Source organism: Bactrocera oleae, chromosome 2 (assembly GCF_042242935.1).
Source record: "Bactrocera oleae isolate idBacOlea1 chromosome 2, idBacOlea1, whole genome shotgun sequence".
In the NCBI taxonomy this organism is placed as follows: Eukaryota; Metazoa; Arthropoda; class Insecta; order Diptera; family Tephritidae; genus Bactrocera; species Bactrocera oleae.
The window spans coordinates 69,413,969-69,628,416 of NC_091536.1; the positions used below are offsets into that span (position 1 = coordinate 69,413,969).

Consider the following 214,448-nt stretch of genomic DNA (forward strand, 5'->3'; position numbering starts at 1 on the left):
CAACTATTTTGAATCCTACCGCCTAATTAGAAAAAATTAATAAATAGCCAGACTCAATCTTAGTTTGCAATAATATTTGGTTACGAAAATAAAACTGCTACATTAAAACACTAGTAAAAAAATAAGTTTAATATTTATTATCATTCATACATTTTTAATATAATATAAGTATACCCTGAAATATTTCTATCTACATAAATATACGCAAGTTTTTTTTTTCAAAACGAGTATTAATTATTAAGTTATTACATCTCCATCGTTATTTTGCCGCTTTCGATTTTATTTTGACATTTTCACATCGATTTCCATCAATCAAAAATTAAAAAACGGTAACGCATAAAAGAAATAACTCAAATGAAAATCGCTCCAGTCCGCTCGAATGCTTAGCTACAGAAGTGGTTCTGCAGTGTTGCAGGCTGCGCGACTGACTTCGGTAGAGCTGACTGCTGACTGTTTTGGGTAGATTGAGATTTATGTTAATATTTTGACACCGCAGGCAAGTGATACTAATGGATATCAACGATATTGCCGAATATGCATGTCAATATTTAATATGCTCCAATTGAGTGGTAAGAAATTTGTTTATTTATTTCTAACCAAATATTTTGAATGCTTTAATAGATTAATTAAAGTGCACACACTGTGCATGAGTGGCACGCACCGTTCTTCAGCATTCCACAGCTGTTTATTTGTTTGGTTTCCTTTTAATTCCAGCAGTCCATATAAATTTTTAGATACAGTAGATTGAACGTTCTTTTTTATTTTTGTGTGGATCACTTTTTATGAACGAAAACACCACGTTGCTTGAGTGTATTATTAATTCGTTCTATATCGGTAATGTCATATAATAATATTGAAAACTACATTATAACGAGTTAGTGATTGCTCGATAGTTAATTTTTAGGGTTACCCTTGGCCATTAAGAAGATTTTTATATCAGAGTCTACTTTCTTTATGAGAGATTTTAATAATCAGAATCTATTTTCTTTATGAGAGATAATAAACGCCATAACTTCTATTTTATGAAAACCTTTCCTATCTGAAATATATACCCTCCGTGGTTTGCCATTTCAGAGTGACATTATCTATAACAATATAAATTTAATTTCCTTTTTGGACAGATCTCGAGCTCTTGATCTACTACCTAATTGTGGATTGCATCACGATTTGGATATTTCTATTTAAAATTAAATAGTTAAAAGAAAAGATCAAGTTCTAACGTAAACTGCTTCAAAAAATTTTAATATGCAAATAGGGGTACCAAAATATTCTGTCACGTCCGATGTTAACCCATCCTTATCTGATTTCTTATTAATACGCTTTGTTTGCTTTCATGCACCGCATAATTATAACGAGCATGCCAGTAGCATTCTTGAAGCTAAAACAATAATGCGGATCGTGATGATTTGTGATCGGATTCCAAGTGAACTTTGAAATGACGTTATACAAATTTGTGAAGGGTAAAGATGCACTTGCGCAAACGTGATAGTATTATAAATAAATCAAAAATAACTAATTGATGACACTAGTGGCTAAGTTTTTAATTAGAATTAATGAAGCAATCAGAAGAACGAAAAAATTGTTTGTTGCTATATAAAGAGCTAATCGGTAATAGGGTTCTAAGAGTGCATACATACATTCACTTTATAGGTAAAGTCATACATACATAATTCGTTATTATAAATCCTGATTCACAGTATAAAAAAAAGTAAGATTTTGCACAGCAAAAATTATGTTGACTTAGCACTAAATATAGCACTCAAATAAGTATTTTCTTTTCGGTGATAAATATATGTCTAAGGTTTGGTGGGTTCAAAGCGTTTGGTTAGGTTATGTTAAGGGGTCGATCCTAACAGGGATCTCACTGGGGCAGCTTAGAAATAGATCATAGGACCCTAAAAAAGCGGAGTAACCTGGATGTTTTCACCTGCGTCTGACTTACAGGAGTTCTATTTCTGGCTCCACAAAGGGCTATTTGAATTACGTGATCGGGGAAAATATTATAGCACATCAAATACAAATCGTTTCTCCCGATTAATTGAGATCTGTTATACCAAAGTGTTGGAGTTTTCAAAACACAATTGAGTCGGAAGCTTTTTTCTCGCATAACTAACGACTTCTCAAAAGATTATAATCAATTAATTTTGTTTCCTTCCTAGTCTCATTTCACGCAGATTTACAAATGATTATTGTGTTTGCGATAGGTACAATATTTGTTTTACTTTGGAAGGCACCTGAAACTCTTCAATCCAACCGCTCGGTTATTGATATTCTTTTGAAGGTTCTCATAAAATCTATATTGCAAAGAGTAAACGTGAGCAGGGTGAGCAGTAATATCATCTCATCAACTAGAAAACGCTCAAATACTACGCACACAATAAAAGTTATTTTTTCAAAATCACTTTTTAGTTTCGAAAAATTTTGTAATTTGAAAAGTACTCTAGAAGCTTTCAATTTTTCTCATTACGCACTGAAAAAAGAATATTGCCCACGCTTGGTGGCACACACTCATGCGCAGCAAATCAATCTTGCTCCCCGCGACACACTCTATTTTCAACGCCCACTACCTAAGATCATTCACGCCTCTTATGCTAATTGCGTGTTCTTTTGCTCTGCCTGATCGGCTGTTGAATACTTGAATGCCTCTGCACTTTTGTGATTCGTCGCACTTATGTTGATTCGATTCACATTAGAAATATAACTAAAGGCTTTTGATTGCCGCCAAACAGCCACTTAATGCTTACCGCTTTGTAGTATTTGAATGATTGCTCACACAGCTCTGTACATACTTGATCGGTAATTCTCGTAATGCAGCCGCAAATTGCAGTTCGGTTATCGCTTTGTTTGGTTTGGTTGCAACCGCGAATTCAATAAATACTCGTAGAAATGTAAGTAGTCGCGCCGTAACGCTTAGCCGCACATCAACAGAAGATTACAAATGACAATTATAGGTCATTCATTGATTGACACTTATGCCTGGCGGCGTTGAGAAGTGGAGCAAGGGTGATATATAATTGACTTGTGTGTTCATTTTGCGGAAGTGTTTTGAAGAACCCAATTTTCGAGTACTTTTTCCCTTAAATCAAGTCGTATGACATGAATAGCACGTTCAATATTGACTTCTAAAGCTTGAAAAGAGTCTGGTTTATTGCTAAAAACATAAAACCCACAAGAAATAGTTTAATTGCGTTACATTACAACTTCCTGGCGACAATTCAGTGTCACAATGTTTTGAAATTATCGTATCTACAAAATATTTTTCGCAATTATTCGTTACTGCACGTGCTGCGTGGCACGTAACTTCATCTTGTTGGAACCAGATGTTGTCAAGATCAACTTCTTCCAATTGTGGCCATAAAAAGTTGTTTTTCATTGATCTATACCGCTCTCCATTGACAGTAACTATGTCAGCAGCTTCATTTCGAAAGAAGTACGGACCGATGATTCTATCAGACCAAAAACCCCACCAAACTGTCAATTTTGGTGAATGTAATGGTTGTTTATGAATAATTTGTGGCTTTTCTTCCCACCAGAATCGACAGTGCTGCTTATTTACCGCACCATTCAGATGAAAGTGAGCCTCATCGGAGAAGATGATTTTCTTAAAAAAATTGCAATTGGAGAACGATTATTTTGATAAATTTTGAAAAATTTAAATTTGTAAACGTTGTTCTTGCGTATATCTTTCCACGATGAAATTGTAAACATCACATTAGGGTGGTATTGAGTAAAAATCCAACACATGATCTTTCAATGATACTATGTAATTCGATTCGATACATCTGATATAATTATAGTCATCCTGCTTTTACGAATGATTCTTTTAAAGTTCTGTCCTTAAAATGGGATAAGTGCTCGTAAGTCCTCTGTGAGCCTCCACACTAGTTATTTCATTCACTTTTTAATACCTGTCACTGACGTCATATTAGAAAATGGCAAAGTATCTAATTATGACATGTAGCAGCAAAAGCTCAGGTGAATTTTTCTAACAATGAATCTTTGAGAATTTCGTAACTTGTAACCCAAACACCCTCATTTTTATAGGATGTACAAACAGGGACTGCCATCTCGTAGTCAAAAAGCAACTAAAACAACAAAAAAATGTGTCCTAAAGACCAAGAAACTGTCAAAACATACTTATCGGTATAAATATTCTAAAGATGGAGGATATGGATCCGTTCGCAAGACTTCAATCGTAAACAACTACCATGCAATTTGATCTGATCTAATAGACAACTATCATATAGGTATACGGTAAGTAAGTGTACTCACACAATTGGCGTAGTCACTCTTTTAACTATATATTCCTCAAGTTGTAATCCTCTGGACCTATTACAATCTGAAATACCTTTTGCAAATTGGAAACATCTCATCTAGAACATTACTGGTAATAACATCGTATATCTCAGTTAGAGATGTTAATCGCGATTATCGATTCTAATAATAGTATGCAGCGACAAAAAAAATTGTTAGTAGCAAACAATAGTGAAAAATACCATTATTAAAAATATTGATAGTAAAAATTGCGATAATAAAATATCGATAAATTAAAAAAGAGATATCAAATATATCGATTATATAAGTAGTTAATTAAAATTTCAAAATTCTTATTTTAATTAATTTGAAGCTCTTTTGAATGTAAAACCTAGAATTGCTTTATCCATTTCGAATATAAAAGTCAGAGGTGTTGGTGAATATCAGAAAGATTTGCGTAGTTGTCAGTTCTCAATAATTGTGACATTTTGTGTTTTATTCTCTGTTTTCCACTATAGAAATAAAGATAAATTAAATCGTAATAGTAAAAATTAATTTCTTAGCTTACATTTCTAATCGGTCAAGGACTGTCCTCTTGGCTTTATTTCTTTATTTCTGATAAAAAAAAAGCGATGATTGGTTTCCGTGAGACCCGAAATCGATACAGTTTCTGTTTCGAACGTCAAAGCAATAATATCTGAATTCATGACACCTACTACATTTTTTTTATCGATTTCAATTCTGATTCCGACAACTATCACATTCTACCAGACCATATTTCATCCAACACTACAGTTACATTAAACTAAAGTAAGTGGGCGAGAATAAGCTACAAGATTTAAAGCTTTCAGAAAAAAATCAATGAAAGTAAATCCGAAAAAGTAATTGAATTAAAAACACTTGTCATTTTATTACTTTTCTTAATACTTTTTATTTAATATAATATTTATATTTATTTGGATTGTTGTTGTTGTTTTTATACACTTTACTTTGCGTTTTGTTATTTTTCATTATGTTAAATTCTTCTGCAAATATCTTCAAATTATACATATAAACGTATATATATATTATATTTTTTATTGTTGTTGTTTAGGATAGTATGTACTAATATGATAAAGGATACAGTATACAATAGAGATGATACAAATACAGTTAGAATTTTATATAATTTTCTCTGTATGATCAATATATTTGTTTGATTTTGTTGTTGTTGTTTTTTTTTCAGTTCTATATTAAATAAGTAAACAAGTTTTTTTAAAAATTATATTAAAACAGCAGCAAAAACTTAAATACCAACTAAGATGCACACATGTACAAATGTGGTTAGAGAAAAATATCTATGTACATATATGTATGCAAGAGTTAAAAAAAAAACGTTTACATTAAATTATAATAATAAATAGAACAACTTTTCAAGCTGAAGCTGCAGACGCAGCTGTTAATTGGGCGGTCCAAGGACCAAACGGAAGCCATCAAATGCATACATTCGTTAAATTCGGTGCACAAGTCACACTGCAGAAGTATTCTTTCCGATAAAGCTTATTTGCTTTGGGTTTTCTGTCGTTCAACGAGTCGCTTGTAACGCAAAAAAAAATCACAAAAATTTGGCGAAATCAAAATCGAAATTAGGGGCTGTGCACACTTTACCACTTTTCTCGCTTATATAACATAATAATTCTTCCTCAGTTCCGATAGTTTTTTGTTTTAGTTTTTTTTTACATTTTTTTTCTCTATGTTTGATACCGCTTACGTGTTTAAAGTAAATTTTAAAGTAAAAAAGCGCAAAATACGATATTCAAGGCATTTCATTAGCAGCAATCGAAAGTTAATTATATGAAAAAATTACATACACACGTATTGCATTACGAATCTTTACATTCCTTTACAACATACCGTAAAAAACGATAATAGTTTTTAATTACGAGCATAGCTATATGCATATATGTGTGTGTATGTGGCTTGTGCATGTACACATGTCTCATTTGTTTATTTGTTGTTTTTTCGCATTTTCTTTTGAATTATACATGCCTCAATTATATTGAATGTAATTATTTAATGATTACAACGCCGTTTACTTGTTAATGAGATAGCTGATTTATCATACAATAGGAGTATGTGTTTGCTGCATGATTATTATTATTTTTTTTTGCAATTTGCTTTATGCTTTTTGTTATTCATACTTTTGCTGCACACATAGCGGCGCCTATAGCAATACTTTTCTGAATTTGAGCTAATTTTTTGTAATACGTTAATTATACTTCCTTTGGCTGCGCAATCGAGCGGTGAGCGTGGCACGTCTTTGAAGTTTCCAAGCGTTCAGAGCATACGGATGCATTTCGGAAATATGCGTTTTCAAACAGTAATGAGACGACTTGTACGTATGTATGCATGTATGTATGTGTGTCAGTATAAATAGTTGTTGCACATACTACGCATATGTCATTTTCATACACATTTTATTTTTCTTTTTCGATTTCATATCATCATATTTATTTATATTTATTTATATATATATGTACGTTTGTATGTTGAGTACGTTTATTGCATTACATTTTACATAGTTAAATTAGAGCTTTCTCTCATTGAGTTTAAATTAGAAACGAAAAATTAAATATTGATTTATTTAGCTTATTTAAATGTATGTATGTATGTATTTATGTATAGTTGATTAGCAACTAAGGATATACTAGAGGCATTTCATCGCGACGCCTGCCATACAAATACACTTTTTCTCCTTCACGTAATATCACTTTAGGCGCATACATATGCACACGCACGCATTATACGCCGTTACTTATACATATGCGTTACTCTCACGGTTGCATTTCGGTTTTGCATTGCATTGCGCTTAACTATTTGCTTTTCGCTTCCAAAGCTTGCTGTTGTCTCTACCAGCAACAATTTTTTCATTTACATTTGCTCGCACTTCTTGATTGTACCGTTAACGTTGAATTCAAATTCCAACGAATGATTCTCACTTATTCTCGTTTTGCCAAAAATTTGCAGGCGTTTCTATACTTTTCAACCTAAACTAGTAGAAATCAGTTCGAAAACTATGCATTCAAAAATAGCATACATTTTTTTTTTTTGTAATTTTCTTTGCAGGGCATGTCTTTCAATGTGTGTGTGTGTGTGTTGGGTTTATAGGTAGCTGGATTCAATCTTTATCGCACCCGTGGTATTGTTCTGAAAAGATTTGAAAGATATAAACTATTTTTAAAAAAATAAAATATATAAAATGCACTCACCTTGGCGATTGCACTCGTCGCTTGGGTGTATTCGGCGCTGTCACAACCGCCCGGCTGGTGGGCGTACGCGCACGCGCAGCACTAGCACCAACGCCAGCATTTGTCGCTGCTGCTACCGTTGCGGTTGCTCCGCCAATTCCGGCTGTCATGCTGTATCGCTTCGGTGGCACAATGCGACTGGGCGAACGTGTTTTCTTGCCATCCGCTTCTTGTGTGCTTATTCTAGTAATTTGTGGAGATATACTTAGTTTAGTGGTTTTCACCTTTTCTAACGGTTTCAAAACAGTTTTCGTGTTGCAATTAGCATTTCTAGCTCTATAGGCCACACATGCAAAGAATTTTTTTTTTTTTTTTTTTAAATATGTGTGTTTGTATATATGTACATATGTATATATATGTGTTGGGACAAAAATACAGGTGCGGTACATATAATATAGATGTAAACAATATAAATTTGTACATTTTGCCGAAAGTAAGGTGGATAATATTTTAACGGGTTTCATGAAAATAAATAATTAGAAGAAAAACGAGAAACAAATTAGAATAAAAATTTCATACAAAATTGCATTACGAACTTCTTTGATTGTGTGTATTTTTTTTTTTTTAAGAAGATGAAGATGATTATATAATTTGAGGTTCAAATATAGTAATTAATAAAATCCTCTAGTTTTGCTAAAATTTTTACCACTACTAAAACAATTGATTCTACTCACACAAGTACTACTATTCCTAAATACCTACAATATCTTCCTGGAACTACTTTTCCTTCTATTTTTACTGCTACTAATACGTATACTAACACTACTACACTATTATTAATCCTGCTATTTCTACACCCAATCCTCCTACTTTTATTACATCTACTCCTAATATTGCTATTGTTTCAACTACTACTTTACTAAAAATTCTACTACTATTACATAATTCTGCATTCTAAGAATACTATTACTATTAATATAACTTTCGGTACTAATTCTAATACTCTTTTTATCCTACTATTACTTCTATTAGTACGACTTAAATCGTATTATAACTTTTTATTTTGAGCAAGACCATCTAATTTCCACATACAATCTGTGGTCTAAATCGAACACATTTCACATTTTTGTTTCAATCCATTCCATTTGCGATATCGTCAAATAAATGTTTTCGATCATAAAAAATAAAAGATCACAAAAGATACTTCTATCACTAAAACTCATCAGAAGGTTAAAAAAAAAATAGGAAAATAAATTAATAGTAATTAAACTTTGCCCATTTTGACGAATACAAATTTTTACTGCAGTTTTTGAAAAAAAAAATTAAAATTAAAAAATATTTTATTTTTTTTATGAAAAAATAAATGAAATTATTGATTTTATTTTAAAAACTAATCAATTTCGCGCGTTTTGCATAAAAAATCGATTTTTGAAGTTATTTCTGAATAAGTCGAAAATCATATTTTTTTTAAGCAAACAGGAAAGAATCGATATATTTTGGTAAGGAGGTTAAAATCTACCGCTTTTTTCATGGAAATCCGAATGTTTTGTAAAAAAAATTCGGTTTGTGGAGTTATTTCAAATTATTTGCAAAATCGCTTTTTTTTTAAACAAAAGTTATAAATATGTATATACAAAATAGGGCTAATTTCTTAAAAAACGAGTTAACTTCGCGGGAAATGTTCAAAAACCGTTAAAACTTATAGAAAGTTTTTAATCGATCATAATTTTCGAAATAACGTGGAAATCGGATCGGCTGATTTCGGAATAATTTTTGATCTAAGCATATGCCTATGCCTATGTGCTATTATATAATACGGCTTATACTTTTATAGAGAGAAGTAAAAAATAATAGTTTGAATTAAATAATTTCGACTTCGAAAAACAAAAACAATTATTTCTGCTCCACAAATACTTAAATATTCTTGACGAAACAACTTTGAAAACGAGTTAAAAAGAAACCACGAAAACTCATTGATAAACGAAAGAGAGCAATAAAAAAAGACTTAGATAGAACGTCCAAAGGACACCACCAACACATTTCAAATTAACAAACAAACTACACGTATTGGAAAGTAGTAAAAAGTTAGAAAAATACTTTTTTGGATGCACTACAGTTTCGAAAACAAAAGTCGAAACAAATCTACACACTACTTCGAAATTCAACTAGCTACTTGTACTCACTTTCCCGCGGGATAGCTGACTGGCCGCGGTATACGCGACTTGTGCGCTGCATTCGCTGCTGCTGCCGCCGCCGCGGCCGTCGCAGATGCTGCCGTGGCGGTCGGTGTCGAGCCACCGCTCTTCGTCTCTTGTGCGCTAGCCAAATCCTTCAACATTGTCGAGTCTTTGCTCATCAGTTCCCATTGTATTTGCAAACGCTTGAAGCGATTGCTCTCAATCTTACGTTTCTCTTGCTCGTCGAGTGCGGCCAAACGCTTGGCCGTTTGATGCTGCTCCATTTGGGAGAAGCGACGCGATGCTGGCTCTCCGCCGCGCATTCCGGCTACCGAAATGTTCGGTGAGTTTGGTGGTGTTGTAAAGCGTTGACGTGCTTCTGGTGCAAGCGACGGTTGTTGTTGTTGCACATTCAAATCAACGTCTTGCTCGTTCTCTGTGAGTGTGTGTATGTCATTGAAGGATACCTTCTTTTGCTGACTGAGCGCACGACTCACTTCTTTCTTCAATGCCGCTGGATCGTAGGCGACCTGGTATTCGGTTGATGACTCCAATATGGCCGCTATTTCAGCATAACACTTTAGCTCGGAACGCGGTAGCGATGAGAGGAAACGCATGCGCGCATCCAAATCTTTGCGTGATAAACGCTCTTGACGCGGCTGTGGCACTGCATATAGTTCAGCCTCCTCTTCGAATACTTCACCCAGCTCTTCGGACGAACCGACTGCATGATGATACGGTGGCTCTTGTAGACTGCGACGTTTCTCTTGCTTCGACAGTTTCGATTGCTGACCTTCAATCATAGAATTGCGCTTCATGCGATTCGCCGAATGTGAAGATGATTTGCGTAAGATGCCGCGTGGCATGGGTTGTGGCGGTGTTTTGCCAATCGCCGGACTCATTTCAACACCTGAGTCCATGCGTTGTTGTTCATACTGATATATGTACATTTGTTTTAATGGGTCCGCGTTCTCGAGATCAGCAGAGTCGGCCAGCAGAGTGGACGAACCGCGATAACCTGAACTGGGTTGTTGACTAGAGGCAGAGCTCGAGGAACCTTCCTCGCCAGTTTGTAGCTGTGTCGTATGTTGCTGTTGGAAGTACTGCGCACAATCACATATATGTGGTCGATTACGGCGTATGGGTGGAGTCATGCAGAAGAGCGGGCGCTGCGATAGTTCGGCGTCCAATTCTGGCAGCAAACTATTCACCTCAGGAATGTGTTTTAAGCGACGACGATAGTCCGCCGGCAAAAGAGTAGTTAGCGACTGCCAATCCACTACATGCTTGTAGTCCATGGCCTTGAGTATCTCATCGTCATTGCTATTTAAGTTGACGCGTTTCTTTAGCGACGCCATCGAAGCCGAATCGTCATTGCTGCCAACAGCCATTTTGTAATTGAACGGCGAGAAGATCACATCTGCCGTTGAATTGGTCTTTACGAAACCCAAATCGGGCAGCGCGTAATTGGGATAGATGACATAAATTGGCGCCTGTCGCTCTTCACCCAAATTATTGAGCTTCGCCAAGAAGGAAGGTGGTACGAATCGAAAACGATCACTCATACTGCTACGCGTACTCAAAGAGCCACACGAAGTTTGCATAGAGCGTGAAATCAACTCCGAACTTGAAGCCGCCGACACTGTGGGTTGTGCGCCTTCACAACGCGATCTTTGACGCTCCAATGTCGTTGATGAAGTACCAGTCGAGACATAGACCTGTGTAAGTTGTTCGGAATTGCTGCGACTATTCTCTGACGACTGCAGGCTGCATGCCGTACCGACGTCCTTATGTTCAGTCACCAGTTGGCACAATTGAGGATGGCGCGGCGGCATACTTCTACGTCGATGCGCAGGCGAATTGGTGGCTGTCAAAGAGCCACTTGAGCTTGAGCTAGGGTCTTCATCGTAGAAAACGGCATCGTTACGTATACGCAAGTGGCGTCGCGTGGGCGTGGGATGACCGGCATGGCCATGATGTGGCTCGGCCTGAAATGCAGACTCGCATGTGTCACGCACTTGCGCACACAGTTGCTCCTCATCCTCGTCGTGTCGGCTGAGCGCCGAACCCTTACCCGAATCATTCATGCTCTTCTTGCGTAGACGCTGTTCTAACGATGAGCTGCTACTCGAGCCGGCCGCATCACTTGACGGCCAACAACCCGACGACACATCCATGCAAGTGTGTGTGCTCATCTGTTGTTCGTCCGTGGCGGAATTATTGCTCTTTTGTTTGATGAATAGTTTGACTAGATTGAAGGCGGGTGGATTCGAGCTACCTGACGAAGCGGAGCCCGAAATGGGCGCAAGTTTTAGCGCGGCGGGGCAAGTGTGACTATTTGGAGCGGCAGCGGTTGCGGCAGCCGTAACGGTATTCGATGACTGGCAGGAGCAGCGATGTTTGTGACGTTGCTGAGAGGCATTTTGCTGTTGCTGATGTTGTTGTTGCAATTGTTGCAGTGTCTCCTGCTGCTGCTGCTGCTGGTGATGATGATGATGCGTTTGCAATTGCTCGGCCTCATTTAGACGCTCCGACGTAATGGAGGCGATTATGGAATTAGAAGAGATTGGCATCTGGCACATGGGAAGCAAATTACGCGACGTCTTGCAACACTCCATATTGGAGGTGCTAACCGCCTGTGACACATTCAGCTGTTGTTGTTGTGAATGATGTGTTTGTTGTTGTATATCCGCAATACCGCTGCAAACCATTGCAGTTGGATCTTTGTGCTCGCGCAGATTTGGTACGCTGCGACTTTTGCGCACCGTGCAATTGGATGTGTGTTGTATTTGTTGCACAAAGATGTTATTGGTGGCGGTATTGTTGTTGCCTGACGGATATCTGCAAATGAATAGTTGAAATTAGTCAACATACAATGTTATTGTAGAAAAACTCAAAATCTGTCAAAACTCTTCGTATAACGTTAGTTTCTCGGTCCGTGCTGAACGAAAGAATAGCACTTTGTTGCAAACAACCCTACAACTGCAGTAGTTGAAATTTTTTTCCGCAAATCGCATATGGTTTGCATAAATATTATGATCGTTCGCTTCCTCTCTGACACCACCTCCTAATCAATATAATATTTTTCGCTCTGCATATGTTCCACAAGCCTATTTCCTCTGTCATACACTTGTTTACACACACATACATGTATGCACAAATGCACAGTCAATCCGCATGAGTAATGAATTTAAATTGAACTCAATTGAATTGACCCCACCAACCGTTCGCTCGTTCAACTCAACAAGCTGTCGGCTGTTTCAACGCTTACTTTCCATACTTTTCCCTACTTTATTTTGTATATTCGTCGTCCGGCTATGAGCGCTTACATATATGTATATACACTTACAAACATATGTATGTATTGCAAAAATATGAGGTCTGACGTCTATATTCTTATTTGTTATCGCATGTGGAACGAGAATTTTGAACAGCACACTCATTATTCATCATATTTGTGCATTTGTTTATATACATATATGTATTTACATATAGTAGTTGAACTATATACTACTTGTCTGTGTATACGTCGGTATGCAACCTGTTGACAAAGTTAAACCACAAATGTGTAAAAAAAAATTGTATATGTTCCACTAGACCCGGTTAAGTTCACTCTTACTGCCTGAAATTAGAATCTTAAAGATTAAGACTGATCTGAGGATAGGTTATACAATGATCTCACAACTAGGCTTCATGGGCTTCGAATGTCTAAAACGTCTCAAAATTTGTGAATGACAATAAAATTAACAGACCCGAAATTTTTTTGTGTAAATATTCGATAATGGGATCAGGGTTGCGAATTTTTTTAATACAAAATTAAATATTTAATCCAAAATGTTCGGACTGAATGAAAATTTGTTTTAAAAATTTTGATTTTAAAATTTAATATTAATCCCTAAATTGGAATTTAAAATTGAAAATCTAATTTTTAATTCAAATTGTTGGGATTTCACTTGCAAAATCGGAATTAAAAATTTAAATTTTTATTGCTATCAAAATCAAAAATTAATAAAATATAAATCGTTTAAATGTGCAGATTTTCCGACCACTGCTCTAGAGTATTGAATCTGATAGCTCTGTGTTCAAAATGGTAGAACCACGTAGTACTCAAGCGCGAACATATATAAATTCAAAAACAATTTTTTTAATTCAGATCTTTTTCAATGCAATATTTGCACCCCTAAAGCAGAAACACTCTGTGAATATATTGTACATTATGCTGTATACATGGAACGAACCTTAACGATTTTGCTGCCCTACTTCACGAATATTAATAATATTGTTTTATATATATTTGTATATGGTATATTATATTTACTTGACAAAATGTTTCTGTGGATTGTAAATGTGTAATACAAGTACTTATACAGTTCTCTTGCTATTCGAAACCTATACTATATGTATTTCTATATACTTAAGAAACTGTAATACCGTTACCGAAACATATATGAGAGAGGTTAGGGAAGGTAACGCGACTTTTCCATTTTAACACAAGCATTTTTTTCATCAATATTATTCTTGTTAAATGTAATGCTCTTCATTCTCAAATCATCAAGCACTACCTACATTCACTTTTTTGTAAAGCCTTGAGTTCTTCCAACCTAACTGTTGGAATGGTAGCATATCTCGGTTACTCAAAAATTATGTATAGAGACTTAAAAGCAGCGAATACTGTGTCTAAATAATAGCTGAGATGGCTCACGCCAACAGGAAATTGCATAACAGTGTTTATCTTCTGTTAAAAGAACTTGTAAATGCTGTTGTTTTTTCTTTACTTGGAAGGTATTAACAAAAATATAATTTTTTCTTGTGCATACTTTTTCAACCAACCCAAATACGTTACGCACCTTTGTAATTGTGTTGTGTTGCTCTTTTGTAGCTTGCTGCGCACACTGGCGGCCTGCTCCGAGCGTGACATGGAAACGTCCAAAGCTTTGCGCTTGACAATATCCTCAAGATTGCTATGCAAATTAATGAAATTATGTGTATTTCTTGCGGTGACATCTGATGGCTCAGCTATAAACACAAGAGATTGCATTAGAAAAACGAAACTAAGGACAATTTCAAGCGACCAGCATCAACTCACCATAGAAACTCTCATCCGAGTACAGTACGCTGCCCTCAAAAGCGATTGTGTAATTGTCCTTATTCGCTTTACACGTCAAGATTATGTCCTCATTTTCCGGATATGCGTCCATATCCAGCGAATCGGCGGACAAGTGCGACTCTTTGACCGGCGAGAAGAGCAATTCCGATTTACAAATGGAATTATCGATAAGCTCATTATTAGAGGTGAGCGAAGTTTGTGATAAATGGTTAATACCACCACCAACAACGCCACCAACGCCATGTTCTTGCGCATTTACGGCCAATACATTCTGTTGCAACAAAAACGATTGTTGTAACCGATTGCTGTTACTCATATTCTTGCAATACGACGGCATATGCAGTAAGATGTCTTCGGCACGAAAGCTTTCCATATCAACTTCGGCAAGATTAGCGTCGAGTTTTTTAGAGAAGTCATTGTAGAAGATTATGTCGCCACTGTAGGAGCCCGATAGCGATGAGAATATGCTGCGCTGCAGTCCAGTGCCGCAGCCATCCCGATAGTCGCAATCTAGTAGCCACTGATAATCGGAATTGTCATGAGTGAAATCGTGTGAAGAAGCAATCGAATAATTTAAATTGTTGGCGGCAACATTGTTGCCAAAGTAGACACCACCACCATTAATATTATTACTAACACTACTACCACCACCACAAGCTGTTGCCGCAGCCGCAGCCGCCGCGTTGACGAAACCTACCAAATGCTGATGCTGCTGCAGCATATTGCTATCGAGCGGCATGTTGTGACGCGAACCAGGCGTTGTTGCATTACTATTGTAATCCGATTCCGGCGTTGCTGGCGCAGCCATTGTATTGCCACAATTCAACAGAAAATTATTGTTCGCACCCAAACTCTCCACCAACAAGCTGTCGTCGATCAGCACACTGCTCTGCCCGCTCACTTGCTCATTCAATATGATGCTGCGCAGCGCGTTGTTGTAACGATCCAAATTGTTCAATACTATTGCAACATTCTGTTTGAGACTCTCCTCGCTCAGTTCGTCGTCGGCGTCCTTGGCGCTGAGCAGTTGTTGCTGATGCTTTTGCAAGTGTTGTTGTTGCAGCAGCAAATCATTCAAATGCTGCTGATATTGCGTCTGCGTCAGAAGCGGCAACGTTTTGCTGCTACGCAAATGTTGTTGCAATTGATGTTGCTGTGCCGTGGCAGCTGTGACGCTGCTCTTTTGCTGCTGCTGGTGCTGCTGCTGTTGTCGCTGTTGTGGTTCGCGTTCGCGTTCACGCTCGTTTTCGCCGTAGTTGTTGTAGGCGAAAGCAAATGGCGAATTATTCGGACTATTCAATGGATTCTTATAATGCAATGGCGATTGTGCCGTCGATGTGGGTGATGATGGATTATTTGTTTTTGTGATGTTACTATTAATATGTGATGTTTTTGTAAATGTATTTGCAGAAGAATTTAAAGGAAGCGTTTGCAGATTATTTTTATTATTATGCGTCTGCTTGAGAGCGTAGGTAAAATGTGAATTTATGTTATTGGCGTAATGTTGTGGGGAATTAGGATGTGGTTGTTGTTTTTGTTGTGATTGTTGTGAAAGATTTGGTTGATGTTGATGATACTGTTTCGTTTGAGAGTAAGCGTAATGACGTGGTGAATTTTGAAGCGGTTGTGATAGATGTGATTTGTTGTTGATATCGTTGTTTGTTGAGAATTCTGTCATGCCACGACGGAATTTTTGTCCTGCAACAAAGAGAGGTAGATAATTTACTTATTTATGAGCATGAAATTAATAAATATTACTATTTATTTATTTATAATTTCGATGAATATAATGAAGCCAGAGGCATAATATAACGGTAGTTTACCAGTTAATATAAATATTATAAAAATATAGCAAAGTATAAATTGTTTGAAAGTCTACGTAGAGAATAAAAACGAAATTCTTTTCCAGCTGGTATTTTACGGGGTAAATGTGTGTGTGTGTTTTTAAATTTATATCCAAATAGTTTTTGAGTTACAGCTTTTTAAAGTGTAGCCGTTCAGTTGAATCAACTCATCAGTTTATCTTTAAACGCATTTTTCTCAAAACTACAACTTTCCAATTTGCTTCAGGAATTGCTCGGAGACAAATGACCTAATGAACATTATTAATTTTTTTCTCATGTTCTTTCTATAGGTCTCCATACAATGTCCTACTAGTTTTTTGGTCTACTGCAAAAACGAATTTTGGCAGAGAGAAGGCCGGAAACACCGCAGCAGTGGAGAACGTTTTTAGCGCACAATTTGTGGAACAATGCATTTTATTTAGAAATTTACAAAAAAAAAAATAAATTTGAGAAGAATATAATAAATATTGAATTCAGAATTTATTAGGCCGCCATAGTGGAAAAAAAATGTTCGATGAAAACCAGGTTGAGTGCTACAATTAATGACTGTTTATTCCAGCAAGAAGCGGGAATGCGAAAGCGCTTAGAAGGTATTAAAAATTTTAAAATATATTGATATTATTACTATTTTAAAAGGACTGCAGATGCCTTTTCTACAAGACGGCAATATATTAACTCAAATTATTCTCCAATATTATAGAAATTTAGTGCTCTCGAGTTTATATTTTGGATAACAGTCTTCAATTTTGCTTCAACCTTTCCAGAATTACATGAAATTAATTAAATTGAAGACTACAGTTGTCGCCATTGAGAAAGCTGTAAAGAAACATGAAATAATATTTCTTTATGGTTTAATATTTATGAACAACTCGAGTTTATTATTTTATATTTCAGAAAAACTCGAGTTTAAGGCTCTTTATTCTAGAATCTAATGTTGTATTTATCATTAAAAACTGTCCATTGTTCTCATTGAGTACTTGAATTTATTTATAATTTTTTATGTAATCGACGTTGAATAGTTGAATATTCAATAGTATGTTAAAATCTTTTATAAAACAGGATTATGTTTCCTTTTTATTGATTTATATGATTTGTTTCCAAGTTCAGGAGTTGTATTAAATAATAAACACCAAAGTGTAAGGTAAACTCGAGTTTATTGTGCAAACTGAACTTATTTAAGTATTTTTCAAGTTAGTCTAACCAAAAAAGGCTAACCACAAATAGTATATAAGAAATATATTTAAATAACGGTATGGTAAAAGTAAAAAAAAAACCGGTTTATTTAAAGATAAAGGAGAATACATATGTACAAGGTAGAACAATGTGGTACGATACCTGTTCAAAAATAATATTACGTCTCGCTGCAGTTAAAGACTCCATCAAATTTTTCTTTAAAATCAAACAAACAAATTTAAACAGATTTTAATCTTTGCCACTCAAGTTCGAGAGTTTTTTTAATTTGCCCATTTAGCGGGGTTATTTTTATATAATTTTTAATGGATACCGGCTAGATGGCGCGTAAATTTACTCTAATTACTTCATCTAACATAAAAACGCCACAAAGCCACATAACAATTGTCTTTATAGTGCTTCGTGCCGAAATAAAAGTGAACTAAAACTAGGGAATGACTAGTAAAAATTGTTACATTGACATTGAGTGACGTTGGGGCGGCCAATGCACTGCACTGCACCACCGCGCCGCTATCACCTTCTGGGGTGTCGCTGAGCGGGCATGCAAGCAAGTAGTGCACTTTTATGACTTCACAGCAAATTTCAAAATGTCGCACCAACTAATAAGTGTATGCGCGTGTGTGCGGGTATAACATATGCATACATATATATTTATGTGTATTTGCTGATTGTGAGCATATGTATATACAAACATATATGTATGTATGAAGTATATCAAGAAGTATAAATTATATGTCCCAAGCAACCATTGGCTTGGTTTCAATCCGTGAAATTTTATGAGAGCAACTAAGTATTTATTTAGGAGCACTGAAATTGATCATAAAAATAAGTTGAAGAATAGTCACGCTAGCATCTACATATGTGTGTTGAGTTGGTTAAAAAATGTATGTAATTTAAAATTGAATTGAAATTAAAAAAATTTATTTTTTTATGGCTACCAGGCAGCATCGAAACACACATACTCGCACATGATAAATAGTTGCACTCACGAGCTTTTGGCTGGCAAGTGCACTTGTTTTGAAGGCAACACGTCTTTATGCCCACATGATGCTTCAGCGTGTCAGCATTTTCAGCATTTTAGTTGAATATAATATATGCAAGATCATAAATGCAGTCTCCCCGGTTCTTATATTTTATTCATTAACTCGAAATTACTGGTTGAGCACCCCAAAATTTTATAACAATCAACTCGACGAGGCCAATCAAGAGCCGCACATTTATTTAAAACAAATCACTCGTTTCATTATTACAAACAGAATGTATGTATGTGCATATGTACTATATATAAGTATATGTATGTGCATATGTACTATATATAAGCATATGTATGTGCATGTATATGTGCGACATTGTTTATTAAAAGATGCAAGAGAGTAGGCAAGTGCTTTGTGTGGGTGTACTGAAATAAATGAACAACATGAAACCCTTGAGCTCATACTCGTACATATAAGCATGTGAGTATTTGAATTTACCCAGCATTTAAAATTGGTCGGTCTGTATATGCATACATATATATATACATATACATATATATATACATATATATATACATATACATATATATATACATATATATATACTTATATACTTGTATATATAAAGCACTTGACATTCGTTCTTCAAGAATATGAGGTGTCCTCGTTTCATCAACCGTTAGATAGTAGTGAATCGAACAAACTATAACAGCTGCCATTCACAATAGAATATCGAAATAGAATAGAAAAAAGAAATTGGTAGCATTGAAAGGAGTTATTATAGCACATTAATGAGGTATCCTTATATTCTCTTATATGGAATTCAACTCGCTAAACTTTTTGTTGATTTCACTTGTATGTTATTTTTTCGAGAGAGCAGCGTTTAAAGCTAGTGAGCAGAGAAATGGCGAATCGATGACGAACACATTAAATTTATTTATAATACAGCAGCGTCTCCCACTTTTAACCGCTATCGACATTAAAACCTGACTTGTACCACTAAAAGAGCTGTAAAGAAGGATAATTCCCACAGCACTGACATTATCAAGAGGCATTTTTTTAAACAAAAAACAATATTTAAAAAAAAAAATAAAAATTTTAGTAACCCACTCAAAGATTCCAATATTCTTTAGAAGAGACGTAAACGTTATAATTCGAAACTCACCACACCATTCAAGGCAACAGGGTTCCATTTTTGGGTGATTGAAGGTGCAGAGAGTAATTAGCCGCTAACTAATCATTAGATAATTTTAAATCACTGTTTTTACTGTGGGGTATTTCTGACCTCATTGTTCAATTATATATACATTTATATATCATATTAATCACTTGTTGTAAACAGTCCGCATTGTATTTACAAAAGAAAATCACAAATTTCGAACAAAACATGCAACAGGCTTGTAGTGTAAATAATATACAAGTAGAAAAATTAAGAAAATTTAAACAAAGAGCATATAAAATATAGAAATATTTATAAAGTACTATATGGTATCAAAAAAAGGCTTAACTACTGAAAAAAGTATTTGTTTTCAAGCATGCATGTTGGAAATTTGAGAAGAACTTTAGATCTCAACTAGAGATTTAATTTTACTCAGGTGTAGTTGTTTCTTGTATATATATGTATAGTATACCATTGAAAAATCAAATTCAATCTGTCGAACATACAGACGGACATGGGTAAATCGACTCAGCTCGTCACGCTGCTCATTTATATATGTATATACTTTATATGGTTCCTGAGGTTTCCATTTGGGTGTTACAAACATCGTGGTAAACTTAATATACCCTGTTCAGTGTATAAAAAAATAGCTAAAAAAATTTTATTCGGCAGAGACATAAGTATACATAGGTACAAAGAATGTAGTAAATGCTCATATATAAACTACTAAGTATATTAAAAATAGGGTGACTTTGTATTAAAAACGCGAAGTATATAACAGTTACATCTCGACGCACTGCGTTCAAGGGTGACATGACAAGCTTCATTTACACAACAGATGAAATCTTTTTATTATCTCGTACAAATGTACAGCATTGTCAAACGAAAATAATTACTTCAGGCTAAATGTAAGCAAAGCTTTATGTCTGCTAAACTGAACATCTGCAGCACACATTGCTTCGCAAATAAAAATGTAAAAAAGTTTATAAATGGAAATATTATAAAACACATACAATACATACATATTAGGGCTCTTAAATTAATTCGAATAACCAGAAAACCAATTATTCGAATATCTGTTCATCATTCAACTGCGAGTATTTGAATAAATGAAAATTCTTTAAAATCCAAGTAGCTTTTGATTATTATTATTATTTTTTTTTTTTTGAATGAACGCCTACTATCCGAATAGTCGACAAAGAACGGTTAATCGAATAGTCGACAACTTACGACTATCCGGATAGTGCACACCGAATATTATCCGCTTAGTCGAATATCAAGAGCTCTATGTATTTATATACATATGCATATATTTAATTAATAATTCTCAGTTTGAACATTTTTAGCAAAGCAACAAGATTTTGTTTATATTTCTTCATACTAGAGTAGTGAACACTTGTACTTGGCTTCCGAATAAATAATGGAAATATTTAGAGTGAAAAGTAATGTTCTTAAAACCATATGTGCAACTATGGTATATATAACTCGAAAGATTATTCAAAAAGTTTAGGTGTACAATCGATTCCATGGTAAAAAGTCTGGGAAACTAATGTTGCTCAATCTGCTGTTATCGATTGTTGCGATTACATGATATTGCTTAAGTAAAACTTATCAACGAGTCTCGAATAAATTTGCAAGGGAAAAATTCCAATTGTAGACCTTAACTCAAGTCGACTTAAGCCACTTTAGCATATAACTTCAATTATAAGAATATATAGTATAAGAAAGTATAATAGTAATATACTATAACTCAACATGTGGTTTTTCATGTTGCATATATGTATATATGTACTTAAAGTAATTTAATTTTCGGTTCATCTGTGAAAAATTTGTTGATAAGAAAAAAATTCCAGTAACCAAAATTTTATAATTTTTTAAGCATAGAGGACAAAGTCAAAACTTCACAAGGTCTATGTAATTAGTAACCAAATTCGAAGTGACGAAAGGAGTTAAAAACTGAACCCATTTAAAACAATATATGCAGGGATGTGTTCTTTTGGTAAGAAATGAGTTTGGTAATGAGTTGGCAATGCCAATTGTAGACAAAATAAATTAGTTGCACTCAACGTCGACGAAATGAAAAAGAGGTGGGAGTTGAAAACTAAGTGCTACGTGCACTAAGTAATCAAAGGAATCAAGTACAGCTATAAATAAACGCAATTTATGAAAGAATGAATAGCGACCAGACATCTTAAGACGTTCACAAAACCATATGCACTTGCCATATGAAAAAATTGAAATATGGTAACAATATTCATTCAATTAATTGCAATTTATCTGTGGACAGATAATACGAGCGCATTGCTCATTTGAATACGAGGCTTGATGCAATTAAAGCACACAAAAGATTAATACGAGTACAGAAAAGAGAAAGCGAACGAAACATATGTGACAAAAAAGTAATAAGAGCTAAAATATATTTTTATGTGTAAAATTTTTTTTGCAAAATAAAGGCGGCTATTAAATAAATAATTAAAATTGATCTCAAAGAAAAAAAAATTTACAAAAATAAAAAATGGTTGGAAATATGGCCAAAAGGCAAAAACAAACATTTTTATAGCTTCTTTATATGTGCATTTGTTTGTATGTATTTCCCTCAGTTTGAAAAATTTTAATTGTTTATGTTTTTGTCGCCTTTTTGCAGCAAAAAGTGTTTTGGCAACGTAACGCAAACACTCGCTCGCCAAATGTTCAAATGACCAAGTTTCCGAGTTGTTGCTGGCTGCCTGCCCACCATACACATATAACAAAATTAAGTATATACACATTTGTTACGCGTTGCTCTGACCAAATAAAAAATAAATATTTGAAATATCATCTAAGAAAGTGCAAAATAAACAAATACAACTTAGGGTATATGGATTCACTCAATTTCTTTTAAAGGTCGTAGGCACCAAGCTTGTATAACATAATGTCAGTTTGACAGCTGTCAATGATTGCGTAATATGATAGGACACATGACACATATTAGTTAACAGTACAGAAAAATGTTGTAGAGCGTGATTGGAAATTTTAATGCTGTAGAATTGGAAAACCTCAGTGACAAATTATTAAATTAAGGAAATATATATTTTTATTCAGCATAAATGAAACTCAAAATATAGGTGTAAGGAAAACGCTGAAATTAAAATATTATGATCTTGATTTTCATAGGAAACTGAAGAGAAAAAAGAAATTAGAGAAAATATTTTAATTAGAAAAATATCTACAAAATCTAGCGGTAAAAATTCCTATTTCATTTTTTTATAAAAAAAAAATTGTTTATCTACAAAATTATTTTAAAAAAATTCAAATATGAAATTTTTCATAAATAAAATAGCAAAAATTATTTATAAAAACATTTTTCGAAAATCAAATATTCCAATCCTGTATATTATATGAGACTACAAAAGTGTCAGAAATTAGTAAATATTGAAGTTCTGAAATCAAAAATGAAATGAAATGTTGCCAAAATATTTAGCTACGGGAACATATGTACTATGTATTTTTATTACTTAAATACAGAAAATATTTGAAACTGAAAAATTGAAAATTTCGATAACTGCGATTGCTTCAATTGCTTCAATTTTCATATCAAAAAAAATATAAATATATAATCAAATTCATATATTTTAATAACATTTAAAATTAAATTTTAAAAATTAAATTAAATTTTTTAAGTTAATTTTTTTTTAATTTGTTATTAAATTTAGTTTTTAAAATTTAACAATTAAAAATTTGTTTACATAATAAGCGAACTTCAATATAAAAAATTAAATAGTTGATAAAATTTTTATTAATTATTATTAAACCTTTAAAATGTATCTAATTCTATTAAAAAAATAATTATTTTACAAGCCTTCTGAATTAAATTTACTTAATTAATTTAATTGAAACAAATGTTAATATTGCAATAAAAATTTTATTTTTTAAATGTGTTAATTGAATTTAATTTTCAAAAAATTTGAATGAGTGTTGATTATATATTATATAATTTTTACTTTAAACCAAAATCATATCTAAAATTTGGCAATAAAAATGTTAATTATTATTTATGATAATTGAATTTTAATTTAAAAAATTACATAAAATTTATAATTTTTAAATAAATTACTCATTATTTAATTCTAAAATTTAATTTTATTAATTATTTAAAAAAATTCTAAACAATTTCTTAATTAAAAAATGTGTAATGATTTTTCTAGTATAAAATTCAATTTAATGACTTAATTGAATAATTGAATTTTATAAAAAAAAAACTAAACCAAATTAATTTCATTTTTAAAAACTATATTTTTAATTTAGATATTCATTATTAAATCTTCAAAATTAAATTTTATTATTTATTATAAAAATTAAATAATTTCAAAATAAAATTCCAATTCTCAATTTTTTTGAGTATGCTTCATACTCATGAACCACCCTGTATCAGACAGCAAGCAAAGAGCTCACACTTTGCGAACCCAAATTTTTTGGCACCGACTTTTAAATAATGCAAATTGAAAAAAAAATGATTCACACATACACAATATAACGGCATGTTATAGGGTGATAAGATCTGTATCACTCGTACAAGCATATACAAATACACAAATACTATGGCAAACCTTTTTGTTGTCCCACGCCAATGTCATTGAGGAGCACAGCGTAATCAGCATTATTGTTAATTATGTCGTTGTTGTTGTTTAGCATATTGTTGTTGTGCTGATTATTGAAATTATAATTGTGATTGTTGCGCAACCATTGTGGTGGCGGCGGTTGTTGTTGTTGTTGCTGTAAACGCTGCTGTATCAAATACTGTTGATTGCAGGTGAGCGCAGCGGTTGCATTTGTGCTGCTCAAACGCGGAGGGGAAGCTGCGACGCCGCTGCCTTTGTCAACACTAATGTTAGGTGTGCGCAAACCCACATCCACGCCCTGTTCGCGCAAATGCTGCTGCAGTAGACGACGCTGCAGCAATTGTTGTTGCAATATTTGCAATTGTTGTTGTTGCATTTGTTGGTAATAACGTATTTGGTCGAGCTGCTCCGGTGTTATGGTTTGATGTTGCGCCGCCTGGCGATGCAGCTGCTGTTGCTGCTGGCGCTGTTGTTGACGCCGCTGCTTTGGCGGCATATTCAATGCGTAGTAATTCTCTTTGGTGGAGCTGCCACCCGATGCCGAGGAGGCATTGCTGTCGCAGCCACTGCTCGTGCTGCTGCTATTCGAATTGGCCACGTTGGCTTTGTGGGCGGCAGCGGCGGCCGCTGCGGCGGCGGCTTGTTGCCAGCATTTCACCTTGTTCTGACAATCGTCGGTGCCGTTGGTGCAATTGCAGCGGTCGCTGTGCAATTTGGAAATGTCTACGAATCGCATGAGGAAGCTGAAGAACGTTAACAACATCGATCGAGTAAGGCGCGTGTGTGTGCTTCACATTAGCAACAACATTGGCGTTGTCGTGTTGTTGTGAAATGTTGAGAAATGTTTCTTTCAAATTCTAGTGTTTATAGCGAAATGTTGCGGTGCAACAAACAATGTTGCATGCCAAAAAAGGCGCTCACGTTTAGTGATGGAAATGTTTTTCAACACTTAATATTTTTGCTGTTGTATTGATTTCTTATTACTACCGCTTCTGCTTTGGTTTGAACACAAAATTATTATTTTTTAGTCTTTATTTTTAATTTTTATATGCTCGCTCTCGGCACTGCTCGCTCACTTGCCGACCAACGCGTTGTTGCGCGTCAAAATCACTTGCTGGCGTTGGCTTGCCACAGCCCTCGCCTTCGTGTTGCCTCTACTTATGTCTATATTTTTAGCTGACACGCTGTTGGCGTTGCTGCCCTGACGTTAGTCTGCAGTGTTTATGCGTCAATAATTAACTTAACCGCAACGTCGATTTATTTCAAAATTTTCTTTTGATTAACTTTGGAATTTTTAATAAAATTTTTACGCTGCTTTAAGATCACACTTTACGCTGTTACCACGTCACTCATTGGATTTTACAGTTTATTTTGGTTGTTTGATTATTTTTGTAGACAATATATACAGATGAGTGTGTATATATATAAATATGCATGTAGCTGGCTTCAAAACTTGAGCTGCCACGCTGTAAAACCGAAAATTTGTAGAACAAACCAAAATTGTTGATTTTTCGAAGCTATTTGTATTTGGTTTATTTTTTCGTGCTAACAACAAAATTTATGAGTTCTCTTCAACATTAAAAAAAAAATATATAAATAAAAAAAAAATATATTTCTTGTTTTCTGTTTTTGTTGTTGCAATATATGACTCCGGCTAGAACAATTTCGACTTGTTTGCTGTGCGCATCGATAAAAATCTAAAATTAAATGTGTTGCAGTTGCATGCCATATAGCGCGCGCGGACCTCATGCCACCGTTTGTTGCACCACTACTGCATTATACACGCTCGTACGGTTTAGAGTTGGCCGCTAAAGGAATATTTGGTGAAAATTTGTAAATTTGTATTAGCCAAGCAGCGTGTGCCGCAGCCATTTTTTGTTCTCCAATTCGATTGTTTTTTTTTTTGTTTTAGTTTTTGGAAATTTATGGCCTTCTTGCAACAAGGCAGCCAGCTAGCGGCTGCATGCCACAATTGCCTGTCGTTGCATGCATGCAAATGAGAACGCGCCAGCAATTTGGTTCACTCGAATTGACTTTAATATTTACTAATGCAAACAAAAGGCGCTAGCAAAAAGTACAGTTGCAAAACTGGGCTAGAGTGCAACAGCGCCTCGGTGGCCCTTAAACGAAAGTAAATTGAGGCTAAACAATTCAAGGGAGCAAAGCAAGGCATGCAAATAAGCCTTTGGATTTGCAACCACAAAACAGAAAAAAAACACACACACATACAGTTACATTTATGGCACACACACACACACACCATGACATGTCTGACAAGGTGTTGTGCCACAACAATAATTCACTTTAGAAGTTGCCGCAACGCTATAAATCGTGCGCGGAAGTCCTTCCCAGCCCCATTGCTTACTTTGACTACACCGCTTGGAGACAGTCTCTTGCCAGCTATGCGAAATTTATGCACAATTTTGTTGTAAACACTTTGAATAGCTATAAATTTAGTCGAGCACTCGATAGTGACAATCCTAGTTATAGTAGCAAAATGCCAGGCGAGCTTTAATTAGCATATTTGCAGGCGAGTCAAGAACAGTGCAGGTGTTGCAAGCACAAGCAGTACAGTACAGTTACCATACAATTTTATGGAAAATATACATATTATTTATGTAAATTACTGTTCCACAAGCTTGTCCTCGCAACAACGAGGCAACGCAATGAAGCAATTTTATTTGTTAATGAAATTAGAACGAGCTATAAAAAGGCGAAGCAGGTAGACCTGGTAAATGTCAACGAGGGCAATGCTGTGATATGGTGATAACGCTCTTCAACATAGAAAAATGAGAATGTTATAACGAATTTACGGGGTAAAGCAGATGTTTTATAACTATGAAAGCAAAATCAAGCAATAAAAAGAAAAAACGTCAACTTCGGTTGGAACGAAGCCTGATACCCCCCTTCACAAATAAAATAAGTGTTTCCAAACAAGAACTTCATTTTGATCGGATTGCTTGTATGGCAGCTATACGTATAGTAGTGGGATCCGAACAATTTCTTCTAAGATTGTAGTGTTGTCTTGGGCAATAATGTATGCCACATTTCATGAAGATATCTAGTCAAATAAAAAAGTTGTCCATACTTGGTTCGCATCGTTCAGTTTGTAAATATACATACCCTGTACAGGGTAAAAAAGTCTAACAGCAATAAAAATTATGGTCGAAGATCTGACTTCAAAATCGCCGACTTTAAGAAGTGGATATGAATGATATGACTGCTTTGTATAATATTTGCTTATAAAGAAGAAATAGAGAAAGAGGGATAAAGGAAGAGAGAGAGAGAGAGAGAGAGAAAGTTGAAGATACAGCAACAGATACAGGGAAAAAGCGAACTTACAAATTAGATTTTACGACTTTGTCAAAGTAATTAAGGTTATACTAAAAAACCCTATTCATAATAAAAATATTTGAGAAATAAAGGGATATAGAGATAGAAAGAAAGGTAGAGATGTATAGAGATAGCGAGATAAGGATAAAGATAGAGACAGCGATAGATAGCAAAAAAGAGATAATGAACTCAACTTTACGACTAATGTAGCTTAAACTACATGGATTTTTAGATCTCATAGAGAAGTCTCGTTCAAAGTCGAAGAAAATATGAACAAGTATGCAGCTCGACTTTATAAGGTCATGGTGAATAAATTTTAAGTACATTTGCAAAAACTTATAACATTAAACAACAACAATTCATGATTATTAATTTAATTTTTTGTCGAAAAGCTGAAATTATTTGCACAAAATCTACATACATACAGACAAACATAACAAAATCGCGCTATAAAAGAAAAACACAAATCGTCTACTTATTCACACGCACCTGCAGTGCACAAAAACAAAAACAACCAAATATATATTTTTAAATTGGCGTAAATTTTTGATAAGTGAGATCATGAGTATGAGGTGTGCGAGCACGAGTCACATGCGGTAGAGAAGATATAACGGCACAAAGAACCTTCATATAGAGAATAACGAAAGTAGACGAGCAAAGAGAAAAAATTGTGATATTTATTAAATTAAATGCATATAAACTTTATTTTCGTAAACTAATTTCGGCGGCGGCACATTTTCAGATACAAAACTGTTTTTTTTTAATAAAATTTACAGTAATGAAGAAAAGGAATTGCGAATTAAAATTTGTGAAAATTATTTTCTATTAGAATTTGAAGGTCTTTTGATGAAGATGAAATTATTTATTTTGCAAATTTCATTTAATTATTCAGAAAATAATGCACAGACTTCTTATACAAAAAGACATATGTATATATTATATATTTTATATGTATATATCAAATACACCGAAGAGAAAATTTTGGTAAATATAAACAGTTCCGAATGATTCATATTGAACGAAAATAATTTTGCAACAAATATGTCAAACCATAAATACACGCCTTTTCGCTTTAGTTTTGAGCAAAATTTTAGCCACGCCAAGAAAGTGCAGAACCTTTAACTTGTGAAACCCTACCGCTGACCTAACGCCACAACAAAAGTGTGAATCATGTGCCAACTAAAACACATATATGCATATATATACATATATAGACATGTACATATAGACATGCACATACACACACATTACAGTCGCTACACTCAGCGACAAACAAAGCCAGCAAACTTGAGAATGACGTGTAAAAAATTCCTTATTTTGTCATTTCCTAGTACGCCTGACTTCAAGCCCCCGCTCATCCTCCGGCATAGCAGTTAGCACGCAAGGGACAATGCGTCTCAAATTCAACACAATGCAAAAAAAAAACTACGACTGAGCAAAAGCTCACACTCGCAGCCGCGTGAGCTGGCGCCATTGACTATGCAACATTAGCTGTATGTGTGTGCGTTTGTGCAAAAGCGAAAGTTCCAACTGCACACAAATCAAATTCACTGTCTACCACATGCCACCCAAGCATCACACTTGCAACTGCGACCTCCTCTCCTGCCACATGTACGCAGTAACGGCTCTTAACTAGCTTCCTTTTGTCTTGCTAGAAATTTACAACGCACTCTACAACAACTACTTCATCCGCTACAGCAATTCAATATTAAAGCGCGCCTAGTACCACCACACCCCAGCAAGAGCACGCGCAGCGCCAACGTGTCTACAATGCAGGCAGCAGAACACCCGTGCGAAGATTTTTCTACCCTTTACTCAACTCATATCCCGCCTTCCTCCAGTGTATCCAATGTGTATAGTGACTGGCTCCTTGCTTGTGTAACTTTTGACGCATTGTTCGAGTGAATGATGCAATGCGAATGGGTCGTCCTGGCAAAGGACCTGCTGTCACTCAACTTACATTTAACTGTGCACATATCTATACACATATATATATTGTAGATATATTGCAGATATATATATACATATATATATACATATAAATTGCCTGTCTAGATTTCAAGCGTCGTTCCAAGTGCAGCGACAGCGCCTTCATGGCGCAGCGTCCGCGTGTCAGAGAGTTTCGCAATTTATTTGCAAAACATTGCACAAGTTTTGCTTCACTTCACAATTTCTACATTATTTCAATATGCCTTGCCTTTTCTAGATTTTTTACTCTATTTTATTTATTCTATAATTTGCCTTAAAATTGTTTGCATCTACAAAAATCAAAATGGCCGACACACTGCCGCCATCCAAGCATGTAGTTGCGTTCTTTGGCTCTGTGTGTGTGCGTTTGTTCATTCGTGTATAAATGGAAAAGTTTGGTCGAACGTGCAACTGGAAAGGTAAGCGAAGCGAGGCTGCTGATTATTTGCGCAACTTTTTGCAATCTCTCGCCACCTTCGTCACGCCGCCAGAGAAATCGATGGCAACCGGCCAAGATTTTGTTGTGTGTAGCGGTGGGTGTTTAAGTTAAAGGTAGGTAGCGGTGGCGAGCTTTGCAAAAATTAAGGTGATTATGAAATATTTTTGCTGCTAATTTTGAGTTAAGTGACAATAAAAACAATTTGCTTATGGCTTTTCATGCGAAAGGTATGCAGGTGGGGCTGATTGTTTTCGTAAATAGCGCAACTAAAAAGGTGAGAGGAAGTGAAAGTGAAGCGAAAAGTCGAAATTTACTAATTATTTATATATTTAGAACACTTGCAACTAATATTAGCACTGTGAGTTGTGCTGTGCACTTTCACTTTGTTCAAGTGAAACTGAGCTTTAATTGCCAAAAGCATGTTGGCGCAATAATAGAAGCATTGATTTTTGGAAATTCTTCTACAAATAAATAAATTTCTAGAACATATACATATGTGTACTTCTCCTTGTTCGCTTTTTTATTTCTTCTTCAAATAATTAGTAACGCATTTAAAACTTTTCTTTCAACTCAAACAACAGCAATGTGACTTATATGTTTCGAAAACTAATCGATGACCATTATTTATTGTTGTATTTTCTGTTTTATAAATGAAATAAATTTTTACTCAAGTATAGGTAATTCTCATTCTATTGCCTTAAATAAGGCTTCATCTTGTTTCTTTTTATCTTAAAATCTTAATTTTTTTAAAATCTTAATTAATTAATTTTTTTAATTTCATTTTTTTAATATTTTTTTAGTTTTTATATGTATTTTTTATTTTGTTTTTTATTTAATTAATTAATTTTTGGTTTTTAGTTTATTATTATTATACACTCGCAACATGTTGCTAAAGAGTTTAATAGTGTTCTTTTTATTATATTTTTAATTATTTATTTTTTATTTTTTTTGTTTTTTGTTTTTATTTATATACAATATAAACATATGTAATATATGTTTGAAAACTAAATTATGAATAAAAAGCTTTTTTATCAATTACTGCAGCATTTATTTAGAAACTGTATGTTTTACTGTTATCTGTTTTCTAAAATAGTATTCGTTATATCTTGTCACCTGCTATCAAGATCTTCCATTTTTCTTCATAATGTGCACCAATTTTTACTATTAAAAAAAACTACTTTAATATTGTTGGAAATGCCAAGATTCTTATTTGAGAAGGCAGATCAGTTTTTATTTTGTTTCGCTGGTTACACATTAGTGACAGAGCTGCGTCAGTTTGAAATGTCAGAATCAAATTTTTATACTAGCTCGGGAGTTCTTCTGGTGAAAACAAGCAAACGAATAAAATTTTCACCATTTTTTTCTTGTTTCTAACAGAAATTTCATGAGTTTTAAAACTAAAAAAATTATTTAAATAATGAAAAGCTTCTTCCTATTTCCCAAAACTATAATTTATGTAGACAACAATTTCTATTGAATAGAAGATATTATTTGAATGCATCATTAAACTGGTATGACCGCTATTTATACCATTTTTTATTATTTTTAACAATATATTGCATTTATACCAGTTGTTAGTTCGATTCGCCGCTGTACAAAGATCTAAAGAAACGAAGCCAACTATTACTACTGGCACTCAACTTTTATCAAAGTAAACTGAAATACCGCACTACTTACATACATGGAGTACTTGAAAATTATTCAACCAATTAAAACAATAACAACTACATAAGCAATCGTATGTTCCCTTTGTATACAGCCAGCAGATTAACTGTAAGAAAGATATTGATATTGGCATTCATGTTCGACAAAGCGTAAAGAATCTGTGCAACAATGTGTGGAACGGGTTTTATACACGACGAAAACGAACATTACGGAAATAAATTTGTGCAGCATTATACTGAAAGGAACAAAATAAAGCAACACAAAACTGTCAACGCTGTCAAGAGGAACAAAAAAAATCAAATAAAAATATTATTGTAATAAATATAAAAATTATAAAAATCACAATTATAAAATAAGTGAAAAAAAGTTATAAAAATCACAATTATTAAATAAATGAAAAAAATTTAAAAAAAATATAATTTAAAAACAAGTTAAAAATAATCAAAATAAAAAAATTAATAAAATAAAATAATAAATAAAATTAAAAAATAAAATTAAAAAATTAATTTAAAACAAGTAAGGAAGGGCTAAGTTCGGATGTAACCGAACATTTTATACTCTCGCAAGGTCAAATGGTATACTCGTTTGAGATTTCTTTGTGGATTGACTGATATTTTCGGTAGAAGGTCAACTATAGGCACTGGGGTCCACATATTTAGTACTTAGGGGCTTAAACAGTTTTGGTTCGATTTAGACAATTTTTGGCCACAAGGTGGCATACTTTAATCGCATTATTCACGCAAAGTTTTAACCCGACACAGTCATTGTTGCCTGATTTGCATAGTGGAAAGTGAAAGAATCAAGTGGTATTTAAAATGGTGTCATATGGAAAATAGGCGTGGTTGTAATCCGATTTCGCCCATTTTCGCACTATGACATAGAAACACGAAAAGAACGTTACGCACCGAATTTGGTTGAAATCGGTTAAGCAGATCTCAAGATATGGGTTTTCACCTAAAAGTGGGCTGTGCCACGCCCACTGTCTAATTTTGAACGCGGTTCCTATAAAGTCATCTTATACCATCTCAGAGATAAAATTTAATGTCTCTGGCGTGTTTAGTGCTTGATTTATCGCGCTATTAGTAGTTTTTAACAGTACCGTTATATGGGGAGTGGGCGGAGTTGCCACCCGATTTCAACTATTTTCACACCGTCAATAGAAGTGCTAAAAACATTTGCTTCCAGTGAATTTTGTTAATATAGCATTAGCGGTTTAGGAGATATGCACATTAAACCTATTAGAGGCGGGACCACGCCCACTTTAAAAAAAAAAATTTTAACTGCAGATGCCCCTCCCTAATGTGATCCTGTGTACCAAATAACAGTCTTGTATCTTATTGCAGAGCTTAGTTATGGCAAGTTATTTGTTTTTGATTAATGGCGTTTTGTGGGCGTGGCAGTGGTCCGATTACGCCCATCTGCAATACCAACCGTCTCACGGTACCATGAAACATGTCTACTAAGTTTCATAAAGATATCTCAATTTTTACTCAAGTTAGAGCTTGCACGGACGGACGGACAGACGGACAGACGGACGGACAGACGGACGGACGGACAGACAGTCACCCGGATTTCAACTCGTCTCTTCATCCTGATCATTTATATAAATATAACCCTATATCTAACTCGATTAATTTTAGGTGATACAAACAACCGTTAGGTGAACAAAACTATTATACTCTGTAGCAACAGGTTGCGAGAGTATAAAAAAATATTGAATAAAAGTATACAAATTAAAACAGAAATTATAATAAACAGATATTAATATATTAAAAAAAAAAGTTTAATTAAAAATAATTTTAAAAAACGTTTGTAATCAAAAAATATCAAAAAATTGCAGAAAAAACATAGCCAACTCAATAGCAGCGATCAATATGCGAAGTGCTCCCGCATATAAATGCAAGCTCATTCGTACTAGTATCTAGAGATATCTGTGCAACATCACACTTGATAAATGCAAGTATGTATGCTAAAGCGCTGCCGCAATGACAGCTAAAGTGCCTATATGCAACAAACATATATACACATAAGGGAATATTCGAATATACGATACTCGTATATAAAAAAAAAGTAGTGTAGTTGTAATTGGACTTGTTTGCGTGCACTCACTTAGAACGGCAAACTACACATGTATGCGTGATCAAAGCGCAAACGAAGCAGTATATTTGTATGTGTACAAAATTGGTTGTGTGGCAAAATGCAATAAAACTATTAACAAGAAATACAAAATAAGAAAAATACACACATTATAAGAACACAAGCATAAACATACGGACATATAAATAATCTATATGTATGTATGTAAGCATTAATTTATTCGTAGACTACTTGAGCTGCAGGCAATAAGAATGAAAACCATACACAAGATGGCTACAGAACTGCCATTAGTGCGAGCACAACGAGCAACACGCACGCAACGCATGCAAAACGGGAATGAAATGAAGGAAAACAAGCATAGCGAAATCAAGGAAATATTGATGCTGTGCTGAAATGCCCAAAACATACAAAGCAAGCCGTGACAAATTGCAGTTACCGCAATGCTGCCATTAACTTGCGACAAACGCAGCAACAGAACGACAGGTTACGTATACGCAGTGTGGTGCCGGCGAAGTTAGTGAAGAGTGCTTAGTGGAGGCAGAAGAGCATGTGTACGCATGTATAAATAAATATAGGCATTTGCAGTGCTATTGCGTGTTGTTGCAAGCGAATTCACGCCACATTCAAAGCGTTTGGTAAAATCACCAGCAAATTACAACAATCAGCACTTAGCGTGTATGAATTGCTTCACGCAAGTGGTCTGTGTACGCACCGCTGATGGCATTTGGCATTTTGCACCTTTCCTACTGTGGGCAACAATAACAAAAACAACAACTAAACAAGAAATAAGCAAGCGAGTGAAACCAACTGCATTGCAAATTGCTCAGCATAAACTTAAGCAGCGGCAGCAGCAACAACAGCGCGACTGCGATGAGATCAGCGCTAAAGCGATGATGTTGCTGCTGTTCATGTTGTTATTGTAATTACAATTACATTTGCATGCTAGTTGCATGCCACAACATGTAGGGCCAACCAGCTAGGTAGTGAAACCGATGGCAACGCGGTGGGATGCTGCGCGGCACAGGCTTGTCTGCTGCAATCGTATGCAAATGACGATAATTAAGCGCAAATAACAACAAATACAAGAGAAGTACACGCAATGCAAAAACACACACGCAGAAATTTACTTGAAAATAGCGAAGTTCAATCACATTTGAACTTTTGAATGCAGTCGATTTTTATGAGAAGCTACAGCAACAGAAAGCGAAGATACCGCTGAGCGACCACCATTTACACACACACATACAAACCTTCATACATACATACATACATATGAACATACACATATGTATGTACAAATATGCTTGAGTACATTAGTGGGCATGTCATTATAGTTTGTACTCGCCTGCGGTCGCTCAAGTGGACCTTATCGCAGCAGAATTGCAGTTAAGCGCGCACACTGGCCCAAACTCACGAAGCATGCGATTACGAAATGATTTCCAACAGCACGAAGCCCATTTCATAGACAGTCTTGGGTGGAATTGACAGTAGTAATGATGAGTCAAGAATTAAGCAGACGCGTTCAATGTGAATTATGTATGTAATGATGATGACTACTTGAATTACCAGTATGCAAGGCTTTACAATTTCCAAAGAACCGTGTTGAAGATTAGGTACATATTTATTCAGTGAAATCGTATCTGATATAATGTGTAAATTTCAAGCGCTGTAAGCAACACACAAAACTTAGATAGTATTATTTTCTGATTGATGACACGTATTTAAAGTTCAAAAGGGGAGTGACATATATAAGTACATATATTCCGGATTAGAAGAAGCAAAGCAAATGATAAAGGGAAATGGATAAAAAAAAAACACGTTAACTTCGGTTGCACCGATGCTATAACACCTTGCTCAAATAAAAATAAAACAAGTAAGGAAGGGCTAAGTTCGGATGTAACCGAACATTTTATACTCCCGCAAAGTCAAATGGTATACTCGTTTTAGATTTCTTTGTGGATCTTGCCGCCTTGTTCTATGTTGACCGATATTTTCGGTAAAAAGTCAGCTATAGGCACTGGGGCCAACATATTAATTACCTAGGGGCTTGAACAGTTTTGACTCGATTTAGACAATTTTTGCTCACAAGGTGGCATACTTCAAACGCATTATTCACGCAAAGTTTTACCCCGATATAATCATTGTTACCTGATTTGCATAGTGGAAAGTGAAAGAATCAGATGGAATTGAAAAAGGTGTTATATGGGAAATAGGCGTGGTTGTAGTCCGATTTCGCCCATTTTCGCACTATGACATAGAAACATGAAAAGAACGTTACGCACCGAATTTGGTTGAAATCGGTTAAGCAGATCTCAAGATATGGGTTTTCACCTAAAAGTGGGCTGTGCCTCGCCCACTGTCTAATTTTGAACGCGGTTCCTATAAAGTCATCTTATACCATCTCAGAGATAAAATTTAATGTCTCTGGCGTGTTTAGTGCTTGATTTATCACGCTTTTAGTAGTTTTTAACAGTACCGTTATATGGGGAGTGGGCGGAGTTGTTACCCGATTTCAACTATTTTCACACCGTCAATAGAAGTGCTAAAAACATTTGCTTCCAGTGAATTTTGTTATTATAGCATTAGCGGTTTAGGAGATATGCACATTAAACCTATTAGAGGCGGGACCACGCCCACTTTTTAAAAAAAATTTTTAACTGCAGATGCCCCTCCCTAATGTGATCCTGTGTACCAAATAACAGTCTTGTATCTTATTGCGGAGCTTAGTTATGGCAAGTTATTTGTTTTTGATTAATGGCGTTTTGTGAACGTGGCAGGGGTCCGATTACGCCCATCTGCAATACCAACCGTCTCACGGTACCATGAAACATGTCTACCAAGTTTCATAAAGATATCTCAATTTTTACTCAAGTTAGAGCTTGCACGGACGGACGGACAGACGGACGGACGGACAGACAGTCACCCGGATTTCAACTCGTCTCTTCATCCTGAACATTTATATATATATAACCCTATATCTAACTCGATTAATTTTAGGTGATACAAACAACCGTTAGGTGAACAAAACTATTATACTCTGTAGCAACAGGTTGCGAGAGTATAAAAAAGTTCATACAAAAAGTAATTAGATAACTTAATATTGTACAAAAAATACACGAGCTTGATAATGATCAGTCATTTTATATGGCCGCTATGTGATAAAGTGAACCGATCTTAACAATTTGTGCGAAGATTGCACCGTTACCTTGGTGTATGGCAACTCACAACTTTACCGTAAAGTTTGACATTTTTGATGTTATACATACCCAAAACGTTTTGACATACGAGCGCTATTTGTGTTGTTTACAGTTAACAGTAACTTAAAATATTCATCTCGGACAAAAAATTGAATTCAATCGCGAACATTTTCGCGCGATTATTTTTTAAAACTTTCGACTTGAATTAAGTCAACAACAGTGCATCAATGAACTTAATTCAATTTTTAGTGAAGCTATATCAACGAGTGTTTATCGATGGTATGGTGAATTCAATCGAGGTCTTGGATCACTCCAAGACTAATTTTGTGACGGTCGTCCAAAATCAGTTGTTGTTTCGGAAACTTTTGATGCTGAATCATCCACCGCATAGTCCTGACTTCTTTTTTCCCGTACGTAAAAAATAAACTAAGATATCAACGTTTTTCGACAGCAAAGAGTCAGAACGCATGTTTTGGAGATACCTCAGTCAGAGTGGCAAAATAATATAAAAGTCAACCCAGTTCAGGATATAATTATGAGCGCCAATACCGAAAATATTGATTTTTAACAAAAGTTCGATAGAAATATTACTTTAGTGGTGATATATCATAATTTTTGATTAAATGTTAGGAACAAAATGCTTTTCTTGAACTGTGAATGTGCGCCTGTGAATTTTTAAATTTCCTGAGGAATTACATTGATGATAGTACAATAGGCATAGAAAGCAAAGGGCAATTTAATTTTGATACTTGAAAAGTAGTTTAAAGACTGCATTTTGCTCGTTTGAATATTATCATGGAATAAAGGTAGTCAAACTCAAGGAATACTAGTAGAAAGAGGGTACGAAAATTTTACATGATGATTTTAGCATTAAAATGTAACTCTTACGATAAAAGCTTATTTACAATGGAATCTAATATGCAAGTGACTACCTCAAAATAGTTGTTTAGCCGCAATTTATGAGACTTTTAACAGTTGGGCCATATTGGAAAAATTATAGCTGATAGCAGATCTAATAAATTCACTTTGAAGAAGATAAAAAGCTGGCCCACCAAATGAGTACCCTTTAGAGGGATCAGCAAGTAGGTCTCTGACGGGCAAGATCAATCATATCGAATCCAAAGGCATCCAAACATCTTAAAAAGTAGTTATTTTCTCGAATAAATTTAAGGTAAGACTAACTACACTTGGCGATAAAGAGACTTACAAAGTAAGGGCGTAGTCGCAGTGGTAATACCATACACAGGCTTTGATTTACAAACTAATTCAGTATATTCCAAGGAAGATGTTGCTGTAAAGTTAAAGAATCGACTGAAGCATTTTATTACAAAGATAACTACACAGTTTCAGTGAAAGCTTGAAATCCTGATTAAAAAAGGACATATGATCCTGCCAGCGACTATTCTCTTTAAAATAACTAAAAATATATAACATATGACGAAAGAAGTATTAGAAACATTTATTAAAACTGTGTAAAGTGTGAAAGAGTTTAAGTTTTTATGTGTGAAAGCTCTAAAGCTTATGGAAGCTGCAGATGATAATATTTTCTCAAAACTTAAAATATTACCGCTATTACAGTTAAATGAAGCTTTCATAATTTAACTCCCCAAACCTGTGTCCTTTTCTCTACATAAGTATTAAATTAATACATATAGGTCTCCATAAAAATATATATGGTATTAGTATATATACTGCTAATGCCACCTAGCAGCGCAGTACAGTGCTGTGCAGTTCAATGCACTTCAGTCGAATTGGCCTATATTATGCACATGTGTTTTTGTGTAGTACGATTTTTATTGTTTTTGTTGTCGTAGTGGTTGTAAATAGTACAAATACAATAGCTTTGTTGTTGCTTTTTTCACTTATAGTAGGTTGTTTTATATTTGAGTTTTTAGTTATTGCAATTTCTACGCGCCTTTGTTTAGTTTTGACTCTTTCACAAATTTTAACGGTAAAATGCAGCCAACATGTGTCCACAGCCATAAGAAAATGCAATAAATACGCGCGCAAAAAGCCAACGTACAAACATACAAATCTAAATAAAGTGAAATGGAAAATAGTGAATTGAAAAAAAAAAATATAAGTTTCTGTGGAAAAAGTTTCAAAAACAGCAAACTGGCAATGCAAATGTTTATGTAGGCGCATAAAAATGCGTTTGGAGCTGCTTATATGTGCTTATGTTGCGAGTATGCACGCATGTACGTATCGTGCACAAAGTGTATGCAAAGTTGGAGTTGCGCGCCAAAAGTTGCATGTTGCCGCATTTTATAAAAATAGCATTGTTTTGAAATGTTTAGAAAATTGCGAAGGCTACGTAAAGATGCGAGTAAATATACACGTAAATAAGTATGTAAATGCTCAACCGCAACCAGAAAACAACAGCAACAACTGCCAACACATTTGTACACACATATGTACATACATACATAAAATGTAATACATACATGCGCTACGCTCGTTGCTTCGCCTAATTTCCCACCTCTAATTGCCGCTGGCAATTTGTTGCTGCAAAAATGCTGTACATTGCCCGCCATTAGCGGTTTGCGGCTGTAGCTACCACTGGCTGATTTTCTAAATAACAAATGTACAAAAATTGGCATGGCCATTATGGCCAACATTTTCACGAATGTAATATATTTATTTCCCAAAAAGTTGCTTGGAAGCGCATAATTTTAATGTTTTGAAACGGATTTCAGCGCTATTGAGAACTTTTGTGATTTTCCTACAGCTAACTAAATTAATTAGGTAAATAATCAACAAAAAATTACGACTTTTGGAAAGGGGAGACTTTAGTGGAGAGTTTTCTAAAATATATAATAGACCAATCAAATCTTGAACCAACTTGGACTGTACTTAGAGACCTTTTCATGCCAGAAATACCTCAGTGGTATTTAGGTCAGCTTTTTCCAGCTAGAGATTTTCAGTTAGAATTAGATTTAAAATTGTAATTGGCACTAATATAGTTCCAATATCCTAATCACACTGATCTCATAGAATTGGGTTTCTAATATCTAATATAATAATCTAAGAGATATATCATATCATATTGGAGTAATCGATATTCAATAGTTGCACGAAAAAAAAGTCGATGAGTTAGAATCATTTATGATTTTAGTAGATATCAGAGATCATATCAGTATTTCTTTCTCCCTCTTTCTTCGTTCGTATCAAATGAAAACTCTAATAAGAAGTAAGCTATTTTAAACCCGGAATCCTATCACTTAAGACTCCAAATTAGCTTACTATGGGATAAAGGAAGCTTCAATACCAACATGTAACTAAGACTCCTCAGATTTCTTCAAATTTCCAAAAAGAATTATGATGAAATATTCGTTTTGGGAGAACATGCTTCTATCTACTACAATATATAATTGTCGTTGCTAACTTAATATCTCTATAAAGCACTACAAATTTCAAAGTAATATACATTTTCAATATATTTTCGGAGATACCGTTACATAATATTTTAATAGAATTTACTTTCAAAAAGCCGATTTATTAAATTTAAAATACAAGTATGCTGTGTAGTATTGGCACTTCGTACTATACCCTCGTTTAATTCGATTCAACATACATATATTTTTCTTACTTCTTTATTTCTATTTCTCTTGCGTAAAAATTTTTTATTCTCAATATTCCATTCATTCGCTGACCAATTGAATTGGCAGCGAATTAAATAAAAGCAAAATAAAAAACAAAATTTAAATTAAAATAACTTAAACTTAAGGAAAACATAGACGAATGTGATGAAAAGCAAATGGAGTGCAATGGAAATGTTTGCGTTTGTTGTTCGTATGCGACTACGTTTCACTTGGATGCGCTGTTGTAGTTCTTATGTGTCTTATTTTTGTCTTTATGTTCTATTTGTTTTTCAAATATTTGCTAAGGAAAAGATCGCTGATAGCTCGATAGTTCGAGCGTTGAATGCGGAAGCAATAATTTTCGCGCTTTTCTTCGTATTTTGTCACAAAGTGTTGTATTTAGTTTGGGAGTGACAAAAATAAAACACTAAGAGGCCAATACGATACAGGGTGATGCATAAAATGGGATTACGAAATATAATACGAATAAAAATAAGAGGGTAAAAACAAAAATTTACAAACATGAAAATAGAAATAAAATTAAAATATTTAATTTTGAAAGTTCATATATTTATATATGTATATATATATATATAAAAACATTCATAAGATATAAAATTAGTTATTAGCAACATTTTCTTTATATATTTTTTAATATAAAATTCATTGTAAATACAAAAAAAACGAAAACGGTTAGAATTTAGAAGTAAATGCAGAAAAAATCAAAGATTTATATTAAAAAAAAAAATTAATAAATAAAAATATTAAATTGAAAAATAAACATAGATAATAAAAAATAATTAAGGATTAAAGAGAATCAAATATTTCTGCTTTTATACTAATTGTGTAAACATTGAACTGCAAATAGTTTTTTTTAGGACACGATCAGAGCCTTTCTTGGAAATGAAGAAAATTTTATTATATATAAAAATGCGGCATACTTTTAAGCGCCAAAAAACACTTCACTCCAGCGATGATATATTCTGAATGGAAATTTTAGATTTTGAAACAAAACCTATTTTAAAAAATAAAAAAACTACAAGCAGTAAATGGGAATATGAAAAAACTGAGAATAATTGCTTGCTGGCACTGAAAAGCAATTTCGAGACTTTGAACCTAGCTATTATTAGGTTTGAACCTTTGACAAAGCCTGAATGTACACTCTCAATTTGAAACCGATAAAAAAATTAGATTTATATTAGAACTAAAGTTGTTTGAGAAGCTATATGCGCTAAGGAAACTTAGATATTGTTGAAAGTGATATATACGACTAATATTATTGAGATATTGTGGAATTGAAATTTAGAGTACAATATGAAGACCTATATGTAAATAACGTAAGATACAATTTTAAAAACAATTTTGGCAACATTTAATGAAGAAAATGTTTATAATATAATTGGGATTATATAAGTTTTTTAAACACATTCATAAATAATTTATTACCCAAATCCTCAGACATTCAATAAAACATGTTAGTTATATATGACTGAATAATCAAGCAAATGCACTGATTTTCATTCCGTAAACAACCAACTAAAATAAATCTTATTTCGCAGCATAACAAATTCCAAGCACAACAGATAACTAAAACTAATCATAAAACGAATTTAACCTATTTGAAAAAAGGTATTTTCGAGACTTAAGTAACAAACACTTATGCAATTTATGCTTGCATAAGTCTGAGAACCTTTGAGCACCAACGGCAAAGCAACTGATTAATAGACGCTAATGAAGCAATCATTTACGAATAGTAGCGAACAAGTGGAGAAAAAAATTCAAATGAATAGATAGCAAAAGCGGAAAGCATTTTTGATTCTTGGGTGTAACAAAGGGGGGACTTATTGTAAGGCACATAAAAAATATATAATTAAATGGGAGATAGATACATAAAAACCGACATACAAAAGCGTATGTGGAAATGTAAACAAAAATGCGCCTAAAATTATTTTTTTAACAGTAAATATCATTAAAAAAATTTTATATTGGATGGAGCTTTTCCAATGAAAAGCTAGACAGCTGCAGGAATGAGTGGCAATATATGGATATATACCATATTTTTACATTTGTATTAGGCATGTAGATTTGCTTTTTGGTTTTGTGAACTTATAACATTTCGTTCAACTCAGTATAGCAACTTTAATTTTCATATTGTTCTTTAGTTACGTCGTAAAGTTGAAGAGAACTCATAAGTATTTTTGAAGTGCCGAAATTTAAGAAACTTACGTTTTTTAAAATTTTTAAAATAATAATAATATAATTTTCCAGCTTTAATAACCGATTGCAAATACCTGCGGTTAACCACTAACCAATATTTGTGTATAATTAAATTATTCAGGTGCTTAGTATTTCCTTCGTAGTTCGAGTCGTTAACAATGTATATAAATATATTTATATTTTTCTGAACAGTTATGCACGAAATTACACATTTAGAACGACGTTTCACTGTATTTACTATAAAAATACATTGGCACAAAGTCAAAGGTTTCTTTCTACATACGGACGTTGCCTTGCTCTCTTTATTCTTATTTTTATTTATGTGCATTTAATAGCACATATTTTTTTTAAACACTTCTACACTTGTTTCATAAAAATTTCAAAGATTTTTTTTACGTTTGTAGGTACTTTGCTCTTTGCAGCACTAAAATTCACAAGGTCTGCTGCTGAAGTTTCAATTTCCTTCGATTTACGCTTCAACTGCGAAGGATTCCAGACTAATGATTATTGTCTAACAATTTTTCGTCATTTCTTCGATCTCACAGTTGTACTATGGAAGCACAGAGTTGCACGCACATAAAGTTTATGTAAGTATAAATAGCAAAATATTGGCGAAATAATTTAAACACAAACGAATTGTTAAAAAATAAAAGAAATTTTTAATAATATTAGTCAACGGCACGGTAAGTCGCGTTTGAGGAAAATCACGCGTCACACATTTTCACAGTTCCACAAGCTCAAGGAGACTGAAGCCGAGCCAGCGACCGAGTACACAGTAGACTCGTGGAAATTGTAGCAGCACACACATGCCTACATACACACAAACACGCACGCAGACAAAGTAAAGTACATAAAATAAGTCACACGATCTGATGGGCATATTATTGCTGTTGTTGTCTGTGGATTCGATTGCCTACCATGGCCTCCCCGACTGCCGGTCTTTTGTACAACAAGAGCTAGTGCTTTCAGCTGTGGACTGATGCTGGCAATGCCGCCACTGCACTGCAATGTTGTTGCTTACACTCAACTTGTTGTTGTACAATATACGGTCTTATTGCATTTTGTCAAACTTTCAGTAATTGCTGTTGTTGTTGTGGCTGATATTGCAGAACATTGATAAGTGGTATACCAGGCAACAACAAATTAACGGAAATCTAGAGGAACAACATGCGTTATATTTCATTGTTGTTGTTGTATGACATTAATAGGGCGGAGCGGGCGATGCAATGTGAAGCATAGCGCCGAATGTGGAACTGAAATGTGGGATGACCAAGAATTTTTTGTGCTTTCGAGCGACGCAGAGCATAGCAAAAAGCTAGCGCATAGAGAGCGCATAACTAGAGTAATAGAAAAACAGCTTGAGAAACATAATGACAGTCGCATGAGAAATTTTCAAAAAGCTCTTGATTCATTCGTTTATTAGAGCATTCGGCAGATAGCAAAATATTTGTAGTGTACATTTTTTATTAAATCACTTATTCGTACATATGTATATGAGTAGATTTTGATTAGCGCTTTGGGGAAAGGCTTTGATTACACACACATTCACACACACACACATACAGGAGCTGCCAATGAAAGTCACTTAAGTAAACAACACTTCGACGATAAGCCGAAACTATCAAGTGGATGGTAACTGTTATCTGTGGAACTAAAGAAATATTAGATGAGCAATGCTCACAATGACACGTACATACATACATATGTATATAGATAACTGTACAAACATAACTACCTGGCAAGACAGCTGACTGATAAAGGCGTTATTATTCGGCACGCCGCAGAAATGTAACTGATAATTAAAAACAGATAATTCAGATAATTACGACTTGTTGTTGCGGATGGTTCAAAAAAAAAAATAACAAAAACAGCACAGATAGAGAAAATATAGACAACAATAACAAAACAGCAACTTTTGCTACAAAATAGAAGAAAACACGAAAATAAAGAGAGAAGAAAGTGGCACAAATGGAAAATATAAAAAATTATAAACAAAAAAAGTAGGGAACGGCAGCACCAAAGCTATAATACCTTTCACAGGTGCATTTCTAATAGCTTAAAAGGGTATGAAAAGATCTTTATCTGAACAATATTTCGAAAAGTGTATCGTTGCCTTGGACAATAATCCATGCATAATTAGGTGAAGATATCTCGTCAAATAAAAAAATTTTTCAGATAAAACTTGATTTTGATTGGTCAGTTTATATATTAGTTACATGCTATAGTGGTACGATTATTATATATATACAGAGATTATAGCGTTGCCTTGAGCAATAGTTCATACCAAATTTTGTGAAAATATCACGTCAAATAAAAAAGTTTTTCATATAACAACTTTTCATCGTTCAGTGTGTATGACAGTTATATGCTATAGTGGTTCGATAACGGCGGTTTGAAAAAATGAGCAACTTCTTGTGTAGAAAACGATGTATGCAAAATTTCAGAAAATTTCAGCATATATACAGACAGACAGACGGACATGGCCAAATCAACTCAGCTCATCACGCTGACCATTTATATATGTATACACTTTAAAGGGTCGCCGACGTTTCTTTCTGGATATTACAAACTTCAAGGCAAACTTAATACACTCTGTTGTGGGAAGTAAAATAAAAAAATAATGAAAAACAAAAGCAGATTAACAAACAAAACGCAGATGGTTTTGAATCAAATATTTTTCTCGTTTGACTCAAAAACTTATCGCTCCAGCGAAGATGCAATGACGAGATGACTGAGATCATACTATAGCAGATCTATGTATGTATATGAAGCAAATATTTCAAACGATAACAAATACATAAGCAATTTTATTAATTTACACACAGAATGCACTTCCCTCTTCGACTTTTTATTGATTTATAAACAACCCTAATGACTCAAAGAGCACTTGTGGCATTCTTCTAAGTATTTAAGTATGTATATGCCACCATAAATGCCAGCATATAAGTATTTCCTTTACTTTATTACATTATATGTGTATATAAAAAAAAGCAAGTGCATTATGGTAACACTTAAGCACATCTGTTATAATAATTATGCATGCAGAGACAAGATTTCCAAAGAGAATAGAGCAGCTAAAATATAATTTAAGTAGTTGTGGTAAATGTAGCGCAGAACAATGCGCACATCAGTAGCATTTGCCTTTGTCATTAGTGTTGCCGCCTGCCTACCGGTCTGCCTCAGCGCATGCGCACGCACTCATAAGGACATGTGCTGTGCGCTGAGCAAACGCAGCCGGAAAAACGCAAACAACAAATTTTACACGTAACAGACTTTACACATTTGGATTTTTCACACACAAACAAGGCGGGTACAGCCGCATTAATACAGACACGCTCAAGTGGTACGGATATTACGCTACTGATTGAGGTCCTTAGAAGTCAAACGTATAAGTAAGACCAGTTGATTTGGCACGTGCCTACAGTAGTGTGCATAAAAAAGGGATAAGATGTAAGTCAATGAAAGATCAAGTAATAAATTTAAAATGGATTTCAAATAATTTTTTGAGGATGATGATTTTAATATGAATTTCAGAACGTTTGGAAAGTACACAAAATTATCGAAATAATATTTGTTCAATTCAGTAAGCGCTAGCGAATGACTATTCGAACATATGTTTTCTTCTTTCCGAGCAAAACGAAATTTTTTAACTCTTTTGATTCGAGAAGTTTTCATGCCATGTATTCTACAAAAAAAAATCGCTTAACCCACATCTGAAATTCAGTAAGTTTTTATTTAATAAACAATTTGTATTGTCAAATTTGACAATTTTTCACATTTCAACCATTCACAATAGAAAACTTATCAAAAAAAGGTGTTCGAATACTCTCTTCTATATATTACCAGTGGTTGTTACTACCATACATGCGCCAAAAATTATTAGAGCAGAGAAAAAAAAGCGAAAGGATGGGAATGAGTGAATAGTTAAAATGTGTGCTTCTTTTTTTGGGTAAAGTTTTCATTTTGCATAAAAGGGTATATTACTTGCAAAAAAAAACATCAAGATCTTGAAATTTCCAAAAATCTCGATTAAGTAATAATAGCAGCTAAATTACACTACACCGAAAAGACACTTTTGACAGCTACAGTGAAAAATTTTAGGGGTCTCTTCTACCTGAATGTCATGGAGCAAATGGACGTGTTTATTCAGGTTTCGACGGTTTATGAGATAAACCTACTGTAATTGCATAATAAAAGGTTTCAAATTTTAATATTTCCATGAAACACATAAGTCATAATTGAAAACATATAATGAAGCATGAAATTGTAAACATTTTAATATCGAAAATCTTGAAAAAAATCCTCACAACTGCATACAGAAAACTTCAAAATTTTTTCCATGAATATATAAAATATAATAACGAACTAATATTTACAGCCACCACTGTACATTTATGTTACTCCAGTAGCCATGTCAAACATTGGTTGTCAAAAACCTTTGTCTTTTATCAATTCTGTGTAATTTAAGAAGACCCAGAAGATTTTCGAAACATACAAGTACATAAACACTTGTATAATTACATACAGAAGGATGCACGTCGTACAACGAAGGCATGTAACACTTGTTGGGGGTCCTAAAAGGCAGCTGTGGCGTAACGCCCCAACAATTCGACACAACATGCTCCGCTTAGGCTCAGATCTGCTGACATCAGTATTTTGTTGACTATAAATTTATTTTCTAATGAAATACTTAATAAAAACATTGTCCCATAAATGCTGTCACGCTTGAATTATAAAGCAAATAATGCATTTGAAATAGACATTTGTAACATAAATTGTTTCACTGCACATAATTTTTTCATTACTGGCAGTTGATAAGTGGAATTTATTGCGTAAGAGTTGTTATGGCGCATGCATTATGGAACTCATGTGAAATTATGTTTCGTGTTGGTCAGAAGTAAAATCCATTTATGGTTCTAAAGTTTGAAAGCAAAGGAATATTTATAGTATATAAATAAATTTTAAGTAGCGTTTTTATAAATATGATAATAGATGGTAATATTTTATGAGTAATTTAGTATGTCTATACATATATTATATTTCGCTTTATTAGTGGTAATCTAACATAAATTTCAGATTAAATTCACTTATTTGTATGAAGCGTGTCAATGCTAGACACGTACCAAAACATCTAAATATTTTGTAAAAAAAAAACAACGTAGAGTAGAGTAAAGAAAGAGATCAGCATAACTGAGGACCCTTCATGCATCAAACGCAATATTACTGGTGACGAGACGAGGGTTTATGAAGATGATGTCGAAACTAAACAAAAATCTAGCGAACGAGGCTCCTAAAATTATACGGTAAAAAAACAATTTGCTAAAGGCACGAGTATTTCAATTTTTAGTGGTAACCTAACCTATATTTTAGATAAAATAAATCAAATTAGCATTTTATTCGCAGGAAATCACAGTGATTAGTATCATATGACCGGTTTTGAAGATAATCTTTTAAAATGCCGTAGTAAAAGTGATCTATCGCAACGAAATTGCGTAGCATAACATAATTCCATCACGCTCGCTGTACGTTGAACACCAGCAAATAAAGCATTAGCCGACACGATTTTTTTTTTGTTTTGTTTTTTGGTGTAATGATAGGATGATTGAAAATAAAAAGTTTAAAGGTTGCCACCTACTTGAAAATGTAGTATCAAAAAAATGTATAAAACACGACAATATGGATATCAAAGTGAAGACTTATGAAATCTAGTTAGGGATATTTTTTGGAGAGGGTTGCTAATTGTTTAACAATTTTAATACAATAGAATAAATTCAATTAATTATTATAATATGACTAGCAAAATAAAGAGTAAAAGCTGATAAGATTTTTGTTATTTTACACATGTTAATATAACAGCTGAAATATTACAATAAAAGTTTCAACACAAGTCCAACAAGGATAAATAATAAACTAAGAGTATTGATATCAAAGAAGACATGCCAACATTGGTATAAACTCTTCAAGGCGGTCAGCTATTCAAAATTTTAGAGAAATTATAACTGTTAGTGTTTATTGTGGTATTTCCGAAGAAAAACTAGCCAACAAGAAAGTTATATAAATTGTATAATTAAAAGCAAAACGTGTCAAAACGAGAGGCAAAATGTTCTTAGAAAGTTACGTATCTTCGTAAATAACTATACACATACATAGATACATATAATTTTATAGTTATATATATGTATGTATCAAGATATGTAAGAATTTATATTCTCATATCTGCAAATCGTAATATAGCAAAAAAAAAGTGAAGGTCATGTGCTACAGATAAGTACGAGCCTTATTGAGTACCCACACATATGTACATATGTACTATGTACGTATATGCAAAAATACATATAAATGCATAAACACTTTTATTTACAAGCATTGGCGAATTAATTTCAATTAACATCAATTGAAGCAGAAAACCGTTGAATAAAAGAACAAATGTATGCACACTCATATTCACTTAAACGGTCGTACTACTCACCAAGAGCTGTCAGATTACGCGATTATCTGTTATATACTATACAAAAATCATTTGATAGCTTTGCTTGAATGGGCAATGCCCGCGAAATAAACAATACCGACAGATGGCAGTTTGAGGTCGTGGGCTGAACAATTCGTTAACGGAAAGTACAAAACAAAAAATAAATAGGAGAAGACCATGCAACAGGGTACAATATGGTAAAACTTAAAAAGACAAAGTAGTAGTAGTGTAGCTGCTCTCTGTTTGGTTTTGTAAGAGAGTTTTATGAGCAGGCGGATTAAGTTCATTAAAGGGTTCGGCCAAACCAGGATTTTTTGACTTAATGTATACTCAGGATTTTAAAACAAGCTAAGGAGCGGGAAGGAGCTCCGTTCTCTTAGTGGGTTCTATTACTAGATAGTAGAAATTTGCACAAGCATGGCCAGAAGTGGGCTCCCATTAGTTCTTGTACTATAGCAAGATCTTTTTAGTTCAAAGTGGATCGTAAGTGGTCCAGTGAGCCTTTCGCTCTTAGTAAGGCTAGACTTTCCCTACCTTTAGGAGTTCTAACTGATATGTGACCTATCGGTGTCCACGCAGTAAAGTTGAGAAGCTTACCGGATGCCAGTTAGAGAAGCTGTTTGGAAGAAGACAAGGTAAAAATATCTCAACACTTCCGTCTTGACTGTCTCGCCTTTATGAGACCAAAGCTTTACACCTGCGAGCTCACATACAGTTTTCAGATATTCCGGTGAGCTGGTAGGAATAGAAATAAAACGGATTTGTATTGGCTCCAAGGCGCTTTGTCGACTGACTTCTATTTTCTGGTTTCACAAAGTACTATATATAGTACTAAAAGTGCGGTTTCGTCACAAGATCTTCATTTTCAATGGTTAGTAAGACCAAAAACAAAAAAAACTCATGTGCCAAGAATTGCAGTGGCATTTTGAAAATTTTCGTAGTCTCAATAAGGCAACTCGTGACAAAAGTAATTAACACTTTCAGAACAAAAGCAATATACTCAAACATCAATGATTCTCGAAGAAACTTTAGTCAAGTTCAGCATTACTATGGACCTCTTTTCCCAGGATTGAGAGAGCCAAGAAAGAGTTGATAAGTTAAAGACACTTTCGTAAGATAATGAAGGTAATGAAAGTAAACGAAAGTATAAGCTGCGGTCAAGAGCAAAATTGGTATGAGATTTGTTAAAAGATACGAAAAAGATACTAACTGATTTTTTGGTAAGCTTTAAGGATGGATTCTTTAATATCCTTTAAGTTCTCATATAAGCAATACGTTGAAGCTCCACTAAATTTTTACAAACATAAAACCAATTTATACACATACCCACTACATACGTATATCCAAGAAAATAACGCAGGAAAAATACTCTGCAACTCCACAATTGGTATCAGCATTGAGGAAGCTACTCCAAAGAGGTCATTAGTTATTGCTCGTTAAGTTCTATGACTCACGTCATACCGTTTTATTGCATTTTATTTACTACATTAGCTTGCAACACGACCTCCCGCTTGCAGCAGATAATTTCAATTTATTATTTTTATTATTTCAAAATTTCGCCATAGCCGAGTGCATACAAATTTTAGTACGTGGCAAGTGGCGCCATCCCATGTGGCAAGAGCAAAGGCAGCGAATTTCTAGAAACTCAATTAACGATAAGCGCCTGGGGCACACGATGCTCGCAAGTACACACATACTACATACATACATATGTAAATATATATATATATATATAACAACATACAAAAATAAATCGAATATTGTAAACAAAAAGGAAGCACATTTTTTATGGAAGGCATTGCGGGAGGGAGCTTCATCTTACAAAGAAAATTGTATGCGAAAGCAATGAGATGGTCCGTTACATACTTTAGCCAAAGATGATTGTGGCGAAATGCATTAACTGCTTCGGAAATGTGTAAAGGAGTTGCCTGCAGCAGGAGGCCTTTGAAGATGCTGACACTTTGGATGCTGTGCGGGCGCCACGGATCACTCGGTGGACTCATAGCCACTGCGCTAAGGTGTGGCGCGTCAAGGTGGTGGTCTTTGACGTCTTACTAAGTACGCACTAGATGCAAGTAAATACAAATGTACACACATATGTATATACAAATATATATGCATCGTAAAAATTTTGCGAATCTTGCACTTTGTACTCGTTGCTGCCGCCAGTGGGAGGTAACCGAGCGCAACAGCGCAGTAGCAAATATTTAAGAATAGAAGAATACTACACTCTCATCATCTATAGAATATGTATGTATCTGCGGCAGCAACAAATTATTGCGCTGCATGTGGAACCTAAGCGCCAAAGCAAACATAACCTCAAGCGTTCACTTGTGGGGCATCATTAGTCGGGTTACGATATGCAGCCGACCGTGTGCGAGCGCAGATGAGTATAATGTTGTAGCAAACTCTTGTGGGAGAGTTATTTTTGATTTCCTATGTGAGTTTGTGTGATTTCTTGCAATTACATTCTATTCGTTTATACTTCGTGTGGCAAGATTTTGAAATTCATCGTAAATTCAGAATACTGCAACACATTTCAATTAATTCGCCTAAAAATATGCTATAAGAAAAATTTAAGCAGTTGCAAATGAAATAATATATTTATCGATGGCGTGAATTAAGGATGCATTACTTTTTGAAATACTTACAATTTGAAAAACAAAACTGCAAATTTGCTTTTTATTAAAAATCAAACCTTGGAAAATAGAATTTGTAATTATTTCAAAACTTTGAGCTTAGAAGTTTGACTGTTGAAGTTTTATTGTAATGTTTTTGGCAATAAATTGTTTGGAAATTTGTTAATGAAAAAATGTTTTTATTTTTTTTTTTTCAATATAGTTATAAAATATTAGTATTTCGAATTCTTTTCATGTAAATATTTGTTTTTTGTTTTTTTTGTTTTTGTAAACTAAAATCTATAAATTATAACTTTCGAGAAAAAATGTTCTCTGTCAAATAAAATCATACAATTTTTCAAAAGTACATATTAAAAAATTTATTTCAAAAAATTTAAATTTTGGGTTTGGAATTTTGATGATTTGTTTTTGAAATTTTTTTAATATAATTTTGAAAATTATTAAATAAGCCAAATTTTGCTTTTACCGAAACTACAAATTAAACATTTATATATTTTATATTTTTTTATATTTGATTTCTCTAAAGCTGTTCATTAGAAAATGTATTGTAAAATTTATTCTTTCGGTAACATTAAATTCGGAATTACGATTCTTTTAACTGCCACCTTTGGTAAATTTTAAAAATTGAAATTAGGATAATTATTCTAATCAGGATTCTGAAGTACCTGGCAATATGTTTTCTTACTTCCTCTGTATATTTAAATACTATTTTTTCTTTACGAGAAAAGTAAACTATAGAACTATAGAAAACTATTTTTCAAGTGATTTTTTTTCTTTTTTTGAAATTATTTGTTTGATTTCGAATGTTTGAATCTTGGCAAACTAGTATTTCAATGTAATGATTAAATACATTATTTTAAAGTGTGTGGGAAAAATAATTTCTAAAAATTTTTTCCGTAAATTTGCTTTTTGAAAATCTTACGAAAAAGCGAAAACTTAGTAAATTTAAAATTGATTAAAAATTCAATATTGATTTTTGGTTTTTAATAGATTTCCAGGGATTATAGTGAAAATTTGATTTTTGAAATTCTAATTAATTAAAAAAAAATATTTTAAATAAATTCCTATAACCAAATATTTAGTAAAGGCAATGAAAGCTTGAACTCGAAAATATCAATTTTATGCTTTTATTTTGTCTATTTGCTTCCCTTTTATTAACTGGGAGAAATATCCAGAATATTTTACTAATCAATCAAATCAAAAGATTTTTACATTTACAGATGAACGCAATAATAAATACTTAAGCAAATTCAAATACCGTAATGCCTGTGTGAATGAAATGTGAAAGGGGGAAATATTTATTTCTATTTGGTTTTCTATTTAGTTGGGAATTATCATTACAAAACCCCAAACAGCTGTCAAAAACACTTTACTTTGAGAAAATGATACATTGGCGGTTGAAACACTAACGGTATACCATATTTAACATCAAATTATATATATTGAACTAAGTTCATTTGTGAGATACTAGAGAGGTTCATTTTTCAAAGTGTAAACAGTGCATATAAAACATGCGCTGAGCGGAACTCCCTTTTATTATGTGTACTTATATAGAAATGTAAAAATGACTTGTGAAATTTCTTCGAAGCAATGCTCACTTCACACATATGTAAGTATGTTTGTATGTAATACACTTGCAACAAACGCTTAGAGTTTAGTGGAGCTCATGAAACAAGTGTAATTTGAAGAGTTAATTATTCAATAAAGTCTTTGGCACCTAATACCGAAACTTATATGTATGTTTGTAAGGGTTATTATGTACTTATGTTCTCTATGAGCTGAAAGATCACCATTTCCTTCGTCTGGAATGCTGGGAGAACTCCACTAAAATCTGAAGATCATTTCTCTGTTCGATATATTAAAATCTTTCCTTTATATATTTTTTTTATTTTTCTTTTTAAGTAATATTAAGTCCAACGGTTTTATAAATAAATTAATAAAAGTTCCGCATATGAATTTTCATGTTAAATAAACTGGCAACGAAGCGTTTTAAAAAGTAAATTGAAAAGTTGTCCAGCAACATATCGCAATGGATAATGTGCATTGGCCCGAAAAGATTTCCTTCTATGGGCGATTGATAAGTGCGCGATGGCGATAAAATCATTACAAATTTCAGGCTTACGCATATTTTAACAACAAAATACCATCAGCGGCAGCAACAACAATTGATTAGCATCAAACACAACAACAACTTTTCAAGTAACCCACAACCTCTGTTACGCAAACAGTTAACGGAGTAATCATGGAATTAAAAATATACTTCTTCCTGAGATGTGCGTGCCGTAGACATATTTAATTAATAGATATGTAGGAGTATATACCATGTATGTATGTGGCTTTGTATCAAATGTGTACATATTATATATGTATTGCAGGCTTTTTTCAAATAGTTTCAAAATTGAAATTAAAACAAACCAACATGTTTTTGCTATTGGATAAGCCAGATTCTGTTCGATCCATATCTTACCGATCGACTCTTGCTGGTTAATATCTGAGTTTCACTTTGAATTGTTCGTGTAAATTTTATTCTTAAACCAATGGGACCTGCAACTCAAAAATTTCTATCATTTTTACCAGGATCCTTGAAATATTGGTCTTAAACTGAAATATTCTAAGAATTCTATAAATTCAGGTCAAAATATCTACAATTATTGTTTACATCAATAATATTAAACGGTGAATTTTTGGTCAAAAAAAAAACTAAATATGTTTTGTATTTTTTCAACATAGATGGGGATCGGTGCATATCGATATCAAGGTCATCTAGAGATTTTTAGCAAAAACCTTAAGGGAATTTGGACAGGCTGCTTAAAATAAACAGATATGGCTCATAGTAAAATTCGGACTTTGTTGGAAAAATACTTTTTTACCCTGGAAAATGTATATCAGCTGCCTTCTGAATGGATCTAGGGTGCGAAGGGCTTGTAAATCCACTGCTGTTGAATATATGCACATATGTTCACAATACAACATATGAGAAAAAGTTCAAATAATTTTTACCTGCGATAGTCACATAAGTATTTAAATAATATGTCCGCTTAGATCGAAAAAATAACTGAAAAATCCAATCCAAAATTAGTTCAAAATGTCATGTTGTTACAATGGATACATATAATGAACAGGCAATCTAAATTGAAGATGACACCCAAAAATAAGATATTTAGATGTTGGAAACTTCGCTTTTTACCTAAACATAACAGAAAACACTCAGGAACGTTACGAGATATTAAAGTAGGAAGAAATTTGAGTTACAAAATAAAAGCAGGATGATCACTATATCATGAATAGACCCCAATCAGATTTCAAAGTACAAAATAAACACTTCTTTACCTACATATGTACTATGTTTGAGCCCTGTCCTCTTGTCAAAAACTAAACGGTCGAAACAACAAAAAAAAAAGTTGTAAATGGAATTCAATACAAGAGAGTATGTGGCTTCTGCATTAAAGTGTTATAATCGCTTGTTATTTTATATATATTTAATTATAACAGTTAATACCAGTTTTATTCGATTCGCCAATTTTCCTTACTAATCTCTAATCGCTCAAGACAACCAACATAATTCAACTGAAATATTGAATTTCTCTCTTTATGCCTTGCAAAAGCGCTAGCCGCTGTCATAAACCCAAATATTTCCCACAACTCAATTAAACGAGGGTAACAAGTTCCATCAAACGATGTGACACTACAAAGCTGCCGTGTTGAATATCAAATAACAAATGAAATTGTTGCAAACGTAGCTTCTATTAATTGCATTTCACATCTGAAAGCAAACAACTTTAAAATCTTAAGCGCCAAAACCAGATCAATTTAGGAGAGATACAGGAAAATGTTTAGTGATATGCAAAATGGCAACTGCCACACGCTGCACGCAAGTTTTTAAGCGCATTACCGTTATTTTGTATTTTTCTTTCTTTCTTGCTTGTGGCAAGCGATGCAATGAGGTAGCAAATTGTGCGTCCGATAGCAATGCAAATAGGCAATGAAATCTAATAAATATATGTATGGTAAATAAAATGGCAACAGCAACCGTAACAGCAGAGACAGACAATTACACTAGTCAAACATGTTTTGCAGCAATTTCGGCAAATTGCTGTTATTTATTGGCATTGGCAGCGCTAAATGCGTACACGCATGCGCACAACGGCAGGGAGTCTGCCCACAGGCGTGCCATTTTAGCATGCCCGCCTTTAGCTGGAAGCTTGCCGCTAAAGCGAATATGTGTAAGATACCGGTATAAATAGCGGTCAGACACGCCAACCGCACACCACCGTTACATAGCAAGTCGACCGAGGGCGAGCCGCTATAGGCGCTGCAACAAGACAGATTACTTGGGTGTTAAGTTTTGGAAAGTATTCCGCATTTGAACGCATTTATCATTGGCCTACCATTATTTACAACTATTTAATAAATAACAGCAACAATAGCAAAAACATTATCAAGCAAGGAGGAAAATGTAGAGGAAAGGTAGCAGGAATTTGTAGTGACACTTTCACTTCGGCGATCGATCGGGATTGTGTGATGAGTAAGCGTTTCCGACGAGTTCGCATTAACTGCACTTGAATTCAATAAGGAAGTGTGTGCTAAAGTGTGTAATAAATTTTACCAAAGCAACGCAGCCTCGAACTCTTAACACGTAAATTGAGAATACCCGCTTAGAAACCATTGTTTTCTCTTTCTTTTTATTTTTAGTTAACAAAGGATTGTTGAATTCTGAAGTGGCTTTGAGCTCTTATGAGCAACCGTCGAGTTTTTGCTTGGAGACGTTTATAGAATGTGTGCTGTCTACCATACGTACACACACATGGTTTATAAATACATTATATAAAAGAAGCTGAATACTTTATTTTTGTTTTACATAAGCAAATATTTATCTACGAGTAAATGTACATATATACTGATATGTATATCGCTTCTATATAGCTTATGTGACAGCTTTTTCATTGTCAAGTCACATTTGTTGCAAATACGAATCTCTTCAAAGGACAGATACAGACTACATTGCAAACTATTCACATCGAAGCCCAAAACTATGAATGCAAAATTGTTCATGAGTTGTTTGAAGGTCACTTTTGTATTGATTTGTCATATTAAAGTTGAGTCCTTAAAAAGAAATCAGAGTATTTAAAAAAAGGCTTTATTCTTTAGACACAGTCAGTACAACATTTTCCATTTCATTTTACATTTTTTACAACTTTTCACAAATTTCGTTAATTTATCATTTAAAGAAAGAATCTCTTAATCTTAGAAAACAATTATTTAAGCTTTGTTTTCCACACAGACTGCTCAAAATACTAACTTCTATAACCATAAGTTTGGTAGACCACGAAAAAATCGTAAAATAATGAAAATAGTCAAATCGAAATCGAAAAAATAAAAACGCGCAAAAGCAATGAAGGCTCAAAAGGAGCCTGTTTTGAAGGCTATAATAAAGTTTTATATTAAGATACGTGAAAATGTAGTTTTGTTTTTCAGTCAGGGTAAAAATTTGTTTAAATGTTATTATTAATTTCTTGAAACTATTTACGTATCAAAAATTATAAAATATAATGCAAATAAAATTTTTTATCACGGGATGTATGGTGAGTATGTATGTATGTATATTTCGTTGAAGAGTTATAAGTATATACGAACTTCGCAGTAGCTTGCCGATATCCAATGGTACCTACTGCTGAGACAATCATTTTTTTTTTTAAACAGTATGTATGACTTATTGCATCAACTATAAAAAAAGCACTTAATAGAAAAATATTGTGTCATCCAATGAAGCCCAATAAACGAGACAATTGAATGCTGATCGTTGGCAGAATAGCCCGCTGAGTTACCCATGGCGCATGAAAAATAAACACTTATGTATATTTGCTTGTAAGTACATATGTATGTATAAATGTATATAGGTATATCAATAAAGTAAATTCGTATAACTGTATCAATTTACCAAATTGCAATTGTAACAAATTAAAATCAAAAATAGCTGCAGTCAAATGCAAAAGTGAGTGGCAACACAACAATAACAATAAACAGATAATAAAGGTAAAAGGTAAACAAAATTATTGAACAGCAATTATTGCGGCTAAAATTAATACTCATATACGAATGTGCGTATGTATATACATACTTGTATGTAGGTGTATATTTTATATGTGCCAATACTTAATTGAAAATGATTAGGCACATATCGAAGCGGTTAGGCAAACATTTGTTGTCATTGCCGCCAATATTTTATACAACAAAATATTTATAAATTACTGTGCAACAAGTAAATAACAACAATTTATCGCTCTATTAAGTGGGCTGTCGATTGAAAAAACGTTTACTTTGATTGCAACGAAACTAATATACGCTTCACAAATTAAAACCTTTTTCTTGCAAGAACTTAATTTTGATTGTTCAGTTTGAATGGCAGCTATATATTATAGTGATCCGATCTGAACAATTTGTGCAGAGGATGAAGCGTTAGCCTGGACAATAATATAATACGTGAGAAATTTCATGAAGATATCTTCTCAAATAAAAAAGTTTTTCTTGCAAGATTTTTATTTTGATTGTTCAGCTCGCCAATTTGCTCGCAGATTGCCGTTTGCTTTGGACAATAATTCGGATATGACTTACTTCATACATACATCTATTACACCCTTGAAGTAACATTTGATTGGTTATTATTACTATTAATTGGAGAAGAAAAACATTATTTGACCGTTTTCAACATTTTTATTTAATATGTATGTGTGTATGTATAATTTTTAGCAATAGAGACATACTATGTAACTACTAGTATAGCTTTGAAACTAATCTAAAATATTTTTCAAATCGTTTTATACTTAAAGCAAACATGTTTGACAATAATATTTGTATGTAGCCTATGTGTATAGCATTCTGTAACATATGTATGTACATATATTTTAATTGAAAAAAAAATATTGTTTTAGATATACGAATACTATTGAACATAATGTAATTATAAGAGAACTAACTAAACATGATTAATCGAAAACGATTACAATTCTTGTTTCACAATTATACAATAATCGATAACAGCAAATCACTAATTGGAATAAAAACTATTATAGTACATTATTTGTTATAAATATATATAGCATTTTATTGAAGACCGTGCTCTCTCGGCTTTTCATAATTTAAGTGCGCCTCCCACTATTGATACTTGATGATAGAAATAAATTTACCTAAATATTTGAAAAAAATGCTAAACAAAGTTAATTGACTCACAAAATGTAACAACGCTGCATACCGCAAAGCTCAAAACGAAGAACCTCAACGCGAAGGCAATGTATTAAGGAGCAATATTACATTGCATATTTTTAGGATGTGCTACACAAATTATTTGTTTTAAAAAGTGGCGTTAATGGACCGTGACACCCATCCTATTATTTTAAATTTATTTTTTAAAAAGAAAATTACAAGCGACTGATAACAAAAAATATGGCTTTAACGTCCAACACATCCTTAAGGTATGCTACTATAAAAGCTGTGAAGCAACTTGTTATATTTTGTAAAAGACCTCAAAGCAAGTAATCAACTTAACATCTAAACATTACATAAAATTACAATACGTACAGTTTTTGTTTTCAAGAATTTCTGAAAGCTACATTTCGTAATGCCTTTCGCTAAACAATAATTGTTGTAATCTATAAATTCATGGGTAGCTATTTTCAAAAACATTTCCACAAATAGCATCTTGCATAATTTAACCATAAGCTCTGGCGCTCTACGATGACGCACAGTCGCGCGATTGATAGAACAATATATAACCCGTCTCCGAGGACTTTTGTATATCCGACGTCAGTCCGTAGAAATCTTCGATGGTTGAAGCTTCAATTTTATCGACCATATCATCGTCGAACAATAGCCAGAGCCCGTGGCTTTTGACAATACTAATGTAATGACCACGATTAGGTCCCGATCCACAGTGTATAACGACGGCCATTAGATCGTACAAACGATCCGGATTTACGGCATCGTCAGAGGTATTGAATAGACGCAGCTCAAGTGGGAATACAACACGATGTGAGACCTTAATGTGGCGATTAAATTGTTCCATATATTTGAAGCGTTTCAAATGCAGCGCCAATATCATTGGTAGCTTCTTGACGCGCATACGCTTTTGCGCCTCCTGATAGCTGCAGCAGTTGTCGCATTTGAATTTGTTGTCCGAACAAAGTGTCTCGGTGTTGCTAAAGCAACGTAAGCAATGTGTAATCGAGGTATTCTGATCCACGTCGACTTGTAGATCAAAGAAATTCTCATCTTTGCTACTAACGGTCTCGCAATTGAGGCAACGGGTCTCCGACGTCAGTATACCTTGAAAGATCTCATGTACCCACGTGGGTTCGGTGTTGGCCGCATTCGATTGCGTTGGCGTCGAAGCATTATCGCCGATGCCAATACCGACGCCGACACCGTTTAGCGAGCCGGATGAATTGGTGCAGGTGCCGTTGGACGTTGAATTCGAGGCAGTTGTCGATGTGCTGGTGGACGAAGAGGATTTGCTGGCAGTGGAGGTGCCGCCGACGCCGCCGCCACCATTACCGTTGCCATTAAAATTGGCGCCATTCTTGCTGGCATGACGTTCGGCCAAAATGATTTCGTTAATATGATTGATTAGGAAATTGAGAAACTCATGCGCATCCTGTTGCATGTAATTGTCGAATTCCTCCTTCTCTTTGCGCAGGCGTGCAATGAACTTCTTCGGTGCTATCGAACCAACTTTTTTCTTCTGCGTAGCAATGTTATAGAACAGATCGGCTAAGCAAGAGAGTAAAGTCTCTTTGGGGCGCTTGTTTTTTGCCTTGTATTCGAGTACCTTCTCCCGGAAGGGCTTGCAAAAGTAGAGCGCCTGCAGCACAGAGTTGCTATAGCATGTATTGCCGAAATTTACCAAGCCAAAATAATGCTCATTGGGCGGAAAGAGATCGGAGCCGATTTCACGCTCCAGCTGCGATACATTTGCACCCATTGCCAAGAGTGTGTTTTCGATTCGAGACTTGGCTGAATGTTGGATGCTTCCACTTTAGTTTACTGTTTTTTCTTTTTGTTTTTGGGGTTAAAATGCACTAACACGTACAAAAAGCACCATCACCACCACCATCAACAACAACAAGAATTACCACATATACGAGCGACCGTTTTCTGTGTGTGTGCGTGTGACTTTAGACTATTTGTTATATATTGTTTGCATAGATTTAGGCGCGCAGACTTACAATACGATTTGCTCGTCTGAAAATATACAGAATTTTGAAGAGGGGATACACGTCAGTATACAATCATTTTTCGTTTTCTTTGTTTTTGTATTTTTTTTTTAACTGTTAATATAATAAATCTAACACAAAAATATGGCGACAGTAATAAATATTTTAAACTATAAACGAAAGAAAAACAACAACAATAATAAAACTGATAAAACAACAAACGAACAAGTAAATGCAAGATAATAACAAAAACAAAAATGCAGTGGGAATGCTATGAAAATAAGTAACATATAACATAAATGATTAAAACCCTTTACAGTTTAAGCAAATCGCTTCTGGCGTGGAAACAAAGAAGCAGGCAGTTTTTTCGCACATCTTACATATTTTATTCTCTTACGCTCGCTTTTATTGAGCGTAGCGCGTAATACTGCAGCAAAAGTATTTTTATAAAGCAAACTAAATTTTTTTTAATCAAAAACGTTATTATCCCCTCTCCAAAACTTTTACGCGTTACTCTTCGCTTTATCAACGCATATAGATTTATTTGAGGTTATCTATTTGTAATAAATTGTAATAAATATACGAATACATACGTTTTTATAAGAGTATCAAATATATATTTTACAACTTAAACAATATTTTTGTTTTCCAAAACTTAGGAGAAGGAAGAATAAGTTTCAATCGAGTTAATAAATTGTGCTAAGTATATATATCTAAATGTGTATATATATAAACAAACATAACGGAAAATTTTAACGCAATACGCATTCACACAATTTCGAAAACCATTATTTATATAAATTTTATTAAAATCAGCTTTATGATAAAATTTCAAAATCAAGTAAGAAATCATAGCTTCATATTGAGAAAAATTGCTGTGATTGCCAAAAAAATTGTATATATGGTAGTGCATCTGTGTAGACATATATGGTAGAGAGCTTTATTTGGAGTAGAATTTTTTGTTTTTAATTTACAGATTTTTTTTATTTATCTGCATCATTTAAAAATAACATTACTTTTTGATAATAAATCTCTGAATTATATGACTTTTGAATCTTTTTACTAATAACTCTCCAAGTTTTAGCGAATCGAAATAGCAACTCTTACGTACAAAACTTGAAAAGCTCTGGATAGCTGGTGTCAAAAATTATACGTGTCAAAAGCACTATTCTTGTTGATCTCAGTGTCGTTTACATATTTATGAAAAAAATATAATTTAAAACAGCTCAAAGCTTTTAACACGAACAATTCTTTATTAATTTGACAAATGAAACTAAACTCGACTTAGCATTTTTTGCTCTGAAGTTTATGCGGCCTCATTAGTACAAGTATACATTTTTTTACCAATCAGCTATGAAATCCGTCGATTAAAGTCTCATCTTTGAAAAAATCTTAAATTTATATATTTTCGATAGAACATTAATTCGCTAAGTCAATTTAGTTCCTTTGTCAAAAGTAGACAGAATTAAACAAGCGTAATGTCTTGCGACTACAATAAATAATTAACACTTAGCACTATGATTATGATGTAATCACGTTTAAGGGGTTCAAAGATTTAACGCCACGGAAAGTTCATGGTTTGCCCCTCGCAATTGTTTAGTTATAGTACTAAATACTTATTAGTATATGTGTATGTAAATATTTATGCAAGCAGTGGTTAATATTAACAAAGCTTCTTTATTACAAAATGAGGAAGACTGGCTCACATTGACGACGTGAGAATTCTATATGGACTTTGAAAATCTTGATCGATTGATTAGGTAGTGAAAATCGTTATCTCATAGACATACTTGTATGTAAATGTATAAGCAAAAAAGAATGTGGAGATCTTAATTCGCTAGCATATTGTCCCTATATATAGGATATGCTTTCCTAACCAGACTTATGGATTCAGTCTTAAAAGTATACAAGTACTTAAAATACATATTAGTTTATATATTTATGCATGTGAACCTCATAAAAGGAATCTTGTAGTGAAGGGCAGCAGTAAATTTCCTACAAAACAATAAGATTTGCAATTTGAAATGATGTATTTTCATTGAGGTTGAAAATTCAGAAAAAAACAACAAATTTGCCTTAAAATAGTCAAACTTCAACCGTTAATATATTAATTTTATTCACCAGATCCGCAGCCACTTTTCCTTTTCTAAAACAAAGTGAAGCGAAAATCGCCGAAACTAGAAGCAAAATAGTCTTTTGCTGCAAAAATGGTATTGAAACGTTGGAAGAACACTAGATCGGGTAATTCTGTTCGACTAATCGCCATTTAAAAATAAAATAATAAAAGAGTTGTACTTTTTTCATGCCAAAAAATTGTGCCGGAGAAATGCTGACAGATTTTTTCAAACAATCAGATTTAGTTAGTAAACTTGGATTAAAATATCTTTTAAAAAAATATTATCATTTTAATATATTGACACATTAGTTCGCAAGTGTTTCTAATCACTTGTCAAGTGGTGTATGCATCAAAGCAGAACATATACTTTAAATCTACCTCTATTAGTTCTACTCATTTTAGAAACCAACAAAAAGCATGCAATTTTGTTAGATTTTTGCATACAGAGAGCAACTTTGAAGTGAATACTTTGACTAATGTAAAAAAAAACTTGTTTTTGTTATATTTTTTAATGCGTTGCGAACGCTCTCGAATATTTTTACATCAGGTGAGGGTGATATCCATTATCATTTATACATATGTAAATATAGGTATATATATGTACAAATCAAATGTGCTAACTGCACTACTCTTGAGCCATTCTCGCAAGTTTCGCGTGTCATGCGGATGCACAACTCAAAACATAACACAAGATGATTGCATAATTAATTATACTTGCTGTGTATGTGTGTAGTAGTATGCAACCAGTTATTAATGCTTATTGATTTTATTAATTATTCTTTTTGGTTTTTTGCATGGATCAAGCTTTGCTGAGTATAGAATATACCTTAAATAAGTTGACTATTATTTGCTAAAACTCATTTGTACGATCTTTTGTGTGTCCAGAGGAAATATTTATTCTAATGTGTAATGCTCTCGACGGCTAGTGTAGAAATAGCAGTTGCAGGCGCTGCAGTCAATAATTGATGGCAAAACGCGAAACAGGAAAACATGTTCTTCTTGCGCTATTACTAAGAATACAAAGTGAAGATGCTCTAGTGTTGGAAACAAAAAAGTGAAATTAGTAGAGGAATTAAAATAGAAAGTGCAATTAGAATTTAACAGACCGAAAACCGTACATTTTTGAATAAGATAAAAAAAAATATGCCGTTAGCCTACGTAAGTGCACACCGTTATAGTTAAATAATACAACAACTTGAGCACAAGAATTATTTTTTTTTTGTTTTCAACTCTCTCAAATAAAGCGCTTGCTGTTCTTACTGTCCGCCTTCTTCATACTAAATGTGGTCTTACAACACCTAACGGTCAACGCTGATACAAAAGTGCTGCACACACTCAGGTGATATCAATTTTTTATTTAAAAACAATACTTGTTGTTTTGTAAGTGTTGGAAAAGTGTGCACTTAAATAAAAATCGTTTTTTTTTCAACTGCGCAGCTTCAATCAGCCAGGTTACAGTACCCGTCATGAGGTCATCACACTCGAGAACGCCGGCACCGCTGATGAGGAGTTGGTGGTTAGAGGCAATTGGACCGTTGAACTCGGTCCACCGAACAAGGAGGGTCTCATATTTTTGGCGATAACGGAGTATACTGCCGATAAAAATGGATATCATGTGCATTATCGTATCGGGACGGTACCGTTATTGGAAACCCGGTTGAGTGGAAGTCTGTTAATGTCTGCAGCGGGCTAGAAAAGCGAGTGTTATCGAATATTTTTGTGTGTTTGAAAGGGTTTCGAACTTTTTAAATGCTGTGAAATCGTAAACTCAAATCAAATTAGTTTTTTGAGTATTATTTTTTGTTATTTTTTATATATATATAAGTGTTTCTAATGACTTGTCAACTGGTGTATGCATCAAAGCGGAACATATTTTTTAAATAAAACATAAATACTCATTTAAGAAACCAACCGGAAGCATGAAATTTCATAAGAAGTTTGCATACAGAGAGCGGGGGAGTCGGAGGTGATTCCCATTGGCCCGAAGTTCTCGAAGGCCCATAGCAAACTATATTTATTTTGCTGATGCTGAGAAAAAAAGTCTACTACGTAGAGCAGCGTTTTCTCCCTTTTGTAGATTGTCAGGAAAAACCATTAAAGCGATGATTGCTGTTTTAAATTGCAAAACTTTGGAAAATAAAAACATTATTTTGAAAGTTTGCAGTGAAGAGGGCTACGATAACGGTTGTAGTATGACGGTAAATATGAAGGAGCGCAAAATCACATCCAACGTAAAAATAAGTGTGCAGTTCTTTCACCCTGTGTTGCTCACACGCTGAATTTGGCTTGAGTCGACTCGGCTGAGTGCTGTCCTCGAGCAATAACTTTTTTTGGTATCATTCAAAAATGTTTCAATATTATCGATAGCAACTCACAACCTTGGGAAATTCTAAAATTCAAAATACCCAATTCACTTCACTGTCTTTCTAATACAAGGTGGTCTGCCAGAATTGATGCCGTCAAGTCATTTGCGACAAAATCTCTTGGTTTGATATACGCTTTGAAATAAAAAAAAAAAACTTAACCTTACGGCAGAAACTCGTCGGGACGTTGATGGATAGGAAAACTTTTCACAAATATTTGCTTCGCTTTGAGAATATTTTGAACTTTACCCGTTTCTGTTTCAAGTGGTGAACGTTCGTTTAGTGATTTAGCAAGGATCAAAAATGTTCATCAATCATGCTCGTAACAGGGCAGAATTTCAAAACTAGCTAGAATATGCCCAGAGGCAGAATCAGCCAAGAATTTGGATTTCCAGATTATTATCGACGCTTTTGCTGCCACCAAAGCTCGAAAAACTCACTTCTGAGTTCCATATAATTGAAGATTGGAGGATTTTAAACTGCCTGTTCGAAAACTTAATCATGATAGTCAACAGATTTCAAAAGAACTGTTTTTTCATTACTTAGTTCGATGAATAAATGTTTGAATAAGAGTTTTTTGTCATCTTATTAACTGTCATGTCACGCTATCCCTATATTCATATTTTCCAGTTTAATCTGAAATAATATTTTTGACTCATAGTATATGTATGAAAACAGGTAATGATGTGTGAAATTATAAACTTAAATCAAATTAGCTTTTGAGTATTATTTTGGATTATATATTTTTTTAATGCTTGATATGCAATGGATACATAATGAAACCCAGAATATTTTATTATATACTATACTCGTATTTTTTAGTTGTGAAGTCGTTTAAAAAATATTGAAAGCAAAAAATTTAGTCTTCGGTTGTTTTACAACGTTCAGCAAAGCTTAACCCGTCGACAACGAGACAGCGTCAGATTGACCGGAAAATTATGTTTCATGTTTGTATACATTATTTTACATGTTATCGACGACCCACTTCTGTGCGACTGCGAAATCCTTTTGGCCTAGGGTAGAATGTAGAAGATCTACTGAACTATTATCCTTAACAAAGTTCATCTCGCCACAATCGTAGGAGTTCTTATTGGCCACTGTTCTATAGGCATTCATGTCGTAAGGCTAAAAATCTTATTGAACGCAAGTTTTCATAGTTGTATAGAAGAAGATGAGGCGAAAACATTCATGGACTTTTTTTCATTGCTCAGCCTTGGCAATACTGATGTTGAAACATCTTGGCAGTCTTACTTAGACCTAGCCGAAACTTAGACATTAGCCGCCTTAACAAATTTGTAATGGGCTCAAAGCGCTGAATCAATTTTTGAGGGTTCTATGATCAATTATATATGAGTTTTAGGTACCACAACGGACAGGGGTTCTAAGCTGTTCAAGTGAGATCACTGTTAAGATCCACCTTTTAACCAGACCTAACATATTATGGAGAAAACCGCTAAGTTTTAGATGTTTCTGGAATTTCAGCAAGATTTTCATACTGATTAAAAACTAAAAGGCACCATTTAAATACGTGAAAGTCTTGTTATATTATAATAAACATCAATAAATGTATATTTTTTGAGGTTAACTGAGAGTCTAGATTTGAACATGAGAATCCAAGATGCCAAGAGTTTGTTCTCAAACTCTCCGTATATATTGAGTCTTCATTTAATCACAAACAATCATCAAAGTCTACATGGTTCTAACTCCACCGCTTCCTCATGGTAATACTTTTTTATTATGCGCTCATTAAAAACTTAAACTAGTTAGTATTGGGTTAATCGCAAATTCAATCAATCATAATACGAAAGGAAGCACAATAATTTAGTTAACTTCTCATTTGTCCTTGAATATCGTAATTTTCACGTAAGTACAAGTACATAAACACATAAACTCACATATAATACAATTATGGCTGCTCGTTGCTCATAAAACAAAGGTATATGAAAATACCAAAATAATTGCATGTTCGACAACATGAAAATTCACAAACCAAATTACTAAGTTTGCGCCACAACATTAACGCTCAATATACATGCATACAACAGTAGTTTCCGGTTAATAGTACCTCAAAATGATAAAATAAATAAATATACAATATTCAGTTCATTTGTTGAGCAGCTTCATCAGTTACAGGAACTCCGCTTAATTGCATAATATATATTGATATTTGAATCAGAATCTTATCTTGAAAAGGACAGAAGAAGACAAAATTTATTTAGTGTTCTATTCGCCCACTTAAGCTCGCTACTTCTCGGTCTACGTAAACGGAACGGACCCGGTTTTATAGCGGCCAAGCGGAAAGTCAGTAGCACTCTTAAAATTATAGAGAACACTGTACTGTATGTTATATGGCATATATAGGAAGCCTTAAAAATATTTATATGCAAGACGTCTACGAACTAGTATGAATGAATGAATGTTTGGAAAACACACACACATACATATTTTTATTTACAAACCCAAATGCAGCCACATAAATACGAAATTTGTAAATGCAATTAGCACATACATATGTATACATATAAAATGCTAGTAAATTTTGCTCGTATATTTTTAATGACAGTCGAGCACGTGAGCATCCAAAACAACACAAAATAAATATTTAAAAAATCACAAGTGATTTGATTAAAGTTTAGCGTGTTTTGCACCGAGTGTCGCTGCTATTAAAACACTGGCTGAAGCCAAAAAGGCTATTTTAAATTTTAAAAAATGAAAAACTTAAATTAAATTGCTTTGTATAACGCACCCGAAATTTTAGTATAAATAAATTATATAAGTGATGTTATGTTGATTTAAAATTAATAGCCGCATATATTTCAATGTAAATGTGAATTTATTCGGAAAAATTGGAAGTTAAAAGTTAGTACTTTTGGTTTATATTTTAATGGTTATTAAAAATTTTTCAAAATGCAAATTAATCAAAATTTGAAAACATTTAAATTCCATATAGACTACGAAATTCATACTCGAAAGTAACCAAATAGTCCCAAATTTATTTATATATGCATTAATAACTTATATGTAGTCATAACTAGAAAGGTATCGTGACCCCAACGTAGCTGTTTACAGCCTTACCATTTGAATTTTTTAACTATTTCCCAACGAAATGTTCCGATTTTAGCAAGTTTTTGAAAAGTTTATGTTAATTTAACATGCAATCAAGCAAAATGCAATGAAAGCAAACTATAAAGGCATGTATTTTTTAACTCTTTGAGGAAAACCATTGCGTTTCACAATACAGTTAGAGCGCAAAAGATTGAATTATTAGCATAAAAAGCGCAAGTACAACTCCGGTGGCATTACTTCACAAACGAACACCCATTTGAAGATTGCTTAATTTTATGACACATTTTATTTTCTTCATTTCTTGAGTTCCGCTTAGATATACACGTGCACACACACATTTGCAGCTGTATTTGTTGCAAAGCACTTAAATAGTGTTAACTCTCGGGTATTTGGGATAGGCTTGTGAGGTGAAAGTGATTAAACCGTTAAATAATGATAAGTTTTGTTTATTTTGTTGTATTTATTTATTAAGTTTTTATTGTTGTACCTACCGTGTTCAAGAGTTCCTTTCTTTCCTTCACCAACACCTTAATTTATGAATGTATGCGGTTGAGTTGTTTTTACGAAAGGTGTTCGCGGGCCTTCATCAATACTATGAATCTCTATAATTATTTCACATTAATATAGATGTTGTTGTTATTGTTGTCGCTTAGTTTCTGTTGTAAGACATTTAATGCGCACTGATGCATTAAATCGATATGAAAAACTTGGCGTTTTCGTTAATGAGTTTTGATTTTATAGAAATTTAGTTCGAAGATTGGCCTGCAATGGAAAAAAGAAAAAAATATTTAGACGAAATATAGATAAATTGGATTTTAATTGGATATTTTAGATAAAAGTATAATCACACACACTACGTTGCTAGACTAAAATTAAACATCAAACTAGTCTCAGAGAAATTAGTACACATCTGAAAACGAACTAATCCCAAAAAGACCAGGCTAGTACCAAATAAAGAATGATTTATAAGCCAATTTTGTACATTATTTCATTTCTTATTTTTTTGAAAACTAAACTAGTGAGTTTGTTCCATAATTGCACTAGATTTCTAGTCTATTCTGATTTAGTACGATACTGGAACATTTCAAACCGAATTCTTGTACAGAAAAGGGATAATTCGCTGCCTAGTTGGGCTTGTTTGTTGTTTATACTAGTTCCAAATTAGTTTATATTTAAATAATTTCACTGCCGTCATCTGTTCATCTATATTAAAACCAGTAAAACACAAAATAAAAGTTCAGCATAAAATCTAACCTCGAATTCCTTCTTTTTTTTTTAAATACCACTAGGGACTGGGCGAGTAATTGAAAAGTAAAGACCTTTCTTTATTAAACCAACATTTTAATCAAAAACATTGCAAATCATCTCATAAAAATAAGAAAAAAATTTAATTTATAGAATTAATTTAAAATAGTTTTCATATATTTCAAGAATGTACTATATTTAATGACTAACAAGCTTCTGGGACAAACATAATGATACAAATTCGCTAGATGAGATAACCTCTGGCCCCCAAGAGCATTAGAACCGCATAGCATGCAACACAAATTCAGTGTGTACTCCCGTACTTATCAACATTTCATAGGCTAAGCAAATCACAGCAACAGTTTCGCACTTCGGGCGTCAGCGATGGCAATCAGTACGCTTTGGAACTTAGTACACAAACTTACATCGTAAAGCAAAGTGAACGACTGGACTATGCTTGTGGCCACACTATGGACCAGTGTTCTTCTAGTGCTTTGGATTGCCATTGTCGCAGGCGCAGAACGAAATCATCCGACAATATTACGCAAACGCAACGAAATGACCCGGTACATGAATTTGCACGCCAATCCTTGTAAGGATTTTTACGAATTCGCCTGCGGCAGTTGGGAGCAACCCTACGTACAAACGCGATACGAGCAGCCGATATTGAAAAATATGGAAATTTATTTGCGTACGAAAGTGAATCACGATTTACGCAATATGCTGCAGGAGCAAACTAAATTGGAGGATGGCTTAAATGGACGTAAATTAAAAGATTTTTATATATCATGTACATCGGCCGAAAGGAATGGTGTTGCACAGCAAGAGTACTTCAGTCAGATGATCGAAAAGCATGGTGGCTTTCCTGCGATACCGGGTTCCAACTGGTACCTGCAGAGCAACAACTATAATTGGCCAGATGTGGTGGGCACATTGCGCTTTCAATATGGCATGAATATATTGGTAGGTGTGAAGATTGACGTTAATTATTTGTACCCTTTCGAAGATAGCGTCTACTTGAGCGAACCGGACACCTTTATACCGTCGGAACTGTGTAGTGCGGAGAGTACTAATAAGACAGACTTACGCTCCGAAGAGTATGCGATAATTGAAAATGAAGTGGCCGAAAATCTCAGCATGTGGCTAACGCTTGATATGGAGAAGGCGCAAGTGATTGCCTCCGATTTGGTGGCATTTGAGTTTAAACTGTGCACCGGTATAAAGAGATGGCATATCAGCCAACTGGCCGTGAATAGTAGTTATAATAGTGATATACGCAAGACGCTTTATGATTTTACATATCAATACGATAATAAAATCGACTTCGTCGCGGCCACTTTTGGCACACAAATACAAAAACCCGTATTCATGGGTACCGAGGCGTACTACAAGCAGCTTGTCAAAACCTTAGACTCGACGAATAAGACGACAATCGCAAACTACATTATGTATCAGACGTTGGCGGCCTTAAGTTTCCCACACAAAGATCAGCCTAGTAGCCGTGCTTTGTTCTGTTTGGAAAAGGCCAAGCGCTACTTTCCGAAGTTTCTCGGGGAGATGTACCACAGAAATTATGTGAATGTTGAAGCTAGGGATGATGTGGTCAATATGTTCGACAAACTGAAAGAATCTTTTCGCCAAAGTTTACAAAACCCTTGGATCAAGGAGCATACACGCCGCATTGCTGAGAGTAAACTAGCAGAGATGCATCTAGCCTTTCCGTACTATGGTAAAATGGAAACAAGTAGTATAAACATAAATCGCGGGAATTATTGGCACAACTTGGATATACTAATGAAAAATCGACAAGAGGCACAATTCCAACGGATTTTTCCGCCACCACATCCAAATATGTTTGATCAAGTAGAATCGTATGAAACGAACATTTTCTATAGGTCGCAACATACACGCTTCGAAATGGGTTGGGGGATGTTGCAAGAACCGCTCTATCTAACCCAGTACCCGAACTCGATGCGTTACGCTACAATCGGTCATAAGCTATCTTCTCTGTTAGCCAGCGCCTTCGATGACATCTCATGGAGCACATCGCCTAATGGTGTACTAAATTGGGATCAGACTACTGCTACAGAGTATCGCAATCGTAGCGAATGTTTCCGTCAACAGATCAGCAATTATCTCTACAATGATCCCGCGTTATTTACAAATATAACACTATTGAGTCAAATAATAGCACAAAGTGCTGCTTTAAATGTAGCATTCGACGCTTACTTAAATTGGTTGGCATTTCAACAACCCACTGACGATCACGAGGTGCTATCGAGAGAAACTCTACCCGAGTTCAACTTCACCAATACACAACTGTTCTTTATTGCGTTCGCGCAAATGCATTGTAGCGCTGGCGATGTGTTCTCACGGAAGTCCAGTACAAAGGGATCTACCCGCACTTTCAGTCCACTTGAACGACACACGATCGAACGATACCTAGTCAACGGACCGCTGAGAAATTATAATGAATTCGCGCGAGACTTTGGATGCCCGATGGGTGTGGAAATGAATCCGCCGGATAAATGTGTTATTTATTAGTTTCTAACATAAATGTAGATATAGATTTATATACTGTAAATTAAAAGCTTTAAGAATATTTTTGAGAAAATAAATCATAATTCAGAGAGCATTTTTGAGTTTGTGTAATGTTAAGCACAAAAAATAGATTTTAAATTTATATTTCTTTCGCAATTAACATCCTAACCTAATTAATTTTATAAATAGATCGTCAGTTAGAGCATAGCTACAGAAAAACTCTTTACCCCTTGTCCGAAAAATATGCCGAAACTGATTCAACAGTCAGCGACGAGAAACTAATATCTAAAATGCCTCATGTGCTCACTATTAGTATAGTAACCTTTAGAAATACTTCAGTCTACTTCGAACTGGTACGATTTAATCGAAATTGCTCCAGTTCCGAACTCGAAATCTAACCAGTTTTTTCCCAGTAGTGTTCTTTAATAGCGCTTGACTATCAATTTAAATTGAACGGTAGACAATTATGTCTCGATCGCGTTTAATTTTGATAATTTCTAACAAGTCATTCAGATATACCAATTTAATATTCTTTTACCACCGCGAACTCGAAATCTTACCCGGTTTATAACACTTTTTAAACTTTTTATCGTTGAGGCGATAATCCTCTCTGAGAATGTTTATATAAGCATATATTTTTAGAATTGTTTATGAAATCAAATTCAAATTCGTTTTAACGCTTATGACATTGTAAACAAAAACATTGCTTTTATATAGTGATGACCTTTGCACGCTCAAGCGCCGTAGCGATTATTTTATAATTAAGCTTTGCTTATCACCAAAATGTGCTGATGTTGGCGCACGATAGGAAGAAACGTTCGTGTAGGCAGCAAATTATTGTTTTGGAAAGTATTTAAAAATTTTCAACACTTCAGTACTGTTTTCAGTCTGATTACGACAAAATGCATAAAACTGGATTCTCGTTGATGCGATCTTTACTACTAGCTGTAAGCTGTATATTGGCTTTATGCAGTCTTGTGCCTCAAATTGTGGCTGAACGTGGCACAAATGGACGCGAAAGGGAGGAACAAATCATGCGCAATGCTAAGGCAGCCGAGGTACTCAGATATATAAACCGAGAAGCCGATCCATGCAATAACTTTTATGACTTTGCATGCGGCAATTGGCCATTACATCAACCGAAGCTGTTAGAGGGTGACGCGCCATTATCGGTACAAAGTCAGTTGGTTCAACGCGTACGAAAGGACGTACAAATGCTGCTTGATGCCGGTGCACGCATCAAGAGTAGAACGAATTTGGATGAACGTAAAGTTAAGGAGTTCTACAAGTCGTGTTTAGTGGTCGAACGCTCTTCGTCGTTGCAGCAAGCCTTTCTCATGAATTTCATAAAGGAATATAATGGCTTGCCGTTGCTAGCGGGCACCAACTGGAATATGAACTATGATTGGGTGCAGGTAATTGCGCGTTTACGTCTGAACTATGGCTTCGACTATCTGATTGGTATGGAAGTGGTGACTAATGAGCAGTCGCTACCAGGCAAAACGGTGATACAGTTGACAGAACCGGCAACGTCATTACTACCGCGGCATTTGTGCAGCGCAGGTGCTACTTTGGATGCGAAGGTTGGCGAAAAACTTACTGCGCAGTTGCAAACTGAAATCGCTAATGACTTGCAGTCTTGGTTTGGGCTGAAAGAAGACGAAACGGAACGCGTCGCTGGCGATATCATACGTTTTGAGTTCGAATTATGCCAATATATGAGAGAGAATGAATCATTGCCGCCATCCGAGAATGATGAGCCCGAACCGAATGTTTATGAGGGTCGAGATTTGGCGCGTCTTTCAAAGGAATTTGGTAACATAATCAATTTCAGAAGGTATTTGGAAACCAGTCTCAATTCAACCGTTGCAAACTCGGAGATCGTAATGAAATCTCCGCGCTATTTTAAACATTTGGCACACATAGCACGCTTAAACCCCAGACCAACACTAACCAATTACATAATGTATCGTGCACTGACGGAAATCAACTTTCCACGCAATGAAACTAGTCAACCAAGAGCGGGGTACTGCGCGCAATTGGTCATGCGATTCTTCCCTAAAGTTGTCGGTGAGATATATAAGAATAGATATCAACGCAGCGAGATTAGAGGCGATGCTGAGCAACTTTTCGCCGATATCAAAGGGACATTGAGTGAATCTTTAAACGTGAATGATTTATCGGATAATGCACAGAGAGCGTTGCGTAACAAACTTCTAGCATTTGAAACGTTACTCTTTCCCATCTACAAGGGTGTCAACTTACGTGATCTGCCAATAGAACATACCAATTTCTGGCATAAGCAAGATATCGCCATGAAATTTAAGGGATACAAGGAGCGTCAGCGTTTCTATGGTGGCGATCCCGAGTTGGATGAAAGCCTCGTCGAAGCGTTTGATGTGCGTATGAAGTTGCTGGATAACGGCATCATGACCGGTTGGGGACTGCTGCAACCGCCCTTCTATGATTACAAGTATGCCAACTCTTTAAAATATGCGTTACTGGGTCCACTTATGGCGCGTGAGCTGGCGGCCGCCTTGATACCCGATGAACAACAGGCAGAGCTTACACGTGATGAATCAATTATGGAAATTTTCAACAATATTACCGAATGTTATCGCACGCAGTACAGCAACTACTTGTATAATATACCGAATGTATTCTACAATGCAAGCAAATCGCGTGAGCTCATGACAGATAGTGCCGGATTGAATATAGCTTTTAAGGCCTATCTCGGCTGGCTGTCTGCGGTGGATTCGAGTAATCGGCCAACATTATTGCGTGAAACTTTGCCGGGTGTGGACTTTACAAATACACAATTATTTTTCATCATTTTCGCGCAATCCCGTTGCCATGCCAAATATGTAAAGGAGACGCCGCCAACATTTCTACCACTCGATATGCACACCGAAGAACTCTTCAATGTTAATGGCGTCTTGGGAAATAATGTGGAGTTTGCGCGTGAATTTGGCTGTGCGCTGGGCACAGATATGAATCCAGATGATAAATGCACACTGTTTTAAATCTGAGAAATCAAAGTAAAATTTAAAAAATTTTAAATTTTTGTTGTTCGTTTGGTCATTTTAACCAACCTTGTTGTCATGGTAATTCGTGTTCGCATTGTTCAAGGTGATGTTGTAAATTTACGGAAAAAACAGACGAATCTTACAAAGTTTAAGGTATTTAGTTAACGAATGATGTACGATCTTGTGAACACATTTTATGATACAAAGTTAATCCATTTTCGGTTTTATTATTTATAGAATGATTTTTTTTTAGTTTTTAAACTTATATGAGTTTTTTAACTAGAAACAGTGCAAAATCTTTGAAGAATTACACAGTAATATTTAAAAAAAAATGCAGAATAAAAAATTAAAAAAAAAAAACAAGAATACAATTTTTTTTACTCATCCTTAAAAAGAGAAATAAGGAGTTTCCGATAAAAAAAAAACGCCACATAACGTACGTTCTGAATACCAATGAACAACAAACTGAATTCTCTTAATGAATACAATAAATTATTTCTGTACCTAACCTTGTAGGTCATCAACTTTGAATACCTAAAAATTTTTTTTTGTAATATTTTATGGTAGTATCACAGTACTTCATTTAATGGGTTATTATCTACATGTGAATTTCAATAAAGTAACTTTTTCAATTATTATATATAGAATGTACATATACATATGTATAATATTTCAAAATATTTTCTCAAAATTTGAAGTTCATTCAAATAGTTTAACGAGATATGAACGTATTTGTAAGAATTTTTTTAAAACACTGTAAACGACTACCAACATCTCGAAACGATGTTTTCAGAGTCAGATGGAAAATTTTTCCGAAACAGTTGGACCGATCGATATGATATTTTCACACGACCTTCTCAGACATATTTGTCGAGTAATGATTGAGGGATTAAAATTTTGATAATACTTTCAAGTTTTCAAACCACTCTGAAGTGTGCATTTTTCACAGAAAATTACTTTTCTTTCTTCGATCATTATCAATGTATTCAACTATTGAAATAATAAATTTTTTCGGGTTTTGGTTTTGTGACAAGTTTAAGTATAAAAATCTTCCTCACCGCGCGGACGCTTTTCTTCCAAAAATTTTTTAGATGTACAATATTTTTATTTATTTATTAAATAAAATGCCTATTTATAAAAACAAAATCGAGACAAACGCGTTTAATTGACTTATATAGCTATACCTACTAACTCCTTAATACGTAACATTTTCGAAAACTTGAACGATAATAGTTTTAAAAACCAAGCGTACAAATTTTTTTTAAAGCCTTAAAAGATGAAAAAAGGCGTTTTCGAGAAAAATTCATACATTGACCAACATTGTACCACAGCGTCAGCTACCGCAAGTTCTAGATACAAATGAACATCAAACTTTAATTCCTCCACTCAAAAAAAAACAAAAACAAAATGCAATAAATTGTTTTTGTATGCAGGGTCATCTACTTCAAATACCTACAAAAATAACCTTCTTTAAGGTAAATTTTCATTTGAATTTGTATAGGGAAGTATCACAGTACTTAATTAGAAGTAAAAATTATAAAAATAAATACTTGTTAAGAAAAGACGTTCTCAATTAGTAACAGGTTAAACACTCACGCATAACCGATCAGCTTTACAGTTTCACAAAGCATACCTGCAAAACAAGCGAAGAAAAATTTTGTTAAGTATTAGTAATAGAAGGTGTAATATGAAATATAAACACGTTTGAGGAAATATGTGTAAGAACGTGTACAATATACGAGTATTATAATAAAAATATGATATGTGCATGTATATTTTTTATAAATATTTATCTCAACGGTGCTGGCGCCAAAGAGCAGAAGAAAAATATATTTTTTGCTTGTTTCAATGAGCTACAGAATTCAATAAATATTTTATGGAAGACTACGAAATTAAGCTGCTCAGAAATTGGGCACAAAGTGTAGGCAACAAATAAAATATGTGGAATATAAGTACAACTTCCATCAAATTAAGCTAACTGTCAATCAAATAAGCGGTTTTATTACAAGCGCGCCTTAAGTAGCTAAGATATAATATGTTGATACAAGGCATATATTGACTTAATTCTTTTTTTTAACTTTTATAAATTTTTTTTTTTTTTATTTGTTTTTAAATTTGTTTTTTAATATTTTGTTAATTTTTTGTTAATTTTCTTTTTACTTCATTTTTTTTAATTTCTTTAAATTTTTTTTTTTTGGTAATATTTTTTTATTTTTTATTTTTTATTTTTTTTTTGAATTTTTATTTTATTATTATTGCTTTTAATTTACTTTTTCTAATTAATATAATTTCTTGGTTTGCTTAAATTTTTTTTACTTTTTCTTATTATTTTATCATTTTTTTTGTCTCACGTGTTGTGTTTATTGTTTTCATTCGCACCTCCATACTTCCGTTAGTAGTCGCTAAGTAATTGTCTAAATCTGTTTTGTAAACCGTTTAATGCGAAAAAGAGTAGAACATAAATTAGAGCCGCTCAACAGATTCAATTACAAACTTGAAGCGCACACTCGCAGTGAAAGTGTAAAATTTTTATAAAAAGTGAACGTTTGTCTACTTTGGGAGATTTAGCGTGAGTCTAGCGTTTATGTTATCAGCAGTTAATTAGTATTTCATTTGTTGTTTTTTTACGATTTTCGTAGCGCCAAGATAAGTGAAATTTTACAACGCTCAGTAACGCTTCTCTCGCGCACGAATGAAGTTCAAAATTTTATTGTCAGCCCGATGTTTTCCTTGTAGATACTTGTATACATATTATATTCTGCTAACGAAATAAAAGTGGAACTGAAACTAATCTGGTTGTGAAAAACAGAATAAAAGCTTTTCAATGTTTTTGTTAGGTTGGAAATATTGCGAATTTCAAGTTGATCCGATAATTACTTTTTGAATTATTCGACAAATAACAAAGCCGTCATTTTGTTAATTTTTGAAAAAACAAAAAAAAGCTTCCATCAGACCCAGGATTATCTATTCATATTAATTTTTTTTTTTTGAAATTTTCGTGACTTCAAGTTAAAACATTGTATAATAATGCCATATTACTACTTTTGTAAAATAACATGATTTAATAGCAAAAGAAATTGCTCAAAATTCTCATTTTTTTTGTGCCTCTGACTACCCCTAACCCCTTTATATTTACTTTTAACTATTATGTGTTAAATAAATTTTTATATAAAGAAAATTATAAGAAATATCTGCATTATATACACACACCCTAACCAAACACACTCCATAAGGCTTGACATTTATGTTGATGAATATTTGTGGATATAAGAATGTCAACGGCTTACAAAAGACGAAAGCAGCAGCAGCAACGGCACCCACACTAGCACCTACACAAATAATTTCCTTGCAAAGTTTTATGACACGCCGTTAGCAGTAATTCAGCTGCCACACAGCCGCACGATTTCTTTCATTCCCAAAGAAATTTGTACTTATTTATTTGTATTTTTGTGCCAACGTGCAAGTGTCAATGTAGGGTGCGGCCCACCAGCAAGAAGAAGCAGCGAACGTCGCTTTTGCCATTAATTTAGCTGCTGATCCTTTGCTTTGCCTTTGTACGCGTATACGCATAGTAAAAAGGCATTCGTGACAAAGAATGACACAAATAAAAATGTGCACATGTGTAAATATATGATTGCTTCATATAAAAAATGTGTATATGGCAAATGTCTCTTTATTGCCGCAACGCCACTGTAACTCCATTATAGACAGCGAATGTAAATAAATATACATATGTACATATATGTAAATATGTTGGTATGTGCTGAAAAACAAATATGTAATATACGAAATGCATTCAACAGCGTCTGGAAATGTGTATAGTCACATGCATTTGACGAAGGGGACTATACCTTTTACCATGTGCATACACACTTAATAATATACATACACACATGCATGTGTGAATATGTGCACTTATTGTACACTTGTCTATATACACCAAAGCACTCAACGGCCTATAGTCATAACAGATATCATAATATAGTATTCGATAGCAGTTAAGGAGATAATGTTGACATATATTTTTTCATTTTATTTTTCCAACAACAGACGAAAAATATAAATGTAAGTATTCAAACACAAAAAAAAAAACAATAAAAGGAATGAAATGAAGGAAAAAAATATTTAATCATACAAACACACATTCACGCTATTATTTTTATATGTAATATTTACATAAGAAAAGTTTGTTACTTTGACACATTTTCAAGTTTCAGTTTTTTCCATTAAAAATGTAATGAATAATAATGGATATTGTGTACACACTAAATAGTTAGATGCAGTTGACATGTTGGGTTCATTTGAAGGCAAAAACAAATTTAAACATTTTATTTGAATGAGGAGTGGAGGGCATCTATTAGGTACCATAAAAAAAATAAATACATATATATATATATATTATAGTAACGGCATATCAAAGCCATCAGTGATGATGTGAACAGACTAGATTGTGAAAAACTTTGCATTTAAGTAAATCTTTGTACCGGTTATTTATGTTTTTGAAATACTCATAACAAAATAAAACTAATTTATGTAATTTTTTGTTTATTGTGATGATCCACAAATTTGTACGATTGTTGCAAACATAATATTTTTGTTTATATACATACATTAATATAAATTATGCGAATAAATACATAGCTTTCAGTATTACATAGTGTAGAGCACTTGGGGAGCAAATTTTATTTATGCTGAACTACATATTAATGCATTTTCAGCCATTATCTATCGATATCAGACCTCGAGTTCCATTATATCACTCAAAAACCAAAAAATTGAAAACCATAGCTGAAAATGAGGAGGTATGAGTATTAACATGAGTGCACGAACCTCTCCCTGCTATTGCTGCAAAGCAAGAGTTCGAATTTCTATCAGAACCCACTCTACACAAAATCTTTCAGAAAATGTGACAGCCAGCTGAATATGTGAGAGTGAATAACTGACACCTAAAATGTCTAAAACACCTTATTTTAGCTTTAAGGGGATCATCTACTTTCACGCTTCTATTTCCTCTTTTTGACGATGGATTGCAAAGCAAAAGGTACACATGATATTTGCACATTTTTTTTACAAACCTTTTTTTTTCAAAACCCGGCCGTTGATGTGTCCTAAATGCACCACTGCCAGTGCGACGTAGTCGACTTTTTGGCAATAAATTTCACCTTCAGGCCTTTGAAACCAAAAAAATGCTTTACTTAAGATTTATAACACCAGTTATGACTAGACATAAGGCGTTTTGAATATTTAAAATTGGACAAAATAGCAGAAAAATTAAAAACAGAAAAAATTTACAGATTTCGATAGTCTTTCATAGCTTTGTCAGAATCGGGCCAAAAAAAAACACTTCTGCTTTGCGAAAACGCGTTTAAAGTAAACTAGACAGCGCGGGGCTGGGTTTGGGTATTGATATCTCGTAAACAAGAACAAATCCTTTATGCGAGCGTGTTTCTAGTTATGTCTACATTAGAAAATTCGATTTTTTCAAAGCCCCTTTACGGACAACAGAGTTGCCAGAAATTATTGAATAACTGGGCGATGGATCATCATTGGTTTATTTAGTAAGGTTTGTCATACCACACATCTCATGAGACCATCGATCTTTTATACACCAGGCTTTGTAATCGCATTACCCGCTATTCAAGACCTCGCGGAACTGGAGGCTATACTTTTTTGTAAATCGACATGAAGAACCGATACTATATACTATATATATAACACAAAAGTAATTCAGGCGCTTAAGGCGAATATCGAGCAAAATTGAGATTTTTTTATTCCAAAAATTAAATCATCCTGTAGTCTTCTACCTTCATTGACGAAAGAATTCGACTGAACGCCATCAAGGTTAAACATGCCGCACATACATTTAGCTTTTATTAAGTATTTACAAACAAAAGGCGCTCAAATGAAATATGTGTGAAGGCATTACAAACACGATACACATCCGTATATAAGTAAGTAAAAAAAAATTAATTATTTCACTTTTAGTGCTTTTTTATCGATCGTCCGAAAATTGGGTCAGCGTTTGAGTATTAAGAAAAACATTAACTCTGCTTCATTTCGCAATATTTGCCAGTCAATTTGGAAAGTTTGAAAGTAAAATGAGAAACATATAAGCGCTACAACTAAATTTATATAATTCCTGATAAATCAAAAATGTACTGATAGGGTAAATTAACTGCATATAATACCATTAATTAAGAGATAATTTACACCAAGGTACAACAAAATTAAATAAAATTTCTTCAATTGTATGCTATTTAACTTTTAATTAATTTATTTAATTGCGCTTAAAAACGTAATTAATTTTTATATAATACTCAGAAGACACAAAAACTTCATCTTTGTACGCATATCTGTATATGTGCATGTATATATCTATGTATGTGCATATACATATAGTTATGTATGTATTACAATATACTGTAAAAAAAATTGTATTCGCATGAAAATGTGACAGCGATTTCAGCGAACTATGAAACGAACTAAAATTATATGTATTACTCATATCCACTCGCTTTGAGATATCCGATACTTCACAATTGCTTTATTTTATGGCTTGAATATAAAACGTATGACGTTAGTAAGTACATACATACATATGTATATACACTCTTGATATAGCTTATTATAATTTCGAGAACCCTTAAACTACACTAAACAAGTATAAAATTTAACAAGTGTTTGCTTGAAACTTTATGTTTCCAATGGAATGAGAGCTACGAAATCGTTCGTTTATCACAAAGCCAAGTATTTCAGTTGCACAAGGTATTCAGTGAAGGTCGGGAAATCACCGAACACTTGCCTAGTGCGAGTCGACCATCCACCTCGGTTAAAGATGATAACATCGTAAAAGTAAAAATCAGAGATATTGCAGAGGACCTCATTATCTTTTATAGAACATTATCTTCTCAACAGATTTTGGGTAATGTTTTGGGTATAAAGCGTGTCAATACTAGACTCGTGTTAAAAAACCTGAATCTTTAGCAAAAATGACATCAGGTAGAGGTCGTAAAAAATACATATAACAGCGTAGCTAAGGACCCTACATTCAAACCAAAATTCGTTGAAGGCACGTTTTTATGTTTTTTCAACATAATTAAAAATATTCTTCTTATAGCCGATATACTTAGCAAAATAACCAGAACGTAGAATTTTGGACAAGTTTTACTTGGTTAGATTCGTGCCACATTCTAAGAATCATGCTTTATAAGGATTTGAGAGAATTTGAGTTGCGTCCCCCCATAATTTCAGCAGTCTGAGACAATGGCCGCTAATATTTTATGTTCCCGTTAGATCGGAATTTGCTTAAACACGCCAAGTTCATCCATAATAATCCAAGTTCATAATAACCAGATACCGTTCCTTATTATTATATTTATCTAACTGCAAGAGATAGTAACTTGTGGGTGTTTGCAACTCAAAACTTTCTTTAACCTCCCATGTCTTACTATTACAAGTTTAGATCACATTCTAAAATTTAACCGAGACATAAATTCACTTGCAAGTCAGAAAAAATGTTTTTTTGTGAATTATTACTATTTATTTTGAAGACTAACTTTAATAATCGGAGATTCATTTTTTAAACGTGGTATCTCCTTGATCCGCAGCCGATCGCCAGGAGGACCTCCGAAAAAAGGTGTCTCTCGGTGAGGAAGATATTGCTACTTTAAATTATCTCAAAACCAAAAATCAAAAAAAAATTGTTATTACAATAGATGAATACAGATAATAATCGAAAGAATAGTAAAATTTTTTATTTTTGACAACATAGCGGCTTAACGAAAAAAATGTGAAAACTTCTGTTTGTTAAAAATGTACATTTCAGAGTGGCTTACAAAATCGAAATTGTTATCAAAAATCTTATTTCACCAATAATTATCTTACTATCTTATTACTTATCTAAGAAGGTCGTGCGACAATTTCAAGTCCATCGGTCCAACTATTTCGAGGAAATTTTTGCCATGACTCTAAAAACAGCGTTTAGAGAAAAACGCGTTTCAAGCTTTTGGAGCCGATTTTAATTTGAATGTGCTTTTATCTCCGCAACTGTTTGACAAATCAACTTCAAATTTTTGGAGAACACTTTTAAATATATGTACATATTATATATGCTATAAAAAGAAGAACATAGAGAAAACTACTTGGCGTTGCCACTGATTTCTTTGCCAAGTTGTAGCTGCTGAACACACGGGTGGTCTGTACTGGACAATTATAATAACTACGAATCTAAATCAGTTTTAAATTATTAATAATAAAAAAGTGAATATTATTATGAAACAAAAGAGCTCTACCTTACCAAAAACCGTTAATCTCCTTAAAAAACGAAAGAAATTGGAAAGTTTTGTATTTCAAGCCACTTTAAAATGACACTAGAGTTTTATTTGCCAGTTACGAGTATAATGGCTAAAACAAATATATCCAGCGCTTAGATACATACTTGACACAGTAAATAAAACCAACAATTGCATAATAAACGAAGCCAAAAGGAAGCAATAAATACAATTTTATTATTTTCACACCATTTCCTCAAAAGTGCTTTTTCAAATAAATATAAAACAACAACTGAATGAATAATGTCACAAGTATGAATTGTTTGGACATTGTCTTGAAACGCGAAAAAAAGCAAGCCAAAAAAAAAACAGTTATGTCAAAAGCAGTACTGGTCAAGCATAAATCATTAGGCGAAGAAAAGACCAGCACCAATTGAAAAGATCCTAAAAAGGTAAATTCATATCAAACTGTAAAAAGTTTTTTCTTTTTTTTTTTCTTAGAAAAGCGTACCGCTGATAGATATGCCGCCTGCCAACCCACCTGCAACACCAATGACCAAATACCCAACAGCCGATAAGGTGGGCTTTGGTGCGCATTTCCAATTCGGCGCCATTAAACATTCAGCGGCCCACAAAGTCGGTAAGAGTTGCTTATGTGACGTTGTCTTTAATTAGAAGTGGAATGGAAATTGGAATGGAATTAAGCATTGCGAAAGTGTGGGCACACACACACGCACAAGGAGAGACGAAATGACAAAGTATAAGAGTATAATGCGAGCTCTGCTGTCCAACTGGTTAGGCGCAAAAGAAAGAAAAACTCGTTTGTTGCAAATGAAACGGGAAGAATGCGGTTGCAATGAAAAATCAAAAAAATAAAAAATAAATAAAAATATAGGCGAAATAATAAAATACATGCTTAGCACACAATGACGCTGCGCAGGCGCTGCGTTGGGAAACTGAAAGCGATTAAAATTACAGACAAAAAGAGGTTTGTCGCATAGGCGGCATGCCTTTCAATGTGTCTCAGTGATACATAGTATGTATAGTGCTGGGAAATATATGAGCATCGTATTGATAAGCAAATACAAATACACAAATAAAGCTAATCCGGCAACTTGGTACCGTATAATAAAGGAAGGATAAAGACCGTTCCTTACATCATAATTGACGACATTACGTTCAGCCACAGTGTCGGAATCCCATTATTATCACACGATTGAATCGGTCACCTCGCATTCATCATTGCATTTGACTTTTTCGAATCATTATTCGACCAAAGGAATGACAGTTACAGGGTTTTAAGCGATTGAAATCCCAGTATTTGATTAAATCACCTTCGTATTTTTATACGCTGAACATATTAAGATTGCCACAAAGTTGATACATCCAGAATAAAACGTCTTAAAACATATAATATATATATAGAAATGATCTACGCGAAGAGCATAGTCGATTTTGCTTCAAGTATGACCGCCTGTCTAACAGTCTGTCGGTATATACATGAATTGTTCCTTGTATAGAAAGCTTTTTTATTTGATGAGATACTTTCAAATACTCAACAACTATAACATTATCCTAGGACTTTTGAAAATATTAGCCGTATAAATAAGAGATAGGTTAATATATTATATGGATATTCATTATAATATACCAATATCGTCAATAGTGCTCTAATTCTAAGCGGACCGAAAAAAATATTATTTCGCGAGCTTAGCTAACAGGGGAGCTTCTAGTCTGCCTAGTCAAGAGAGCCTTTTACATAGATAACCGTTACCCATTCAGACCACATCCTCGAAGTTTTAAAACATGTGAAGTTCTAATCTATGTAATTTTAGTAAGGATTGAACACATCTTTATTGCAGTGCAGTTTTCTTTAACAGCACTGTACGTACCTTCATATATGGAAGCTACTGACGCTTGTTATTTAAAGTTTTAGCTCAACCACTGACCAACCGTCAATGTGTGGCATACGCAGTCGCCATAGCATTGCTAGTCGAGAAGATAAAAAATCGCTACTGCATGCCAAACAACAATGGCTTAAGACTGGTTGTCAACGTAATGTCTCTAAGGCATTAGGTGCCTCTAGCTTCCGAACACATCACTATATAAATACATAAATAATTATTTAAATATATTCCAACAAATTATTTAATCAAATGTCATTGTTTGACGTTTAATCCATGCAATAGCTGGTAGCTGGTAGCTGGTTCCATCAACTTGCACTAAAGCTGAGGAAGTAAACTACCTTCAAAAGGATTTATAGCGGCAACAATTAGTTATGTAGCAAAACATTATTTAGACACAACATGCCCACTGTTGTAACTGTCAAGTAATTACTTGTTTTTGCTCTTCTTATTAGGTTTGGTACTTTGGCGTAGGAGAAGCGTGAAACACGAACAATTCTACTGCGGTTAAGACGGTAATAAATGTAAGCGCCTTTTTGCAAATGCCATTGTGTTTATAATTGTTATTTTTGTTACAGTATTGCATTTACGTGGGGAAAGTATCGAATGTCAGCATGATTGCTATTATACATATATTTAAAGTGGAGTTGCTCTATACTTAGGCCATTGTTTAACGTCATTACTCAGTTCTTTGATTGCTCAGCTCGTGGTCAGGTCTGTGGGGCGTTACTGACGCTCGGAAAGGTGAACACAACAGCGATGGATTCCAAATCGCGCCGTTCGTCATTTGTCAGCCACCGTGTTCGTTTTTTGTTTTGTTGTTGCATTACCAAGTAGTGGGTGTCGGATTACGCAAATGCTCCGGCACCTCCACACCTATTGCAGTGAGCCTACTCTCAAGCGTATTTTTTGCACGTTTTCTTTTCGTCTTTCAAATTGTTTATGTTATTGCGTATACTATTTTTCAACAATTCTTGAATGCTAAAGGTGGCGCGCCTTTTATGGTTCGCAAACCAAGTTATTATTCAAAGTGATTTTTCAATTGATTTTATTTATTTATTTGCCTATAAGGGAAGAATGCAATGAGGCAGCGAGAAGAGATAATGCGTAGGCGCTCGAATGCAAAAAAAAAAAGAGCGAAAAACACAAAGAGGCAATAATGTTTAAATATGCATGACGTGCAGTACGAAGGAATAAGTAGTAAAAGTTTGCAAACTATGTAATTTTATGCGCGAAAAACTTTTCTCATTATTGGAACAATATTTAATATTTTAACCAACATATGGTGAACTTATTTCTCTGTCGTCAAATTACCTAAGCTAAGAGAGGAAAATGAACGAAGACATGTCAGGTATCCACTACTAGCTTTAAGTAATGCCAAACATTGTTAGTTTTTTAAACATTTGTTGAAGAGTCCTAACGAAATTGACTGTAATTCATCAATATTCTATAAATCTAAAATGTATAGCAGGGAACTAGGCCCACTTATTAAACTATTTCTAAATGATAATTACAAATTTGCACACGGCAGTTTCCCATGCAATTTGAGTATGTGTAAAATATTGGCATAATATGAGATATTGTTATTATTGGCAAAAAATAAACTAGAAGAAACGCGGCTTGCAAATAAAAGGAAAATTGTTGTTGAACACAAGCACATAGACACATTCAAGATTTAATAGAGACTTTGAAAAGGCGCAACAATTAATAGAGAAACGGAACAGAAGTGACACAAAAAACACAAGGCAAACGAAGGAAAAGAAGAAAAACCGAGTGCGTTAATTAAGTTGGTAATTAAGAAGTAGATTATAGTGGAGTACATTTGCTCGTCTGCGGTCTTGTATAATGTTGATTGTGAGACACACTCACTTAGTAGGAAATGTGAAAATTTTATATGAGAAGACAGTAATATATTTTTGCAGAGTCGGTACTTGAATTTAGGTACTCGTATGTACATATTTAAGTATTTGAGACTCCTTGCTATATTATAAAAGCATATGTATGTATGTATATACTAGCGGACACTGACTTGCATAGCAGTCTTGCCCATATTTCGTTGTTAATATCAATTCCTAACAGTAATTTGTGGGCGCACCTGAAACTTGGGGTAACTCCGCCAGACCGCAGACTAAAAGATATAAATTGATGATCTCAAAATCCAAAAGCTCAGAGCTAACCACCACAGTATTGACGTCGGGCACATGAAATTTATTTTCCAACCCCCAAAAATTACCTGCTAACCTTACGGTAGCATATTGAATACTGAAGACAGCAGCTTATGAACCAACGCACAGTTCACCCTTAAGAGAAAAGGTCGGTAGAAGTGCACGAATAAGCGAAATTTTTGCTTATAAGAGCACGTGTTCTCACATGCATATGTATGCACATATGTACAGAGGGTGCAAAAACTCGGGAGTTTGACGAAATATATAAAAATGTTTAGCTTTTATTGGCTTAAATACTTCCAAATAAGATAGTAATAGTAAGGTAATAAAAACGGAACTGCATTTCATATATTTTGTGACGCATAAAACGAAAAATATGTGCCGTACGTATACTTTCCTTACCAACTGTATATCAACATATAATTTTACAATTGAAATAGACAGAACGATTTTCTCTCTGTGCAATTTCCAATACATAATATTCATGTGGGGTTCAAGGCACTCCATATGTGGCACAACTATCAAGACGCCGTGGGTTCAAACACTTTCCGCCCTTGTAGAATACCTGAACTGCCGCTAACCGTGTTTGCTCGTTCGAATTGCGCTTTTCCCCCACTTTAACTAGCCAATATACATTATTGCTAACTCAATTGCCACGTTGTAGTCTTTTTGCAAACGGCAGCTGGTGGCACTCGTGCGGTTGGCGTTGCTACCTACAGCTATTGGCGCTGCCGAACGCTGATTGCTTTGATTATATGCTACGTATTTCCAATCATGTATAAATAATTAGTTTTATCGATTTCCGGCCACCGCAGAGTAATAAGAAAACAAAAAATATTTAATATTTCTGCAATGCAAATTTAGAAGCTTCTATTTTTGCTGCATTTAAGTTAGATAATTTGGACAAAGTCGATAATAATTAAATTGTAATGGATCTGATTTTCAAGTTCACACAATTCGAGTTGCATAATTTGCACTTTAGCTTTAACACTTTATCGCCATTTTTATGGTCAGATATGTCAGTATCAATATCAAAGTATACAAAAATGCTTCAAAAGGAATAGTTTGCGCCCTTATCTGTAAAGTGATATTCAAATGGAATGCGAGACATGAATAAATATACATACAATTGTACGTAGGAGTATTACTGTTAACACATATGTATGTGTCCGCTATCTAGACTAACGAAAGTGGCCCCGTAATTCTAGATGATTAGCTGAACAAAGAAAAAGTTGATAATAATTACTTGAATCAAAGATGAAATGAAAAGTTAACTACATACAAATATATATGTATACAAGTATATAGTATATATTATTGGCAAACAATTACTGGAAAATTATTGCTCAGAGGCTATAGTCATCATTTTGATATTGTGGCTCTCTTTACGGTTTGTCATTTATTGGTGACGTCTTCTAAAATAAAATAATTGTTCGTATTGTACGAGAAATATAATATTTTACATAATTTCGTAAATTGCAGTGGAATTTTTCCATTGAAATTGAGTTCCACTATATAAATTATCTGCTAAGTTTTCTTTATAGGCTAAATTCTTTAGATACCCTTTCAACGCCACAAGCTTTAAACGAGACAAAAAAACTCACTTAATTCCCATAAGAAACCACACTTAGGAATTTAGGTAAATTTTAGAATAGTATTCCCGAATTCGGGGTCAAAATGGGTATGGGCTGATAGAGGAGGCTCTCCAGATTAAGACTTTTGGTTTTTGACATATTTGTATTTAAAGTTCATATATTTTATATCAGTATTTATTATGATTTTTGGGGTCTCAATGGCTCTTATTATTCGACTAACCACATTTTGGTTAATGTTTTGGGTATGAAGGGTGTCAAGCCTAAACTCGTGCTAAAATATTTCAATATTTTGCAAAAACGATGTCGAGTAGCGGTCGCAAAATAGATGCTTGACAAGGTAGCTCAGGACATTAATCAAATTCACGTGGGTTTATAAATATGACATCGAAACTTTCCAACAATCTAACGAATGGCGCTCCAAAAATGTACCGAGGTTTAGAACAAATGTATATGAAATGGATAAAGCGTTGTCATGCTTTACTTGGCTCAGGAGCCTATTTTGAAGACGATAATAGGGATTTGTATTAAAATACGTGAACATGACGTCTGGGTCATATTTGTTCAGATGGTAGTAGTAGTTAGAAAAAGTCGAAAAATTCATATAGAATGAATACTATTAATCTAATCAAAATAGACATTCAAGGTTAAACAAACTTACAACAAGCTGAAAGTTAGTTAATATATTCAAAAAAAAATATTAAAAATAACATACTAAAAGTGCTCATCGTTCCGGTATGTGGGAAAAAATACTCGAGGTCAAATGTCACAAATTTTTTTTCTTGATTTTCAAAAAAACATTGAGTTGTGTAAAAAAAATTACTTTCGACGAAAATTTTAAATCACAAATTTATATAAAATATACCCTCTTCCTAAGACCTACCAGTTCTGAGATATAATGCGATATAATTAGCGTTTGTAATGCGTCCAAACAATTTCCTGTTACATTTAAAACAATTCACAGATAACGGTGAAAAACTAAGCAGCTGACAGTGTTACCAACACCGAAAAACAACTAGATTTGAAAATAAAACTTTTAAATAATTGAAGGACTTAATATTATATTATATAAATTATTCGTTCAAAGATGTGAGGTTATGTTTCAGATTTTTATTAAAGAAATAACTAATCCTTCTATAGCTTCAACATCCCTGGGATACGTATTTACATTTATATTTGAACCCAGGTTCCACTGTATGGTAGTTACGCACACAAATTTCGCAGATACGACGATTATAGTCATTATAATATTATATAATGAATATAATCATTGTGGTTTATGTGTTGAAATTAATTAAAGAGAAAACGCAGTTCACTGAAAATGAATATAATTATCGAAATATTAAACCATATTATTGCAAAATTTTACAAATAAATCAACAAATTATTTGATATATTACTGAGACTCTAGAGATTTTGTTAATATAGTTGGGTACCGCATCTACGTTTGGGAAACCCGCTTTCCAAAATTGTAATAATTAAAAAATGTGCACATTATGTTAAAAAATTAAATTTTAAATGAGAAAATTAGTTCCACAAGTATAATAAATTCATGCAAAACAGAGCGACAAGCTGCAGGCCACAATAAATAAACCTTTGTAATTACAAACAAAATTACACATACCATATTTATGTACTATATGTATGAGTATATATACTTGTACACATACTCATTTAAAAAAGAAAACTCAGCTATACAGCGGTGGTTATGAAAAACCAAACAACAGCAACAAAAAACATGGAAGAGACGGACCGCAGTCAAAATCGATTTTTCCAAGGCAATACAGGAAGTTGTAAGCCAACGTTGTGACATATTTCTTTTCGTACATACAAACATACAACATTTGACATTTCACTAATTTTGGGAAAATCTTTATGCTAAATATTTGTTATGGAAAATAAATAAATGTTACCTTTAATTTTAAGTTGCGAAAATATGTTGTAAAATTTTGGAAAAACTCTACGCTTTACGTATCATTTGTTATTACTTTTGAAAAACAAAGACGAAAGCACGCTGCAGCACAGTTATCCTTGATTAGAGGCAGTTCACAGTTGCACTAGCAATTTTTTCACTTGTAAAAAATTGTGTGAGATAATAAGCTATTAATTTAATGCAAATTAAAATATTTTTACACTTCTTTAGATGTGACAATGCATAAATAACACTTTTTATTTAATTTTATTGCTGCATTTGAGAGTGATTCGGCATACAACTACAGCGCACTTTTACTACAAATATTTTGCACTTACAGATGCTTACCACTTTGCCGAAATAGTTACAACTAAACAACCGAACTTGACACGAAAACGTCGCAGGGCAGCGCAAAAGCACCCAAGACAGGCGTAGTTTTTGCTCTATCAGAGTATGTTACTTTGGTGCTACGCCTGGGCAGGTGCCTCGAAAAGATAGTAAACCAACCGAATTGCATAAATATGACAAATGATTGCTGGTACTCGGTAGAAATCACTACAAATTGCAGTTACACTAAAGAATTCGTATGTATGTTTCTAGAATTGACACACAAAACCACCAACAATGTGACATTTAAATTTGCAATTAAGCTATGGTGAATTTCTTGCAGCAAAAATGTTGCGCACAAACCTTCGCACAAAGAAGGTGTAAGCGGAGAATCGGATATAAAACATAACGCACTGTTATATTTCGAAAATAAATGCCGAAATTGCAATTACTTTTTAATGCTTCTCACTTTTTTTTTTTTTTGTAATAATCACATTTTTCTGAGACACAACGCATAAATCGCTTTGCTACACTAGTACAGAAAACGTCGCCAGCCGATTCATTGAGGTATCGAAAATCCGCTACCGCGTAGATACAGAAATGGAACGCGATTGAGAGCAAAGTTGCTGGCCACCACCACCGATACCCACCAAATGAATAACGCTGCCGCTACTGCTGCTGCTTCCGCCCTCCTACAGCTACTGATATGGCTCGTAACGTGAGATTTATGCTACGCTCGCACACATAACCCGCGCGACCAGAGTGCGCGTGTACTTATAACGCTGCCAATGGACATATGTATTTCAACACCATTCTTTTATTTTCATTCCATTTTCATGTTGCTTCAAAATATTGTGACTCTCCCACCTTTTTAACGAAATAATACACCTTTTGTCTCTATCACCTCAAAGTACTACAAAGGTATGCTGTCGACCCACTGGAGCTGACCAACATAATTATTGTCTCACTGAATGCACCTATGGTAGAGGAGTAATAAAAATCTCTCATTCTCTCTTATGAGCACGCTTATGCTCAGTTCTTGAAACTGGAGCAGGAAGGTTTTCTTGGTTTTTGAGCGTGGTGAAGTTACGTTTCGTACATGTACATTTGTATGTATAAATGCAGAGATTAGCCGATGATACAATGTAAGTCAGTCTGACAGTGGTTTCTGGTTGAAGAATAAAGTTACTCGGGAACCTTTACGGAAATTTTCTACATATTCTAACAAATCTCATTTTAGTTAATTAATCAATATTTAATATATAAATTTTAATTGGTATGTGCCCCAAGGGGTTGGTGATGAGGAGGAAAGCTATATTTTCGAACCAAGTACAAAACGTTGAATTTTCACAACTTCAACAAGAGCCGGTTCAATGTTAGCGGAATTGACCCGAATTTTACTCGACCGAAGGTTGTTATTTCGGAAACTAGCTATGTTTCGATAGTACATCGAGTAGTTGAATTTTCTATGAAGCTGAGGTCCGGATGAGCGAACCTGCGGTATACTGCCGTTAACGACATCAAACCATTGCAGTATTTCTCCTCTTACCGTGAAATGACGACGATATTTTAGGCAGATACCCCAGCAGTGGGATCTACGTAACCGGACGGACCTGGATTTTTATCCGGCCAAAGACCGTAAGTTTACAGCATTGCTCACAATTATCTTTGAAATTTTTTCTGCCGCTAAAGCAACAACAATGTTAAGCAATCCTAAAGTGAACGACTCACGAGTCAAATTTAGTAACGAAGAGACCCGATTAAAGGATTGTATCTCCTTGGGAATTTAAAACAAGAAAAAACGTTAACTTCTGTTGCACCGAAGCTATAATACCCTTCACAGATATAAAGGTGCCTTACAATAACTTGATTCCGATCTAATTTCGTGAAGATGCCTCGTCAAGGAAAAAAGTTTTCCATGCAGGCACTTTACTTCGATCGTTCAGTTAATATGGCAGCTATATGTTTTAGTCATCCGATCTGTACAATTTCTTCGGAGATTACACTATTGCCTTATAAGCAGCTCCTTAGTGAGAAAAGGACAAGTGCAAAATTTCGGATCGATAGCTTAAAAACTGAGAGACTAGTTTGCATATATATGGTTTTGTTACAAACTTCGTGGCAAACTTAATATACGCTCTTCAGGGTATAAAACCGACTTTTTTTATTTGTGCATCAAATATTTGAAAAAATTCGCCGAAAATGTGAAGTTGTTCCACCAAATAGTTTTGAAGATATACGCCTATTTATAAGAGTTTCTTAAAGGACTGTAATCGGGTCCCAAAACTTTAAACGCGTTTTTATCGAAACGTTGTTTTCATAGTAGGTTAGGAAAATTTCACGAAAGCGACTGAACCGTGCGTCTTGAAATTTTCCTTTGACCTTATTAGATATATTTGCCAGGTAATGATCAAAGGAATGAGGTTTTTGAAAATAATTTCCCTTCTTTAAGCCACTCTGAACTGTACATTTTTTCACAAATAACGAACGACTTTTTTTTCGGAAGCAGCCATTTTGTCAAAAATCAAAATTTTGACAAGTCCTTCGATCATTACCTGTATTCATCTATTAGATAACAAATATTTTTGGTTTTTGGATTAGAGAAAAATTTAAGCAGCAAAATCTACATCACCGCCAAACACCTTTTTCGGAGGTTCTCCTATAGATCGACTAAGGGAATCCAAAATTTTTCAAAATGAATGACCGAACTACAAATGTACACTAAATTATATAATTTTTGAAGAATGTAATGTTATGTAATGCTGTTCACAAAAAACGCGGGTTTCCTCTTTGCAAATAGATATAACTCCTTAAACTTATCTCATTCTCGTGTATTTGTATTTCCACGTCGCTATAAAATATTATTTGTCATATCTTTTTCCAAAAAACAATAAGCGAAATATTTCATTTAAGTAAAATTTAACCAGCTAATGTGCTTACTGGTGTTTCTTATCGTCGTAATCTCGTGATCTCTCTCTCTCTCTCTCATTTGTAAATAGAAACTTCAGTTTGACTCTTCAACGCCCAACGTGAGAAGGGCAGTAACTCGATTTCATTTATTATGGACTGCTCTGGTGTAGCAGCGCCGCCAAGTACAAGAAAAGCTAAGTGTGGTGAATTACTAAGTGAGAATAGCAATTGTTGATTACTCACGAAAGTATTTCTTTTAAGTAAAATATAATATAAATATGTAGAATCTTGATAATTATACAAACTATTTCGAGCACGACGGAAATATATATAAACTTGTAGTAGTACAAGTATATTTACAGAAAAAAAAACATTATTAACTAACAGCATAAACGCATGCGCTCCAACAACACAATGTTCAAACTCTCGAGAGTTATTTCTCTGCTATAGGATTAAAAATAAAAATTGAACACGCCTACTCATTTTAGCACGATCAAATAGTAAAGTAATAATTGGCACTCTGTGACTGACTTCATTTACAATTATTCTCTACATTTACGATGCACTCTCTACGTGAACGCTTTTTCTTAAAACGACGAAGGTATGAGTAAACAATTTAATGCCAATCTCATAAACAACTGACTTTCTTTACTTCGATATGTGTATATGTATGTGTTACAGTTATATTAACAAGAGACGTCGAAGTTATAGGGTATACTCGCCTAATAAAAATTTACTGATAAAACGAGCATTTCTTATGTAAAGTGCGATGGTTCCTGAAACAAATTTTTGATTTCGCAATGTATGAATTACAAATAATACTTGTAGATACTCAATTACTCGTGATAGTCCGTAGGCGCCACCATCGCAACTACCTGGGTCTTTCGATCACTATTTTATTATGTTGCCGTTGATCAGGTAACTCATAATAACTTATTCACGGCACGTACAGAAACAAAGACAATGTGTGACAATCAGTTAATTTTGTGGAAGAAAGTCAGGACGTTTATTGCACTCAACCTTTCATGCATTACATAAGTGATGATCTTCTCTTTCAAGGCCTTGAAAGATTTTTTAGGGCTATGTACGAGATTTTAATTTAATTACTCATACACTTACAGAATTTAAAAACTTTAATAGACTGTATCTGTGTCTGTATTCATTTTGGATTCCCTTGATTCCGTGACCGATATTTAGGAGGACCTTCAACTGGACCGGAACGGACATGGATTTTTATCCGGTCAAGGACTGTCAACCCCGCACCATTCCTCTAAATTACTTCTGTTTCCTACCACTACAACAATAACAATAACAGGACCTCCGAGAAGTTTTTTCTGCTTAAAATTATCTCAAATTCAAAAACCAAAGAACTATTATTACTATACATACATATGTACAAGTATATTATATGAATGTACATGATGATCGAAGGACTAGTCAAAATATTGATGGCGGCTTCCCAAAAAGTCGTGTTTTGTAAAAACATTTACACTTCAGAGTGGCTGACAAATATATCTGAGAAGGTTGTGTGAATTTTCAAGTCGAACGATCTAGCTGTTTGGTAGAAATTTTCCTCGCCGAATGTGAAAACAGTGTTTTGAAAATCGACTTTTTAAAATACACAAGTGGATATAACCTCAAATAAATGAAACTATCTGTTTTATAAAACTGCTGAGATGCCAGTTGCTGTTTTCTTAGCGGTTATCTAATCCCCGCATGTGTGGTAAGGTTAATTTTTTGTCATCAAAGTCCTCTAACGGAAGGTCCAGGAAACGTGTTGTTTCGACGGGATCGAACGATGGAGATTGGGGTGTTAGAGGAGTGGGATTTATTGAGCATGCAAAGAAATGGTTAGAGTAATGCGGGGACTCATTGTACGCAAGACATGCATATATGTGATACTTCGGGGTCAATTCTGGATAGCAGGAGTTTAACCGGCTACAATTTCCAGCGCAAGGATCACTCTAGATTCTCGGGGCAACTGAGATGACAGCCATTTTAATCCACTCCATTTAAGTAGAACAGACTATCGTAGGAACCCGCGAACGTCAACACGCATCTTAATAGAGCACGAGGCCGAAAACCTCTAAAATATATAAATATCCGACCCCTACGAATATTAAAAGAGTATATATGTATGGATATTAAAAACGTATATATGTATGGTATGTCGACAGTCATGTTATCTAGGGGCATATATCAAATAACCTTTTCAGAGAACAAAAATTACTTCGATTTAGTTTCACATACATATGTATGGTACATCAACGTATATATGTATGTATGTATGTATGTAGATTCATGTGCAATATCACCACAAAATAGCCGCATTTATAGGCACATCACGCACTAGGCAATGTCGGTTTAATCAATGCAAACACATAAAAGGAGAATAGAGAAAAGTATTGTAATACATATGTATGTATGTATTTAGTTATGTTACTCCTACAACTTAAGCATAAGTTTTGCGTTGAATACTTAATTTCAACATGAAATTGGAAATGAGTGCAAATTAGAGGTTTGAATAGAAAATCGTTACCCACATTGAGATTGGTTGCACATCCTTCTATCTTTTCTAAAACTTTTGTAAGCAAAATTTATAGCCAACCCTTAAAAAGAGTTCACCACAGTGTTATTAACATTTAGAAACAAAATGAACTCTCAGAATATATGCATAACGTGGGGTGGAGCATGCGCCTTGCCGAAGAAACTAAGAAATGAGAAAACAAAGAAGTCGAAAATACATATATTCATATGTATGTATGTACATATGTAATAAATGCATATTTGCGAGTATAAAACACGTTGAAAAAAGAGGCCAAATAAGGGTCGAGCTCTTTGCTGGTAAGACAAACTTGCAATAAACTTGAGTGCGACTGAAATTATTACTTCCTTACTATATTTATATATTGATATTATGTATATGTACATGTTTGTACATATTTTTATTAACACAAAAGCGGAAGAAATGTAGGCATAATGCATTAACAGCAACGTGCCCGAAGAATGCGTGCAAACAGGAAAGTAATTAGGGTAGCAAAGTTTATTGAATGCGAAGTTGAGTCATGAAATGATAGGCAGTACATAGGATATATGTAAGCATGAGGAAATCCCAAGAGACTTGTCGTGCAAGCAAGCAAATATGTGCATATATATATATATATATCTTTAATATATATATATATATATATGTATATATTTTTTACATTATTTTAATTAAAAACCATATGCAGAATTGTCAGACAGCTTGTCTCTAATAACACTGCCCTCAGATGTTCTTACTAACGAATCGTTCATATAAAAACTATAACATTTTGTTTCAATGCTTTGCGTTGTGTTTTATTTATAGCCGGCACTCATCAAATACAAACCATCAAAACAAATACGAAAATGTCGCTGAACTAATAAAATGGCATTGCTACACCCACCCGTCAAACGTTGCTTCGGCCAATTGGTGCAACTTATGACATCAACACATTCTAAAGACACATATGCTGTTTTAGCTGTAAGAAAATATACAAAAATCTTAAGGAGGCGCAAAACAATAATGATGTTGTAATATATTTTTCAGTTTTGTTACAGTAAATCGGGAGCAATATTTCTTCAATACCATATATATGACTTCAAAAATGTTTTCAAATACATAAACCTGATTAATGGTTGTTAAAGCTTCTTTCAAAGCATGAAAAAATTTAGTTATTTATGACATTCTTTTGACTTCACATATACATATGAATATATGTAAGAGCCAATTTACAAATATTTGATTAGCATATACTGAGAACAAATTCAGTTACAAAATGAACTAATGCACCATATTATGAACTTTAGAATATCTAGATTTTATTTGATTTAAAGATGCACTATTATTGTCAATATTCGCATATTTATATACCTAGATACAAAGTATTTCTTTAATAAATTAGAAAATTTCCTAACTTACATACTTATGTACACACTATAGAAAAATTCGATGAACCATAACGTTAAAATTACCAGCAGTGACAGAAAACTGGTTTTCTTGTTTGACTCATTTTCGAGTCATTGCTCAAAGAAACAAATTTATTTAAGCAACCAAACATTTAAAAGTTCAAACCAAATGAATATGCACTTACCTACATACATTCATATATATGGGTGTGTGCTTAATTTGGCAAAACTTTTGCATTTACAAAATAAAGGAATGTTTTGAGTTCTTTATTCTCCATTTACCTTTATTTTGACTGTCTATAACTGAGCAGACACCTGAAGCGCGAGCGCCCAAAGTATGGTTAACAAAACAGTAAAATTGATTACAAAATGCTGGATGGCGGCAACGTATAGGAGTGCAAAACTCATTTCCGTACGAGCGTTAACAACAAAAGTTTTTAATATTCATATGGCTTTCTGATGATTGTTCACACGCAATTATTGTTTGTCGCAATTTCGCAAAGATAAAAAAATATTTAAAGAGGAATAAATAGCGCGATAGAGAGAGGTAGCAAAGTGAAATTTCATTCCAACGCTTCGATGGTCATTCGTACACACATATGTAGGACTTACATATGTATGTAAGATATTATAGCAAAAACTAAATGCAAGGAGCTCATAAATATTTTATATTGGCAATAGCAGAGAATATTAATGAATATGAAAAATTATTAAAAAAAAAAAAAAAAGTAATGAAAAAAAATCATTAACATTCTCTGATGCATGTAATGCAAAAATTTTATCTGGTTTTTTATGGAAACGTAAATCCAATCAGCCGACTTGTTCAGATGGTTGGCAACTCCGGCATTATTTGTGCAAAATCAATTTGTTGCTAATCTAACTGTTCTCTAACTTCCCACGACCAATAACGTGTTTTCCATTCCTGGAGAAATTAATGCTTAACGAATTCTGCGCGTACTTCTGTTTCGTAAATTATAAATAAATAATTAAATATGACATACATACCTTATTTGATTTGAAATATAAAATGATTTCTCAACAAACTTAAATTGCCGTCGTCAACTTCGAGAAGGTCGGTTAGTTCGTACGCCCTTGGGAGGGTGCTGGCAGGTGCTCCGCAGAAAACTGCACCACCATTGATATGTGGAATTGGGAAGTCGGTATTGGGAACGCCCACCTGCCTATCGATGACTTTTAAATCAGTTTAATTTACTGTTAATACGCAAATATATCCTCTTTCGTCGCTCACTGTTGAATAATTTACTATTTAATGAGCAGTTATGTTGTTCTTTATTCCTTTTTCATTTATCTTTACTGCTTTTTAGCTTTTTAAACTTTTTGTGTCACATAAATTATACACAATGGTTCACTTCACTCTGATATATTTCTGTCGACAGCTATTGACTTTCATGGATACTTTATGTAATCGTAATTTCGAATGAATTCTTTTTCACATTTGTATAAAATATCTTTTCTAAATTTCGCTTTTTTATCTTGAACACGGACTTATTTTGACGGCATCGTCAATTTTTTCGTTTATGATGACTCGATTTCGTTTCGGAAGTAGCGTAAAACAAAATTGCTGACGACAGTCAAAAACAACGCAGGGTCGCATTAAAAATGCAAGGTGTTGTGTATGTTCAATTTACCTTAATTATTATTATAAAAAAAAAAAAATATTTAATAATATGCAATAATATTCTCAAAATTAAAATAGTACTATATCAGCTGAGACCAGAGAATCTGCAGTCTCTGCTGTTATATTATTTATTAGGGTAACTTTTAAATATTTATTAGAGGGAGTATAAACAGAGATTGCAGTGTGTCATTGTATTTTGTTTTTAAATCATAAATGAAAATCGAACAAACCTTCGCTCAAAAGTAGTTGGCAAATTGCTTATGTTTGCCGGCATATAATTTTCGTTAAAGTAAACAAAATAACATCTTGTTAGAAATAATGAATTTATTGCTTTTTTATTTGGTTCTAATAACCAGAAATCATTTTGCACTTTCAACAGTTGGAGACGCTAACTTTGATAACGTTTGTACCATAGAAAGCATAGAAAATTGTTCACATTTGGATATTGAAAACCGTAGGAAAGTTACATTATAAATTTGATCATTTATTAACCACCTGTTTTTATTTTGTAGGCAATATCATAATAAATGAAGTAAGGAGATCATTAGAAACACATGTTCCATGTTCGGATGAGGATGATAATAATTGCAAATGCTATAGCGAAGTTATAACAAATGATTTAAAACCATTTGAAAAGGGTATAACTCAGCAAATGCTGAACAATACAGCAAAATATGGAACTCGATATAAAATTTTGAAACATCAGCTATTTCGTGACAGAGAGTGCATGTTTCCTGCACGCTGCAGTGGTATTGAACATTTCCTATTAAATCTTTTAACCGAACTACCAGACATAGATATGGTAGTAAATACTCGGGACTGGCCCCAGGTTCTCACTGGTCTTGGCAGCAGAATTGGACCCATATTCTCATTCTCTAAAACAAGTGACTATTTAGATATTTTGTATCCAGCGTGGACATTTTGGGCTGGTGGTCCTGCAATTTCTCTGCATCCAACTGGTATTGGTCGCTGGGATTTATTACGCGACAGCATATCCAATGCTGCTATTAAAACTCCATGGTCTGAAAAGCTATCACTGGCTTTTTTTCGTGGATCACGCACTTCCGATGAACGCGATGCTTTGGTTCTTCTGTCACGTCGTAGGCCGGACTTAGTTGATGCTAAATATACCAAAAACCAAGCCTGGAAGTCTCCGAAAGATACTCTTAACGCTGAGCCTGCGAAGGAAGTTTTGTTAGAAGATCATTGTCAATATAAATATCTCTTTAATTTTAGAGGTGTGGCTGCCAGCTTTCGTTTTAAACATTTATTTCTTTGCAACTCACTAGTATTTCATGTCGGCGAGGAATGGAAGGAATTTTTCTATTTCGCACTGAAGCCATGGGTGCATTACGTGCCACTAAAAAGTTATCCAAGTCAAAAAGAAATTGAGAACATTTTAAATTTTTTTCTTGAACATGATGATCTGGCTCGTGAAATTTCCGAACGTGGTTCGCAATTTGTTTTAAATCACCTACGTATGCAGGACATCGAATGCTATTGGAAGAATCTCTTACTATCATATCAAAAGTTAATCACTTTTAAAGTTGAAAGTGAAACTGAACTTGTTCAAATTAGTCCTATACAGAGGCAGGAACTATGAATATAATGTATTTCAAATATAATAGACCTATTGTATATCCAAGGAAGAAAATGCTAATGCTCACGAGAAACCGTTAAAGTAAATAAAACTTATTTGTTTACAATCTAATTGATATGTTTGAGGTTATTGTCTCCGACTAAAACAAACGTCAAAGTCATATGTTCTTCACATATTTATTGCTTTCAAATTTTCATGTACTTTTTGTAATATTGTGTTATTTAATTTTAAGTAAAAATGTCTTTTCGGGAGGCATTTAAACTAGTAACCAAGCAATCCATACGCTGGTTTCCTGGGCACATGGGTAAAGGATTAAAGCAAATGCAGCAAAAATTAAGATCTGTGGATTGTATTGTAGAAGTACATGACGCCCGTATTCCATTTTCGGGGCGAAACCCGGAATTCCAGCACACAATATCTGGTGGAGCAAAACCACATATATTTGTTTTAAATAAAAAGGATCTTACTGATATACGGGAGCAACGAAAAATTGTGAAAGAGCTTCAAGAACGTGAAGGCATCCGGCATGTTTTATTCACCAATAGCAAGAACCAACAGTGCAACGGTATCAAACGTATATTACCTTTAGCACATTCATTAATATCCAACTCGGATCGGTATAATCGGACGGGATTAAAGGAAGCGAGTATCATGATAATTGGAGTACCCAATGTTGGTAAAAGCTCACTTTTAAATGTGTTACGAAATAAGAATTTACGGAAGAAAAGTGCAACACAAGTCGGAAATATAGCTGGAGTTACCCGTTCGGTTATGGAACGCATTAAAATTAGTGAAGATCCTTTGGTATATATGATTGACACACCCGGGATTCTCGAACCGCGCATTGCAGATGACGAAATGGGTATGAAATTAGCATTAGTGGGCTGCTTACCAGATCATTTAGTTGGTGAAGAATTGATAGCGGACTACTTGTTATATTGGATGAATAAAAACCGCCGGTTCGAATATGTTAAAGAAGTGGGCTTAGAAAACGCTACCGATAACATAATAGAAGTTCTAGTGTCTTATGCAAAAGGTTTAGGTGCTGAAAGAAAATATAAAAATCTCGATGGACAAATAGTGAATATACCGGATGTTTTGGTTGCAGCACGTAAATTCATAAAAAATTTTCGAAGTGGTGTCTTCGGAGGTGTTAATTTAGATAGATGATTTTCTTTTGGAATCGTTTATATGCATATATTTATAAATTTGTAAAAAATATGAGTAAAATTATATATATATATATATATAAATTATTTTTATTACTGTTTAATTGTTATAAAAATATTACATTTTTATGGATATATTGTTATAGATTTATAGTGCTGAACTATCTAGAATTGGTACATCTATTGCTATGTTTCCAACTCCAGGCACTGGAATAGAATAGGATACAGCGGTACTATCAATACTACCGGAGCTTTCATTAGCATTAGGTTGGGTTACATCACCTGTCATCAAAGTAACAGCTCCATCAGCTGCATCATTTTCGACAGTGACTGTTGTTATATCAGGATTGCCTGAAGGTGTTTGCTGTTCATTCATATTCATCACACGTAACTCGTCTGGAACACCCAACAGACGCTCATTTATAACACGTTGGAATGGTGAGCGTCTCTCAAAAAAATCAATTACAAACTCAGGGTTCTTCTGCCTTACTTCCTCCCCGACAACCAAATCAAGCTCATCGCAAAACTGCCATTTAATTAGATACGATACGTCACCGGTTTCATCAGTTGCCCCAACAATTTGTTCCATTGCTAAACCACGTTCATAGCCTCGAGGTTTTAGAATTTCCTCGACCTTCGGTTTCTTTTCTCCACGTTTCTTTGACTTAGCTCTGGACTCTTCAAACTTTTGTATTAAAGCTGGACAGTCACAATTCTCCTCAGGTTCCCAAGTATTCTCCGCACTGTAAACAAAAAAGGTGTTTATATTGAATAAATGGATATCACAAACATACCTAGGGTATCCACGCCATTTAATATAATATTCAACTTTCCCTTCTGGTGTTATTCGTTTGTCGACAATCTTTTCGACAACAAAACCAGTTTCCTTAACTGTTCGTACCATTGTTTTGTTTAAACAATATTATATTAATTTTATAACAGAACTCCACTAAAATTGTATAGAGATAAAAAAAAATTATCAAAACTCAGGGTTGCATGGCGACGCATAAAATATAACTTTCAAAAGATAGAGGAACTCTGGTGAAGTTTATGAGTGGAATTAAGAGAGCTCAAAATGGCATGCACTGATATCGCAAAAAAAGGGTAAATATAATAGTATTGTCTTAAGTTTAATAACACAAGCTTGTATATTTAAATTATAAATTACTTTATTTAAGTATCTAGTACCATAAAACTTGGTTTCTCAGTCTGTATGCCAAACGGTAGAAAAAGGAAAATTCTGACAGCTAAAATTGAAATTTTGACGTTTTTCGTGGTGAATCTAAATTTCAAATTTACTAACACCCGAGCTAGGTAAAATGTTGACAATTTGTATGTATGAATACAGACATGCATTCAGAAATAAACGAATTTAAAAGAAGCGCTGGGTAAATAACACGTAGTATATGTTATTAATTCGTAATTATTCATTTGTTTATGTTATTATTTATTCCATTCAATAAAGAAATAATACTCTAGATAAGGAAAATTCTTGACTCCTTCCGAATTTTTATTATATATCCGAAATATTGCAAACTAAAATTAAGATTAAAGAATTAAGTAAAAGTTAGATATTTGTAGTTATTTAGATTTTAATGTAAATGTATTTTATATATATATATAAAGAAAAAGTAGCTTCGTAGTATCCTGGCATGTTGCCTAAAATTCTCAATTAATAACAAATCTTTAATTAAACCAATTTGTTTTAGTTTCATTAATATAGTTATTGCAAGCAAAGTATTGACTTTTCATTTATTTCATTTTACCAATATATGTATATAAATAACAAGGCAATCATTCAAATGATGGAGTTGCGTTTGTTTTGAACTTCAACTGTCAAAATTTTTCTTTCCATTTGAGCTAGCAACATTTAAAATTTGTTTACACCATACGAAATTTTTTCACCCCATCTCACCACATGGAAAAACGTTAAGACTCATTCACATACAACTTTCCAGATTTTACGTGACAGTTCATACTGAAACAACGAATCGCAGAAAACAAAGTGTAACAACACACAAAAACAATTAACGTTTTGCTTTCAGCGTTTTTCACTAAATAAAATAAATAAATACCATCTGTTACTTGGCAAAGCGTAAAAGATGCGCGTTGCCCAATATTTTACTTCGCGGTGAAAAGTTTTTATGTGAAGGAACTCATACAAATCGTACATTGAACTCTTCTGTCAAAACAAATATTCAGACGCAAAGTTATGTAAAAGTTCTATGTGAATTGGTCATAATTCCCGTTTTGAAAAATGGTAAAACGCAGTGCTGCATTACGCAGTATTAAATAGACAATTTAATAATATATGAAAACTAATTGATGACGTGTATTTATAACAAGAGGAAATATACTTTAATATATAATAAGCTTTACTAATGATAGGAAAAATTGATATATGTTTGAAAAAGTTGCAATAAAATAATAATTTCATTATAAAGCATTTTTCATTCGTTTTTATTCAAACATGAATCTCTGAACAATTAACACAAAGCCCGCAGTTTTATGTGGTGAATTTAGCTGCCGAAATTACAACAACTACAATAGAAAGTGTACTACTGTGCCTAAACATATTAAACAAAAGCGTGGAAGTGGCTTCATAAATACCTATATTTTTGTTTAGAGAATTTACAATTTAGTAAAATAAAAGCAAACGTAATGGGCAAGGAAAAGAAGCAATTTAATATTGGAGATTTAGTTTTCGCAAAGGTGAAGGGGTACCCGGCCTGGCCTGCAAAGATAACTAAGTATAACAATAAAAAGTACAGCGTGTACTTTTATGGAACTGGCGAGACAGCCAACATTAAAGTGGAAGATCTCTTTCAGTATGTGGAGAGTAAGGAAAAATTTGCTACCGATAAAAATCTTAAACGTTCAAATTTTCGCGAGGCTATTGAGCAGATAGAGGCAGCCTTGAATGGCGAAGACTCGGCCCCAATCGATTTACCGGAGGCTGCAGCTACGGCGGACGAATTGTTAGATGATGGAATTGACGGATTTGCGGATGTTACTGCTGATGATTCGCAAATACAAGAAAATGCGACTCAGGAAATAATAGACAAGGATGCTGACTCTAGCGCAGCAAATATCGATGAGTCGTTGCCAAATAAACCAAAAGAAGAAAAGCAAGTTCCAGTCGTAACGTCTACTACTGATAACGCAGAATTAGTTAGTCGCAGTGGACGAAAAATCAAAACGAAACGGTACATTGATGAAGTGCATGAGGGTCCCAATCTTTCTCATTCGCCACCGGCGAAGAAAAAAGTACCAGCAGAAGGTAAGTACAAATGAAGCTGAGGAAGTTAGCGGGCACTTTTGTTAGTTGAAACAAAATGGAATTGGAACGTGTTGTTTTTGATTTCACATAAATTTGGCGGACATACATATGTTTAATCGTCGACAATGTTTATCCTACCCTTTCTCATGCATGCTTTGGTATTTTGCCATAAAATGCAAATGCTAGAATTCTATATATCACTTAAAAGTAATATTGAAGACAACACGATTTATATGATAAATACTTAAAACAAATCTATCTCGGTTCTCGCCACGAACAACAACAAATTTGTCCTAAACTAAATGTTATATTGTTATTATTGTGCAGTATAAGGGTAAATCATTTTCCCAAATAATTTTGGACAATGCTGCCCCAATAACAAACCTGCCTTTAATATAGTAAGTTAAGTGCATAAAGCATTTTCGTTAAATAATATTTCGTTCTTCACAGGTGTTGGTGCAGATTCGAAAAAATCTGCAAAGAAGTCGAGCAGTTCCTCTAAGCCCACGGCTACCATAACGCCAACCGTAAAGAATTCAGTGGGTAACAAAAGTGAAGTCTACAACAATCTTTTATTAGCTTTCGTACCACCAGCTAAATGTGTTGGTATCAAATTGGATTACGGAAAACCAGAAACATTTGCAACCCCATCAGAACGTATCAAATGGGAAGAGAAGTCTCGAAAAGATGCTGGCGACCTAAAAGAAAAACTGGAAATTGGTCAAATAAAACTAGATGCGGTAAAAGATCGTGTTATTGTAAATCCTCCAAGGTCAAAAATCCATCAAGATGCTGCAAATAGATTTACCAACCAAATGATAGAACAAGAAGATGCGCTCTTTGTTGAACGAGATTTTATACAAATGTCGCAGCAATTGCGTGAGAGTTTGGGCCTTAAGAGTGCCGACGTTAATCGATGTGTCGAGTTGCTTAAGCAGTATAAAGATTTCGAATTGACACAGTTAATGCTATTACGTAATCCAGATTGTGTGGATATTATAAGACGTTTGCGGCGCTACGTCGGAAATTTAAAAGAATGGTCTTTGAGCGCCGAAGAAGAAACTGAATTTAGAACTAAAGCAGAAATAATACGCAATGAAGCAATTGTTATTTACAATTATTTCAAGAAAATTTTTAAAATTTCATCTGATCAACAATTTTGGGAGCCTTTCTGTGATCAAGTTAAAACCTATAAGGAGTGCACAAAACATATTAGCGAGCAAAATCGTATTACAATGAGTGAGAAAACGTATATGAGTATTCTTGCAAATTTTAAAAAAGATGGAAAACGTGCTCAAGATAAAGAGTCAGAGTCGAAAAGTGATGTTAAGAAGGATAACATAAACGAAGACAATCCAGCGGATGCTAATGAGAAACCTAACACTAGCGACACCGAAACTGACAGAGTAGAAATGGACGACTCCATCGCAAACACAGAAAGCAATATAGTAGAAGCTGTAGAGTCTTAAATATTACTTGTTCAGAAAATAAATATTTGAATAAACCAGATTCAATTCATTGTCGAACTGGTCATTTAACTGTTGGAGTGCTATAAATAAAAAAAATTTCTAAAATCCGTATTTTACATACATACATACCTACATTTAATATATATGAAAAACATTCTGTAGAATATTTAATTTGTTTTTTTTTTTTGTTTTAATTCCAAATCGAATAATGTATCAAAAAAATAAATCTACTTATATATAACATTGGCTTATAAAAGTATATTGTTGCTCGAAACAGACATCTTACATTAATAAAATATGTCAACTATCCTACTAATGAAACCAGCGGGATTGGTTTCAATACGCTTCAACACATCTTTGATATCATCTATGCGTTTATAATGTGTCACACCAATAAGTTGCCAAATCTCATAAATTATTTGTATTTACATTTCTTATGTCAATAATTTCGTTATTTGATTAAATTGATGCGAGTTTATAGATAATGAACTGAAGAACATCACATAAATTCAATAAATATGAAATAGTATCTAGAGATTTTCTATATAAAGATATACAAGCAACGCATACACATAATAAAGCTATCAATATCCATTAATAATTATCTTAAATATCCTTTTATTGCGTAATTGCTTCCAATTACACATCACAAATTGAAAAGTAAGTATTAATTATTAACAACATGTAAAGGTAATTAGTTAAAAATAAAAAAAAAAGATGCATTTAATTTATTCTTTTGCATCTCCGACTCCGTCGGGTAAAATAGCAAATGTAGCTTCACTCTCGGGTAAACACGGCGAGTCGTATATTTTACAGATACGAGTTTCACCTCGTCCTTTACGCAGATATAGCCTAGTAGTCGATGCATGGGCGATAATATTTCCACCTATAGGTTTTTTAGTGTCCGCTGCAAACATTGCCGGACCGCTATCGACTTGAGCTACCACTTGATTTGTTATAATTACAGCGACACCAAACTGAAATCCAAAAATGGTGATAATTATGAAAAAATAAAGTATATTGAAGATATATACCTCATCAGCTAAGCGCAACAATAGACGTAAAAAACGTGCCAGATGCATTTGACGTGCCGATAATTCACCTCGCCCTGTGTAATCAGTACGGTACAAAGCAGTTGCGCTATCAACTACAAGTAGGGCATACCTAATCATACGTTAATTAATGAAAATTTTTATATTTATATATATATAATTATGTTTCACCGTGATTCCACCATCATTGCAGCAGCTTGTGTCAGCAACTGCGTCTGGTGATCTGTGTTGTAGGCTCGAGCACAGGCAACATTATCAAGTACCTTGAAAATGGAAGAGTGATATTTTTTGTTGTATCACTTTAGTTAATAACTACTGTTTCGATTTACCTCCTCCTTAACAAGTTTGAATCGTTCCGCAATGGCAGCTAAACGTTCCGGTCGAAATGTACCTTCCGTATCGATATACAAGCATTTACCTTCACCACCACTCCGACTTATTGGTAACTGGCATGTTACAGCCAATGTATGACATAATTGCGTTTTGCCGCAACGGAATTCTCCAAACATTTCAGTTATGGACCCTGTTTCGATGCCTCCCCCAAGTAATTTATCGAGCTCCTTCGAACCGGTTGTGAGCATTACAATTTCGGAACGTTTTTGATAAATAGATGTGGCAGTGGTGAAACCCATCGGTACAAGCTTAACTGCTTCTGTAAGGATCTTATCAGCTTTTGTTTCAGAGAATCCACGTATTTGCAGTAAAAGTTTCTTTGGTGAAAATGCTATTGACTCCACCGTATGAAATCCCGCCTCTTGTAGTCGTTTGATGTCATTGTTTGATATTCCATTAACCTGTAAACGATTGCAGTATATTAAATAAAACACTAAAACTTTTGTTTTTTTTTACAAACTTCCAACTTGGTAATTGAGACAGGACCAAACTCCTCTTCTAATTCCACAGAGCAGTTAGCCAGGGCGGTTGTATCAACGGTTTCTTGTTCTCTCATATACGACATATTTTCAATATATATTTAGAGGTTTTAACAATTATACCTTTATTAGCATTAGCGATTTCTTAAAAATTCTTTTTACACTTACTGGTGATAATAAACAAATTGAAAATTGCGCTCGCATTTTTCAGTGCTGCCAATTCTATTTTATGAACTTAAAAACTTTATGAAAAAGTACATATGAGAATATTAAGAAATTATATTTGATTATTTAAAAATGCTCATTTAACATAATTCACCTATATTTTATTATTATAAATATATATATTTTCATATTGCTTAGGCCAAATTGTACAAGGGGGGTTGAATTTTTACACACACTGAACACACCGAAATGACATTTGGATAACCTATAAAATTACATAAAAACAAAATGCCGACATGTTCTCATATTTTCTGTAACAACACACATGTAAATCTTGAAATAGTAATAAAATTTGTTAATACACATAGAAAACATTGATAGTATGACAAACTATTTTCACTTGGATGTGGAATTGTGAGTACCATTGCTACTGAAGCAAATAATCATTCATAATTATATGCAACGTATGATAGGAAGCTACGCGACGAAGACAAAGCTGTTGTTACTCCTGCTTACTTTCTTGGGAGCATAGAGGAATCATTGCAAGGTTTTTTTGGTGAGATTGGAGGACAGACCGACTTACAAGTAATAAAATTTGATAAGAATCAAAAACGTGCAATTCTCAGAGTACACGAAGAATTTGTGACGCGCACACGTTCAGCAATTACACTAATTGGACATTTCCAAGACATTCCTTGCCATTTCATAATAAGAAATACATCTAAGGAGCAGCTAGACTTTTAAACTTTTCTAATTCACGTTTAAGATTACAATGTCGTACTGCAAGGTATTTGGCAAAGATAAAGTTTTCTTTGTTACCAAAGAGGATCATGCAACACCTAGCAATATTGAGTTGCCACCACCAGAACCACCACAAGGTCTTATAACCAGTGATGGAGAAATTAATTGGAGTTGCCCATGTCTAGGAGGCATGGCTACAGGTCCGTGCGGTGTTGAATTTCGTGATGCATTTTCTTGCTTTCATTATAGCAAAGCAGACCCCAAGGGCTCTGATTGTTTCGAAGCTTTTAGAGCAATGCAAGATTGTTTTGTACAATATCCCACAGTATACAATAAGTCTACTGGTAATGATGAAGATGACGAGGAGGGCGGATTAAACATGCCAAATTTGGAAGAAGCTGAAAAAGATGCATCAAACGTGGTTCTTGGTGTGGAGGGTTCGGCCGTACTTACCAAGAAAGAAAATTGAGTTATGGGTAGATGGGGAAGAAAAAGTGTACGTTTAAAGTCGGGGAAAAATTTCTTCAATCAGCAATGAAATTGGAAAAAAAAAATGTTAATTGATTTAATTTTGTTATAATTGCATTTTTAATGTTCATCGTTACCTTGCAGATAGATTTTTAGTAATAGTTCTATATATAATTTAACATCTGAAATATAGAAATGTATATTATTCCAAATATTTAAATATATATTCTTCTATATATTATAAACTGGGAAACCGGTTTGGATGATTCAAAAAAAACTTTTTATTGCATAATTGTACAACTATTCATGAATATGTTGCTTAACTTTCAAAACGAAATTCCAATTAGTTCCGATGATATGAGCACTAAGGTAAAAACCGGTCGATTTAGTGCCGAAGCGCACTTTTTTTTTCAAATGCGTTTTTTTCGCAACGACTGTTTCAACTTGCGGGAATAAAGTTATTGACGAATCTATGTGAAAGTTTGTGTGAATATCCTCTATTCAAGTTCAAAATATATGAACCAAACTGAAATAATATTAAGTAAAATATATATTTTGTAATGTAAAAAATGTGAAAAAAATTATATAAAAACATAATGGTTTGTTCAAACACCTTCAAAACATCTAATTTTCAACTCTTTTGGCCAAAGTTTGGTTCATATTCTTAGAAAATATGTTGCTAACGAAAGAAAAAAAAAAATTATTTCAGATTAATTCTGTGACTACCACGTGTCCCGCCAGCAGTCAACTCTGATGGCGGTCTTCAATGGACACCACCCTCTAACTCCACCACTTCCGGCGGAAATGGCATCGAAAAATTTAAAAGTGTAGTTCAAAATAGGAATAAACTACCCTGCAAGTGTAAACAAATTCTAAGTATTCTTTCTCAGTTAAAAAAAATCACAAAAAACACTAATTTCGGCTTCCTAAACTGGTTTCCCCCCTTAAGGCACATTTTCGATATACGGCCTAAAAAGTTTCGCATAACGTCGAAATAATCAATGCGAAAACGACAGTAAACAACCTGTGAGAACTTCGTAACCTTATATTTTGTGTATTTATTTTTGTCCTCTCATTGAACTGGCTTCTTGTGTTTATGTCTTATTTTTATTTATTTTGTATAAAAAGACTTAACTGTATTATAATTAAATAACTTAACTTTAATACATGACAGTAAAAAACATTCGTAAAGCATTTAGCGCAGGGCATATTTTCTTAACGGCACTGTTAGTGTGTGTTTACATTAGGGCTCTTTTGACACTCATTATCGGCAAATTCTCTTTTGGTGTCGCTCTGTGCATTCACACGAGCAAAAAGAGTCCAGCAACTCGAATCGAGTTTTCTGTCATTAGTTTTCATAAAATTTTCGCAAATGTTTGTTCGTTCGGCTACGCGACACTTAGAGTGTGTTGCAGATTTTATTTGTATGTTGGGATGGTGGTCCCACATTTTGCTTGCAAAGTTAATAGTTTCAAAGAAATACTTAAGACGGGAATTCCCTAATCCACCAGAATGTATTGAATACCCGCTACTGATATTTTGAAGGCCAAATTTATAACAGGAATTTCCTAATCTTTAAGTATCAAAAGTTCATAATTTCTTCACTACATATTTTTGTCTATTTATTATAAAACATCCTTGAATTAATTACAACTCTTGTTATACCTATATAAAATGATGATATAAATAAAATAAATCCTTTGCGGTTAAAAGAAATAAATATGACAGCATCTTTATATTTTATATAAATATTAAACAGTAAAGTTACCATTTTTATTAAAATTCTTTTATGTATACTGGTATATTATTACATTTAATACCGCTATATGTTATCAAAAATGTAAACTGACTATTTTTGAGTAACTTAATTTTCTCCTTTTTTATATTTTTCAATATATTTCTTTTATTCTCAGCATACATATTTGCATATCACATACAAAAAATAGATACCAGAATTCAAATTTCTGAACGAATTGTATAGATTCATTTCAAACCGAGCGCTCTTGCAACCATTCAAAGAATATGAAAGTGAAAAGGAATGCTGAAAAGGGTAGCAACGAGCTGTTACGAATCCGAACACGGGTGACACGGTCCCTTCGTCTTACCCCGTCGTCCCCTCGCCTATACTTAACCGGTTTGGGTTACAAAAGAGTCCCAATGTAAACACACTTTTACTGTTGCAGAAGTTAATTTCCTTCTTTGAATTTTTGATCTAGCACATCATTACGGCTTTGAAGATGAAAACGAACGTGATGTGCTTGATCTACTTGAAGCAGGTAGGGAATCCCTTTCATATGAGGAGCTCATTCAGTTGCAAGCAGAACCGCCATCTAATGGATACAGAGCCTTTTGTAACAGTTAACATGAAGTTGTTTCACTTTTGTTTATAGATTATTGTTGGATTTTGGAATCCAATACTATTTTATGTATAAATACACGCACGTTATAATAAAAATAATAAATAAAAATTCATTTTAATGATAAACCATGTTACATATTTAACAAATGTGGAACCGATCTCATTGAATTGGTATTAAAATAATAGATTCCTTATACGGCTTTTCTATCGTGAAACGAATCTAGACCGTTAAGCGAAGTATTAGTGTATAGTAATCATATTATTTTAGCGCGCGATGTCCAATCACTATAATAACTCGGTCTTCTTTTTCACTTAACTCATTTAATTAAAAAGAGATAGCACGAAAATATTTTGATGATACTACACTGGCCTTGAATGCAGAGTTTCTTTGAATTTAAATATCTCTTCACTTTTCTATTTTGACCTCATTGTTTTTGCTTTCATTTCCTTGCCTTCTATCAGAGTTACCAGGTCCAGACGAAATAAAATTATTTCTTCCTACTAAATCCTTTTTTGAAGAGTTTTGCTTATCGGTTTAAAGCAAAGGGATGCAAAATCTGAAACAATTATATTTTTTTATATGTATTTAATTAAAATATACATAGGATGCAGTTAAGAAATGGTGTAATATACCAAATTTTATGAAATGCAAGTATATGAAAGTACAACATTTTTTATTGATGCAACCCTGTTGCTTGGAGGTCATTTATTCTTTTTTTCGTTGATTCGTTGTCTGTCAATTACGTCGTCGTCGTGCATGTTCGTTCAGTCACTTAATTCGTCAAGTTTTTATTCCTTTTTGATATTAAGTTCACCATTGTGTAAATGAAATAAATCTTAAATATTGAGATGAAAATTAATTGTGTTAATGGGCAGAAAAATGCCTGAAGACAATAGATTGTGTAATCTGCAAAAGAAAGATAGTATCTCAAATAAGTTTTGGGTTCAAAAGTGTAAAGTGCAATTTTACGATAGACTGAGAAAAACACAAAACAAGTGTGGAAAATTTCTCATTTAAAAGTCATAAGTAACTTATAAAAACTTGGCGTGTTTCATATACGAGAATATTATCCGTGGTTTGAAGCACCCTTGTCAAAATTTCTCACTCTTTCCTTCCTCTTGGGATTGTGGAGTGCGCGGCAATTAAGTCTAGATTTATTGTGCGAAGGAAAAAAAGGCGAAAGAAGTAAATAGAAAGTTTAAATGCCAACAGCCACCAGTGTCGTGAGTGTGGAATTGCTTTCCTCTATCTGTCCTATTTTGCTCCAACGTCGGTGGCCATTTAAACCAAACGATCAACATCGATTGGGTAATTGTCCTCAGTGAGCTTGAAGAAAAGGAAGAATAGTAAAAAGTATAATTGTGTTTTAACAAATAGTAATTTGTAATTGAAGTGTTACAAAGAGTTAATCCTGTTTAGTAATATTTCAGTGTCAAAGCAAATATCACCACATTTTAATTTGTGTTTAAAAATAATTGTGTCATAATAATTAAGGATACAAGCAAGTTTAAGTGATACATTGAGATAATTGGCGGACAGCAAACAATTCATTTTAGCCGCCGTCATTACTATCAAATAAAGATATATACAGATAAGATATAGTTCCACATGAAAACAAAAAGTATCTAGAAAGACAAAGTCAACTAAATAAGCAAATTTTATTAAAAAAAAAAAACAACAAAATGGTTGCAATCAGCTCTAATATAACCAAAACAGCTGCTGCCGAGTCTACAGCCTCCACAGTGATGCTAACCGCCAGTGGTAAACCAAAAGAAAAAAGGAGGTAGGTATATACAGTTGATGGAAATGATCATACGATTCATAAAGTCAGCATATATATTAGGGCTCTATAATATCTTATAAGTATATACATATATTCACACTGAATTAATTCAGAAAAATTGCAACAATATATTTAATACAATATTTATATATATTGTATTTAATACAATATTTATATATATTGTAGTACGTATACTGTTTTAACTCTTGTAAAAACGTTTCCCTCTCCCTTTTGCTTAATGGATAGCATGTCGGAAAACAATTGGGACGGTTAGTAATTTTGGTGTGTATATTTTTATCGCTGATAAATACAGACGTTTTTTTAATTTTTCTGATAATAGATCAATGATAAAATTAAAATACTTTTATTTTTTTACTTGCTCATTGATGGAACTGATTTTCTCTGTTGTTGTAACGGTGCCCTAGTCCCCTTTGGGTGATAAATTCCAGTTTGGTTGTCGTCGAGGTCATCTAACGTGAGGCCCAGGAAACGAGCTGTTTCGACGGGGTCGGACCATAGGGAGGCTGATTTTCTATCTTTGCTTTCGATTATATTTCACTTTTGTTCAATTGCTTGATTACGCAATTTCTTCAATCATCTTGAATTGATACAGGTTCGACTTTAATACACCGTCCCAGGCTTTCGGGGATAAAATGGGTATGGGCGGATAGTGGATATCATCCAGATAAAGAACATATATAGATAGCCGCGGAAAACTTATAGTTTTCGAGATATATACGTTTAAAGTTGTAAATTTCAACTATTTGAAGTACGTGTTTTTCGATTTAAAATGAATTATACACTTATATTTTTCACTTTTATATCCATTAACACTTCACTAATTTGTTTTTAGACATTAGACGCGGTTCTTGATCTGGAGGATCTCCTCTATCCGCCCATACCCATTTTATTCCCGAAAGCCTGGGACGGTATACTAAAGTTTTCCCCTGATACAAAATGTACATATTCTATATAGTTTTGAATCACAGATTCGAAGTCATCATGAATAAAAGTAAAAAATAATAGAAGAATAAAATTTAATAAAGTTTCAAAATGCTATTAACACATTTTCTTTCATTAATTAAGGAAAAGAAACACTCCTATTTTGCACATTTAAAATTGAAAGTACAAAGCTCTGCGAAATAGGAAACTATAACAGGAAGGCATTGTTTACTATTAGTTAAGCATTAAAATAATTCCTCATTGAACCTATAGAACGTACAAGTTGCAAGAAATAGCAAATAACTACAATACACAAATTTATGTATGGTATGTATGTATGTATATACATAGGTATGTATAATTGCAAACTTCAGTTTTGTCTTTTGCACCATTTGGTATACCAACCTTGAATTCATCAAGTTGAATGTTAACTCTACGAGGTCGATAAAAAGTAAAATGAAATTTACAATTATATGCAGCAAATAAAAAAAATAAACCAAATAGTTACTAAGAATTTTTAACCTTTTAGAAATAAAAGTAATTCAAAATTATAAAATCATGTTAGACCAAGATATTTTTTTATATTCATTAAACTTTTTAAAATTTATGCTTACACGTATGTATACATATGTGTGTATGTATGTTCATTTGTATGTATACCGTAACACATAAATTTTTGTTTTGCCAACGACATTGAGTTCACGAGTTCAATTACTTTTCACCTTGCATAAGCGTTTGCTTTAAAGTGCATACTCACTCTGCGATTCATTCTTATCATAATACCAAACTTTTCAATATTTACCAATATAAGGCTCAAATAAATATGAGAAAAATATTTTATATTATAAATTTCACGCTCAAATAAATATGAGAAAAATATTTTATATTATAAATTTCACGCTCAAATAAATATGAGAAAAATATTTTATATTATAAATATTTATTTGGGCGAATTTTAGTTTATTGAATATATTTTTTCCATTTCTACTTAAAATTGTAATTTAATTTTTTTTCAAAATGGCATGTGTGTATAAAATCACATTCAAATTAATTGTCTCAAAATTGAACGAAATCCAAATTTAATTATTTTCTTGTTTTATATCTTAGCTAAAATCTCGTTATTTTACGCATTTTTTGTGTCTACAACAACACGTTTGTTCTCATTTGTTTTGACTTCGTTCGCATATTTTCATGTTTGTAAATATGTAGTAGGCGTGTGTTTGTGAGTTATGGCTTTATCAATTCGCCTGTTTTCTTATCTCATAACTTTTGGGATTTTAAAAGTTTACAAGATTTTTGTGCTCCTCCACGCTTTTGTATTCATGTAGCAATTGCATGCATGTAAAATGTGGATATTTTGTTTTTTCTTGCTATTCCGGGCTCCAATTTCAACAGAAGCTGCCCGTTGCAGCCAAGCTGATTTCAGTGCAGGCCTACGTGACTTTCCACTGGAACAGCCGACGAAGCCTGTATGAAAATTTATACATATAGTAGAAAAAACAACCGGCTTTTGATTGGAAAAATTAAACGCTTAAAAATGCAAAACACTGACACAACCCCACACACATGTATGCTTACGTTCCTACATGCAGCCAATTGTGCACCAAGGCATCCGTTTTGTTTGGGGGCAACTGTTCCACACCAGCACGTCTTTCACTATACATTCTCGCTGCGCTACACATATCTATGCGTGTGTGTATATCTATAGCATGTCATATACATATATATGTACATACATATATGTTGGGTGCATTAAATGTTATTGTTTTCATACAAATTTGTTGTGGCGTGTGATTGCATTTATGGCATACCAGCTTAACGTAGTGGTTGCTACCTGTTGTGTGACGTTATTTACATTTCTTTACTCATCACAATGTTTTGGGGTTTTAAGTTATGAAGTGGTTTGTTTAGAATTTGGAAAATATTCGCTGATATTAGATAGAGGTTAAATGTTGTTCCGAATTTCTACGCAATACCTAATCTTTAAGTAAGAGTAACATATACGAACTTAATTTTAAGCTCTAGTGTGGAATATATGCAATTTTTATGCACAACAAAATAGCGATTTGGCTCGTTTTGTTATATTAAAATTATTTTTAAAATATATTTTTTTTGTCCTTGTGCCACACGGCAGAGAGAGTTGTGTACTATTCTGAAGATGATAATGGATACGTTTTAGTTTTTAGTACGGTCAGGAACATAAATTCGATGTCAGTGACTTTTTTTCTTTTTTCAGTTGAGAATAACTTCTTAAATGCTTCGCCAAAATGCAACTAGTACTACTTGAATTAACATTGTTTTTTGAAATGCAGATTATCTCATTTTTAAAAACTATCCAGATATTCGAGTTGGTAGTTTTTTAGAGTAAATATAACAGTAATTTTAATGAAATGTTTTGCTTTAACACAGTTTCCTTTTTTTTAGTTAACAAGCAATGATAGAATTGCTCCTAAATATTTTCTAAATTTCTAATTTCCAAGCAAAAATATTTTATATTTCTTTTTTGAATGATGAGATGATGATGATTCATTTATCATTGAGAACGAGCGATCTTTTTAATGTTTCATGTTGAAAATTCTGTTGAATTGTGGTCACGATGATGCTGTAGACATGCATTATTATACTCTTGCAACATGTTGCTACATAGTAGAATAGTTACGTTCACCTAACGGTTGTTTGTATTACCTAAAACTAATCGAGATAGATATAGTTAGGGTTAATTATATATAAATGATCAGGATGTAAAGACGAGTTGAAATACGAGTGACTCTTTGTCTGTTCGTCTGTGCAAGCGATAACTAAAACTTTTGTAAAAATAGGCGTGGCCTGTCTGCTAATAGGTTTAACTTACATATCTCCTAAACCTACGATAACCAAATTTGCTTAGAACAAATCTTATAAGCGCCCTTATTGACAGTGATTATAATCTCGTTCTCTCCTCATATAAAGGTATGCGGTCCCCAGTGCGTATGGCTGACTTTTTATCGGTCAATTTGTGAGATATGTATATTATCGAAATTTGGGGAAAATGTTTCTTTGATACTAATATACCCATGTGTCAAAAATTGTTTTAATCGGGTCAATACTTCCCTTATATATTTATAAAATTGCTTGAAAATAAGTTCTTAAGTATACCTGAACAATATCAAAAATTAATGCAATCAGCCCTTGCATTTCTCTGTCCCCCATATTGCCTACATAATAATTTCGGACTTTCCATCTGACGTTAAACCGTTTAGGTTAGTCAAAATATGTGCTATTATATTAAAATTTATAGAACACTTTTTCTTAAAACGTATAAAATTATATTACATTCATATGGTTTGGCGCTCAATATAATTGAAATTGGTCTTTGTCTAAACCTCATATCCCTAATATAATGAATTTCGATTCTTTGGTTGACGTTTTTGTTATCAACTCAATACATTAAATTTAGCCTCTCCGTTTGAGTTTATATCACATAGATTTCATTTGAGGATGATTTAAGTATCATATTCGCTGACGTGAAGTAAAATAAGCTAATAATACTAAGTGAGTCATTGACATTATGACAATCAAAAAAATATTATTATACCAAATTTGCTTGTAGTCCCTTCACGATTTATACGAACAATGAAGTTAAATCCTTTCACTAAATTTTTCAAGATAAAGTTCCGCCAACCGGTATTTAGCCGTTATTGATTCTGCAAAGTTGCAACAGTATAAAATGTTCGGTTACATCCGAACTTAGCCCTTTCTTACTTGTTATTCGTGAATTCTCATGTACTCTTTCCTTTCTGGGGAATTTTTATGATTTGACAGTCTTGTTTGGATCGAAGGTATGTTAATTAATATCTAAGTCAATGCTAGGTGCAGGAAATAACTTATATCCGACCTATTTCGCTAGGGCGTACAAAGTGTCGATTGCCCGACTTGTTTGCGCTGCTTCAATATTAGAACGTAGAGAATGTGCAGAAATCGTTTTCTCTACGGTTCTCAAAAAGTGTCAAGTCATCGCAGATATTATATTTGAGTGCATACTTGTATTGACAGGCCATGTATACAACAAATGCACAACAACATTTATTTCCATTGTTAGGGTTTAAAGGGTATTTATACCATATATGATGACGCGGATAGTTGTTGAGATTTTTGTCAGTATCGCAGTTAACTGTTTATCGCAAAGATGTTTAATCTCTATAGTCTCTATCTTTACTAAATGTAACGGGTATATTATGTCAATTGCGTCAGTTTTCGTTGAGTTCATTCCAGATTTGCGATTACAAAAGAACCATATGTTATGTGCTGAAAAAATTCCATAATCATGCTGATTTCATGTCAGTCTTTTTAGATTACTTTACTTAACATGCTTTATGACGCCGGTTAAATGTAAAGTTAAAGTTTCGATGAAGATATCTTGTCGAATAAAAAAGTTTTCCATACTAGGTCAATTGGTTTTAATCGATCACTTTGTATGGCCGCTATATTCTATAGTGAAAAAGGTGTGTGCAATTTTCATATTGATATCTCAAAAACCATCTTTCTCTTAGCTCATTTTTCTGAGCATTTCCTTCTGAGTGTTACAAACTTCGTGGCAAACTTAAAATATTTTTTTCAGAAAACAAGAAAAAACGTTAACTTCGGTTGTGCCGAAGCTATAATACCCTTCACAAATACAAAGGCCCCTTACAAGAACTTGATTCCGATCGTTCAATTTGTATGGCAGCTGTATGATATAGTGATCTGATCTGACCAATTTCTGTGGAGAATAATTTGTTGCCTTAAGCAATAACTCGTGCCTAATTTCGTGAAGATACCTCGTCAAATGAAAGAGTTTTCCATACAAACACTTGATTCTGATTGTTCAGTTTGTATGGCAGCTATATGCTATAGTGGTCCGATATCGGCCGCTCCAACAAATGAGCAGCTTCTTGGTAAGAAAAAGACTTGTTCAAAATTTCAAATCGATATCTCAAAAACTGAGGGACTAGTTCGCGTATTTACAGACGGAAGGACGGACGGACATGGCTAAATCAACTCAGCTCGTCACGGTGATCATTTATATTATATATATACTTTATATGGTCTCCGCCGTTTCCTTCTGGGTGTTACAAACTTCGTGGCAAACTTAATATACCCTGTTCAGGGTATACAAAGCATGGGCTAGGGGGTTTTGAAACATCACTTCATACATTTGGAGCACTTTGATATGATTTGATGGTAGTTTACCTAAAAAGTGCTTGTATTTTCATGATAATGTTGTGATTTTTAAATGTTTATAACTTCACTTTTACTTAGAATTAATAAAGACATCCTTCTGATTGTTTGGATGTTGACGAATGAATGCGAAATTTTGCTGAGACTAATCACAATATTTTCAGAAACCGATACATCTGACTTTTAAAAAAGATACCGACATAGCAAAAGGTCAAAACAATATTTACTCTATTCCGATATAAATATTTTAGAAAAATTTTAATTTTAGAAATATCCAGGTATATAAGCATTGAGAACCGCGAATGGATATACAATGCTTCAAACAAAGCGCCGGAATACTTATGCCTCATAACGAGCGCATAAGTTTTACCATAGAGAAATACCACATTTCCTTAGAAAGTATGAATAAGCGTACACATTTTTGGCATTAAAGAGCATAATAAATCTCAAACACTTGTTTGTACAGAAGTAATCAGAAAAGCAAGCAAGCTCTAGACCAAATACACAAACTTTTATGCTATCCATGCGATGTCATATTTAGAAGCAAATTTGGATAAGTAATATTTTGATCCCTTAACATATTATCTTTTATTAAGCTTATTTCGTTTCATCTGTTTTCTGCTCAACACAATGCATATCATAGCCGAGAGAAAATGTTAAACAATTAAATCACAAGAACATATATTTGTCATGCTGAATTTATAATAGCCGCAATTTTCGGCTTTAAATATTACACCCGCCACCACAGTTCCGTTTCACCTTTTGTGTAAATAAAAAACGTGATCTTCACCCTCCCAAAATACTTCGCATCTGATTACAAGGCGAAAAGTCAGAATTAAAACAAGTAAGGAAGTTCGAAGTTCGAAGTTCGGGTGTAATCGAACATTTTTATACTCTCGCAATTTGCAAGCATCAAAGCTGGGAAATTACACACTTTAAACGCAAAGTTTTACCCCGACACAATCAGATGGAATTGATAATGGTGTTATATGGGAAATATGCGTGGTTGTAGTCCGATTTCGCCCATTTTCGCGCTATAACATAGAAATATGAAAATAATGTTATGTACCGAATTTGATTGAAATCGGTTAAGCAAATCCCAAGCTATGGGTTTTCACCTAATAGTGGGCGGTGCCACGCCTTCTGTCTAATTTTAAACGCGGTTCCTATAAAGGTATCTCATACCATCCCAGAGATAAAATGTAATGTCTCTGGCGTGTTTAGTGCTTAATTTATCGCGCTTTTACTAGTTTTTAACAGTACCGTTATATGGGGAGTGGGCGGGGTAGCACCCGTATCACACTGTAGATAGAGATGCTAAAACATTTGTTTTCAGTGAATTTTGTTAATATAGCTTTAGCGGTTTAGGAGATATACACATTAAACCTATTAGGGTACGGAACCACGCCCATTTTTAAATAAAATTTTAATATGCAGATGCCTCTCTCTAAAGTGAGCCTGTATACCTAATAACAGTCTTGTATCTTATCGTAGAGCTTAGTTATAACAATTTATTTGTTTTTGATTAATGGCGTTTTGTGGGCGTGGCAGTGGTCCGACTACGCCCATCTGCAGTACCAACCGTCTTACGGTACCAAGAAACATTTGTATCAAGTTTCATGAAGATATCTCAATTTTTACTTAAGTTACAGCTTGCACAGACGGACGGACGGACAGACAATCATCCGGATTTCAACTCGTCTCTTCATCCTGATCATTTATATATAATATATATAACCCTATGTCTATATTGATTAATTTTAGGGGATAAAAACAACCGTTAGGTGATAAAAACTATTATACTCTGTAGCAACAGGTTGCGAGAGTACAAAAATTATACTAAAATGCAAACAGTGGTATTCATATTATTAAAAGCACTTGAAAAAAATGTGTAAATTTTATTTATTTAATTTAATTTAATTTTTTTTTTTCTTATAGCATAAAAGGTTCTAAAAATGTCTTATCTTGATTTCGATTGGTCAGTTTGCATAGCGGCTATAGGCTCGCTCGTAGATTAAAGTGTTGCCTTAGACAATTATCTGGGCCAGATGTCAATTTTTTTAATTATTAAATTTATTTGTGTAAATAAATTTTGTGCAATTTCAATTTATGATTTTTATTTAATAACTTTTTTTATAAATGAAAATTACTGTTCTTATTTAAATGACTGCTACTTTATGCAGTACATATATGTTTTTTTGTTGTTGTTTTATTAGCTCCGATTTTCGGCTGGTGTAACGAAACTGTAAATTTGGATTTTGTTTATGAACCCGAAGCCCAATAAGATAAGACTCTTGCTCATAAACAATAGAGGTTTAAACGACTTTAGCTTTAATTCAATTTATTATCGGTACAAATCACTTTTTTCTCTTAAGAAATTCACAACTTTTGCTCTTTTCATCAATTATACTTTAAAATCTCTGACTTTAGACATTCTCTCTCAAAAAGTCGTAGGATAACGGACAAACAACTGGTGTTAATCAAACCAACTAAGTTTGCCAAATGTAATTTGTTATTGTATGCGGATATACGGCCTCAATTTCAATTTTTTTTTCAGTGAAGATTTTCTTGTGGTCTACGCACAGGCAGGAGTCGCTGGTGGCCAGATTTGGGCGAAACCGTGGATATGCAACCAATTTGGAAACCTATTAATGCATTTTTCTTTCGCATATGCTTCAGTATGAATGAAAAATATGTCCAACACTACCCTTTGATTTCATATAGTGATATAGATTCGGATTTTTAGATTTTTTTGTCCATAACAGCCTCAACATCATATGAGATACCTTTTGTTCGTGGGCGCTAGTTATAAAAGAAGATGTTGTGCGACTTTTCGGATCGCGGTAAGGGGAATTACACTCACTTGACTCGACGAAGAATCAATGTGGTCGTAAAGTAATTTAACATATAATCAAATTTCACCCGGTCTAGTCCTGGTACAACTTCTCAGACTGTTGTTTTTGATGGCTCGTGAGGCACGCACTTTGCACAGAGCTTCCGCATACCCAAATATTCAGTCACAATATATCCAACACATTACTTTCATATCTTTAGAGTATCAGCGTTCGTGAACAACTACTATTTACGTTCATCCAAAATTATTTTGAATGATTTTTGATGTTTTCGTCGGTAACAGCCTCTTTGTGGCGTTCACTGCATGCATCGTCCTCGGTGCTTATTTCGCCTCGTTTAAACTTAGCAAACCACTTCTCAGCCGTTGATTTCCTGGTGCAGAGATCGAATAATGTTCATCAAGTCTTTGCTGCGACAATATTATTTTTGGGCAAAATTACTTTTCATCCCTTTTTATCAACTAACATAACATGCTTCACTCAAAATGCTATATCCTCATAAACTTATAGTCCGACAGCTGTCAAATTCATACATGTATATTTTGAAAGTTAGTACTGACTAATGGCATATGGTTTTAATATCAATAGTGCCATCTATACCAGTATGTGCCAGCCTACGAACTTTTCAGCCCACCTGTTAAATATTCGAAATACTTCCTAATAATATAAGTTGCGGAACTAAAAAATATAATGATATGAAATACGAAAAAAAAACCTAAGCAAATATGTTGTTGATTTTGCAGGGTTGCCTGCTATTAAATTTCAGATAAAATATCTTCCAGATATTTTGATTGATTTTATATGCGATAATAAATAATTACGGTATATTTCCATTATGTCTAATCGCAATTTGCTATAACACTTTTAAGAGTGTGAAAAACCAAATCCCAAATCAAATACATTTTTAATACATTTCCTGTTTGAGCGTGCTCCAAAGTACATATTATCATAAGTCTGATAAGCCACTTAGGTGAAATTTTGCAAAACCAAAGATATGTCCAACACAGGTTTGTAGTTTCATTTATAGAGAAAATATAGTAGTTACCTTAAATACTTACCACTTACGACTGAACCGCTATGTACATATGTTTTCAACAATAGATTTTTCTCTTTCGATAATTTTCCAACACACTGCCTCTCTCGTCAGCGGCGACACAGCATTTTTTCTCTTTTACGCTCTTACGACTTAATTGAGTGATATCTTATCAGTGCCATACTCCAGACTGATAACGTTTTTGCCTGGTAATTTATTTAGTTGTTATTTTCACTAGTATATATTTTTGCTATAAGCGCTATAGCGCTCGTTTAAATACAAGTGCAAAATCACTTTTTTTTACACTGTTTCGAGTAGCCGAAGTAATGCTAAAAAATATACATACATACTACTTCTTATATGAAATTCATATATTGTATGTACATATTTCTCTCGCTTGCTGTTCTACTGAGCGGTATTGGACTGTTATTATTTTGGAAATACCCCAGGATTTTCGCTCATTTTGAATAGTCGTTGTCGTGGGTAATGATCGGTCGTTTAGCGCTATCTACGCTCGCTCAACTATTGACCTGTTCCAAATTTGTTTTTTCCTTCCCGAATATTCAATTCTATAAATTGTGAAATTCAAAATAAAGTTGTATAAGAGAAATCTCTGCTAAAAAGGTGTAGTGAACCAAGGTGCCTATTGGGTAAATTAAGGTGTAGTGTTTTTAGTGTTGACAGAGACAACAAATACCAGAAGCAAGTGAAAAAAGGAATAAAATAATAACAAGTTACTAATTCAAATCGAAATTGTCGGAAATTTTTAAAAATATTTTTTGTCTGTTATAAAAACGTTGCAACAAAACCATGTACCCCAACCAGAATTCGTGGCTAACCTTCGTCGAAGAAGCGTACTCCCTCTTCGACGATAATTCTGATAAATTGTTGGATAACCTATGTACCGAGTGTCTAGAGTATGAGTGTGAACATCGCAGCAATAGCAATAATGAGCAAGCAACAACACAAGAAAATTTACATAAACAACAATTGGAATTCGCAGCAGAAAATTCGACGCAATTACATGATAAATCGTTGTATACCAATACGGATTCTAATCAGTACTATGCACGTGTGCCGTCGGAACTACAACAACATGAGCAACATGTAACTTTTGCTGATTTCGGATTTCGCAGCACTTGCGATGACGCTGACGGCAATGGTGGCGGGTGCCACAAAGCCGATTGCGCTTTGGAGCAACATCAGCAGCAGCCTCAAAGGATGGCGCAACACAATCTCCAGCAACATCAGCCGCAAACAATGAAGCAGCATAGTCTCCATCAACAACAATCACTGCAGCAACGCAATTATGGCTATCAACGTGAGGACCAAACGTACGGCGTCACGGTTCATCCGCCACGTAATTATCCAGCACTCGAGGTAGTTCCAGGCATAACGTACTCAATCAATCAAACTCTGCCACAAAATTCATACCACAACAATCATCAACAACGACAACAGCTGCCAATCCAGCAGCAGCAGCCGCCATCATCAATGCGGCAACATCAGCTGCCAATCCAACAACAGCAACTTCATATGCCGCAATTTCAGCAACAACAATACCCGTTGCCACAGCAACAACTGCAGCCGGTGAAAAATTTCACGCCGCAGCCACAACAGTTCGTTCAGAATCCATATCAACCCAACCAACAGTTACAAAGGCCGATAGGCTATCAACCATCGCTATATCATCAACCGCTATACCAACAAAAAAATATGAACACACATGTCAATTACCCACAAATGCCACCGGTGCAGCAGCCTGCCTATCCCGTGCAAAACTACAGAAATGGTGGTTATCCGGCGCCAATGGCGGAGCGTTCTGCGGCTTGCTGCCAGCAGGCACCGATCAATGCGAGCGGTGTAAATGTTCAGCGGCTGTTGGGGCATGCGCCTTGTCGCGGTAATACTCCGTGGTCATATTCATATTGCTATGGTGATACCCAGAACAATTATGAACCCTGTCACTTCATCAACTGCGTGGACATTGAGGACTTTCTGTAAGTTGAGGCTTTTTCTAAAGCGTTACATACTCAAGTGTCCATAATTCGAGCCCTTCTATCATGTACTTCTACATCCAAAACGTGTTGAATTCCTAATGTGAATGATGTTGGCTAATGTATGTGTGCCCAAGGCAGAAAATCCATATGTTTCAAAACCTACGTAGATAAGACTTGACCTTGATCCCAGATAACCTAAAATCATTGAAAGGTGCTATTAGCGAGTTTGCGAAATTAATTTCAAATAAAGACAAAGCCCCGAAACACTGGTTGTTATCATCGTCTCGTAATTCGAAAATATTTTGGAGCTGAAGTTCAGTGACGACCCGAATATTTTAGTTTTGTTTTCTATCTCTTGAAGTTTCCACGCGTTTTTTAAAATTCGGCATAAATATAACGGATTTCCACTAAGTTAGTTTTAGAGCCAATTGCAAGATATTTTCTCCCCTTGTTTCAACTGATCCTGATATTTAAATTGGTCGCTATAGTTTTTAGACTTCGCAAGTTATACTCCTAAATCATAGTATTTTTGGCGCTCACTGTAGTCGGTTTTAAGTTTTTTCAATGAAGCCAATCTCTGAAACAATACTTTATAAGTATAGCAAACATATTGTATTGTTATAAGGTAATGTAGGTCTAGGAATATTTGGTTTCCTGTAACTTCGTTCACTTTGTTGTTTTCATAACTATTTTCTTGGGATTGGCTTAGCTGGCGATTTTTTTCAATAAATAATTAAATTATTACAAAATTGTATGTATTTTTTTTTTGGTTTTTAACACACACATAAAAACTTATGTATATTCATAAATATTTCTATTTCTTTTTGGTTGATTTTTCATCAATTAATTGTCACTACTATGCCAAACACGTTTCCATCAACGTCAATCGTCATTCATTGTTGGTATGTCGCATGCGTAATTTGTTTACTTCTAATAATATAATCTTTTAGTGCGGCCTTTCATGGCCTCAGATAAATGCGGATTATTACTTTATAGCTCTTAAATAATTTTTTCGCTTGTAGCTTGCACAAATCAGGTGTCAAAAATGTCATAACAATGATTGTATCTGAACAATTACACCACTTACCAGCACTAAATAATCATATGTAAATAAAAAAAAAATTTACACGTCAGGTTGTCTTGTGACATCAAAACATATATTTTCTTAAAAAGTACAAACATAAGCTACATTTACAAAAATTATTGCTTAATATAGTAAAAATTCTTATGATTTTCGGGAATAATTGGCTTCATGAAGGTCTCTTTTACGTCTTTAACAATACTCTACTAGCATTACTGCGCTCTATTTCCATTGATAGCGCTCTATTTCCCTTGATAGCGCTTCTCCATTAAGGGAATGTCCTGATGGAACCTCTCGCCTTGTTCGTCACTCACAACATCCAAATTTGCCGGAAAGAAATCCAGATGAGAGTCTAGCATATGTACATATTTTTAAGGGCATATTACACCGCAAATCTTTATATGACATTATAAGTTCCTTTATTAACTCTTTGTAATTTTACGAATTATGGTTTTCTAGAAATATTTGCACAACATTCACAAAAAACTTCCAGGTGAGTTTTTTCTGATCATTCAGTTTCACTTCAAAGCTCTTATCCTTTATCAGTTGCCTTATTTGTGGACCTACAAATATTCCCACTTTAATTAGTGGCTCGACGAATTTCAGAAGAATTTCTCTTTCAGATATACAAATCTAGAATCCTGATTTTCGAATCGATTTGGAGGCTTTGGCACACACCGTTCGGTACTATGTACTATGCCTCTGTTGGCCGAAGACAAGGTTGGATACTGGATAGGGCGTTCGAACTTGGTTGTAATGCCTTTTGTTTGAGCCAAACAATCACTTGCATGATCCTTTGGTTCGGTCCATATCATGTACATGGCATTTGTCTGGGTTATTGTTTAGTCTAACCTAATAGCAGTCTCACACAGGTTACACAACATTTATGTGGAACTGTTCAATTAATGAAGTGAAATTACGACCCTGAGATTTAAAACTGTCGGTGTCGTTATAACACTTTCGTGGCATGTTTACGATGTAACAAACGTATATATGATGTAACTAAGTCAATTGCAATAATTATACAGTTGCATAAATTAAGTTCTTTAAAAAAGACACGTGTATTAGATCAGAAACTAGGAAACTGGTCGCGTATATACATATACTTGTACTTAGACAGACACACGGACAAATCGACTCAGTTCGTCACGCTGCTCATATACAATCTCTCCGACGTTTCCTTCTGGGTGTAGCAAACTTAATATACCCCGCACAGGGTATAAAAATATAAATACCAGACATTGCTTATATGCGGATATGAGTTATGAACTAAGAACTTAGTCAAATCTTAGTCTAATAGTACGTTCAAAGCCGACTTCAAGATTATCTATTAATACAGAATAGTAAAGGGTTCTCGGCTACGCGGGACACAGTTTAAGGCAGGCTGATGTTCATGAAAACAGTGAATACGACAGAAACTTTTAGCTGTGTGGTCAATTTCTTTAAACATTCTATATTAACTTTATTTTTTTTATTATAAACACCTAAAACAAGCGCGACTTAATGGAAATAACAGAATGGCCAATAACTTAAAGTCGTTCCTTCGATATAATTAATCGTTCTTTGTGCTGTAAAAGAGATCTCATTGTTCTAATGGTTTCGGAAAGTTCAATTCCTTAATAATAGTACTTAAGATTCTTACGACGTACCTAAAATTGTAAAAACCATAAAAATTAAAAATTTTTACTCAAGAAACCATAATTAAACCCTTGGCTGTTATTACATTTGTCGTAAAGTCGTTAGAAAAACTGTGTTTTTGGTTTTTATTTTATTGGAAACTTTTTTTATTTTTTTTCAAGCGATTTAGAAATCTATGAGAACACTGGTCGTTTGTCAACTATTTTTCATACATAGCACATCGATTTTTTTTAAATCATCATACAATAATTTAATAAGCTTCAAATTATAGTTTACTTGTTACTTTTTTTTATTAAAGGTAAGGAACCAACGTGAGATAAAATTAGGGTTGTGGGATCTAGGCATTTTGGTACTAAAGGTATAGTGAAAAGGTGTTTTCTGAAGAATTGCAGCGAATATTGTCATAGAGAGTTTTCTATAAAATACCCCTTACGTATGCATTTTCATACTTTTATTTTGAAGGTTGCATTTTTTTGGCTATTAATCGAAGAGGAACTTATTCAATCCTACTGTTTGCTTTTATTTTAGAGTAAAAAGTTTTTTCAATAAAAAACAAATAATATTTCTAGTCTGACCCCCATTGCCCCCATGTTTTCAGTCATATAGGTACATATCTACATGCTCAAGTTGGTGGAACTTGTATAGTTTCAATATTATAAACATAAATAGCTGAATCAAAAATTAAACTTAGTAATATCGGTTTTCGTACATTCAAGTTACGAAATTTTCCACATTTACAAGAAAAAAAAAACAATCGCATCACATTAAAAATGTGTACTATTTTTCTCAACGTTTTTTGTTTTTATCTGCTTTTGCACGGCGCTTTTTCTTTCACCTAATATGTCATGGCGCGATGTTGTCATTTGTGTCCGACTGTCATCCTCCGTTTTAAAAGTCTGTCATGCTTCGACCAGCGCTTTAGAGTAAATAATAAATAATTTATTGTACTATGGCTATTTATACATTTTATCTTTCTAACTGTATATCTATTTTACGTTGATTGTGTATGTATGTATTTGTACGTTTGTTGCTAACCACTTGCCTTTTAGTTAAGGGCTTGTTGGCTTTTGTGACTAATTTGACGCATTAATTCAAGTTTTGAATATTTATGATGAAATGTTTTGGTTTTTTATGAGGATTTGTTTATAATCATTTCGAGCAAAGATTTCCACTGTCTAATTAAAATGTTATATATTGCAATAAAAACATAAACATACAAATATTTAAAATTTATAATAGTAATCTCCATTATAGCGCCCTTTGTGTAATATTAGAAGCTCAATTTTATTAAAATATGTTGATTTTTAGAATTTACTTCGCAGTTTTAAAATCTGCGTTGAAATAACTCTGCTTCGTAGTTTTTGTTAGTTTTATGATCTCACTTTTATTGATCTAATGAACAATATTATTTGAAAACATATAAGCAAATTCTAGGCTATGGCGCAATCGAACATTAGGTGATGTCGCAATTTGTAATTAATGGCATGTGAATTATTTTGTGGTATCTTTAAAACTCATTGTTATAAAAAATGTTGCACATAAAAATAATATTCGTTATTAGTCGAAACTGTGACCACATTACAGTAATTTTTGATAAAAAGTCAAATTATGTTAGGTTAGGGAAAGGTCCGGAACGAAAGTTCAGCTTTAAGATATCGATCTGAAATTTTGCACAGTGCTTTCTTGCCAAGAAACTGCTTATTTGTCGTATTCTGTGCAAACGAAGTTAATATTATTTCTTGTTTTTGATTTTTTTCGATGAGCTCCTGTGTCGAATTGGACTCTTATATGTAGCTCAATTTTTTGGTGAGCTAGTTAAGTTTGAGTGTATTTCGTGAGCTTTCGCTTACGTTATCTCCACAATCCGATCAGTTTGATATAAATAAACCCTTATATATAATTTTTAGTTTTAGCAAACACCCGCAAAGCGAGCACAACTATTATACTCTTGTCCTGCATGTTACGAAAGCATACAAATTCAAAATAGTCCAATACATAATGCTAAGTCGTATGCAACATATTAGTCACTGTCTGCATAGTCTGCAAATCCTACGCAATCGTTCTCGTTTCCTCTTTTATTTTTATATTAGAGGAAAGTAAAAAAAAATGCAATTAACAGCAATCACTATTAGTCGTTGAAATATTATTCGGTATCTAGTAATATACATAAATATCGTACTATATATGAAGCCACACAAACTCATTTATATACACATATTATTCAAATACTACTATTACATTAATAAGTATGTAGATATGTTGAATGTGGAAAATAGCTGTTGGCTTATGTTATTCTATTGTTCTAAGGTAAACTCGCACGCGCCTTGCATGCTTTCATACTGCGATCGGCTGGTTAAAACAAAAACAAAAATAAAAAACTAGGCAAGTAGCCAAAATCACACAAAGGCACCGATAAAGGCAGCTGCGTTCAACGTAGGCGCGATTGCTCCAAATTAGAATTAAATGTGTTAGCTTTTGTTTTTATTTCTACATAGTTTTCCCGTCACCATTCCGTTGGTCGTCAGCCGTTTTGTCGTTCTATTCGTTTATCGTTATTAATAGCGCTCGTTTGCTTCACATTGCAAATATTAATAATATGTAATGTTGTAATAATGTAAATACATATCAAGCTATCTGAATAGTAAACGAAATAGAGAGTTATAAGCATGCCTAGACTTTGCTTTCAATTTCGTCTCGTGTTATTGCTATTGCATTTAGTATTTATTTATAAAATATCTCTTTAAATTTCTTCTAAAATTATGTGATCGCATTATTAATTTTTTTTTAATATGCATAGTTCTTTTGTTGATTTTTTTTAAGTAAACAGAAGTCTTCAGCGAATTTTCATGGCCTCAATCAGCACATGTCGGGTCTTCCGAAGCGAATATTAAAGTTTAACAGCTGCGTGAAAAAAAGAAAGTCAGAGGGCCAAATCTAACTAATAAACTTGCTTTTGTTAACATGTATCCGATTCATGATTTCTGTGTCACCTTCCTTTCCCAAAAAATGAGGCTTTTTATTTTGATATTTTGAACTACACTTTTAAATTTTCCGATGCTATTTCCGCCAGAAGTGGTGGAGTTAGAGGGTGGCGTCCATTGACGATCGCCATCAGAGTTGACTGCTGGCGGGACACGTGGTGGTCACAGTATTAAGCTGAAATAATTTTTTTTTCTTTCGTCAGCAACATATCTGCTAAGGATATGAACCAAACCTGGCCAAAAGAGTTGAAAATTAAATGTTTTGAAGGTGTTTGAACAAAATATTTTGTTTTTATATAATTTTTTTCACATTTCTTACATATAAAAATATATTTTACTTAATAATATCATTTCGGAGTTTGGTTCATACTTTTTGTACTTGAATAAAGGATATTCACACAAACTTTAACATTGATTCGTCAATAACTTTTCGAGCTAGGATTCCCGCAAGTGGGAAAACAGTCGTTGCGAGAAAAACGCATTTGAAAAAAAGTGCGCTTCGGCACTGAATCGACCGGTATTACCTAGTGCTCATATCATCGGAACTAATTGGAATTTCGTTTTAAAACTTAAGCAACATATTATGGAATAGTTGTACTAACAATTTATGCAATAAAAAAATTCGATTTTTTTGAATCATCTAAACTGGTTTCCCCCTTAAATCACTATAAATAAAAAATTACATTATCTGTCTTCGAACAGGCTGTATTAAGTTTGCCGCGAAGTTTTTAACATCCAGAAGGAAACGTCGGGCATACTATTAAATGTTTGTATATATAAATGATCAGCGTGACGAGCTGAATCGATTTAGCCATGTACCTACGTTTGTTTATACGCGAACTGGTCCCTCAGGGTTTGAAATATCTGAAATTTTGCACGTTTTCCTTCGCAAGAAGCTGCCAAGCTAGCTGTCATACAAATTAAACGTTCAAATTAAGTTCTTGCATGGAACTCTTTTTTATTCGAAAAATATCTTCACGAAATTTGGCATGTAATATTGTTCGAGGCAACGGTACAATCTCCAAACAATTGCCATACAAACTGACCCAATTTGATTGCAGTAAAGAAAGTGGTGTACGCATACTCTCTTGTACAGAATTCAACTCGTTAACTTTGTCGTATCTTTCATATGAAACACTTTTGATCGGAGACTAGTGTTCGTAGAGCGAGCAGAGAAATGGGGAATCGAAGACGGTTGTTATTACGTTGGCGCGATGAACTATTTATCTTCGTTTTGACTTAAGTTGTCAACCAGCAGTGCAATCTTTTCCCATGTTCCTTGAATGGTTTAATTCAAGATTCTTCATATACCTTTCTATCTGAGTTTTCTTTAATTTTAAAAAAAATTCTGATTATAAAGATGATGTTCGCAAATTCATTGACTACAGCGCTTACTTGTGAGATGTTCTCTAGCTTATGTTGAGTTCATTTGTCTAAGGATATTTATCGAAAGTTCAATTTATACTTATACTGTGTTCTCTAATTGAGTCGATGTTCATTTTATAATTATATTTATAAAAAGAAAAATTTAAGATATTACTATACAAAATTTATGTTTTTTCTTCTTTCCAGAAACAATGAAAAGCGTAAGGAAAAATCACGTGATGCGGCCAGATGCCGGCGTTCACGCGAAACGGAGATTTTTAGCGAATTGGCACAAATTTTGCCACTGCGCAAAGACGACGTCAACCAATTGGACAAAGCATCTATAATGCGTATTGCTATAGCTTTTCTGAAAGTACGCGAAATGCTAGAGCTGTGTAAGTACAAATTGAAATATACTTGAAAATATTTTTGCAGTGATGACTGTCAATGCTAGTAAAAATTAAAATTGATTAATGTAGTGGAGACCATGAGAACTACCGTTATATACAACAATTGTAAACAAAATTAATATTCGTTCTCTTTTACAGTCCCAAAAATTCAAGATCTTCTTGGCGATATTAAATTGGACAATAATATTGATGAAAACTCCAATAGTTCAACTCAAATGTCCATTTCATCAACGGAAAACTCCGATGGAAAATTTGATTTGCTCAAATGTGCCGAGGCAACACAATTCATCAAACAGACCTTGGATGGCTTTCTGATTATCCTCTCCAACGATGGCGATATTACCTATGTTTCAGACAACATAACTGATTATTTAGGCTTGGCAAAGGTTGTAAAAATTAAAAATTATTAAATGGTAGAACAAAAAAATTACTTTTTAATTTTTTTCTTTTAGATTGACATACTTGGTCAGCAAATTTGGGAGTACAGTCACCAATGTGATCATGCCGAACTCAAAGAGGCGCTAAACATCAAACGCAAGGGTCTGCCCGATAAGATTAAAGATGAGAATATGATAGAAGAAGGCATTTCGACCGAGCATCGTGATCTTTTTGTGCGTCTCAAGTGCACATTGACCAGTCGTGGACGTAGTATCAATATTAAAAGCGCTTCGTACAAGGTATGTTAAAGCATTTTCGCTTACTTTTATTATAAAAGAAATATTTTTTTTATTGTGTTTAATTAATTTTTCGCTCTCGCTACCTTAGGTTATTCACATAACTGGTCACTTGGTAGTTAACATGAAAGATGATCGTGTACTGGTCGCCATTGGTCGGCCAATACCGCATCCCTCCAACATAGAAATTCCATTGGGCAGTACAACATTCTTGACAAAACACTCCTTGGATATGAAATTTACATATGTGGATGAGAAGTAAATTGACACAATTACATATTTTTTGACCAATTAAAATTCGTGTATTAATATTCTGTTTTCCTTTCATTAGAATGCAAAATCTCTTCGGTTACAAGGCCGAAGATCTACTTGACCAATCACTGTTTGCCTGTCATCATGGCGGTGATTCGAACAGGCTAATGGCAACATTCAAAACCGGTAAGTGAAAGCAATTTCAATCATAATAAGTATTATCTAAACCTACAATTATTTAAAAATTAGATAAGTACATATTTCCCACCTCTTCTTCTAACTAACCCAATCTATCAGCACTTATACATTCACTGATAACTAATCTTAAAAGAGGCACCTACAGATTAGGTATCAAAGTGTATTGTAAAAATATGTTAAAGAGAGAGAGCAATAAAATACAAAAAACAAAAATATATGAATCAGAAGAGCGTTTAGTGTGTTGGGCATTGCGAGTTGAAACAAATATTATAACACTAGATAATTAGTCTTATCACTGAAGGTTGTTGTAAGCGCAAGTGCTCATTTAGTATATATTTACGTATATGAATATAGGATTTTGTTGTATAATATGTGCATATATTTGTACAATGTTTATAGTTCGCAAAATTCTTTATGATTATTTCCGTTTTCAGTTTATTTGCATATACATACTTTGTATATAATTTGAATACATTTCATTTCAGTTTGCTCCCAAGTTTTGTGTTATTTTTAATTTATTCTCTTTAGGGAAATGTTTTTGGAGGAGGAAAATCTCCGCTATCCTTATGGGACCTAATCTGTTGCATGTGTGCTAAGTCCAAATTTTTAATTAATATATAATATATAAGGCCAATCGTTATATGGAAATAATAAGTTAAATTTTCAGCCAAAGACTAGTATAGTTCCAGCTTGAAACTTTCTTCTTTCTTCCCAACAATAGCTACTATAGAATAAAGAAATTTGACCACAAATATCTCCAAAAAAAAAAAATTAAGCTTGACTTTTGCACACGCTGTGGTAAAACACAAGCAGCAAATTCCGCATTTTTCTCTTTCATTGTTATTTTCTGCGTAGGAGTTGCAGTGTTAAAATGTGAAATGATTAAAATTTATTGTGTTTTGTATATAAGGAAATATACTAAACTTAGTGTACATACATATATCATTTAATATTGAAAAAATTAGGTAAAACAAACGTAGTACTGGAGAACAACTTTCGACCTGCCTCTCCAAATTATATTTATTTATTCAAGATAATTTCTATGCTTTAATATTTGAAAAAGCTCTGAAAATAGTGACTTACTTCTCAGTATTATTAGTATAACATTAGTATAACAATTATCGAATTTAATGTATAGTATTTTTCGCCATATTTCTTTCAACTACTACTCTCTCTCCGCTTTGTCAAACCATGCAGAATGTCGAATCGAACAAATAACTGGTATAAACTACCACTAGAGTGGTATAATCAAACATAGTGTACAGAATAGTGGCGAATCAAAGGTGGTTTTATATAATTTTTTTAAATAAGAAATATATTTAAATTCTGGCTTGTTAAATACTTCGAAATGTAACCTGTGCAACATAATTCTTCAGTATGTAATTGCATACATTTTCCTCAAGCGCTTTGCGTTACAAAAGTAGGGAGCACAAGCTGTGACACCAGGCGAATGTACGCATTTAAAGTTCCACGCAAAAGTTGAAAGTTGAACGTTTCGCAAATGCAGCGCCAATGCACCCGGAATTCGCATCTTTTGCTGCACAAGCAATTTTACTTTTTAGCGACTTTTATACTCTTGCAAACAGTGCACTTTCGCTAGCGTGATCAATATTTTTTGTAAAATTTGTAATTCGGAAAACAGGATAGAAATATAAGAAATAATAGATGAAGGAATTCTACAATACTATGCGAGCATCAAGGAAAAATATTTATACGCATCAAATAGTGATTATCGACAATTCGAAATTGAAATAGTGATTTTCGAAAATTTGAAAAAAAAACCAAAAAATGCTATTTCATCAGTATATGTGTATATACAATGAACCGTTTACGAAGGAATGAATGAAAAATGTTTTGTACGCGTAAAATAGTGATTTCCTAAAATAAAAAATAAAATAAAAAATCCTTCCTGGAAATACATACCTACGATGAAGCGATTTAATTATGGTAGTAACAATGAAAAATACATATATGCTTAAAAATATAATTTTTCACATTTCGAAATTAAAATAGTAATTTTCGAAAATTCGAAATTAGATAAGGCTGCCATATATTTTCAAATTAATACCGTTAAAGGCTTTAAAGCTTATGTTATTTTGTTTTTCAAACCTTTATGTTCACTAAAATTAACAATGTATGAGTCTAAAAACAATTATTGCACACTGTGTTAAGACAACAAACAAAAAAATTAACGTTACTCTCGAATTTTGCTGATTTGTCTGACACACCCGATACCCATCACCGAATTTCAATTGTTGCCAACGCTGTTGCTACTGCTGCAACATTTTGCATTGACTCGTTCAACTCTTATCGTGGGCCACATTTCTTCTCGAGTTTAGGGTTTGTCAGGAATTTATTGTTTCCCCACCGCACCGTAACCCCGCTACATTTACGCAATATGCAGCAGTCCATGTGCATTCTTACGTATTGTATATTACAAACGGAAACCAGTATTTACGATGTGGCTGCTAGACTACGAAAATTGTGTGGGGTGTGAGTTTGTTGAACTTGCGGCGTTTACGGCGAATGACGTTTGGAAGAATGTCTGCTAGTAGCGAAGTTGGCTCGACAATTTTACAGTCTTTATCAGCTTGCATTCATTTCACGTTGCATTTCATTGCATACTATTTCGTTTAGCTCTATTTTTTTTGTGTTTTTTTGTTTTTTTAACTTTTTCTATGAATTTGCCTTTACTTGCATGAAAGAGGATTTCTATCTGATTTGCCGTCAGTGTTTACCAAAAATTCTCTGCAAGCACTTTCAAGTTTATGTGTAGAGTTTCAAAAAAGCAATGTGCTTAAATGTAATAAATTACTTTATATTAGTCCCTATCATGTCGATATCGTGGGTTCCACGGTTATTCAAAACTTGGATACTTTCTTCAGTTCATTAATAAGAAAGAAATGTTGGGAGTAAAGTATTCTTTAGTTTTCGTACCAGTAGTTTTTTTTTTTTTTAATTTTCTCGATATATACATCACATCTATCTATTTTCGGTAGCTTTGTGTATATTTACTACAAAACCTAAGTTCGTTATTACATACTTAGAGATAAGAAATTTTTTCATAAAAAAGCATAAACTTCATGTCGTTATAATATTGTAATTATGTTAGAATAGTAGAGTCCAAAATAACTTTTTTATGACCTTCACATGTTTTGATATGCCTTGTGCAGTTGTTGTTGTATGTAATATTGGTGACAAAGATAAGTAAAATGTATCGGACAAAACATATTGTTCAACATGTTAAATTCAAAGCCAGATAGTAGTTTCCTATAAAAGATATCATATCGGGGATCAATAATATTAATATTGAATCTATAATTGTGAATAAAACACCAATTCGACAGATGCCAGAAAAAAAAAGTCGACAAATTAAGTGGTGATCAGTATCAATGTCGTTAATTGCGTAATATGTATATCAACGTTTGGTGTCAAAAAGTAATAAAATAAAATAATACAAAAATAAAAAATTAATAATATTTAAAAACTAATATAATAAAATAATATTATATAATAAAATAATATTATATAATAAAATAATATAATTAAATAATAAAAAAAAATAATATTACAAAATAATAAAAAAAACTAAATTTTCACGTCTTTTAATACAAATCTTTATTATCGCCTTTAAAATTGGTCAAAGCAAGCATGCCAAAGTTTAATCAAAATTTCCATACACTTGTTAACCTCGTCTGGAATGGCCTTCGGTACCTTCAGCAAATTTTGGTTTTATCGGTTTTAGATGAATGGAGGGTCCTAAGTTGTAGCGCGACGACGTCGTTTTTGCAAAATATTTAAGTCTTTTGGTACGAGTTCTAAAGCAAAGTTTTCGTTGACTACACGAGTTCCACTGAATGCTTTGTGTCGCTTAAATATTTTTGTTTATCACAATATACAGAAGACTTTCCAAAAAACTTCTGCAATATTTTTAACGATTCCTCGTAGCCGTGATTCCATTGGAAGCACAAAATCTCAAGCAAACTCGTTGTTAAATATTTTTTCATGGTAAAAATCGCCAGACAAACTTTTTGCGTCTTAAACAAACACTCCCAAGCACAGACTAATTGATATATCAAGATCAAACTACACACGAACATAAAAAAATACCAATCTAGGGGGAAAAAGTGTTTCGGTTGATGCGCGCAGTTTAAATAGACTAGTCCGGTTCAAATTTGATTTTTTGTGTGTAAAAAATAATAATTATTAATGCAAATTGAAAATACCGCATAAGCGTTAGCTCTATATTCTCGACTTTTCGTCGAGAAAGCGATATGCACATTAGAGATGGTCACCATTTCAACGCTGTAGTTGCAAGTGGCGACATACGAACAACAGCCACGAACTTCGCAAATTACTTCACGCTTGATAACTGCCACAAGCCAACGGAAGCATTGCTTGCAACTGCTACAACGTAGACGGTAATGCTCTCCCACGACACTTTGCACTGGCAAATTATGCATGTAATAAAACTGGCGAATGAACGCCAACCACTCCACAAATGCCACCGCCACACCAACCAATAGACACCACTCATCGCAGACGCATTTAATACGGCTGCTCCTCCTGCTGTTGCATACACTGGAGTTTAACTTAAGTGCATTAACATAAAATGGCAATAGTTTTCGCAATCCATTGCCGCCGACGCCTGTCTTCATTGACTCACAAGGCTCCCGGCTGCTCCTGCCATTGACTTAGTTCGCAGTCGTGGCATTGGCGCGCACGTTCCATGGCTTTGTTGGTGGTCGGCCGATGAGTGCAACGGCCGTTGTCTCGCTTTTTCGGCGATTGTTGCAGGAGGTGAAAAGTGCACGCGTTCGCTTCAAGTGTGCTATGGTATAATTTTGGCATTGCAGCGCTTTTGTATTGTCGTTTCTTCTTTTTTCACATTATTTGCATGACATGGCAACTCCTTTATTTCCTTTTTCTTTATATCAACAATTTAACTTTTTCGTGTGTTGCAAAATTATTTTACCGTGACTGCACAGCGACTGCGACCATTTAGAAGCTGGCTTGTGGTTGGATTTTAAGTTATTCATAACAGTAAGCCATATTTTTCCGCAAATGGTAATGCATTCTTGACAACGGATTAGCAAAGTTCTCGCCTGATGACGGCGGATATGTTTGTGTTGGCACTTTATTTATGCAAATTAGTTTAGTAGCCACAAATAACGAGCTTTTAACATAATAAAATTAGAGAACATAATCAGAGTAAACAACCCTTAAATATGTAGGTATGTTGCAAGTGATATATGAAAGTATTAGATGGTGGATTTGAATTTAAAATTTTGTTATATTTGTAGAAATAATGCAAATGGAAGGACCGCCGCAGTTTTTTTAAGTCACCAATAAACTCGTAGGTTTACCTTGTTTATCTGGCGATGATCGGTTTTAAAGAAATCGTTACCTGGAATGATAATTTATTGTTTAGTCGTCATAAAAAACTTTACATTTTGTATCTATGTCTACATAAAAATCGGGATTGGCTCAAATGTTTAATTAAAGCAAAGTTGGAGGATAGTTTATATTAAAATGTTAAATTTAATGAAATGTTAGGAATTTTAATACTATATTATGTAATGAAGATTAAATGTATATATTTTGAATAGTGATTATGTTGTTTTATCACTATATTTATTTATTATATATATTGATAATACTTGATTATTATTCCATTTTTCCAATATTTCGAACATGCGCTGGAAAGCTACTGTCCCTGTGCGTCTGTTTCAATATATGTCATTCATTATATTAATTTTAATATTTTTCACTCAAATATTAATGGGGAACGCTACCGACAACAATCCATCAAATTGGAGTGCACCAGCACGAGGCAGTAATTTTCCTTTATGACAACGCTCGGCTTCATGTTGCAAGACCGATTAAAAACTATTTGGAAAACAGCGAATGGAAAATTTTGCCTCACACGCCTTATAGCCGAGACTTTGACCATTTTAACTGGCATTTATACCAGTAGATGCAGAACGCCCTCACTAGAATACGGTGCGCATTAAAACAGCGTATCGAAAATTGGCTTGATTCATTCTTGGCCGCCAAGCCGACGTAGTTCTTTTGGGATGAAATCCACAAATTGCCAGAAAGATGAAAAAAGTTATAGCTTCAGATGGGCAGTCGTTGAATAATATTATTGTACAGGGTGGCTCACAATTCATGCTGCAAAAACAAACCGTAATAACTTTTTTTAAATCAATGCATTACTTTTTTTTATTGTATAGCAAATTTCATTTTATTTTATATAAATAATTATTTTTTAAAAAGTATCCGTAAATGACCTCTATGCTCAGCTACGCATATGTGACACCTTATTAGAAAATTATTCATTGCGGCCTGAAGGGTCTCAATTATCGCTTTAATGGACTGTTTCCATTGAGTGAGATTTCTGTGTTTTGTTTGGTACACCTCTTGCTTCACATAACCCAATAAAAAAGTATGGTGCAGTCAGGTCAGATGACTTTGGTGGCCAGCGGAAAGTGGAGTCTCTTGATATTAATTTGTTTTCAACTTTTCGTTGGAACTTCGCAATAATCGGTCTGGCTATGTCTTCCAGAACTAACGCTATTGGAAGGAATACGTCTTCGGCGCAATTCTGGGTAAAAAAACTCATTCAACATCTTTAAATAACTTTAAAAAAGAAGAATGGCCCGACAATACACTTGATGAAACTACGCAACCCACAGTGACTCGTTTTGGGTGAAGTTCCGTTTCGTGGATTATTTCTGGATTTGATTCATACAGCAATTTTGCTTGTTTACATTTCCATTTAGATCAAAATGGACCTCATCAGACATAAACAGGCAATTTATCAAGCTATTGTCTTCTTCAGACATTTCAATAATTTTTTGGCAAAATTCCATACGATTAGGTCTGAGAGAGTTCAACTTTGTTGTTGATTCCATCGGTAGTCGTCAAACCAATAGTTATTTCAAATTTTTTGGTTTCAAAACTACTCTTGGAAATCCTTTATTTACCTTTAAAATAGCTAGAACGAATACTTAGAAGTTTCTTCGCTTAAATTGAGAACCTCAACAACTCACTATCCTCAACACCTGTAGACAAATATTAATGCATCCGCATCGCTAGTAAAAGTGCTTTTGGAATCTTTATAAATATGTATGTATGTAGCTATGTAAACGTGTTTGAAATGTGTTTATTAAAAGTTCCTTACAATCTTCCTGTCTACATCCGAAGAGTTGGCTAGTCGGAGCATACTTTTGTCTCAACTCATAAACAACAACAACACTTGTTCGTATGCGTTTATGCGAGAATTAGTATATTTCATTAAGTCCATAAAATGGAAGTACATATATATATATATACATATAGAATGCTCTATGCCATTCACTCTATATAAATAAATAAACTTTAATGCGAAATCCTCATGACTTGCTTTGGGAGTTCGCTGTCTAGCAGCGTTGGAAAATGGACGTGAGTTTGAATTGTAAACAGGAGAGTTTGTGGAAATGCCGCTATACGCAGGTATACATACACCTACATAAATGCAATACAGTTCTGTTTCGTATCTCGTTTACGGCTTTATTTGTGAAATGCAACTTTGTGAGAGATGGCATCGCTGGCAAAGCTGCTTGAATTAAACGAAAGGAAGTAAGGATGTTGTTTCCCCAGCAGGAAATGTAATAAATTGACATTGATAGGGTAATTAATTGCTTAATTCATACTTACTTCCATGCTAGGTATAGCAAATATATTAGAGAGTTATGCAAATGTATGAATGTTTATCTTTTAGATAGTGAAGATAGGTTTTTTATATGTATATTACGAACTTTCTATGTAGTACACATGTAATGCAAAAGCACTCATTGCTACAGTAAGGATTATAAAAAATATATCCGTGAGCGGTTCTTTTCTTAGTGATACAAACTAGATATTTGTGGATATTTTACGCTGTTATAAAAATAATAACTCCATCGAAACAAAAAAAAATTTTAACTTCGGCTACACCGAAGATGTAATACTCTTCACAGAAAGAAAATAACTTTATCTTCGTTTTGTTCGTCAGTTTGTATGACAGCTATATGCTATAGTAGTCCGATCTAAAAATTCTTCGGAGATTGTACCGTTGCCTTGGAAAATAATCCGTTGTAAATTTCGCGAAGATACCTCGTCCAATGAAAGAGTTTTCCATACAAACACTTGATTCCGATTAGTTAGTTTGTATGGCAGCTATATGCTAACGTGGTCCGATATCGGCGGTTTCGACGGATAAGCATTTTCTTGGGGTGAAAAGGACGTATACAAAATTTCAGATCGATAGCTTAAAAATGAGGGACTAGTTCGCGCATATAAATAACAACAGTGAGGCGGACAAGAATAAGTCGAATAAATTCGTCACGATGATTACTTATGCACATACATACATATATACTTTATAGGGTCTCTGACGTTGAGTTCTGGGTGTTACAAACTTCTATGTAGGTTATAAAAAAAACTCAACAAAGTAGTCTATATTAAAAAATACATATTTTCTAAAGAAATCTTTCTCTTTTTAAATCTTAAATTTAATAATTTTACTTTATCTCCACTTTATTTGACAGTGAGCTTAACAAACTTTTAGCTACTGGGTTATTTCGCGCTTAATTAATGGCTTTTCCTTTATCCTTTGTGCTATTGTTTGTTTGCTGCTGAAGAGTTCTAACAGCTAGCAAATAAATAAGGAAGGATGCAGCTAGCTTACCTTTGGAAAGTACGAAAAACTACATTCTTATATTTATTTGATTATATGTCTTTTTTATTTGTTGCTTTGGGCCAAGTGTATTGCACTTCACCTGCAAGACATTGCGATGACTTATGATGATGAATGAAAATTACGTGTTTTGCTCACATATTGAATTAGTCGGTAGTGAAGTCTTAAACTTATTGCGCTTGCACTCTCTCATTCATAAGGTAAATAATACAGTCGCTGGCTATAAATCTAATTATATTACAAGAATTATGAATAATAGTTAGCAAAGTCTAATAAAATGTGATGCATTATTGCATTTACTACTTAAAGAAAGAAAAAGATTGTTGAAATCAGAAGAGAAATGTGCCACGTGCAATTTGAAGCAACGAAACAGTAGGAAACACTGCTTTTTAATGTATTTAAAAACAAAAAAAAAATTAATATTTGCGAGTTTTTTTATTATGAACATATATTAGCCGTCTTCGATTCCTCATTTCTCTGCTTGCTATCTTCGAGCGCTACTCTCTTGACAAACATTTAAATTAATACATTTAAGTTAGCGAGTAGATTTCGATTCAACAGAGCATACAACTAACTCATTAACGTGGTATAACCGCTTTCTTTAATGCTACCAATTTTTATTTTAGAAGATTTTGGACCAGCTTTACTATTATGAATCACTCAAGTCACAAAATACGCTCTAGTACGAAGATACAAAGGATTGTTATTGGGTTTAAAAACATAAAATGTAATTTATTTTTTTTTTAGATAAAACAAATTAATGCAGGTTATTCTAAATTAAGCCTTTAATTTAATAAAATATTATTTGGCATGGAAAGAAGCATTTTGCCAGCAAAGAGAGAAGCGCAACACAATTACGCAAGCGTTAGCGAACCTGTTAGCTCTAAGTTGCACCGCAAGTATAGTCAAGCTGTTTGAACAGCTGCTACAGTTTGTTCGATTCGCTACTCTCTAACGCTTGGTGAATCGAAGACAGCTATTTATAATGTATATCAGCTGCTCCTTAGCTCTATTCACTTTCCACTTACGTCAAACAACAATAATTTCAGAAATTTGATTTTGTTTTTTCGAAATTTTACTCAATCTACACACACTGCACTTAAAGTTTACTATCTTAAATATCCAAAAAAGAAATGTTTTTTTTCCATTAGTAGATAACGAAAATGCCTCTACGAAGTCAGTTTTTAAAATTTTTAGCGCACATTGCCCTATTGATTGTGTGTGTGTATATATTTGCTTGTTTTTATATTGAGTTAACTTCCAGGTTATGCTAGCCAATTGACAGCACGTAGCTGTTGTGACATATGTTTCTTACACACATATGTAGATACGCGACATGCAAGCAGCATTACAATTAGCAGTCACACGCCGGTAACAGCAGCTTTCAGCACTTGCCGCATGCTGTTGTATGCGCTTATAAGCGCACTGCATCACCTACAACCTCCACTTGCCACATTCATTGACGTTTCTTTGCTGCGCGCTTATCTTCCTGCTGCAGTCGTCTTATACACCGTTTTGATCCTTTTCGCAACTTCACTGCACCGCATTTGTCTGGCAATTGCTGTTCATTGTCACGTTACACAATTGTTGAAATGACTTGTCCATTGCATTACGTTGCCAGTTAACTGCAATTTTTGCGTTAATAAATGAGTCGAACATTGCCATGCCAATGCGGATGGCGCTCTTGTGCCGCGCAAATGGGGATTCACAATCACAATGTCTTTCTATAGAAATTGCTAAATGTGCTGCAACTCAATTGCTGTAAGTCAATAATATACGACACATTTAGGAAAGTGAATTACATTCAATTTTATTGCCATTTCAATGTTTTCTCAACTTGTCTTCTTTTTCTTTGCACCGCTTGCTTTTGGCCGACACGTTTTGACTTGACTTTGTGTGCCATGAAATTTTATCTTTTAATTCTGTACATTAATTCCCTTCGGGCGTACGATTTTAAATATTTCGTGATTTTTAGATTTTTTTTCTTTTACTTGTATTTATTTCTGTGTTCTTATATTTTTTATTTTTACTTTAATTTTGATAAATTTTTTGTCTAAAATGTGTTTTATATGTATTGTAGTTTATAGCTAACTAGTATTGTATGTATTAAAGTTTTTCTTTGTATTAAGCATATATGGTAAACTGGTTGCTTTATAAATATGTAAGCTCTGTCGAAAATGCTTGCAGTCAAATTTAGTTGTTGGCAATGTGTCTTCACCTTGAGGGAGTGGGCAATGTTAGTTATTTAATGTATAATGAGCAATTCATTTAAAAACCACGAAACGAAACCTTTTGTTAGTAAATTGAGCTGGTACATTCACACATATATATATAATATTATATAATGATTACCGAAATTCAGAATAACCCCCTGTGCATTTATAGTATCAAATATCAGTTTTCAATTTTTAAAAGAAATCAAATTGTTAGCAATATTTAATTGTCTGCTATGAAGTTCAGAAAACTGATACATTTGCAGATACAAATCAAATCAAAGATCTCGGCTGCACCAAGGCCATAATACCCTTGATGAGTGCATTTCTTACTTAATACAGGAAAAAAAGATATTTTATGAAGATTTTCATTAAGATCATTATCTGATCATTAACTGATGGGTCAGTTTGTGTTTCAGCTATATGCTATAGTGGTCCGCTCTGAAAAATTTATTCGGAGATTGTGATGTGGTCTTAGACAATAATCTATGCCAAATCACGTTAAAATATTCTGTCAAACAAAAAAGTTTACCTCACAAAGACTTTACTTTGATCGTTCAGTTTGTAAGGCAGTCATATGCTATAGTTGTCCGATATCGCCGGTTCCGACAAATGAGCAGCCAGAAAAGGGTGCGTTCACATTTTCATATCGATATTTTAAAAACTGAGGCCTGGTTCACATTTTCACCAACTTTTCGAAGTCAAACAATCAGGTTAGTAAAGTTGACCTACAGAATAGTCATCCACAAAATTCACCACATGGAATCACAATTCATTCATTAATTTCTCAACTGTGGAATATATATATATAAATATATATACGTCCATCTAAGGTCTCATCATTCTTGTAACATGGTTCTGAATGGTGCTAGATTCTGTGTTGGAAGCTAACTAGCTTAGCTGGCCACTAAAGGTAGCCTAAAACTTATTTGAAAATCTAATTTGTGTCAGTAAACTTCACCTCACACTATAACATTGTGCTAAGATGTAAATAAGTTAAATGATCTCTCATCTACAATATAATTTTTTTTCTTTTGACGAGTCGATTTAGCCATGTCTGTCTGTATATATGCGAACTAATCCCTCAATTTTTCAGATATCCATCTGAAATTTACCCCACGTCTGTCAGAATCGAGTACTTGTATGAAATACTTTTTTATGCGAGATAACTGCACAAAATTCGGTATAGGTTATCGTCCAAGGCAATGGTGCAATCTTCGAAGCAGAATTTTGCAGATCGAATCACCATAGCATATAGCTGCCATACAAACTGAATGATCAAAATCAAGTTCTTGTAAGGAATCTTTTGTATTTGTGAAGGGTGTTATAACTTTGGTGGCACCAAAGTTAGCGTTTTTTTTTTCTTGTTTTTCAGATATTTTTTAAAACTTTTTTGTTGGAAATTTTTTTTCTAAACACATATCTTGTTAAAACTGTTCGTTGCAACACCACAGCTCCGATTCAACAAAATTTCAAATGTGCTACGCCCGAAAGTATGCAATAAGCAACTGATTTCCATAAATTACTACCAAAAGCGCATCTCACCCCATGGAAATTGAAACATTTTCGCATTTCTTGTAACACAAGCGAGAACACAAACTATCAATCGGCGAAGCGAAAAATCTTTTCATAAAATTTCAAAAGACGAAGTGATAGAAATAAATGGCAGTGTTCTAAAGCAGCAGAAAGAAAGGAAATGTAATTTTTACAAAATTGCATACAATGCAGACGCATAACGGGGCAAAACGGTAAATGCGTTTGTTGTTGTTGTTGCCAGCCCATGCATATGCAAATCTGATTGCGCTAAGCTTTTAATTTTTTCGATTTGCTTCTTAATTTTCCGTTTTCATCATTTTCTCACAGCGCAACTATAGCATATATTGTGCGGACACGCTTAGTTTTCTCTGTAAGTAACTTGGTGAAATATTTGTGAGTATGTGTGTATGTATGTGTGTGACAACTGATTTTGTACCTTAACTTTGCTTTCATTCGAATTTTGTTTGCGCTTCGCTCGGTTGGCTGCTCGGTTTAATTTGAGCCGTCACCTAAAATCACCAATATACACACATACATGCATGCATACAATATATGTATATACTTGTATACTGGTATAAACAAGCTGAGGTAAGCAAAATGTTCGCCGCGAAAACGTTTCGTAAGCGAAAGTTTGAATCGCAGAATAGCAATATAGCTGACGGGATAACAGAAAAGTACAAAATTGCCAAATAGTGATTGGAGCGGTAGGAGCGGCAGGAGCCAGAGACTGTATTCGAGTATGTGTAAAGAATGAAGTTAATGTAGCATACATAGCAAAGCAGTTTTGCACTATTGAATGGAATAATAGGAATATAATATGTTGAATGTGCAGACATACACACACATTTATATAATAATATAAAAAAATACAATTTCCAGCATTGAAATTTTCTAAAATGCATAGATATAGCATATATATACACATATGTATTGAAATTTGACCGTAACCGTTGACAAAAAACTTTTTTTTCCAACTTATGTCCTGCAAAATAGGGCTTTTTGGCTCTAACTCTTTGAATCCAGTTTTGAACTGAAGTTTTTTCAGCATAATTATTTGGGTTTCGAGAACAGCCCAATGTCAAGTGACAGCGCTAGGACTATCGCTTACATTCCGTTTTGTCTCTTTCGCGATCTGGCAACTTCATACCAAAACTAAAATAAAAACGTTATCCTTCACAGGTGCTTTTTCTTAAATTAATTAAATCTTAAATCTTGATTTTGAACATTCAATTTGAATGTGAGGTTCTATATAGCTGTATATGCTATAGTGGTTTGATCTAAACAATTTATTCGAAGTTGGTATCGTTGCCTTGGACAGTAATCTATGTCAAATTTCGTGAAGATATTTTGACAAATAAAAAAGTTTTCAAGTTTCAAGTTCAAAGACTTGATTTTGATTGATCTGTTTGTATGGCAACTATATCGTATAGTGGTACGATATCGGTGGATCCGACTAATTAGCAGCTTCAGGTTGATATCTCAAATACTAAAGGACTATTTGACGTATATACAAAAATACAGAGAGTTGGACATGTCTAAATCGACGCAGCTCGTCACGCTGTTCATTTATATACAAAGATATATACTTTACGATCTCGCAAGTTTCCTTCTAGTTGTCAAAAACTTCGTGGTATATTTTAAGGTTAGTTTTATTCTTACAATAGTTGGAAATTTCACCCATAAGCCACCATGTGTTTTTTCTATTCAATCTACTCGCTTAAAGCCATTTCATTTTATTTAAACTTTTTTCCTTTTTTGTTTTCTTGCCATAGAAATATTTAACTCTTCTAAGCCTGGTCGTGAGTAGTCCGTCAAGAGAATGTAGTAAACAATAGCCATTACTGTGTATCCTGAGTGTCTAATACTCGGCTCGGTTTTACCGTAGTATATTTCAGCACTATGTCCTTTAGGTTAATTGTAGGTAGAAAATCTCTTTGGAAATGCAAATTAAACTGTGATGGAATTTAAAACTTTAGGTTAGAAAATATTCCAAAATATATTTTTTCACATAAAATTGTCGTAAATACGCATTCATGAAGGTTAAATATAAGTAATGTTGACAAAAAATAAGTAACGATAGTCTTCCCCACATATCTTCTCGGTTTTTAGCCAGGGTTATTCGAGTACATAGTATCGGCTGTCGTATAATATACGAGAGCTACAGAATCGTATATAATTAAACGCATCTCCTCCTTGGTCCAACGAAATCGATTCCTGAGCCTCATATTTATCTTTAAAGCGTCTTCAACAAAAATAAAATTTTTCCATAATATTTCTTCATCCGGACCAACTATTAACGAAATCGTTTTAGTCTGCAGTACATCGAGATGCCTTTCGAAAATCGTTTGCGAAATTTGAACAGACAGCAGCCAAAAACGTAAAAAATTGGCATATGCATTCGCATTTTATCGGATTTTCATACTGATTTTCGCACATCAATGAGTGCATTCACCCAGGACACGCTCCAGCTTTGTCTCCACTGACTGCTGTTTTTTTTTTGTTGTTTTACTTGTGTCCTTCCTTCCATGCATCTCTCTTGCCCTCTCGCCGCAGGCATTGCCGTTACCCAGTCCATATAGCAGTGCTGTTTGTGCGGTTTGGCTGCGTGGCTTATTTTATGGTCGTGTGTTGGCTTAAAAGGAAATGCATGTCTGCTGCGTGAGTTGCCTGCCTGTCTGCATGTAGCTCGAGCTTTAGCGATGCCCGTTTGTTGCTTCCGCTGGCATGGCTTCCTGACTGCCGGTCTAACTGCTTAGCTGTCTGTCAGTTGCGCGCGCCTCCTGCTGTGTGCTATTTTGGTGGGGTTGGGTGGCTATATGTTTTCTATTTTTGCTGTTTTTGTTTTTGCTTATTTTATATGATGTGACAGCTTACGATATCTGCAAATGAAATTGCGCTCGCGTTGCTGCTGAAATTGACATGAAACATTTAAGCAACGATTTTGATGCAACACTTTTGCTGCTCTCGTTTCTCCATTTTGCGCCGTCTTCATCGCTTTTTTCCACCATATTCTTATTGCATATCGTTTAGACGCATCATAAACTTAGTCACTATGTGAATACTCATTTCATTTATGCTACTCGCTGCCGCTGCATTTAGTATGCTACTCCTTTCGGAATTCGGTTGTCAATAAGACCGTTGCGTCAATGCAATTTTTCGTTTCATTTCAAGTGAAATTTTATACTGCTGTCGACAGTTGAATGACAGCTAAATGACAAGCTCTCTAGTTTAGCAAATACCGTTGACAGCTCGGAGGCTGTGTGAGAGTGCGGAGTTAATTATTTATGGTTATGCGTACGAGTACTTTTGTCGCTCAAAATATTATCGCAATCAAGCTGCTCCTCCAGAGAGTTATATAGTGTGAAAATTAGTTAATATTTATTATAACCTGAACAGGGTATATAGGTATTAAGTTTGACACGATGTTTGTAACACCCCGAAGGAGACGTCGGAGTCACAGAATATAAATATATATATATATATATGTATGTATAAATGATCAGTGTAACGAGCTGCGTTGATTTAGCCATGCCGTCTGTCCGTATATATGCGATCTAGTCCCTCAGTTTTTGAGATATCGATTTGAATTTTTTTCACGTCCTTTTATCCCCGAGAAGCTGCTCGATTGTCCGAACCGTCGATATCGAACCACTGTAGCATATAGCTGTCATACAAACTGAACGATGAAAACCAAGACCTTATATGGAAAACTTTTTTATTTACCGAGGTATCTTCACGAAATTTGTTGTGAGTTATTGTCCAAAGCGTTTCGTCGACTTGTAAGGGTATTTTGATCCAGATTATAGGAGTTTTGTAGGTATCACAACGGACCGGCGTCTTAAGCTGTCCAAGTGGGATCCTTCTTGGGATCCGATCGATTTTAGTGAAACTTTTTTATTTGTGAAGGGTATTATAGCTAATAAGTTAACGTTTTTGAAGTAGAATTGCAATGCATCGCAGAACATTGTGCCACTAACATCTTTAATGTATATTTAAATATATTAATTATTTCTCTAATAATTAAATGTCGCTTACGCTTATAGTTACATTCTTTTTCTATTGACTACACTAAAATTCTTAATTAATATTTTCCTTTAACGCTGTTGGACTGGTAAGTTTTGCCTAGTGCCAACATACCATGCCATGTCGTATTTCTTAGTCTTACTCGTCCTCCTTTTTCTCCTCTTCCTCCTTTTAATGTCATAATGTTTCCGAGTAATGTGCGTGCTGCGTAGTTTGGGTGCTTGAACTGCCCACGACACAGTTAAATGCCTCCATATAATCGATATTACTGCTTAGGGGTTGTGGTTATGACTATTTATTTTACTACAAATATTAAAGTTGATTATTGCAGTTCGTGGCTTTAAGGGCTTATACTAAAGTTTTTAAATAAGAACGGTGAGTAATTTTTTGAATTAAACTCAGTTTTTGTGGGAAAAGTTTCTTTTCTTGCTTCATATATGCTTGCTATCATGATTGCTTTTTGAATTGAAATTTTGATTTAAAGGAACTATTGTAAATCTTTAGAAAGAAGAGAGAATTTTTCCAGTGTCGGAATCCGCATAATCGGTTAAAATGTGTGCAATATCTAACAAATACATTTTCAATACAATGAAACGACAATAAGCGAATAGTTCCTCACACACATCATGCGCCAATACTAAATTTCCAAAATACACTTTTCGAGATAATCAAATTGAAAGTAAATCTATTGTATGGTTTTGTACGACAAATCCGTCGTGGTATAAAATATGCATCCATAAAGGGTATTATAACTTGAACACAGCCGAAATTGTCGGGGTTTCTTGTTTTTATTATCTTTTTATGTTGTAGTAGTAAAAATCATGTTTCAAATGATTCGCAGTAATACTGTCGAGGGTACTGAGAAGTTGACAGTTCTTGGCCGGATATAAAATCGATTTCGTTTAGGTCCTGTAGATTCGACTGTTGTCAGAATTCGACTAGGAACGTCACTTGAGCTTGTACTACCACATTGCAGGAAAGAGCTTCTTAACTATTGCAATCAATTATGCTGAGACCTTTTTTTATTAACGGTATATTTATGTATATTTAAAGTAGTGTTTTTTACCTTAAATAACGGCTGTCTTCCATTGGTCAACAATTTATGTTGTTATCTAATATTAGTGTCTTTCTAAGACAAAAATATGCAAGTCGCTCAATATTTGGCAAAGATATACAATTCAATTACTGTTGAGAGAAGTAGTGTTGCATTGCCATTGACTTATTACCCAACTTGTTCATTTCAGCATACGAAAATTGTGATAAAAAAACTTTATTATAATAAATATAAATATATATGAAAAGCTCTCTTTAGCCGCTTTTCACTTAATACGAGCTCCTCCACTATCGTCCAGACTTGCTACTACCTTTCGCTAATTACTTTCTGACTACCATGTTTCCGTGAGTGCAATTTTGTTTTATAGTAATTTTCTTCCGTCCGGACTCATTTGCTTCTGTTTATGACAAAAATACTTATCATTGCCGCAGACACATGAAAACTTCATCAACAGAAGTAGTTTTTTATGGCACGTCTGTTCTTCAGAGTCTTTCTTTACGATACTCCCAATAAACTCAACATTTCTTTTCACTTACGTATTGAGTGTAAAAAAAAAATTCAAAGAAAGAATAAGTTCAGATGGCTCATTAGTAAAAATTTAGTAATTACATTTATTGGTGGAGATTTTTCTATACTTTTCAACCTAAATAGAAATTTTGCAATCGTTTGTTATAAAAATGTTGTTGTGAGAAGTATGAGTTCAAATCTTACTCTCCAAATAAAAAATTTCTAAAATCAACGAGAAAAGTTAATTTTTTATTTTTGTTAATTATTTGAGAAACTCAGAACGTTTACAAACTTTGACTGAGGCAAGGATTTGAAATTGCTGTAATTAAAAAAGCAGCAACCAGGAACTGTTGCTACACATTTTACAGACTTTTTGTGCATTTTTCAAACGCCACTTCGCTCACATATGTGCTGCTTGCTGTTGATGCTTTACAATTTTTCATGCCACTAAACTCTCGAACATCCGCTACAACATGCCAGCGAACAAATAACTAGTAAAACAAAAAAAAAAAAAAAAAAATTAAAAAAATATATTAAAAAAAAAAAAAATAAAATAAACTCAAGGCACCAGCTGCAAGTCTATTAAAGTTAACTTTAAAGTCTTTCGCGGGTTGTTGTTGTTTTTGTTGTTGTTGCTGTCCATGTGGTTGTTGGTGCGCTTTTCGTTGTTGCTGTACACTTCCGATTCGCTGTTGCAATCTCTGCTGACTAGCAACAATTGTTGCTCTTGCATTTCAGTCGCTTGGCAGGTCGTTCTCCACCTCTTGTTGCATTCGTCGTGCCAGCATTGCATCCTGCCGGTTTGCTATTAGTTTTAATGTACGACAATTAGTTTGTTCGCCAAGTTATGGTTGATTCTTAACAAACTTCTCGCCAACCTCAAATCACTCTCTTTCTCTATGTCTCTCCATCTGATTTTATCACATTTAACGCCTTGCATGAGCGTAACAGTCTAATTGGACGCGTTGCAGTTTTCTTCGGAGATTTTAATTGTTTTGTGTTTTACAGCATGAAAATGTGTAAAGTTTTGCAAACAACATCTACACCAGCCGGTTCTAGCGACTCCTTGTTGTTGCTGGCGCGAAGCTTGATGTTCCTCTTTCGTTTTACTCTTTGCGTGCGAAGTTTTATTTATCGTTCTTTTTTCTCTTAATTCTTATTGCGATTAAATCTTGAAATACTACCCGTTTGTCTGCTGAGATTTTTTTTCAATTTTGTAAAATATTTATCTAATGAAGAGCGGAAACTAAAGTCCTCTTGAGTATATACATATTTTTGGTTTAGATTTCATTTATTACTCACATTTCATTGGATTTTCCATGCATCAAGATTTCTAACCTTCAAAAAACCCTTCAAAGTTTCAAATTTGCAACACAGGTACAAATTTTTACCAAATAAATTACATAATTAAATCTAAAGTATTTGAGTGACGATGTTAGTTATTCGTTGAGCGGCTACTGCCATCCTCCCTCAGCGCTATAATACACTCTGCTTTACCGTCATATATATTTTTCGGTTTCATCTAGACCCTCTTACCAATATCCGGTAGGAACTAGCCAACGGAAGAGTGCTGTCAAATTCTATTTTACAATTAATTAGTACACATAATGCTCGGCATTTTTGTTGTTTTCATAAAGCGCCCGAATTGTTATTGCCAACAGTGTTGTTGGGATTGCTATTAAACACATTACGAACGCCCGAAAGTAGCCAAAGCAAGTTCGTCCGTAATATGTTTGTATGGGTGGGAGTGCGAATTATTTATTTAATTTCGTAACCGTTATATTGACTGCTGAGCAATGGGGTGGCGGCACCTCTCTGTTCGTTGTAATGTTTTTTGTACTTAAATTGAGTTAATTAACGCTAACTTTACTGCAGGTGCTGCAAATTGCTTTGCTCAGCTACTAGCTCTCTTCCATACACTAAAGACGAATCAATGTGCACATAAAACGGAACACTGATAATAATGTGAACGGACTTCATTGCATTCATTACAAAATTAAATGAAAATTTGAATATTTGGCAAGCGAGCAGCGGGGGCTGATGCGCGCAAAGAAACGAATTGATTACGACGACAACTTCCAAATTGAAATCTTTAAGGAAGTGATCAAATTAAATTTTAGAAAAAAATTCTGATTAAAGTATTTTTTTGTCAAAAAATAAATAGGTTTTATATATTTGTGCATATTTCGATAGCCGATACCTTAAAAAATACTATACTCAAATCCATCCATACAAAATTTTTTCTGCGTTTTCATTATATAGTTCTCCATACAATGTCATTTCAGTCTTTTTAATGGCAGATCAAAAACGAACAATATATTTTTTATAAAATTCAACTGATTTTTGACGGGCCGCCATTTTGTAAATTTTTGAGGTTTTTTTGGAAATGTATTGCGTATATTCACTAATGGTGATTTAATATATTCTGAAAGTTTTAAAACATTTAATGCAGTAGCTGTTTTTTTTTAATATAAGCAAAAATCATAAAATTTTTAGGTGATCACCCTAGGTGTGACCTTTAAATACGCACGTAGTTCAATTAGTAGAACATATATGTTTTCATTCACCGCCTTTTTAATGTAATTCTTTTGGCCCTAGTTTAATTGTCTACCCAGCTTTCTCGCTTTGCCTCCTTGATTTTTACAGTCTGTACAAATATTGTTTTAATGAAGTTCCAAGTAATTTTTTGTTCTATCTATCCTCACTTTGCAGATTCTGCAAGTTGTAAAGTTTCAAACTAACAAGCTCAATTTGGTAGTCAAATTTATGCAATTGAAAAGTTCCAACAGTAACCATTATTTTCTTTATGTTTCTATTTTTAAAAGTTTTTATGAAGTTTCCTTCATTTTTAGATGTACAAGTATATAAAAACATTTTAGTTCAGAGCGAATTTAAATGTATTAAATTAATTACACTATATATGTTAGTACCATATATTAAATTTTCGTAATTTTTTTTATTTCTGTTGGGATTGGATTTCGGTGGTAGTTTAGAGAAAATTTAAACTAAATTTGATAATATATTAATTACGCTGTACTTTTAAGTTTGTATACCCATACAATAGCAATTGGTTATTGTTTGGGTATTGGTATTGATAATGGTCCTGTTTTATAATTATTGTCATTGGTATTATTAATTGTTTAGTTTTGGTAGTGATATTAATACGGTATTGTCGTTGGAAACAACAACTATATTGCGCTGATATTGGTAATGGTAAAGACATCCAATTTAATGAAATTAATTTATTTGATACTGGTAATTGTTTTGATATTGGTAAGTGGTGCTATTATTACTCTTGTATTAGTAATGGTTATAGCATTGGTATTTGTAATGTTATTTTAACTAGTATTGATAATAGCTTTGACAAAGTTAATTAAAATAATATTTAGAATGGTAATGGCACTACTATTTTGGTACTTATATTAGTAATGCAGTTAAATATGGTGTTTGTATTGATATTTATAATGTTATTAAAACTAGTAATGTTAATACCAAACTTGACATTGTTGTTAACGGTATTGGTAACTGTTATGGTAGCGGTAATTAAAATGGTAATGGTATTGAACAGTACAAATGCTAAGGTGTTCAAATTACTTTTGACAGCTATTAATATTAATTGAAAATTTCAACCAAAATGTAAATATGAGTTGATTTACCATAATCGTAGCTATCTTTAGACTCGATACCATTAAGATTTTGCGTTTGCGTTAAAATGGGTCGAAATCTCGACGATTACTGTTTCTTTGTTACCTAATTTCCTTCCAGTGCTTGTATTCCTTAGCCATAAGAACAGCAAAAAGTGCGCTAGATTCGTAAAATACATTAGCGGATGCAGTTTCAAGTTCTATACATTTAATTTTTTCATTGATTTGTGGCAAGAACGCTCTGTACGTCGAGTTTCTAAGTAAAAAAAAAAACATCTTCATTGTTTGAAAATTTAATTCGATTTTAGACACTTGTGATACGTTTGCTTGTAAGAGTTGTCTGTGTCAAGTCATCAACTTCCTCCCTTCCTCATTTTCTAGTCTGTTTCAGTATTTTTCACACAGTCACCGCTTATTATTGGCGTTTAGTCTGCTTGCTCACGTACAAATGCCGTTTGCCTAAAGGTAAAAATGCAATTTTCCCCTTGACTGACATTATGATGTGCAGCTAAATCTGCTGTTAAATTTGTTTCATGTCACATGCAATTCCACACTTGTGTGTGCCACGGAAGCATGTCTTCGGCATTTGCTGGCATTGCTTGAACCGCAAGCCAACGCACACATATGAACATATTTATACATAGGTATGTATGGTATGCATATATGGATGTACTATGCAAATCGGCAGCTCTGCGGTGTACCCTGTCGTATGAGTAACATTTTCATAAAACCAAATTGTTTTGCAGTTATGAAATAAGTTTACGTGGCGTGTGAATTTCGCAAGTAATTCGCTTCAAATTCAAATTATGGCAAGCTGATGCGTGGCATGTGACGCAATTGTGTGAAATATTGTATACTTGTCCGCTTATATTTTAGGATAGTGTTAAATTTTTAATTTTGAAAATTTTATAAATTATCTCAATGGTTCATGAAACTTCTAGGCAGTTCACAATTATCTTTGAACTAGTAATAATTTGTCTGATAAAAGCTTTCTTCTGAACTAATGGGCCATAAATGCTTTCGATAACCTTTGCTCGGTCCGAAAGGTCAATGCAATTGCAAGAGATCACAATTACCTGTGCATTGCAAAGGATTGCTATATTTTCCAATACACTTATTCGACACTCATTGTTGCTGTGTGTACCTAAGTGGCCGTAAGCTGATGGTCATAACGAGTTTATCCTTCGCCAAACACAAAACAAACTATGATCGACAAGATTTCAGAAAGCAGGCGAGGTAAGGCATGCATGTATGTGTGAAATTTCATGTGTGCATGCACCTATACTTTCATTGCTCCAGCAGAAATGCAGCCAACGCACGTTCAAAATCCTGGCAAACAAATCCTTGATTTATGTTTATATCCTCTGGCCGGCGATGCGCTCGTTTGTATTTTCTTATCCCAGCCAGCCAAGACAAACACGAACATTAAGAGAAATATGCGACGCTTTAGCGAATATATCACAGTCTGCTTAACAGCTACATATGTAAGTATGCATGTGTGTCTTTATTATTGTTGGCGAGTTTTCCTTTTCATTTTCATGATGACCGCAAATAATCAAATGAAAATAAACGATCGGCAGCGCGCTGGTGGCAGGCGGTGTACATAACTGCTATCATTTCGCTACTCAATGCTTGGACTATTAATGTGGCACTGCTCTTGGCCATTGATACACTAGTGTTGCACACATCCATGCATTCATTTGTACGAATATTACAATGGTCGCATTGGCAATGCACTGAATTGCACTTCTGCTGCACACACTTGGACGATTGCGGCTATCTATTTGCGTCTGTCCGTTTGTTGGTCTGCCTGTTCTTGAATCCTTTGGTTGCACCACCCTGGCTTCTAGCTCAATCGTTGCTTTCTGCCGTTGCATGAAATGAATTGAAATGATGACGATGATTTACTGTTATGTGATTCCATTCAAGGGTTTACTTCTTAGAAGCAAATAGGGTCACTCACTACAAATTCGATACACAATATTATTTTCACTATGAGGTGTGCTCAAAAAGTTCATACTTTATCTACCCGATGTGAAATTTTCAAAAGATATTGATTTACCTTTACCTTATTATTCTCTCAAAATGAATTTTAGGAAAATTCGTTAACCCGGCTCACATTACGTGCACGTTAGAGAGTTAAAGAGTTGGAAACATTTTTTACCCTTTGCTATATTTTCTCGAAAAGAAAACCTTACGCTCGCTTATTCCAGAATGTAAAATTTCTATTCTCTAATTCTGCTGCGTTTTATCGTTTGAAAATGGTTTGGTACACCATCGGAAATTATTGTATAATTTTCAATAAATCAAGGCTCGAATGTAATTTTTAGGTTTTAAATAACACTATATAGCTGTTTTGGAGTAGAAATTTTACAACAACAAAATTGAATTGAATTCGAGATAAAAGAGTTTGGGAATATCTCAATCAATTGTGAATGACTCAAATGACAAAATACTGTGAAAATAGAAGATACATAGATGTTTATACCCTGTACACGGTGTATTTAGGTTGCCACGAAGTTTGTGATACCCAGAAGGAAGTGTCGGAGAACCTATAACATATATATAATATATAAATGATCAGCATGACGAGCTGAGTCGATTTAGCCATTTCTGTCAGTCCGTGTGCATATACGCGAACTATTCGCTCAAATTTTGAGATATTGTTTTGAAATTTTGAACACGTACCTTTCTCCTCAAGAAGCTATCCATTTGTCGGAATCGCTAATATCCGACCACTATAGCATATAGCATATAACCGATGATAATCAGTTCTTGTATAGAAAACTTCGTTATTTGAGATGTATTCACAAAATTTGGCACAGAATATTATCCAACGTAACGCTATAATCTCCGAATATTTTTTTTTTAGATCGAACCACTATAGCATTTAGCTGTTATGTACCATAAACTGGGGGATCAAAATCAAGTTCTGGTGTGGAAAACTTTTTTATTTAACAAGATATCTACCAATTTTGGCATGGGTGATTGTCCAAGTGAACGCCACAAAATCCGAACAAATTGTTCAGATCGGACCACTATAGCATTTAGCTGCCATACAAAAAAAAAAAAAATAAGAGAAGCATTTCTTTACCAAAGACAGAAGCATAACGCAATTGCGTATACATCAGAGGACCTTTTAGTGCAAGGTTACACCGCAAGTGCTGCCAGCCTGTTAAAACAACAGGTATAGTTTGTTCGTTTCGGTACTCTGTCGAACCTTAGACAACTTAATCCAGTTCACTAGGATTTGTAGTCGGTTTTCTTTACTTCAGGTTATTTTACCAACGACCCTGGTAAGCGCGAGTTTACTTTACCACTTACTTGTTACATAACCTTGAAAGCAGCTTTACAGATTTGATTAGTCTTGTATTTGTATTCCGTTTTCCACTGCCACTGAATTGTTGATAGTTTTACGTCTGCTTCCTCGAAAACGACCATACCATAGGTACTTAAGTTTATGTGCCTTATATCTGTCTCTCACACATTTGCTATCGTTGTTGTGATTTTCCATTTGCCGCTGCAGGTTTGATGGACAATAATGCGCCAAGTATAATTCTATATGTGCTATTTTATATAAATGACTGTCATTTCCACCGTCTATATGCTGTTGCATGCCTTTGCCTGCTTATCTTCATTGAAACGGTTCTGCCCGGTCTGCTCGGTCTGCTGTATGCCGGCGAGTTGCACTTGAGCAGCGCTTAATATTGGCTGGCGCATGTTCATAAATTTTGGCAACCGTTAAGTTGTGGCACGTATGACTGGCGTACGAGTGTTGCTGTCGCTTCTGACAGCACTTGATACCTCATGCCTTGGCTTCCTGGCTGGTTGGCTGTTTGGCTGGCTGTGAGCTGCTGTTGCCGCCCGGAAAAGTCCTTGACTAAAGGACACATCAAGTTCATTGGGAAGCAAAGTTTTGTTTGCTGTTGTTTCCTCGTCCTCTTCCACTTCCCTGGAACCACTTCGTTTTGTTTTATTTCTATTTATTTTATGCGGCCAGCTTAACAACGCTTAATGCCATAAATACTACAATGCATCCGCGGTATGCCGGCATTCCAACGAGAATAAAATAGAAACACACTCACACGCATATGTAGAGTACATTCTGTTGCGTTGTTGCAGTTTGCATTTGCTGCACGGCACAAGCACAGTTAGCTCACACCCTTTCGCTGCCAACTCAGCTTACAATTTATTCCGTCATTCTTGCTGGCAGCTGGAATATTTCATTGACCTCCAAAAGCTGTTGAATTCGCTGCTGTGGGGTTGTTGCTTTTGCAGGCGTTAGTTAACAGTACATTGTCTGTAGCCATGTGTGTGTGTATATATGCACCGCATTTCTCCGGTGTTGCAAAAGTTTTTCGCACAACATGGTTTAAATGTGAAAATAACTTTTTAAATGAAAAATTTAAATGTGAGGGAGTGACTCAATGAGTGCACATTTGACAGCTTGCCGGAAGTCCGTAAGTCGGAAGGGAGAGAAACTTTGGTCTTTGGTGTACTTAACTTTAAAGTTTAATAAACGGGTTTTTTGTTTTATACTTCGAGGAATATGAAATTTACTGGGATCAACAGAATATTTATTTGGTTTGAAAATATTATCTCGAAATCTGTTTAAAGAAAACCTTTAGTGAAGGATCATTTTAAAGGAAAGATCATTCGTTTTGTTGTAGAGTACTCAAAAACTTGTACGTTTAGTCATAATTCTATCGAAAAATAGGAATTCAATATGAAACTTGGTTTAATAATTTAAAAACATCTTGATTTTGATCTCTCCATTTGCCAAATGTCGTAAAGATTATTTCTGAAATAAAAAAGTTTTCCATATTCGATTCGATAACTCATAAACTGAGAAACTACTTTGCGTATATACACACAAACAAACGTTATGGCTAAATCGATTCAACTGGTCACACTGATGATTAATTCTGAAGTTACAACTCAGCGTATAAAAAAAATCGTTTTAAATTTTGGGTAAAAATCCACTAATATCGTGAATTAAAATTCATTCTGCAACACTATGTAGTACGAGCATGTTAACTCTTAGCTCCTGCGTGTACGGTTCTTTTTAAACTTTTTTATAAAAAATTAGGATCGATAATAGTGTCAAATATTTTAAAAAGTTATTTCTATAACTTTAATATAGACCTAATTAGTTGTAGCTAGGACACGTTAATAAATACGTCGTTATAATCTTCTCTTCTTCTGTGGCTATTAAAAAATATATTTCGTGTTTTGAGGTAAACGTTTATGTATAAGCAGGAATTCGCCACTGTCCCTAAACGGTTATGTCGATCGAAAAATTATGCTAATGTACCTAAGCTAAGCACAGTTGTGCACTAATTTTGATGATGATATGTATTAAATCAAACGAACATTTTTCAATGCCGGATATATACATAAGTCATTCGAAGGTTTCAAATAGTACTTCGAAAGTTTTGGGAGCCTAACGGAATATTCTAGCTCTTCTCTAAGTTTTACGTCGTGTGTATATTATGATTTGATTTTTAAATATTCCCTGTAAAAATTTAAACTGCTAAGGAAATTTTAGGTTTATATAAAACTTTCAGCAACTTCTCTAATGCCTTGTATTCTTATTAAAACAGAGAAAGAGAGCCCCAGTTGATTCTACAAATTAAGTTTTCTTTACATGTTATCATGTGCTCCCGACAGTTACCTCACTAAGATGTCAGGGAGGAAAAAAAAAGAAGGACCGACTTGGTTTGATCATATAATATAATTTTTGTTTGAAGACTTCGACGGTTTAAAGCCCCTGTAATCACAAAATTAGTTCCTTTACCGTAAAATCGAACGGATATCTTCTTTTACTTATAAAACAGCATTCGTTTTTAGGAAAGAGGCTTCTGTTTTCTATTGCTACTAACTTCCGACATTCAAACTGAACTAAGACTACTTGCAGAGTTTACTAAATGCTTATTAATACCTAATTATTGCGATAATGTTATTATATGTTTATTCAGAAACAAAACAACAACAAGAAATATAATACTAGCGGATCCGAAAGACGTGTTAGGATAGTTATGTAAGTTAGGAAAATTTTATGAAGAGTTATGTAAAATATGTACTTCGAAACAGTAACAAATTTCAAAATAAATAATTTTAAGTAATATCCGTAAGAAGAAAGTAATGGATGTACCAAAAAGTAGCAAATGTGTTCAGCCGAACTATTCTTTATGAATCTTCATTCATACATGTATCGTATACATTAGCATAGCAGTATGCATATTTAGACACTATACACCATCATACTTGTAGTTTAAACTATGCTTATGCTATCTTAGAATCTGATCTCAGCGCCATCTACCAGGCGCAACTGAAACTCAAATATACTTTTAAATATTTGACATGACTGCAACGCAACCTGCCTAAATTCTATTTAAATTCATTGTTAAAATTTTATCTAGTGACCGAATTGTGAATCTAAACCACTCTCAAACCCCCTTGAGTACACACAAAACTTTCATCAGAATCGGTCCAGCCGTTTAGAAAGTGTTCAATTACAAAAACACGTACAGAAGATTTATATAGATAAAGGGTTTTTTAATAATAGTGATATGATTTAAAAAAATTAAAAACTACTACTAACTAATTGTTAAGGAAATCCAAATGCTTCTTATTCATTGAAAAGTACAGTCGATACAATTAAGTTCTGAATATAACATCATTCAAATGGCCTCCACGACTTCTTTTGCAGGAATTTTGTACCCAATTTTGGAGTAGTAGTCCACTAAATCAAGTTGTATGTCATGAATAGCACGTTCAATATTGATTTCTAAAGTTTGAAAAGAGTCTGGTTTATTGCTAAAGATCAATGACTTCACATAAAACCCACAAGAAGTAGTTTAATTGTGTTACATCACAACTTCTTGGCGGCCATTCAGTGTCTCAATGTTTTGAAATTATCGTATCTACAAAATTTTTTTCGCAATAATTCGTAATTGCACATGCATCGAACTATACCGCTCTCCATTGACAGTAACGGTGTCACCAGCTTCATTTTGAAAGTAGTACGGACCGATAATTCCACCAGTTCAAAAACCACACCAAACTGTTAATTTAGGTGAAAGTAATGGTTGTTTAAGAATAATTTTCTTCGTACCAGACTCGATAGTTTTCTGTATTTACCGCAGCCTCATCGAATAAGATGATTTTCTTAAAAAAATCGCTAACATTTTCAAGTTCTTCCCAGGCAAAATCAGTAAATTCACAACGTTTAAGGTGGTCCAATGGCTTCAGTTCTTGAGTGCGAACAATTTTATATGGATACAAGCCCAAATCCTCTCAAAATCCGCCAGGTTGTGGTTTGAGACAGTCTCAATTCTTGAGAACGGCTTGGAATCGCCAAGTTGCGGTCTTCAACAACACTTGCCTGAAATGCAGCAATAGTTTCATTATTTCAAGCGGTGTAAAGAAAATGTTCGCTCGAAATTTACATTAATTCGACGAATAGTGATAACATGTAAACGATTATTGCGAGCATAAAATGGCAAAAGCGCACGAAAAGTTGCATTTGGAGAACGATTATTTTAATTATAAAACTGAATAATTTGTAAACGTTATTCTCGCGTATATCTTCCCATGATGAAGTTGTAAACATTACTCAATACAATAAAATAAAATTACGGATCATAACATATTAAAAATGTCCGAAACGATACTAACAAATCATATCATCCCTATTGGAAAACCCGATATGTAAGTGTAATTTATGTGTTTGGGTTAATATACATACATAAGAATATAATTTGTGATATACATATTTCTTATTTTTAATATCCCGTCTAAATCACTAGTTAGAGCCTAATTCATGAACAAATAGAATGAAAATACGCTTCGCTTAGTGGTTAGGTGTCAGAATTATCAGAATTATTTGTTGACTAAATAATTAATCCGCTTTTCCTTTTTTGTGGGTTCCTTAAGTACAACTGCGGGTGCACCGAGTGTATATATATATATACATATATATATATAATATATATTTATATTTATTATCAGCTGCTGTTACATTTGTATTTATTTTGCTGATCACCCCCTCGGAAGCATCATGCAAGCTTTAGTTTTATCTTTATTGCCTTGTCATTGCTGCTTTTTCTTTGCTTTTCTTTCTCTTGCTCTCACTCATTGTCAGTGGGTGTGTGTTTGAAGCGAAATTAATTCGTGAAAGAAAACAGAATAAAACTAATTTTCTGCTACTGATTTTGAATTAATCGAATGAATTCATTCTGTCTTTCGCAACGCAGTGTGTTCAATACCAGGAGAGAAGCAGGGAAGATTTTCAGAGTATGCGTTATGTGAAAGATAGAGAATTTGCTAGAGGCATGTTTGCGTAGCTCATCTGCATGTTTTATTATATTGATTTTTTTTTTGTTTTTTGTTCAAATGTTATTTTATTTCCTTGTTTTGCTTTTCTTTGCTTCTGTTTATTGCTAGTTTTCTGTGCCGAGTAAATATCTATTTACTATTCCTTCACACGATTAAAGTTCTTTCAAGATTTATTTACAGTTTTTGTTTTGAAATATTGTTTGATGATTATTAGATTGGATTAAAGTAAAACGACTTACAAAAATGTATTATTCTTTGGAAAGTTTAAAAGCTCTGTCCGCCTATCTTTAAACTAGTGGTACTGCTTAAATTTTATGTCTGTTATTATTTTTTTTATTTATATGAAATCTAAAGCAGTTAAGTTTATGACTACAAAGTATTTTTTAATAGAAAAGCCAGCTGTTCCTTCCTAACCTATAATGCTTTCTTTAATTATTGCTATCCCAAATTGCTTTTGACTAAAAGCCTTTTCAGCAGCTTGCCTTGCGACATTATTTTAGAATTGGCTTTGTTATTTTTACCTGCATTGCTATTAATTAATTTGTGTATTTGTTGCTCTTTTACTGTCCGTTAGTGCCGCCAAATGGGCTGTTCACCTGTGGCGCCCTAAAATCGATATAAAAATCAAAAGCCAGCCAAGTAAAATAACAATTATGCTGAGCATAGTATCAGTGGGTCATAAGCTGCCTTAATGAGGTTATAAATTTTTGGTAATTACTTTTCTGCTGTTTTTGTCCGGCAGTTATTGCAACACTTAAGCAAGGGAAGTTGTGGAGTAGATATAAACCTTTGTCTTTTCAATGGTCGAAGCTCAGTTATAATTGGTACCTAAATACATAAATAAATACTTGACACATAGCAACTGCGGCAACAATGCCACAAAATCAGTTTTACAGCAATATTAAATTCAATTTATAGGTATGCATTACACCGTTATGAATTTTTATGTAGGTGAAGTTTGCTTTTTATCACCCAGACTTATTGTAAGTACAATATGCGGCAAGTAATGAATTTTTATTAAACCAATATTTTAATTAAACGTTTTTGTTGTAACGTGATTTGCTTAAGAGATTTTTGTTTTTGCGGTAATTTTATTTACACAATTTCTAAAAGAAATCTTAAAAATGTAGAACTCATTTCAGTAAAGCTTGTAAGTATGTTTACCAATGTGTGTTAACCTAAAAATATGCTATACTTAGGGCGAACTCCCAGCTGTGACCCATACTGAGGACTTAAAATATAAGCAAATACTTGTAATTCACTCTTCCACACAACGGTAGTCTACTACAAGTAGAACTTCTTATTACGGGCACTGCGGTTTTTTGGGTTACAATTTTTTTATACTCTCGCAACCTGTTGCTACAGAGTATAATAGTTTTGTTCACCTAACGGTTGTTTGTATCACCTAAAACTAATCGAGTTAGATATAGGGTTATATATATATAAATGATCAGGATGAAGAGACGAGTTGAAATCCGGGTGACTGTCTATCCGTCCGTCCGTCCGTCCGTGCAAGTTCTAACTTGAGTAAAAATTGAGATATCTTTATGAAACTTGGTAGACATGTTTCTTGGTACCGTGAGACGGTTGGCATTGCAGATGGGCATAATCGGACCACTGCCACGCCCATAAAACGCCATTAATTAAAAACAAATAAATTACCATAACTAAGCTCCGTAATAAGATACAGGACTCTTATTTGGTATACAGGATCACAATAGGGAGGGGCATCTGCAGTTAAATTTTTTTTTTTAAAGGTTTAATGTGCATATCTCCTAAACCGCTAATGCCATAATAACAAAATTCACTGTAAGCAAATATTTTTAGAACCTCTACCTACAGTGTGAAAATGGGTGAAATCGGGTGGCAACTCCGCCCACTCCCCATATAACGGTACTGTTAAAAACTACTAAAAGCTCGATAACACGCCAGATACATTAAATTTTATCTCTGGGATGGTATAAGATGACTTTATAGGAACCGCGTTCAAAATTAGACAGTGGGCGTGGCACAGCCCACTTTTAGGTGAAAACCCATATCTTGAGATCTGCTTAACCAATTTCAACCAAATTCGGTTCATAACATTCTTCTCATATTTCTATGTCATAGTGCGAAATCGGACTACAACCACGCCTATTTCCCATACAACACCATTTTAAATTCCATCTGATTTTTTCACTTTCCAGTATGCAAATCAAGCAACAATGATTGTATCGGGGTAAAACTGCGTTTAAAGTATGCCACCTTGTGACCAAAAATTGTCCAAATCGAGCCAAAACTGTTGAAGCCCCTAAGTACCAAACATGTGGACCTCAGTGCATATAGTTGACCTTCTACCGAAAATATCAGTCAATCCACAAAGAAATCTCAAACGAGTATACCGTTTGACTTTGCGAGAGTATAAAATGTTCGGTTACATCCGAACTTAGCCCCTCCTTACTTGTTTAAATTATTTTTATTATTCTTCTTTTTTGCATTTGTAGCAACCTGTTGCTATAGAGTATAATAGTTTTGTTCACCTAACGGTTGTTTGTATCACCTAAAACTAATCGAGTTAGATATAGGGTTATATATATATAAATGATCAGGATGAAGAGACGAGTTGAAATCCGGGTGACTGTCTGTCCGTCCGTCCGTCTGTCCGTCCGTTCGTGCAAGCTCTAACTTGAGTAAAAATTGAGATATCTTTATGAAACTTGGTAGACATGTTTCTTGGTACCGTGAGACGGTTGGTATTGCAGATGGGCGTAATCGGACCACTGCCACGCCCACAAAACGCCATTAATCAAAAACAAATAACTTGCCATAACTAAGCTCCGCAATAAGATACAAGACTGTTATTTGGTACACAGGATCACATTAGGGAGGGGCATCTGCAGTTAAATAGGTTTAATGTGCATATCTCCTAAACCGCTAATGCTATAATAACAAAATTCACTGGAAGCAAATGTTTTTAGCACTTCTATTGACGGTGTGAAAATAGTTGAAATCGGGTGGCAACTCCGCCCACTCCCCATATAACGGTACTGTTAAAAACTACTAAAAGCGCGATAAATCAAGCAATAAACACGCCAGAGACATTAAATTTTATCTCTGAGATGGTATAAGATGACTTTATAGGAACCGCGTTCAAAATTAGACAGTGGGCGTGGCACAGCCCACTTTTAGGTGAAAACCCATATCTTGAGATCTGCTTAACCGATTTCAACCAAATTCGGTGCGTAACGTTCTTTTCATGTTTCTATGTCATAGCGCGAAAATGGGCGAAATCGGACTACAACCACGCCTATTTTCCATATGACACCATTTTAAATACCACTTGATTCTTTCACTTTCCACTATGCATATCAACCAACAATGATTATATCGGGGTAAAACTTTGCGTGAATAATACGTTTAAAGTATGCCACCTTGTGACCAAAAATTGTCTAAATCGAACCAAAACTGTTCAAGCCCCTAAGTACTAAATATGTGGACCCCAGTGCCTATAGTTGACCTTCTACCGAAAATATCAGTCAATCCACAAAGAAATCTCAAACGAGTATACCATTTGACTTTGCGAGAGTATAAAATGTTCGGTTACATCCGAACTTAGCCCTTCCTTACTTGTTATTTATTAATTTAATTACTGGTTATTATTATTTATTTCGTTATTAATATATTTCTTTATATTATTTGTATTATTTTGTATATCAATAATCTTTTTATGCCTCAATATTCATGCTTCATTGCTTCTCTGTGCAGTGGTGGCGCCACATTTGTTTGAGAAACCACAAGATCTGGCTAATAAGCCAACTCGGTAGACAAGCGAAATTTGAGAATACTTGATAGATTTTAAATACTTTTGCATTACTCGTTAAATAATAAAATGAACTGCGTAATTAGCTCTTCAAGGCCTTAGAAAACCACAAAAAATATCTCACTGGAATATCTGAAGCACATGCTACCTTATTACGTACATAAGTACTTACATCAATATTTTAATACTTATCTAAATACATTTATATAAATTTGATTGATTGGTTTGAGCATATACTACGTAATATTTACAATATACTACGTAACTTATGGTGTGATTATCTTTGTAAATTATATATGAAGCATTATTTATGTCACATCAATCGGTTTCTCAAGTTACTTAACTATTAATAGCTTATCTATACTGCTTAAAAACGCGTAATACATTTTCTACAATTTCCTTTTGATTTTCTTTCTTTCTAGTGTTAAGCAAGGGCCAAGGTGAGACTTGTCGCTACAGATTCCTGGGTAAATGCGGCGGTTATTGTTGGATCGTGACACAAGCCACAATTGTTTATGATAAATTGAAACCACAAAGTGTTGTTTGCGTTAATTATGTGATAAGGTAAGTACGTAGATTTCCATTTACTTCCAACTACCAATTGTATGTTTGCGTAAAAATTTTAAACGGGAACGAATATATTTTCAATGCGTGTGAAAATTTGCGAAGTTGAACAGTGAAAGTTACAAAAAGTGATTTGATATTGGAAAATATTATAACGAAGGAATAAGTACTTGGTGAATATTAAGTAAATTATAAAAATCAAGTAGTGCAAATGAATCCACTCATAATATAATAAATATTTAATATATAAAAAGTACTATAATATAAATAAGATTAAATAAGAAATTAAATAATGAAATTAAAAAAAATAAAATAATGAAATTAAAAAAAATAAAATAATGAAATTAAAAAAAATAAAATAATGTTAAATGAAATAAAATAATAATAATTAAAAAATGAAAATAATAATAAAAATATAAAATAATAATATTAATTAAAAAATTAAAGAAATTAAAAATTAAAATAATAAGAAATATATAAAAAGAACGATAAATTTAAAAAATATTAATAATTAATGACTAATAATAATAAAAACAATTTGTTCATATACATATATGGTCATCACAATTATTATAACTTATTTATTTGCTATATGTGTAGAAAAAAAAAACAATAATCAAAGCAATTAATACATTTGTTTCTCAATTAAAATAAATGAAGCAAAATGGCATAAAACAATTTAAAAGAAATGGTGGTAACAAATAAATTTGGTTAATTGAATACTGTTTAAAAATTGAGCAACTACTGTTTGTTATTCACACTCATAAGTTACTTGCATACATATGTACATTACGGTGAATCGAAAAATAAAAGTTTTTTTGGTTGCTTAGTCTGGGGTAAAATCTGTAGATTATAAAAAAAGAAAATTTTTGGACAAAAAAAATTTTTTTTGTTAACATCAAGAGGCGGCGCACTCAGTTTTAAAGTAAATTTCGAGTTAAAATTTATATTTCGTAAAAAATGTTTGATAAGTTTTCTAGAAGCTGTGAAGTGTAGAAGCTTTCTGGTCAACTCAAAGTTATCAACTAAAAAAAATTTTTGTAGTTATTATTGGAGTTTTAAGCGTTAAAATAAATTTTGAGTCAAAAACCGTCACATTCGGTAATTTTTATATAAATGTAAAGAGTTTAAGCCAAAAATAAATTTTTTTTTTCCCAAAAACAGCCCTTGGTCGAAAAAATTCGTATAAATACCGATAATATTTGAATTTTTTTGAACTTTTAATTTTTGGGTTTCTGGAATTTTACTGAGTTTTTAGACAGAGGTCCATTGCAATATTTGTTTACTCTTAATCGTTTGATTTTAAAAATAGTTCTAAAATGCTTTTTATGCTTTAAATGCCACTACTGTGAATATGGTGAACCTGAGTTCAATCTTTGTATCGTCTAAGTAATAAAAATAAAAGTCCCATAGGGGTCGCTCTCAGCAGACAATGATAAAGCTCTCAGTTTTTCTGCAATAGAAAATCCCCTGCTAAAAATCATTAACCGTTCAAATCGGCCATAAAAAAATACATAATATCTATCTTACTAAAATTCGAATGCTTGTCTCTGCAGTTTTCTGTGTTTAATTACAAATTCCAAGATATTATTTCGAAACTCTATATTTGTTTATTTTTTAAAAAAATTTATGTATTTTTGTATGTGTTGAGTAAAAAGGGTTTTTGAAGTTTTTAGTTCATCTTCGACAGGTTTATCATCCGTCCTTTAATTTAAAAATCTATTGAAGCTATAACAAAGCTTTTGAAAGTTTTGAAAACTGCTTCTTAAATATATATCAAGTTAGAATGAAATCTATATGCGGCTAGATCAGTTTAGTTGACACTTCCATCACAAAAAATAAATTAGTTAAAAAAAAATAATAATAACAGTAGCCCTACAGTCTAGTCTGCGAAATCGGAAAGTACCCCAAGGACAAGTCAACTCGATAGTTTTCTTTCTGTACATTTTCTTTTTGTAGATTTTGTATTTCATACAATCTATCAACAAATTTTTTTCACTCTAAATTTCACTTATTTTATTCATTTTCACATCGGCAAAAAAATTACATAAATTTTGTTTTCATATTTATTTTTCTTCTTTTGGCTCACAAAATAAATATTTCAAAGCAAATAACGCTTCAATGAACTGAAATTGAAATTAATTTGCGGCGTGTGTGCTACTCATATGAGAAATGTAAAAAAAACCAAACGAAAGAGAATAAAAACCAAAAAAAGAGAATAAAACCAAAAACGAACAAACAAAAAATGCAATGCGAACAAAAGCGAAAAGCAACAACAAACAATATCATCAAATTTTTAATTAAATTGAATAACAAATTTCGGTTTGTTCTAAAACAAACTAATTTGTTCTGGCTTTTTAGTAGGAAAAATATACCATACCATACAATTTTTGAAGCCACGGCAACACGTGCTATTCACACTCCAATGGCTATTTTAATTAATCATGTAAATTATTATAGAAATTAGTAAATATTATTTATTATAAAATTAACCGCTCTTAAGACGCGCCATAGAAAATGTAGCTATACATACACACGTAGCTAAGCTTGAATTGCGCAAGCGAAAAATATCACCGGCTTCTGTTTATTTTCTTTAAATTTACGCGAAATTCCACGGTTTTCTTCATTTTTTTCGATTACGAAATCTCATTTGATATTTTATGCCGTCGTCATTTCCTTCGTATTATCCTTGCAATTTGCTGGCGTTTGCTCGCGCGAAAAATAATGTGTTGACAGTTATTCCACTCAAATTGTTTTCCACATTGTTGTAAAGGAAATTGTTTGTGCTTTTTTTTTTACTCATTCTCAATGTTTGACATTATTGAAGTTTTTCGCCCACTTCTTATTTATACCATTCCTAACGAAACGTTCTTTCACTTTTTATTATGCAACCATACTCTCTTTTGGAAAATTACCTGCTTTATGGCCGCGCATAAACTTGTTATTTATATCGAATTTCTCATTATATTTTTTTTTGTAAATTTAAGGGTGTGTTTTTCTGTTTCTGATACACATTTAAATTTTTAGTATTTTTGCCCTTAATTGACTTTTGGGGTTTAACGAGCCAGATCAGTTATTAACCAAATAATTTTGTTTTAATAAGCACTTCTCCATTATTATTTTAAAAGTAATGTGCTTCCTAAATTGAATTTTGAAGTTTTAAAAATTTTTTTTTATTTTCTTTTTTTAATTTTACTTTTATTTATTTATTTTTTTAAATATTCTTCGTTATTTTATTTCTAATTTTTATACTTTCGCAACATGTTGCTACAGAGTATAATAGTTTTGGTATATCTATATATATATGATCAGGATGAAGAGACGAGTTGAAATCCGGGTGACTGTCTGTCCGTCCGTCCGTCCGTGCATGCTGTAACTTGAGGATCACATGAGAGAAAGGCATCAAGAGTTTAAAAAAAATTAAAAAAAAGGGCGTCCCGCCCCCTAATAGGTTAAATGTGCATATCTCCTAAACCGCTAAAGCTATAATAGCAAAATTCACTGGAAGCAAATGTTATTAGCACCTCTACCTACAGTGTGAAAATGGGTGAAATCGGTACTGTGAAAAAATACTAAAATCACTAAACACGCCGGAGACATTAAATTGTATCTCTGGGATGGTATGAGATGACTTTGTAGGAAACAAAAAAGTCAGTAGGCGTCGCACCGCCCACTTTTAGGCGAAAACCCATATCTTGGAATCCGCTTAACCGATTTCAACCAAATTTGGTACATAACATTCTTTTCATATTTCTATATTATAGTGCGAAAATGGGCGAAATCGGATTACAACCACGCCTATTTCCCATATAACACTATTTTAAATTCCATCCGATTCTTTGACTTCCCCTATGCAAATCAAGCAACAATGATTGTATCGGGGTAAAACTTTGGGTGAATTATACGTGTAAAGTGCTGATAGGTACTGAATATGTGGACCCCAGTGCCTATAGTTAACTTTTTACCGAACATATCGGTCAATGTGAAAGATATATGTATATTTCATGTAATAAAATAAATAAATGAAACCTTCGATAATAGTATGTTTTGTGTCAAAAATGGGTTGAATCCGATCAATACTTCCTTTAATATAAAATTTTGCCAACACCTGAAGTAATTTCCTGGCTTCGATACCTGCAACTTGCGAGAGTATAATATGTTCGTTACACCCGAACTTAGAACTTCCTTACTTGTTTATTTTTATTTTGGTAAATATTTTTTATATTTAATTTTATTTTATATTTACTTATTTTCTATAATTATACAAAATTTAAAACAAGCCTATTAATATTAGTACCAAACGCCTCGCATAATCGATACACACTTCACTCATTTTCTTTCTCAATATTAATTACTGAAATTAGTGAGAACTTTATGCGTGTAAATATCACACTGGCTATGTTACGTATCCGCCATGGCAAATACATGGCATACTATAGGCGGTTGATTGAGTAGAGTAAGCGTGCGCGATAAAAATTGGAGAATAAATATAAAAAGTAAGGAACACTAAATGCGGGCGCCGTGTTATGTCGCGTTTTATTAAACTTTTTTCTTCAATATACATTATTTCTTCAGTTTCTTTATTGAGTTCCAGCTTTTTTGTTTATGTTAGCTACTCTCTATTCTCTTTAATGAATTTAAAAAAACAATCACGTATTGTAACGTGCATACGTATATATATCCCATATAATTTTTTTCTGAAGTTAACCTAATTTTACGTTGGGAAGTTTTCTATGCAAACATGTCAAAATAAATGCATGTGTGTTTTTATTTATTTTTCGCTCGCTGCGATAAATGCCAAATCCAACTCAATCGCTGAAATGTCGAAAACAAAAGACTACAATTTACAAATCGATTGTGTAATCAAAAATGTGTGCAAATACGTATTTGCACAAACGTGCAACGTGCCAGCGCGTCTGCTGTAATTCACACATGTATCTACATATATATATATCTGTTTGTATGCACTATATTTTTATAGGTAGGCATATATGGTAAATGATAACTTGGAAGCGTAAAATGAAATGACAAAAAAAGAAAAACCGATTTCACCTTTAAGTACTGTTAAGGCTTTATTGAAAATCTCACAACCGAATATTTGCATATTTCGATTTAATTCAGGCTACGGGATTCATACTAGCGTCTTTCAGTGAAATACATATAGGTAAATCTTTTTTTTGTCCAATTACGGTGTGATATCACCCTGTATATTTATAGCGCTTTCTTTTTGTGACGTTTTTTCATCATCTGTTATTTACATTTACCTCCCTTTCGACGTCATTTGCGAGGAATTTACATTTACATTTCACTGAATGCTTAGCGCTTACATATCTAAGTACCGTTGTACGTATGCACAATCATTTAAAAATACCTATGTGTAATTTAGTTTTTTAATTTTGCGCACACTTTGTTCTTGAATCATTGCCAGTTGTATTTTGCGTGGCAAGCGCTGTCAGTGGCTTTCTTTTAATGAAATTTGCTCATATTTTTTAACAAATTTAAATACATTTCTAATATATATTAAACATTTTAATTTACATTATTACTAGTTTTTGTAATATTTATTTCCTAAATTCATTTTAGTTTCTTAATTTTTTTTTTTTTAATTTTTATATTCTTAGTTATTATATAATATATTATTATTTTATTTTATTATTTTTGTTTTTAGTTATTATTGTATTATTAAAAATATATTTTTTCTATTTGTGATTATCTTATTATATTAATTTTTTATGTATATATGTACATTTTGTTATATATATATTGTTTTATTATTAACATTATTTGTTTAATATTTATTTTATTTTTTGTTTATTTTATTTTGTTTTATTTTATTTTGTTTTATTTTATTTTTTATTAAATGTTTTTTTTTTTTTAATTATTACTTTTTTTTAATATATTTTTTCACTTCAGTTGCTACATAATTTTCATATTAATAATTCAGATAATATATAAATACAATATAAGCATAATCCTCTCTACTCTCCCTATCTAATTGCTACAATATCGAAATGTCGAAAATACAATAGTTTACATAATCCTCTCCGAATCGTTAATACTGCAGACTCAAATTTTTTGCTGTTATATGATTTATCAACAAATTCTATCGTTTCTATATAAATGAAATGCAACTTTTTAAAATTTTGTGCATTTCTGCTGATAAAGAGTTTGAACAAAAGTAGGGCGGCTTAATTTCATTTATTGTACAAAAGTTTGTTGGGCCTCTAATGGAATTTACACGCGCTAATAACACTTCTGAAGTTTATACGCGCCCACATACACACACGCGCCAAGCCACTCATGCTAAAATGCTCGAATACGATCAAACCCGCATAAACACCTAAAAGTATATGTTGTACAAGTACACGCAAGTCCCTTTACCTTCTTCACCACTCAGTCCACCTTTCGGGTTGGGGTTCTTGTTAATAACAGCGGGTTAGTGGTGAAAGTGTTGAGCCGCAATTGTTTGTATGTTTGCCGCAGCTCGTTGAAAGTTCGCTTACATTTCGATGGCTGTCCTTTCGACAGGCACGCGAGGTGGAGTGAAGTAGCGATGAAAAGCGGCTTTTTAAATACTCACTTGCTGTTTTTCTATGATTTTTCGGCGTGTATTTTAAATTTCGCTTTAAGGACTATGTTTTAATGCCTTAATTGTTATTACTTTGATATACAAACTCGTATATGGATAATACTCGTCTATCGACATCGGGTACTGTCTTCTCACTCCTCCACAATAATTTATGGTTTGAAGTAGACATCTCGCCTTTGGGCCTTGCTTAAGTATTAAGGCTAAGAAAGTGCGCTTAAAGATGTACATAAATAATTAAACAAGTCAGCGCTAGGCATGATTTGGCCCAAGCTAGGATAAGCTAAGTTCTATGAAATTTCTGCACACACTTTCCTTTCGTTTAAGCTTTATTTTTATTGAAAGTTTCAGTTAAGCTGTATTAAGGATTTGTTTTTTTTTCTGTTATTACTTTTGTTGTTCCTTTTCGTATCTTTTGGAACTTTTCCAAGTTTTCGGTTTATTAGTGTGTGTATGTGTGTGATATTTTTTGCCGACTTTGCAAATAAAGTTTAAGAAAAACTTGTGACCATAATTAATATTATTATTATTTGATTATATGATATGATTTCGCTGAGCAAAAGAAAAAAACTGCAAGGACACTTGCTGGCGAAGGCATAATATTTATAAACCTGTGATGAAAATTTTTACTAGATAACTGAAGTATCTGGTGGGAAAAAATTAATAAATAAAATAAAATAAAATAATGGCAAATAATATTACAGTATATATTTTATATACACCTTTATACATATATATAAATTGAAATATGTGTTACGGGTTTATGCGCTTTATTTTTTGATGAGCTATACATTTCAGCTTCCAGTTAAAAAAATAAAGATAATGCATTTAAGGTATGAAGTTTGCTATGAGAATGCAATTAGATCATCATTAAAGCTAAAGTCTTCTGATAAAAAAAACTTTATTCTATAATCAAAAAGAAACCAAATTAAACATAAAATATCAAAAGTTAAAGCGTTTGTTGGGTCATTTCAAAGACAAAAAGTCAGGGTGACTCCACTATTTTTTTTAATTTTGAATAAAAAATTAAAATTTTAGTGAAAAAAACAATGGGTTTGTGATTTTTAAAAAGAATTCACTATATTTTCTTTAAAAAAATGGCTAATATTAAATAAAAAGGGAAAAAAATAAATGAAAAACAATGAATAATTAGCGATATATGGATCGTGTCTTAAAAATTCTAAACATGCGATGCCTTTTTATTTTCTTTTACTTCAATTTTTTAAATAATTCATAATTATGTAACCATTCTCCCGAAGGGTAGAAATTCTTAAATTTTGCTTTATTTTTCCTTGAAGATTTTACCTAAATTTGGTGAACGCGTTGCTGCTTACTCCCTTCACATCCAGTACTTAAATGTAATGAATGTTATGTATACCACGCCAAGCACGGAGGACTTAATTCCAAATTTCTTTATTTATTATTTACTTAATTCTTGCTTGTTTTCGCTTGATGCGTGTAATCATTTCTTTTTGATAAAATCTGTTAAAGCTGTCAAACTACGCTGCTGCCATGGCGTATGATCAACTTGACGTAATTTTTTATTTAATACACTCATCGTGGGTACATTTAATACATAAACAAATTTATTTGCGTAAATTGTGAGCACAATTATGAATGCTGCCATTTTCAAATATAATTAGTCATCATATTTTTTTTTGTTATAAAAATAATAACTTAACATAAAATAAAAATAAAAAATAATAATAAATAAAAAAAGATGAAAAAATAGAAATAAATAAAAATGAAAATAAAAAATTAAAAGTAAGATGCAAAGTTAAAATTTACTAAAATAAAAAAAAAATTATAAAAATATATAATAAAGTAAAAAACAAAAAAATAATAAAGAAAAAAAATTAAGACAAAAAGTACTAAATAAATAAATTAAAAAAAAAACATTAAATATTATAATACAAAATTAAAAAAAAAATTGCAAACATTTTCTATTAAAAATATTCTCAAAACTGTAATACTCTGCGTAGTTTGCGACATATTTATTTATATAAAGCCTACAATAGTAAACAGTCTTTGTTGTGTTTTTGTGTCAAAAAGTTTTCGCTAATAATTTAAAAGGCTTTCCAAATAAATTAATTTTGTTTCTGAGTTATGCATCGCCACTTGGCAATCACTTTTATAACTGCATTTTGGAAATTTTGTTTTTTGTATTCACCAAATAATTTTGAGGAATTCTGCCGAATATAAATTTTTGTTTTTGCCTACTGGCATTTGAACGAAGTGAATAAAATCTTCGAAGCTCCTTCAAACAGGCTTTGTGCACCTTTTAACCCCTGAACTCGATTCCATACATAACAAATCTTATCCTCGTATACTCTCGTTGGAACATTGTGGATCTGAATCTTTCAACCCCATTTAAGTGAGCATAGATCAGCTTAACATTTTCTTATCTTCGAAATACAATAAAATTTTATTCTTGCATTTGTAGGCAGCATTTGCCTGTAAATGCAAAAACCTCCAGATTGCGAAAATGCCTTTTATTAGTAACTTGCTATTTCATTATTTATTATTTTACTTTTATTACTCTTATTAATACGCATGTGGTCAGCTCAAATGTGAGATAAATACTTTCAGTAATCGCCATAAAAAGAAAAAAAAAAAAAAAATAACAAAAAAGATACACGAATCGAGCCTCGCCTATAAAAAATAAAACCTAAAAATTCATTTGTGAAATAGATAAAAACACAATATTTTTCCATTAAATTCTGGTTTAGCTCAAATTTTATGACCACATTTAACGACATGTGCGTTTTGTTTTTCTACTTCATCTTTATTGGACGCCATTCACGCGCTTTCACAAATGCCATTTACAATGGAATTCATCATATTTATTTGGCATACTCATTTTTGCGAAGAGTAACTCGGGAAAGAAGCGTCGTTATTTTGCATGCTTCTTTCATTGTTTCGCACATTTTATCTACTTAACTGCCATGCGCTGCTTGAATGGTAAATTACGCTTGTTGCACTTTTGCCGTCATTCGAAAGGTAATTTTGAATTTTATTGCAAGCAACAACAACCAGACAACACCAGGAATAGAGTTTGACAAAGTAATGAGCCCGAGCCGTTTTGCCCGCGACCGCTGAGCTAACCGCTCTTTGCACAAGAAAGGGTGATGCCAGTCGTAAGCTCCAAAGCTCAAATCTCAAGTCAGCTCTTCATATATGGTGCATATGTGCTGCTATGAAGTGTAATGTCTACTTTATTTGCACAGATCCAAAATGTTGCCATCCATAAAATAAAAACAAATCTTGCGTATTGTTTGTGCGTAAATATGGTGAACACTTTGCGTTTGATGCCCCCGATCTTCCATTAATTTTTGTTTGTCTGCTTTGTTTTGCTTGGCGTTGTTTGCTCTTCTGCGCGCTGTTACCAGCGGCAACACATGCTGCCGCTCCGCTATTTATGCAACATTGACTGCTGCGCACACAGCTCTTAATCAAATGAAAGCAAATGCTTTGACAAAAAAAAAAAAAATACAAAATTTGCGGATTGTTTGAAATCAACATTAACTTGTGCTTGGCACTTGATTCTAACGCGTGTACACTCGTATTTTCGAGCTTAGCTGCCGAAATAAGTTAAACGAAAGCATAAAAAGTAAATAAATTTTAAATGAAAATTTCGTCTAACAGTTAAATAAAGAACGCCGTGGATGCCAATAGCAAACAGAAAAAAAACAACAAATTGTGTCCTAAAATAAAGATATTTAGTATCTTTTTCTTATTTTCCTATCACTTCGCACCAAACTTGAATTGTAAATTCCTCTCCATTTTAATATCATCTTACTTTTCTTTCGTTTGCGATTGTGTAACTCGCCTAGAATGCCTACAATTACCCGTTATCTTTGCTGTAATCTCTAAACGCTGCAGCTGTATATTCAATTTAATCAATTTCTATGCTTTAACAAGCTTTAGCCTTTGCTTAGCATTAGTTACATCTCACTGGCTTCAATATTTTTGCACAAATACACATGCCGAACTGTCGTTATACTATAGGTATATCTATGAATGTATATTTATAGATAAGTGTATATGTGTATGTGCAAATGTTTACTAATTTATTTGTGCGTTAAGTTCAGTTATTTTCCGTAACTCTATTCTTACAAGCTCGTGTGAATTGTGGCAGTTAAACTTTTTTGTTGCTACCAATGATAAGAGAAATTAAAAAACTTAAAGAAAAACATGCACAAGTTTCAAACATAAACAAATTTGAATGTTAAGTACCCATCTACAAAGACTTCTACAAGTAATTCCAGTTCCAATATTTACTATCTTAATATTATTATTGAGAGACGTTAAATAAGTTAACAGATGTTTGTAAAGTTCGTATCTTTTTATACAAAATACTTGTTTTTGACAAAATTCGAAGTCACTATTCTACATAGCAACATTTATTTTATTTGCTTTCAAATTGACCTCAATATCAGCGAAGAGCTTTTCATGGTCCTTAAATTTATGTCTATCAAATATTTTACTGAGAGCTGATAGCAGGAAGCAGTTGCTGAAGTCAGATCCGGTAAATTCTATTAATACGTAGTCAGTTGAAAATATCGGTCGATTATGAGCTCTCGTGAAACCCACTCTGTACAGAGCTTTCGCATAGCCAAATCTTCCGATACAATTTTTTTGTATCAGGAAAATTTGTTTCACCCCAAAATATAGTTTCGTTAATACACTCAATTCATTTTTTTTTTTTGCACAATATGAAAACTTGTTTCAGTCCGAACTCTATAACTTACTAAGCTGTTATCAGGCAGCATTTAAATACATATGGTACATATACTATACTAAAGGTTAGGACTAACTTCAAAACATTTGGATTTAGTTCTAATGACGTCCTCTCGTAGAAACGATACGAACTTTTATTATGATAATGACCCAAAAGTACATTCGAAGTTGGGAATTTGTTAAAGTACTGTTGGTATACATACATCATATTTTGTATCCACTACCTTTATTTTACTCCTTTTGACTGCCTCTTCGTAACAGTAGAGCGTCAACTTGAGTTGTGTTAGAGATGTTAAAAAATTTACTGCTTGAGAAATTTACGGCTGACTAATTATTAGTATATGTACGGGTACATATATAAAGTCAACTGTTATTAAGTTATTTGTATTGTTTTTTATACCCTGAACTGGGTACAGTATGTTTGACGCAAAGTTTGTAACACACAGAAGGAAACGTCGGACTATAGGCTCTCCGACGTGATACATACATATACATATATAAATGATCAGCATGACGAGCAGAGTCGATTTAGCCATATTCGTCTGCCCGTATGTCTGTCTGTCAATACGAGAACTTGTCTCTCAGTTTTAAGATATTGATCTGAAATTTTTGCCACGTCCGTTTTTAACCAAGAAGCTGCTCAATTGTCGGAACCGCCGATATCGGACAATTATAGCACATAGCAGCCATACCAGCTGACCGTCCAAAGTCAGGTCCTTGTATGGAAAACTTTTTATCTTTTTCCAAGATATCTTCACGAAATTTGGCATAGATTATTATTCAAGGCATCGCAACAATCTCCCTACATATTGGCCAGTTCGGACCGCTATAGTATATAGCTGCCATATAAATTGCTATGCTATATAAATTCCTGTATACCCAACTTCTACAATGATTCTTCACTCCATTCAATAGTAAACATATCCTTCAATCTTCAGCTGTCTTCGCGTCTGGCATGCGTTGACAATCTTCACGTCCGTATACATATATCTACTGACAAAGGTATATACATAATGTCTAAAAAGTATACAAGGACAGTTCTTTTTGGAATCTTCTTCCTTGACTAAAACTTTGCTACTTTTGTATTTTATTAATGTGTCTCTCGTTAAGTGCGTGTTCACTGCGTTTGCACGTATCTGCTTCTTTAAAATGCGTGCAGGAAGTAAAATAATAAAAGAAAAAATATTTTCCATTTGCTATTTACGTTTTTGATGTGCTGTCATAAAGAAAAGTGTGGGTATCTTGAATCTGTATAGTTAAATGAATACATTTTACCTGTAATTATTCATTTAATTAATTTATATTGAGGAGTATTCATTACATTTTGGATTCAAAGGGTCGTTAAAGAAGGGCACTAAAAAAGAACAGAAGGCTCTAAGCAAGAGAGAAATGCTTTAAAAATGTTTTAGAAAAGTCGTCATTAAGTATTAATTACTGTGAAGTACAGCTATTTTTATTACGATAGAAATAGTAAACGTACTGTATATGTTTTAAAATGTTTAAATTCCTTACTTTTATTTATTTATTTTATTATTATTATTATTATTTTTTTATTTATTTGTCGAGTTAGTCAATTTAGTCCTTTCATTTGTGCAAGGTGATAATATCTGTTGTTATTGTCATTTTATTTCACCCAACTTTATTATCTTGCACATACACACATCACACGCATGCATATATACATACAGAGTTGTGAAAATTTTCCGTCGCTGGTGTGAAGAGCTATAAATACACGTGCCGCCAAATAGTGCTCAAAGCAACACTCACACAAAAAAATGCCAAAAATAAAAATCAAAACACCAAAAAAAAAAACAATAATAACAAATGCGTGCGCGGCAGTTACTTTCGAAAGTGGTTAGGGTCGGGCGAGCAGACATAACGGTATACATTTCGAAATATTTTCATAACCACAAATGTCAGTGACTGGTGAGTAGGGCTGCCCCACGCCTTGCTGCACCCACGTAAGATGCAAGAGTGCCATAAATAGAATCGGGCTTTTGCCGAAGTTGATAATTTTTGGTGTGAAGTAAAATTGGCAAGTAAAAGTTTTATTCGCAAATCAGTTGTTTACCATAAAGTCAGAATCTTTATTTCCCTAATTGTCAACTTTCATTGTTGTGGTTGGTGGCCGTTTGGCTCGTACCTAACTCGGCCTTAACGAAATTCAGTTTGCACGAACGTTCAGATTATATAAATATTAGACGAATTATATATACATATATTTAAATATGTAAGTATATATGTGTGTCAAAATGGTTGCGTTAAGGTGTCACTGCCTTTAAAAGCGAAAGTTTAGCCCTCGAAACCAAAACACTTCCGAATCGTAGTAAAAATGTGGCAACAACACACCGCTCCAATGTGCATGTATGTATGTATGTGTGTGTGTCTAAAAAAGAAACGAAAAAAATGTACGCTCCGAACTCCATAACGAAGTCACTTGCAATACTCGTTGGCCAGCCTACGAACAAACTTATGTAGTGGCCACAGTCTATTACGTAAATGTTGCGTCACTTCATAGTAGGCCTCGCAAACGAATAGTGAAAGTTGCGTGTATGCCTCGTCATTGCAGGCTCAAAAAAAAAATAAAAAATGTCGAGTTCAAGGTTCGTTGCAAGCCGCATGCTCAGTGAGCACGCAACGAAGACAAGCTCTAAATTCACGAAAGAGCTGTTCATGCCCATGCGCCTAAATGTCGGCAATAAAATGGAAAAGTGAAATTACAAATACAGTATATTACATACAGTATACATACATATAGGCAGTTGATTGGCAGAGTAAGTCAAAATAAATACAGCGTAGTATTCCAGCCTCCTTTATCCTTGCTTTTCATCGATTTTTTCAACCACTACTCTGCCTCTCTACGTATATACTATATAGATAATTTGCTACACGTGCAGTCCATACCTCCCATGGTTTAAGGCAATGTACGGAATATCGAGAGGGAAACTTGTTCGCTGTTTGTTAGTAATCTGAAGGAACATACTAGAGTCTATCGCGTTATCGTTAGGACTCTGAAAAAAAGTATGAAGAGTGTAAACATGCGAGTAAAATAGTGGTAGACGATTTTGCTGCATACTTTTAGGCTGCCATAAGCAGCTGTGAACAACACAACGACCGGCACTCGAAACCCCGACCTTACATCTCTACATTACATAATTTTTACATATAAGAGATAGTAGAGCCCATGTAGGTTGTTTGCTGGCCTGAGAGCACTACCGAACAGCTGATTGCTTTGTTTGCTGCACGCTGAGTCTTCTCGTTGTATGCATTGTTGTTTGTTTCCGTTTAGTGTGCTGGAATTTTCCTTCTTCTAACATTTTGCCGCACACCATCCTCTTGCACATATAGATACTTACACACAATCTGCTATTAAATATTAGGGTATTTGAAAGTTATAGGCCTATGATAAAAAGAGGTGCACATCTTGCGATGTAGCTCGGCTTCTAAGAAGGATGAGTGTATATAAATGCAAATAGAAACTTTAATAGGCACGTGTGCACATTAACATGATTTAAGTCGAATTAAGTTTTAGTTTGAGGAACGCACACTTATGCCTTGTGGCACTTTTTAAGATTTTATGCCTCGGAGTTATCTCGGGTTGTCAATTGTTGCTTAAAAGTTAAGCGTAAGAAGTTATTGTGATAATGTTTTACATAAAATTCTAAATTAATGCTGTGTAATGTAATTGTAAATGTAATAGTCTCTTTTATTAAAAATAAAATATTAGATGTCCTCATTACATTAGCATAGCATACATTTGGGATTGCAAACCCAAAAATTTGATTGATTCAACCTGTGTACTTATTTTCACATACATTTTTGTAGAGCTAAGAAATTTGCTGAAGGCTTTTAACATTGAAGAAACAAATGTATACAATTTTTTTTTATTTCAATAATATTTAAGGCGCCACTAATAGTTTAAAACAGGCGATTTTTGGAAATTAAAAAATATTACGGTTTTGTAATTTTTAAGGTATATTTATAAATGTTTTAGAAATACGCAGTAATATTTTTGACGAAATTTTTTTTATATTTTTCGAGTTACAAGCGATCAATTCATAGCGCCGACCTTCTCTGTCGATTAAATCTAAAACAAAAAAAAATGTTTAATAGAAGATATTGTCTGTACAATGACAAATATTCGAAAAAAATAAAAACTTAATTTTTACCCTGCCAAAATTCGTTAGATTTTACATATCCTCACAGGAAAAAGTCTAACGGTGTGATATTACACGATCTTGGTGACCAACCAACCGGCCCAAAACGTGAAATTATCTGCTCACCGAAGTGTTCTCTCAATACATCCATTAATTGATGCGATGTGTGGGAAGTGGCGCCGTCTTGTTGAAACCAAATGTCGCCGAGATCACGAGCTTCAATTTCAGGCATCAAGTTGTCGATTGTTGGTCGGCGCGATAACGGTCGCCATTGACAGTTACGTTCTCTCACCGGCATCATTTTTGAAGAAATATGGACCGATGATTCCACCGGCCCACAAACCACACCAAACCGTTGTTTTTTTTCTTCAGGTTGCTCTTCGTTCCAAATGCGACAATTTTGCTTGTTCAAATACCCATGGAGCCAGAAATGGGCCTCATCACTGAACAAAATTGGCTCGAAAACGTCGGATCTTCTTGGAACTTTTCAAGAGCCCATAGAGCGAAGCCAAGTCGCTTGGGAAGGTCGAGCGGCTTCAGTTCTTTCACAAGCTGTATTTTGTACATTTTCATCTTAAGATCTCAATGTACAATGCGTCAGTACGATTTGCTGCGATTGCTTCCCCGCTTGCTGGACGTGGTCTATTCGGTCGAATATTATCCAATAATGAATGCTGGGTCTCAAGATGGGTAATGGTGTTGTGAATAGTACGGCCGATTATGTTGACAATAAGTTGAGCAAAGTGCGGGAAATATATTCTTTACAGAACGTGAATTTTCGTAATAAAGTTGAAGGATTTGGAAACGTTGTTCAGGCGTAAGACTTTCCATGATAAAATGCCAACCAATAATGAACAAAAATAACATAACAACTTGTCACGATTGACGCCTGATCTGTTGGGCAAAAGTTATTAAAAAAAGTACCTCTACTTGGATCACCCGTCATAAATATAAAAAAAAAACGATATTTATTAATTTCACTGTAGGTGTGCCCCTTAAGATTCTATGAAGTTGTTATCTATGGTTATGAACCATAATTATCCCAAAAGTGCTTTGTAGATTTTGCTATTTAATCTGAATAAAACCTAACCAAAGTAGTAAGTACATTGCTGTTTAACCCATATCCACTTTCGATTTAAGGTTTGGTTTTGTTTTGTTATTCGAAACGAACCTTAAATCACATATGTATGTTGTTCTCTTGACCGACTTATAAGATTCGCCAAATATTTTCGGAAAATGTTGCTGAGTTGAGAGTTCCCGGCGATATAAGAACTCGGTTCTGTGCGGCTTAAGCCTGTTATGTGAATAGATCGGTCTCACGGCTGTAATCAATATGTTGTAACCTTAAATTAGTTGTTATTATAGAAGCGGAAAATACTATTCCAAATAATTTGGAAGAATGCTGTAAAAGTTATAGAGATCTTTAAATTATTCTCCCATTGTTGTTATATTCAAATTTTCCAAGTTTTCTAAAAAAAATCACTCAGTGACTAAAACAAAAAGAACGAAATAACACCGATTCTCAATTATTACCCGAAATTATTTGCAAATTGTGCATTTCTAAAATTACCCATTAAACAAATTAAACAGTTGGCCTTAAACTAATTTTAAATATTTGCTGCTGTATTTTTCGACTGTTTTTTTCATTCTCTACATAACATTGAAAATGAAATGGAAATTTGCTAATTGCTTCAAATCATATGGGCTGTTTTGTTTTCGTTTTTGTGCTAAAATACATCAGGCGTGTTGATTGCTATTTGCAAGTAATGACATAGTATAGATTTGACAAAGTTTACAACACACATTTCCTTGTATTTTCGGCCAAAACGCTCACATGAGCGTCATTCATGTGACTTCAATCGATTCGCTTTCTAAACAATGCCGCAGCATCACTTGGCTAGTGGCTGGGGAAGTTTCACTTGCTGCATACAAATATTATATATATATTCCACAACTACAAGATCTATGTGCCTCTTCTATGTAAGTATAAATATATATGCCTCATCTGCATACATGCATTGTATGTTTGATGTTTGTATTTAGCCAGTTTATGCCATTCCAAAATATTGAATTCTTCTTATTGCTTAGTTTTTATGGGTTTCCTGTGTTTTCGCCAATTTCATTCAGCCGCCTGCCATTCATTAACTTGCTCATATGACATGGTCTATAAAATAGCTACAAGTAAATTTGTATCAAAAAATGTTTTTTTTTGTAATATTTTTATTAAACATTTTGATACTTTGTGATGTCGGTTTAATTTCTTTTTTATTTCGGAGAAGCGTTAGATCCCTTAGTAACAGCCCACGCGGCGCTTTCATAATTTCTTTGTGGTTAATAGGCGAAAATTCTGGATTTACGGTATACCCGAGATTAAGGAATCTACTTTTGAGGATTACATTTTCCGCTACACGTGTTCATTTATGTGTGTAAATTTATATATTTTTTATACTCTCGCAACTTGTTGCTACAGAGTATAATAGTTTTGTTCACCTAACGGTTGTTTGTATCACCTAAAACTAATCGAGAGTTATGTATATATAAATGATCAGGATGAAGAGACGAGTTGAAATTCGGATGATTGTCTGTCCGTCCGTCCGTCTGTGCAAGCTGTAACTTGAGTAAACATTGAGATATCTTTATGAACCTTGGCACACATGTTTCTTATTACCGCAACACGGTTGGTATTGCGAGTGGGCGTAATCGGACCACTGCCACGCCCACAAAACGCCATTAATCAAAAACAAATAAATTGCCATAATATTGCTCCGTAATAAGATACAAGACTTTTATTTGGTACACAGGATCACATTAAAGAGGGGCATCTGTAGTTAAAATTATTGTTTTAAAGTGGCCGTGGTCCCGCCCGTAATAGGTTTAATTTGCATATCTCCTAAACTGCTAAAGCTATAATGAGAAAATTCACTGGAACAAACTACCTACAGCGTGAAAATGGGTGAAATCGGGTGACACCCCCGCCCACGCCCCATATAACGGTACTGGTAAAAAATAAATAAAAGCACGATACATCAAGCACTTAACACGTCAGAGTCAATAAATTTTAGCTCTATGTCGGTATGAGATGACTTTGCAGGAACCGCGTTCAAAATTAGTCAGTGGGCGTGGCACCGCCCACTTTTAGGTGAAAACCCATATCTTGGGATCCGCTTAACCGATTTCAACCAAATTCGGTACATAACATTATTTTTATATTTGTTTATATCTAAAACGAGTATACCATTTGACTTTGCGAGAGTATAAAATGTTTGGTTACATCCGAACTTAGTTCTTCCTTACTTGTTTTTTTATATGTTTTCGGTGGTTGATTGGCGCTGTGGCAGCAAAAGCAGAACTTTGAAAATATTTTTAATATTAAACAACTTAATTTATTTTCTGGCCATATTTTTGTTAGTGCCACAGTTGTGAACTTGTGTGTCTAAATTAAAAAAAAAATAAAACAAAAAAAAAACAATCGGTAAAATAAAATAAAAAACAAAACCATATGCTCCTTATTTATGTCTTTATATTTTTAAGGCCGAATTTCCAATGATAATAACGGTGTGGAAATACTTCTGTAAATTCATGTTTTTGTTTTTTGTTTTTAAAAGAACAAATTTTCCCAGCAATTTGTTTAATTTGCGAATTTTCGCACTGCACACACAACAGCACAGCAGCAACCCTCTCCGCGCTTCTAGAGCGGGTTGATTGGTGAGTCTCCGCTCAGGTTGGCATTGAGCCAGGTCACGTATGCCATTCGATTGATGCGGTTAACTTGACGAGATCAGCTGTTTTTCAGCAAACATCACTGATCATTACAGCTGTTTTTGTTGTTGCCGTGATGCAGCAACACCCTCAGCAATACGTACATTACTTTGTTTTGTTTTCTGACAGCTGTGCCACGATATTGCTTCAGTATTCGCGTCAGAAAACTAGCACGCGTTAAAAGGTTTGGTTGCTCTTTTTTTTTATTTGCATATTTTTGTCTTTATTTCGGGCAACTTACGGCTTGCTGATTCAGTTCTTGCGGCATTTTTGCATCTGCAACATGTGTTTGGTCAATTTGGCAAGTGTGAACATCGTTTGTCTACAACAACAATTTTGGATTGTGAAAAAATTACATTTAACATTTGCGCGACGTTTCCTTTTCACATACATCATTTTGGCTTTTAGTCTACTTTAAACACCTAATTTTTAAATTTACAGCTGGAGGTTTTGTTAGGAAGGCCGCACAACACGCAATTCTTCTAGAATGGATGTTAAATGTTGATCAGGGAAAATGTTTGTTTTGGACGTTAGCTGTTTTCCACACATAGTCACCTCTCTTCATCGAATGACTACCACGTCACGTCAAATTATAGTGGTTCTATTTAGAGTGGACTATTTTCATGATGTTTTTTTTATACCTTCAACAAGCTGCATTAAGTATGCCACGAAGTTTGTAACACACAGAAAGAAACGTCGAAGATTCTATAAAATATATACAAAAATAATCAGCATGATGAGCTGAATTGATTTAGGCACGTCTGTTTGTCCGTCTGTATATACGCGATCTAGTCCGTCAGTTCTTACGCTATCGATCTGAAATTTTGCATCTGTCTTTTCCCTAAGAAGCTGCTCATATGTCGTTACCGCCGATATCGGACCACTATGGCATATAGCTGCCATACAAACTGAACATTCGGAATCAAGTGCTTGACGGAGTATCTTCACGAAGTTTGGCATGCGTTATTGTCTAAGGCAACAGTGTAATATCTAAAAAATTGTTCAGATGAGATCACTATAGCATAAAGCTGCCATACAAACTGAACGATTAGAAAGAAGCGCGATAGAAAATAGATCGTAATCAAGTTATTGTATGGAACCTTTGTATTTGTGAAGGTATATTGTGTTTTCTTGTTTTTGATTAATTTTTTTTTTATCAAATAGGCTGCTTCGAGGCAATATAGGACAAGGCCAAGTTTCAGATAGGATGGGCTTTCGTTCTTTCATAAAATTTTTTATGTGCTCAATTTTTTAAATTTTTTCGTTAGGAAAATGGTATTTACCAGATTTGGCTCTCAGCGACTACTACCTCTTCAGAAGCTTGAAACAATTCCTTCGTGAAAGAAGCGTTTTTCGTCGAATGAAGAAGGTATTGTAGCCATAGACGGGTATTTTGCACAGCTTCCGGAAAGTCATTATAGGGTTGGCAAAAAATTATTGGAGGATCATTCGAATAAGTGTATTTAAGTTAAGTGAGATTATATTGAATAAAAAAATATATTTCGTTCCAAAAACAGTATTTTTTTATTTCGAGCGCAGAAACTTTTCAACCAACCTGTATATGGCAAAACAACGTTTTCCAGGTCAACTAATTTCAGTATAACAACTCGCTTTCTTTTTTATTGTATAAAGAAGCAGATTTTGTATAAATATTTTGTCAATTATATCCTCAATTGATATAAATCTTTTATTTTCCTACCCAATCTCCAAAAAAATATATATTGTATATTAGAAATCACTTTATTCGCACAATTTGCTATGCACTTTTAATTGTAACGAGAACGTTCGAAAGCTGGACGTATACACAACCTACGTTTGCTATTTTGACATTACTTGACTACCGTTTTGACATTTTATATGCCTTCTTGACAAGAAATCATTCGAAAATAGAGAGAGTTTGTTAATTATTTCTGGACTATTGGTCATGTGTTAACATTTTGACCTTTTGCCGAATTGATAGCGGAATAATACTATACAAATGTATAAGTATATTTACTATACATTAAATATACGAATATATAAGGATATATGTACCGAAATGTATCCTACAATATTGCTTCTTATTTGTCTTTGGCTTTTCGACTTCCCACCAGAGACCGCCACAAGCACGCAAACACGCAATATTACGTCCATAATACTTTTTTCAAATAACCCATTTCAAGACACTTTTATGACATTATCAATTTGTATTGTAGAAATAAGTAATAAGAACAAACACCATAAGCATATTTGCTCAAAAGGATATCGGTTTGTTAAATTTTTTCGGCTGCTCAATTTGCTTTCTTAGCAGTACGCATTTTATTTATTATTTTATGTGTTTTCCGCAATTTTCATTCCTTACCCCAATCTCATTTGGGTTTCATCGTATTATCTTTGACTTGTGGCATACGGCGGTGCTGTGCGCCTAAAAGATGCAATACTCATGGTCATGAGTTAATAAATCAAGACGTCAGAATAAATAATTTTTGCTCTTTTCTAGCTTGGACTTGCTGCTGGAGTTTTCACTCAATTCGTGCAATGATAAGGCAATTTCGAAGTGCCGCTTACTGACAGCTGATTTTCGAATGATTAGGTTTTTATACGGACATATACACTTTGAGATTAATGGGTTTATTAAGCTAATTTGATGTTAGCCATTTGTTTTGCTAACAAATATCAATCATAGTAAGGTTTTTTTTTAGAGAGATTGAAGTAATAATTGTTATGGTTTTTTTTTAGAAATTTTAATTTTTGTTAGTAAATTTTTATTATCTACGGCTTAAGGCATTAATAATACACATAAATAATTTTATATGATAAATTGACGTTTCATCTAGATTCATCTAATGTAGGACTATTACATTTTATAGTTTTTTCATACATTTTGAATTTTGTTGGTGAATTTATGTTGTTTTATGTTGGCTATATACATATTTGCCTAAAAATTTTAATGCCAGCAAGTTTAATTTAGTTTTTTTTATATATATTTTTCATTATTACTTGTTGTGTGTTAACTCTATATAAATGTATGTATGTCAGCACCCTTAGATGTTTGTTGTGTACTAGTGCACACAATTGTAATTAATTTATTACAATTTGCTCATAAAACTTTTTGAAAAAGAAATTTTCGTTCATTTTACTTTATCAAGTCGTTAAATATTTTTACGACTATTGACACGCGTTTCTCGTCTCTAAGCATTACTACAGTCCAAAAGTCAGCTAGAACTGCCTCACTTACCACGTATAAGAAAAGATTGTATCGAAACAAAAAGAAAATTTAAGTATGTATCATGGCTATGTAAAAATATTATTCTGCACAGGGTTGCCATCCAACATATTTAATTTCGTTAAATTAAAATTTAATTTAATAATTTAAATTAATTTCGTTATTTAAAAGTCAAATAAGACTTTTAGTGGTGTGGTTACTTAATACTTTCCTTACAAATTTCAAATCTTACTGTGCTATGTTTGACGCTATTATATAATATAATTTTTCGTACATACTTCTATCTCCTGTTTTTATTTTTGTTTTGGTTGTTAAACCAAAAGAAAAGTAATAAAATAATAAAAATAATATTTCTTTTTTGTTCAACGAAGTACTTTTTTTCCAAACATTCCCTTCCCCTCACTTTGTAAAAAATTTCCTTGTTTTGTGATGTTTTTAATGTTTCCATTTCGTTATCCACCACTGTATCTCAAATATTTTCTATCTAATAGTTTTCCAAATGTACACAACAGCAACAACACTGCATCGCTTGCTTCCCAAATATTTCCTAAATTTTCCAATACTTATTTCATACTTTCAAGCGTTGCTGCATACTTTTGTTCCACTTATGTGATATTATACCTATATGGTATATAAATGCACATATAGATTTATATACGTTAATTACTAATTTTTATCACATTTGCTGCTCATTTTATTGCTATTATTTGATATTTGTGTATCATTCCTTTGGGGTCCCTCATGAAAAAGTAAGTTCGCGAGTCGAAGGCCATACAGTAGCCTATTAGAACAACAACAATAACATAAATATGGGAAAGGGGCGTTGCGTTGAGTCATTTAGTCAGCTGGTCAGGTGACCAAACAATAATTGCTTTGTTAGTTTTGTGTTTATTTGGAACTTTGCGTGTCGATTGCCAATTCTTCATGCTTTTTGTTTAACAATTATAGTTTTTTTTCGTAAATGTATTTTAATTTCATTGCTTTCTTTCGTTTTTCTTTGTTTGCTTATCTTTTCTCCCAAATATTTTCGTCTGGCTTGACTGTTTGTTTTTTACTTTTTAAATTCAATAGTTTTTGTTGGGCTACATTGTGTGTATGTATATTTCGAAAAGTTAGAAATTCTTAGAAATCGAACCTCAAAGCGCAAACGTGTATTGATCGATTTTAGAAAATGTTATTGCTGGGTATTTACTCGTATTTTAAAATTGCTTTGTGAATTATTTTTGGTAGTTTATTTATTTTGCTAATGTATACACAAACTAATGTTTTGCACTTGACACTTCTAATCAGTGCCTCAAATTTACACTAATGCAGTCTGAATTTTAAAAATGTATTGACTATAATTGTTAGTACTAAGGGACATAGACATGACTAAATAAATACAGGCAGATAATTGAGTTGGCAATAATTGTTCTAAATTAAATTATGTCTACTAATAAATGTATCCGCTGAGCAGTGTATGTGGTTTTTTTTTAAATATTTTTTTACCCAATATTTACTTTTTTATCGCTTCATAGACCTTTTTACCTTTAATTTATTATTTGTAGTATTAGGCGCGCAGCAATTGTTTTGTCGGCACTTAAATACATCCTGCATAACACAACGTAAAATAATTGCGAAGATCAATTCACAGCTAAACGAAGGACAAAAGAAAAAAAAAACATTAATTTCGGTTGCACGGAAGCTATAATACCTTTTACAAATAAAAAAGTTTCCATACAAAAACTTTATTTAATCGGTCATTTTGTATGACAGCTATAGTTAAGTGGTTCGATATCGGCGATTCCGACAAATGAGCAGCTTCTTGAGGAGAAAAGGACGTGTGTATAATTCCAAATCGATATCTCAAGAAACGACTGGTTCGCGTATCCTGTTCAAAGTATAAAAGTAAAAAAAGAACACTTGAAACAAATAATTAAAAGTGGACTTTCCTAATGAAATTAGATATTCAAAGTTTTTGGTATGCATCTTTTGGACACTTTTCCATTGTATCTTAATGTATAATCATTTTTTTTCGCAAAAGTTGACAACTCTATTTCACAAAATCTCTCAACTAAAGATGACTCAAATACTTTTCCGCATACTATTTTAAACTCCTTAAGACTGGCTTTAATTTTCCAAAATTTTAGTTGGCAATTCTATTACAAGATCAGCCAAATTTTAGACTTCTGAAGTACTTGATTGCTTTTAATATTCTATTTTATAAAACTAACAGAGTAGTATTTCAATATGTGGTAAATATATCTCAAAATCTCTATATAAAATATTGATTTTTACCGTTCCATACCCATATTCCCTAGTTTTTTGTTAAAGTGTTAAGTTCGCGAGCTGATTGTTTACAAATTACATCGAAACATATCGATTCTGGTAAATATCAGACAAAACAGTGCAAGTAAAGACCGTTGAAGCATTCACGACCAGTATTTCAATTATTCAATTGTGGGATTTAAACACCATCAATATAAATAAATTGTTATGTCAGCAAAATCATACAAACTTTGTTGGTGCATGGTTGCATTTCTGTATGTGCTTAATTTTCGGTTTCATTCAATCATGTCCCTCTTTTGTCGTCTTTGTTGACAAAGTGTAAACACTATGGAAAGCTAATACCAAATCGATATGTTTGCTCACAGGAGAAGGATCCTCTTTTCATTCTACACAAAAAAACTCATACTATCTTTAGTGGCAAACCACATAGTATATCACAACAATTGATAACAAAGCGGTTAGCCAACGCCGGCTACATAGCAACAACATATAGCCAAACCCATAGCAGCAACACAATGTTTCATAGTACAGAGCAACACTTATGGGGATAAACACTACACTAAGCAACTAGTGATAAAGATACATTCTCTGTTACGGTAAGTGTCGACTACAACAACGCAAAATGCAAACGGTAGCACAGTAGACCAGTTATTGAAAGATAGCCCCCTGAAAAATAAAGAAATTAAGCGCGAAGAAAAATGCCCGGCATGGTGTATTTAGCAAAGTGGTTTTTTCTGGTTTTCTCCCTTTTCTTCCAAAATTATTATGTGTCTACTTCAATTGTCTTCTATTATTGTGTTTTTGCGCTTGGATTGTTCGTCAGCGCGCTGTGTGCGTTGATTGCCACACATTCAATTTAGTTTAATTTTTCGCCCCTCTATTATTCTATGGCGCATTGTTGTTATTGTGTCTTGGTTTCTTTGATTGTTGCGTGCTACGACGTTTGTCACTCGGTTTCATTTTATTTGTCTCATTTTAATGGCCGATCCCAGTGTATCCCAACCCATCCGCTGAAATTCTATTCCCATTCATTCTAGACCATTCATCCCGTTCGCCCTGTGTTGTGTTGCCGACCGCATTCCTTCTAGCTCCTCCTGCAACTCTTGTTTGTTGCTGTTTGTTTGACGTTTAATAGTACTCTGTCGCCTTTTGATTGCCGATCTTGACGTAAACGCTGATTGAGCTCTCTTTGGCGTGCTGCTGAATTTGATTAAGCGACGCAAACTTAACTATGACACCAAAGTGATGACAGCATTAATTGCATAATAAATCGATATAATTTGTTAAATTTGGCTATTTCTGGCAAGGAGCGACTCTCTTAATGAAGAGGTTGGTTACCCATTTAACATTTTCTATGACATTCTGTGTATTACACTAAATATAGTGGCTTTGTAATGACTTTTTGTTTGCTGACGGAAGTAAAATATATACAAAAGTGAATTTTTTAGATACACATTTTTTACTATTCTCGAGTTATTGCATTTCAAGGAGGACAGTACTTCCGAATCTGATATTTTCAATTTCTCTAATAGATCCGTATCTGAAATCTGCTGTTCTAGATTAGATGTAACAAATATTCCCACTGGTCACAAAACTGTTTTTTTTTACTGAGATTACATCACACGGGCTCAAATTTATATGCTGAATTTGTTTCACAAACGTTTAAATCTAGCGTCAGAGTAGTTTAGGAGGTCACCTGCCACAGGAAAATAAAAAGTTTCTTGAAAATCGTGGTACTTGTAATGAAATCCCGTTCTCTACATAATGAAACTAAATTTATCATCCTGATGACTTAGTGTACATATATTGATATAAAAGTTTCTCCATGGATCAAAAAATCAGAAAAGTTCATTAAACATAAAAGATGAAATCATAACGAACCACATTCTTCATTAATCACGCGCCGAAATTTCTTAGAATTGCTCCAATATATATATGTTGAATTTAGTTCGAGGTTCTAAATCGTTTTGTTACTATACGCCGCGGTAGTCCATAGAAATGAAAGCCATTACCCAAAACTGTCTTTGTGGTTTATGTGACTCTTCGCATTATCGAGAAAATTCCTATCGTAGCATAAAAATAATCCATTCGCATGAATTTCTTGAAGTTTCAATAAAATGAAATGCGACTCAGTTCGGGTGCTTCCGTTTTCTTGCAAATTTATGGTCCTGATTTATTTCAATTCCATGCATATGTCATACAAAAATAAATCATAATTATATTGCAACATCCTTTAATCTCATGCGAAAAATCTTATTTAGATTTTCCCATATACGAGGCAATTTGTGGATTCCATTCAAGCTAATTTTTGATACCCTGTTCTGATGTGAACCGTATTCCAGTGAGTGCGTTCTGAATCGCCTCCACCAATTGATAAGTCAGAATGGACAAGGTCTGAACTATAAGGCGGGTGAGACAAAACTTTCTAGTCGCTATTTTCTAAATAGTTTTAAACCGGTCTTTCAACATGATGCCGACAGTTGTCATGATGGAAAATTATTGCCTCGTGTCTAGTTGCTTATTTCGGGCGTGTTCGGCAATCGCCCACTTTAATTTGATGAGTTGTTGTCGGTAACATTCTCCAATAATGGTTTAACCCGGTTTTAGAAGCTTCTAATACAGCACGCCGTTCTCATACCACCTAATATACAGCATTACCTGGCGTCATGGATATATGGCTTGTTGATCTGATTTTACCTATAATTCTTTGAGTTTAGGGTTGTTGTAATAGATTCACTTTCATCACCAGGCACAATCCGATGCAAAAACTACTTCTTTTTGTAGCGTTAAAGCAGCGTTTTTGACATGCAAACACGTCTTTCAACGTCTTTTGGTTTCAATTAATATGGAACCCGATTTCTTTGCTTTTGAATGTATTCGGCTGCTTTAAGCGTACGTTTTGAAATGACTACTTGAGTTACTTCCAAAGCTTCTTCTCTTCTTGTGTTTGACAACAATTTTCATGAAGTTATACTATAGTTCCACATATTTAAACTTGAATGGTTTTCTCATATATTTTATATGACGTTTCTACTTCGAATTTACACTCCTGTTTTTTTCCAATCAGAATCCGAAAATAAATTATTTTCCATAATGATTCATTCAATATTTTGAATACTTTTTCGACATTATTTGTTAATAAATGAAAAAATTTTGTAGCTGTAATTGAAAGTGGCGTACGTGAGTTAGTTCATATATGTTACGAGTCGAAATACGATCATCGAAATGTAAGCCAACACTAGCAGCGGGCACCTTATTTCTTTGTAACACCACGCAGGTACTTTGGATGAGCTTGTTGTTTAGTTTATTTTTTTCTTATAAAAACCAGTTCTAATCGTGGAGCAGCAGCTGAGCTTTGTTTGAGATGCCGGCCGGCACTTTTTTGGCATTAGAGTCCAACTTTACCAAGTCTCTGCGGCAGACGCTACCACCGGTTGATCGCACCAAACGAAGAGAGCGAATATGTTTTTAAAGTAATATTTGAATTTGAAGAGAACTGAATATACAACTCAAGTAGCAACTGTGGTTTCCATTCACCCACTCAATTATTCCAAAGAGCGCGCTTGAGCTCTTTGCAAAAATAAAATTACTTTCAAACACTCGACCATTGACAGGCGGAGTAATTTTTATCCAATTACTCTTAAACGTGATTATGCATAAAATTTTGCATTTAACGCGTTGAGTTGTGGCACACAATGACATTTAAAAAAGCATAATTCCTCAATGATGTTTGTTATTGGATATGTACTGTTTTGACTTATTTTATATTGTATATACTATAAATCAATGTGTAGTTATTGTTATTGTTTTTATTTACTTTAGTTACTAATTTGCCTGGTATGCGCTTGGGTAACCTCTCCGTACGCTTGTCCGGCTTGTGGGCTTGCGGCGCTAGCCCAACAATACAATTACTTGCTAATTGCCGCTCTGCATAGCTGTTGCTGTTGTTGCTATGCCGCACACATTTACCTATGATGAGGCCAACTGCCGATTTTGCACGTAGGCACCGTTTCGGCAATCTGTTGGCTTACTGTGTCAATGCTGGCAACAATCGCCGGCAATCGAACCGGCTGGCAACCCATATGTTCGTCTACCAATCGGCTCTATGATGTCTGCCGCAAGCGGCTGTGTTTGTTTTTATCCGTCAATCATTAACTTTCTATTCATGGGCTGGTCTCAGCCGTAGCGATTTGGTATGCCAGCCGTTTTACTACTTCGCGACCGCCTCTAATGTTGTTGCGGTGATCGATGTCATGTTCGTCTCTAGTGCATGTCTGCTGTTGCTAAGTGCTGCCTGTGATTGCAATGTCATCGACGCCGTGGGGTTTGATTTGACATCATCGGTATGACGTTCGTTCGTGCGTTTTTACGCGTTCGCACATGAATCGTTTGCCTTCGCTCGTTTGCCTGGTCTATGTGTGCTTTCAAGCGCTAGCCTTTTCTATATCTAATTTCGCAAGTTGCAACTGGAATTTATCAGCAAAGTGTATTACTCAAAAATATACAAATAAATGTAATATGTGCTCATACACCAGCTGGGGAACAACATGCAATTTCAAATAGCTCGTTGTATCGGCTTTTATTTTCATATAAGTATGAGTGTGTGCATATTTTCTACGTCAAAGGCAGTGCAATAATGGGTGTGTTACGTGTATATATGTACATAGCTATATTTATATATATGGTATTTAGGTGTGTTGAATGATATAATAGGTCTAGATTGCACAAACTGTCTGAATGACTCGCCACTGTATTCGCGATCGAAATTGCTTAGGCGTCTGCAGCTTCATTAATGAAAAGCTTTCAGCGTATGCCCCCTTTTAAGTCCATTCAGCGATTTTCTAGATTTTTCGAAAGCTTCGCAAACGAGACACAGTATTCTCCACTTTAGTTGTGCAACAAAAATTTGAGAATTAAACGATAATACTCTAACCGATAATTCATTTCGGTATTAAACTGTAGTTTATCAAATATAATACGTACACTCTACTTTACTAAGATATCTTGCATATTGACCGATATATCTAGTATAAAGCCAACTTGAAGAAACTTTGAAGTTCTTATCGCGTTTTGATATTACGATATGTCATTACCAGAAATAGATGTTCTCTGAGTTTCACAAAGATACCGTACGAAGTGAACAATATGTAAGCATAAAGTCAATTGGATGTGTGAAAATCCTGTTATTAGCTATATGTGAGCTAGGGTTAGTATGAGCAATTGTTAGTGCACCCACAGCATATACTCGTATGTACGTATACCATAAACATAGATATATTAAGCAGTCAAAATTATATCTAGATAGAGACTAATATCCGGGCGGTTAGTTGAAAGAATCTGAAAGGAAAAATATTTCAGCTATTGAGTAGTGTATAAATTCTATAACATTTTTAAGCGGATAGATTTACAGTGTACCCTGAAAAATTTGGATCAAATCGCATATGAATGATTTATCAAAGGCCCTTTTGAGTGTCGGTACGTTTCCTTTAACTAACCTAACTTTATTATCTACATATATGTATGTCATACTCATAAAATAAGATACTTCCTCCGTTATACTAGTTTGTATCTGTACTTTTGGAGATAAACCCTGAAAAAACTAAATAAATTCGCAAATTGAGTGTTACATAAAGCTTTTCTGGATAGCAGTCCTAAAATCTTTTCAGTCTGGTATCTTTTACCCGGATAAAGTTCGTTTTATTAATTATTGCCTTCCACCTTTGAATGATTTCGCAAACAACCTCTTGGATGTCAGTACGTTGCCTTAACCTAACCTTACGTTATTATCAATATGAAATATTCATCAAATTACGTCAATAGTATGCAGCTGTAACCAAGATACTGATTGGTTATACTAATTTATGTCTGTATTTCGCTAAACTGCTATTTCATTGCTTCATTTTGCATTTTCGAATTTCATAATTTTCAGCTCGAATTTCTTATACCCCTTTGTTGTTTCTTGCAGCGTAGCGAGCTTTGCAAATATTTCGAACTTTGGGGGGCTCGGCCGCGTTTTACGTATACTGCTGTGTATATGTGAGAGGGTTTGTGAGTATTTCTATGTATGTGTTTTGCGTGCTCGCAGGTTGATGGAAAATATGGTAGCAAATGTAGTAAAGGGAAAATAAAAATGCCTTACTTGTCTCACCAGTAGACACCTTTACCACTGTCAATGCCACGTTCTTGTGGAGCAGCAAAGGCAGCGCGCTACTTCTCCGCCACTTCAGCACCACCACTCATCACTTTCTGTCTTTGCGTTTTCTGATGAGTCAGGTTTTGAATACAAACAATATTTATTTATTTATTGTAGCGGCCTATTGGTTTTAGGTTAGAACTATTGGGCACATTGTTCTTCTGTGTGTTTTATTTTTTTATGTTTCTATTTTTTTGTTTTTGTTTTTGTGTTTATGCTTATTTGGTTTATTTATTTTGCATATGTGTGTTTCCTTTTGGCTGTGGATTGCGCGGGCACTGCTCAGTCTCATGCTGATGACGTTGATTTCAGGGGTGGCAGCGTTATCGGTTGCGGTGTGGCCAGCTGATGGCGTTGGTGATGATTATGGTGGTGAGCATATGACGATGACGTTGCTATTAGCGGTTAGCATATTTCGTTGAAATTCTGTAAATGTGTGAAAAATACGTGATTTTGAAATTCTACAATGAAATTTTGAAATTGTGTACGCTGCAGAGCGCCGTTTGCTGTTGGCCTTTCCTAGAATTGGCATTACCGGCGCTTCGGCTTACGTGATTTCCCTCTAACTAAATGCAATGCGGTCGAAACACTGCGCATACGTGCAGTTAGAACGCCCAGGCGACCAGTCAGCCCGAACGCCCGTCCATCCGCTGTGCTCATAACGCATAGTCATATTATCTTTTTATATTTGTTGGTATTGTTTCCAAGCCATTTGCCGTTTTCGTCATTTTCCGCTTTATTTACTACCATTGGTTTAGTGATTTCTTGAAATTATTATTTGTTTATTTGTTATATTTTTATACCCTTGCAACATGTTGCTACAGAGTATAATAATTTGGTTCACTAACGCTTGTTGGTATCACCTCAAACTAATCGAGTTAGATATAGGTTTATACATATATATATATAAATGATCAGGATGAAAAGAAACTCCGGGTGACTATCTATCCGTCTGTGTAAGCTGTACTTTGACGAATCGCATTAGGGAGGGGCATCTTAAGTTTGAAAAAATGTTAAAAGTGGGCGTGGCCTCGCCCTATAAAAAATTTAATGAGCATATCTGCTAAAGTTAGAATAACTAAATTTACTTAAAATAAATCTTTTTAGCTACCGTACCGACAGTGTGAAAATTGGTGAAATCGGGTGATAACTCGCCATATAACGGTGTAGTTAAAAACTACTAGAAGTACGATAAATCATTAAATAAACAAGTCAGAGACTTTAAATTTGACACATAGAATGTTACGTATAAGTTTTATAGAAACCAATGCAAATATTTGACATTGGGCGTGGCACCGCCCACATTTACGTGAAAACCCATATCTCGACATCTATTTGACCGATTTCAACCAAATTTGGCATATAACATTCTTACAGTGTAAGTCCTATGCTACAGTGCGAAAATGGAAATCGGACTATAACTACGTCTACTTCCCATATAATACAATTTTAAATTCTATCTGATTCTCCCACTTTCCGGTATACAAATCAAGAATCAATTAATATAACAAGATAGAACTTAGCAAGAATAATGCCTTTAAAGTATGCCACCTAATGACCAAAAATTGTGCAAATCGAACCAAAATTGTTCAAGCCCCTAGGTACCAATTCTGTGGACACTAGTACCTATACTTGACTTTTTAATGAAGATATCGGTCAATGTGTGAGATATATAATTGAAATTCGGAGAAGATATTTTCCTGCTACAAGAATGTCTGTATTCAAAAATTGGTTTAACGGTATCAATACTTCCCTTAGCCTACCTAATATAAAGACTTTCGAATTTCCGGGTGATTTTATACGGCATATATCGGCCAAAAATAAAGAGCATGTTATATTCATAACACTATTTCTTTGTGCCTAAAATGGGTGAAAACTTTACCTAGCCCCCATATAACTAATATAAGGATTTTCGAACATCGAAATATTATATATGGGTCAATACTACCCCCAACTCCCACATTTTGAATATAATGATTTTCGTTGTTCTAATAAGTTTTATGCCAAATATGTCGTTCAATGCCCCCAATATACCCTATATAATGACTAAAGACTGACTTTAAACCGTTCAAAATGTGATATTTTAATGAAATTAAATCTTATTGATTATGTATTTTGGCGCTGAACTAGAATATATACCTTGGTCCAAACCGCATATTCCTGATACAATAAATTCCGATCCTCTGGTTCAGGTTTTTCACATCAACTCAATATATGTATTTAGCTATATAACAATAAAACTAAGTCTAAGTGTATGGCCTTCAATATAAGTCAAGAAGATACCAAATTTGATTGTAATTTATTCACAATTTGATTGAATAATGGATGTTTAGTTCTTTCGCAACATTTTTTTATATAAAGTTTTGCCCAGCACCTGAAAGAATTTTCAGACTTTGCTTCTTGCCAGTTGCAAGAGTATAAAATGTTCGGTTACAACTGAACCTAGCTCTTCCTAACATATTTTTTATTATATTTTTTTACTTTCTTATATTTTTATATATATATTTTTTTATATCTTGTCATTTTTTTAATATTTTTTTTATTTTTGTTGTTTTTTGTTGGTGGTGGTTGTGATTTTTTCACATGCGTCCAGTTCAGCAACTGTGTGGATCCTGTACATTTATTATTTATTATGTGTTCAATACGAAAGAAATTTCGCTTCGTGGTTGCAGGTGTCAATAAGTACGATAGATGTGAATTGTTTTGTCGGTCTTATTTTCAGTATTGGTATCAGTGTTGAATATTTAATCAATTAATCTTGCCAGCGTTAGGTCACTTATAAAGTAGACATTAGTTTGTTAAAAGCAATTGGTTAATACATTTTATAGCGCTTCAGCGGTGCAAACAAAGGGCAGGAATGCAGCAGCTAGAATGTATAGTAATGAAACATACTGATTGATGACCTTTGAGGAATATCCTATAAATCAAAATGATTTTTTTAGCTTTTATAAGAATGTTTTTATACCCTGAATAGAGTATATTAACTTTACCCAGAAAGGAAGATAAAAAACTCCATAAAGTATATATGAGGTCTAGTAAAAAGTGATATATTATTTTTGCATTAAATTGAAGATTATATTTAGCTTAGTTAGAATTATGCGATTTAGGTGAAATATGCACCGTTGTGATCGATAACTTCTTATCACTTAATGCCAGCGTCAAATTATAAGATGGATGCAATCCCACCAAACACGTGTCAAACTCCTCGTCACCATCAATCCTGACATGGCCACCGCTTGCGCCGGCACACTGCGATTCGATCACGACGGTTTTCATAAGTGACCCACTTTTCATCATTGGTAACAATTGGCTTTGGAAATCGATCGATTTTGTTGCGATTCGCAGATGGAAATTCGGTCGATAAAGTTTTGTGCCTTAATTCGTGTGGCACACATACATCGAGCCTCTTTTTATATCGAGCCGTATTCCTATGGTTCCAAACGGTTTTCTGTGCAATGTTGAATTCCAGGGTAATAGAAACAGTGCTAACATGACGTTTGTACTCGACGATTTTCATTATTTTGTCGATATTTTTTATTTTGAAGCATGTTTGACATCAAAATTAGCAGACCGGCTTAGACGAAACTAAAATTGCGTGTGATTGGCTGTTTCAGTACTACAACTACAAGTACTATAAAGTTTGTTAAGTGTAAACTATGGAGTATTTTCTCTTCGCTGGTGTCCATCTTTGACAAAACTGTCTGAGAGATTGTTTTATTTAGTAGGAAAACTTATCCTTCTAGATGTCTAACTCGATTTAGCCATCAAGTTCTTGTACAAAAACTTTTTTATTTGAAAAGTGTATTATAGGTTGGGTGCAACCGAAGTGAACGTTTTTTTTCTCGTTTATTTTTTTCATCTGCCTGGTTGCCACGCACACGCTCTGCTACTTTGCTCGACTCAAAGTTATTAAAATTTTTAGTGTTTTAAATTTCGAAATTCCAATATATGGTTCTGTTACTCGTATTTAGAGCTAGCAAGCCGTTTTTTACAAGTAAATTTTCCTTTATACTCGTAGATATGGTCATATAGAAAAGTTTAAACAATTAGTGGGCTTAACCATTTTTACAATTACAGGCAGATAAGAATTGCTTTACCACAACAAAATTAAAGAAAACCACTAAAAACATGAAAAAAGATTTCCAATGAAAAAAGCGAGAATCACAAAAATACTTTGTTAATATTATGAATCATGTAGGGTAAACTCGCAACCGTTTATCGCGCACCGTGAATCATAAACAGCAAGAAAGTTCTTAAAATCGCACGAACAGTGAAACTGGTTGGAAATGAACATATTTGGCTTGCTATAGTTAAGCAAACCAGTGGGTGGGAGGAGCATATGCGACGTATGTAACGGAAAATGCTGTCATTCACTGTCTGCCTGATGGACTTGCTGATGCTTGTCAGTCTGATGATTTTGCCTCGCAGAAGAACACAATTCTTCCTGATTTTCTGCTGTTCTCGGACGCATTTAGATACATCACACTTTTTCACTCCGCTTGCCTTCGCACAGCTCCATAAAAATGAATTTGCACTCCGAATTTGGGTTGTCATAAATGCATTGGCAAAAAAGATGATAAAAAATTGCATTGAGAAACGTGTTTTTGTTGCCGCGTGCTACCACATTATTGCTTACTTACTTGTATATTTCTTCAGGCAACCGCAACGTGGTCTCTTGAAAGCAAACAAACAAGTGAACAACAAACAAAAAAATTAAAATAAAACTTTTGGCGAAAATGAGAAAGCGCAACTAAGATAACGCAAATATGAAAAGAAATTTATGAAACTGAAGTGTTTGGGAGCATAAATGATCAGTGGAAGTAATTACGCTGGAGTAATTCTCGCATGTTTTCTTATCAAATATATATACTCGTATGTAATTTTGATATTTACTTATTTTAGTCGATATATCCCATAAATTTTGATCCACATATGTACATAACCTATATGTTTTAAATTTACATATTTCTATACCTCAAATAAGCAGTACTCCATGTAAGATTCCTTGTTACAACAAATTCCAGCTTGAAATACCACAATTAATAAAATTTGTTTAAAAATATTTTAATTTCCCCCCCGCAAAATCGTTTCATGTTACCTCAAACAATTTCTCCTACTCAGAATTTTGCCTCAGAAACCCAAATTAGCCACATACTTCGGAAAAGTACGAATACTTGTACTTGAAAATCGGTGGTCACTGCAACTCACGCACTTTGCCATATTGCTGTCAGTCATCACCGGCAGCGACGACAATTTACCCACGCCCAACAGCAACGTCGCATCTATACGATCTGCGCGATCGGCCACAGCAGCAGTGGTGGTTCAATGACTCTGCTTTCATTCGCACGCTCTTTTGGTTGGTAGACCATTTTTGTTCCTTTTCGTTGGCGATAAATACATGTTGCTTCTGCGTGTACATACATATGTATTTTGGAATTTAATGTATTTGCTAATGGATGTACAAACTTATATGCCTTAATTTGGATTTTTCGGCTTTTCTTTTGGTATTTCGTTTCTTAACATTTTTATTTTTTATACTCTTGCAACATGTTACTACAGAGTATAATACTTTTGTTCGCCTAACCAATGTTTTGTATCACCTAAAACTAATCGAGTTAGATATAGGGTTATATATATATATACTCGTAAATGATCAGGATGAAGAGACGAATTTAAATCCAGGTGCCTGTGCAAGCTGTAAAAATTGAGATATCTTGATGAAGCTTAGTGCACATGTTTTTGGCAACGTAAGACGGTTGGTACTGCAGATAGGTTTAATCGGGCAATTGCCATGCCCACAAAACGCCATTAATCGAAAACCAATAAATAGCCATAACTAAGCACTATATTAAGATATAGAACTGTTGCCACCTTATGACCTAAGATTGTCCAAATCGAACCAAAACTCTTCAAGCTCCTATGTACCGAATATGTATTCTTTTCTGATAATAGTATGCGAATATATCGAAATTTGATTGAATCGGATCAATAATTTCCTTAGCTCCCTATACCTAATAGAAAAATTTTCAACCTTTCGGCTGACTTTATACGCCATATACTTGTATCGGTGAATAGGGTAAGTTATCTTAATTAATTTGTGTGAACGTATAAAATTGGATATACTTTAATTCAATGCCAAAAAGTTATGAATTATATAATACTACATATAATAATTCCCGTTATTCTAATTATATTATATTCTGCTAATGGCTTAGCGATGAAAATGAATGGGGTTGGGCTAGAATTCTTTTGGTTGACATTTTGCACATTAAATATAAAATTTAGCCTTTCCGGTTAAGTTTATGTTGAGTATATCTCATCCTTTGCTCATTGTAAGTTGCAAGAGTATTAAATGTTCGGTTACACCCGAACTTAACGCTTCCTTACTCGTTTCTATTTTAATTTTTTGCTTTTAAGCTTCTATATATGTATATGTCTTAATTTTTTTAATATTTTTTTAAAATATTTTTTTAATATTTTTATTTTATTTTTTTAATATTTTTTTTAATATAATTTTTTATTTATTTTTTTTTATTTTTTTGAATTTTATATATATCTTTATTTCTTTTATATATTCTTATCTTTTTTAATTAGTAATTTTTCTTATCTTTTCTTTTTAATTAATTTATTTTTGTTTCATTTTTTTCTTTATTGTTTGTAGATTTTTAATTATATGTATTTTGTTTTTATTTTGTTTTATTATATGTATTTTTTTGAAATTTTTAATTTTTTTTAATTTGTATTTTTTTTCTTAATTTTTTTTTTATATCTTTTTGTGTATTTTTTGCGTATTTTTTTGTTTTTTGAATTTTATCGGCCCATATTTTCGTTTTCAGCTTTTTATTGTATTATTTCTATATGTATTTTCATTTATGCAGCTCTCACTGGTTGGCAACTGTCGCGACGTGGTGTTCTGGCAATTGCCTTCATGCATATAAAGAGAGATGGCCGAGAATTTGACTCCAGCATGGGCTAAAAATACCTTTTAAATTTTCAGTTTTATGCATTTCTTTCACTTTAAAAATCTTTTTAGTTTTTATTTCTTATTTTTTTATGCTTTTTTTTACATTACTTTTGTGTGTCGGTTTATATCGGTTGCGATTTTTATGTGCTTCGTGTTTGAAAGCATTGCACCGAACACTTTTACATAAAATCGAGCATTTAAGGCTGTAGAGTAAAGATTTGAAAATTTTGATTTTATATTATTATTTTTTAATAACTTAACTTCATATTATTAATTCAATTAAATTTTTTTAATTAGTAATATTTTAAAAAATTTTTTATTTTCTTTAGTTTTCGACGCATTTTCAAAAATTCTAAAAATTCTTATTTATTTTCCTTTTTGAGTGGTGAATTGGAATGTTTTCCCACCCTATTTTGTTAAATGTGCGCTGCCCGCAATATTTCATTTAGTGTTAGAAATTTTCTTGATCTGTCGGTCCTTTATAATACGTATTTATTATATTATATTTATTTTTTGAGATTTTTTTCAGTCGCCGTTATTTGTTTGTCATTCGGCTTGAGTTGGCAATATATAGCGCGAGGTTCTTGATTTTGGTTACATAAGGTAGAGAGCGTAATCTAAATGCGAAAACGGCAATCATTTCGTTGATTTATTTATAAAGAAGAATATATTTCAAAATCTGCCTTCAACAAATGATCCGCTCCATGAAATGATGAGTGACACGTGCGCTTGTCGCTGACAGTTCGAATAATAGTTCGCGTTTTTAATATTCATAACAAAAACTTGAGTGTATGTATGTGTTTAGGTGTTGCCAAAGCCGATTGGTTCTTATTGTTTATTGTTTATAGCCTCATGGCTGCCTTCAAGTCCATGTTCACGTCATGTTACATATCTTATCCCCACGTCATGCCAAAAAGGTTTTTGTATTAAGGTTGCTCACGACTGCTTTGTGGTCGCTTATGTCGCATTTGGGAATTTAAGAAATGAAAATCGCTTTAAAACAAATAATTGAAACCAAAGCAGCTACAAAAATATTAAAAGAAATTACACAATATACAATATTTAAGGCACCGTACATACATGCCATATTAATCTCCACAAACATATTTTTTTATTTAATTCTAGATCAGCAGATTTTAGCTCTGTTTTTAATAGAAATTAATTCAGACTCTTATCTTCAATAATTATATTTGTTCGATTTCCGAAGTTTGACACGTGATCTAATGTACATGAGGTGTTTATAACATATGTATATTCAACATCAAATTTCTATATACTTGTATTAAGGCCGCATTAAGGGGATGAGCCGAGATAATCAAGTGCATTAAAATAATTTTTTAAATACATACACATGCCAGTACAACTCTTAATTTAACGCTTTATGCGCTTCCGTAAGTCACTGAACCTTATCAACAAAGAGTGCATATCTGTATATTCATAAACTTACATTCTATACAAAAAGTATGTGGTCTGTACGGTTTGATAGAGATACAGTTAGATAGCTGCTGGCTGTTCACCTCTCCATCAACTAATAAAGTTGATTGTAGCTACGAGTTACATATGTAACTGTTAATTGACAGTGTTGAGTTATTTGTTGTACACACTGTTGGGTTGCTGATAACCCAACCTGTGCCAGTTTCAATGCTTTACTCGCAAATATTTGCTAATTTCCAAACAGCAAATAAATATATTTTTTTATGAATGTGTACTCATGAGTTTACCTGATAACGCGGTTGCACAAAATTTTCAAGAATATTTGTGCCAAAACACGATTATGCATGGCTTATTTTTCCAAAATAACATAAGTAGAGTTTGGAAATTAAGGCTGTGTTTAAAAAAAATACTACTCCAGAAAAAAAAAAAATGCTGCGCCATCTTAATTTTTTAGTGATCCTTAAATAATATAGGCTTATGTGACATTTCTTCTGACCTACTGTGGCATTCGAAATTGTGACGAAAAATGTTTAGTTATTCGGTAATACCTCTTTTTTCCATTCCTTACTGATCCTCAAATTTGATACGTTTTTTTAATAATGATCTTATGTAATATTAATATCAAACAGAAGCAATGAATTGTACCAAAACTTTTTTAAGTCACTGTATATGTATATAGGAAAATAATTTCATTAATTCTAGCATGTTGATATTTTTGATGTTTTTTAAATTAAACATGTTCGTTTTGATCATAACCTGATTACTTATGTAATAATAATGCTTAACGGCATATGAGCTTTGCTTTCTTGTATATACATATATGTTACATATATTTTTTATAACTTTAAGTGCAAAATAAATATAGTATTAAAAAAAATCATTGAGTAGATTAAAAGTTTAGAATAGTTCTGGATCGCGTACAGCGGTGGGCCAATAAATAGAAGAATATTTTTTTTTATAAGTTTTGACTACTCAGTTTAAATTGGTAAATAATTATAGAAGCAGACTTGAAGAAATGCAAAAAAAAAATGGTGAAATATGATTTTTGCAATATTTTCTAAAAATATAAAATTTAAGTGCCCAAAACGTGAGCCCAGGTAAGTAGTGTATGTATATACTTTTACCATTTACAAGGGGTCAATGTGTGAAGTATATGAGTAGCCCTTAAAAACTTATATAGTATATACATTCATACTAGTACATACTTACCAGAACTAGTGGATGAGTCTTTAATCTATATTTAAGCTTAGTTATATGCGCAGAATACAAAATAAATGTGAAATAATAATTATCATCATCACGATTTATGCAAATACATATATGGAGGTCTATAAAGGGTGTTTGTTTATAGACATGTGGTTATCAAGAAGATATTAAAATATTTATTATAAATATAAGGGTTTGAAATTACGTTTCAAAAATGATTTCGTGCTAGGAACCGCTGCGGTCATCTGCGTCGACAAGCGACTTCACTCAACTCCACAAAAAATAGTTCAGCAGTCTTAATCGTACGATCGTGTAGGCCACGCGCAAGCTTCCACAAGTCCACGACGCGCGATATTGCGCTCTCCATTAGTTTCCTTCAAAAAATTGACCAAAAGTCGTTCACATCAACATTCTCCAATTCAGGCACCAACAAGTCATTAATCATCGCTATGTAGCGTTCCACATTAACTGTAACATTTTGGTCGGCTTCATTTATGAAGAAGTATTCAACAATGATTACCTCTACCCATAGAGCACACCAAACAGTAATTTTATGAGGGTGTAACGACGTCTCATCAATATCTTGTAAATTATTATCACTCCAAATAGGACAACTCTGTTTATTAACGTATCCATTCAATCAAAAGTGAGCATCAGTGTCGAACAAAATTTTCTTGTTAATATCGGGAACTGTGGCCATCTCGTTTTAGTCCCATTCAACTTCAATTCTTGAAACCAAACTCAGTATAAATCCTGTAACTGTCTTATTGAAAACCACATAGCTTAAAAAACAACCGTTATATATACAGTATAACTTTGATATAGCGAATCTGAATCTGGATTTTGAAAAATTCGTTATATCAAGGAATTCGTTATATTGAGGTTCGTTATATTGAGGTTCGTTATATCAAGGTTTCACTGTATATATATATATATTTATATACATACATATATATGTTCACACTTAACGCGGTTGTCGGTGATGCTAATTGAGGTGTTATCAACTTTATCAGTGGCACCGCGTACTTTGTGCAAATAAGGCTTTACTGTTATTATTAGCAGTCATCACAACAATACCTGTCATAATAATGCATTTGCACTGCTTTTATTAAGCCGAATGCAACCAACCGAATTGGCATACAGTCGTAAAATGAATGATGTAAGACCCCAGTGATAATAATTAGAGTATGGCGTGTGGTTGTTATTGCTGCTGTAAAATAGAAAACACAAAAAATGTTGTATTGCTATTTTACATTGTGCCATTAATTATTATGGATTGGAAAATTTCCAATTACACTGTAAGTGCTCTTCTGACATACGCACCGCATTGGCATCGAAAGCTTTGGCTTTTACCAACAATTTTTAGTGATCATTTTAGTGAAAAATAATGAGCAAGTAATGTCTAGTTATATCATCAGCTTATCACCATAATTTTCTCAAAATCTTCCATAATCTAATAATTATTAGCATTCTTTTTGTTTCATTTATTAAATTGGCTTTGGCTCCGGCGTCTCACCATAAGTTCTTGCTATACATTTACATTTCTTTTTAAAGTCGTTCATAATTTAAACTATTTGTCATTTGTTATCGCTCCTTCATATTGAAACACAAAAAATAAGCAAACAAAATAATAAAAAAAATATATATATACATACATACATTATTGTAAATATGTATGTAATTATCCGCCACTAGGTACAAACATGAAATACTTAGATGATGAAAGTATATTGACAGAGAAGCATTGGTGCCTACACTCTCCTATTAACTCTTCGAGTTTGATCGTCGTTTAGACTACGAAACTACAAATTGCAGTATCATATTTGTTGAAAAAGATTTGATTTTTAATGATTTCGAAGTTATTTAGAAGTAATCATTGTTTTAAAATTTTAAGAGTATATTTCTACATATTTTAGGAATATCCAGTAAATTAATATTTTTCGATTTATATGAGATTTTTGACGGCGCTTAAAAAAAGTTCTCCACTACTGCAGTGATTCCGGACCTACGGTCGAAAAACAAAATTAAAAATTGACGAAATGACAGCGTTTTTAAATAAGAGTTGAATTTTATCCAAAACGTGTCTTCCAAGCGGAGATCACAGCAAACAAAGAAAGCCTTGTAGTTCTGACAAAAAGTGTGCTCAGAACAAGGAGTATATTTATATATACGGACAGTCAAGCGGCTTTGAAATCACTGAAGTCTCCTACGGTTTCATTAACGTTAGTGAAAGAACGTTTTGATCTCTTAGACGATCTAAACTACTTCACGATAAAGCTGCAATGGGTTCCAGGGCATAGTGATATCCCTGGTCACTGCTAGGTGATTGTATAAAAAATTATATATGGGACATGCATAATATACAAATTTGTTTGTGATCGGATCATTTGACTCCGAGTGATCACTCAAGCAGGTTCGAAAAATGCTGTTTCGAGAAAAACACTTTTAAAGATAAACTAATGAAGTTGTTTGAACTAAGCGGCTACACAGAGGGATGTAACTCTAAAACTATTTGAGATGCCGATTTAAAATTTTAGTTTACTCTTAATAGGTATAACCTATCAAAATAATCGAAATCGAATTAACTGAATTTTTGTAGTATAAATTGAAGGAAAATTAAATAACAAACGTAATTTTTTACATAAAATCAATTAAATAAATATTTGTGGTGTGTGGTGTTTGTATGTGTTAAATTTTAAGCTAAAAATTAAAATAAAACCGTTAACTTTTTTGTTTAATGTTTTAATACAATTTTTCTTACTATAATTAAACGCAATTTTAAATTAAAAAACGTAATTTAGTTTAAGAAAATTTGATTAATGTGATATTTTTTATATAAATGATTTAAATATTATTCATTTAATTTAATATTTAAAGTTCTAAAATTGACTGAAAAGAAAAAATATTTATTTAAATCAGTGCAAAATCTTTTCGAGATATTTTTTTTGCCATTTTTTAATAAAATTATAAATCTCCCTAAAAATCATTTCTTATAAAATTTTGTATTCCAGTATTTTAGATTAAAATCGAAAAAGTTTTTTATGAAAACTGTTCTAACATAATTCAAATCGCTAGTCTAAGCACTCTGTAAGATTTCCTATATTACTCACTACAACCCTAGGAACTTGCTGCGCACAACGAATACACACGGTGTGCAAAGGTACTATAATCAATTAATTGTGTTTTTTGTTTTTTGCTTTATATCTTGATCTTATGTTGACTTTAGTTCTTTCTGCTGACTTAGAATTTCGCTCTCCAGAATTTACTACAATTTACGATGGTATGGTGGGACACAATCTCGAAGTTTGTATATTTTTCACATTTGTTCATAGCGCTCTTTGGATACTCCCGCTGCACTCCTGCATTTGATATTTAAACTTTTATTGCTTTCGATTCGCACGTCTCTGTAAATTCTCTTAGACAGAGCATGCGCATGAATATTTTGCATTCACACTGGTTACGCGCTCACAGCTGTTAGGTACACATCTCTGCGCTCTTATATCACTTCGTTTATGTTTATTTATTTCGCAGATGCTGATTTAAAATTTTTGTTGTTGTATTACCTAACGTAATTGACTCTACTCGTTCGTTCACTTCACACTCAT

The 214,448-nt window shown here is 33.6% G+C and overlaps 13 protein-coding genes across 18 annotated transcripts; 9 read left to right on the forward strand and 4 right to left on the reverse strand.

The window, feature by feature from the left end:
- Positions 1-5,315: 5,315 nt before the first annotated feature.
- Positions 5,316-43,776, reverse strand: LOC106616251 (uncharacterized). Of its 3 annotated transcripts, XM_036368251.2 has the most exons (8): positions 43,038-43,776; positions 24,520-25,997; positions 15,463-16,463; positions 14,745-15,285; positions 14,506-14,674; positions 9,665-12,499; positions 7,503-7,817; positions 5,316-7,440 (listed from the first exon to the last, which is right to left on the reverse strand). In XM_036368251.2, the coding sequence occupies exons 2-8, from the start codon at positions 25,292-25,294 to the stop codon at positions 7,419-7,421; spliced, it is 5,658 nt and encodes a 1,885-aa protein (XP_036224144.2). In that variant the 5' UTR covers positions 25,295-25,997; positions 43,038-43,776; the 3' UTR covers positions 5,316-7,418. The 3 variants fall into 3 exon arrangements, with proteins under 3 accessions (XP_036224144.2, XP_014088295.2, XP_014088292.2); XM_014232820.3 differs by having other exon boundaries at positions 7,503-7,724; positions 14,745-16,463; XM_014232817.3 differs by having other exon boundaries at positions 14,745-16,463.
- Positions 43,777-58,824: 15,048 nt separating this feature from the next.
- On the reverse strand, positions 58,825-100,292 carry Usp12-46 (Ubiquitin-specific protease 12/46). The gene is made up of 3 exons (XM_014232824.3): positions 99,715-100,292; positions 69,379-69,649; positions 58,825-61,370 (listed from the first exon to the last, which is right to left on the reverse strand). The coding sequence occupies exon 3, from the start codon at positions 61,108-61,110 to the stop codon at positions 59,863-59,865; it is 1,248 nt and encodes a 415-aa protein (XP_014088299.1). The 5' UTR covers positions 61,111-61,370; positions 69,379-69,649; positions 99,715-100,292; the 3' UTR covers positions 58,825-59,862.
- On the forward strand, positions 64,361-65,369 carry LOC106616253 (uncharacterized). Its single transcript, XM_014232825.3, has 3 exons — positions 64,361-64,616; positions 64,703-64,797; positions 64,896-65,369. Exons 1-3 carry the CDS (start codon positions 64,602-64,604, stop codon positions 65,149-65,151), a joined length of 366 nt encoding a protein of 121 aa, XP_014088300.2. The 5' UTR covers positions 64,361-64,601; the 3' UTR covers positions 65,152-65,369.
- On the forward strand, positions 70,477-72,767 carry LOC106616214 (neprilysin-1). Its single transcript, XM_014232777.3, has one exon. The coding sequence runs from the start codon at positions 70,586-70,588 to the stop codon at positions 72,674-72,676; it is 2,091 nt and encodes a 696-aa protein (XP_014088252.3). The 5' UTR covers positions 70,477-70,585; the 3' UTR covers positions 72,677-72,767.
- Positions 73,535-76,337, forward strand: LOC118679755 (endothelin-converting enzyme homolog). Its single transcript, XM_036368256.2, has one exon. The coding sequence runs from the start codon at positions 73,576-73,578 to the stop codon at positions 75,694-75,696; it is 2,121 nt and encodes a 706-aa protein (XP_036224149.2). The 5' UTR covers positions 73,535-73,575; the 3' UTR covers positions 75,697-76,337.
- Positions 100,293-100,536: 244 nt separating the features above from the next.
- LOC106616240 (O-glucosyltransferase rumi) lies at positions 100,537-102,059 on the forward strand. The gene is made up of 2 exons (XM_014232826.3): positions 100,537-100,802; positions 100,861-102,059. The coding sequence occupies exons 1-2, from the start codon at positions 100,667-100,669 to the stop codon at positions 101,949-101,951; spliced, it is 1,227 nt and encodes a 408-aa protein (XP_014088301.1). The 5' UTR covers positions 100,537-100,666; the 3' UTR covers positions 101,952-102,059.
- A 38-nt stretch (positions 102,060-102,097) lies between these two features.
- Positions 102,098-103,201, forward strand: LOC138855544 (mitochondrial GTPase 1). Its single transcript, XM_070105579.1, has one exon. It carries the CDS (start codon positions 102,186-102,188, stop codon positions 103,116-103,118), a length of 933 nt encoding a protein of 310 aa, XP_069961680.1. The 5' UTR covers positions 102,098-102,185; the 3' UTR covers positions 103,119-103,201.
- HP1c (Heterochromatin Protein 1c) lies at positions 103,188-104,104 on the reverse strand. The gene is made up of 2 exons (XM_014232798.3): positions 103,912-104,104; positions 103,188-103,860 (listed from the first exon to the last, which is right to left on the reverse strand). Exons 1-2 carry the CDS (start codon positions 104,019-104,021, stop codon positions 103,266-103,268), a joined length of 705 nt encoding a protein of 234 aa, XP_014088273.2. The 5' UTR covers positions 104,022-104,104; the 3' UTR covers positions 103,188-103,265.
- Positions 104,105-105,591: 1,487 nt separating this feature from the next.
- On the forward strand, positions 105,592-107,923 carry Jasper (JIL-1 anchoring and stabilizing protein). Its single transcript, XM_014232835.3, has 2 exons — positions 105,592-106,397; positions 106,848-107,923. The coding sequence occupies exons 1-2, from the start codon at positions 105,779-105,781 to the stop codon at positions 107,864-107,866; spliced, it is 1,638 nt and encodes a 545-aa protein (XP_014088310.2). The 5' UTR covers positions 105,592-105,778; the 3' UTR covers positions 107,867-107,923.
- Positions 107,924-108,137: 214 nt separating this feature from the next.
- On the reverse strand, positions 108,138-109,982 carry spn-A (RAD51 recombinase homolog spn-A). The gene is made up of 5 exons (XM_014232836.3): positions 109,772-109,982; positions 109,248-109,712; positions 109,090-109,181; positions 108,901-109,030; positions 108,138-108,843 (listed from the first exon to the last, which is right to left on the reverse strand). Exons 1-5 carry the CDS (start codon positions 109,874-109,876, stop codon positions 108,595-108,597), a joined length of 1,041 nt encoding a protein of 346 aa, XP_014088311.1. The 5' UTR covers positions 109,877-109,982; the 3' UTR covers positions 108,138-108,594.
- Positions 109,983-110,227: 245 nt separating this feature from the next.
- Positions 110,228-110,699, forward strand: LOC106616229 (Ribonuclease P/MRP subunit p14 a). The gene is made up of 2 exons (XM_014232793.3): positions 110,228-110,369; positions 110,429-110,699. Exons 1-2 carry the CDS (start codon positions 110,338-110,340, stop codon positions 110,697-110,699), a joined length of 303 nt encoding a protein of 100 aa, XP_014088268.1. The 5' UTR covers positions 110,228-110,337.
- A 28-nt stretch (positions 110,700-110,727) lies between these two features.
- On the forward strand, positions 110,728-111,384 carry LOC106616228 (mitochondrial intermembrane space import and assembly protein 40). Its single transcript, XM_070105580.1, has one exon. It carries the CDS (start codon positions 110,728-110,730, stop codon positions 111,163-111,165), a length of 438 nt encoding a protein of 145 aa, XP_069961681.1. The 3' UTR covers positions 111,166-111,384.
- A 14,404-nt stretch (positions 111,385-125,788) lies between these two features.
- On the forward strand, positions 125,789-170,335 carry sima (HIF-1 transcription factor component sima). 4 transcript variants are annotated; one of them, XM_036368255.2, is made up of 7 exons: positions 125,789-127,330; positions 134,603-134,790; positions 134,944-135,191; positions 135,258-135,482; positions 135,571-135,737; positions 135,811-135,917; positions 145,278-145,365. In XM_036368255.2, the coding sequence occupies exons 1-7, from the start codon at positions 126,141-126,143 to the stop codon at positions 145,304-145,306; spliced, it is 2,154 nt and encodes a 717-aa protein (XP_036224148.2). In that variant the 5' UTR covers positions 125,789-126,140; the 3' UTR covers positions 145,307-145,365. The 4 variants fall into 4 exon arrangements, with proteins under 4 accessions (XP_036224148.2, XP_014088304.3, XP_014088303.3 ...); XM_014232829.3 differs by having other exon boundaries at positions 145,281-145,365; XM_014232828.3 differs by lacking the exon at positions 145,278-145,365 and adding an exon at positions 141,233-141,457.
- The last annotated feature ends 44,113 nt before the right edge of the window (positions 170,336-214,448 follow it).

Coding starts and splice junctions, on each gene's coding strand:
- LOC106616240 (XM_014232826.3), top strand. CDS start 100,667: ATGAATTTATTGCTTTTTTATTTGGTTCTAATAACCAGAAATCATTTT. Junction 100,803..100,860: donor ACATTTGGATATTGAAAACC/GTAGGAAAGTTA, acceptor TTTATTTTGTAG/GCAATATCATAATAAATGAA.
- LOC106616251 (XM_014232817.3), bottom strand. CDS start 25,294: ATGTTGTTAACGTTCTTCAGCTTCCTCATGCGATTCGTAGACATTTCC. Junction 16,464..24,519: donor TGGCGTGGGACAACAAAAAG/GTTTGCCATAGT, acceptor TCTTTGTTGCAG/GACAAAAATTCCGTCGTGGC. Junction 12,500..14,505: donor AACACAACACAATTACAAAG/GTGCGTAACGTA, acceptor ATTCATTTGCAG/ATATCCGTCAGGCAACAACA.
- LOC138855544 (XM_070105579.1), top strand. CDS start 102,186: ATGTCTTTTCGGGAGGCATTTAAACTAGTAACCAAGCAATCCATACGC.
- sima (XM_036368254.2), top strand. CDS start 126,141: ATGTACCCCAACCAGAATTCGTGGCTAACCTTCGTCGAAGAAGCGTAC. Junction 135,192..135,257: donor ATTATTTAGGCTTGGCAAAG/GTTGTAAAAATT, acceptor TTTTTCTTTTAG/ATTGACATACTTGGTCAGCA. Junction 135,738..135,810: donor TTTACATATGTGGATGAGAA/GTAAATTGACAC, acceptor TCCTTTCATTAG/AATGCAAAATCTCTTCGGTT.
- LOC106616253 (XM_014232825.3), top strand. Junction 64,798..64,895: donor AAAGTGCTGCACACACTCAG/GTGATATCAATT, acceptor TCAACTGCGCAG/CTTCAATCAGCCAGGTTACA.
- Jasper (XM_014232835.3), top strand. CDS start 105,779: ATGGGCAAGGAAAAGAAGCAATTTAATATTGGAGATTTAGTTTTCGCA. Junction 106,398..106,847: donor GAAAAAAGTACCAGCAGAAG/GTAAGTACAAAT, acceptor CGTTCTTCACAG/GTGTTGGTGCAGATTCGAAA.
- LOC106616229 (XM_014232793.3), top strand. CDS start 110,338: ATGACAAACTATTTTCACTTGGATGTGGAATT. Junction 110,370..110,428: donor TTTCACTTGGATGTGGAATT/GTGAGTACCATT, acceptor AACGTATGATAG/GAAGCTACGCGACGAAGACA.
- LOC106616228 (XM_070105580.1), top strand. CDS start 110,728: ATGTCGTACTGCAAGGTATTTGGCAAAGATAAAGTTTTCTTTGTTACC.
- spn-A (XM_014232836.3), bottom strand. CDS start 109,876: ATGTCGTATATGAGAGAACAAGAAACCGTTGATACAACCGCCCTGGCT. Junction 109,182..109,247: donor TCAAACTTGTTAAGGAGGAG/GTAAATCGAAAC, acceptor TCCATTTTCAAG/GTACTTGATAATGTTGCCTG. Junction 109,031..109,089: donor GCAATGATGGTGGAATCACG/GTGAAACATAAT, acceptor ACGTATGATTAG/GTATGCCCTACTTGTAGTTG.
- HP1c (XM_014232798.3), bottom strand. CDS start 104,021: ATGGTACGAACAGTTAAGGAAACTGGTTTTGTTGTCGAAAAGATTGTC. Junction 103,861..103,911: donor AAATGGCGTGGATACCCTAG/GTATGTTTGTGA, acceptor TTTTGTTTACAG/TGCGGAGAATACTTGGGAAC.
- LOC118679755 (XM_036368256.2), top strand. CDS start 73,576: ATGCATAAAACTGGATTCTCGTTGATGCGATCTTTACTACTAGCTGTA.
- Usp12-46 (XM_014232824.3), bottom strand. CDS start 61,110: ATGGGTGCAAATGTATCGCAGCTGGAGCGTGAAATCGGCTCCGATCTC.
- LOC106616214 (XM_014232777.3), top strand. CDS start 70,586: ATGCTTGTGGCCACACTATGGACCAGTGTTCTTCTAGTGCTTTGGATT.